General features: G+C 38.5%; 1 protein-coding gene across 2 annotated transcripts; it reads left to right on the plus strand.

The window, feature by feature from the left end:
* The first annotated feature begins 40474 nt into the window (after window positions 1-40474).
* PRDM5 (PR/SET domain 5) lies at window positions 40475-209785 on the plus strand. Of its 2 annotated transcripts, XM_036762361.1 has the most exons (15): window positions 40475-40567; window positions 50584-50667; window positions 93352-93474; window positions 108647-108836; window positions 110539-110713; window positions 112950-113071; window positions 117503-117582; window positions 123977-124061; window positions 126840-126997; window positions 137719-137812; window positions 144084-144244; window positions 151008-151101; window positions 165676-165761; window positions 201346-201450; window positions 209621-209785. In XM_036762361.1, exons 1-15 carry the CDS (start codon window positions 40475-40477, stop codon window positions 209783-209785), a joined length of 1815 nt encoding a protein of 604 aa, XP_036618256.1. The 2 variants fall into 2 exon arrangements, with proteins under 2 accessions (XP_036618256.1, XP_036618257.1); XM_036762362.1 differs by lacking the exon at window positions 201346-201450.
* The last annotated feature ends 78573 nt before the right edge of the window (window positions 209786-288358 follow it).

The following is a 288358-nucleotide window of genomic DNA, read 5'->3' on the forward strand; positions in this document are numbered from 1 at the left end:
TTCTTCTCTGTGTCTCTTTACCTAATTGTAGGTAACTGAGTATCAATGTCGAGATAGAAAGGTCTATCTCAGAGGCAATCTTATAAATTCAAGAGGTCAGGAGATACTGGGTCCTCAGTCAGTTCCAGCTGCATCATGAGAGGTTTCTTCTGTAATCTGGTATAGAACTCCATCAAGGAGAAGAAATCATTGGCAAGAGGATAAGTCCAACCCCTTTCTTGGTTTGCTAGAGGACGTGGACCTGCAGGGAATTATGTGAACAGTACAGAGTTAAGCTGAAATGTGAGATGTTGATTCAGAAGCCCTGTAAACCACCTTGCATTTTGATGGTTTTAAGTCACAAATTACTGAGAGTACAATGAAAAGTTATTTTATTATTGCTCCTTATCTAAGTTTTTCCTGTCAGTTGCTTGTGATTCTTTTGTTTATAGAAGATAAATAGCTCTCTCATACCTGTCTGCTACTGTATATTAATTACCTTTCTACTGCTGGCTATGGGGAAGAAACATAGACACTATTCAAAATGATTTTCAATAATTTCATGGGGCTCTAGAGTAGAGATATAATATCCAAATAATATGAAGGGAGAAAAAAATCTGTTCATCAGACTTACTCATAACTGAACCTAGTATGAATTTATACAACCAGAACTATTATGGTCCCCTTAATATAGAGGGAGAGGATGCAATCACTCAGTCCCCATGTAGAAAGATTTCAAGAGATAGTTCAGTCTCATTTACAGCTATATACATGCATTGCTAAAGTGAACTAGAAAAGAAAGTTACTAAAGTTAAGGAGATTGGAAGAGTTGTGTTGTTAGTGAGGCTATTAACCCAAGTATTAAAAACCTTGGGAATAATGGAAGGCAATATTGTGTGGTGGAAGACTATGAGATACCATGAAGAAAATTGGAAATGAGAAAGGGGAAAAGTGGGAAATCCTGTGTTGAAATTCCCTAACAAGCAGTTTGTTGGGGGCAGTTCTCAAGGGAACTAGAATAGGGAGCATTTTGTCACAGCCTACATCAGGTTCATTATGTTTAGATATCTGCCATGGCCAAGTGGTTTTTATCTATGATGAAAGTATGTCTCTTTCCTAGAATAGAAGGTAAAAGAGCTTGAGAAGCTGATCTTTACCCTCTAAGCTGTCTTTCATGGACAATATAGTTTTCCTTTAAAACAACACAATAAAGATTTCCATGTGAAAACATATTAAGTGAGAAGAATGAGCAGAATCCCTTATCCATTGGATCAATTCCTCCACCCACCTGATGAGATTACAGGTTCTGGACTTTTGTTTGGATGTGTCTGAGGGGTTCTTACCCTGCAATGTTACCTGTCCACTCAGGCCTTGCTGAGAGGACTTAAGTGATGATTGCTTAAAATTCAAGATGATAGAGTCTTCTCTTTCAATTGATTTTGTTTTCAACTGATTCCACTGATTTTTAAAATGTAACATTCATTTAAAAATTGTGGCTATGCTCTTACCTACTGAGTAAGCATTGGAGGGTGCCCTGCCTCCTACCCCAACCATTCTCATGGAGATGAAAATTATGTGCCACATGGTTTGGAGACAAGAAGGAAGAGAGAGTCCAGAAGATGGAGTCACTCCCTTTAAGGTGATGCAGCCTTGCCTCCACAACCATTATAGAGTGAGATATTAATGAACCACCCAGGGTTTGTCCTTCAATAATAGTAATACAGAATATGTAACCCATAGGATCCAAGGTACCTCAGAGTAAATGTAAAGGGGGAGGCTGTTGAATAGAAGAAATGAAATAGTTGAGAAAATTCACTCCCGTTATTTTCTTGGAGAGAACACCAAATATACTATGAGACTTGATTGGTTTGTTGGTAAGTTTTGCTGAATTGCTTTTCTCCTCTTTTTTAGTCTTTGTTTGGGATATATTGGGGGAAATGAAGATGATATAAGAGCAAGAGATAATAAAAGTTTTAAATAAAATTTTAAAAGATTATATAGCTGGCAAGTCTTGAAATAATGGGTTACATCTTATTCTCTCCATCTCCAGGCTGCTTTGTGAGAGTGTTGTGTCTTGTTCTTTAAATAGACAGGAGAGATCCTGAGAAAGCTTGTTTTCTCTTCTGTCAAACTTACTCTGCAAGTGTTAACCCCAAAGTTTCTCTACAGCATGATCTGACTCATTGAAGATATTTTTGTCTTATCTGCATCTGAGTTCTTTATGAATGCCCAGCTTAGACTCTTTGTTTCAAATACATGTAAATAAATGATTTTTTAAAAAAAATAGTTTGGATGGAACTAATCTTAAACACAATGTGAGACAAAACATGTTTATTTCACAATTTTGGTGCCAAGACTCATACTAACATCATCATTCTCTCCATCCAGAAGTTGTTGTTGTTGTCACTGCTGCTGTTGCTGTTGGGGGTGGGGTGGGCCAGAAGGCAGGTTTTCTCCACTGACCCCATGGAACTGTTAAAGAGGTAAGAGACATTTTGAAATCAAAATTGGGGCTTTTAGGAAATAGGTTGTCCATATGTGTCTGGTTTTTGCGGGGGATACATCATCTGATCGTTTATTGCTGCCAAAGATGTCAAACAACCTCTTTAGGTAAGAAGATAAAGGGATTCGTTCTAAGGTTAATCTGGTGTCTAATGGATGTGAATCCCCAAGCAAATTGAGGTCTGACCTCACTGTAAAAAGCTTGAGATGGATTGAGGAAACGATTTCTCCATTCCTTGTCCCTAACCAAAATCAATCCTGCACGAATTCCATTTTGGAATGAAGAGTTCCAAGGTCTTTTTTTTTTTTTTTTGGCCCTGTGTGAATAGAATTATTTGACGTAAAAAGTGAAGTTATTTGGAACTAAGTTCCAAGGTATCTTTCACCCCTATACAAATTGAATTACACTTATCAGTAATTCCTGCTCAAATTGATATCTGTCAGGCCCTTCTTCCTATACTGCCGTCCTGTGTGTATTGCTAGACCTGGGAAATGAGAAAGGATGAGAAGGATGCATGTTAATGGGCATATACAGTTATACTTTAAATGATCTGTGTAACATAATGCCTCTGACCCATAACAACTCATATATATTTAAAGTTGGCAACTTTTCTCCCTCTCCCATCTCCCTCATTGTCTTCACTTCTCCCTTCTTTCAGGGATCTCTCAGCCACTCAGGAGTCATGTCTTTTTGCCTATGCACAGTGTCACAGGGCTGTCCTACAGGGCACTACCAAACCCATGTGGACAAGGTGCCATACTATGACTATGGTCCTCAAAAGTTTTAGTATAACAGGAATGATCCATGTTATACAGGATTTCTTTTTCAGCATCAATGATCAGCAACAATGTATTAGGACCTACTGTGTGGCAGGCATCGTGTTAGGCTAAAAGACAAAAAAAAAAAAAAAGGTTTTTGCCTTCAACTAGTTTACATTCTAAAGGGGGGGATAAGTGTATCCAAAGCATATGCAAAAATACAAGGTGATTTTAATTTGGGGGGGTCTGGGCACTAGCACTAGAGGGGAATCAGTAATGTCTTCATGTATAATGTGGCACTTAATCAATATTTTTAAAAGACATAAGGTTCTTAGAAATGGGAGTAAGGTGGGAATATACTCCCCATGTATGTAGGAGAACCAGCAGAAAGGTAGGGATCACAAGCAATGGAAGGGTATAGCTTAGAGATCCAGTAGTGTGTGTGGGCCCTGAGCAAAAGGTCAATTTGGCTGGACCATAGAGTGCAGAAAGGAAGATCACACTGAAGCAAAGGCAGATGGGGCCAGCTTATGAGAACTTCAAAAGACATTCAGTAAGACCAGTTTTTAAGTGGTTGATATTACACAGGCACTCAGGATGCATAGAAAGGCAAACAACTCAATCTCTGCCATTAAGGAGCTCACATTCTAATAGAGGAGACAACATACAAATCCCTCTACATCCATGACAGTGTAAAGGGAATGTAATCTAAGAGGAAAGAGCCTGGGGTGGGGTAGGAGGACCTGTAAAGGCAAAACTTGAGCTGAGTCTTGAAGGAAGACAGGGAAGCTAAGAGGAAGAGGGGAGGAGGGAGAGCAGACCAAGTATGGGAGAAAGTCCATGCAAATGATTGAGTTGGAAGATGAGGTGGGCTGGAGCAGCAGCAAGAAGACCAGTGTAGATGGGCTGCACAGAACTTGAAGGGACGAAAATGAAGAAAGGCTGGGAAGGTCAGGAGGGACCAGACTGTGAAAAGCTAAATGTGAATTACTAAACAGCCTTTTAGAGTTGAGCATGGAGGTAGTGGGGAGGTGCTGGAGTTTGATTTTCCTACTATTTATTTTAAAAATAAGTTCTATGTTGGACCAAAAAGAAGTCTGCCAGTATCTTTAATTGGAATACTTGATTTTGTGATATGTGTGTGTATGTATATGTATGTCTGTATGAGTAGATGTAGATCCTTACCTCAAGGTCTCTACCCAAACTAAACTGCCAAGCATTCAAACTCTGCTTCAGAGAGCACAACTCCAGTAGGCTGGCCACATTGTTCGAATACAAAATGAAGTGTTTGCCAAAAAGACTGTTTTACGGAGAACTCACACAGGGGAAGTGTTCACAAGGTGGTCAGAAGAAGTGAAACAAGGACACTCTCAAGGTCTCTCTTAAGAACTTTGGAATTGATTGTGTGACATGGGAGACACTAGCACAGGACCGCTCAGCATGGCATGCCTACGTCAGAGAAAGTGCTGTGCTCTGTGAGAAAAGAAGAATTGAAACAGCTCAAAGGAAATGCAGGATGTGCAAATTTAGAGTATCCACCCCAAATGTTCACATGGACTATTTGTGCCAACCTGTGGTAGAGCATTGTGAGCTCATATTGGTCTGATCAGCCACAGTGGAACACATTGAAACTTGACTCTAGCATAGCGATGACATTTTGGTTCTCTTTGAAAATGAAGAACAACCACCAATCAATAGATATAGATATAGATAGATGTATATGTATGTATATATATACACATATAATTACGTGCATATGTGTATATGTATGCATGTACAGACATACTATGTATGTCTACATATTTCTACATTATATGTGATATTGTGTGTGTGTGTGTGTGTGTGTGTGTGTGTGTGTGTGTGTGTGTGTATTCCCTCTAAGAAGTTGAAATCTTGCTAGGTAGTAGAATAGAAGCCAGAGAAGAGGTAACTAGTTATTGTGTTGTCTGTATGTATTTGAAAATGAAGGATGGCAATATACGTGGTGCATTTGTTGTTTTTCTTGTCCCTTTATATGTGCTTCTGTTCTGTGTGGTGAAAGTTATTGAGGGAGAATGGGAGAATCTGACCCCTGATAAAACTGAACTCAATTTTGTTTTCGTTTTTCTAATAATGAAACTATGCCAATGTGCCTGCTTGGAAGAGAGCTCATTTTGAGCAGAGATTGCTTCTTTCCTAGCATCTGGTCCCACCTGTATGCTGAGTAAAGCTCCTTCTTAATTTTTCCCTCTATTTTGGTCAGATAAGCAAAACGAGGGGAAGGAAAGGAAGGAAGAGAAGGCAAGGTAAGGCAAGCACAATAGTATTTCATCACAATCATGTACTACAACTTGTTCCTTTGCACTTCTATGTGTAATCGTTTTTTCCAATTCTGCTATTATGGAAATGCTTGTTTTATAAAATAATTTTTTGAAAAAAAGGCAAGGCGAGGGACTGTCACTCTTGAGATTTGCTATAAAGATTTGTGCATCTATAGAAGAAGAAGAAAAGAATCAAAATGAGGCATAGTCTTTTAGGATATGAATTTATAGAACAATGAAAACAATATTCTGTTTACATTAAGATTCGTAGTGACTTTTCTCTGGATCTTCTCGAAGTGATTGATTGCCTTTGATTTCACTTTGATCCTAGTAACAGTGTTTATACTGAAGAATTAAGGCTCCACTATGGAAGGAAAATATATCAATGGTCATTGAACAGGGGCCTTTCAGGTATATGTGTCCCACCTGTGACACATATGGGCTGTGTGTCCCTGAGCAAAGCCCTCCACCTTCCAGCACTCTAGCCTAAGACTGTACATACAGAAAAGGTTCCCACTTGCATTGCTAGAGGCACGGGGCTGGGGAACCTGTGACCTCAAGGCCACATGTGGTCCTTGGGTGTGGCCTTTTGACTGAGTCTAAGTTTTACAGATTTGTTACAGATGGCCACATGTGGTTGCAAGGCCTCAGGTTCCCCACCCCTGGTAAAAGGACTTTACTTATACAGTAGTTCCTCCAGATCATAGGTCCAGTCTCCATCCATCATCAGGTCAAAGTTGGTGGCTGGGAAGGCCTTGAAGACAACCTTGCAAAGGCAAGTAGCATTTTCCCTGTTGATCTGCTTTGACTCTGAATAGAGAGGCTTCCCATCTCTTAAACCACAAGTCTTAACATACAGTTATGCAAAGAGCTGGTGATGTTCTGATTAGCGAGCTGGACTTTGAGTCAGGAAGACTTGAATTCAAATCCAGCCACAGACACTTACTAGCTGTGTGACCCTGGGCAAGTCACTTAACTCTGTTTGCCTCAGTTTCTTCAATTATAAAATGGCAATAATAATAATAGCACCTCCCTTCCAAAGTTGTTAGAAGAACAAATGAGATAATGTTTGTAAAAAGCACTTCACAAAGGACCTAGTATACAGTAGTCAGCATATAAATGCTTTTTTCTTCCTTCCTTTCCTGATGGTTGAACTGGATACTCCAGAAAGATCTCTAACTTCTATCTTTGGTCAAAAATGCCAGAACAACAAACCTAAGAAATTGATCTTTAGATGGAAAATTACAAAACAATCCCAGGTTGTTATTATAATATCCCTTTCTCACTTCATATGGAAATAATCTTCTTACCACTACAGAAGGGCACCAAAATTATGCTGAGTTCAGGGTCATATCTATCTGCAGGATCAAGGATGCAGGAACACAATCACTTTTTTATGAATGTCAGCTCTTTCTTGACTGTTTTAGACATTATAGACTTAATGATTCTCTGTACTCAAGGATATTGATGTACGGTATGGAATTTCATTAAAGCAAAACAGTAGGTGATTTTCAGTCCATAAACTGACTCAGTGGACCCCAATGTCCTATACTGATGCCAAGGTCACTTTGCTCCATTCTTCTCTCAGAGCCACTGGTTCTGTCCAACCTTATGTAATGAAGGCCTCAGTTAAGGTGGACAATATGCCCTTTTCATACAGAATAAGCCATACCTATATTTGTTTCCCTTCCTAAGAACAGTTTTCTCCAAGCAGCGCTCCTCTCCAAGATCAGACCTCAGAAACTTAGCAAGATGTTTGGGGAAGGGTAGGGTTTCTTTTAAACCTTGGTCATCTATATTAAAGGATGGTGCCTAGGGTCTTATTTCAGTGCCATGAAATGAAATGTGTAAACAAAGAAGGAATAATTGAAAGAGTAGGAAGAGATGATTTCCTCCAAATTTTTTATAGCCCAAGAGTACTATCCGAGCCTTATAAAAGTGGAAAGGCCATAGTACCACAACCATTACACCCCATCCCAACCAGATCAGGATTTTTGTAAAGATATTATAGGTTGATTTTGTTTAAATGCTGAAACGTTGCTCTTTGTAATATCTACTAGCTGTAGGAATATATTCAGGATGGATGGACTGGTGAAAAGGTTAGTAAAAGCCTGTTAAATGAACTTATTTCTGTCAATAGTGACAGAGGCAGCTGCTTTACAGGACAAATTATCTTTATGAAATAGCTAACAGTTATACAGCATATTAAGGTGTAGAAAGTGCTTTACAGATTTTCTCTAATTTGTTCCTCACAACAAACCTGTCAGGCAAACACTATTATTATGCCCATTTTACAGATGAAGAAACTAAAGCTGAACAAGATTCAGTGACTTTCCCAGAGTGCGACAACTAGAATGAGGTTTAGGTAGGATTCGAAAGCGAGTGTTCCTTACTCAGATTGGGTACTCTATCCATTACGTTATCAAGATGCCTCAATTTATGAGGAAAATCTACAAAGTATAACAAAGCTAACATTTTCACTAGTCATATCTCACTAAGCCTACAGGAACAGTAGAATGTCTAAATGGATCTTAAAAATAAAATAACTGAAAGGTATGTGGAACTAGACTTACATGGGTAAAAGTTTTCCCCAAGGCACTCATGAGTCTGACCCTGCCACCAACAGGAGAAAACAAACAGAAAACCAACTTTTTCCATGGGAAATTTTCCTCTATGGCTGATGGATGACATTACATTGAATTATCCTAAGGGTAAGCATAGCCCAAGGAAATGAAGAAGAGTAAAGTTTTACCACTTTGGAGACATGGAAAGGTAAAGAGGAAAGCCTTCAGATGCAAAACAGACATTCCCTAGTCTAGAAAGTGTGGGAGGCTTGAATATCTTAATTGCATATGAAGAGGACAGCAAGACCATAACCAGGCTTCTGGGTCCCAAATGCATTCATGATTGGTTTTCCCTAACTACTCATCTACATAAGAATCTCAAAGAAGTATGGAAGGTGAAAAGAACTGAAGTGAAACTAACTACCTTAAAGCAACCTGGAATGACTCCCCAGCAGGGGAGGGCAGAAGACTTTGTGAGTACGGAAGAATTATTCAGTAGGAAGGCAAACCCTCTCCCATTTCCTGCCAGCACATTTAAAAAAAACCGAGTTGAGGCTCTGAGAAATTCAAATGAAAGAAAGTCCTGTGGATACTAACCTTGGGGTTATTGCTTTAGTGCATCAGAAAGAACTTGATATCTCTTTGGCTGAAAAGAGCAAGGTAACAACACTCCAGCCGAAGAGATCATGGTACCATCCAGTGAAACCAACGGCTGAAGATAGAAAAAGACAATAGGAATCCACTGAACAATGAACCCAGAGATCAGTGATTGACTGGTCTAGTAGAAACTGCTTAATGAGAAGAGCCCAAGGGCTGAGCAATCAAACCTGCCCTATTTGGCAGACCATGAACAGTGGCTGATCTGCCCCCTCAGATGCAACCAGCAGGAGTATAGACAGCCTGGCCCATTATAACAACAGTGAATTCTGGTGAGAAGCCAGTACAACTGCCAAGTAATCTGCTTGGTGTAGTCCAGAAGCAGCACAGCCTGGTAAGGAGCCAGAATCGAGTGGCCTGCTCACCCTAGCCCAGCCCACCAGTTGATTGGCCTGTCCACCCAAGATGCCACAACCTGAGATGAGTAAGCCTAGCTGGCCACTGCTCAGAGACTCTGTTGAGAAAAGCTAGCACAGCTCAACAGGAACAATTCAAAAAGAACTTTACGAGAACTCTCTCCCTGGAGAGATATATGGAGATCCTCCACTTCCAGAGCTGACTTACCTTTGCCTTGTGTGCCCTCTATATCTGTGACTCACTACCATTGTATTTTAAGTTCATGGCTGGACTGTGAGTGTATTTGTAGGAGAGCATCGAGTGTAGTCACCCACAGGATTACTTCTAGGATCCTGTGAACAGTCATTACCACCCACTGGGGACCTAACCTGCCAGTGGTGGTGTGAGCTGAGTGAATGAGCCCCAGGGGTAGAGGAAAAGGGAGGGTGGAAGTATTACATAACAAACTAATACAATGTATCAATGTATCTTTGTGTCCAAAGAAATGGACACTTTATCCAACTCAGTAATTGGGTCCAGATAAAGTTATATCAATGAAAACTCTCATTGGAACCCCACTGGAAGGGCCCGTGTAAAGTTCTCAACACCAACACTGCAGGCAAGTGCCGAAGTCTACTTTGGATTCACATTTCATACTTCAAGAAGACATCAACTCTCCTAGACATCAAGCAATTACCACTTGATCCACCCGAAACAACCACATTTCTTAGTCTTATGTTGGTCAACAGGAAAAAAAAATAAATTCAATGCTTTCCTGAGCACCTAGTGGTAAAGAGGACTTGGCACTTCTGAATGAAGAAGATGCAGGACAACAACCTCCTCATGACATTTTGAAAAAGAATTGGTTTCTCATCTAAAAATGTTTTGTTATCTTTTGGTGAGGCCTTTCAGGACTAATCTGAACCTTCTTACTTTGGTCACATGAATTATAGAATAGCCAAGATTGACCTCTGTATGTCATCATTATTTCATAGCATTCAAGCTTTGGACACTTTCGCGGTTTTGCTTCCATTTGCATTTTTATGGTGCTTGGCACATAGTAGATGCTTAGTAAATGTTTATTGAATGACTATTTATTACATTTATTATTTCCTTGGTTCATCTTTTGTATCAGTCCCCCCACGTCTTACCCTGCTGCTCTGTGTTCGTCAAAGTCATTGTTTCTATTATTACACTGCACAGGAATATGCAGTTGCATTTATCACAGCCTGTTTCCTCATTTTCCCCACTGATGGGCAGCTACTTAGTATCCAGTTCTTTGCTAATAAAAAGGAAAGGAAAAGGCCTCTATAAATATTTTGGTGGGTATTAGACTTTTCTTTTTATCACTGACCTCCTTGAGTCATATTCCTTTTCCTGCTGAAACATGGCCTCTACCAAAAGGAAATGATCCCATCTCTGATGTGCCCCAGAGATGTTTCCTGGCTTTTTTTTCCTCCTCTAGATTCCAGGAATTCCAGGGCAGGGATTGACTAATTGGGATCTAGGGTCTGGCCCTCTTATCTCTCTTTAGGATGTGGAATCTGTTATCTACAAAAACTAAGCTGCTAAAAAATGATTTAATTTGAGCTGAGTTGAGCATTGGCACTACTTTGGAAATGGGGAGAGCTCTCAATAGTTTAAGTATTTAAGGCAAAAAAAAAGATAGGTTTTATAGGTGAGCAGAAAACAATCAAAGTATCCTAAGGAATTTTCCTTGACTCTCACTATCTTGATCGGTGTCCTGGAGAATGGTCTTGGGGTTTGCTTTCTCAAGGGAGAATAATAGTGACTTTGATTTAAGGAGTTACAGCTTTCCCCTTCAGATTCTACATATGAATGGTGAAGAAAGTCAGACTTTCCCTGGGTGTCTAAGGCTAAGAAGAAAAAGTTTTAAAATTGCAAATACGGCTATCTATGCATGCATCTAGTCTCTAGCTGGGAATAATTGATACTTTCACTTTCACAGAGAAAGATTGGCACTTATAATAATAGAAATCCTAAACGGCAAACACCTTTACAAACCTTAAGGTTTAGCAGTACTACAGAGATCAGACCTTATAGAAAGCACTTCCAAAGTTAAAGGTTTGTTGCTCTGCCAGTCATCAAGTCCGGGCTATATCCCTTGATATCACCTTGATCACTCATCTAATATTTCATATTCTTTGTTCCCTACCCAAACGCCTCTTCCCCCATTACTCCCACTCTAAGTGCTAGCTTCCATTCTTTCCAATTTTCAGTCTTTACTCATAATTTTAGGCCTAAACCTTCCAGGGACAATTTCATTAACTTAAATTATCTAATCTGAATGGGGAAAGTTACCTAAAACTTTGAATATCTCTTTCTTGAATGGCAGTTTATGGTATAGTCAAACAATTGAATTTTACAACATGATAAAACAGTTACAGAACTCAGCTTAAAGTTTAATTAACATTTTGCTTCATCTAGCAAACAGAACAATAATCACTTAACTTTTGGGGCCCCAACGGAGAATCATTTTTCACCATCAGATCCCTCTTTTATCACTACCTTCTTAGGTTTTTGCTTGCCAGCTGCTCAAAGGTGAATTCAAGAGATACTTCTATTAACTAGAGTGCTTAGACTTCTTCCTACTTTTAGTCTGATGAACAGTACCCTAATCAATTCAGAGAAGAATACTGCCTGGATTGATCAGGAAAAAGGAGTATTGGGGTGGTTTCAAAATTAGTTAAATCTTTGATAAGAATGGTATAGACAGATTTCTATGCAGTATATAATTTCTGAATTTGTAGTTTAAAAAGGTCGATGTTTCTCTTTTAGATTAATCCAAAGATTTCAGACTAAGATAATTGAAAAGTGCTTTCTTAATATTTCTAAATGAAAGAATGAAGGATTAATCTGCTTCCCCATACACATTGGAAAAAAAAGATAAAAGACATTTAGCAAATATCATGAATTCATGAGAAACACCCAATATTATGTGTAGTTTTCCATAGACGTTCTCCTCCACCTCCTTCCCAAAAAAGCAAGGGGTGGGGCTAAGAAGGAGGGGTTGGAGGTACCTATTTATATCTTCTCATTGAGACCAATATTGTTAACTATAATTCACACATGTAGTTTCAAATGCTTTATTACCATTCTTTCCATTTACATTGTTAGATTGTGATTTTTTCCTCAGTTCTTAATTTGCTTTGCTTCAATCAGAGAAGTCTTTCTAGGCTTCTCATATTTATCATTTGTCATAATTTCCTGCAGTACAGTAGTATAATATTTCAGTCATGTATTTTAAGCTATTTAACCATTCCCCAATTGATGGGGATACTTTGTTTCCAGTTATTTGAAACTCCAAAAAGGTGGTCCTATCTCTCCATCCATCCAACCATCCATCCATCCATCCATCCATCCACCTATTGATCCATCCATCTTTACATAAATATTATACATATGCATGTGTGTGTATGTGTGTGTATGTACATATACATATGGCATATCACTTTTTTATCATTAATCTTCTTGAGGTATAAGCTTTTCAGTGTGATCTTTGGGTCAAAGACATTGAAGTTTAATGACTTTCTTTGTGTAACTCCAAACTGTTTTTCAAAACATTTGGACCATTTCACAGCATTATAAACAATGTATTTTTGTGCCTATGAAATGGGGGGTGGGGGCCGATGAGGACCTAATCTTGGAGCAGGCACAGCGTACTAAGTCTGGTACCGACCCCCATGGAGGCTTGGTGAATCTGCTTTAGGGCATATATCACGGAGAGATCTTGACCCCAAGCTCCTACCATTACATTTCACTTTTTATGTGCAAGTATCCTATATGGAAGAAAAAAATATTAATACTCTACTCTGTAATTAAGCTGGAGTCCACCTGAAACTATTTAATATAACACAGACACACACACACACACACACACACACACACACACACACACATGCCATATCTAGTTTGGTAAGAGATCCACATTGGCATAGTCCACCCTCCCCCCACAAGTCCCCTCCTCCTTCCAACATTATTCTCCCTGTCCCAAAACAATTTTAGGTAACTTTATAGGAATCTTGAACAAAGAAAAGATTATCTTAAAATAGTTTTGCTTAATTTTCCAGAATTGAGTAACCATATAGCTATCCTGTTCCTCTTAGACTACTCTTCTTGAGAAATCAAAGGGATTCCTCCCACACATCTATATGGAGAATCCAAACTGAATAGAGATGTTTTATGTGCATTCTTTTAATGGCCAGGGTCTCCCATTGCATCCTGGGTCCTCTCCAGTCATCCTGATGAATATCTGGTCTCTGGAGGAGAAAGTGAGGCTAGCGACCTTGCACAGCCCTCCCTCACTCAAATCAAAGTCAACTGCAAGACAGGTCATCATTTCCCTGATGCCACGGTCCTCTTTGAAAATCAAGGACAAACATAACATGATATTTTCAGTCTGGTGGATCTGTTGATCACTGTATAGTGATATAGTGATGAAGGAAAAATAAGAGTGGGGGAAGTCAATGTTCTCATTTATAAGAATACTTCATTAAGTTGCTGGCTATCACCAATAAACTATCAGCAATAAACTAGACTGTGGCACTACTAGGATTATGGTATATATACTTTCAAATCTTTAAAAACTTTCAACTAGAATAGAGCACTGGGCTTGGAATCAGGAAGACTCATCTTCCTGAGTTCAAAGCCATCCTCAGGTGTTAGGCTGTGTGATCCTGGGCAAGTCATTTAACCCTGTCTGCCTCAGTTTCCTCATCTGTAAAATGAGCTCGAGAAGGGAATAAGGTCACAGAGAGTCAGGCATGACTGAAACAACCCAAGAACAACAAATATCACCATTGATCCATTCAGCTACCAACCCCCACTTCCCCCCACCCTTTTTCCTGACATCATAACTTTCCAAAGAACTTTCCCTAGGAGTCTGGAGAGGGCTTCAGAGAAAATATTATATCCTAATATTTCTAGAAAAAAAAAACTAAACAGGAGACTTTTAATATGCTTCCACACCTATGATTGTTTCCTGTTGGCTTACTGCCTAGCAATGAAAAGCCTTTCAACTTACTTCTGAGCCAGAGCTGAACATGCATAGAAAAGCTGGAACAGATGAAATTGATCTCTTTTCTTGATAGCTTTCAAGTGAGGAGGAAGGAATGCTGGGTGTAGAGTAAATTAGTGTCAGTGTTGGTGGCAGGCATTGCTGCAGCTATTTTATTTCTCCACTTGAGCCTCCATGTGACCATGAATCCATGATATTTTTTACAAATTTGCTGCCTGTTGTGTCAATTCTTTCTTGATCTTAGGCGAAAGAGTATGGAACAAATATACCCTGTTAAGATTTGAAAAGGTGAGACAGCTCCCAGGGGTACAGTGACTTGAGTCCATATCAAGGTCAGTCAAAGCAGCAACAGCTGAGCTCAGTGAGGAACTAGTACTCAGAAGCTACCTGCATGACTGAGCTCAGTAAGGCATTTACTTGGTGGCTGAACTACCTTGTCCTTAAAGCAAAGGAATCACTCATTCATACATTATGTAATCTTCAAAAAGGAATTTGCTGTGTGCAAAGTGGAGAACAATGCCAGTAACCACTTTAGTTTGAATCCATTCAGCCCAGAGACCAAGAGAGAAGAGGAGAATGGGCTCCCAGTTTCAGAAGTTTTTGTATTATGCTTTTTGCTATATCTTCCCAGGAACTATCCTTATATAGAAGCTAATGTTTACTGGTTAATTGATATTGAAGAGACATCAACTGGTCCAACTGACATCAGAATAGTAATCATAGGCTACATATTATTGGGGATATATCAACTGAAGATGATATAGGCAGGGGATATATATCAGCAAAGAGCTTGTGAGCTATGGTGTTAGAGAAAATTCCAACTCTTCAGATTCACCCTGAAAAGTCTAAGGGCTGGAAAAATTTTTCTCTGGAGTCTGAATGTAGTTTGGGACAGTTCAGAGACTATATGTACTCATCTCTCAGAACTCCTTCAGCACTGACTATTCCTATAGTTTGTCATCTTTCCTAATTTGTTGGGTGTGAGGTGAAGACTCCAAATTATTTTGATTTGTATTTTATTCTTATATCAATATATACAGAAAAATCCTTTGAGAAAATTCAACACCCACTTTGGCTAAGAACTCTACAAAGACCAGAATATATAAGATCTTTAAAAAATACAATAAAAAGTATCTGTCTAAAGCCCAAAGCTGTTATGTGCAATTGAATAACACTAGAAGCTTTCAAGAGAAATTCAGGAGTAAAACAAGGTTTTTCTCCTTTTACTAACTGTAATTTGACATAGTTCTAAAAAACTGGGAGTTTCAATGACAAATAGTAGAAAATAAAGGCATAAACACTGACAAAAGGAGTACAAAATTATCCTGATTTGTTAATGACATGATGGCTTTCTTAAAAAAGCCTAAAGAATCAGCAAGAAAAGAGAAAATTAGTAGCTTCAATAAATTAATAAGATATAAAATAAAACCAGAATAATCAACAGCATATTTGTGCAGGGGGAAAAATCCAAGGAGAAATAATAGAAAAAGAAGCTCCATTCACAGCAACTATAAAATGCATAAGATACCTGGGAATTAGTTGACCAAGGCACACTAAAATCCTGAATAGTTACATTTACAAAGTGCTACCTGAAGAAATAAAGAATTATCTAAATAAATGGAGGAATATTCAGTTCTCTTGGCTGAGTTATACCAATTTAATAAAAATAACAGTACTGCCTAAATTAACAAACTTAATGCTATGATAATCAAGCCACCAATTTTTTGGAGAGTGAGACAAAATAATAACACAATTAATTTTGAGGAATCAAAGATTTATAATGTCAAGAGAAACATTTTTAAAATATAGGAATAAAGTGGGGCTAGGATTTCCAGACCTCAAATTATATGTAAAGTAGTAATGATCAAAATTCTTTTGTATTGTTTAAAAATAGAAAAGAAGCTTAGAGGGACTAACTAGACAAGAAAAGATGGCTGAACTTAACTTCCAGTTAACATGGCAATAAGAAAGACCAAGAGGAGCTAAGTTTCCTATAAACACTCCAATAAAAATGTATCCAAAGCAACTACAATTTACAACAAAGCAAACAAAAATAAAAGAAATAGCTAGAATTCCCTTTATTTAGTCCAGGACTATGGTAGAAGACTGTAGAGTTCGAAACATAAACAAAGCAGGATAGGAGGAAGCTAATACTGGAAGTTTGGGCCCAAATCCCTTGTTCTACACCTTGGACTATTGGACAAGGGTCAGAGTCAGACAGCATAGCTTATTGGACAAGGAAGCAGCATGGTACCTTGGAAAGAGCCTAGGTTCAGAGAATCTAGGTTCAAATCCCTCTTCTTATTCTCTGACTCCTTACTGTTTGCTCCTACTCTCCTCCTCCCCCAACCCTTTTGTGGCTCTTTTATTTGCATAAATCCTTCCAAGATAGCAGAAGCAGCAGAGAGACACAGAATCCTGTGATACTGACTTGGTTTGGGTGTAGGGACAGGTGTGAAAATTGGAAATGAGTTGCTTCTGCTGGTAGGTCAAGGATGAGGAGGGTGATGTCAACGAAAACTGAGATGATTGTATGAAGAAATGAAAGAGGAGATAGAAAAAAAAAACCAGAAACAAATGTCTCAGGAAAACAGAGCACATCAAAGAGAAAATAGCAACAGAAACAAGAGAAGAAAAATTAAGAAAATGTTAGAAGGGTCTGAAGAACCTAAAGAGTCTGCGCCAGAAAAAAAATGTCTATAGAAACTGCAGGGTTAAACAACCATGGTGTTACTTGCATCTACTGTGGAGGTATAAAGCCAATAACACCAGCACACAGGAGGGCTGCTGGCATAGTTTTTTTGATTTGCTTTTCTAAAGGAAAGCAACTTTAAGGGGTTAACAATCTTACTTTAATTAGTCATACATATATCATTCACGTAGTTCAGGGTGCTCCAAAAGAAAAAAACAGCAAAAAGTCCCACTTTGCTTGCCATTACACAAGGAGAGACAGACTTTGAATTAGAAAAAGAATCCATTGCTGTTAATGCAACCTGTGATATAGATGCCATGAACTCAACTTCACGAGATGGCCCCACAGAGTTTCCCAGGTTATTAAAGGATAATATTGTGCCATTAGAAAAAAATCCATATATTATGCTAGATTTTGAGAGGGAGCATTAGATCAAGATGTTAATATTTCACTGGAAACTGATGACTTGAAAGAGGTCACCAATTCATTGGCAGTGCTATGTATGCAGTGAAAAACAAACCAAAAAACAAATCCAAAAAGAAGACAAGTATAATTCCTGGAAGGGATTAAAGGTTACAATAAGAAATGATCTGGCAGCTGGTGGAAGATATGGGCAATCCTTCATGTGACATTTCATCTTTTCCCCAGTGTCATCTGTTGCCCATGGTTCCTTCAACAAATAGCATTGGCCTTCCTTCAGCTTTGCCAAATGATTCAAACCAAAGGGCATTATCTTTTCTTGCTCCTTACTTTACCTCTGAACACTTAGGTGCTAATCCAATGAAGAAACAGAAAAAATTGAGAAACTCAGTTGTTATCAAATCAGAATAAAAGAAATCATAATAATGTCATCTTTTATGGTCCAGGGCAACAGAGTCAATAAATTGCAAACAACATTTGCCATAAGACCAAAATTAGTATAGTATTACCAGCATCATCAATAATTCAGCCTTTGCCATTTCATAGGAGCAGTTTATAACAGAAGCTCATGAATGTGCCCATAGTATCATTAAAACTGTCTTGTCTAAAGGTAGGCCATGAGGATTTTAAAAATATATGACAAAGAAAGCTTCCTGTTTCAAAATAAGGATTCTGTGCTTGAATGGGCTAGCAGTTAGACACTTTAAGAGATTTCAATGACCAAAATCCACCAACCTTGAAACTACAGAGGTATTGTCCCCACTAAGTTTGTGATCTCTCACCGGTATAGTTGGTTTGGCTTATGTTTACCACAATATTTCTACTGTTGCAACTCTTAGGGGGTGGAGCAAGGATCTTTACCTGTTTTATTTGTGTGATTTAAATATCTGGGGGGAAAAACTCTCTTTTTAATCTTTTTTTTTTGTTGAGTCATTTCAATCCTGTCCAACTCTTTGAGAGGCCATTTGGAGTTTTCTTGGCAAAGATACCAGACGGGTTTACCATTTCTTTCTCCAGCTTATTTTACAGATGAGGAACTGAGGCAAATAAGGTTAAATGGCTTGTCCAGGGTCACACAGCTAGTACATTTCTGAGGCTAGATTTGAACTGATGAAGAGGAGTCTTCCTGACTTTAGGCCCAGCACTCTATCAGGTACTCTACGTAGCTGACCCTCATTGTTTAGAGTGGGATTATAGCATGCAAACCATATTGTTCTCCTAGGTTTTACTAAAACAACTTTTGTAGGATATTTGATACTTCCTTTCCTTTAAAGAACAAGCTTAGCAAACTATAGCAATTACTATAGTTTAGAAAATTATTATGTTAACAAGATATCTACATTTTTAAAAGTAACCAATTTAGTAAAAACCCTGTCCCTAGGTCTCAGTTTCCTCATTTATAAAAAGAAGGAGTTGAACTAGATTGTCTCTAACGTCTCTTCCAGCACCAAATCCATGGTCAATGACAGAGTTGGGCCAGGCTTTTCTGGAACTTTCCAAAAGGGCCTGGGTTTATAGGTAATATGTAAAAAAGCTGGTGATTTTCATGAGTTTCTTTTAAACCTTGTTACTTTACTATGTTATTAGTTATTTCAATTGATTTTAATTGGAACTCTAGGGTTCTCTATGGCCTCATTTCATATTATTCCATTTCAAGACCAGTGTCTTGAGACTAACTGGACTAACATTTGTGTAATACTCCATCTCTCATCTTCTTACCTTTGCTTAAGTAACTCTTCTGTCTGGGATGTGCTACCTCCTCACCTTTTCCTCAGAGAATCTAGAGCTTCCATCAAAGCACCAATCAGTAGGCACCTTTTCCAAAAGGCTGGATCCTTTCAGCTGTTCGAGATAGTTCTCTCAATACATTTGTGTACACTTTGTATTTACTTGTCTGTAAAAATGTTGTATTTTTAAACTTACCACCTTGTTTTTCCTCTCCACCACAGATAATCAACTTCTTAGGGGGAGAGATTATGTTATTTTTGTCTTTCTATCACTAGCACAGAGCATATTGCCACAAAAAGAAATGATTTTAAAACATGGTCGAGTGGTATAAAAAGATTTAGATCCTTTTAAAATAAAAAAAACCTCCAATGCTTTTCATTATTTGATTTTTTTTGACAATGTAGAAAGCATTCACACCTAGATAACACCAAATGAATAAGGTTACTTTGCATTGACTTTTGTTATTTTTTGGTGGTTTTTGAAATAATTTTCCTTTTCATAACTGCTATATAATCATGTGTGAAGAAATATTTTACTTACCATACAATCAACTGGAATTTAATAAGTTAACTGCTCTCTCTAGGGGTAATTTTTATAGTACCCACCAAAGTTAAAAGGAATTTCATAGGAGTAGCTGAGCATGGAATTTGGAATTACATTTGAAAATATATTGATATTTCCTGTTTAACATGTTTCAGGGAAATCGGCCATTTGAATTGGCTGGAATTATCTACAATAAAGCATTTGAGCTTGATAACACTTAGACCTGTGGGAAAAGAAGGATAATGTTTTATTGTATGTGCTGCTATTCAGATTTCAACTTTCATTTCCCATGAAAAATATAAAACTGGAAAATCAAACATTACCACATTTTTTTTTCCTGCTAAGCATGAAAGTTTAAAACCATTAGAATCTATGAGTAAAACATTTACAAATTATACAGCACAAAATTACATTAAATTTCTGGGACATTGATGGAAGAAAGGGAAAGGAATAACAAGTATTTGAAGAGGAAATATTGCACATGTGCTTCAGGAAATATTGACCATAGGGATGCAAGACCAATGAACACAAGTTTTTTTTTTCTTTTAATTCATAGCATTCCATCTTCCAACATTCAAATGTGTTTTGCTTATGACTATTCCCCTACCTATCCTGCCCTCCCTCTTACACTTTTTTTTATCTTTCTCTTGTCCATGTCCACTCCAATTTTTCTTTCGAGCTTAATGTATTTTTATATGAAAATCTCTCTCTCTCTCTCTCTCTCTCTCTCTCTCTCTCTCTCTGTTTGTCTTTCTCTCTCTCTCTCTTATTTTCTGTCTCTGTCTCTCTGTCTCTTTCTTTCTCTCTGAGAGGGGGTATACACAATTATGTCCTTTATTTGGGTCTCTTGAAAGTGAAGTACATGGGATGATCATTTCCCTCAATCCCCTTTCCGTGGCTATATTCTCTTAACCTTATGTACCTATATTAATTACACAATAGTGAAGGCCTCCACACTTCTTCCTTTTTTCCTCCCCAGTATAGCCCCTCATTCCTCCTATTTTTGTCTTCTCTTAAAACCATTAAAAGAGAGAGAAAAAAGAAGACAATTCCAGACTCTCATCATTTTAACCTTTCTCTAAGGCCTTTAAAATGTTAGGGTTCTGAGAAGACATTTGTTTCTTAATCTCCTATTAATGTGCCTGCATATTTCTTTCAATTATACACATATTTGTACTTTTCTATGTTTCTCTTGGTGCCTGCATGTCCATTTCCAAATATCTACTGTGTTCTGATCTTTTCATCAGGAATACTTGCAAATCATTTAATCCATTAAAGATCCACTTTTTCGCCTATAGTTTTACTAGATACATGGTAAAACTATAAAGTTTTTGGTGGAAGCTGCTAAGTCATGTGTAATCTTGATTGTTGTTCATTCATTTTTGATCATGTCCTACTCTTCATGACCCCATTTGGGTATTGGCAAAGATACTGGAATGGTTTGTGATTTCCTTCTCCAACTCATCTTGCAGATGACAAAACTGAGGTGAATAGGGTTCAGTGACTTGCCCAGGGTCACACAGCTAGTAAATGTCTGAGGCCAGATTTAAATTCAGGAAGATGAGTCTTTCTGACTCCAGGCCTGGCACTCTACCCACTGCACCACCTGTTTGTCTCAATTTCCTCATCTGTAAAATGGGCTGGAGAAGGAAATGGCAAACAATTCCAGCATCTTTGCCAAGAGAATGTCAAATGGGGTCAAAAAGAGTCAACCAAGACTGAAAAACTACTGAACAACAAGAATCTTTATTGTGGCTGCTTGTTGTTTGAACTTCTTTTTGATAACTTCTAGTTTTTTTTTTCTTTGATCTAGAAACTGGATTTATGACTATGGCATTCCAGGAGTTTTGGATTCTTTACATATTCACTTTGCCCTCTAGATTTAAGAATAGTGGGACAATTTTCTTTTATAATTTTCTGAAATGCTGTGTCTAGATTTTGCTTCTGATCATAGTTTTCAGTTAATCAGATATTTCTTAGATTATTTCTATTGCCTTGTTTTCTGGAGCATCACTTTTGGATATTTAATTTCTTGTATTTTACTCTTTTCACTGTTTCTGTTTTGTTTCTTGTTGTATTATTGACTTTATATTTTCTCTCATACATTCTAATTTCTAGGGTATTTTGTTCTTTTTTTTCTCTTAATATATTTTTTATTTATTTCATTAAATATTTCCCAATTACATATAAAAGTTTTTAACATTCAATTTTTTTTCTAAATTGAGGTCCAATTTCTCTCCCTCTGTCCTGCCCTTCCACCCTCCTTGGGAAGATAATTGATTATACATGTGAAGTCATGCTAACCATATTTCCATGTTAGCCACATTGCAGAAGAAAACACAGTGAAAAAATAAAATAAGAAAAAAATAAAGAAAGTTTAAAAAAATGCATGCTTGAATCTGCATTCAGAGTTCATCTGTTCTCTCTCTGGAGGTGAATGGCATTTTTTTTATCATGAGTCCTTTGGAATTGTCTTGGATCATTGTCTTGATCAGAATAGCTAAGTCTTTCATAGTTGATCATCCTTACAATATTGCTATTACTGGGTACAATATTCTCCTGGTTCTGCCCACTCCTTTTTGCATGAGTTCATTTAAATCTTCCCAGATTTTTCTGTAGCCATCCTGTTCATCATTTCTTATAGCACAATAGTATTCCATGACAATTATATACCACAACTTGTTCAGCTATTCTCCAATTGATGGTCATTGCCTTTATTTTTAATGCTTTGCCACCACAAAAAGAGCTGTTTTTTGTATAGATAGGTCCTTTCTCCCTTTCTCCATTTTTTTGATATCTTTGGGGTACAGATCTAGTAGCAGCATTGCTGTGTCAAAGGGTATGAAAAGTTTTATAGCCTTTTGGACATTATTCCAAATCGTTCTCCAGAATGGTTGGATTAGAAGGTGTTCCTCTCTGCCATTGAACTATGACTCAGAAGTGGGTAGAGACAATAGATTTGCTAGACAGTGTCTGATCCTGCATCCAGTACTACCACTTGAAGTTTGAAAGCACTTAAAGTTGTTACTGTTTCTGTTGTCACCATCTATTCCAATCCCTGCTGTTTCATGCACGTGTCCTCCAGGCCAGTCTCTACTCTCCTGTCACAGAACTCTCTTTCCAATCTCCCAAATAGTCTCAGACTGGAAAAATGTCCTACTCTAACCTGTTGTTGGTTCTGCCATTCCAGAATTCAATTTGGGGTGTTATTTTAAAGTTGTTTGTAGGGGAGTGTTGGGAGATCCTGGCAGAGTGCTTTCTCTACACCACCTTGGTTCTGTCCCCTGAAGGTTTGTCATTTTGTTCTTCACTGAAGTTTTCCATTAATGTTCAGAGGTGTCAGTTTTCTTTACCATTCTTTCCGTTTAAATTTTCCATTCTAGATTTTGTTTCATTTCCTCTCAGTGTTCCACAGTCCCTTTGGTTAGGGCTTTTTGTTCTCTGGGGATTTTATCAAGTCACGTTTCAAGTCTTACCCTTTGATCACTTCTCAGACCAAGAAGGTATTTCATCACGGTGTTGAAAATTTTCCTTGAATTACTCTTGGGAGTGGAGAAGCTGGACTTGGGTTAAGCTCCATAACAGAATGGTGTGTTCAGGGCCTGAGTAGTCTTGAGTAGAATGGATCAAACTAGTCCCCAACATTAAGGGACTTTGGGAGCACTCTAGGGCTAAGTTCCCTCTTGTCATAGGGCTCTGAAACCTCTCCTCATATTTAGGCTCTGCTTGGGGACCTTACCCTCCTTGCCAACCTCGAAGACCATTATGATGCTGAGCTCCATACAAAATCTTCAAAGACTGCTCAGGCTGGGTTTTATCCAGGGCCTTTCTCTCACTGCTTGGATGAGCCACGAGTGCCATGTAGACCCTCCTGGAATAGCTTCAGGCTGCTTTTACTGCTAGAAGGCTGTTTATAGGCCCTGTCCTGGGTCCTGAAAGTCCTCAAACCCTTGAGACTTGGCTTCAGGCTCTGTTTTTTTTTTTTTCAAATGCTACACTGGTCCTACCAGGAACACCTTCAAGTAGCATGAGTTGAGAAGGCTCAGGCAGAGAGTGTCATGCTGGACTGCCCAGAATGTCCTAAAGTTATTCTCTTCAAGTCATGGATCACAGAAAATATTCAGACTTGGCTGGACTTGGGTGCTTCAGAGTTCAAGCTAGGACTAAATAAACTGTTCAAAAAATCCAGGGGTGGGGCAGCTAGGTGGCGCAGTGAGTAGAACACTGGCCCTGGAGTCAGGAGGACCTGAGTTCAAATTCAGCCTCAGACACTTGACACATTTACTAGCTGTGTGACCTTACTAGTTGTGTGACCTGTGGGCAAGTCACTTAACCCCAATTACCCTGCTTTCTCCACTCCAAAAAAAATCCAGGGGTTACTTCCTGTGTTTTATACCCAGTGCTTCACTATTGACCCTGTCCCAGCTTGTTTGTCCTAGGATCTCTGTACCCAAAGGGACCCTCTTTGGATTTCTGGGTTGGATGACTAAGTCTACTAATGATTATGTTTCTATTGTTTAGTAGACTGGAGCATTTCTAAGACCCCATAGAATGTCTGCAGAAGATATGGCATCTTTTATGTCCTAGAACTTTGACATCATACCATAAGTCCTAGAAGGGATCAGGTCCACTACATTCTACTATGGTGAGTGGAAAGATAATGTGTTTACTGAGAATCTTGGGCCCTATGAACCTTAACATATGTTAATCTTCCCATAGCACTAAAATTTCCAAATTAACAGAAAACCAAATAGAAACCCTACATAATCCAATCTCAATGTAGTATACTAGTATAAAGTAAATGACACAATTTTACATCCTGATATTTTTTCAGGTATCAATCAGTTAGAGGTTTGAACTTGGGGGATTAACAAGACCTAGCAACCCATCAACAATAGTCCTTAGACTAAGTAGAAAAAAGTCCTTGATAAGTTTAGAAGTCCATGAAAACCACAGGATGAAGTGAAATTACCACATAAGAAGTGTGCTCAGAGTGGTGGAGGAAACTGGTCAAGCTAATCTGGTGTCCAGGTATACAATGTATGTGTGTAAATAATGAACACAATCATGGAAATGGACAACTTAATAAAAAATTGGATATTGTGAAATTATAAAGATCAAGCTCAAATCACCTAAAATGATATGAGAAGACCTATTCCTGTACTCCTTTGCTGAAATAAGGTGGGGAAATTGCATATAAGGTCAGAACTTTTTATTGTGTTGATTGATTTTTGCTGAACTTCCCCATGGGACAAAGGGACATTCTTTTCCTTTTCTTAATTCGCTATTATAAGGGAAGGGTCAGTTGGATAAATATAGGTGAAAGACAAAAGGGAAAGTATATGTGATATTAAAACATGTAAACAAAATCTATTTTAAAAGCAATATCCAATAGGCAATAAGTGATATGGGACTAGAGCTCAGATAAGAGACGAAGATTTGCGATTCATTGAAGGGTCATGTATAGACAAATGATAATGGAAACCCTGAAAGCTGATGAGGTTCACAAAAGAGAAAGCATAGAGAGAAAGAAGGGGGCCTAATAGTTAATTACTTGGCATATACATAGGTAGAGGCCATGGAAGGAACGATGAAACAACAAAGGGGACTGAAGAGTGGTGCTCACACAGATTGGAGGAAGACCAAGAGAGTAAAGTCCAAAACCAAATCAAAACAAAAATGACCCAAAACAACAGTAGCAAAAGCAGGAGGGAAAGTAATCAGGATTTAAAAGTAGTCAACTACATTAACTGTTGAAAAGAAGTTGAGCAAGATGAAGAATAAAAATACTATCAGATCTCACAATTAAGAAATCATTGGGAACATTAGAGAGGGCAATTTCAGTTGAGTGATAAGTTTGGAAACCATATTATCGAAGGTTGAAGCATGAATGATAGGAGAGGAATTAGAGATCATGAATGTAAGCATTTAATAATCAATGCATTACTTATATAGTAATAAATGCATAGGAGACATCTATTTAGTACTTACTATGTTATGAGCACTATGCTAAGTGTTGGGGATACAAAAAGAGAGTCCCTTCCCTCAAGGATCTCACAATCAAACAGGTAGACAATATCCACCATGGTCTGTGTAGTAGGAGAAGTTTCTTAATGGTGGCATTAATGGAAGAGTCTGGAATCACCTGCATGAAACAGTGAAGACCTCAATTTCCTGTCCAGGATGCATGTATGTGCATGTGTGTGTGTGCATGGTATACATGCATGTGTGCATGTGTGTGTGTTGTGTGACAGAATATGAGAGAAGGTACAATCATTGCTAGAAGGATTTCCAGGGATAAAGTTGCAGTTTTGTCTAAAGAAGGCTGGGATTTTGGTTTTCTATAAATGTGTTCCAGGAGACCAATGACTGTCAAGGACCTTTGAAAATGGAATCTCTGTATTTTCCTCTGCCTGTCTTTATTTTAACAGGACAAGTGGAAAAATTTAATAAAAATCAAGACAGAAATAAAAAAGATTCCATTAACATAGAGATATTCATACAATTAATTAACACATAATTACAATAATGTTTTCCCTATGATGGAAAAAATAAGGCTCACACATGTTGAACTTCAGAAGCTATTAAAAGATCAAATGAGGTTCTACATGTAGAGTGCTTTGCAAAATTGGAAAGAACTATAAAGATGCCATGTTCTTCCATCAGTTAAATGTATGCTGTCTCAGCAAAGAGTAATGGGGCTCCTTTTGTCACACTGGTTCATGCTTCCAATTCTGGATAGCTCTCTTGGCCACTGGGAAGGCTCCAGTACTTATTTCTATAAGCTTATTAAATGAACCAAAGTGGAGAAAATGTCTGGAAAATCAACTTGAAATTAAAGAGAAATTTGTTTTGTCTTTTTTCCACTCTTATCCTTTTGGTATGTCAAAATAGCATAGTTTTATCTAGAATAAATAAATTGGGTGAAGGATTGGGTTTATCAACAGTATTGGAAGTCTAACACGTCATTTGCCTGGAGCTAAACTATGGATATAAAGTAGGTTTCTAATTTCCTGTTTCTTCAGTGATGATACAGAAAGGCCATTGTATGGTTTTAATGTTTTGATAGATGACTCACTTTATAATTAATTTCTTGTAGATTGTAAAAACAGTTTTCTAGTTCATAGAATGTATTTTAGCTTAATGCACACATGTATGTGTTTGCGCATATGTGGGTGCATATATTTGTGTGTGCATATGTTTATATCTGAATAAATTGTATTTCTAAGGACTTGTCATTAATGATTCCATGCTTGATAAGATACTTAGGATATTGGAGTTGGGGGGCGGAGCCAAGATGGCAGCTGGAAAGCAGGGACTAGCGTGACCTCCCCGCCAAGTCCCTCCAAAAACTTATAAAAATGGCTCTGAACCAATTCTAGAACTGCAGAACCCACAAAATAGCAGAAGGAAGCAGGGCTCCAGCCCAGGACAGCATGGATGGTCTCTGGGTAAGGTCTATCCCGCATGGAGCTGGGAGCAGAGCTGAGCAGAGCCCAGCGTGGGTGGTGCAGACCAACCAGACCAGGAGCCAGGCCTGAATCAGTGAGCTGTGGCAGCTACCAGACTTCTCAACCCACAAACACCAAAGACAACAGAGAAGGTTAGTGGGAAAAGCTGAGGGGAGTGGAAGGAGTTTGAGGTTCAGCCACTGCCCCGGGGGCAGCGGAGGTGGGGCAGCTACAGAACTACAGCTGCAGTTGCTTCCGGCCCCAGGCTGACCTGGTGGGAGGAATTAAGTGGCAGATCAGAGCTGGAGTGCAGAGCCTGCTGAAGATCTAAGTCCAGTCCTGGTTGGGGGTTCTTGGAGAAGGAAGAGTGCTGGTGTGGCAGAGCTGGCTGTAATAGCTCTGAAATCAACAGCGCATCCACCCAAGTTTGGAACATAGAACTCTTTACTCTACAAGCAGTCATACCCCGCTGAAAAACTCAAGGGTCAAGTAAGTTGGCTGGGAACATGGCCAGGCAGCAAAAACGCACCCAGATTCAGTCTCAGACTTTGAAATCCTACTTTGGTGACAAAGAAGACCAAAACATACAGCCAGAAGAAGTCAACAAAGTCAAAGAGCCTACAACAAAAGCCTCCAAGAAAAACATGAACTAGTCTCAGGCTATGGAAGAGCTCAAAAAGGATTTGGAAAAGCAAGTTAGAGAAGTAGAGGAAAAATTGGGAAGAGAAATGAGAAGGATGCAAGAAAACCATGAAAAGCAAGTCCATGACTTGCTAAAGGAGACCCAAAAAAATACTGAAAAAATATACTGAAGAAAACAACACCTTAAAAAATAGACTAACTCAAATGGCAGAAGAGCTCCAAAAAGCCAATGAGGAGAAGAATGCCTTGAAAGGCAGAATTAGCCAAATGGAAAAGGAGGTCCAAAAGACCACTGAAGAAAATACTACCTTAAAAATTATATTGGAGCAAGTGGAAGCTAGTGACTTTAAGAAAAATCAGATATTATAAAACAGAACCAAAGGAATGAAAAAGTGGAAGACAATGTGAAATATCTCATTGGAAAAATCACTGACCTGGAAAATAGAACCAGGCGAGATAATTTAAAAATTATTGGACTACCTGAAAGCCATGTTCAAAAAAGGACCCTAAATATCATCTTTCAAGAAATTATCAAGGAGAACTGCCCTGATATTCTAGAGCCACAGTACAAAATAGAAATTGAAAGAATCCACTGATCGCCTCCTCAAAAAGATCCCAAAAAGAAATCTCCTAGGAGTATTGTTGCCAAATTCCAGAGCTCCCAGATCAAGGAGAAAATACTGCAACCAGTCAGAAAGAAACAATTCCAGTATTGTGGAAACACAATAAGAATAATCCAAGATCTAGCAGCTTCTACATTAAGAGATCGAAGGGCTCGGAATACAATATTCCAGAGGTCAATGAAGCTAAGATCAAAACCAAGAATCATCTACCCAGCAAAACTGAGTATCATGCTCCAAGGCCAAATGTGGATTTTCAATAAAATGGAGGACTTTCAAGCTTTCTTAGTGAAAAGACCAGAGCTGAATAGAAAATTTGACTTTCAAACACAAGAATCAAGAGAATCACGAAAAGGTAATCAAGAAAAAGAACAAGAAAAAGAAATTGCAAGGGACTTACTAAAGTTGAACTGTTTTGTTTACATTCCTACATGGAGAGATGATGTGTTTGATTCATGACACCTCAGTATTAGGGAAGCTGAAGGGAATATGCATATATATATGTATATGTGTGTGTATGTATGTATATATGTATGTGTATGTGTATGTATGTATGTATGTGTATATATATACATATATATATATATATATATATATATATATATATATATATATATATATATATATATATATATATATAGAGAGAGAGAGAGAGAGAGAGAGAGAGAGAGAGAGAGAGAGACAGAGAAAGGGGGGGGCGCACAGGGTAAGTTGAAGATGAAGGGATGATATCTAAAAGAAATAAAATCAAATTGAGGGATGAGACAAGAATATATTGAGACAGGGAGAAAGGGAGAGATAGAATGGGGTAAATTATCTCGCATAAAAGTGGCAAGAAAAAGCAGTTCTGTAGGAAGAGAAGAGAAGGCAGGGGAGGGGGAATGAGTGAATCTTGCTCTCATCTGATTTGACCTGTGGAGGGAATACCATACATACTCAATTGGGTATCTTACCCCGCAGGAAAGAAGGAGGAAGAAGATAAAAAAGGGGGGATGATAGAAGGGAGGGCAGATGGGGGAGGAGGCAATCAAAAACAAACACTTTCAAAAAGGGACAGGGTCAAGGGAGAAAATTGTATAAAGGGGGATAGGTTAGGAAGGAGCAAAATATAGTTAGTGTTTCACAACATGAGTATTGTGGAAGGGTTATACATAATGATATGCATGTGGCCTGTGCTGAATTGCTTGGCTTCTTAGGGAGGGTGGGTGGGAAGAGAAGAGGGGAGAGAATTTGGAACTCAAAGTTTTAAAAACAGATGTTCAAAAACAAAAAAAAAGTTTTTGCATGCAACTAGAAAATAAGATACACAGGCAATGGGGCATAGAAATTTATCTTGCTCTACAAGAAAGGAAGGGAAAAGGGGATGGGAGGGGACTGGGGTGACAGAAGGGAGGGCTGACTGCGGAACAGGACAACCAGAATATACGCCATCTTGGAGTGGGGGGGGAGGGTAGAAATGGGGAGAAAATTTGTAATTCAAACTCTTGTGAAAATCAATGCTGAAAACTAAATATACTAAATAAATTAAATTAAAAAAAAGAAAAAAAGATACTTAGGATACTTGGTAGGGAGAAAAAAGGATGACTTCCAGTTAAGATGGCAATGAGAAATGTCACAGAGGCATAATTAATTGAAAAGGGCACCCTGATAGAACAATGATTAAAAAAGTAAAGAAAAACCTTCTGTTTTCATTCTAAAACTGCACACATCTTCCCCCTCCCCCCGCCCCAATCAAATCAGCCAAAAACCAGGGGAGGATGGTAGATAGGACACACCAGGGAAATCAGTGTTCTTCATTGGCAAACAAGCTGTTGGAGAAGGGCAATGCCATAGCAACTATTATTATAAGCTCCAAGGCACAGGCCTGAAGACAATGGGAGATAGGGGAGGGGTTTCATCAAGGAAGCCAGCATAAACTCCACTAAATAGGCCCAAGGCTGGGGGGAGGAGAATGTCTCTGAATGAGGATGCTTCATGCAAAAAAGAATCCTTAATAAAGTATACTAGCATGAGCTTTAGTAATTTGGGCCTGAAGCCAGTTCCTGGCAATGGTCTGTCAGACCAGAGGCAAGAGACAAAGGCAATTCCTGTAAGTCATTATTCCAAGAGACAGGACTATACATGCCTCAGATCCCTGGGAGTCACAACAGGAGACCAGGGCAACTTGGTATTTAGAGGGCAGTAGCGAAGGACCTTATAGGGAGCTTGAGACTGGTTATGATCTCCAGCATCCAACTGGGTCCTGTTGGAACCCTGAGATGGGACAGAATAAACTTCTCAATGGGGACTATGAAGAAGTGACAGAGATGGGTCAAGGCTAGTAATTGCAGTATATGTGGTAAGTGGAAATATTTACCATCAGGATATAAATGAAGAAGCCAAGGATCAGGTAGAGACTAGTTCTAGCCACATCATACACAAAAGCAGTGGTCGTGGCATCCAAAAGGAACAGAAACAAACAGGGCTTGCCCAACCCATATAAAGGTTGTGAGGAATGGAGAGGGACCTGCCAGAATGTCCCAAGACTTGAGTATGAAAACATGAGTAAACAAAAGAAAACACCAAATACGTTGATGAAATACAATGCATGAAGAGAAACTCAAGAAACAAATCCAGAAGAAGAAGATAATTCCACAAAAATCTGAGTAGAATCTTAGAAAATAAAATGTCTTTGTCACAAAGACTACAAGAATGGCTGGGGAAAAATGAAGCAAGAGATTAAAAACTTTTAAATTAGAAATAAAACAAGAGCTTCAGAGGGGAAAATGGAGGGAAAATAAATAACAGTGTGGAAGACAGAAAATCCTATCAAAGTAGTGGACTCCCTGAAAAATAGAATGAGCAATAAGAACTCAGTGATTTCATGAAATAAGAAACATTAGAACAAAATCAAAATACTGAAGAAAAAAAGAAAATGTAGTATATCTGCTATTAAAAATAGATGATTCAGAAAACAGGCCAGGAAAAGGAAATTTAAGAATCATCAGATCCCATGAAAAGATGACTAAAAATAAGAGCAAAAACATGTCATAAATAATAAATGAAAACTATCTCACTATCAGAATGAGGACAAAGCAAAAAAAAAAAAAAAACCATAAAAGTAAAAAATAAAAAGAATACCAAGATCACTCACTGAAAGAAACTTCAAACTGCACTCATAAATGTTATGACCCCAATCAAGAACTTCCAAGGTAAAGGAAAATACAGATGCAGAGAGAAAGAAAGAGTTCAAGTACTAAAGGAAACATATTTAAAATCACATACAACTTAGATAAGGAGAGAAAATCTCGGAACACCATATTTCAGAAGGCAAAAGCTTATAACCTAATAACATGTAATTTGCAAAACTGAGAATAATCCTATAGGTAGAAAGGTGAATTTTTAATAGAGGACTTTCAAGCATCCCTGATGACAGCACACCAATGCTTCTTATCATCTTCATGTCCTGTTCTTGCATTCCAGACTGCACATCTACATTCTGAATTTTCCACCTCAGACCTCAGGCTTCTGAGTCATGACCATTCACCTGGCTAAACTGATCCAATTCCACCATGCTGCTGTTGGGCACCTCTACCCTCTCTGTCTGCCAAATCTAGCTCTGGACATAGTAATCAAATCCATAATACCATTCCTGGACAGTTCATACCAATCAATTGACTACACATTTTCAGTCACTATTCCTGTAGCATCCCTGATCATAACAGCCTTTCCTGGCCACTACTCCCTCACATGTTACTTTCAGCTATTGGAATATAAGTTCCTTAAGGGCCAAATACTACCTCAATTTTGCATTTTTATCCCCATGACTTAGCACAATACTTGGCACAATATAAGCCCTTAATAAGTGCCTTTTCAATTATTAATTTCATTCAAAAATCCAGAACCACATAGAAACTGTGTAATTCAAACTGAGGAGTCAAGAGAAACCTAGATAGCAAATACATCTGAATAAATGGAAGGAATAAAAGCAATGATGAAGTGCTTAAAATGAAGAGACAAGTGTTCTCTCAGAATTTCACTATGTTCAAGGGTCAATGGGGAAATTAAATAAGACTCAGCACAGGCTCTAGATGTGGTTTTGTTCTGTTTTTGTTGGTTTTAAGAGCAGAAAGAAAAGGGAGAGAAAAATGAATGCACTAGGGAATAAAGGGGGAAGAAAGAGGAGAATTTACCATTATCATAATTGGGGTGTGTGACAAGAATATAGAAACACAGAGGAAGGGGTGAGAGGAGTGGGAATCTTATGAACCTCACTCTTATTTGAACTAGACAAAGAAGAGTTGAATAAACATACACACACACACACACACACACACACACACAGAAATGCAAAGTATTTGGGGTAGAAATATACTAAACTCAACAGGGAAACAGACAGGGAGAGGAGAAAAAAACAGTTTGTGAGGGAGGGTAGAGTCAGGGAGGATAAGGTCAGAAACCAAACAAACTCTAGCTTGGGAGAGTAGTTCATGAATGGGGGATTAAAAAAAGAAAAAAAAGAAAGTGTAAGAACTAGAGATCAGTGTCTGAGTTTGGTGAAAGGAGGAAGGACAGAGGAATGATAATGAACTGATCAGATTTCTTCTCTTTCTTCAACTCCTTTTTAGTAAAGAGGGAAATGAGGAGGAGAGTGGAGAGAAAAGAAAAGTATGAGAATAGTATGGAGGGAAATACATAATTAAAGATCATTACCAGGAATAAGAAAGGGGTGAACTGATCTTCAAAACTCAAGAAGGTGGCAGAATGGATTGCACAGAAGGATCCAAAAATATGATGTTTACAAGAAATATGGGATGATGAGAATGAGGGAATGGACCAGAATGGATTTTTGCCACAGGTGAGTATAAAAAAAAATGGTGGGAGGGAGGGAGGTGCCAAACATGATATCAAGCAATGCGACAATAAAATTAGACAAGATTATATGAGATAGACCTGGAAATTACTTATCCACAAAGGTACTATAGACAAAGAAATAATATCATTACTTAACTTTATATGCACTGAATAGCATAATGGTGAAATACTTAGAAAAGCCAATCAAACAATAAGGAGAAATACAAGGCAAACTGATAAGAACTGGGGGTTTCAGTGTGCCCCTTTCAGACCTAGATAAATCTAACAAAAAGTTAAACAACAAAGAATTTAAGTACCTGAATGCATTTTTTTTTTGCGGGAAAGTAAGTATCTAGAACTTCAGTGAATAAAATCAGATGACAAAGGAAAATAAATATTTACCAGTTGTTCTTGGCCCCATTAAAAAAATGACCATGTGCTAGGGACTAAAATCCTGATAAACAAGTCGAGAAGCAAAGTAACAATAAACATATCCTTTATTGACTACAGTGCAATTACTTTTAAAAAAAAATCTCTGAGAGTTCCTTAAAGAGAAGATTTAAATTTCAATGGAGACTAAGTTAATAATTCAATCCTAAAGAATGTGTGTCAAAGACAAAATCATAGAATCAACAGATAATTTAATCAAAGACAGTAACAAAAGGACAACACACTCATTCTTTTTTTGTACAGCCAAAATCAGTATTTGGAGGTAAATTTCTCTCTCAAAACACTCTTAAAAACAGAACAATGTATTGAACATGTAACTAAAAAGGGGGTGGGAATAGGAAAAAAAAATCAACAACACCCCACTAGACACAAAAATAAAAATTAAAATACAAAATAGAAAATGAAAATAAAATCAATTGAATTAATAAACAAATCTGGGGGAAACTGGTTAAAGTAACTAGTAACATGGATTAGCTGTTAGCCAATATGATAAAGAAGAGAGGAAACTATATTAAAATGAAAAAAGAATAATGAGCAAATGAAGAGGAATAAAATTATTAAAAATATTTTGCCTAATTTTATGGCAAAAGTGATACATAACCCAATCAGATAAATAAATTGAAAATGATGTGATAGAACTCCCAAAATGGGAAGGCAAGGAAACCAAGCTCAGATAGATTAATAGGTAAATTGTATTAAACATTTGATGAATAATTAATTCCAGTATTACATAAATTATTTGCGGAAATAGAGAAAGATAGCATCCTACTAAATTCTTCCTATGGTACAAACATAGCACTGATACATAAACCAAAGGGAAACAAAGCAGAGAAAAAAAATATATCCCTAATGCATATTGATGCAAAAAAATGTTGCAGATAACATTAGCAAAGGGTATACAATATATTTAAATATATATACCATGGTAATGTTGGACCAGAAATTTGCGGTTTGTTCAATGTGAGGTGAATTCTAAACATAGTAGACCAACTTAATAAAAAATTAAATCACAAAAATATATTAGTAGATGCAGAAAATAAAGCTTTTGACAACATTTAATACCCCTTCATGTTAAAATGTTATAGAGATTAAGGACAAATGGACCATCTGTCTAAATCTAAGACATAATATCTGTAATGGATAAGTTCTAGAAGCATTTCCAGTCATAATGTTAATAATAGTGAGTGTAGCCAGGCTATTCTTTCCATGTAACGTGAGGCTGTCTTGCATGGCTTGAAGGGAGGTAGAATAGGAATCCCCATCTGTAGGGACTAAAGCCTAGATAATACCAATCCCCCTTTAGGGTACTAGGGAGCCCTGGGGCAGGGGGAAAGTAGTGAAATTTAACCTGCCTGACTTTCAAGCGATGGGGGCCAGGGTGGCTTGTATGGATCTACAAAATGCATTCCATATAACATCCCACTTGATTCTTACAAAAGCTCAGTGATGTTATTCCATTTCACAGTCAAAGAACATGCAGCTGAGGGGCTAATAACTTGCTCAGATTACATAGCTCATATAGGTCTGACACAAGGGACAGACTCAGGTCTCCCTGATTCCAAGTCCCGAGCACTCTCCACTATGCTACCTAGCTGCCCCAAAGATATGAGGAGTAAAGGAAGGCTGTCCATTGTCCTTACTCTCATGTGATATAAACATATCAATAAGACATGAAAACTATATCGAGGGGTTAAGCTTGGCTAGGATCACACAGTCAGTATATGACAGAAGCAGACTAACAATTTAAATAATTAGCCTGATATTCATTGATAATTAAATAATTAGATAAATATTAATGCCAAAATAATAATAATGACAATACTAATCAGATCTACAGATTCAGCAGCCCAAAAGTACCATGAGGTTACTTTCTAGATCAAGACAAAATAATAGCAAAACCTAACTCAAGGAAAAAAAGGTCAAGAATCTAAAAGCCAATAATGGAAAAAAAGTTGGAAAGAAGAGAGCCATTCAGTATCAGATGGCACACTATCACAGAACAGTAACCGTTGAAATAATTTGGTACTGATTTTAGGAAACAAAATATGATCCAGAGTGGAGGAGACTAGGCACAGAATACCCAGAAGCAATCAAACATAGTATTACATTGTTTAATAACCCCTGGTATTTAATTATGTGGGCAAGCACTCACTATTCAACAAAAGTTATTGGGAAAATTAGAAAGCAGTTTGGCAGAAATTAGCTTGACTCAATATTTAAACTTTATGCCTCAATAAAATCCAAAGGGATACATGATTTAGATTTTCTTAAATCAAATCATGAACTAATTAGAAATGCCAGGAAGGAGATACCTTTCACAGCTATGGACTTGGGAGAATTCTGGACCAACCAAGGATAAAGTGGAGGGACTGAATGAATGAATGAATGAATGAAACATTCACAGCTCTTAAGGAGCTCACACACTAATAGGAGACACAGTGTATTTATACATGCAATGGAAACTACCCTGGACCTCACTGCTTAAAGGCTAAGTATATTATATCTCATTTCAAGGCTCTCCAGTATGCTTAAGGGGGTTTGGGGAGTATATGGACTCTCTGCCACTGACTCCAAAAATTGGGGTGTTCCCCTCACTTCTGGGGGTCTCCTATACCCTGGTTCAATTTAAACCCCAGGCACATTTCTTGTAGCTTCAGTGTCTAAAGGAGAGAGTGGAAAGAAGGAAGCCCTTCTCTCCTTCCTGGTTCAGTTCATGACTTCTGTGCTAAAGATTAAACTTTACCCTTTGTGGGGAGAGAGTGAGAATGTCCCAGGCTGGAAGTCTGAAAGAAGGAGCTTGTTCTAGCCACACGGCCAATCTAAGGAGGCTACTTTCATGCACTTACTAGATGAATGCAGGGTTTTTTCCCCCAGAAGCAGGGTGCTTCCAAGTTAGGCAATCTGAGAATGCTCCAAAATCACCATTACTTACAGAATAGATATTGACAGGGCAAATATAAAGCAACTAAATACAAGGAAGTTAGGGAAGAAGAGTACTAACAATTGGGGAGCAGGAATAAGTAAAGATTTTTATTCAGAATGAAGTATTTGAATGGTCTTATGAAGGAAGAAAGGAATTCTGTGAGACAGAGGTGAGGAAGGAATGCATTCCAGGCATCCAGGGATGGGTGTGTGTGTGTGTGTGTGTGTGTGTGTGTGTGTGTGGGGAAGGGTGACCAATGCAAATAACTCTTGAAACACAAATAGTGAGGACCTCATGTTCTGAGGCATTAACTTTAACTTCTGAAAAGATCTAAATAGCACTTCTTTGTGATTTCATCCTCCCAATTAAATGCTCAGAACATACTTATGAGGTGGAATTTTATTGAGTTTGTTAAGGACCCATGCATGATCTGCCAAGACATCTTATCCAAGAAGGGTAAAGGGGCCTCTGCCCTTGCATGGTCCTGATATAATATCCCTGAGTGTTTTGCCAGGCAGAGAAACCCTAAGCACACTGCAGATGTGAAGAAGTGATACAGTGAAATCCACAATGGAGAATGGGAAGAATCTAGAAAATAAGCTTCTTGGGAGAAAAGTGATTTGTACATTTTAATGAGTTACCCAAATGGGAATTACCATGATTATTGTTAATAGAGCTTTAAAAAACCAGTTCTCTGATGTCTATTGTGACATGCAGGTGACCCTGCATAATTCTAGCAATGTGCAAGCTCTGGCAAGTTCGATCATACTGGGTATGGTAAGTGGAAAGCTGAGCCTGCTGTCTGTTGATGAGCCTTGGGAAATTCCAAGTGTCTTGGATCAAACCTCATTTCTCTCTACACCATCACCACCCTAGTTCAGGCCCTTCTGACCTCCTGCCTAGGTTATTCCAACAGCATCCTGATTGGTCTTCTTTCATCATGTCTCTCCCCACTCAGCTCTAGCCTACACATCACTGCCAAAATCATTTGCCTTAAGAGCAACCCTTAAACCGATTCCTTCATGCCTCTAGGATAGGGATTTTTAACCTTTTTTGTTTAATAAAACCTATTGACTCCTTTAGTTAAATCTATTGACTCCTTCTCAGAATGATTATTTAACAAAATTAATAATTGGAAGAAATGAAAATTTTCATCCAGTGAAAATAAGGAAGTATTTTTCTCCCATCTAAGTTCACAGAACCCCCTAAAACTTATCCATGGATATGTTTCATCTTTTTGGGGTGGTGGTATATGGACATAGGTTAAGAAGCTTTGTTCTTGGATAAGCTCCTTGAGGTCAAGAATTGCTTATTGTGGAGTATATCTTTCCCTTATGGCATATTCTCACTGGCCACCATCACACCATCCAAGCACAGCCAAAGACATGGAGGAGAAGGAAAGCTGACTCAGGTCTTTTGGAAGACATGAACAGTTTTGGTGATCTGGCCAAAAGAAAAAGGCTTTTCTTAACCATGGAGCCAACCACCTGGAACCCATTACAGAATGTATCTGCAGGACACTTCATTTACACATCATCATGATTCTCCAGGAAGAAACTTCCCCATGTTTTCCACATGGAGAGGGGTCATCTGCTTCCTGACATCCTTCATGTGGAGGCTTCATCTGAATCACTTTGTGCCTGGCCCATACCTCCATTACATAGACACTATATTGTAGGTTTTGAGAGGTAGTGCCATATAGTGGATAGAAAGCCAGTCTCAGGGCCATGAAGACATGACTTCAATTCTCACCTCTTATATTTACTGGTTTTGTGACCTCAGGCAAAGCACTTAACCTATCCACTCCTCTAGGTAAGTCCCTGGAACTCTCTACATGGAGATGGTGACAACTTGCCTAGTTAGAAGGATTCACATTATTCAGGATTTCCTGTACAAATGAAACTAGGGTTGAATCCCCATCCCTAGAAGGGGCTTTAGAACTCATCCAACTCAACCTCTGCAGTTAACACAGGACACAACTGAGGCTCAGAAGAAAGGAAAGATTTGCTCAAGGTCACATAAGTAGTAAGTAATAATAGCTTATAATAACACCTAAGTCCATGACTCCAGATACAGGGCTCATTCTCATATGCCACTGACATTCAGCAAATGGTTGATGGCTTTGAATTTTCCTTGGTAGTTGTCTTCCTGGAATTTACAGTTTAGTAGGTACTCAAAGACATGATGAAGATTCTTAAAATGGATTTAGATGATAACCACTTTTTTGAGGCAGATATTAGAGCAATGGACATGGAATCAGGGAGATTTGAGGTCAACTCCAGCCTCAGACACTCACTAGCTGTGTGACCCCAGGAAACACACTTAACCTCTCTATATAGTCTTTTCAGCTGTAAAATGGACATAAGAATAGCACAACCTTGCAAGATTATTGTGAGGATCAGATGATATAATATTTGTAAAAAGAGCTTAGCATAGCACCTGGCATAAAGTTGGTGCTATATAATTGCTTCTTCTCTCCCTCACTCCTTTTAAAAGTAAGTTCTACTTTAAATGGTTTGAATTGATCTCCCTCTTGAGCTTGTTGTCTCTTTCAGATCTCCTTGGAGAATCTATGTTTTCTGAAGTGTTCATGTCTACAGATGCATTTCTTTGAGAATATGAGGGAATAAAATGGACTGGATGCTAGGGAACAGAGTGAAAGGGCCCCCAATATGCGTCCAGATTTGGGTCAGGAAACTGAGAAGCTTATTTCTTTGTTCCTGTTTTTCTTTCCATAATCAATAAATTAACCAACTAAAATTTATTTAGCACTCAACCATGTGCCAGACTTGTATTTAGGTCATGTGAGATATTAGAAGTTTAAGACAGAGGATATCAGTAGAGTTCAACAGTGAGGAGATTTCTGAATGGTGTCTGATCTCGGAATGGGACAAGAGGGGTGAGGTGACTAAATAGAAATGCTGCAGAGGAGATTTGGAGGAGGGCCGTCTGGTTGGTGAAGAGCCTTGAAAATAAATCAAAGGAAGATCCTGGGGAAGAAATTGGGGTACTTAGCTTGAAGTAGAGACAGACAAAAAATAAAACTATTAGCCTCTTCAAAGTTTTGAAGGGTTGCCCTTCAAATGAGGGGTGGAATAGCTCTGCTTGATCCCGGAGGGCAGAAGTAGTTGCTGTGTGTAAATTTGGATTCAGGAAGATTTCTGCTGGATGTGCGGCAAAATTCCTAACAATAAGAGCTGACCGAAAGTGAGATTGGTTTCCTGGGGGACGCAGCGGCTTTCCAGGCTCCCAGAAGAGTATGCCAAAGAAGGGTTATGTTCAGATTCTGGGTCAACTAGGAGATCCCAACCCTTTTCTGTCCCATAGCTCTGGGCTTTCAGAAAACATTCTCGGAGTCCTTATTCGATATATAGAGGTATTAGTTTTAGAGCTTTCCATGGACATACATAGGAGAGACAAAGAGATTGATATCAATAGAATAATAGAATATTTGCCAAATTTTCTTTCGTTTTAGTACAACCTGGGAATCTGCATACCCCAAGATGAGAGCCCAGATAGCCTCTGAGGTTCTTTTCTAGTCTGAAGTTCTTACAGACTAGTCATTCAGACAGGCAGACAGACACAGACAGACAGATATGCGGGCAAGCAGTCCGTCAGACACACAGATTAGCAGTTTGGGATGAGCGCATCACATTCGCGGGATGCAGGATTTGCTTTGCCCGCCCCCGCCCTGCCCCCATCCTCCCGGACTCCACAGCCCAGTGGGTCTAGGCTGCAAACTTTCGGCCAATCAGAGCCCAGCATCCTCAGGGCCGCCGGCGCCAGGGCCTCCTCCTGGCTGAGTCGCGGCTACGGCTGGGACCCAGGACCCTTGTTCGGAGCCAGAACCCGAGGTAGAGCAGGCCCGGGGCTCGGAGCGGCACGGGGCGTTTGGGCAGCTGTGATACAGCCCCGTCGCTCTCTGGGCCCCAGCCCCCTTGGCCTTGGCTGTGACCGTGACCGTGGTAGCTGCGGGGCCCAGGCCGGTCCAGGCTCAGCCAAATCGCTGAGTCCTCGGGCTCTCTCCCCCGGGGACCATGTTGGGCATGTATGTGCCCGACAGGTTTGCGCTCAAGTCTTCCCAAGTTCAGGACGGGATGGGGCTTTACACAGCCCGAAGAGTGAGAAAGGTGGGTGACCGACCCCTGCCTGCCTGCTTCCTTTTCCTCCCCCTTCCTTTCCTCTCCCCCTCTCTTCCCTTCCTTCTGCTTCCGCTGCCCACTCCCAGGAATGGGAGCCTGCCCCCGGAGGAGGAGACTGAGTGCGTGAGCCCGCGCAGGCCAGCTGGGCTGGGGGGCTCCTGCGAGATGCCGCCCCAGCCTTAGGCCCGACCTCTGTGCCAGCCCTGTGGTGCCACGTAGGAGGGGGCTGCCGCGCCCTCCCGTCTCTCGGGTCCAGCTTCTGCACATTTCCAGGGAACAAACTTCGTCCTGGCTTCGATCACAAGAGCCTTTAACTTTCTCTAGTCTCCAAGTATCTGGAGGAAAGGCTTCTGGTTAAAGAAGGAATCTGACGGTATAGGAGGAAATCAATGAGCAAGTACTTACCGAGTGCTTGCTTATCAGTCGGTGTGGTGTAGTAAGTAACCAGAGCCGGTCTGGAAGCCAAGTAGACCTGGATTCAAGTCACACCCCCTACCACCTTGGTGCTCTTGCCACTCTGAGATTCCAAGTTGAAAGATGCTAACTTGCTGTGGTAGGAGTTTCCTCACTTCGGGGTTCTCCACCACGGAGTTAAATAACAGGCATAGCCCCCATCCTTAATTAACTGGCTAAGACAGAAAATGATGCCTTCGCCCTCCTCACGTGGGAACACTACACACATATCAGCGCATATGAAATACAAACAGATACAAGGCTAGGCGGAGGGAGGGAGAGAGCAACGAGGAACTTCAGGGAAGGTGAAGGCTTGAGTTCAAACGAACTTTGAAAGAGACTAGGGCTATCGAGCAGCCATATAGCAAAGGGAAAGTGAGAGGAAAGGGGAAAGAGGCCTAGATTTATTATCAGAGGACCTGGGTTGAAATCTGCACATACTACCTTCCTGACTCTGCTGTTTAACCCGGATGTACCATAAGGGTATTGCTTCAGCCTGGCTGGTTTGTGGGTCCTCTTGTAAGGAAGAAGTGGATTTCAATTCCATCTCAGGTGCTAACTAGCTTGGGCATCCTGGGTAAGTCAGTCACTTGACCTGTCTCAGCCTCAGTTTCTTCATCTACAAAATGGGAATAATTACATCCCCAATCTCTCAGTGTTGTTGTGAGAATCAACTAAGACAATGTATAAACTCCACTAGTTAGCATTTAACTGCACAATCTGGCTTTTGCTCATCTTTTGGGCTAATTTTATATGACTTCATCTTGCTATGTGCTCTTTGTGCCAGCCAAATCAGTCTACTTGTTTCTCATACAAAGTACTCTGTCTCCCACTTCCACACCTTTGCACTAGCTGTGCTTTTTGTCTGGAATACTCTCCTGTCCCATCTCCATCTCTTGCAATACCTAGATGATTTCAAGATTCACCTCAGGTCCCAAATCCTTGGAGACACCTTTCCAGACTCCTTTAGTGGTTAGTGCCCTGCCCTCTAATCAATGTATATTTATTTTGTATATAACTGGTCTTTACTTATTTGTGACCTTGTTCTCCTAGGAGAATACACACTCGTTGGAGGCAGGGCTGTCTCATTTCCTGAAATACTTCTTGTCCCATAGATGCAAAATAAACATTTGTTTATTGAATGACATGGAATGTGTTTGAAAATCCTGAAGTGCTAGGTAAATGACAGTTATGATGGCGCTGATGGAGAAGCCCTGGGAGAAATACACCCCGGGAGGGTGAAGGGATGTTCCAGGGTGAGAAAATCCCAGGCTCTGAGGGAAATTCCAGGGCAATCAGGCACCTGAGGCATTTACTAGCTGTCACTCTGCAAAGTCATTTAATCTCAGCTTCAGTTCCCTCATCTACATAATGAGAGAGATGGGCATGGTAACCTCTCTTTCAGGTCAAAATCCATGATATCATCATCATCATCATCACCACCATCCTCATTGTCAACATTCAGAAGATAAGTTGATGAGAATACTTCATGAATTATAACACTCTGTTCTAGTAATTCACAAATAGTAGCCCCAGTCTCAGTTCTTGACACAAAGAATGAGTCTATCAAGAAGTAGGATCTATCCAGAAGACCTTTAAACCTCTTTTTGGGTGAGAGAAGGCTAACATCCAAGCAGGTGAAGCCAGGTGACTCCATAGACCAGGGCTTCCTGGGGCTTTTCATTACTATCCCTTCCCCTTATCATTTCTAAACACAGCCACACTTTCTCACCTAAAATCCATCCATTATCCATCCATCCATCCATCCACCTACCCATCCAACCCATCCATTTGCTGTTTTTACACACTTACTGTATCTAGAGCTCCAAGTCAGCTCCTGAGGGAAATACAGAGTTCAGATAAGAAATAGCCTCTACACTAAATCAATTAATCTTTTACCAAGCTGCTACTATGCACTCTGTCCTCTAGATAGAAAGACAAAAACCAAACAGCTCTTGCCCTCACAGAGCTTACATTGCACATGCACATACCAAACTCATACCAATAAGATGCAAGGTAGCTTAGAAAGTGGAGGCACTAACCACATGCAGAGGATGGAGCTTGAGCTATGGCTTGAAGGGAATCAGAGATTCCAAGAGGTGGAGGGGAGGAAGGGAAGAACATTCCACATATGTGGGACAGCCGGTGCAAAGGCACAAGGAAGGTGGAAGAACATGTGTGAGGATCAGCAAAAAACCAGGGATGGGGAATCTGCAGCCTCAAGGCCACATGTGGCCCTCTAGGTCCTCAAGTGTGACCCTTTGACTGAATCTATGAAATTTGGATTCAGTCAAAGGGCTTCATTTGAGGACCTAGAGGGCTGCATGTGGCCTCGAGGCCACAGGTTCCCCGCCCCTGGGCTAGACCATAGACTTTATGGATGAGAGAAATGGAAAAGAAGACTGGAAATGTCAGATGGGGCTAGGTTATGAAGAGCTTTAGATGCCCAAGAGAGATTATATTTCATATTAGAGGCAACAGGGAACCGTTGGATGTTTACTAAGTAGGGGAATGCTATGGTCAGGCTTGTGCTTTAGGAAAATCATATGAGTGGCTAGATGGAGGATGCATTGCAGTAGTGAGAGATGAGGCAAGGAGACAATTAGAAGGCTATCACTAATCCAGAGAGAGGTAATGAGGGCATGGACCAGAGTGGGGGCTGTATGAGCTGACAGAAGGGAATGTATACTGGAAATGCAGGAATATCACTTATGGAACTGCAGGCTAGTAGCAACCACAACTGTGGGAGAAAGGAGAGACTTCTATTGGCCCTGCTCATGTCTAGCCCAATTTCCTCCTCTATCTCCCCCTAGTCCCTTCCTTCCAGGATCTAGGAATAGAACCCATCCAGGCTACTGATTGCTTAGACCAGATGGGAGTTATCAACACTGTCCCTTTTGATGAGATGGAGGAAACCACTGGATCTTACCATCTGCTCTGCAACTGCTTCCTAAGTCTCTCAGTGCCTCACTGACTGGCCTTTCTAATGGCCCCCAGATACATTGAACTGTTATCTGACTTAGCAATGAAACCTAAACAACTTTGGGCCTTCCTCTGCACCCTTAGGACTTAATTGTCAGGCAGATTAACTTTCCTTAGATGTTATCTTCCCAAACTAGGGTGTGAGCCCCTAAAGAGCAAGGGCTATCTTAAGTTTTCAGATCTCTGCACCCAATCCATAATGCAGCATTTGGCACATAGTAAGCTCATAACAAGTATTTGTTCATTCATTTATTCACTCCATTCATTCATTCATTCATTCATTCATTCATTCACAGTGGAAAATAATTTTGTTTTGGACACATTGAACTTGTTATTCTGATAGTAATTCCAGGAGAAGATACCCTCCTAGCAGGATGCTGACCATGTGGGCCTAACCCTAACCTTATTTAATAATTTTTAATATTCCTTGAACTGAGTGGCCTGGGCAGCAGAAGACTATTGCTGGATGAAATGGTAATTGCTGGATGAAAGAGGTAGGTTGGTAGAGGGAGAAGGAATTGAATCTGTAGATATGGCAGTCAAATGCAGAAAGATGCTGCTAAATGTCACCAAGGGAGAGGGTATAGAGATGGAAGAGAAAGGGGCTCAGGATGGAGTCTAAAAGATTGAGCCATAGAGGATGTACCAGCAAAGGAGACTGGGAAGGAGGAGATAAGAAGGAGGAGAGCCAGGAGAGAGCAGTGTTGCAGGCTCTGAGAGAAGACAGAGAGTATCCAGAGTGCAGTCAGTAGTGGTGAAAGCTACAGATATGTCAAGAAAAATGAGGACTGAGCATTGGGCATTAGATTTTATATTTAAGAAATCTTGGGATGGGCATTGTGGTGCAGACATATACCCTCTTACTAGGATGCTAAAGGAGTTCTGAACAGCATTAGGGCTAAAGTTGAGAGTGTGTTCTCACTAAATCTGGTACCAATATAGTGAGTCCCCAGAAGCAGGGGTGAAATGCTGCTTAAGGAGGGGAGAAGCATCCCAAGATGGAAATGGAGAGAGAGAGAGAGAGAGAGAGAGAGAGAGAGAGAGAGAGAGAGAGAGAGAGAGAGAGAGAGCGGTGTGACCTCCTGTAATAGTATTGAAGAGGCCCAGAGTAAAAGTGGGGAAGGAAAATGTTGGGATTAGCTCAGGATTGAACATTAGCAGGATGTGACCAACTTATTTATTCAGTTCTTAGTAGACTGAATTTAAGGACACAAGGAATTCAAGGGTAGAAGACTACATCCATCAGAAGTGCCCAACTGTATAGTCTAGTTTAGAAGAGAAGATGGTAAGGCCACGGATGGGGTCATTGACTGGGAGAATAGAGAGGGATGAATTGTCTGGAGGTCACAGTAATATGAGGAATAGTATAATGAGTAATTAGTCCAAGAGAGGAATGGAAGGACAAGAAAGTAAACCCCATATGTAGATTTCAACCTGACAGTGCTGCCTGAGCAAAATAAAATAAAATGTGATTTTTAAAAAGTCAGTTTCTACTTGTACCAATGCATTGGGGAAAAACATAAAAACATAACCCATCAATGAGGCAGTGTTTAAAGGATTGGGGAAGGAGAGATGGAAAGACTGGGATCCCAAAAAAAGCTGCCTAGAAAGCTTATTTATAGCAGGTGAAAACAAGCTGAGGTTCTCTGATCCCTCTTCCCCAAACCAATATTTTATAGCCTTAAAAATTCAGAAGAAAAATGAAGCCTTTGATGACGAAGTTTCCTGTGAATACTAACTGTATCTCTCCTGCCCATGAGTACATAGTCTATAAAACAACCACCATTACCCAAATTATCCATAGTCATAAAAAGACCAAAAATACCCCAACCCCCAAAAACCAAACCCCAAGCCAGGTACAATATTACATCATCTTACAAACAAATATTTATTAAGCGTCTGTCATGAACAAGATTGTATGCTTGCTGGGGATACAAAGATGATATAGTCCATGACTTTACTGAGATTACATTCTACTGAGAGGGGAGACAGGTACATGTTCAAAAAATAAATGATAGTAGTAGTAGTAGCAGCAGCAGCAGCAGCAGTATTAGTAACAGTAGTAGTAGTAGTAGTAGTAATAGAAAGAATAAAAAACTCCATCAATTGTAAGGCACTTTAGTAGAGCAACATTAGGGTGAGAGGAGAAAGACAGTTGAGGACGGAGAAAACACTTAGCTTGGGAGGAATCAGGAAATGCGTCCCAGAGAATATCACTTCATCAAGGTTTTGGAGGAGGAGGATTTTTTTGTAGGAAGAGATGAAGAGGTAATACATTTCAGACAGATAGATAATATATTCTATAGATAGAGTGTTGGACTTGGAATTGGAAAGACCTGAATTCAAATTCTGCCCCAGACACTTAGCTTTATACATTTGGACAACTGTATAGCTTTTCTCATCTATATAATGATGATAATCATAGCACCTGTGAGAGTGGTCATCAGGGTCAAAGAATACAATATATGTGAAAGACTTTGAAAATCTTAATTTTGGGGGAGGAAGGGGGAAGGCAGAGCAATTGGGGTTAAGTGACTTGCCCAAGGTCACAAAGCTAGTATGTCAAGGTGTTTGAGGCTGGATTTGAACTCAAGTCCTCCTGACTCCAGGGCCAGTGCTCTATCCACTGTGCCACTAGCTGTCCCAACTTTGTAAATCTTAATGCACTCTATTATAAATGTTATCATCATTATTAGATTAGATATGCTTTTGCAACTTTAGCAGTTAATGCTTATAGATTTAAAATGAATTCCATTTGTCTATTTCATGAGTTTGTGTCATGAGGCAGCTCAGGGTGCTGGAAGGTAGTGTTACTGGACTTGGAATTAGAAAGACCCCAGTTTGAATCCTGCCCTAGACACTTATTACCAACATGACTCTGGGCAAGTTACTCAATGTCTCTGGTCTTCAGTTCTATTGTCTAAAAAATGAGGAGGTTGGACTCAATGCTTCTATGGCAAGTTAAACTCTCAGTCTCAGTTTCCTAATCTGTAAAATGGGGATAATAGCCCTTGCCTCACAGGGTTGTTGTGAGGATCAAATAATACATGGAAAGTGCTTCACAAACCAAACAGTGCTATGTAAATGCTAGCTTTGATGATGTTTGTGGTGCTTTCACTGTTGGTGTGATGATGGTGATGATGATGCTGATTCTAAGGTCCCAGTTCTTTGGGGATGGGGGAGCATGGGATACAAGTAACAAAAGAAAGCAAAGACTAAGGCCCCTAATCTTGGCTTCTCTGCAAGCTTTGCTGCTATGAATCATCCCCTCTTCCTGGATACTTTCTCCTCCCTTGGCTTCCTCAACCTTACTCTTGAATCATTCTCCCTCCCCTGGACACTTGCCTAACTACTCTTTCTCTTAGTTACTTTTGTTGAATCTCACTCCTTGTCCTCCTCCCTTCCATCAATAGTAGATGTCCCCCAAAGATCTGTCATAGATAGTCTCTTCTCATTCTCTTCTATCCCTTGGCTTCATCAGTTCACCTAAGTACAGTTTTCATCTCCATGTACACGACTTTCAAATGTGGCTGTCTAGCCCTAATCTCCCTCTTCAGCTCCAGTTTCACATCACTGCTTGATTGCTGGATATCTATACTTGGATATCTTGGCATCTCAAGTGCTCCATTTCAAAAACAGAACTCATATTTCTCTTCAAATTTACAGTTGAGGAAACTGAGGCTAACAGAGAGTAACACAGGGTCACACAGCTGGTGTGACAGAGGGTCACAAGTGGTGCTACTTGGTCCACGGTACCTCTCCTGATCTTCCCAGCCAAAAGTCTGCATTCCATCCTCATATTTTCCTCGAATACTTTCACTAGGTTCTCTCTTTTGCCCTCATCACACTCTTCACTTTCTTGGCTTATACTTATCTTTGTATCTTCTATGTCATTTACAGTGGAGTGTAACCTCCTGAAAGGCAAGGGGATTTCCCCCCACCCCAATCTTTGTATTTCCTAAGCATGAGGCCTTTCAAATGATACTTACTAAAGACATTTGTTTCGATGGAATTTAATTTCAGGAAGAGTAGGTCTTCCCAGCTCTGTAACCAGTTAGAAGTGTGACTCTGGTGAGGTCCTTTGTCCTGTCTAGGACTCAGGTTCCTCCTCCACAAAATCGAGGGTTGAGACTAGATGGTCTTCCTGAGGTAGCTTCCAGCTTTAGAATTCAGCAAGTTCCAGAAGTGGAGTTACTTTCATGTGCATAGTGATTGAGATTTACTTATGATTTCTCTTATAGAATGCATAGTTCTTTTTTTAAATTAATTAATTAAATATATTTAGTTTTCAGCATTGATTTTCACAAGAGTTTGAATTACAAATTTTCTCCCCATTTCTACCCTCCCCCCACTCCAAGATGGTGTATATTCTGGTTGCCCTGTTCCCCAGTCAGCCCTTCCTTCTGTCACCCCACTCCCCTCCCATTCCCTTTTCCCTTCCTTTCTTGTAGGGCAAGATAAATTTCTGCGGCCCATTGACTGTGTATCTTATTTTCTAGTTGCACGCAAAAACTTTTTTTTTTGTTTTTGAACATCTGTTCTTAAAACTTTGAGTTCCAAATTCTCTCCCCTCTTCCCTTCCCACCCACCCTCCCTAAGAAGTCAAGCAATTCAACATAGGCCACATGTGTATCATTATGTATAACCCTTCCACAATCCTCATGTTGTAAAAGACTAACTATATTTTGCTCCTTCCCAACCCATCCCCCTTTACTGAATTTTCTCCTTTGACCCTGTCCCCTTTCGAAAGTGTTTGTTTTTGATTACCTCCACCCCCATCTGCCCTCCCCTCCATCATCCCCCCTTTTTTATCTTCTTCCCTCTTCTTTCCTGTGGGATAAGATACCCAATTGAGTATGTATGGTATTCCCTCCTCAGGCCAAATCTGATGAGAGGAAGATTCACTCATTCCCCCCTCACTTGCCCTCTACCCTCCTCCCGCAGAACTGCTTCTTCTTGCCACCTTTATGCGAGATAATCCACCCCATTCTATCTCTCCCTATCTCCCTCTCTCAATATATTCCTCTCTCATCCCTTAATTTGATTTTATTTCTTTTAGATATCTTCCCTTCATCTTCGACTGTTCCCTCTCTCTCTCTCTCTCTCTCTCTGTCTGTGTATATATATATATATATATGTATATATATATATATACACACACACACACACACATATATATACATATATATAGACACACACACATACATATATACATACATACACATTCACTTATATGTACATAAACATATACAAATATATGCATATTTCCTTCAGCTACCCTAATACTGAGGTCTCATGAATCATACACATCATCTTTCCATGTAGGAATGTAAACAAAACAGTTCAACTTTAGTATGTCCCTTGCAATTTCTTTTTCTTGTTCTTTTTCTTGATTACCTTTTCATGCTTCTCTTGATTCTTGTGTTTGAAAGTCAAATTTTCTATTCAGCTCTGGTCTTTTCACTGAGAAAGCTTGAAAGTCCTCTATTTTATTGAAAATCCATATTTTGCCTTGGAAGAATGCATAGTTCTTGATGGCAAGGATTGCTTCCTTTCACATCTTTGTAGTGTTGTTCCCTAGCATAGTGCTTTATACCCAGTATGTGCTTGATAATTTATTGCTGAATTGAATTTGGATTATACATAACCCCCACTGTGTTTGTTGCTGCTTCCCTATATCACAGTCATCCCCTTACCAAGCCCTTTGGAGATGCTGCTATCGGTGGCATTTTTTCTTAAGGTCAGGCTGTAGTAAAGGCTTTCCTTTCATGAGTAAAGGAGCACCTTCTTGTAGTCTCCCTGTACATCTGACTGAAGAATGCTTGGTTTGTGTCTCTGAATGCTGGCTGCTGCAGACAGGGCAGCTCCTGGTCCACCCTGTGCCTTTCTAGTGTTGTTTCTGGAGCTGGCTGACTGTTCAGCTACAAGGCACCTCACCCTTAACACAAATCAAGTACAAAGTCTTCCCGCCTGGCTGTTTGAGGTGCCAGCCAGGGATTTTGTACTTTTTTTTTTTCCTTTTTGGTTTTTAACCAAAGCATATATACTGATCTGAGGACAGCATGTCCCTTCTTTTCCACCAGTGGTATGGATGGATTTATTTTAATGGAAAACTAGTGAAGTCCAGCATAGGGACCTTGTCTTTCAAACCAGTAAAGACTGGTCCTTGATGGCTCTCTGGGTTGTGGAATAGTGATGATACAGGGAGAAATTTAGGCAATGTAGAGATAAAATACATCAATACAATTATTTTTAAAAATCTCAGTGCTTTTTTTCAATGCCTTCCTCATCCCAGAATTCTAAATGATTTAATATTTTCTATGGGCTCCTGTTCAATGATTAGTTTTCAAACAACAGATCAATTTGATTTTAGATGACTTAGGAAGGCAAGACCTTGAGCCTTCAATTGAAATTATATTTACCTAACATTTTCCTACTGATTCCATTCTCCATGAAATTGTGGAAAGCAAATGCTGCCGCACTTTTTTTTTCTAAAGCAGAGTTGTTCATCGTCAACACCATTGACTCAATGATTGTGCTAATGTCTTTTCAATGTCATTCCTGTTTAGGGTGAAAAGTTTGGTCCATTTGCTGGAGAGAAGAAAATGCTTCAGGATTTGGATGAAAGTATGGACTTCAGATTGATGTGGGAGGTGAGGATAAGATGGTTGTTTTATTTAGCTATTTGTAAATAAAAATCAGGGCATAGGAGGTACCATTTTGGAGAATTTAAATACAGAATAATTATAAGGTCAAATAATAAGATATTATTCCTGGTTTTCCTAGTTTGATAAATGTGTACGATCCCTCCCCCAAACACACGCGCGTGCGCATGCGCGCGCACGCACACACACACACACACACACACACACGATTGCTGAGCTGTCAATGTGGTTATTATTGTAATAACATATTGTTGAATTCCAGTTGCTAATCCATTCTGTTCATCTCTTTCATTGTATGGGAGCGTTCCTCCCATTTACAGTCACAGTTATGTTTACCAACTATATATTTCTTCCCATTCTATTCTCTTAAATTATTCTTAAAAAAAAAACCCGTTTCCCTCAGCAAGAGCTCATTTTGTTTCTGACCACTGCCTTTTTCTTATTCTTTCTTTTTTCTCTTAATTCATTTTCCTCCTACTTCCCTGTTGCTTAACATTAATATCTGCACCCAGCCGTGTATATGTGTATCCTTCCCTTCCTGAATCAATTTAGATGAGAGTGAGGCTTGAATCTTGACCAATCCCCCTCCATTCTTTCCTGCATTATATAAACTCTTCCTTGTCCCCTTTATGTGAGATAAGCTTTTCCATTCTTCCTTCTTCCTTCCCCAGTGTCTCAGTAAATTCCTCTTTATCACCATTCTATTCTTCTTTTTGAGATCATCACAACATAATAAAATCATACCCAGCTCTCTGTCTTAGTAGATTCCCTCAATAACTCCTATTGATGATTAAGTTCTGAGGGGTTGCATGAATCATCATCTTATATAAGAATATAAACAGTTAAATTTTGTTTAGTCCCTTATGATTTCTCATTCATGCTTAATTTTTTATGCTTTTCTTGAGTCTTGTATTTGAATGTCAGATTTTCTATTCAGCTATGAATTTTTTCATCAGGAATGCTTGGAAATCTGCTATTTCATTAAATACCCATTCCCTCCTCCACAGCATTACACTCAGATTGTAAGCTCCTTGAGGGCAAAGACTATTTGTCTTTTGCCTCTTTTCATGTCCCTAGTGCTTGGCATAGTGTAGGCATTGTAATAAATGTTGGTAGTGGTATAGGCTCTTCTTGGTTATAATCTTAGCTCCTTTGCCTTCGGGGATATCTTATTCCAAGTCCTTCATTTCTTTTTGGTGGTAGTCACTAAATCTTGCATGATCCTGAGTGTGGCTCCATGGGACTTGACTTTTGTCTTTCTGATTGCTTATAGTATTTTCTCCTTGACATAAGATTTATGGATTTTGGCTATAATATTCCTGGAAGTTTTATTTTGGGGATTCCTTTCAGAAGGTGACCCGCAGTGTCTTTCAATTTCTACTTTCAATATTGTTTCTGTATTTTTAATCAAGCTGTTAATTATCTTTTCATAATTTTCTTGTGTAACTCTCATTTCTTATCCTGATTTTTCTTTATTTTTAATTTTTTTTGGTCTGTTTTTTAACCCTCTTTACTTCTTGTAGAGATTCTTTTTGGGCTTGTGTCCAATATGCATTTTTCTTTCAAGCTTTGCTTGTAGATGTTTTTAAGTCATTTTTTTGGTTTGTTTATGTCTTGAGCTTTCCTGTCAACAAAGTAACTTTTTAAAAACAAGTAATTCTTTATTTGGTTACTTATTCTCTCCGTGTACTTTTTGACATTAGACTTTATGTTAATGTTGGGCTCTGCTCACTTCTGAGTGGTGATGGTGGTGAGATGAATTATGCTGCTTTCACAGCTCGGTCTAGAGATCTATAAATTTTTTGTACTTCTAAAGTGGTATGATGCTGAGAGAGGTCTATTCACTACCTTTCTGGTCTGTACTCTGTAGGCTCTTGACCCTGGTTTGCATCTATTGGTCTGTGTGTAGTTGATATATCATTGACTGCTGTTGGACTTTGTCACTATTGGCCTGATGGACAGTTCTGCAAATTCAGAGTTACTGACTTGCTGGTTCCTCACTGGATTTGGTTACCTGCCTCTGTTTATTCCACTAAAGCCTAACACAGACGGCTAAAGGTCAAAATGGAGTCAGTCTGCACTCTGCTCTTGGGCTCTGGAACTTGTCTCTTGCTCTTTACAAAGGTAGGGCCTCTGTTTTCTTGTGACTACTCCTCTCTACCCTGCAACTATGATCCAGAACTGGGTAATAGGAGACAAAACTGTCAGATGCCACTTGTTCCTACTCCCATTGGTAGTACAGGGGGTCTTCTGGGATCTTTTGCTGCCCTGGTTTTTCTTGCCTTGAAGTTAAATTTCCTTGATGGCTCTGGGTGCTGGAATGCTCCCCAACACTGTTGCCCCTGCCACTGAACTGGACTCCTGCCTGGTCCTTTCCCCAGTCTTCATAGATCTCACTATTTTTCCAAGCTGCCATGAGCTAGAAAAATGACTCACTGTGATTTTTTCTTGGCTTTGCTGATCAGAATTTGGCCTGGCAAGCTTTCTATGTTGTTGTGGAGGAAATTGTAGAGGAGCCAAGACAAAAATACTGCTTCTCATGCTGCCATCTTGAGTTCATCCTCATATTGTTATTCTTAATATGGAGTTATTGGATTAAATACTGAGAATTCACTAATATGTCATTCAAAGTTATTTTCCCCTTATAAGTGTGACTTGCTTTTATGGCTTTTACTGAATTCAAATCATTAGGATTTTATATACTCTGAGCTTTGTATAGCATTTTCATAAAAAATGATAAACTTGTACTATAAAAACTCACAAGCTAATGTAGAAAAACAAAATATTCCACCTATCTTTTATAGACCATAATGCAGCAAAATGATAACCAATAACTGGGATTTGAAAACAATAGACTTCTATGGTAACTAAATAATAAAGTCCTAAGGCATGAATGACATAAAAATTATCACAGAAACAATGAACATTTTTATAAAAGGAAATGATAGCAATGAGACAGCATTGCAAAACTTCTGGCCTCAAACCAAAGCCATCCTTCTGGAAGAATATCTATTTCTAAAATAGTTTCACTAAATAACAAACAAGCAAACAGGCAAACAAACAAACAGACAACAAGGTCATCTAGCATCTATTATTCACCATGTGCCAGGCACGTACTAAGTACTGGGCATGCAAAGACAAGAGCGAGACACTCACTGCCCACAAGGAGTTTATGTTGTAACAATGGAGGCAATATGTACATATGAACTATGTATAAAATATGAATGTAGTAATATATGAAACATAGGTAACTATATATGAAGCTACACACATATATAAAATGAATATATATATGCATATATATTGAATAAATGTATAAAATGAATATAATGAATATAAAATGAATACACACACAGAAGTTTGCTGAGTCAGGGCACTAGTGACTGGGTAAATCAGCAAAGGCTTCAGGTAGAAGGTAAGGTGAGGTTTAAAGGAAAGCAGGTATTCCAAAAAGCAGAGGTGGGGAGAGAGTGCATTACAGTCATGGGAGACAGTCCATCATTACAAAGAGAGGGAGGTAGGATAAAGAATACTGTAAATTTGGAATAAGGGCAATCCTTTGGTTATATTGCAAAGTGTGTGAAGGAAAATAATGTAGAAAACAAAACAAAACTGAAAGCTTGGGAATCCAGGTATATTAACCTATTTGCAATTTCTCAAATTTCAAATTCCATTTCCCACCTCTTTGCCTTTGCACTCATGTCCCCCATTCCAGGAAAACATTTCCTTTGGACCCTTGCCTCTTGGAATCTCTTGTTTTCTCCAGGAAATAAAATACTTCCTTTTTTAAAGAGGATTCCCCCCCCCATACTTTCCAGCTGCTAGTGACTTCCATGATTATCTTTCATCTGCTTTTTATTTACATACCTTGTATCATTCTATATATTTGCATGCTCTCACTCCTGTTAGAACGTAAGCTTGCTGAAGGGCACTGTTTCACTTTTTCCTTGTGTCCCTAGCACTTAGCACAATGAGTGCCTGGCACATAATATACTTCATGAATTATTATTTAATTAATTGAGGATTGCATTGTTTCAATTATATGCCATTTCATTTTCTCATTCTCATATTTTCTATTGTTATTTGCTAAATCTAAACTCAGCCCTAACTCCTCACAGATAACTGATTCATAGATAATTCCAACATAGGTAACAAGTCTTTTTCTGTCAGTTAAGATATAATCAATTTCATTTTGTGTTTTTGGGTATATGTGTGCGTATGGGGTTTGGGGTGTGGGCGCTTGCCATCTCCAATACCTACTAATTCTTTTCCTTAAAGAATGTTCATGAAATAAAGTCATGAGGCTTCTACAAGTCATTGGCTTCTTTTCCTTCCTTCTGAACCATGATTTCCCAGACATTTCTCTCTTTCCTCATCTTTTCACACCTTTTCATTGAAGTCACAAAAAATCAGAGTGCAAGTTGATTTAATGTGGAGGGTCTTTTTTGTATAATTTCTCTACCTCTTCATCCTCAGAAATGGATGTCAGGGCTTAAGTGGCAATTATTTCCCTGACCATCTTTTTTAAAAAAAATAAATTCAATTTTATTTTAATTCTAAATTCTCCCCTTCTCATGTTTCTTTACCTTTCCCATTGAGAATGTAAAAGAAATAAAACCTATTACAAATAGTCAAGCAAAACAAATTCTTGCTTTAGTCAACCCCTCAAAAATGCTTCAATTTGCACTGAGTCCATCCCTTCTTTATCTGGCAGTGGGTAAAATATTTCATCAGAAGTCCTCAGGAAATGTGGTTGGCCATTGTGTTGGTGATCTGTAATATTTTTTAAAATAAATTTATTTTTTATTTTTAGTTTGCAAAACTCAGTTACACAAGTTTTTGGGTTCCAAAATTTCTCTCCTTTCCTCTCTCCCCACTTCCCCCCAAGACAGCATGTAATAGAATGTAGGTTCTACATAGACCTTCACATTGAACTTATTTACATAGTAGTCCAGTAGTAAATCCAAGATCATCTTTTTGCCAATATATATCATTAGTACTGAAATGCTTGGTGAACAATTATTTCATTCCTTGTTGCCTTTGGATATATATGGTAAAACTCCACTCCACCAGCTCCTTGTTTTTTCTTTTCCAAGGAGTAGCTGTGAGCTATCCATTTAGCTGAAAATTATTTCTTCTGGCTTCATTTATAATAACAATGTCAAAATTGGTATGTTTCAATCCTTCTAGCAAAATGCCCACTTGTTTGTCATTAGATAGGAATCTCTTATTTAAAGGCACTAATCAACGAATTAAATTTGGTCTAAAAGTTTATTCCAAGTGGTATGAAAACTATGATTCTTAACACCCTTTGCCCTGTTTCTCACCACTTTGTCATCAGTGATGTAGAAATGGAAGGGAGCAGGTTTGAGTGCCATTTTGTATTTTTCTTTCATTTTATCATTGCTATGGCCAAAAAACATTACCACCAATTTGCTACCCTACTGATCATGAACCTCACTGAATCATGTGTCTCTATTAATAAATGTAGCATCCTATATAAAATACACTTTTGCTTTTTATGAATTTTGGTTACCTTTCCACCTCCAGCACTGCTAACACATTCCTTGTGTTCCTCCCTCATCTCATCACCATACTCTGATTTTCTCCATCAAAATAGGTTCATGTACTGATCTCTTTTCAAGGGCTCTGTCAGCTCTGAACATATTATCTTATGGATGTATATCCTTATGGTTTCTACAATCATTTGCTTCCTGATTTCCATGCTCTTATTTTAGGATAAGTAAATTGGCATCTAAATAATACTCACATATGAAGAAATATTAAAAATAAAAATAAAGTAGAATGTGCTTTGTCAAGATATTATAACTGTGAGATTAAGAATCCTTTGTAGGTCTCATATTCATGAACACATCTTATAAAGGGAAGGGAGTGGGGAGCAAAGAGAAAACTGTGACTCCTGACATTTTTTAGCAGCATGGGTCAAGGTTCCATAGAAGTGGGGGAGATATTGAAATGATGGACTAAGAAAAAATTTTTTAATATCTTTTTTCCAATCCATTTTAAGTGCTTAAGTTTAAATTAGATGTAATGCCTACCCTTCTACCTCTTATAATCTATTAAGGGAATCAAACACAAACAGAGATAACCATAATACCTATAATAACAAGAGTAATTGCATAGTGAGCCTATGGAGACTACATCCTAAGGTTTTGCTAAAACTAGAAAAAAAAGAGTTATTTTATTCACTTGTGTAATAGTCTTTAAAGCATTATGTATAAAAGAATAGCACAGCATAGCAGTTTTTTTTAAATTGACATTTGAACTCCATTGAGGGGAAAATGAGAACAAGGTGATGACTATGATGAAAGCAGCTTACCTTTATTTAGCATTTTAAGGGATATGAAGTGCTTTTCACACAATATTTCATTTGGTTGATCCCTACAACATGCCAGTAATACACAATATTCCAAGATAAGCGCATTAGAAAGATACAATACTAGGTGCTCTTTGAGTTCTGTGGTGGAAGGACTTTACAGATCGGTAAAGCTGAAGGGGGCATCTTGGAAGAGCTCCATTAGTCAGTCAACAAACATTTATTAAACACTGACTATCTTGAGACACTATGCCAAAGGCAAAAAAAATAGCTTATGTCTTCACACAGAGCAAAAAGTTTTAAAGAGGAGAAGATGATATGTCAATAGCTACGTGGTATTTGAGTGTTCCTTGAAAGGATGGGTAGGAATTCAAAGGAAAGAGAAGAGAGAGGAAGGAGGGCATTTCAGGTAGAAGAAGCAGTGTAAACAAAGACATGGAGATGGGGCACTGAGGAGACCACTTTGCCTGGAGCAGAGTTCATGGAAACAACAATATGAGATAAGGCTCAAAAAGTGAGCTGGTTCTATATTTTGGAAGGCCTAGAAAGCCATCCAGTGGATTTCAAATTTTACTCAAGGCTATAACAAGCCATTGAAGGGTTTTGAGTATGAAGAGTAAGGTGACTACAAGGAAGATTATTCCATCACTGATATGAAGGATGAATTGGAGCAGAGAGAGAACTCAGCAGGAATGTCAGGTATTCTAAACATATTCGAAAACATTAGAAGGGAAGATAGAGTTAATTGTCAACATGTATTTTTCCTGTCTTCACTCTTACTAGTATTAGTGATTCAGGGTTAGTATGGACATGGTTTGAAACTTGCCATATGTTTTATGACATGTCCAGTGTGTTATGATTTTAAAATAATGATTTTTAACATAGATGTGGCTTCTCAATGATGGTACATTCTTGTTTGCATCTCTACGATAGTGGCTATTCTTGGGTGATAAGTGGTTACTGTGTTTGATTGAATGGGACTGTAGGATCCCAGTGTTGAGAGTTGGTGACCAGCTGAAGCTCTCCTAGCTCTTAGGTTTTATGATTCCATGACTGAGGACATAGAAAATTCTGTGGGAACAAGTCATTTTTGTTCTCTATCACCTTTTTTTCTTTGACAGTTTAAAACACATGCACAACATTTAAGTCTTTGAAAATTGATGCAGGTTGTGTTTAATTAGGAAAGCCTTCTATCTGGTTTGTTTTGTAGATAAAGTGGGGATTGGATGATGCCTTTGGTTCAGTGAGTTGCAAAGGAAGAGTTAATTGATTTTTTGCTTGTTGAAATATTTCAGAAAGATTATGACGTTACTACTATTGAACAAAATCTATTTTTTCCTAAGGCTATTTAAGCAGAGTTTAACTGTGGAAGGTTTTATAATGAATGAATGAATGAAAACCCGTTTATTAAACGCTTATTATATTCTAGGCACTGTACTCAGCATTAGAAACACAAAGATACATAAACAAGACAACTCTTACCTTCGTGGAACTTCAATTCTAATAAGGCAGGACAACATATTATGGGGAAGTAATGGTTGAAGAGTTGTGTCTTGGATAGGGAAGCCACAACATATGGCGATTGGATATTAATCATTTGTCATGGAAGAATGGAAAATATTCAACTATCATTGAGCATTATTTCAGGTTCAGACTATGTATGTTATCTAGGAAACAGCCTTTTTTGGTACAGGGAAACTCATGAACAGATTTTTGACCTAGTTGGTAAACTTTTCCCTTTTTGGGGACCGCACCAAACCTATTGGAGAAATGAAACAGTCATCACACCTGCTTGCCACATTTTAGACAGCCATATGTGTTAGCTTGTCAACAGTCATGTCCAAAGCAAGGTTTGGTTTTCTTTTTAGTACTAAAACAATTTTTCCCTGATTTGTTTCTGTCTGGCTTTTGGCCACCAAAAAAGCAAGATATTAGCATAGAACACATTTGGAGATTTTCTGAAGATTTAACCCAGGATGTTCCTATTTCTTGAGATGGTCTGACTCTGAGTTTGATTTAATTGAAGGCAATCTGTGTGTAGCCTGGGGTTAAAAACTGATGCCAGGCCAGGAATAAAACATCAGCTGCTTTACAGATGTTGGAATCCAGGTCAGGAGGCAGAGAGTGAAATGAATATAAAATCCCTTCATGAAGGAAGAGCGTCAAGGTTGCTGAGGAATTAGATGAGTTAGGAGAGCTAAGGACAACAAATGTGAGGTCTTACTTTGTTTTTTTTTTGTTTTTTGAAGCTCCAATGGGGAGAAGAGGAGGATCAGAGAATAGACAGGACCACTGCCCAGGGTGAAGGGGAACAATGGAAATGAATAGAGAGAGAAGGTGGATATTTTCCTTATTTTTTTTCTCTAAAACGTGCTTAAGGAGACTGGTTCATATCCTGAGATGGGGAGAGAATAAAACAGGCTAAAAGGAAGTTGAAACCCATGGAAAGTAGAGAATTAATAAGAGAGTACATAGGTGCTCTTGACAAATTTAAGTCATCTGGGCAAATGAAGTTTCCCAGGGTACTGGGCTGGGGCGTGGGGCTGGGGCAGGGGGCAGGGGAGGAGGTGGAGGGAGCAAAAAGCTGAAACCAAACCAAGCCAAACTCTTGGATGTGGTTGTTGAATCATTTTTAGTTGACTTTGAAAACATGGATGATAGAAATGTCATGGAACTTGAAAAGGGAAAATCTCACAGTTTCCACAAAGGAAGATAGGTTCATGAGTTGGACTCATGTTCCTGGGAAAATTCTGGAATGTATTGTTAAAAAGTAAGAATAATACCATTTATATGTCATTTTAACGTTTGCAAAGTGATTTATAAATATTATCTCATGTTGTCTTGCAACAATGTTTTTTGCGCTTGTACTTTGCACTTTATTTACTTGCATTTTTGCACTATTATTATTTCCATTTTTTGATGAGGAAACTGAGTCAGGGAACAGTTAAGTGATTTGCCCAAGATCAAGAGGTAGTAAGTATCTGAGGCTGGAGTATTAGGGCTCCTTCATTCAGCATCCAGCACACTAACCACTACACTACTGAGCAGCATCTAGTTCTCATGAGAATTTAGTAAGAAGAATGGTCAATGAAATGGGTGGATGGAGGAATAAATGAAAATACCATTTATTAAGTACTTATTATGTACAAAGTACCATGCTAAAGTACTGATGGTCACAGAGTAGACACATAACTTTTGGGGAACAAGTCATGCCAGATTAAAGTCCTTTTTTTTAATGGGATAATCAGACTGGTTGACCAGAGGATCACAGAGTCATGGATTTATAGCTAGAATGAACCTTGAAGATCATCTGCTATAATCACCTCATTTTACAGATAAGGAGGTTGAACCCAAGGCTGGTTAAATAACTTGTTCAAGGTTGCCCATCCCCAGTTTCTCATTTTCCCAGACTCCACACAACCAACTTGTTGTCAAATCTTGTCAATATTGCCTTATACCAACTCTCATATATGTTGCCTTTGACATAGGGCTCTCATTCAGGCCCCAATCACCTCCACTCTGGGTTTTTGCAAAGGCCTCCTATTTTGTCTCCCTGCCTCAAGCTTCTCTCCTCTCCAATCTATCCTCCCGTTATCTGCAAAATAAATTTTCCTTTTTGTGGCTTATTATTTGTTATGAGCATTTTGAAAAATTTTGGGTTCCAAATTCTCTCCCTCACTCCCACTCCTCCTCTGCCCCCTGAAAAAGACAAGCAATACACCGATTACACGAGTGCAGTCATGCAAAAAATATTTCCATGTTAGCCACATTGCAAAAAAAAAGCAATTACAGTAACTAACAGTAACCCAAGAAGTATTTAAGAAAAGCTAGATAACTTCTTGCTGGATACACTGTAGAGGTCCTCCTTACTTACTTATCATTGGCCTCTGACATCTTTTCCAAAGCTGAACGGAGGTCAGCTGAGGAGTAGAGCAGGCTATGCTAGCTTACTGCCTAGTGTCATCATCTGTCATGACTCTGATGCTCATTATGATGTGGGTTAATGACATAGGGCCTGGGGCATCCAGCCCCTATGCATAGAGCAAAGTCTCTAGTAATTTACACTAATCCGGAAAGACTTTGAGTTGGCAAATCTTTCAAAGGATTGTATATTTGTTGTCAAAGGACTAGAGTGACTAAATTTAGAGATGGTCATCAATTGAAGGTTGGCCACTAGGCACATGATATTTTTGGTTACAAAAAGCCATGGAAATACTTACTAAGCCTTGGAGGAATCAGTGGAAAGAGGAGAGAAATGAATGAAATTTGGGATGTTTGAAGTTTTGGAGTATGACTGCAGTGGTGTAGGACATGAAAAGAAAGTGGTAAGAAATATATTTTGGAGCAGGATATAGTTTCCTTCTTCTGAAGGTCACTTAGGGTTCAGAAATGAAATCTTCCATTTATTTTAAAAGTTTCAATGCAGCTATACATGTGGTCTGTTTTCTTACTGCCAAATTTGTGCTTTTGACCTCTGGATTGGTGGGGCTGCTTTTCATGAGAGTTAATTTTGGAAATATTTTTCTACTAGCAAAGTGTTATATCTTTTTTCTCCTAGAATTTTAATTTTAATGTTTTATTACTCTGAATTTCACAATCACATGAACATTTACATACAAAAAGAACTGGAATAGTGGATTACATATAAAGTTGTGAATCTGTTATTTAAAGTATTTTTGAAGCATATAAAATATTTACAACATTCATTCCAAAATTGTCCAGCTTATCTTTGTCTGATTTTGAACTTCTGTTCTTGTATTGAATTAAAAGATCTACATGCTCACACACGTATATATATGTATATACATACATGTGTGAGCATATAGCTTTTTACTTCAATACACATGCGTGTACACATAAAGACACCTATGCATCTATATGTATATATACAAATGCATATATAAATACACATATATGTATATGCGTTTTTACATACATATATGTCTTCTCTCCTGTGCTCTTTTCTTGGGCCTCATCCTCTCTAATCTGTTTGTTCCACTCAAATTCCTTATTCCAAGAGGAAAAGCAGACAAACGAAAAAATGCCTCCCTTGCAACAACTATGTATAGCCAAAACAAAAACAAACCCTAAAATAAAGTCACCATGTTGGAAAATGTGTGTGCCTTTCTGCCCTCTGTGTCCTCACCTCTCTGTCAGTGGATGAGAGCTATGTTTGGCATTGGCTCTTTGGAACTGTGACTGGTCATTGCATTGATCTGTTTTTAAGTCTTCTCAAATTGTTTGTCTTTAAGAAGTTGTAGTTACATTTAGGATGTGATCAGTGGATCCTCCCCACTCCCCCCACACATACACGCACACTTTTCCTTCAGGTTCTAATGGATCTGGAAAGTTTTAATTTTTGATTTCTTGAAATATGATCTCCAGGTTTTTGGTTTGCTCATGGTTTACAGGGAGACTGACTCTTAAATTATCTCTCCTTCCCCTATATTCCAGATCACTTGTTTTTGATATTAGGTGCCTTATATTCAATTTTTGTTTATCTTCTGATAAAAGGAAGCGAGGTAGCCTGATTATAGGCAAGTCTTGGCCTCTCTCAGTCTCATTGGTGTCATCTGTGAAAAAGGCTTAATAACAGGAACTATTCAGGGCTTTTGTGAGGAGCAAGTGAGATAATATATGTAAAGTGCTTCGCAAACTTGAAAGTGCTATGTAAATTATTATGATTATTGTTCTAACATTTCTTGTTTTATCAGATTCTTTCTGCTTCATCTGAATTTTCTGGGTGTCTGTTACTTGGATAAAGGTTTTCACCTTCTGTTGTAAATTATGCATTCTTTTCTGTTTTTTACTCCAGAACTCTTATTTCAATTATACAGCTGTCCCAAAAGTCTTAGACCAGTTTGAAGCTTTAATATGGCTTAATCACAAGCTGACTGTATTTAGTGCAGATTGCACTAAAACTTTTGGGGCGTTGTTTTGCCATTTTTAACAACAATTAAAAAAATTGGTTTACAATACTCAGTTCCACAAGTTTTTGAATTCTAAATTTTCTCCCCCTCCCTCTCCTGCCCTCCCCACCCCACCCAAGACAGCATGGAATTTGATATAGGTTCTACATATAGATTCGCATTGAACTTATTTGCATAATAGTCCAGTTGTAATGAAGAATCATAACCTATGGAATGAATCATGAGAAAGAAGAAACGAAACCAAAAAAGAATGAAAAAAGAGAGAGAGTAAATAGCTTGCCTCAATCTGCATTCAGACTGTAATTCTTTGACTGGCTGTGCATAGCTTTTTCCATCATGAGTCTTTTGGAGCTGTCTTTGAACCTTGCATTGATGAGAAGAGCCAAGTCTATCAGTTAGTACTTACAGGTACCGTGTGTCTGTAATCATCTATGATGTTCTCCTGGTTCTGCTCCCCTCACTCAGCATCAGTCCATATAAGTCTTTAGAGGTTTTTTGAAGTCTGTCTGTTCCTCATTTCTTATAGCACAATAGTATTCCATTGCATTCATATACCATAATTTGTTTAGCCATTTTCCAATTGATGGGCATCTCCTCGATTTCCAAGTCTTTGCCACCACAAAAAGAGTTGCTATAAATATTTTTGTATGTCATTTGGTTTTTTAAAGTCTCTTCCTTCATTTCTTTGAGTCACTGTTGGCATTATTGTGACCAAACACTTCAAAAATTAATCTGAGTCTCTGCTTGTACTTGTAGAGTTATTTTTTTCTTTTGGCCTTTCCCCTTGGGAGTCTCTTGCAACCTAGTATTTCTTCATTGTGCCTGGTGTCTTCTAAATCTCCAGCCTCCACCCTTGTTTGGGACTTTGTTCCAGAACCCAATCCTGCCATGTCTCATACTCTAAGACTTGGTGATTGGATCTTGTTCAATCATAACCTCAATTTCCCAAGCTGCTACAGATGATGTCTACTTCTTGTAATGTGTCTGTACTCACAGCACTGGTAGATTTTAGGCCCCATAGGCTCGTCTCAGGTCAGATTGCTTTAGTCTCCAGGTCTACTGGATCATCTGATCCTCAGGCCTCAATGGAGTGTGCCCTATTGCCTGACAATTTCTTTCTCCTTCTTCCCACTCCATTCCTCTTCAGGAGGCACTGCAGAGTTGCAGCTCCCTGGAGCAGCACTGTTCAGAGCACTGAGCCCTGCAGGCTTCAGATACCCCTGGAACATTCCTGGCTTGAATGCTAAGAGAGGCTTACTAGCAATTTACATGTTCTCCTGCTGGTTTCCCTGACAAGTGCACTCTCTCTCTCTCTCTCTCTCTCTCTTTCTCTCTTTCTTTGTCTCTGTCTCTGTCTCTCTCTTTCTCCTTCTCCCTCTTCTTCTCTCTCTCATCCTGGGCTGGATAAAGGAGGTCAGTATTGCTGCCATTCATTCTTTTCTAAAGTATGTATGGGAGGCTTGGGCTCCTCACACTATTTCACTTAGACATGTAAAACAGAAATCCTCTCAGCATTACATTTTTCTGAAAAAAGACAGTTCAATTAGTTTGCATTTCATGGTTCCTAGGATCATGTATTTAGAGCCAGAAAACACCCTGGATGTGCTCTTAATAGCAGGTCTTGTTCATAATGAGACCACCCTTCCATGTTGGTCGGGGGGTATGTTAAGTGAGTGAGGATACTGCCCTATGATTTGTAGAAGGCCAAAAAAAGGAGTAGTGGTTCTCTCTTTATTCCTGATCTGAAATTCTGAAGGTGGATTGCTCAGAATGGTCAATATTTGCATAGTTCCTCTGACCAGAGTGCCATGACATCCTGTACTTTCCTGGCTAGGCTATGTACCTTCAAAGGATTCCAGGAAGAAATAAATTATACACCATTTTAAGGACTTTGAAAGGTACTGACTGAATAATTAGATTTTTCTATCAATATATCTTCTGTGAGAATTGACATAAGGAGTTCTAAAATGACTATGTCATAGATCAAGTGTAATCATGTATGTAGCTCTGTTATTTGTTGATTTTTCCTTCATTTATGCTCCCTGGCCACGTTTTTAGACTTGAATCTGTTTAACTACTTTATGTCCAAGGAAGACACAGAATGAATTATGATTGAAAACCATGTTTGACTAACATCTTGTCCAAATTTATAATGTGGATAGAGTTGTTTCCATTAGATAGATATTTATTAATCCCCTGCAATGTGTGAGAAACCATACTGGATACTGTGTTCTTCTGAAGAACTTTGGAATCAATTTTCAGACATGGGAGATGTTGGCACAGGACTGCCCAGCATGGCGTGCCCACATCAAAGAAGGCACTGTGCTCTCTGAGCTAATCAGAATTGCAGTAGCTCGAATGAAACATGAGATGCACAAATTTAGAGACTTTGCCACTTGAAATGTTTATATGGAATATTTATGCCTGACCTGTGGTAGAGCTGAGCTTGTATTGGTCTGATCAGCCACAGTCAGAAGAACTACACCTTGACCTAAAGTTAGTGATGTAATTTTGGTCCTCTTCAAGAATAAAGGACAACAACTAACTATCTGGATACCATGTAGCATACAGAAATGAAGAAGATGTAGAACTCCACTATGAGGTAGATTGTAATATAGGAGATCCACAAATGGCAATGATCTGGGAGTACAGAGGGAGAAGAATTCACATTCAGCTAGAAGGATCAATAGAGGGGGTGGCACGAAAGGTTTAACTTGAATCATGAGAAGAATCGAAAATCCATAGTGAAAGAAACATTTTCAGCAAAAGGTTGATGAGAAAGTGTGGAGTATGTCTAAGGAATGTGAAATAGTTTATGGAGCTTAGTAGTGCTTGAAGAGAAATAGTGGGAGATTAAGCTCGAGAGAGAAGTTGAACCACATTGTGAATGACCTTGAATGGCATCATGAGGGCTTTAGACTTTGTTAGGCACTTTGTGGGGGATTGCTGAAAGATTTTGGATCATTCACTAACATGATCACAGATGTAATTTAGAAAGTTTATACTGGATTAGAAAGGAAAGAGACTATTGAAACAGAAATAGTGACATCTGGTTTATAGTAGGGCAGCAGGAAGGAAAAGGAAGGAACAGTCATATGTCCCAGAGATGATATCTTGCTGCCTTGGTGTCTCTTTGGACGAGGGATGAGAAGGAGTTAAGGAGTTGGAAAGAACATTCAAGGTCCTCCAGAACCCTTCATTATACATATAAGGAAACTGAAATCATCAAGAAGTTAAAAGGGTTTCTTCTATATCCCCAAAGACTCGACTCATTCATTCATTCATTCATTCATTCATTCATTCATTCATTCTTTCATTCATGCGTGCATTTAGTCATTTACTTATTCTTATTTGTCACTGTTGTAGTTTGGTCTACCTTGGAATGAAGGCAGTAAGAATACAGCTTCTTCTTCCCATTTGGATTCTCCTTGACCTTTCTTCCTACTGGCTACCCAGCTAGGACTATCACTGCCTACAGGGGCCTTCATTGTGGCTCTTTGTGACTTCAGGTCTCAATACCCCACAGCTTATGAGGTCAAGGACTTTCATTCTGGCTTTTGATTCCCAGCGTCTCCCACAAATAATTCACTTAACAAATATTTTTTATTGGGATTGATTTTATAATGTGAAATCATTGTCTTCTAACATTTTCTCCCAAATCATTTGCCTGCATTCTCTTATCTCTCATTTATTTCTGTGGGGGAAAATACTTGTACTCTAAAAGTATTACTGGTGCTGGATTCAGAGGAGCTGAGTTCAAAGCCTGCCTCTGGCACTGTCTCTGTGATTCTATGTCTCAAAGGGATTCCTATGCCTCAGTTTCCTCATATGTACAGTGAAGGGGTAGGACTAGATGAGATCTGACTTTCCTTTTAGTTCCAGATATGGGATCATATGAGCCGCTGACTTGAACTTGTCAATGGATCTGGGAGGGCACTCCCTCCAAAGATGGAAATCAAAACCCAGACACACTTGTCCATTCTCTGTCATGCTTGCCTGTGTCCTTACACAAATCTCCCAGAGATTAGAGACTTCCTTAGTTAAAAAAATCTATATGTACATTCAAACCAAAGTAGTCACATAAACCTCTCAAAGAAACATGCAATGCCTTCTATTTACTTTTTTACCTCATAAAGACATAATAAGTGATTAACTATCAAATTCAGGAAATAGTCTATAGAAAATTCATGTGATGGAAAGCTACTAAATTATAATAAATGACAAATAAACAAATAAGAAACAATAAATAACTAATAAATAAACTAAACAAGCAAACAAATAATGAACTGGGAAGAAAGAAATAAAAGAAGACCAAAAATCTCAGAGAAAAAATGGAAAGACCTGACCAAGAATTCATCTGTTGATAATAAACTGAGACTATATAAATGTTTTAGATTTTGAATTAGTGTAGTTCACATGCACAGTGGGATATCTGTACTGGGATGTACTGGGATCCCTTTTTCTGGAGGTCTTTGAGCAAATATTGAAAGGCCACCTGTCAGATATGGTCTGTATGTATTATAGAGACTCTGTAGTATGTATAACATCCCATGCTTGCCTTCGAGTCACCAGAGGGAGACATTGGAGACTGAAAGGGACTGACTCACTAGTACTAGACTAGGTCAGTGTAAGAGTGCTTGGATCTAGCACACAGTATCCCCTCAACATACGACCCTGGAGTAAGGCATTCCTGGCCATGGATCATGTCCCTCTTAACTTTGATTTTGAAATGACATCTTTGAAAGTGATCTGCTTGTTGCAAATTTTGAAAACAGATCCTTAGTGAAATCTGTGAGTTCATAAATATGCCCCAGTCTAATATCCTTTGACACTTTTTTGGGCATCCATTTTCACAGTTTTCCAACTTTTCCTCTTTTTTGAGGGTCAACATCTGTACTTTTAATAGTTTATTATGTCTTTATGAGGTGAAAAAGTCAATAGAAAGCATAGCACGTGTCTTTGAGAGGTTTATGGGATTACTTTGCTCAATAGTTTCCTTATGTGTTAAGTTCTTGATGCCAGTTTGATGTGTCTCCATGTGTTGGCAGAGAGGACCACTCAAACAGCTTTGTAATGAATGTAATTTTTTTTTCCCCAGTATAATTTAAGGCTTATGCAAAAGGAGGAAATAGATGAAATAGTAGGTAGAAGAACAGATGTTTTTAATCAGAAGGCCTTGATTGTCTCTGTAACCAAATATGAAGTCTAAAACCATTAAAGGGATATGTGGTGGGTCCTTCCTATATTTATCCCCTCCCCCTTCCCTCCTTTCAAGGAGGACTAACAGCATTCCAAGTTTATTATCATTTCTTTGCCTTGATATTGGGCACAAAGGTGTCTGTGCCTTGTGTTTCAATACAACATTTTGCATGTGTTAAATCATTTATTGAAGTTTTTGCAGCTACGATTTATGTACAACATAGGAAAAAAGTGGCTGATAACTACATGGATTGTCATTGTTTTCCATGTACATTTAGAAATGAACTATTATAATCCAATAAAGAACAAAACATTATTTAGCAGGTAAGATGCTCACTTAGAATGAAAGCTATATTTTCTTAATTGATGCTGGGGGCTTTCCTCTGTCCTCTTAAAAAGTTCCATTTCCTTAGTCCTTTAAGGTGACAAATATAGTCCCACAACAATCTGTGAGGTATGGAGGAAAATGTATCAGTATCTCCATTTTACAGATGACAAAACTGAGGCTCAGTGATTTTACCACTCTCACAAAATTTAAAGGTATCAGACCTGCAACTTGGATTCAAGTTTTCCTACTACAAGTCTAGCACCTTTCCTTTTCTACCACATTGTCTCTCCTAATAGCTGGCTCCTGCTTGTAGATGCAAGGCATTTTACAAAAGAGTTTAAAGCACTTCATTGAAGCATTTTATGTTGACACAACAGAACCTGATACCCCTCCCCCTAAAAAAGTCCATTATTTGAAAACAATGAAGGAAAATCATCTAATAATATGATGGTGATGCCACTTTCTCAAGTCTCTCTCGATTTTAGTCTCCAGATATACACCAAAATGGTTTTCCTACAACATATGTCTGACTTTGTCATTCTCCTACTCATCAGACTCCAATGCCACCCTATTACCTTCAGAACCAGACATAAATGCTGTCACTTAGAGCTCTTTACAGTCTTGTCCCCACCCCCTTTTTTAACCTCTCTAGTCTTCTAGTAAATTCCACATACTCTGTGGTCCATCCATCACTACCATCATCATGACTGTTATTTACATAGTACTTTAAGGTTTGCAAAGAATTTTAGATACATTGTGTCATTTGATCTTTACAGCAACTGTTTGAGGTCATGCTGTTATTTTTATTCCCATTTTACTGATGAAGAAAATGAGTCTTGGAGAAATTAAATGACTTACCCAGAGTTATACAGCTAGTGAGTATAAGGTACCCAGGTGTTCAAGACTTCAAGCCCAATACTATATCCATAAAACCAAGCTGCCTTTCAAGACCCAATTCATTTTCTTGTGCCTTAAACACAATTCTCTTCTGCCATCTCTATGCCTTCCTATTGGCTGTCCCTTTTAGCTGGAATATTCTCTTTCCTCACCCCTGCCTTTTAAAATTCCTGGTCTCTGAAATTCAGCTTAAGAGATGCCTTATACAGGAAATCTTTCCTCATCTCTTGTATCAGTAAAACAAGACTCACAATATCGATGGTGACCATGAATATGCCCATATAGTTCTGAATTACAGAATGGAAGAGAGTCTACATACAGAAGGCAGAAGAAGAAAATATTTATTCAGATGCCGGAGGATCAAATCCCAAAACCAATAACTCCAATTTGACATAGCAACAACTGTATCTCAAAACCAGTAAGTCCACTTCACTATAACAGCAAGGAAACTAAAACACAATATCATGGCAAGGAGCCAAGCCATCCTGTAACCTTCCCCTCTGCTGGGGCCTTCCTGTAAAACACTCACTCAGAAATCCTAGCTGTCTGCTTGCCTGTGTCCTCTTCTCCTGTAGCTCTGAGAACTTACAGTTCTCAGAGCCCTTGCAGTCCTCTCTCTCTCTCCATCTCTGAGCTCAATGACTATCCTCAGGGTGTACACACACACACACACACACACACACACACACACACACACACACACACACGTATATGTATATGTGTATATATATATGCATATATATATATATATATATATATATATATATATATATATATATATATATGTATATTCACACCTAATCAGCAAAAGGGTGTGGGCCTGGGGCTTTACACCTAGTTAGCAAAAGGAAGTGGGCCTTTCTACAAACAAGCCTCCCCAATCAAGCTTCCCTTAACTACCTCCACCTGAGGCCTATTAAATTGGGTGAGGAAGATCTTTGATCACATTAACACCACATCCTTCTCATTTCTAACGCTGCCCCTCAAAAAAACTTCCCTGTTTTAATTTTGTATATATTCTGAATACATTTGTATATGTACACATTGTATTATTCATTAGAGTATAAGCTCTTCATAGACAGGTATTGTCTTATTTTAAAATCTGAGTCTGCAGGGCTTAGCACAGTGCCTGACAAATCAGAGGCAGTTAATTCCTGCTCAGAGATCGTTTTAGTTGCTAATACTTCTCTGAACATTTTTGTCCATATGGTCATTACTTGCTATTGGTAACCAACTTGAATGTGGTATCTCTTGATTAATGTATGAGAAATTCCACTTTCTAGCATCAGTGCTTTCTTGGGACCATGCCTGATATGAAATCCTGCAGAACTAAAAGGTTTATTAGACTGGTGGAAAGCATTGATTCAATGGGGGGGGGGGGAGGGCAGTTCTGGAATGAAGAGTGAAATGCCAAGCATTGGAAAGTGAGGGCAGGGTCCTGGGTTTTATGGCCTTGTCTGAACAAATTCATCCCTAATGCCACCTGAGGGCTCCTAGTTAGGGAAGAATGTCCTCCTCCTGCCTCCCAGAGCACTTGACTTTGTACCTCTTGAGCATAATTTTTGATAACATTTTATTATTATCTTGGGTTCACCTTCATTTCTAAATCTCTCCTTCCTATTTCCAGAATTATCCCTTTTGAAAAAGAGTAAGGGGCGAGGAGGGATAGTTCAGCCAAAGTCATCAACCAAGGCTGAATTACTTTGTGTTCCATACCCTCTGATGAGTGTAATGAAGGGGGAAAGGTTATGTATAGGTCCTCCTTGGGGCCAAGCTTGGTCAATCTGTTTGTGTATCTGTCATCTGTCTTTCTATTTTATTGACACATACATTTATATACATGTATGATTTAGATCAATATGTGAACATATGTGTGTAGATACACACATAAACATATTCATACATGTATGTAGTTTGTAAACACACATATATACATACATGTACCCACAAGATATCCATCCATCCATATCCACACACATATGTGTATATATATGTAAATATGCATATATGAAAGCAAAATACATACATGTACATATAGACACACACATAAGGAGTAGCAGAAAATGCCATACCATCCACCCCTAGGTTACAGCAAGAACAACCTCCTTAATCATTACCAAGCATCCAAATAAAATCCTCTTTCATCTTGACTCAAGGTTGACTTCCAAGTCCCATGGCTCTTCCATTGTAAGCTGACTGCTTCCAACTCTTGTCTGGATTCACATGTAGGCAGCTCTCTGCTCCTGCACCAGGTCTCAGCTCACAGAGACTACTCCACTCCTAGCTCCTGCCTGACAGCAGGCTCCAGGGGTTCCTGCCCAAAGCTTCTGTTTCTGGGAAAATGAAGCTTAACAGGGCAGCAACCACTAACACCACCACTTCAATTCACCTCCAAAGTTAACAGTTCAGTTCACTTTAACTGTTTCTCTTCTCTCTTGGAGGCCTTCTCTCAGCTCTTTTAGGTCTCTTGCCAGTTCTTTTAGGTTTCCTTTCAGCTCATTCTTCTTCTTTTTCTCTTGTCTTCATTCTTCTTTTCTCAACACTGGCAACTCTCTCGATGCCTTCTCTTTATCACCCTCTCTATGTCTGCTTTTCTCACACTCTGGGTTCTCCTTATGTACAGTTCTAGCTGACATTTGATTGGCTAGAACCAAATGTAAGTCTCTGATTGGCTGAAACTCATACACATCTGATTGGCTAGAACTCAATGCACATTCAATCCAACAAAAAATCCCACTTTGCTTACTGTTGCAGTGAGGTGGTACCTCAAAACTGCTTTAATTTGCATTTCTTTAATCAATAGTGATTTAGAGCATTTTTCCATATGATTGTAGATAGCTTTAATTTCTTTGTCTGAAAACTGCCTGTTCATATCCTTTAACCTTTTATTAATTGGGGAATGACTTGCATTTTTATAAATTTGACTCAATACTCTATATGTTTGAGAAATGAGGCCTTGATCAGAGATACTTCTTGCAAAAGTTTTTCCCCAGTTTTCTGCTTTCCTTATAATTTTGGTTACACTGGTTTTGTTTGTGTAAAAACCTTTTAATTTTATGTGATAAAAATCATCTATTTTACATTTTGTAATGCTCCCTATAGCTTCTTTGGTCCTAAATTCTTCCCTTATCCATAAATCTGACAGATAAACTATTCCATGCTCTCTTAATTTGTTTATGGTATCACCCTTTAGGTGTAAATCATGTACACACTTTGACCTTGTAGTCTATACCAGGTTTCTGCCATACTGTTTTCCAGTTTTACCAGCAGTTTTTGTCAAATAATAATTTTTTGTTCCAAAAGCTTGGGTCTTTGGGTTTATCACATACTAGATCACTATGGTCAGTTACTATAATGTAATTTGTACATAATATTCTCCACCAATCCCCCACTCTATTTCTTAATCAGTAACAGATTGTTTTGATAATTACCACTTTATAAAGAGTTTGAGTTCTGGTATGGCTAGAGCACCTTCTTTCACATTTTTTTTCATTGATTCCCTTGATATCCTTGAGCTTTTGCTCTTCTATATAAATTTTATTATTTTTTCCTAGCTTTATAATTTTTTGACAGTTTTATTGGTGTGGCACTGAATAAATAAATGAATTTAGGTAGAATTATCATCTTTATTATATTGGCTTGGACTACCAATTAAGCAATTAATATTTTTCATTTGTTTAGATCTGACTTCATTTCTGTGGAAAGCATTTTATGATTGTGTTTATATAGTTTCTGGGTTTGTCTTGGCAGGTAGATCCTCAAGTATTTTATATTGTCTGCAGTTATTTTAAATGGAATTTCTCTTTCTATCTCTTGCTGCTGGGCTCTCTTGGTAATATATAGAAATGCTGGTAATTTATGTTGGTTTATTTTATATCCTGCAATTTTGCTAAATATGTTAATGGTTTCAACTAGTGTTTTAGTTGACTCTCTAGGATTCTCTAAGTATACCATCTTATCACCTGCAAGGAGTGATAGCTTCTCTTTCCCTGTTATAACTCCATCAATTTCTTTTTCTTCTCTTATCTCTATAACCGGCATTTTTAGTACAATATTGAATAAAAGTGGTGATAATGGACATCCTTGCTTCAGCTCTGATTTTATTCGGAGGCCTTCTAGCTTATCCTCATTCTAGATAATGCTTGGTGATGATTTTAGATAAATCTTACTTATCATTTAAAGAAAGCTCCATTTATTCCTATTCTTTCTAGTGTTTTTCATAGGAATGGATGTTGTGTTTTGTCAAAAGCTTTTTTCCATATCTATTGAAATAGTAAGAATTCTGGTTTTTATTGATGTGATCAATTATTATTATAGTTTTCCTAATATTGAACTACTCTGCAGTCCTAGTATAACTCTTACCTGGTTATAGGGTTATAGTGTATGATCTTTGTGATATATTGCCATAATCTCCTTGCAAGTATTTTATTTAAAAAATTTGCATCAATATTCATTAGTTAAATTGGTCTATAATTTTCTTTCTCTGTTTTTGCTCTTCCTGGTTTAGGTATTTGTACCATATTCGTGTCATAAAAGGAATTTTGTAGGATACCTCACTTATTTTTCCAAATAATTTATATAGTATTGGAATTAATTGTTCTTTAAATGTTTGGTAGAATTCACTTGTGGATCCATTTAATCCTGGAGATTTTTGCCAAGGGAGTCAATTGATGGTTTGTCCACTTTCTGTGTCTAAGATAGGGATATTTCAGTGTTCTACTTCCTCTTCTTTTAATCTGGACAGTTTATATTTTTGTGAATAGTCATTCATTTCACTTAGATCATCATGTTTATTGCCATGTAGTTGAGCAAAAGAGCTCCTAATAATTGCTTTAAATTCCTCTTTATTGGTTGTGTAGTCACCTTTTTGATTTTTGATACCGGTAACTTGGTTTTCTTCTTTTTTTTTTTTAAATCAAACTAGCCAATGGTTTATTTATTTATTTTATTGGCTTTTCAAATAAGACCAGGTACTAATTTGTTTGTTTTTTATTAGTTCAATGGTTTTCTAACTTTCACTTTTACTAATCTCTCTTTTCATTTTCAGGATTTCCAATTTGGTGTTTAATTGGGGATTTTTAATATTTTTCTTTTCCTAGTTCTTTTTTAGTTGCCTTCCCAATTAATTGACTTGCTCTTTCTCTATTTTATTGATGTAAGCATTTAGAGATATAAATTTTCCCCTAACTACTGCTTTTGGTTGTATTCCCCAAATTTTGGAATGTCTCACTGTTGTTATTGTCTTTCATGAATTATTGATTGTTTCTATAATTTGTTCTTTGACCTATTCATTCTTTAGGATTAGATTATTTAGTTTCCAATTATTTTTTAATCTTTTTACCACAGCCTTTTAATGAATATAATTTTATTGCATTATGATCCCAAAAGAATGCAATTAATATTTCTCCTCTTCTGCATTTGATTATTATATTTTATACCCTAATACATGATCATTTTTTGTGTATGTGTGTGTGTAAGTCCCATAAGCTGCTGAGATAAAGGTATATTCCTTTCTGTTCCCATTCAATTTTCTCCAAAGTCGTATCTAACTTTTCTAAAATACTATTCACCTTCTTTACTTCTTGTTCTTCTTTTTGGTTAGATTTATCTAGTTCTGAGAAAGGAAAGTTGAAGTCTTCTACCAGCATAGTTTTACTCTCTATTTCCTCCTGTAACTAACTCATTTAACTTATTTAAAAAAAATTGGATACCAAACCATTTGGTGCATATTTGTTTAGTATTGATATTACTTCATTGCCTATGGTATTTTTTAGCAAGATGCAGTTTCCTTACCTCTTTAAAATTTTTAAAAAACACAATTTAAATAGCTTAAGGCTCATCTCTTTTCTTATTATTTTAAAAACCAGTTCCTACTCTTTACTTCTTGCCCAGGTTATTTCAGCAGCCTCTTAATTAATCTTCCTGTTCCAGGTCTCTTCCCCCTTCTAGTCCCTGTTTTATGTTGCTGCCAAAGTGATTTTCCTCAGGTGTAGGTATGAACATGTCCCTTCCCTACTCAATAAATACTCCCTATTGCTGCTGGTAAAACCTATCAATTCTTCTGTTTTAAAACCTTTCACTCCCCGATCCTGGCTTATCTTTCTAGCCTCATTGTTTATTTCTCCCCAACTACCATAATGATTGAGCCAAACTATTCTTCACATATGGAAATCAATCTCTAGCTTTTTTGTCTTTTCGATGGATTTTCCCCAAGCCTGAAATGCATTCTCTCCTTACCTCCATTTCATAGAATCCTTCCTTTCTTCTAAGATTAGTGTCTCAAGCACTACCTTCGTGCAACCTTTCCTGATGCCCTAATTGCTTGTGTCCCCTCTTGCCAAGTACTTTGTATTTATTTATATTCATTTTCTTTATATTTATTCCATGTATGCTTATATATATGCTTGTGGCCTACCCTATTAGAATGAAAGCTCATTTCATTCTTTGTATTTCAATCTCTAATTCCTAGGCATGTACCTGGTTTATTTAGTAGGCACTTAATAAATGTTTGTTGATGGATTACTACCTCCCTACATTTCTCTCCTCAACTACACTCCCAACCTCCTAAATAAATGCTCTTTTTGGTAACAACTAAACATCATCAAACAAAACAAATTCAGTCATTGGCTAATCTTATTATTTCAAAGCTTAAAGGATTTAGAGCTGTGACTTAGTTCTACCTGAACATTTTATAGTAAAAGGAACTTAGGACAAGTTGTTTGGAAATGGTCATAGTGAGAGTAAGTACTAGAATTAGGATTTGAACCCCATGTCATCTAACTCTTATTCCTTGTCTCTGCCCTCTCTTTTGTTCTGCTCCCCCACCCCTACAACTTTAACTACTTCTAAATCAGGGAGGAAAAAATATTCAACTTGTGAAAATAATATTGTCACATAGATTTTTGAAAAGCATACATTTTTAAGTAAATTTTGATTGGCTGGACATCAAAGCCTTGGCTGTAACTGAATGAAACCATATTTCCTGAAGGCAAATGGTAGAAAGGACCCCCTCTTTTTGCCTGAGGAGGGAATATTCATTTCTACTGACCAGTGTTGCTGGGGTTACTAATGCCTGGTTGTAAGGAGATTTGGGATGGAGAGGACAAAGCCTGAGTTTCTTTACCATGAGACCCCCCTTTGCTGCTCCATTTGTGTCCTAGGTTGCTGGAGCCTTCTCTGCCAAATCTGTCTAAACCAGTTTAGGGCTTTGCTGCCAGTCATTTTGTTTGCAGACAGGAGATGGATACAGTTGTCTGTGGCAGTAAGCCTCTTGGCAGGAACCTAGAGAAAGAATCATAGTGAAGGAGAAACCCTGTGCCATGCTTAGAGGACAGTGTTTGTGATGGGGCTGGCACTCAGAAATTTCACTGTGCTCAAAAAATAGCAGCATTACTTGGAAATTGTCAGTCATGAACTAAACTGTCCCAATCAGTAAGGAAATATAAATCTTTTGCTTAAGAAGACTGATGACATCAGCAAGATTTTCATCCTGTCCAAAGGGAGGCCGTGTGAATATAATAGAAAGAACAGTAGATTTGCAGTCAGGATTGATCATTGAATCCTATTTTTTCCAATCCTCTGTGACCCAGGCCAAGTGACTTGAACTTTCTTGGTCTTAGTTTCTTCATCTATAAAATGAAGGGGTTAGATAAGATGGATCTTTCAAATCTAAATCCCTGCCAAGTCAAGTCAAGTCAACAGATATTCATTAAGTACTTACTATGTGCCAAGTACCGTGCTAAGTGTGGCAAATACAAATAGAAGAAGAAATACAGTCCCTGATCTCAAAGAGCTTATGTGGGGGGTTGGTAGAGACAACGCATAAAAGAAAGCAGAAAACCAGGGAGGAGTGGTAGAGAAAGTCCATTGACTCAAAACAAGATGGAGGACTAGACATTTTCTCTGATTCCCTTAATTTCTCAAATGTCCTTAAAATAGAATTTATGCACCAAAGATAAAGCCACTTTGGATGTCTCCTTTGTCTAGGACACTCAGAATCTAAAAGGTGCTTTAAAAAACCCCCAAATCAAACTGCAGCTTGGTCTCAGCTCACTTATCATTCATTACAAGCACCATGATACTGGTAGAGTAGCTGCACTAGTAAACCCAAGTACTCAGTACTCTGGCTTGCAACAAAATTCAAGGACCCAAAACATGGGATTTCAACAAAACCCAACCCTACACTTCAGTCACCCTTCCCTCATTCTAGTGTTTCGGAGAGCCTTGCTCTAAGCAATAGAAGTTTGCTTGGGCAGTGATAGCCAGCCAGTACCACAACAGCATTCCAGGGACAGAAGCTTGTTATGGCTGCAACAGATACCCAGTACAGCAGCAGCAGTAGCAGCAGCAGCAGCAGTCTATACTGCAAAACATATCTTCAGGAGAGTCAAAGTAGAGCACTAAAGGGGCAGGACATATGTCTGGGCTTAAAATACAGCTCAACACCATACCCTATGCTCTTCCTCCTCCCAGAGCCTCAGGTACCTAAATTATAGAAATCAACTCTGTAGTCCCCACATGGTAATGCTATGAATTGTCAACGCAAGGCCAGAAAACTGAAGAGAAGTTTTGGGAAAGGACAACACAACAGGGCAGCATATATGGAGAAGCTGTGGGCCACTCCACTAAAGATGATAGGAAAAAAGCTTAGTATTCAGTTGGGGAAAATTCTGTTCCACCCCTCTCAACATAATTTGGAGAAGAGACTTAACATAGTGAACCATGTATTGACCAGTGTGGGAGGAGGCTGAGATGCTTTGAGATCTGGCCTCCATGGAAACCAACATTAGAAGGGAGGGAGTCAGAAAGTGAGCAACAGGGAAAAATAAGTGGGGATAGGTGACAAGGCGAGGAAGAAATTACAAATATCACAGGAAGAAAAAAATCTCAAAGGTCTTGAATTGAAGTAGATAAATCACTAGGGAAAGAATAAAGACCAGAATGAAATGTGAATACTGAATCTAATAAGTGAGTTCAGCCCTCTATGAATAAATAATGTAAACCAAAGGGAGAAAAAAAAAACAATTCAACACCTGATAAGGCAGAGAAGCCTTTGGAATTTGAAGAAAGAAACAGAACCACATCACATTGTTCCCAAATAGTTTAAAAAAGAAATAAGAACTATGAGAGCAAACTTTATGTCCAGCCCAGAAAAAAAAAAGACAGCTATGTGGTTCAGTGAATAGGGCAGCCAGGTCTGGAGTCAGGAAGCCTGAGTTCAAATATGGTTTCAGACACTTGCTAGCTGTGTAACCCCAAACAATGCACTTAATCCTGTTTGCCTCAGTTTCCTCATATGTAGAATGAGCTGGAGAAGGAAATTGCAAACCACTTTACTATCTTTGCCAAGAAAAACCTGAACAGATATGACTGAAACATTTGAACAAGAACAGCAAAAAATAATGGGCAAAATAGAAAAACTGGAATCTGTGATGACAAGTCTAAGTAAAGAATGCAAATACACAGAAATTAAGGAGAATATAGAAGAGGAAAATCAAAACAAAAATAATAACATTAAAGAAGACTCACTATCCAAGCAAACCATACTTACCTTGAAGACAGGATATGTAGAGAGAACTTAAAGATCATAAATCTCTCAGAAGAACACACAAAAAACCCAATTAAAAAAAAACAACAACCAACTTTCTGCATTGTAATGCAGAAAATAATACAGGAGAACTGACCAGAACTTCTGGATATGGGAAATGGAACATAAATCAAAAGAATTCATACATCACCTCCAGAAAACAAAACAAAAACCAACAACAAAGAAGGCTACAAACTCCAAGATGCTGTGGTTAAATTTAACAATTTAATTTAGAAACAAGTTCTACAAGCAATCAAGAGCAAGATGTTAGAACACAAAGGAAAGAAAATTCAAATAACATAAGACTATTCTGCATCTGGAGGCAGCTGGTGTCTCAGTGGATAGAGCACTAGGTGAGGTATCAGGAAGACCTGAGTTCAAATCTAACCTCAGACACTTACTAGCTGTGTGACCCTGGGCAAGTCACTTAACCTTCATTGCCTCAAAAAAAGATAGAGGTCAGCTAATATTCCAGAATGATCTCTCCTCATGAATATCTCCTAGTTTTCAGATCAACAAGGGGAAATCCAAGTAGATGCTATAGCTCAGATCATCCTGGCATGTTAGCTGACCTCTTTTTTTTGAGGCAATGGAGGTTAAGTGACTTGCCCAGGGTCACACAGTTAGTAAATGTCTGAGGCTGGATTTGAACTCAGGTCCTCCTGAGACTGAGTCAATGCTCTCTCCATTCTGCCACATATCTGACCCTACCTCTGTCTTAAAAGAAGAATACATTCAAGAGGTCAAAACAGTTTCCTGAAGACAAAGATGAAACACAAGTCTAATTCTATTATTAATTTTTAAAATGGCCATTATAATTAGGTGATGTACTGGGTAGAATGATGGCCTGGAATCAAGAAGATTTTAGTTCAAATCCTGTCTTACTAGCTTTCTGATCTTGGGAAAGTTGATAAAACTCTCATGCTTGGTTTTCTCATCTGTAAAATGGTTGTAATATTAGCACCTACACCACGAGGTTATTGCAAGGCTTAAATGAAACAATGTGTATAATCCTTTTTGAACCTTAAAATGTAATATAAATACAATGATTAACTGTTTATAAGACCATACATGTAAGGTAATTTTCCTTACCTACAAAGTAAAGGATCTAGATTATATCACTAAAGTCACAGGAACAGACTTTTGAATAGGAAGGATTTTGGAAATGATGTAATCTAATCCTCTCATTGTAAAGGGGAGTGAACAAGAGGTCTAGAGAAGGGAAGGACCAAAAAGATGGGGCAGTTGTTGAAATGTGGGGTGTTAACCTGGAAAATATCTATTTAAGAGAATGAAGTCTACTAAAATACATAGTGATTAATTTCTTTGGCAAGACTTTCATGGTTTCTCAGGGAAAGTAAGGCTAGTTGGTGGGTCAGGGTTACCAAGTATTATCCAGAGAGGGAAGAAATGAGCAGATAAGATGCATAATTAATCCCTTCCTAGGTCTAAATGAAACCTTTGGGGGTAGAATTGTTTCTATGAAACAAAACAAACACAAAACTTCCTTGCTTGAGGGACTATAAATCACAAAAACCTGTCAGGTGATGACATTTGTTGTTGACCTTGGGAATTTGTTCTTTCTTTTATTTAAATGTGAGAACTAGGTGCTGTCAGAATTGATTGAAGGGGGAAGGCTGAGGGGTGGAGTAATCTTTTTATTTTCACTCAAAGATATTCTCAAGTTGAAGTAATTAAGCACTCAAGGCAAAGAGGGTTAGACATCCACCAGTGAGCCAATTACAAGAGGAAGGCCAGTAATATAAACACTAGTACTTGATGACATCCTTAGGGGTCTGTTTTGTTTTGTTTTGTTTTGGTCTAAGTAAATACTCACTTTGTCAGTCCCGATGAAAGACTGAAAAGAAAGTGTGTTTCATTGAATAAATTAGTCACATTCTACACAACATTGTGATCTCCCCTTAGGAAAGATTGGACTCTTTCTCTCATGGGACTGGCTATCTTTCAGGAAAAGTGAAATTTTGCTTCTATTACTATGATACATTTGAGAATTCCACCCAAATGGTACAGAAACCAGCCCACCCACATCTTCTCATCCTGTGGGAGTGTACCTCTGCAATATCTCTAGCTTGCATCCCCCATTCCCTGTTGTTTTCTCAGTATGGATTCCCCACCCCCTCCCCAGCCCTCCATGAGTTACAGGTTTTCCTCTGCTTTTTTGACTATTTTGTGGATACCAGAACCATTCTTTGGCTGTACATTTGTTATCTCTCCTTTCTCCTCCTCCTCCTTTTCTCCTCCTCTTTTCTCCTTTCTATTCTTCCTCTTCTTTGTCTTCTTTTTTTTATCTTTGTCTTCTTTTCTTCTTCTTCCTCTTCTCCTCTTCCTCCTTCTCTGATCATGTCCTGTTTCTCTTTGCTGTTGGCTACATCCTTTCTTATGGTCAAATCACTGCTGATACCTTGCCACAATTGCTTTGCACCAGCAATAGTATAGTGCAAGGGAAAGACTATTGGAATTCACTTCAAAGGACTTCCTCTTTGTTGAACTGCTCTTTCTCTGTCTCCTTTGCTGGATCTTCATCCACATCATGCCCAATACCTGCAGGTGTCCCGTGAGGCTCTGTTCTGGTCCTTCTCTTTTCCCTCTACACTATTCCACTTGGTGATCTCAGTAGTTCTCAGGGTTTCAGTTTTCATTGCCATGCTGATTATTCTCATATCTACTTCTCCAAGTCTATCTTCTCTGCTGATCTCCAGTCTCACATCTCAGACTGGTTGTACCATAGACATTTTAAACTTAACATGTCTAAAACAGAACTTAATATCTTTCTCCTCAAACTGTCTCCTCTTCCTAATTTCTCTATTACTATCTAGTATACCATCATTTTCACAGCTCTTTAGGTTCACAACCTAGGCATCATCCTCAACTTCTCTCTCCTGCCATACCTCCCCAAATCCATTATGATTCCAAGTCCTGTCATTTCTGCCATCGTAACATTTGTCATAGAAGCCCCTTTCTCTACTCTGAAACTGTCATTACCCTGGTTCCGGACATTATCACTTCACTCCTGTACTATTGCAATAGCCTTCTGGTTGGTCTGACTGTCACAGATCTCTCAGCCAATTCAAGTCCATCCTGTACTCACCTGCCAAATGATCTGCCTAAAGCTCTGGCCTGATCACCCCTCTCCTCCTATTAGGTACACTCCAGTAGCTCCCTGCTGCCTCCAGAAGCAACTGTAAAATCCTCTTGCCCCTGATAACTCTTGAAATTTTAATTCTATTAGTCCATGTGAAATAAAATGTCATCTATTGAACCCCTGATGTGTTAATTTTTTTCCTGACTCCCTCCCACCCCACTGTGCAATGTTCTCTCTCTCCTCAAATTCTATTCTGTTTAGCTATTTAAATGTTGTATTTCACCTACTAGGATTTCTTAAGGGTCATCAGGGACAGAATTTTAAAAACTTAGTTCATTTTTTTATCCCCAGTACCTAGGTTTATGCACATTATAAATGCTTAATGAATGGTTGTTGAATGCATGAACATAAGGGAAAGAACATTACCCTGGGATTTAGGAGACAGGAAATCCTAAATTTGCCATTGCATTAACCATGTGACTTTGCACAAGTGACTACACACCTCTGGGCCTTAGAATGATGGGCTTGGAGTCATAAAGACCTGACTTCTCTTTCTGACTCAGAACTTTACTAGTCATTACAGCTTAGCCTCTCTGTGCCTCAAGACCCTCATCTGTAAAATGGGATAGTAATAACTCCTGCCTCCCACAGATATTGGGAGATGAGATAACATGTCTAAAGCACTTTGCAAACTTTAAAGTAATATAAAAATGCTAGCTGTTTATCATCATCATCATCATCATCACCATCATTTGTAAAAATGAAGCTTTTGGACAAGATGGTCTCTTTCAGCTCTAGCATGCTATGATTCTATCATTCAAGTTTAATTGCTTTTGGATTTCATCAGTGAGGCAGTGTGGTTTCTACTGTTGATTTTCTGTGACCTTGGAGAGGTCACTTCCCTTCTTCAAACTTATTCTTTTTTCTTTAATGAAATTATGGGATTTGGCCAGCTAGCCTCTCTTTCTAAGATTTCCTGCATCCCGGTGAATCTGATTCTTTTTCTAGGAAGTCACCAGGGGCAGTTGGTGCAAGATCAGTGAAGAATTCCTCAGTCAGTTGAGTTAATTTAGAATGTAGTAGAAAAGGAAGAAAGGTGTTCATATTTCAGATGTCGATTTGTGAAAAATAGTCATGAATAAGTTTCTTTTCCCACTTTCTCTTTCTTCTGTCCTCTTTTGTAAGAAAATTGGGGAAAAAATTTCAGGAGAACACATGGTGATAGACCTTAAAGTAATCCCAATTTTCTATCACCACATTAAATCTCATGGTTTCCCACTGGGGAAGCCAAACCAATACACAACCACCTGTAGATGATAGTGGCTTAGAAGACAAAACTGTTTGTGACTGTGATGTATAGCAAAGTGTTTAGTCAGCTGAACCCATATGGTTCAGAAGTGGTAATGACCAACATATTCCTTCTGTACTGTAATAGCATCTTATTAAGCTGAGAATTTGCCAGGATCCTAGCCAAGGCATGGTATCATTTCACATAAAGTAATATAGTAATAAAGACATGCATCTATGGAAATATTGGAGGGTTTAATAACTGAGGAGAGAATAGGTTGCATTCTTTGGAATCAGAGGGCCTGGATGTGAGTCCCACCATGGCCACTTATGACCTATGTAATCTTGGTCAGGTTTCCTTGCCTTTCTAGGTCTCAGTTTTCTCATCTGTAAAATGAAGGGATTGGACTATCTCCTTACTAAGGTCCCTTTCAGAATGGTACAATAGAAGGAATGCTGGCTCTGGAGTCCTGTTTCTGAGACAAGTCACTCCAACTCTCCCAACCTCAGCTTCCTCCCCTGTAAAATGAGGGTCTAGATGGTCTCTCAGGTCTCTTCCAGCTCTAGAACTCAGATCTGATAACAAAATGTATTATCTTATAAGCTCATCCTTTTGTCCCCCCCTTCCATATCGTAGACAAATCTGAAAAGTCAAATTATTACTAGGTGGCTTGGTAATTTAAATTTATTTTGGAAGAGAGATATTTGTGATTGGGAGAAAAGAAAGTCAACTTTTTCTAAAACTGATCTTTATCTGCAAAGATATGCTGTAAGGGGGATAATAAATAACTATATTCAATTTTGCCCCTGAATAGAACAAAAGTAAATGTCAAGAATAACTTATATTTGACATAAGGGAAAACATTAAACACAAAATATGAGGGATGCTGAAAGGGCAGCTGAGAAATTCCTCAATGAATTAGATTTCCAAAATCACTTACTTTTCATTAAAAAAATACCTTGGACTTCCTTGATACATGAAAACAGGTAAAAATGTTCATATGAGCCCCCACTTTGAGCCGTTTAATGTAGTTTTGCTCAGAGGAGGAGGCTAGGTCCCTTGGAGGTTATAAAATTTCCAGCTCAGAATGACAGGAAGGGAATCTCTATGGCTATGGTAAGAGAGTGAAAGTGATGGGAGGCCACCAATGGAACACTGAGGAGCACATCAAAGTGGAGTGATTTGTAAATATAAAGGTTCTCCTTGAAGGAGAGGATGGATGACTAGATTTAACACGGGAAAGTATACTGAAGCTGAGTAGATGAAAAGTTGTATGGACAATTAAATAAGTGAATAATTAAATAAGTGAAAAGTGAACAGCATCTAAAGTCAGAGAATCTGGATTTAAATCCTGCTGCCCCATTATGACCTGTATGACCTTTGTCAAGATGCTCTGGTCCCCAATTTCCTCATCTGTAAAAAGAGGCAGTTGGAATAGATGACCTTTAAGGTTCCTTCCAGATCTAAATAGTGGATCCCAAGTGGATGTTAAAATTATTAAAATAGAAAAAGTTACTTCAATTTGTTTTTTGTGAATGTGACATAAATATTGTTAGTAGGTAGTACTACTGCCCTAAGAGTCAGCATCAGATGATCAATAGGAATTCTAGCTGTATTTGGTCATGAAACACATTTCAGAGACATTTTATGTCATACTTTTATTTCAGCTTTTCCCTGGGGCCTATACACACGGTGTTCTCTACACACAGTAGGTGATTAAAATTTAACGAATGTTTGCTGAATGAATAATCATGTTGCATTTGATGTTAACCTGGGGGTATACTGTGAGGTAGTTGAAGAGACTACTTTTGTAGATGTGTCCAGCTGCAGCAAATGTGTGACTAAGAAAGGATTCATGAGGCACTTGACTAAGGGGTGCCATGTAGTCTCTGAAAGGGAAACATAATCCGAGAGCTTTTGTCTGTTTCACATTAGGCATTTCCTCCAGTGAGGCTAGTGGGAGGCTGATGGTCATTGGCCACTGCTTTGATGGAGATTAAGCTTTTCTGAGTCAATCTTGTTTCAACTACCTTTGACATTGGGACATAAACAGGAACATGGTTTACTCTGGATAAGCAGTGTCTAGAAACAGTAGCAGTGGCTGATAGCACAAGTATTCAGTGACTCATTTCTCCTTCTCCAAGGAAAGATTGAAGCTGGCAACCTTAGGATTTCATTTCAGATGGGGAAGGGGATCTCATCTAATCCTTTCATCATGTAGAAGAGCAAACTGGCTGAGAAAGGGGAAGGGACTTGCCCAACCCTGTCTTCACTTGACTTTCTTTTTCAGTTTTATGTTCTCTTCCAAACAGAAGCAACCACCATGACTGTCATCTGGTCTGTGTTCTTTTCCCTTCTCCTAGTCTTGCAGAGGCACAGAATCATGGGATGGGAAGGGAGGGGCCCCAGAAGCCACCTAGTACATTTTATATCTGAGGAGGAATCCTGTCTCCCAAGTAACTTGCAAATGGCCATCCAGCCACTGCTTAAAGACTTTGATGAAGGGGAATCCCCTACCTTACACAATGAGATCCCCTTTTAGACAACTATAATTATTAAGAATTTTTTTCTTGACATCGAGCCTGAATTTATTCCTTTGCAGCCTCCACCCTGTCTGGCTCTGTCCACTGAAGCCAGATTACTTATCTTCTCTGTGTATCAACCTTGCAGATACTTGAAGATAGCTACCAGTCTCCCTGGTCTTCAAGTTTTCTCTAGGGTAAATAACTCAAGTTCCTTCAGCCAATAGAATCCGTAACAGTTGTTCTCATCTGGATGCTCCCCCATTTATTAATACCTTTCCCCAACTGTGGTGTCCATAAGTGAATGCATTACATTGGATGTGATGGTTCCAGGGCAGAGCATAGTGGGAGTATCACCTCCTTAGATCCTGGAAGCTAGACATCTTCTAATGGAGTCTGAGAGTGCTCTAGCCATTTTGATTGCTACATTACACTGCTGATTCTGCATAAGTTTGCAGTTCACCAACTCCTTCCCCCCAGCACCATGTTTTTCAAACAAGCTTCTATCTTACCCTGCCTCACCAATCTTGCACTTGTTAAGGCATGAGGGTCAGCTTATTCAAAAGTGTGGAGATAGGAGATGGAGTATTACCTGTGAGGGACAGCAAGGAGGTCAATTTCATCTGCACCAAAGAGAGTGGCAACTGGATGCCACAGTGGATAAAGCCTTAGGTCCGGAGTCAGGAAGACTTGAGTTCAAATCCATCCTTAGATATTTCCTGAGTATATGATCTTGGGAAAGTCACTTAAACTCTGTTTGCCTCAGTTTCCTCAGTGCTAACATAGGGATAACTACATCTATCTTCCAGAGTTGTGAGAACCAAGAGGTAATATTTGTAAAATACACTTGGCACATGGTAGGTTCTTAGTGAAAACTTTTTTCCTCCTCTTAGAAAAGATACTCAGAGCCATGTTATGCAGGGCTTTAGATGTTAAATGGAGGAGTTTGTGTTTGATAAGAGTAGATGAAACTTGTTGAACAAGGAAGGGACATAGTCGTACTTGTTCTTTGGAAATGCAATGTACTTTGGTAGTTGTGTGAATGATAGATTGGAAAAGAGAGACTTGAAATGACAAAACCGATTAGGAAGCTATTACAATCCTCTAGGCAAACAGTGGGTGAGGTCCTGAACTAAAATAGCAGTTGTGTGAGTGGAGAGGAGCAGAAGGATGCCAGAGATGTTGTGGTGGTAGAATTGACAATAGGCAACAACTGAATACATATGGAAGGGGAGGCAGAGTGAAAAGTGGAGAATGGTTTGAAAGTTGTTAACCTGGGTCATTGGACATATGGTGATGTCCTTGAAAGAAATAGAGACATTTAAAAGAGGGGCTATTTTTATGAGGACAGATGAGTTCTGTTTTGGACATGTTAAATTTGAAATTCCGATTGGGCCTCTACTTGGAACTATGCAATAGGCATCTGGGACTATAGTTCAGGAGAGAGATGAGGGCAAAATTATGTATATGTATATGTACAGGTACAGGTATAGGTATAGATATAGGTATATCTATATACACACATATGTATATATACACACATAGATATAGATATATAGCTGTATTTGTTATTGTTCTTTGGTTGTTTTTAGTCATTTCCAATTCTTCGTGACCCCATTTGGAGTTTTCTTGGTGAAGATACCAAAGTGGTTTGCCATTTCCTTCTCCAGCTAATTTGATAGATGAGGAAAGTGAGGCAAACAGGGTTCAGTGACTTGGCCAGGGTCGCACAAGTAATTGTCAGTGAGTGACTGAGGCCAGATTTGAACTCAGGAAGATAAGTCTTCCTGATTTCCGGTCCTGCTATCTACTGTGCCACCTAGCTGTCTGTCTATCTTGAGTTACTTTCATAGAAATGATGATTAAAGCCATGGGAGATGATGAGGTACCAAAAGAGAGAATGCAGAGAAAAAAAGAACAGGACTCAGTACGGAGCTCTTGGGTATACCCACAGATAAGGGTGTAGATGAGAGTATAACAAATGATCTTGAGAAGGAACAGCCAGACTAGTAGGAGGAAAACCAGGATCAAGCTGTGCCATGAAACTAGAGTATCCAAGAAGAGGGGGTGGTTAACAGTGTCATATTCTGGAGAGAGGTCAAGGAGGAGGAGAATTTAGAAAAGACCATGGAAAACTACCCTTTGAAGGCCATTATTCTATCAGTTCAGAATCTGTCTAATGGTGGGATAGCCAATCCATATCTCTCCATCAGAACAGGATGAGAGAGTTTATCAGATGCTTTCCAAAATATCTAGATTGACCACATGTACAACATACTTCTGATTTACCCATTTAGTATTAGTCAGAAAAAAACAAGAAAATATTTTGAATTTTTAACATTCGACAGCCTATTCTTGACAAAGCAATGGTGGATCTTCGTAATCATGACTCTTTGGTCTAACCACCTCTTTGATGACACATTTTGGACAGTGTTGAGCTTGCTGGCCTGTAGTGTGCAGACTGTTTATTTCCATTGTTTTGGAAATTGGGACAATATTGACCATTCTTCAGTCCCACTGTTTCTCTCTTCTGTCACTCAAATATCACTGACAGAGGCTCATCAATGACATCTGCCAGTACTGTCAGAACCTGAAGATATAGATCATCTGAGCCAGGCAACATGACTTCATGAAAGGTCCTTTAGCTCCTTACTTATCTTACTTATTAATAGGGTATCAACTCTGTAAGCCATTTTTGTTTGGCCATTTTTGTTGCAAAAGTCATTCTTCTTGGCAGAGGAAGAATGACTCCACCACAATCAGAATTAGAACTCAGTACTCTGTTTCCTCTGAATTATCATCATGCCATTCCTCATGACAGTGTGGTTCCATCTGTTCTTTCATCCTCCTCTTCCCCATAGTATAGCTTTTAAAAACCACTTTTTGTCCTTGGACTTCCTTGTCCTCCTCAGGTTATTCTCTGTGCTACTGCTTCTGACACTCTTTTTATATGATTGAGCTGCATTCTTAGATTTATGCTGTATGACCTGCCCATTCTTCCATTTTCTGTAGCTATTTTTTTAACTGGATCTCCCTATTTGTCAGGCTGGAAGTTCCGTGGTCATTTACAATCCTGATTCCATTGGGGTTCTGCTTTGACCAGATCTGTTCCTGATAGGGAACAGTTTTTCTTGCCTTAGGTGGCCTGGATGGCCCCTGCTCTTGGAGGGGGGACTGACTCAGTGTAGACCCATGATTGGCTTAGGGCCTGCAGCTCAGAACTTCCAAGCTAAAGTGATCTACTAGCTTCAGCCTCCCCCAAGGCAGGGATTAGTGTGCACCATGACTGATTGTACCTATTCATCTTTTTCAAGTCTTAGTTGCTGGCAAACTGTCTTGCAGCTACATCAGTCTCTTTGGACATATCTTATTCCCCCTATCCGCTGCCCCAATTATTTCCCTTTATGTCTTTTGAATTTCACTCTTAGTGATACAAGCACACACACATACATAAACATACACACATGTGTATATATGCACATATACGTGTATATACACATTCGCATAAGTGTAATATATATGTAACATTTTTGTGTAATACACATACACAAAGAAGCTAACTACAAGGTAGTTTAGGAGGGAGGGCATTGGCAGTTGGGATCAGGAAAGGCTTTGTATAGAGGACCGTGCTTGATCCGGCTCTTAAAGGAAGAGAGGGACTCTCAGAGGTGAGCATTAGGAGGAAGTATATTCCAGGCCTGGAAGATAGGCAGTGAAAAGACATGTGTATGAGACAGGGTGTGAAGAACAACCCATGTGAAGATCAAAAAAAAAAGGCCAAATTGGCTCAGTCACAGAGTGCTGGTGGGGGAATAAAATCCAATGAGGCTGCAAAGACAGGTTGGGTACAGTTCGTGTAGGAGCTTTAAAAGCTATGAAGAGAGAGGTACATATTTTATCCTAGAGGCAACTGGAAATCATTGGAATTGGTTGAATAGTGGCATGTGGTTAGATTTATGCTTAATAAAATTGACTTTGGTAACAAAGAGTCAAACAGACTGGAGTGGTGAGAGGCTTGTCGCAGGGAGACCAATTATATGGCTGTTGCAGTAATTTAGGCTCGAGGTGATGAGCACCTGAACTGTGGTGGTTGGTGTGAGTAGGGAGAAGGGATCAGATTCAAGAGATTCTGTGGAGTTAAGAAATAGCAAGATTTGGCAGTTGATAGTGTGTGGTGAGTGAAGAGTAAGGAGTGAAGGATCATGCCAAGATCATTAATCCGAGACATTGGAATGGTGGCATCTTTGGCACAACAGACACAAATATTTTAATAAAGAATAGAAAACAACATTATATGTGAAACTATGAACTTCTATTAAGTATGGTTCCTCTAAAATATATGTATTAAGTTTCACAAGATCGTAACAAAACTTCCCTGTTTGTCTATTTCCTTCCAAATATTTTTAATGTTCTTTTCTGTGTATTTTTTCAATTATATTTTCTTTCTTTTCCTCTTTTTAAAAAATTACTCCCATTACTTACCAATTTCCTCCCTCCCCTATAGATGTCCTCCTTTGTAACATAAATATTAAGTAAACAAATCCATCCATTGTCCATGTCTGCAAATGCATGTTCTCTTTTATACTTTTTCTCGGTCATCTCTGCTAGGAGAGAGGACATGCCTCATCAAGAGTCTTCTGGAATTATAACTGGTCACTACATTGATCAAAGTAAATAAATATTTCAGAGGCATTTTTCTTTATCCTTTTATAATCATCGTGAAGTGTTCTGGTTCTGTTTATTTCACTTTGTATCAGTTCATAGAAGTCTTTCCTTCTGAATCCATCCCTTAGCCATTTCCAATGGAGCAATAATATCCCATTACATTTATGTCATTTTTGATCAGCAATTCTCCAGTCAATGGGCCCCCACTTTATTTCCAGTTTTTTTCCCTAGAATTAAAAAAGCCTCTGCTATAAGTACTTTTATACATTCAAGTTCTTTCCCTCTGATTTTGGCCTCTTTGGAATATATACCTAGGAGATGCGGTTCTTGTCAAAGGATATGGATAGTTTAATGACTTTGGGGGCATAGTTCCAAATTACTTTCCAGGAATGGATCAGTCTACCACTCCATGAAGAGTGTCCCCCAACAGCACCTCTAATAGTTACCATTATCTTTTGTCATCTTTGCCAATCCGATAGGATGAGATCGTTTTTTTGTTTGTATATCTCTTAATAATTTCATGTAGTTGTTGAAAGCTTGATTTTTTTTTCTTTTGAAAAGGGGCTGTTCATATCCTTTGGCCATTCATATCTTGGATCTGGCTTTCTTATCCTCTATCTCAAAAGGGAGTGATGAAACCCTAGCAACCAGCTCCCCCCTATGAGTGAGGATCAGCTCCAGAATAGAATTTCCCCTTTCTATTTCAACTAGATTTTGAAGGAGGAAATGATCATTAAGGCAAGTCAAGAAGTTATCAGCTGCTCTGTTTTTTGGCAGAGAGAGAGAGCACTCCAGCAGATATCAGCATAATTGAAGTCCCTAGATCACTACACATTCATGCCTCTTTGCCAGGCTTGTGATATGTTTCCCAAACTCCTCATTTATTTCATTTCTGTCCATCTATTTCTCTTTTTTCCTGAAAACATTTGCTTCTATCTTTCTGAAAAATGGGGGTGGTGGTGGCTCTAGGTAATGCTTTTCCTTCCAACTCCCAAACCTGTGATTCTCAATAGGTGGTGTAAGTATCGTTCCCTTCTTAAGGGAAAACATCTGTGGTGGCTTAGTCCTTCCCTCACCTTATGGGGCAACATCTGCAGTCTTTTCATTTGCAACTAGGTATTGGTCTGGAGCCAAATAAATAATCAGATGCACTCAGAGTAAGCATGGAAGACCTGGCCTCAATGTGCAGAAGTGTGAGGGCCAAGTCTTGCTTCTGACATTTAGTGGCACTGTGACACTGGGCATGAATGAATGAAAAGATTTTAGCGAGCTTATTTTGTGCCAAGCACTATTATAATCTTTGGAGATACTAATACCAATGCAAGACTATTCCTGTCCTAAAAGAACATACAGTCTAGTAAGGGGAGACAATGCTCATAAGAGAGTTTCCATGGGAAGCTTGCTTTTATTTGGGAAGTGACAGTCACGACCAATGGAACCATATGATAGGCGATTGGCTCATTCTTTCCTGAAGCATTTTTACGGTCTTGGGTACCACTCTTGCTCTCATCCTCCAGGATTTCAATCTTGACATTATCTTTGGCCCCTCATTCTCACCCCAAATAAATAAATAGTTGCCAAAATTTGTTACTTTTCCTCTGCAATATCACTCATATCCATTCCTGCCTCGTTATTCATGTGGCTAACCACTTTAGAACCTTTCTCCCGGCCAATTGCAATAGCCTTCTAATTTATCTCCCTGACTCATCTCCGGGCTACCCTGTGCACAGATGCTGAAGCAATTTTTTTAATAAAGTCACATCTGATCATATCACTCCCCTACACAATAAACTCCAGGGAATCTGTACGTAAGGTGGATTTTAGTGTGTGGAAGGTGGATTTTTGCTATTCTTTCTTAGAGTTTAGTTTCCCGGGATCCGTGGCCATAACAATCTCTATTTCCCAGGCTCATGGCTTGTAAACATCTCCTCCATGCTTGTGAAGCACTACATAATGATAAATAAACATTTCTTCTTAAAATTGTAAATACCTACTGTGATTATGCAATGAGATATAACGGTGAGATAATGTAAACTTGTGAGGCTATTACTGGCAATACACTTTCTTTGTCTGTTGCTCTATAAAGCAAGCGGGCACTGGTGAGTGGGGAATGCGACAGCATAATGCTGTGTGTGTCTTGATTGGCCCCCAGCAAGGCTTGGGGGGAACCCATAGGGATTTGGGATTTGGGTAATACATAGAGGAATGCATGTGCCTGCCTCAAACCGCCTCCATTGAGGCTTGCGGGGATTTAGGAGAGTGCACAAGCTGGAATGCTATGCCTGTCTTGACTGACCTCAAGACATCTGGGTAGTCGCTGTCCCTCCCCCCCATTACATCCCCCACCTTGCACTTCTTACTGGCCCCTGCAAGAAGGATGATTAGGGAATGTTGTAGGAGTTGATGCTTCCATTATTAGCACTCCCATTGAGAAGACTAGACTAGAACAAAGCTAGCTTTTTTAACCCCTTATTGTGACTCCATTACTGTCTTCCTGTCTGCTTGGATCAAGAGCGAACCTTTGTCAGAGACAAAGGCTGTAGAACACCTGCTAGCAGCCCTCCCATGTGTTCACCTGTCTTACAGGATCCCTATTTTCTCTTAGAGGAAATATAAACTACTCTTTTGCCTGTTATAATCCTTTACAACCTGCCCCCTTTCTATCTTTCTAGTCCTATCCACTCAAAATCTACTGATGGAAACAAAATTAAAGTGGTCTCTAATTCTGTGTGATTTTCTGCATACTAAATCAGCTTTAGCTTGCTTATGCTGATTAAGATTGAAAGCAATAATATACTTGCCTCTTTCATGTTCCAGGTGCGTGGAAGTAAGGGCCAAGTCCTCTATGTTTTGGATGCCAGCAACCCACGCTTCTCTAACTGGTTGCGCTTTGTTCATGAGGCACCCACCCCAGAGCAGAAGAACCTGGCTGCCATTCAGGTAAGCTGGCCTGCTGTGTATCTCTTGGTACAACATAGTTTGTTGGTAGTAAATTCACTCTTCTACCTTTTTTATTTGCAGTTCAGAGTAAGGCACAGAGTTCTAAATGCATGACTACATTCAACCTGAGTCAGCAGTGTGTCATGGCAAGCAAAAGGACTAATGTGGATGTGGGCTATATGAATAGAAGCAGCAGTGTTTAGAGCATGGGGAATACTAGCCACTCTTTACCCTGCCATGGTCCCTCAGCTTTTCTCATTCATTGATTCATTAATCTATTCATCCATCCATCCATCCATTTATTCATTTAGCTGGTCAATTCCTGGGGTAGATTTTGAATCCAGACATCTTGATTCTAAGTTCAGTGCATGTGTGGTGAGAAAAATAAGTGGTCCAGCATGAAGAGAGAGCAAAGGCTAACAGATCGATTGCTTGGATATTGTCCTAGTATATGGAAATATTACTCTTAGAAAACAGCCTCTAACATACAGGGTGAGTTTTCTTTGTAGAATTTATTTGAGGATAAGAATTGTCCAAGATTAAAAGTTCCTGATAAGTTGAGATCTGTGCAGGTAGAGGAATTCCCAAAATCACTGAGATCACTGTTACAATAAATTATTCAAGTATGGCATAATGTAAAGTCTGTTGAATCTAGAGTCTGGAAAGAGCTGGCCTTAGATTCCACCTTGGAAAGTTACTAGAAAAATATCACTTAGTATCTCTTAACTTCAGTCTCCCAACCTGTAAAATGAGGATGATCAGATCACAGGGCCACAGAATTAGAACAGTTAGGGAACAAGATTTGGCAACTGATTGGCTATGTGGGCTGAGGGAGAGTGAGAAGTCCAGGACCGTGCTAAGATTATGAACCTGAGACATTGGAAGGAAGTGGTACCATTGAAAAAATAAACACAAGTATTTCAGTATTTAAAAAGCAATACAAAAGAGGATTGCATTTGAAATTAATTTTAAGATTAGTCTATTATATGTAGTCTAACCCCCTCATTTTACATATTGGGAACTGAGAGAGGGAGGGAGGGAAAAATGAAGGGAGGGAGGGAGAGAGAGGGAGAGGGGGAGAGAGAGAGAGAGAGAGAGAGAGAGAGAGAGAGAGAGAGAGAGAGGGAGAGAGAGAGAGAGAGAGAGGGGGGGGAGGGGAGCGGAGAGGAGAAGAGGAGAAGAGAAGAGAAAGCAATTTGCTCTCAAAGGTCATGCAAAGTATCAGAAATACAATTTCGTCCTCGGTCTGCTGCCCTTTCCTGTATAACGGGATAATAATACCTGTGCCAAATAGCTCACAGTTTTATTTCAAGACTCTGAAAGATAATATATGCAAAGTGCTTTGAGCTTTGACAAGCTGAAAGAATCAAAGTGTCAGCTATCATTATTAATAAAGGAAAGTTGACTGTAATTTGGGGAGGACAGTGGTAGTCCCTTTCCAGTATCCTTTGGGGCTTTTGGTGGGGGAGGTGGAGAGTTTTCCTTCACCAGCTATGTTTTCCAGAACATACATTAACCCTCCTCTCTATTTTCACTGATCCAAATAATTTTTTTGCCTTATATGGCCATTGTTTTAACTTGTATAGTTTTCTTTCATTTAAGGCTCCCTGAAGCAAAACTTTTCTCAGGAGGATAGCAGTTCATGCGATAATTTTCACTTAGAGCAGCAATTAGAATATTTCCTTACAAAATGGCGCTAATAGCAGTGAGAAATTGCCATGGAAGGGTTGCATGTTTCTGGATCTTCTCATTGCCAGGTCTCCCTCATTGGATTTTGGGCATTCAGTTTTAGAATGGATTCTATTGTTCCTCATTGAAATAATGCTTTCTGAAGTTTTAGATCTTATGGTCTTAGCCCCAAATTCCTCTTACAAAAGGTGCTCTTCCTTCCTTCCTCTGATGGAAGGTAGATACTCCACAACCCCAAGAATGCTGCTCAATCGGGCTTAGTCCTCAAAGTGCTAAAGGAAATGATTCTCACTCCTGTAGTACTTTAAGGATGGCTAGGATCCTGGATCTGGAACTGGATGGAACCTCAGGAACTTCAAGAACAACTGAGGCTAAGGAAGTCGAAGGGTCAGAGACAATACTTGAACCCAGGTTCACTGACTCCAGAGTCATCAACCTTGTGAGTTAGATAGGGCAAAGATTATTATTCTTATTTTAGATAAAGAAACCAATGAAGTGATTGGACTGTGGTCCAAAGATAGCTGGGATGCAGATAGACCTGGGAAGGTATCAGGATGGCCCAAGTTGGCTGGCCTGGTGTCTGATAGCCTTTTTGCTACAACGCGCTATCTAGAGTGGATAAAGCATCATGTTAGGAGACAGAAAGGCCTGAGTACAAATTAGACTTCAGATAGCTGTGTGACCCCTGGGCAAATCACTTAACCTGTTTCCATTTCCTTATCTGTAAAATGGGCAACACAGGTAGACATCACCTACCTCCTAGGGTCATTGTGAGAATCAAATTAGATAACTTTTGTAAACCACTTAGATCAATGCTCAGCACATAGTAGGTGCTTAACAGGTGTTTGTTAACTTCCTTCTTTATCTAGGACACTAGCCTTTACTTTTGCTTAATGAATGATTCAGGCAGTTAGGTAGTGCAGTGGATAGAACACTAGGCTTGGAATCAGGAAGACACATCCTCATGAGTTCTACTCTGGCCTCCAATACTTACTAGCTGTGTGACCCTGGGCAAGTCACTTAACTCTGTTTGCCTCAGTTCTTCATCTGTAAAATGAGCTGGAGAAGAAAATGGCAAACTGTTCCAGGATCTCTTCTAAGAAAACCCCAAATAGGATCACAAAGAGTTGTACGCAAGTAAAATGACTCAACAACACATCTTCCTTATAATTTCCTCTTAGAGAATAGATTATCTGGTCAGTCTGAAAAAAAATGAATAAGTAAATGCAGCTGGGCATGGTGGTACTACCTGGGAGGCTAAAGTGCCTGACCTCTGAGTTCTGAGCTGGAGTGGGCTAAGCTGATAGCATGTCTGCAATAAGTCGAGCAAAAATATGAGACTGTGGGAGGAGACTGAGGCTTCAAATCATGTCACTTAAGGAGCATCGAGATCAGTCTGGTCTGGAGTTAGAGCAGCTCAGAGTGGGACCAGGTCTGTGAGTAGGCTCTGCACTTCCATTCTGGGGGAGACAGGGAAAGCCAGTCTCTTAAAAAATCTAAAAAAGAGACATAAATATCCAATCTTTTTTGAGACATCAGAGTATGCCTGGGAATACCTGGCCCAGTCTCTGTTTGCCTGTGACAAGTCATGGGAAGTGAAGTTGTCAGGGGTTGATTTTTTTTTCTTTACCACACTAAGGATTTGCCACATCATTCCAAGGACTGAATTGGGCTAGGTCTCAAATAAATTGATTTGAAGGCTTTGTGAAAACCTGATTTTGCAATTTTAAGACCATAGGATCCTAGAGCTAGAGCTGGAAGGGATCTCTGAACTTCTTTCCTTCCTTCCTTCTTTCCTTCTATCCCTCTTTCCTTCCTTCCTTTTTTCCTTCATTCTTTCCTTCCTTCCTTCCTCCCTTCCTTCCTTCCTTCTTTCCTTCCTTCCTTCTTTCTTTCCTTCCTTCCTTCCTACCTCTCTTCCTTCCTTCCTTCCTTCCTTCCTTCCTTCCTTCCTTCCTTCCTTCCTTCTTTCCTTCCTTCCTTCTTTCTTTCCTTCCTTCCTTCCTACCTCTCTTCCTTCCTTCTTTCCTTCCTTCCTTCTTTCTTTCCTTCCTTCCTTCCTACCTCTCTTCCTTCCTTCTTTCCTTTCTCCCTCCCTCCCTTTCTTCATTGCTTCCCTCCTTCCTCTCTTTTTTCCTTCCTTTCCCTGTGCATTGTAGACAACATTCTTCCAGTATCTCTTCTCTCTCTTCTCTATCTTTTCCCCAGAAAAGCAGAGGAAGGAGATAAACATTTATATAGTGCCTACTATATACTGGTAAAAATAGTACAATGGTTAACCCATGGCCCCATTCTTGGTGCACTACCATATAGGGAACTGTCATATACTCCCCTTGAAGGGAGGTTCTTGACTTCACAGTACTAGGCTGTGGGTAGTCTAGGCCTGGACCTTAGCTAGGGCAGAGAGGGAAATGACCTGGTCCTGGGTCAGAGAGCAGCCTCAATCTTGCATTTGTTTGGAATGATCTCATGAGGTTTGCATTCCACTCTTTGGGCCAGAAATGCCTGGTGCTATGAGTGTATCATAATGTTTCCTGCCTAACATTATGAATCTTTTGGATTCCAAATTGCATCTGGTATTTGGGATATTCAGGAAATTTTTTATTTGGGTTGTGTATCCCTGGAGTAAAGTAAATGAAAAACATTTGTGTCTATGTGGCTTGCTTGGTGGAAAATGTCAATACTTGGTCCAATTTTTTTGGACAAGGGATTAAGAATTTGAAGTCTGTTTTGGCAAAGGATTGGAACTCCTTGTTGAAGGCTTGGTTATATTCTGAGCTCTGCTGTTTATTTGACTTAGGAAAATTTGCTTTGGAAATGATGATTTAAGTATCAAAATCATTGTGGGAGGATTTCGTAAGCAAACCTTCTTCCCACGTGCCTAGATTATGAAATTGAAGGCGAATGGCCCATTCATATTTACTGAAATGTATCTGTCTGGCAACCATGAATTTTAGAATTAGAGAGACATGTCAAATTGATCACAAAGAAATTTCAAAGCCCATAAATCATGCATTTAAAAGAATAACTCTTGATGGAGTTTGGGAGACTTAGGGAGATTAAATAGAAAAAGCAGATACATAACATGCAGCGTTACAACAAGGAAAGTTCAATTGAAGTCTATTTAGTAGTTTAATGATGGAATATTTATAGTGATTTAGAGGAGTGGTTGCCAAATATTTTAAATTACACACTCTGAGCAGTTTAAAAAAAACATGACTTCACAATATTTGTATATTTCTCAAAATTTAAATTTCTTTTTTCTCTCTCTTACTTACTCACCCCACTCTCAATGGGAAAAAAAAGAAAAAAATCGTTGTAACACATATGAATAGTCAAGTGAAACAAATTTCGACATTGGTCCGGTCCAAAAACTGTATGCCTCGTTCTGCAGCTTTCTATCAGCTCTCTGTCTAGAGGCACATAGCGTGCATCCTTGTTGTCCTCTGGAACTGTGGTTGGTTATTGTGTTGATACAAGTACTTAAATCTTTCAAAGTTACTTGTTTTTACAAGGCTGTTCTTGTATGAATTCTTTTTCTTGTCCTGCTCAATTTACTCTTCCTTAATTTACACAGATCTTCCAAAATTTCTTTTAAACTGTCCCTTTCATCATTTCTTATAGAGTAATAGCATCCCATCACACTCATATACCATCATTTTTTAAAGTCATTCCCCAAACCTTGAGCGCTCTCTGAGTTTCCAGGTCTTCGCCATCACAAAAGAGCTGCTGGTAGAAACTTTATACATCTGGGTCCTTTTCCTCTTTCTTTGATCTCTTCTGAGCATAGGTCTAATAATGGTTGTATATTTAATTATCTAAAATTTCTATGCATGTACTACTTAACTAATATATTGTGCATGTTACAAAGCATACAGAAAAATAGAAATTTCAAAATGAAGTAAACCATTATTTCAAATTACTTAAAATTTTCTGTGAGCATTCTAATGGAAACATTATGCTCTCAAATATCATTAGCAACAATAACCTTTTAAAATGAGAGGGATGTGATTGAATATGCTGTGTTATTTTGGCAAATATTTTAGTACTTTGTTGTACAGCAGTAAGTGGCAATATGCCATAGTCAAAGGAACAAATGAAGATGCTGTTGTTTACCTGCCTGGTCGGAGGATGCTCACAATTCCCCTCTTTGAATTTTGTGTCTCATATGTGACATGACCATCTACCCTATGGAGAGATCAAGGGATCGATGTCAAGTCTGAGGTTATGTATCAGCAGACCTTAGTTTCTTTCTTAATTCTTTGCTTGCTCCCAAATGTATGTAGGAATCACTGATAACCTTCTACTGTCATATTCCATTGACAAAAGTACATGGTTTCTGTAAATAAAAGCTGGAGGCTGGTTTTTACTATTAGCAGTTGGGAGCACAATGTCCTTAGCACAGTATTCTCTTGTTTTGTGAGGTCAGTTTAAAATATTCTAGGCTAGTGTGTGTTTGGGGAAGTTGTTGTTGTTTTTTTTTTTTAAGGTTTAGACCACTTTCCTGGTTTCTATCCCTTAAAAGGAAGGAGTGCCCTAAGCTTGTATCTGAAGCCTTGACTCCCCATCAAATACTAGTTACAAGAAGGAGCATCACGACTAGTGAGGCAGTTAGGAGACTCAGGCAATAGAATTCTGGTCCTAGAGTCAGGGAGATCTGAGTTCAAATTCAGCCTCAGATACTTAGTAGCTATTTGACCCTGGGCAAGTCACTTTATCTCACTCTGCCCCAGTTTTCTCATCTATAAAATGAAGATAATAACAACACCTATCTCCCAGGCTTGTTGTAAGGATTGAAGGAGGTAATATTTTCAAAGAGCTTTGCAAACATCAAAGTGCTATGCAAACACTAGCCATTATTATGATTATGATTATTACTGCTACTACCACTACTACTACCACTACTACTACCACTACTACTACTACTACCACCATTACTGCTACCACCACTACTATTATTACCACTAACACTACTAGTACTACCACTACCATTAACACTACTACTACTACCACTACTACTGTTCGTACTCCTACTCCTATTACCACTACTACTACCACTACTACTACTACCACTATTACTACTACTACTACTACCACCATTACTACTACCACACTACTACTACTATCACTACTACTACTACCACTACCATTAACACTACTACTACTACCACTACTACTGTTCATACTCCTACTCCTATTACCACTACTACTACTACCACTACTACTACTACCACTATTACTACTACTACTACCACTATTATCACTACTACCACTACCACTACTACTATTATCACTACTACCACCACTACTACCACTACCAATACCACTACTACTACCACTACTACCACTATTACTACTACTACCACTACTACTACCACTACTATTACTACTACCACACTACTACTACTATCACTACTACTACTACCACTACTATCACTGCTACCACTACTACTACCACTACTACCACTACTATTACCACTACTACTACCACTACTATTACCACTACTACTACTACTATTACCACTACTACCACCACTACTACTACTACCACCACCACTACTACTACTACTGTTACCACTACTACTACCACTACTATTACTACTACTACCACTACCACTACTACTACTACTACCACTACTACCACCACTACTACCACTACCACTACTACTACTATTATCACTACTACTACCACTACTACCACTACTACTACTACCACTACTACCACTACTACACTACTACTACTACCACTACTACCACCACTACTACCACCACTACTACCACTACCACTACTACTACTATTATCACTACTACTACCACTACTACCACTACTACACTACTACTACTACCACTACTACTACCACTATTACCACTACTACTACTACTATTACCAGTACTACTACCACTACTATTACTACTACTACCACTACCACTACTACTACTACTACCATTACTACTACTACTACCACTACTACCACCACTACTACTACTATCACTACTACTACCACTACTACCACTACTACTACTACCACTACTACACTACTACTACTACCACTACTACTACCACTACTACTACCACTACTACTACTATTACCAGTACTACTACCACTACCATTAACACTACTACCACTACCACTACTACTACCATTACTACTACTACTACCACTACTACCACCACTACTACCACTACCACTACTACTACTATTATCACTACTACTACCACTACTACCACTACTACTACTACCACTACTACCACTACTACTACTACCACCACTACTACCACCACTACTACCACTACCACTACTACTACTATTATCACTACTACTACCACTACTACCACTACTACTACTACCACTACTACCACTACTACTACTACCACTACTACTACCACTACTACTACTATTACCAGTACTACTACCACTACTATTACTACTACTACCACCACTACTACTACTACCACCACTACTACTACTACTACTACTACTACTACTGTTACCACTACTACTACCACTACTATTACTACTACTACTACCACTACTACTACCACCACTACTACCACCACTACTACCACTACCACTACCACTACTACTATTATCAATACTACTACTACTACCACTACTACTACTACCATTACTACTACCACTACTACCACTACTACTACCGCTACTACCGCTACTACCACTACTACCACTACCACTACTACACTACTACTACTACTACCACTACTACTACTCCTATTACCACTACTACTACTACTACTACTACTACTACTACTACCACCACTACTACTACTACTACCAGTACTACTACCACCACTACCACCACTACCACCACTACCACTACCACTACTACTACCACTACTATTACTACTACTACTACTACCACTATTACTACTACTACTACTACTACTACTACTACTACTACTACTACTACTACCACTACTACCACCACTACTACTACTACTCCTATTACCACTACTACTATGACTACTACCACTACTACTACCACTACTACCACCACTACTACCACTACTGCTACTGCTACTACTACTGCTACAAGTACAAATAAATCCATTTATCCAAGCAGATACAAATAAGAATCAGAAGAGTTGTATGGATTAGAAAATGCCAGGCTATGTACAGAGTGAATGAGCTCTCCCACTGGGAATCAGATATGTCAGTTCGACAGGAAATCTGCAGTGTTCCCTATGAAGCAATTCCTCCTAGTCTCTAGGCAGACAAGCTGCAAACCAGGGACATGTTGAAGGACTGATTCATTTACATATAAGTCACTTCAGAAAGCTTTTTTGTTTAGACCTCTATCCCTGAAGAGATCTGACCTAGAACCATGTGTGGGCTCTTTAAAAGAGAGAAACAAGTAGACTTTTTCCCCTTCTCAAGCACTTACCAACTCCCCCCCCACCCGATGTAGATGTGCAAAGCTAAATAATTAATCATTCTCTCCTCCAATGAGGTGAGTCTTATGCAAGTATACCAGGCTTGAACACTGTGTTACACTGGGCAGAATGATTGATTGGAACAAGCCTTTTCAATTATCATGTCAGCAAGTGTCAGAAATATAGAGGCAGGCATCTTATGACATTAACCATGCTGGAACACTGACATAGGATGTGGTTATGAACAGTGAATAGCCCTTTCTGGATCAGGGTAGTGATGTATTTCCCCCTGTAACTCTCCCCCCACCCTTAGTAACAAGACAAATATGATTTTACAGCCACTTTTTTTTTCTCTCTAAGAAGTCATATTTTCTAGAAAATCTTCACATTCTTCCTCTTAAGACATTTTTGGATCTCCTTGGTGTTTGTTCTTTAAATCTTGAGATTTTCACAAGAATGCTTTTCTCTTGGCCCACCACTTTCCTGGCTTCTTTCTCTTGGGGTCTTGAGGTGTCTGACCATTGTCTTCCTCTTTGAAAGGAACATCTGATTTTAAGAGCAACTCTAGTTCCTTGTCCAAATGGCCCACGATTGGCTATAATGAAGAAGGATGATTTTTTAAGAAGCACCTGCACAACATGGCTCAAATCTACTTCCCCCTATGGGCAATGTATAGCTGCCACTACTAGAAATTACATTCAAGACAGAACCCAACAGCATCTTTGGTTGCCATCTTTGGTTCAACCTACTGGAACTCTAGAAAGGCTGTATGTGGACTGACTCTGCAGCCACACTCAGCTAGAATGATAGAGTCCATTCTTGAAAAGGTCAGACCAATGACTCAAGGACCATGTAGAAGACGGAGATTACTTTAGAAATGAAGCTTAAGTGTCCACTTAATATTCCTCTGGAAGATCAACCCTGTGAGGAATGAGCTGCTGAGCTAATTAAGGAACTGAAAGCTGTTTCCTTTTGCATTTTTTTACCTTTGTGTTTTGTTTCTCTCCTCAATAACTTGGTATATATCCCCAGTCTTACTTTTGGAATAGTTTTCACATTCATTGTTCCCTTCTTTGTAAATATCTTCAAGATGGACTTCTGTTAGAAATTTAGACATTTTCATAATTTGACTCCAAACTTTCTTTCCACATTATACATAATTTCCCTTCACATTGTACTCTTTAGTCCAGCCAAACTGGGTTTCTTACTGCTCCTCTCATATGCTGCTTTATTTCCCATCTGCCTGCCTTTACATTTGCATCATCTCTCATCCTTGGAATGTGCTCCCCTCATCTCTACCACTTAGAATCCCTCATTTCCTTGAAGGTTTAACTCAAGTGCCATGTTTTACATGAAGCCTTTGTTGGTACTGCTAGTTGTTAGTTGGTGAGGGCAGCTAGGTGGTGCATTAGATAGAGCATCAGGCTGGTGTCAGGAGGACCTGAGTTCATATCTGGCCTCAGATACTTAGTACCTGTGTGACCCTGGACAAGTCACTTACCCCATTTGCATCAGTTTCTTCATCTGTAAAATGAGCTGGAGAAAGAAATGGCAAGGCACGCCGGTATCTTTGCCAAGAAAACTCCAAATAGGGTCACAAAGAGTTGGACACAACTGAAATGACTAAACAGTGATAACAAAAATGTGACTTAACTCCTTAGTTATATTCATTAATCTTGGGATGTTTGTGCATAGTGACCCAGACCAATAAAAACAGCCCAAAAGTGTATATGTCAAGTCCACAGGAATAGTACAGAGAGAGTGCTCAGTAAGGTCTGAGGGAGGAATTCACTGTCCATGAAGGATGATTCAAGGAAGCAGGGTCTTTTGCACTTAGCCTTGAAACAAGGAATGTATGAATGAAAAAAAAAACATTATTAACAACTTTGTAGTTGTTAGACACTGTGCTAACTGATTGGGATACAAATTCAAAAGTAAAACAGTGAACCTTCTTTTATTCTAATAGGAGAGCCACAGATATAGAGGACTAGCCGCCATGGAGGGTTTTGCTTGGAAAATGACAGGGCTGATGAACTTGGCCATCTGGAGAATAGAGTGATGCACTTTTTTAGTATCTATGGCAGATTAATCTCATTATGATTCTCAAACTTTAAAGTGGGGGAGGGGTGAGGAGAGGGTACTGAAAATAGGTCCATTCAGGGTGGGAGGGTGACTGGCAAGAAAATGACCAGGGAGAAAAGCAAAGCATGGCTGGGGTTGGTCTGATGAAGGAAACCAGGTGAGTAACTCATAGAACCTAGGTCGATAGAATTAGAGCTCAAAGGGTTAAATCATCCAAGGCTTGCTTTCTAGTCTGGGTGGCTCGGTGGTTGGGAATATGATCTATTTAAGGTCTAATTCGTACAGCACTTTAGTGTTTTCCAAACACTTCATGAACCTATCTCATTTGATTCTCCAAAACAATCTTGTGAGTTATCAATTGACAAATGCTATTGGTCACTCACAATATGCTGAACTCTGTGTTAGGTGCTGGGAATACCAGGAAAGAAGGAATGAAGGAAGCAAGGAATGGAGGAAGGAAAGAAGAAAGGAATGAAGGAAATAAAGTAGAAAAGAAGGAAATGATTTATTAGCTCCTTTCTATGTGTCAGGCACTATGCTAAGCACTTCACAAATGTTATCTCACTTAACTGTCATGAGGTCTTCAGACAATGTAAGTGACTTTCCCAGGGTCACACAGCCCTGTAAGTATCTAAATTAGGATTTTGAACGTGTGTCTTCTTGACTTGCAGTCTGGCCTCCCATCCACCATACAGCACTGCTTGTCCAAATAGGCAGGGTTTCAGTGAGGCCACATGGTCTTAGGATTGGCTGGAAAGCCAGTTGCAAGACTAGTTATGTTTGCTTTGGGGTCATGTTGACTCTGTGACCTTAGGCAAACCATTGAACTTCTCAAGGCTCCCAGAACCTCTCTAAGAGTATAAGTTATAGAAGAGTTGCTGATCAGTAGCTATTTATGGAATTTCCACACTGGAAGTCCTCTCTGTGAAATCTATAGTGAAATCATAGATCTGAACCAAAAGCTTCAAACAAAGAAAGAAGATCTAAAAAGATTTAAAGCAGAATCAGGAACTGGGGAAGGAGAAACATTCAAGAGTCAGGGGGAGGAAATAAGAGGGGGTGGAAGGTATGTTGGGGGCATGGTGAGGAGTTCCTTTTGGACTGCTTTTCATCCACTTAAGAGTCCGACTGTGTCTAAGTCGTGGTTTCCCATATCTGCTGTACAAAGTGGTGTCTCCGTACAAAGACAGACAAAAAGCCCTCTCACATTCTATGTTACATACTAGGCTGATGATAATAATCATTGATATTAATATAGGACTAATGTTTATAAAATTGATGCACATAACCACCCTGGTTTAATTTTCACATCTCTGGATATATTATCAACATTAATTAGCATGTAATTAATGAATATTATTGAATTGATGAATATTCTCATTTTGCAGAAGAGGAAATGATCTCAGGGAGGTCCAAGTGACTTGCCTGGTCTTGTAATAGGCCCAGATATCACAGGCCAATGTGGCGTAGTAGAAAGAGCAGACGATTTAGAGTCAGGAAACCTGCACGCAAAGGTCTGTTGGACTACTTCCTAGCTCTGTAACCTTAGGCAAGTTACAATGTCTCTGGGTCTCAGTTTCCTCATCTGAAAAAAATGAGGCAGTTAGACAAGAAGGCCTCGAAGGTCCCTTCCAGCATTACTCTATGATCCTAGGATGTTAAGGGTTATTGTGAAATGAGCCACCATCCTCTTGATTCCAAGGCCAGCTTTCTGCTCAACACGACAGGCTGCCTCTCACCCGAGAGGGACTTAGAAGGAGGCTTCATGTAAGTTTCTGCCAGCCAACTCCCTCATATCTCTGCTGGAGATAAGAAGTGCGGCTCCTTTTCTCGTTTCCTCTGCTAGCCTCATTGATTTATTTTTAATTTAGATGTCAGTAAATGAAGTCTCCCTGAAGCACATACGGCTGGAAAATGAGGAATGAGTGGGAGCCTGCTGATGTAGGAGGTGACAGGAAGGTTGTGTTGATGCCAACTGAGTCCTCACCACAAAACCTCTTCCTTGCAGCGATAGATATAATCACATTTGTTTTCCTATCCCACGATTAGCATAGAGATGCAAATGTGCCTGCTCCTTGGAGGTTGCAGCGCTGCCAACAAGTTTATTGAGTTAAATAGTTTTAACAGAGATATTAACATTTTCTCATTTTATTACAAAGCGACCCAACTGTTCAGCACCCTGCATTTTCTAATGACAGTTTCAATTAATCTTAGGTTACAAAATTAAAAATCAGTATCTCGTCCTTGTGTCCTGAAGGGTGGATATATGGCCTGCTAGGCCATGAAGATGCTTCTATTAACTTTCCTGGTTATTGATCTGATAAACATAGGGACTGATGAAAATGCTAGTGAAGTCTTCCTTACTTCAACACAGTTCTCCTCTTGTGTTAGGGCCTCAGCCCCACATACTTGACTTCTAGACAGAAGAGGAGGGTCTCTGGTGCTTTACAAGGGGATACCTGTTTTTGCTAAATGTCTAATTTGGGTCCACAGGAGGGAATTCATGTATCCTAAGTTTAATACTAGGAAATACCAAAGAGAGCTTCCCAGAGCCATGTGCCCAAACACAGCCGCATGAATGGCTCTAGAAGCAGCCAGCTTGGTCTGCCAACAGTTGCACCTGGGCCATCCCAGGCTCTTCTTGGGTACTAGAATGGAGTCTGAAATGGGGAGAGCAGGGAGGCCGGTGAGTTGAGTCCCCCTCACCATCAAAGGGTACTCCCTAGGCATTCATACATGGGCCCCTGTGTGGAGAGTCTCCTAGATTCACAAAGTGGTGGATGAAAGACAAGAAAAGAAGATCCTTTGTGAGTAAATGTCCAGACCATTGTCCTGGGAGGCTGTGGAAATCACCCCAGGGCTCTGATTGTTGGGGCCATGTGGCATTGGAGACAGAAAGGGAATGAATGAATGAATCACAGAGATTCAAGAAGAATGAATCTTGGCGAGACTGTGTCCCAGTAGTACTTACACAAAATGGATGAGTGTGGTAAAGACATCTGCAAATGATAGAATATAGAAGGGAAGTATCCCTAGTGGAGATGGCCAGAGACTTCTAATTCCCTTCCCTGCCAATCTCCTCGAGGGGCCATACTGATAGAGAAATTCCCGTGGGTGGAGGAGTTTGTGATGTGTTTAAGAAGGAAGAATGAAAGGAAGGAAAGAAGGAAGCAAACAATCATATATTAAGTGCCTACTACATGCCAAATATTGTGCTAAGGATATGAAAAATACTATCTCATTTAATCTTCACAACTACCCTGGGAGGTAGGTGCTATTATTATCCCCATTTATGTTTAAGGAAACTGAGGCAGACAGGTCAAGTGACTTGCCAAGAGTCTCCTAGCTAGTAAGGGTCTGAGGCTGGATTGGATTTCAGAGAGAGTCTTTTTGACTTCAGGCTGGGGCACTCCAACCACTTTGTCATCCAGCTGTCCCTTTTGACTTTAGTCATCACCTCCCCTTTTCTGGACCATTTCCTTCTTTCACTGCAATCCTATTAATACTAATATTCTAGACACCCTGCTCATGAAGGGGGTACTTTCTACTGACTTCACTCCTCTGGGTCTCTGTTATTCTCTCATCTCTTGTGAAAAAGGAGAAAATAAACACTTGAAAGTCACAAGATGGTTATGATGTCCAAATGAAGTGATGTCTAATATATGATGCTTTGCTTTGATAAAGCTACAGGGAGAGGTAATGAGCTCGTCAATTTATTGGTGTAGAGAACTCCCAGGTGAGGAAATCCCCTCTACCAGTACAAGTCAGCACCCCTCTGCAAGTTGGTTTTAGTGGCCTGGAAGGTTGAGTAACTTGCTTAGGGTCTCATAGCCAGTATGGGTCAGAGGTGAGGCTTGAACCCTGGTCTCCCAGACTTCAAGGCCTGTTCTCTTTCTCCACTAACCCTTTGACTCTCTACTATAACTACAAAGCACCATAGGAAGGTTGACTGTTGTATTTTAGTTCATCCAACTAACATCACTGTGTATTTCTTTCTGCTGGCCTCAGGAAGGAGAAAACATCTTCTACTTGGCGGTGGAAGATATTGAGACAGACACGGAGCTTTTGATTGGCTATCTGGACAGTGACATGGAAGAGGATGAGGATGAAGAGGAAGAGGTGGAGGTGGAGGAGACAGCTATGAATAAAGAGACTCATGGGAAACTTAACAGAAAAACACCAGCAGCTCATGGGAAAGGTACTCAGCCACTCACTCATGCCATGGTGTGTGAGCTAGAAAGTCTGGTGACATCCAGTGGCCCTACAATCGTCAGCTCAAAAATGGATTAGTTACGTTTTATGAATCTATGATGTTTTTTCAATGTGTAAAGAATTGAGCATCTCTTAGATAGTGTCAATCAAACTAGTTTTTTTTCTTTTTTACTTATAGTCCATGTGAAACAAAACAAAACAATATAGTCAGGTGGCACGGGGCTGCCTCATACACTTACTGGCTGCATGACCCTGGGCAAATCACTTAACCTCTGTGTGCCTTAGTTTCCCCCCAGAGTTTTGTTGTTAGGATCAAATAATCCTGTGTAGTGACAGGCTCCTGGAAATGACCTAGCCTGGATGTCTGAGGGACTGTCTAGTCCTGGAGATTGTCTGCCAGCTCTGAAGTAGTAGGTAAATTCCAGCATTTATTATTAATATTGCAGTTTTCTAGATGAGAATGCTTAGAAGTATTCAATGGCTTACCCACAAAGCTAGTAAATTTCTGAGACAGGATTAGAACCCCCAGGTCTTCCAGCCTCTATGTTCACTGATCTGCCATCTTTGCAGAGCTCTCTAGAGTGCCGCACAATTTCCATGGCTTACTTCCTAGTGACTGCAGATCACATCTGCTTCAGTTTAAGCCTATAGCCTAGGTGTGCAGTAGAAAGGCATTGGATTCAGTCAGAAGACTTGAGTTTAAATCCCTACCCTGGAAGTGACTATGCATGGGACCTTTGGTAAGTGCGCCATCCCTGAATAAACAGATTTTCTTTACTTCTCTGTAAACTTTGGAGGTAGAACCTGATGATCTGTGAAGTCCTTCCCAGCTTTCAATTCAATGAAATCAACATCTCCTCTAAGATGACCCAAAGGGGTGTTCTCCTGACTCATATCCACCACCTCTCATCTGCTAGGATGCTGGGGCACAGCCAGATTTCATAACCCATTTTGGGTGGTGTTTGTTTGTTTGTTTGCTTTTTCATTTTGTTCAGATCAGTGCTCCAAGACCTAACAATAAACTTGTGCATTCTGAAGTCCAGGAGATGTTGGAATATTTCCAGAAGCCACTTAATAAATAAGGGTTAATTGATTTAAAATGTGTCCTTACTCTTCAGAATGGACTTGCTGTGCTTGATTTAGTGTTTAAGAGAGATGCCTTTAGAAGTGTACAATTCTTTTCTGTTTATCAACACTACTTTCCCTAGAGAATGATGTACAGGGTCCATGGGGTAGTTCCCAGCACTGGGCACACAATAGGTGCTTGATAGATGTTTGTTAACTGACTGATAGGAATGGGGCCAGAACCTATGATTTTGTGGTTATGAGGACCTCCTGAGTGAGGAGACTCCCTGTCATAATGCAGTTTGGTAGTTTCCGTGCAATCTTTAGTCTTGGAGAGTTGCCTAGAGAACCTCAGAAGTTAAGTGTTCTATCTGTCCAGGGTCAAACAGCCAGTGTGACTTGCACCCAGGTCTGCCTCTCTGCAACCTCTGCTAATGTTTCCTCTTCATAAATGCTTTAAAAATAAATTAAATTAAATGATTGACCATAAAGTGACAAAGGAATACGTAGTGATCATTGGTGCTCATGAAGAAAATGGTTGTTCATTTCTAAGATAGAGGAGGGTGTCTGCCATCCTAAGTCAATCACAGATAATCATGTTTCTCCCTGCGCTTCATTCCCAGATTCTCCAAGCTGTAAAAAGGACCACACCTGTCCACACTGTGAATCAAGCTTTGCCAGCCAGGAGATCTTGGCTGAACACCTGCAGATGCTTCATCAAAAGCCAAGTGAGGAGAAGGAATTCAAATGCAAGAACTGTGGGAAGAAATTCCCGGTGAAGCAGGCTTTACAGAGACAGTGCGTACTGCCCTATCCCCCTTCCCAGAGTGCCTTTCATTAAACAGAGGGAGAATGTCTTTAACTTGGGTGGCTGGTTTGACATAGCTCTTTGTCCCCCAGCCCCTGGTCTAGGTATTCACTGTCATGTTTGTGAATTAGAGTTCTGGGTTCTCATTCTGAAGGCCAGAAATACAGCTTTTCTTGGCCCAATCTGTCAATTCTTGACTTGACACCATTTCTCAGGTCCCTACTCTGTGGCAGGCATCACTGGGGTCCCAAAGACAAAAATCTAAGAGCTCCAGACCTCAAGGAATTTTCATGCTCTTAAGGGGTGGGAGGGGGGTGAGGATGAACCCCGGCCCCAGTAGCTAGAAGACATGGACAACTGAAGTAAGGTGATGGTGAGAGGAAGCTAGAGGAAGTGCTGTGAGGATCAAAGTGAGCTGAGCCTTGAGGAGAGCCAGTATTTCCAGTAGCAGGAGGAGGCAAGAAAGAGGGGAATCTGGAGTAGAAAGCTCTGTCAGACTGGTAGGTCTTTGTCAGCTTCTTTTATAGTAGGAAAGCAAAGTGGCATCATACACAGAACTCAGTTTGTGGAGTTGGGAAGATGTGAGTTTGAATCCTGCAGCTGACACTAACTGGCTTTGTGACTCTGGGCAAGCCATTTAACCTCTCTTGGCTTCAACTTCTCATCTGTAAAATGATAAAAAAAATAATAATAGCTAGCATTTACATGCTGCCTACTATGTGCAAGGCTCTGTCCTAAGCACCTTATACATCTTCTCACTGGATCCTCACAACAAGCCCTGGGAAGTAGGGGCTATTGTTATCTCCAGTTTTCAGTTGAAGAAACTGAGGCAAGCAGAAGTTAAGTGACTTCCCAGAGTCTGTATGACTTAAGTCATCTGCTACTTAAGTGCTACTTAAGTATCTGAGGCAGGCCCTACTGAGCCACCTACAGATTAAACTATACCAGTGATCACACAAGATAACTTTGAGGAAAGCCCCCACCTGCTAGGGTGCTGTGAGGAGAAAATGAGATAACATTTGTGAGGCACTTTATAAACTTTGTTGTTATGTTGACTCTTGGTGAGCCCATTTGGGTTTCTTGGCATAGATTCTGCAGTGGTTTGCCATTTTCTTCTCCAGTTCATTTTACAGATGAGGAAACTGAGACAAACAGGGTTAAGTGACAGCCAGGAAATGTCTGAGGCTAGATTTGAACTTAGGAAGATGAGCTGTTGTTGTTTTATTGCAGATTATAAAGGAAAGCTTAGTTTGGACAGGTGACTTGTCAATATTCACCTACTGGTCAGTGTCCAAATCTATATTGTAACCCCAGGCTTTTGATCCTCTTCTTGATCTTTTTCCTCTTTACCCAAATGTCTTCCTGTAGTCTAATTGCATTGCAGGTGACCAGGATGAAAACCATTAACTATTTAAAAATGAATATAAGACATGAAGACCCTTGCACTATGAGTGATTGGAGCTTTCCTATTCCTAGGTGGTTCATTGTGATTTTTGTCCTAGGGGGCACTGTATAATTTGGCTTAAAAGAGTTCAGAATCCATGGGCTATTAACTTGGTTGGAGGACAAGATGGGCCTGCAATCCAGGGTTGTTGGGTTTCAAAGGAGGGATGCTTCCTTCCTCACTGGACAGCAGATATGGCAGTTAGAATGCTAGACTTGGAGTCAGGACAGCCTGAGTTTGAATCTTGCCTTAGACAGGGTTGTTAGGAGGGTCAAATGAGGTAGCAAATTCCTTGTTAACTCTAAAGCTATTGGCCTAATCATTATCGTTCCCTTGCGTTCAGAATGTATTTCCCCAGGAATGTTTATTTTCTCCTTCTGTGGTTCATTTTTCTTTTCTATTCTTCTCCTTAGTGTCCTTCACTGCATGGAGAAGACCTCTCCTGGGGATTCCCTGAAGACTTTCCGCTGTTCTGTTTGCAATACATCCCTGAGCTCAGAATCGAGGTTTTGTGTCTGAGTTGTTGGTCTCCTGGCTCTCCTGTCCTTGCTGGCCAGTCTTTGCATGCTTCTTTTGTGCTTCATAGGCTGTGATGGCACATGGTCAGACAGCCTAAGCCCTTTTCTGCTCATCTGCTTTAGGTAATGCATGCAGTCGGAGGCCTTGGGAGGCTCCCAGGTGGTGCCTACTCCTTAGGGCTGCTGGGAGGCTGAGTTTGGTGGGTCGTTCTTAACTGTTTCCCTTGGCCTTTCCCTTTGTTTTTCACTGGCTCCCTATTATAGTTTGGAGCAACATAGAGAGGCATGCCGAGGGGACCCCCAATTTATCTGCAAGGCTGAGGGCTGTGGAAAGAGATTCAGAAGTAAAGATGCGCTGAAAAAACACAAGGAAAACATTCATGTTGGTAAGCGGAAACGGATTCTGTCCTTTTCTCGGAGGCCGTCGATTCTGGAGGTCTCAGCAATCTGGTTTCCATTGTCTTTCTCAATGGGAGAGTTGGTCTCCTCATTATCCTTCCCATAGCTATGGGGTCCTGGCAGTCATTGTTTTCATTTTGTTTGGATCCATTATTTCTGACTGATGTTGATTGAGCCCTCTCTGGGGAGATGGCCTGTCTTGGGAGGTAGTGGGTTCCCCTTCGTTGAAGATCTTTAAGAAAAGCTTGGATGGTCACTAATTGGTTGTATTGTGGGAGGGACTCTTGTTTAAGTGTGGGGCATCCTAGGTCCCTTCTGAGGTGTTTCTCAAATTTGTCCTCCTGTATGGTTTGGAACTGAAAATGTGAGCTACTGATCTATGGCTGAATTTATGGACATTTAACTAATTACTTTGACAATGAGGTGGCTTAAGAATTAAAAATTGGAATGGCAATTTTAATGGTTCAGTGATGACAAGGAAGCTGGCTGTGAGTAGGCTAAAAACCATTTTTTTTTTAAGTTTTAGTTGTTTTTCAGTCATGTCCAACTCTTCATAACCCCATTTGGGTGTTCCTTTGCAAAGACACTAGAGCAGTTTGCCATTTCCTTCTCCAGCTTATTTTAAAGATGAGGAAACTGAGGGAAATGGGGTTAAGTGACTTGCCCAGGGTCACACAGCCAGTAAATATCTGAAGCCAGACTTGAACTCAGGGAGATGAGTCTTCCTGACTCCAGGCCCAGCACTCTATCCACTGTACCACCTAGGTGACTATTACTACACAAGAATTGCACTGGAGAAATGTGACCCTTCAAGAGATGTCTGATTAGAAAGAGAGTTTGGGTCACCAAGCAGCAAGAGAAAAGAAGTAACCAGCAGCTAACCCACTTGCTCCATTGGTAGTAACTCAATGTTAGAGGCAGCTAGATGGTCCAGTGGGTAGAGCACTGGGTTTGAAGTCATGAAGATGAGTTCAAATCCAGCCTTAGACACTTCCTAGCTGTGTGACCCTAGGCAAACCATTTAAACCTCTATATACCTCAGTTTCATTACTTGTAAAATGAGGATAATAACATGTTTTGAAGATCAAATGAGATATCTATAAAGCACTTAGCATAGTGCCTACTGACACATAGTAGGTTCTGAAAAAGTACTTGTTTCCTTCCCTCCATCAAGAGTTTGAGGAAGATTCCCAGGACAGAGTTTCTGCCTCAAATACTAAAACACTGATTTGGTCCTTTTATTAACCTATGATTTTTCCAGGGTGTCAATGAGCAAGCCTCTCTCCAGTGACATCCATCAAACTAGCGCTCTTGAGTGTCTATATACATAAAGCAGCTAGGTGGCATTAAAGTCAGGAACATTATGAATCCTGCCTCAAACACATCCAAGCTCCATGACCCTGAGCGAGTCACTTCATTTTCTATACTTTCTTTTCCTTACCTCTATAATTTGGATAATGACAGTAGTAAGTAGTAGTAGTAGTAGCAAGTAGCAGCAGCAGTAGCAGTAGCAGTAGTAGTAGTAGTGACAATAATATTTATATAGCTCTTTAAGGTTTCCAAAACACTTAACTAATATCATTTCATTTTATCCTCAAAACAACCTTGGGAAGTAGGTGCTATTGTCATCCCCAATTTAGAGTTGAACGACCGAGACCGAGAAACATTAAGTGAAGTGCCCAGAGTCATGTTGCTAGTGGCTGAGGCTACATTTGAACTCAGCTCTTCTTTTCTAAAAGTCTGGTGCTCTATCCACCATGCTGCCTAGCTGTCTTACACAAAGTAGTACATAGATGCCTTCTTTTCATGTGACCGTTTTATCAAATGAGATGATATACGTCAAGGTGTCCCTAAATGGAATGGCTGCCTTGGGTCATGGCTGGTTCCCACTCAGTTGGAATTATCAAGCACCGGCCACTTGATCTGTTCCTTTGCTACATACATTGTACTGGGGGTTCCTTTTTCAGCAAGAGTTGGACTAGGTCTGGGGTTCCTAAACCTTTCTGTGTGTTATGGAACCACTTTTGCTGCCTGGTAAAGTTGATGGACCCCTTCAGAGGACAAACAAATACAAAAATGTTAATATTCACACACTTATACACATGTGTAATTGAAGGAAATACTAAATTTCGGTTAAAGGTTAGTGAAAATCAAGTTGTATTTTCTGCCATCCAAATTCATGGACCCCCAAATCCATCTACTTTCCCCTGTACCACAGACTAAGGACTTCTGGACTAGGTTCTTTACTTTGATCCATTAGTGTATCTGCAATAGAAGTGATGTGGCTATTTCTTCCATAATGCAGATCATAGCCCAGCCACACCTTCTGCTGTCATGTAATTCTTGTCCATGTTCTCCCGAAGGTACTCCATGGAGGAGCCACCCTGTCTACTGGAGCCTTCCTCTATGTCTTTTTCTTATTTTTCAATTAACACTTCAATGTAGAAACTAGTCCAGCAATACTGACATCTGGAACCAGGATTTTTAAACAGACATATTTAAATGACATGACTTGTAATAAAGGAGCTTCATGGATGTTGTGGTCTAAAATAAACTTGAAACATTGGTAAAAGGACAAATCTAAGTAAATATCTTTCTTTTCTCCATTGGAGAAAAAGAAAAGGTTGTTCATCTGGATTAGGACCTCTTACTAGCTTTACGAATTATCATGAGAATTTATATTTGTCTGGAAGATTTAAATATGTTGTGATTATTCTGCACAAATTGTCCCTCCCTCCTGCCTTTTTTGTCTGGTTCCAAATTTTCAGTGCAATTTGGTCATGTGATGCTGATATTGATGGCTAAAAGAACTTGTGTTTTCAGCGGCTCTTTAATAATACTTTTAGATTTTACGAATATTAAATTTTGCACACAAAGGCAAACAAATAGGTCTAGCCTCTAATGTCACTTTTTCACGTATTTCAAACTCATTCTGTAAATCATGTCTATGATTACATTTTATAAGTTTGTACCTACTAGGTACAATGTTAATCTGAAATCAATGCACACCTAGACTGTAATGATTGTCATAATAGCTGCCATTTTTCAAGGCTTTGAAGTTGGCAAAGCACTTCCCATGTAACATCTAAGTTGGTCTTCACATTAACTCTGTGAAAGAGGCCCTCTAGTTATCATTCGCATCCTGTAGATGAGAAGTTACCTGACTTATCTGTGTTTGACTGCTTTGGAAGTGTCAGAAGGAGAATTTTGATCCAGGCCTCTCCTGAATCTAGAACTAGCACTCTTTCAAATATATCACAGAACTTGTATCTAGTGGCAGGAATAATACGAACTATACGAATTAATATTGTAACATATTTTTAAAATCCTTATCCTGTATATTTTAAGATCCTTATCCAGTGTGCATGTATATATGTGTGTATATGTATGTACATATGTATATGTATAATTGCTTTCAGATGAAATCTGAGCAGTTTAAGATAGAAAAAGAACTATGGTATAAATATAAAGATAAGACACTTTGTAGGATAATGAATAGTTTGTTTAAGAGGCAGATGAATAGCTTTTTTCCATTAAAAACTTATGCAACTATAAAGGTATGTAATTTATATAGTGGAGGACCATTTTGAGAACTCAGAGCATTTTGATGCCTTAGCTTATTTGCATATAACTGTTTAAAGATCTAAGCAAGTAAGACTCAAATGAGAAATTGTATAACAATTTGAAGACTAAAGGGTGATTAAACGGGACTGTTGATTTTATAAGGCAATGGTTTTGAGTTGACACTTCCTAAATGAAAAATGAGTCAGTGTCAGGAAACTCTAATTTAAGGCATTAAAAGATAAAGGAGAAATTTACTGAAGTGATTGAAGAACCCAGCAAAAGTAAAATGTGTGTGTGTGTGTGTGTGTGTGTGTGTGTGTGTGTGTGTGTGTGTGTGCGTGTGAAAATCAGCTGTCATGGAGGCATATAAAGAGACAAGTAGCAGGAATAGTTAGCTGACAAGAAGGCTTTAGTTGCTGGTTTCTGATTGGCTGAAGAAAGACTTCACTTGCACTGTTTCTGAATTTTGTGGCTTCTAATTCACAAGGTACTTAGAAATGTCTTAATTATGTATTTTAGACATGGAAGGTTTAGCAATCCTAGAGAAACCCAGTTGGCATAGGCATATTATGTGGGGGTGGGAAATGGGCCTTGCATTTCATTGATGTTGGGAACTCCAGGATGAGGTTATTCTCTTTATCCATGCAGATTGGCACATTCCTCATGGGTTGAAGAGTTGCCGACTTTGTCCTAGTCAGTGCCAATAAGTGTCAGATACTGGCCTTAATCTCAGGGTTTATTGGCTCAGAGGCTGGCTCTGTAACCCCTGGGCCACATTGATTTACTGGAAACATAGGGTATGTTCCATTAAGTTTCCTTAATAAGACCATGGTTGTATTTTGTTTCTGATTCAGGAAACTCCAGGAAGAGGCTCATGTGTACAGTGTGCAGTAAGAAGTGCTCTTCGTCATCAACTCTTCAGGAACACCGGAAGGTTTGTAAGATGGGATGAGGCTCCTTAGGTTTTGATTTCACTGTGTTACACTGTGAAACCTTAGGGGTATTCAGAGCTCCCACTTCATGTGAGCTAAAAGAAAAACAAAACCCTCTTTAATCATAATCATTGTATATGTCCTAGTATAGGAATGATAAATTTGAAAAGAAAATCACCATGTCAGAATTTTTCATATTGTGCATTGCTGTTTAAGTCAGTTAAAAAAATAAATCAGCAACAAATAAAATTTCATATTGATAGAAAATTTCCTGCAGCTGACTCCTCCTTTATGATCAAATTACCTTTGTCAAACCACTGAGGGTGAACTAATGTATCTCAGAAGGCATTTGGTCCCACCTTCCCCTCTCATCTCTACCTACCCCTCAACCCTCATAATAAATGATCACTTAACTTTTCCAAAGTCACAGAGATCATAAGTGACAGAAATAGCATTTGAACTCAAGTTCTCTGACTCTATCCAAATTCCGTTCTTTTTTTAAAAAAAGATCAAATGTATATTTTTTCCTCCCCCTCCCACTAACTGGGGAAAAAGAAAAAGAAAAGGCTTGTAATAAAATGCATAGTCAAGCAAAATAAATTCCCTCGTTGGCTGTGCCCCTAAATGTGTGTCTCTTTCACTCATTTAGTCCATTACCTCTCTGTCAGGAGGTGGCTGGCCTTCTTTATCACTTGTCCTCTAGAATTTTGATTGGCTGTTGTATTCATCAGCGTTCTTGAGTCTTTCAGAATCACTCACATCTCTAAGTTGCAGACCAGTGAATGAATGCCATTCATTCTCTCATCAGAGAGCTCCCAATGCCAATAAAATCACAGTTCTGGATCCTCTCTATGACTTAGTAGGAAAGATATATGCCCTTCAGGTAGGTAGGATTCATGACTTATCCAGGGACATGTAGTGTCAGGGGCAGGATTTGAGCCCAGATTTCCCTGATTTTAAGCCTAGGTAGCATTCTATCCAAGACCTACAACCACCTCTTTTTTGGCAGAAAATATGACAGGAAAAATAAAACTTATTCCTTAGTAATACATACAAAACTTATCTTACTGATTTTTCATATTAAAATATGCTTTGAAAATGAGTTCATATGCTTATTTAGTATAAAAATATTAGAAGATGATGTCACTAGGGCTTAGTTTTATCAATCCCACAGGAAGGGCTCATAAAATTAACTTTCTCTCCACCCCCACAACCAAAAGTGCAGGAGATCTAGTTTCCTAAACTGATACCCTCTTTATCAGATTGAGCAAAACCCTTTTACTTCCTTTAAAAACCTAATACCAGGGAGGATATGGATGGCATCAGTGAAAGTAAGCAAAATCCAAAGAAGTTTATTGGTTTTACTTTTGTTGTGATTTCTTAAGGACTAAGCTTCGCTAGTATTTGGTGATGGTTCCAAATTCCTTGACAGGTTTTTATACTTCTCCCATTTCCCACCCCATGTCAAGCTCTGAAAGATCCTAATAAGTTGAAGAAGACTGTGGGGTCAATGACTTGGAGGTGGAATTAGGAAACTGAGGCTTGTGGGAATTAAGATCAAATTAAATGCCCAAGGTCACAGAAAGTAAATAAATGGTAGAGCCAGGATTCAAATACCTGTCCCATGTTGCCAAGTCAACATTCTCCATTCAATTGCACTTTCCCCTGGGTCACTCTGCTAAGTTGGCAAAGCTTGGACTCTTCACTGCTAATGACCATATCAATTCATGAAGATGGTTGGATAGCGTGTCAAGGCACTGTGCCCTCCCTCAGTGGAGGTGGTGCTTACTGATGAACTGGGACATCTTTTCAAGTATCAGAAAAGCAGTAACCCAGAATGACATGGGTGGGTACCTCATACATCTTTGGAAGATCTACTCCTCTCTTCTGTCCATCTTTCCAATCATTCCTCAGGGTTTCAAGGGTATAGTTTCAGCAGGTGGGTGTCCCTCTACCAAAAAATAGTGTATTGGAGGAGAGATGCTGCTAGCTGTACAAAAGTTAAACACCACCCATAGAGATACCCTGGTGAGAGGCTAGGTGGGAATCTAGAGGGACAGAGGTAGAGTCAAGATGACTTGAGTTCAAATCCTCCTCAGACACTTAGCAAGCTGTGTACTCCTGGACAAATCTCTTAACCACTCTCATCCATACTTTCCCTATCTTTAAAATGAAAATAACAATAGCACCTATCTTATAAGGGTTCTTATAAAGATCAAAGCGAATGAAATTAAAGTTGTAAAATATTTTGAAAGCCTTAAAGCACTCTAGAGAGTTTAGTAATGATTTCTTATTTCTTATTATTCTTACTATCATTTTATCTATTTGTTATGACATTTTTATTGGCCTATAGGTAAATGACCTATAATCACTGAAAGTATTTCTGCCAGTTACATGTTATTCATCGTACACATCCCACATATTGATTGGCGTTCAATTTTTGGAACTACGTTCCAAAATACATGTTTAACAGAATGTTTGGTGATTTTAATTGAATTCAATCAGTCAATAGTTAACAAGCATTTATTAAATACAATGTTCCAAGTACCTTGTCAGTTACTGGGGATACAAACACCAAAATGAAATAGCCCTGGCCCTCAAGGATCTCCTATCCCATGGGAATAGACAACATATTTTTACATTGTTCATGGATTGGTAGTGTTCTTATGCCTACCTCACAGGACAGTTATGAAGAAAGTTCTTTACAAATCTTAAAACATTATATAAACATAGGTAGTTATTATTTTAATTGTTCTTCCCTCTTGCAAAAAAGAGAATTATTATAAACCAAATTTATAAAATATGTGATTATTATAAACTAAAGTTATAAATTAAAATTATAAACTAAGGTTTATGATAATTATCGTAAAAATAAACTAAAATCTAATTGTAATTAATTAAAATATACAAGTAGAGTAAATCATAACTTTGGCATAAAGCAAAACAAATAAAATAGAAAATAAAATATAATAAATCCCATAAATATAATTAAGTATAACTAATTATTATGAACTACAGTTGTGTTATAAACTTCTTCCTTGCTTCCAGTTGAAACTCAATAAAAAGGAAAGCATAGACAACCACATCTGTGAGCGGAATAATAATGCTTGATCTCCAAGAGGGATAGGAGATTAAAAAAATCAACTTTTGATGCTGCATTTGTGGATTACTCTGATGAAGTAGAAGGGGGTCTAAAAAGATCATTGGAGCTACCTTCAAGAGAAACACCCTGACGATCTCAGACTCAAAAAGGTGGAAGCTAGGGTTTATTACAAAGGTTAAGTATAGAAGAAAAATGTGCACCTTTAAGAATAGTATATTAGGAATAGCAAGGGTCAGAACCTTCTGAATAATGCTAAGAATAAGAAAAAGACTGCTTATAGATATGATAATAATATTAATAAGAGCAGAGTAGGTAGGTGTGCTGTTTTGGGTGGATGATGTAATGGTCATAGATAGTAGAAAGTAAAATCAAGCTATTGCTTTTCTTTTATCTTATTCATTATCTTGTGATTCCAAAGAGTGATGTGTTTGAAAGAATCTAATCTCCTTGTAGATAAAAAGATGATAAGAGGCACCAAGATGATTTAACTGGGTTCAAGTTTCCTGGCTTGGATACATTTCATCCTAGAGCAGAGAAAAAATTTGCAGATGTGATCACTGTCAGGAATTGTGAGGAATAGTGAAGAATGGGACAGATGCCTGAAGAATCAGTTCCATAGAAGGTTGTCTTGTTTTTCTTTTTTCAAACTGGAAGAAAGTTTTGGCAAATGGTAGATTTGGTGAACTTTATGAGCACTTTATCAATACTTTTAATGGGAGATAGTGTCAGTTGGAACCAGCCATGAAGTCACCCAAATAAATCGTTACCTACTAACCACATTTCCTTTTTTGATAGTGTAGTAGAATGGACATAGGGATCAGTGTATACAATGTTGGTCAGATGCCTTGTGAATAACCAGAAAAAAAGTCTCTTACAGAAATGTGTAACAACCTCATAAATAAATGTAGAAATGCAGAAATAGTGAACACATCACTTATCCTTCATAAAGCAGTAAAAAGTTACAGTCGATGAAGGGCTTTCGAAGGTTGGTTTCAAACTTAAGTGGAAATTAATGTAATGCTAAAAAAAACTGGCATCAAGGAACAAATCGTAAAACAATATATAATTTCATTAAAAATGACAACAATAAATCATATGCCAAAACTTTCGAAATGCAAAACATGGAGGCCCTAGGGGAAAACATACATCTCTAAACAAAAAGATAGAAAAGATTGTTGGATTTGGGCACGAACCAAAACAAATATTTAAAAAGCAACATGTAATAAAAAAATTTAAAAATGAAAGAGATAGAAAATAGAAGCGAGAAAAAAGCAATAATAACACAAATATTGAATTGAAACTGAAAGAAAGATCTAGGTTTAGAGGGGAAAAACAGAACTGATAACCATTAGCTAATAACAACCGTTAGCTAATCAGAGATGAAAAACACAATCGACAACATTGAAAAGAAAAGAGAAAAAGCCACAACAGATAAAGAAAAAAATTGAAAAAATTCAAAGCTATTTTGCCTAATTATTTGTCCACAAAATGGATGAATTACACAAAGTGGATGGACATTTCAAAAATAGAAAATAATACACAAATTAACAAAAAAAAGACATCAAACGTTTAAACACCAAAATCAGAAAAAAGAAAATGAATAGGCGATAAAAGACCTGTCAAAGAGGGGAGTGGGGACCCAAGCGTGTTTTTGAATAAATTCTGTCAAACATTCAAAGAACAATTAATTCCAACATCATACAAATTGTTAGTAGAAATTTGAGAAAGAGTGGAATCCACAAAACTTCTGGTACTTAAATTCCAGGGAAATAGTAGAGAAAGAAAACCATAAGAAAACAACTCTAATGAATATAAATATAAAAATATGAATAAAAGTTTAGCTGAAAGACTACAATAATCTATTGAAAATATTATAGACTATGGGAAAGTTATATTTATACCATAAACACACATTTGGTTTGATATTAGGAAAACTTTAAAAATAATAGTCCACATTAATATAAAAAATAATACCACATGATTTTACTTTATCAACCAACTCCAATATTACCTAAATTATGGGGTCGTGAAGAATCAGGCATGACTGCAAAACAACAGAACAAAAATAGGATGACAGAGGGGTCAGTCTGCTAGAGCAGATAAGGCAGAATTGGATCACTTGAGCATGTAGGAAGCCTTAAACCTTTGCCTTGACAAGAGAAAGGAGACTGCCAACGCTTTTTTATGCCTGCTATTGATCCAGATAAATGGTTAAGTCTACCTACAGTCTCAAGTTCATATAAAAATGATTAATAACTCCTGGGGTTTGTTTGTAAATATCTGAATAATAACTCTATAACTAGAGTGGATTGTTTGATATTTATCCTTATTCTTAGACTTCATTAAACTTCTGTTATTTGCAAAAAACGCACTCTACTCACTGAACCTTCAATTTTTTCTTGTTATGGCATTCTAGGACAAGTTTATGCATTCTCTTGATTCAATAGATTAAGAATTGGAAAATTTGAATGAGTAAAAAAATATAAACTCCCCCCTCCACCCTGATTGTATCATTGGATGCAATAATTGAAGCATTAGACAAAATACAAAACCACTTCATGTTAAAAACTTTGAAAAGCTTAGGAAGAAATGGACCATTCCTTAATTAAGTAATCAGCATCCATCTAAATCAAGAGATTAATATTATCTGTAATAGAGAAGTGCTAGATGCCTTTCGAAGGGCAGCTGGGTGGCACCACAGTTGATAAAATGCAAGGATAAGATTCAGGAAGACCTGAGTTTGAATCTGACCTCAGATACTTCTTAGCTATGTGACCTTGGGTAACTCACTTACCCCTGTTTGGCTCAGTTTGTTCACCTGAAAAGTGAGCTGGAGAAGGAAATTGCAAACCACTCCACTATCTTTGCCAAGAAAACCCCAAATGGGGTCACGAAGAATCATATATGACTGAAAAAACAAATAAAGGCCTTTCATCCAATCAGATAAGGGGTAAGGCAATGATGTCCATTGTTATGACTATTATTTGATGGAGTTTTAGAAATGCCAGCTATGGTACCACACAAGAAGAAATAGAGACAAATTCCATTCAAAATAACTGCACAGTGGATAAACTATCTGAGTGTCTAGATAAGAGGACATCACAGAAATTATATGAATGCAACTATAAAACAACCATCACAAATAAAGGCAAAGGAAAGTAATTGGAAATGTATTAGCTTTGCATGTTACATAATGAAGGCAAAACTTTTTCTTGCTGTTGGCTCAGATATCTTACATAGGCGCTGTTCTTTCAGTCACATAGTTAAGTGCCCATGAACACTTCATTTTGCAGGTCCATGAGATCTTTGAATGTCAGGAATGCAACAAAAAATTTATTACCCCCAATCAGCTAAAGCGTCACATGATTACCCATTCAGGTAAGTTACATCCTTTTTCTGTTTATATCACTACTCTTATAGAAGTTTTTATTATTTTCAGAAGTTTTGATGAATACTTCAATGCCTTAAATAGGTTTTTTTTTTTAACTTGGGTCTCTCCCTATCTTGCTGGGCTTGGAAATGTAACCACCTACTTATGGATGCAATCCCATATTGATCCATATGGGAATTTTGACCTGCTCTGTTTCTTATCAGGACTGATTTGCCCTTCCTGAGACAATCTCCTCCCTCTGGAAAGCTCTCTGTAGTCGTGTTGACACCAAGCCTGCTTAGCTCTACCCCAGCAGCTCCCAACTCCCAAGATCAAGTGATCTCCCAACCTCAGCCTCCACAGAAACAGTGATTATATTGGAGCATGACCACACACACACACACACAATGTTTTTAATTTTTGCTTTTTGAAATGAAAAATTCTAATTAGGCCTGGCTTGGGAATGATTTTGAATTCAATTATTTCAATTATCTTGCCTTTTTATATGTATTTCCTTTGAAAGTTTAGACATTGAAACTTTGATGTTAGTTTTCTTGGAGAATTTATTTTGGTGATAAAGACTATCAACTGAAGTCACTGCTGTGAGGCAGTGGCTATTTGGAAAACTAATAAAAATAATTGTTTTAATTAAATGTGAAAGTGTTTAAACTTGTATCTGCTTTTACATTTGTTCTCTTAAAGCCATCCCTTTGAAGTGAAGCTCTTTTGGTTTAAGCTAATTAATCAGAATGTGGTTAAAGAGATGGTTTTGCACAAGACTGTGCCCATTTATGGTCATGTGCCATCATACAGCTTTCAGATAATCATGGGAGCCCAATTTCAGTTGCATTTTTTGGTTTGTACATGACTTATCTGATTCTCACAACACACCTGTGAGGTAAGTGCTACTAATGTGCCCATTTTACACATGATTCAACTGAGACTAAGGACAATTTATTGGCCAGCCCAGTATCACACACCCAATAAGTATATGAAGACAGATTGAAGCCCTGGTCTTTCTGACTCTGGTTCTAGCATTCTACCTACTACACTATACTGCCTCTCATAATGTTAATGTGATCTTGGGCTTCACTAGGAGAGATCTAGTGACTCCACATGGGAGAAGATAGTTCTGCTATATGTCAACCTGGCTCTGATATAATAATAATTATAATAAAATAATAATAATAATAGTTTACATTTACATAGTGCCTACTATGTGCTAGGCAATGTGCTAAGTACTTTACAATTATTGTCTCACTTGATCCTTATGGCAACCCTATCCCCATTTTACAGATGAGAAAATTGAGTAAAACAGAGGTTAAGTGACTTGCCCAGGGTCACGCAGCCAGCAAATATCTGACCTCAATTCTCCCTGACTCCAGGTGTGCATTCTATCCTCTGCATCATATGGCTTCCCTTGAGTGTTGCTTCCCTTCTTGGCACTGCATTTATCAAAAGCATCGCCACACTAGGAACTGTGTAGAGAAGGCGCCAGGATGAGACCAGCCATGAGACCTGGCTGTATGAATAGAAGAACTGATGAGATTTATCATGGAGAGAAAACTTATGAGGAATATGAAAAATGGAATCAGGAATTTGAAGGGCTGCCATGAAGAGGAGGCAATAGACTGGTCTCAGAGGGCAGAGCTGGGAGCAGCGGGTGGCAGACTTAAGCTGTGCAGAGGGGAAAACCCAAAACCCTAGGCTTGGACTCAGAGGATCTCTGGGCTTCTATTTTTTTCTCCATTGATCAGCTCTGTGATCCAGCACAACTGACTTAACCTTTCTGGGCCTTGGCTTGATCTTCTCTAAAATGTGGCTAATACCACCTGCAGCATCTCTATGGTTGCTGGGCAGATCAAATGAGACAACGTGTTCAATATGTTTGTAAGCCTTGAAGGTCTTTAGAAATGCAGCTCTTATTATCAAGGAATATATTCCTGAAAGTGAGAACTCTCCCAGTGTGGAATGGGACACCTTGGACGCAGGTGGCTCTTACTCATGGCAGGCCTTGAAATGAAGGTGGACGACTTCTTGTTGGTGAAATTCCATTAAAATATGAAGCTTCTTGAAGAAAGGGACAGTTTCTATGGCTCTCTGTCTCTCTGACACGTAGAGCTGTTGTTGTTATTTGGTCATTTCAGTTTTGTTCAACTCTTTGTGACCCCATTTGAGGTTTTCTTGGCAAAGATACTGGAGGGGTTTGCCATTTCCCCTCCAGCTTATTTTACAGATGAGGAAACTGAGGCAAAGTTAAGTGACTTGCTCAGAGTCACACAGGCAGTAAGTGTCTAAGGCCAGATTTGAACTCAAGAAGATGAGTGTTCCTTACTGCAAGCCTGGCACTCTATCCACTATGGTGCCACCTAGCTGCCCTGACACATAGTAGGAACTTGAATGAATGGCCACTAGGTGGCATTGTGTTGTAGTGGACAGACTGCCACTGGGCTTGGAGTCAGGAAGACATGAGTTCAAATCTTCACTCAGATACTAGCTATGAGAAATTGGGCAAATTTCTCTGGGCCTCAGTTTCTTTATCTGTAAAATGAGGAAATTTGACTCTGATGTCAAAGTCCCTTCCAGTTGTAATTTATAGTCCTGAGAATGTTGAATGAATGTTGGGCTAGTTGCCTCTGAGGTCCCTGCCAATCCAGAGATTCTCTGATGGCTTAATTAAGTAAACTTATTTGCAATAAATGTAGCTGAGGGAAGGCCTACTTTTTTGTTTCATCCTGTACTCCTGGATAAATAAGAGATTAAATTTCTCCCCTGCTTTTCTGCAGAAAAACGTCCCTACAACTGTGAGGTTTGTAATAAGTCCTTCAAACGAATTGATCAGGTGGCTGCACACAAAATCATACACAGCGAAGATAAACCTTACAAATGCAAGCTTTGTGGCAAGGGATTTGCCCACAGAAATGTTTACAAGAACCACAAAAAGGTAAAACCTTCACCATTGTTATTTACCATTCTCTCTGCCTGAGATCAGCTGCATTTCCTTTTAAACACTTGTTAGTGTGTTTGTATGAATGTGTACACAAATGTGTGTGTGTGTTTGTGTCAGCATGCTATTGTGTAAAACACAGGATGGCAACATTGGAGAAAATCTTCCTGACATTCTTTGTTCCAAAGGCATTCCATATCATTGTAATAATGTACAAAAAGCCCAGTGGCTGCTCTAGGGTTACAGGAAATTGCGGACATCCTCTATCCTGCCATCTCTTTTCTTCTCTTTCTGTGTCATTTGGCTATGTGGGTCTCACCTGTTCTAAATAGTCAGGGATCCCTTCCTCCCATCTTTACTGTGGTGAGGGACGACCTTCCCTCTACTATGCAAGCTGTGGCTACTTCTCCAAGGTTGGAAAGACTTTGAGCACAAGCCCAATGACAGAATATTTCCCGTCATTCAATGATCAGTCTCATCGACTTTGGACAATTGATGAAAATGAAGGTTTTGGCCATGGGAACCCATAGAAAAGCCACTTCTATTCTCTGAGCCATCATTTCTGAATCTGTAAAACTGGGATATTGGAGAAGTTGACCTCTAAGGTCTCACGGAGATCTGGAAGCCTATAAAAGAATATTTAAAAATCATTACATTTTGGGCATGGTTCTTCTTGTGGTAAGAAGATGTTGAAAAGCCAATTTGGGGGAGGGGTGTGTGGGGGTGGTGGAAATTGAACTATTGAAATCTTTCTTAATCATGACATCTAACTGACTATTTACCAGTAAACCCCATTTACTCATGGCAGGCATAGATGGACTAACAAGAGTCATCAATTACCTTCGTCTAATTGCTGGCCATTAATTTAAACTGAGGGATTATACTTTCCAAATTAAAATGGTATCCATGCTGCTTTGGCAGTTCCATGAATATGAAACTTGTCTGGTTGCTTTCTTGCCCACCCTCTTGAACTTCCTATTTTTTTTTTTATGAAACTGATACAGTGACATTATAAGCTTTTCACAGTTTGGTTTATATTATATGTGAGCTGGGAGTTTGATACAGGTTTCTTGCACCATTTCTCATGCTTTCAGTCGTAAATCATGGAAAAGTAATAAGGATGACTCAGAGTTGGTAGAAACGAGGATAGCTGGTATTTCTGGAGCAGAAAGCCAATAGCTTTTCTGTGGTCCACAAATCTATGACCCATTGTACAATGATCTTAGCGACTGTATGGTTACCTACAAAGCAGCCATGATTACAGGGAAGTTCCAGAAATATCCTCCAGGCAGGCCCCTTTTTCTGTAAGCAAAGCAGTCGTTGCTTCTCTCTTAGTCTCTTAGTCTAGTAATAGCAAGCAGTGAAATGGAATAATGTCCCTGAGTGGACCACAGATATATATATATATATATGTACATATGGCACAGCTGGATAGTGTGATGGAGGTTGCATAGATTTTGGGCAGCACAGGGGATAAAATGCTGGACCTCAAGCCAGGAAGAACAGAATTCAGGTCATGCCTCAGATCCTCACTCGCTTATGACTTTGGGCAAGTCACTTAATCTGTCTGCTTCAGTTTCCTAACTGTTAGGTGGAGACAACAGGGGCATCTACCAACTAGGGTTTGGATGTGGATAAAATGAGGTAACATAGGCAAAGTGCTTTGCAAACCCCAGATCATTATATAAATACTGGCTATTATTGTTGCTGCTATTTTATTATTTACCTATTTATGGTCATGTCAGGGCCATGCTATGTGTTGGCTGAGATGATAACATGGAGGAGCTGAGAGAGGCCTGGGTTCAGATACTGTGTCTGAAATTTGCCAGCTGGGTGACCCTGGACAAATCATGAAATGACTCTGTCTCAGTTTTCCACCTTGTAAAAGGGAGATAATCTTCCCTCCAGTACTTCATGAGGTTGTATTGAGGCTCCCATCAAGTAATGTTTGTTAAGCTGTCCTAAGCTTTAAAACACTGTATCAATGTAAATCATTATTACTAATTCCCTTGTTTATCACCATTGTCTTTTCATCACTACTATTTACGGTATTAGCTCTGAAACTAAAGTTTCCTGGTGGAAACTGTTTTTGGTTCTCATGCAATTTTGATCTTTCAGGTGGGAGCAATTTGGAAAGAATACTTCTTCTAAAACTAAAATTTATCTCTACTGAAGGAGAGTCAGTCTGTCATTGCACCCAATAAAGGATTTTACTTAATTTTATCCCAAATTAGTAGCATTTGATACCATTGATGAAATGGCAGTATAAATCAAAATCACTTCTTGCATTGGGTTTCTTCTTCACACCCTTCTTTTTATTACATATATATATATATATGTATATATATATACACACACACACAAAGACATATATGCGTGTGTGCATATGCATATATACACATATACATATATACATACATGTATGTGTGTATATATATGTGTGTGTGTATTATATATGGTTCTTTTGTTTGTTCATTTGTTTATTTGTTTTGAGAGATGATGGCATCCAAGAGTGTGCTGGAGCCAGCTCTTGCAGGTTTATCAGATCCAATTGTTCAAATTTCATCGTGGACACTTATAATTCAGAAATCCACAAATGCTACAAATCAGGGATTGATTTATTGCTTTGCTGATTGTTTAATCTTAAATGATGGAGAAGATGTTGATGATCTAGAGGAAACTTAAACATGGGTCATGTGTACTTTTTAATTTTTTTCAGAGCACTGCTTGTCAAACCAGGTAAGCCATACATCACTGTTAACATCTCACTTGGCTGGCATAGCTTATTCCCCAGCTGGGTTTGAAATCAGAGAATCTGGGTTCAAATCCTGCCTCTGCCACCTCCTATTTCTCTGACCTTGTACAAGTCATTTTGTCTCTTTGGGGTGCATGGGGTGTTCAGGAAAGGCTAGCACCACTGGTATGGGGGCAGCAGAGCCCTTTTCAGGGTTACCCATCCACCTTTGGAGACCACCAGTCACTCAATTCTCACCTGTGGCTCCAAGGAGCTGGAGCCTGCACAGTGGCCATAACCCAGTAACACTGTCTTGGCAAATGGGCCAAGGTAACCAACAGGCCTCAAACCCATCAGTGAGTTAGGGGGTGTCTATTCCAAGCATATGAAGACTTCCCCAGGTGGAATGGGCAGGTAAGAATAATTTGTTCCAATGGCCATGAGGGTAGCTGAAGCAGGTGTTGTGGCACTTAGAGTTTGGTCAGATGTTGAAGATTCTGAAGTCATCCACTGTATCCCAGGCCACGGCCAGTTATCTTGACTTTTGTTTTGCCACTAGACTTTGATGACTCTGGAAAAGAAACCGAGGCTGATAACTTCACGTAGCTATGCCTCACTTAAATCCAATTTAAGTGCAAGTCAAGACATCACCTCAAAAACAACTAGCCAGAACTAGTGTAGCCAAACCCATGACAATTTTCCATGTATTTTATGAGTAACTCACCAAGAGACTGCATGGCTAACAAAGCTTCTGAGATTGTTCAGGCAACTGATCTGACTTAGGAGGCCCTAAGACATGAAAAGCCATAAAGTCAGAGGTGCTAAAAACAGATATGATGTGATGGTAGCAAAAAGTCGCAATGGAAAGTCTGGGGCAGTAGAGAAGACAGGAAAAAATAGTTAAAATATGAAAGAATGTTTTTTAAATACAATGGTTAGGGGCCATTTGATGAATCTATAGATAGCTGTACCTAGAGCAGCAGACCTGGGACATGTCACTGCCTTCCATTCCAGTAATATTCAGTCTTCATAACAATGAGTCCAAAGGCATGTCCATTTCAGTGCACAATACCTGTTACATGCTAGGCATTTAAGAAGTGCTGATTGAATTGAATAAAAATGGATTAAATTAAACACACTTTAGCACCTGTAGGAGCTTCATTTCCTGGGAACAATTCTTATAGCACACAATGGTTTGTTCATTCCAGGATGATATTAAAGGGACCACTGAGGGCCTGTCTCACTGGTACTTGGACCTTGCTGGGAGTGACTATGGGTGGTATGGAGGTTAACTCTGCAGAGACATGGGCTGTCTTCCACATAAGAAGATCATTGGCTCATAAATCTTAAGCTAGAAGAAAATTCAGGGGCTTCTATAGCAAATATTTCACTTTACTGATGAGTAATTTAGACCCATGGAGATAAAGTGAATTGCCCAGAGTCACATATCAAGAGGGTCATGGTTTGAACCCAGACTGGCTCCAGAGCTGGTGCTCCTTTTCTGTTTCACATACTCACTACCTGTGTTCTATGTTATACCATGAGTCCCTTCTATCCTTAGACATCATTTTGAGTTAAGGATACTTTGAATTATGGTTAGAGCCTTAGTGAGGAGAAATATGGCCCCTTAAAGGCAGCTGTGGTAGGAGATATGACGTTATGAAATTAATATCATTAACTTGTTGATAATAATAATAATCTACCTGTGAATAATTATACTTTTGTTTTTTGAAGTAGATGCTCCTATTTCCTATAATAATTTGAAATACAAAATATACAAGTATTAGAGCATAATGAGTCAATGACAACTAATCAATTTACCTTTTCAGTATTTCACTCATTGGATTTTGACAAGGTGGGCAATAAACCCAGATGGCAAATGTGAAAAACATTTTATTGAAAATAGTCTTAAATTAGCTGTTTTCAAATGTGAAAATCAGTACAATATGGTACCGTTCATGCCATATAGTATGAATGTGTGTTTTATGTCTAAAATCAGAAATGAATTCTCTAAACATTGGATTATTTGACTTTTGCAAACATCTATATTGTTGGCTACATTTCTATGAGGATTTCTTTGAGAATATTTCATCTATAATGGTGGTGACATTTCAGATGTATGGGTGGAGTTTAAGAAAAAGCCTTTTTTGACTGAGCCAACATTAGTTAAATGTCTGGAGCCTGATCATCTGTAAAAATGAGATCATTCAGCTTTCCAACTGCCTAGAGAGCCATTTCCCCTTCTGGGGTCAGGCCCTGGTATCTAGAGAATGACCTGAGTTCACAGGCTTCGTGTTTTCTCATTAGTTTTGCCCTAGTATTTGTTTGCTTCTGAATCTGGGAATATGGACAAACAGAAACCACCTACTCCCTCTGAACTCATTGTGTTAGCTGGAGAGCCTAAGTCTCCTTCACATGGTGTGGTATGTCTGTTTGTAGAAAGTCAGAGACTTGAAGCCAGGAACTATCCCATCTATGTCTTTCTACAGGCCCAGCACAGTGCCTGGAACATTATGGTAGTTGCTTAATAATTTTTTGTTGACTTTAATTTAATTGAATTGATCCTTTGTTAGAACCAACTGAATGATTGTGAGTCCTCCAATGAACCATTTCTTACCAGCTGGATGAACTTTTGTCTAGGCAAGGAGGATGTCTTTAGCATATTCCTTCCTTTTTAAGGGTTATCTTCTTCCTCTACTGACCCTTTGACTCTGGAAATTATGGTTTCTGAAACTTCCCCTAGAGGGATTTCTAGAAGTGAAGACCTCCACTGGCTGGGAAAAAATGGGGACCAAGTGGGTAGTGCTGATAAAGATGGCACCAGCCTCTTGGAATGAAAGATTCAAGACTTAAAAAACATTTAGGGAATTTTTGACTTCAAGCGGGAAAGTAAAGATTGGCTTTCTTAGCAGGCACTGAGACCTGGGGGAAAAACAAAAACAAAAACTCGGAGTATTTTTTTACCCTCAAGGATTTCTAGGCCAAATAACATTGACTGTCATGGATTTATTTCAATTTGAAAGCACGTCATAAGCACCTACCATGTGTCATACACTGTTCTAGATATTCATTGGGCATACAAAGACAAAAATAAAACACTCTTTGCCCTCAAGAAGCTTACCTTCCATTGAGTGACACTACATAAAATAGAAACCATAGAAGAAAAGGATAAGTATGACATAAAGAGTAAACAAAGTAAATATTAACTATGTCTCTACTTGGCAAGGTGTACTAACAATGGGAAGGATCAGAGAAAGGTCTCCGTCATGTCAGAGACGTCAGGGGCACAGCTGCAGTTAAAGCTATTGAGAACGCTGAGAGCCTGCCTAAGAGCACGCAGCTAGGATGGATCAGAGTCAGAACTGGAAGTCTTTCCTGACTCTGAAACCATCTCTCTATCTACTACTCCACATTAGATATCATAACGTCAGTGAGGATAATGAGGATGATGATGATGATGACGATGATGCTAAAATGACTTATCTCACCAGGTGGTTCTAAGATTCAAATGAGAGAATAGCCATAAGTAGTTTGTAATTATAGTACTATGTAAACATGCATGATAGTTTTCTTCTCCTAGTGCATGTGACAGCAAGTCTAGGGGTATGCTGGCAAAGGTTTAGCAACCAATTCTAATATATGTGTGTGTATATTATATGTGTTTATATATAATATGTAACATTTCGTATATGTGTATGCATATACATAAGATGTGACATATGCTATATGTATATATATGTGTACAATTAAAAAAAAAAGTTAACCTACATTATTGACATTTTTCCATTACCCTAAGTCCAGACAACAATAAAAAAATAAATCAAGCCCTGATTTGCAACACATTCCAATTTCTGAAGTCTAAATCCACAGACTGAAAATTTAATAATTGGCTCTGGTGAGGAGGGTTGAGTTGGCTCCAATTCTCCCCTGACTTAGGTCTGAGCATCACGTATAAGCATTTTCCTGTAGGATAGATAGGAAGGAAGTGACTCCAGGCTAGGGATTCAGGTCTTGGTTTGGTTGGCTCATCCTATCAGAAGGATGACAAGTTGTGTGCACACTACCGTTTTTAAATTATGCATTGGGAGTCATAAGTTGGCAGCTGATTTCAACCTAAGTTTTGTAAGAATAAGCCTCAGTGCCCAGGATCAGAGTGCAGCCCCATGCTGTTCCAACTAAAAATGGTGGTAGAACTATGGTTAAGACTTTTGTTAAAGTTAATGGAATCCACTGATCCCTGCTGAGAACATGGGCGCCCACTCCTACTGTGCTAAGAGTCTCAGAGTGGGTTTGATAACTTACCCTCTAGAGAAACTGATTTCTCCATTCTGTTCCCAGATTCTGTTTTCTGGTGGAGAAGTGGTTGTTTTTAAGGAACTCATTTTAAAGCTGGCAGTAAAAATTTAATCCATTGACCTTGAAAGAAAGAAGACAGGCCTTTTATGTAACTTCAATTTTATGTCCTGCCCCTAGGGGAGAGTCATATGCTTAGGACATTTTGTCTTATGGTTGGGGAGAACCAAACTTTTTTTGGAAAAAAATAAAGTAATGTTTCTAGCAAAAATCCTCCCTACTGGTTGTTTCCCTTAAATTTGCCTGGTTTCTGGATTTTTCCAGGAATGTTCATACTGATCTTCATGTCCTGAACATGACCTACTGAATAAGTGGAATTTCCAGTAAAATACAGGGTTATGTGGCAAAGCTCATATTCCTGATGGACACATTTACTACTCAGCTTGAAATGGCCCTGATGAAAGTTTCGCTCCTGCCATAAGGTTAATATTTGATGACTGTGGTGAGGAATTTACCAATTCAGCAATTCCCACAGAGAAATAACATCAGAAGTCTTGCTGAAGCAAGTTTGAAACTCTTTCTCTAGGTGGCTACAAAGAGGATTTCGTGTTTTCATGTAGATTGTTTTGGTGTCTGCTGTAGCCGTAATTAATTGGGACTCAGATTCTGTCATGGCATGAAAAGGGATTCATTTATTCAGCCCACAACAAGCACTTTTTTCTTTTTAGGAAATTTCTTTTTAGATTTTATTTTGACATCAAATTAATTTCCAAAGATGTCCTCCCTTCCCCCTTCCCTTTTAACAAAGAATAAGTGAGAAAGACTGAGACACACAGTGACAGAGACCAAAGCATTTCAACTAAACTCATGAACACATCCATTAAGTCTGACAGAATATTCTTATCTCAAACCCATGGTATCCCACTTCTTTGAAGAAGGTGCATTTTCTGAACGAGTTTTCATAGCTAAGTGTAGTTATTATACTTAAGTGGTACGCAGGGTTTTTATTTTGTTTGGGTTTTGTGATTGTTGGTGTCCTTTCATTTCAATGAGCCCTTTAAAAGATCTATTATGTGTCACTTACACTTAGATGCTCGACAAACCAAAATTACCATTGCCTTCAAGGGGCTTACAAATTATTAGAAAGAAAGACAAAATAAAACTTGTGCACATATAAATCACTACAAAATCTATACAAGGGAGGCAGTGTGGTAGACTGGAAAGAGCATGAACTTGGAGTCAGGGGACCTGGGTTTGAACCCTGACTTTTCTATTTACTAGCTGTGTGACAAAGCCATAAGTCACTTACCTTCTCTGGGATGTTGTTTTCTCTTCTTTTAAAAGTTTTGCACTGGATGACATCTGAAGTTTCTTACAGCTCCAGATATGAAAAAAATAAATAGTTTTTTGGGGTAGGTTAGAAGGTTAGGAACAGTGTTATAGAAGGTGGCATAATCTGTTTTGGATGGATGCTAGGGATTTTTCATGGACCTCCATAATGTGTTCTCCTTCAACAGGCTGATGTCATCAATAATGTTGATAGAAATCCAAATAAGCTAAAGCTTGTAAGGAAAAGATCATATAATTGGAATTCTGTTCCTAGAAAACAGGTTCAGCACTCTATAGGAAGAAGCATGCAAGCTCTGAGGATTGCGATAACTCTTGCTAGCTGTCATACAGCACTTGGGAGTTTGTACAACACTTTCTGTGTATGTCATCTCGTTAATCTTCGTAACAACCTTGTGAAGTAGGTGCTAGCATTATTCCCATTTTACAGATGAGGAAAATGAAGCAGACAGAGGTTAAATGGCTTGCCCAGGATCACAAAATGAGTAAGTGTCTTAGGGAGAATTTGAATTTAGATCTTCCTGACTCAAAGCCCAGTACTGTAGTGTTTCACCTCTCCCTATAGCTCTCATACCTTTCAGTTCAGTCCCGTAGGGTCCTCTTCCAAAGGTAAGAAGGGCCATTCCATTTCTTTGTGTCTAGTCTTTGTACCTTTGTCCTGAGATTATCTTCAGTTTATCCTGTGTTGTTTCCCCCATTACACTGTGAGTTCCTACAGAGGAGGGACTGGTTTGGGGCAGTGACTAGCACACAGTAGGCACTTAAATGCCTAGTCGTTCCATTGTTGGCTTCTCCACAATGACTACTAGTGGGTAGGTAGTATTGATCCAACTAGTCCAGAATGTGGTGTTAATCTTTGCAAAGAGAACGCTCAGTCATTTGGCTGTGGACTTATCACTTGATTTTGGACATTTACTAGATTAGAAAGATTTATGGTCAAAATATGAGCCAGCTCTTTTCATACTACTTTAAAGTCTGAGCTCTATCTTTTCCCACTTCATTCATTGCCAACCTATGAAGTCTCTGTCTCAAAGGAATATATCTTTCTTTTACAATGACACCATAGAAATGAAATACCTTTCTATATAGAACTTTCAAAAAGCAAAGAAACCTAGAATTTTTGTACTATATGATAAGGATCGGTATTAACCAAGATGGTTTTCTTAAACTGCTGATCTGACCATGTTGCTTGTTAAAATCCAGTCACTCCTTATTGCTTCTGGGATCAGATATAAATTTCCTGTTTTTGTATTTAAAACTTTTCACAACTGGCCCCTTCCTACTATACTGCATGGGCCAGTCTTGGCCTGCTTTCTGTTCTCAAACAAGATACTCTATCTCTTACCTCCCTGTCTTTGCATTAATGAAGATCTTTCCAGGTCCCCTCACTCTAATATTACCTTGTATCTACCTTGCATATTATTTAAATGTACAATATTATGCCCCACCTCCATCATCCCCAGTAGATTGTAACCTTTTTGACGAAAGTCACTATGTTTTTGCCTCTGTATCCCCAGTACTTAGCATAGAGTAAGCAATGGAAAAATATATGATTGATTGATAGGCTCTAAATTATGAAATTGATCTTTTTTGCCCCAAATAGTTTACTTAATTGGTTCCTCTTACTTTTTAAACAGACACATCAAGATAATGTGAAAGTTATGTAGGTATAATCTTTATCTGACTACATTTCAAGATAAGATCATTCCTTAATTATACTAAGAATGTTTAAAGTTTCAGTAATAAAGTGGTTTACTTTCCAAGCAATTACTCTTATTTTTCTATCACTAATTTAAGGAAAAATCATAATTTTTCACAAGTTAATTAATTTGAATAAACACCATGAGCAGATTTTGAACTTTTTAAAAAATTGATGCATGTAGAACTTACATTTGAATCAAAGGAATAAATAAATATATAATACATGCAATGTATTTAAAGTTGATTACTGAGAGGAGTGTATTAACAATGGGAAGGAGAGGAAGGAGGATTGCAGAAACTGAGCCTTGAAGGAGATTCAGGATGCCAAGAGGTAGAGGTGAGCAGGGAGCACATTCCAAGTATGGGGGAAAAGCCTCCTCCAAAGGCTGAAGGTTGGGATATGGCATATTTATAACAGCTTTTCTGAGAAGGTTTTCTTATCCCCTTACCAGAAGGACTGGTAAACACTTCATGTACAGGGAATGACCAATCATTATCACTATAGAGACGTCGCAACTGCTGTGCCCCTCACAACATTCCCTCCCTTCTACTCTTCCACCACAACACCCAAGCAGCTCCCCGTTTCTGAAATGACTAATTGATGTTCCTGGTCCTCCTGCCTGACACACTCTTTCATCTGCAGACCCACTCTGAGGAGAGGCCCTTCCAGTGTGAGGAATGCAAAGCTTTGTTCCGGACCCCCTTCTCTTTGCAGAGACACCTGCTAATACATAACAGTAAGTGCCAATTCAGGCATTTGGTTAGAGGGCAAAAGGGCAAAGAAAGGGAGGCCAAGCTCCTTGAGTTCATCCTGGATCACTCAAGCAACACCTGTTTCAAGCAAGGCCTCACGAAAACCCTTCTATGCATAGGGAATTGTTGACTGTGTTAAATCCTATGACATCTTCATAAAAGAAAGAATGCTGAATTTGAAGCTTGAGACCTCCATTCAAATCCTGACTTTCTGTTCATATTATCACTACCTTGCTCTCTGTTTCTGCCTTTGTACAATGAGATGCTTGGAGTACATAGTGTCTAGGGTAATCTGTGCTCCTAAACTTCTAAAACAGGGTCAGTGCAAAATTTGAGAACTTAGTGTCTACCTTTTGATTCCCAAAGTGACTTGGTTTGTTCCCAAGTTTTATTCTAAAGTCCCCTTTAACTTTTCCACCAGAATGAGTTCTTGGATTTAGGAAATGTTCTTGGAATTTACTAAAATGGGTCTCAAACATAGTTATTTCCCATGACAGGAAAGACTGAAAGGAATAGCCCTAATGATCAGAAAAGGTTTGTCATGCCATGAACCTTAGATATCATGTAGTCTAACACCCCTTCCCCACATTTTTACCTGGGATGAAACAAATGCCCAGGTGAATTGTGGCATCCAACTTCACATCATGAGTTGATGACAGAACTGAGATGAGACCCTAAGGCTCCTGCCTCCCAGACCACTGGTCTTTCCACTAGACTATACTCTCTCAGGTCTCTTGGTTATTTTGAAGGGACATTGATTCAATCCTTACAAAATACACTGCAGAAATCCTAAAGTCTTAGAAGCATGGAATCTTTAGAACATAAAAGGTGATTGATTATCTAGCCATTACTTGAAAACTTCCAGTAATAAGGAACTCATTATCTCTTACACATCATTCTTCCATTTCAGATGACTTTAACTGAGTGCAAGTATTTCTCTGAATTGAACAGGACTCTTCCTCTCATTGTTCCTAATTTTATCCTCTGAAGACAAATATTATATTTTCCTCCTTCCACCTGACAACCTTTCAAAGACAGTTCCTTCTTTTCCCCTCTAGGACAAATGTTGTCAATTTCTTCAGCTGATTTTGTATAGTGACTCCTCTCACCATACATGTTTTTTACCTGGAATTATTTCTGTCTTTCAGTGTCCTTCCTAACCTACAGTACAGTACCCTGACCCAAATATCATGTTCAGGTGTGAGTAGAGCAGAATAGATCATCTGATGATCTGATCATGTCTCTCATTCTAAATATTATGCTTTTATTAATGTAGCCTAAGGTCACTTATCATTATGATTGTTAGTAGTTGCCATGTTGGGGTTTATAATCCACTCAAATCTTCACATCTTTTTTTTCTTCAGAAACGTTTTCTAATGTAATGTCTTTTACTTGTGCAATTCGTTGTTTAAACCTAAGTATAAGACTTTACATTGATCCTTGTTAAATTTCATCTTCTTATATTTGGCTTTTAAGTTCATTTTAGATAACCAAAAGCTGGGGCTTTGTATAGGGACTCTGAGACTCCAGTTTTGGATACTATTCCTTTCTTTAGTCAAGACAACCCCTCCTACTCCATGAAATATTTGAGTCTTTTTTCAGGAATTCAGGTCTTTCCAGAGTAGGAGAGCAGTTGAGTTTTTGCTGAATAAAAAAAGTGGTAGTCTATAAAAATCTATCCAAGAACTGTTCCAACAAATTTAATCTCATGGTTTTCTTCTCTTTTTTTCCCCTTCTTCTTTATAAGGTCTTACAGTAGCTATATTTTTTCGGACATCAATGTTGTAAGCTGAAGTCCTTAGGGAAAATATATTATTATGCTGGGTTTTATAAAAGTGACCTCTATTTATGAGAGATCAGAATTTTATATGATATGAAAAAAAGAAAAATCTAAGCTCTTCTTAACTCTATCTTTGGGAAATTATGGTATAGATGCTTATGTATTTTTCTTTTATCATGACATGTTACATATCATATGAAGTTAATTGTGTATTTCTAGACTCATTCATATCTTACTCTACAGAAGTCGCAATCTTGAAAGTTTTTTTTTGAAGGAAAAATAGTCATGGATTTGGATAATATGTTTAAAAGAAAAATGCATCTTGGAGAAGTTTCTTTGTGTATGAATATTAAAGTTTGATGACAAAAGAATCAAGTTGTTATGACTTCTATAAGTGTTGCACAATGATGCTAATGATGTGATTGACTGTGCTAAGCTTCTTTCCATTGAGCAAAAGGGTACTGCATTTCTTAGATGCCTTTGGTGCCTACCTTACTATCAGGCTTCTTAGTTCTGAAGATATCATGCATCATGTGACTGACTCCCAATTTTCTATAAAAGAGGAGTCAAAAAATTAGATTGCTGTTTTGTATCACAGCATTGATTTCACTTTACTATAAATCCATAAAAATAATAAAAAATAAATATAAAACAGAATTTTGCTATTTTTTTAAAACAAATTTTTGTGAGATTAATTGTTTTTAGAAAAGAGATTTTCAAAAAGTCAGTTCCACTAATAACAGTAGGATTTGTGTACCTAAATCTTGGTCCAACATTCTGGAAAATTTCTTCTCATAAAATGTAATTTCATTTCTCCTACTAATAGTGAATAATTAATAGGGAGAATCCAATATTTTTCATTTTTATTTATTAGCTTTCAGACAACTAGAGAAATATGAGATTAAAGGAGACAAGAAGCATTAGATGTATGAGTCTACGTTCATATCTATATGTTATATGATATGATTTGAATGAAATTATATGTACTAAAAGCATATTAATCAAATGTTTTTTCAAAGAATTTACCCATAAGCTTAGCTAGTTAAAACGATATATTTGTCTTTATGAATCTTCATTTAAAAATCACTAACATGTAAAAAACACTCTTGTATAGTATACAGAAGACCAACCATGGAGTTGAGTACTGTCTCTGACTTGTACTTCCCGTGTAACTGAAATCTAGTCATTAAACATCTTTGTGACCAAAAACATGTTATTGAATATCTTAGTGCTCCCAGAGAAGATCTAGGACTAAGTATTATTGATAAGTTACCAATCTGTACAGTAAAGGGAATTTCTATATTAGAAAGTCCCTACACCAGTGAAATTGCAGGCATGCCACTACCCCTCCATCCCAAATAGTTATCAGGTAAGATTAATAATTAAAAAAGTATAATAGAAGATTGTAGATGAATAGAAACTAAAGTAATGTTAATTCACTAGGAAAACTAATAAAATTAGAAAACAACATTTGTTGCTGTAGAATATGAAGAATAAATCAGAATGATGTATGGAATTATCACAATTTTTATTTCCTTCCAATCCCAAGACAAATAGCTAATTAGCTTCCTCATTTAAAAAAAAAGAGGCAGTGATAGAACATCAGAGTTAGAAAGATCCTTAGGGGTATCTAGTTCAACCTGCACCTGAGGAAATGACCCATCTACAAGATCTACAATCTCTAGTCTTCACCTGAAACATACTCCTTCCCTCCCTTATCACCAACGAGAAGAAGCGGTTATATCCAGTCAGCTCATTCTCCTTTTGGACTCCTCTAATACGGGGGTGGGGAGATCCACATATTTTTTTCTTTTCTACTTCTTGTTCTTACTTCATTGCAGATCAAATCTACTACTTTTCCCACATGAGAGCTCTTCAGATAACTGGAAGCAGTTAATATCATCCCTCCCTTAAGTCTTTTCTTCTTTAAGCTAATGTCCACTCGGTTTGGCTGATCTGCTGATACAACACAATCTTGAGACCCTTCAACATTGTGGATGCCTTCTTCCAGACGTTCTCCAGCTGATTAATGTAGTGCCTTCATGTTTGGACTGATCAAGCCAGAGAACATTGATGCTCTTATGTTGCTGGTGCTAGATGCGATTTTAATACAGTTTGTACTTTTATTGGCCTTTTGGCTGCCAATCATAATGTCATTGACTTAGAGATGGAAGGGATGGTGGAGGCCATTTAATCTATGGTGCTCTTTTGCCAGATTAGGAAAGTAAATGAATTGCCAAAGATCACATGACAGAAGTGTGAGAGTTGGGATTTGAACTCAGGTTCTATTTCTCTTTCAGCTGTATCATACTGCACTCAATTCATATTGAACTTATTATCTATTAACATTCTCATGCATTTTCCCCATGAATTATGTTCTAACAATATCCCTCCATTTCATCCTTATGGAATTGATTGAACCTCAGGATAGTGCACATTTACCCCGATTATATATTTCATCTTTCTACACCTCTTGAGATCTTTTTTGGAATCCCAAATCTGCTTTCCTCCTTAATATACATTAGGTTTATTTCAAATGGTTTTAAAGATGGCTTTGACATAGGGACTATGAGAATAGATATAATGATTAAAAAAACTTTTCCAGAATTCTCTTTCTCTTACTATCTAAGGATGCTAAATATTTCACTAAGACTCGAAAATTCAACAGAGGTTTCTCAAATGACTCTTGTTGCAGAAGCATTGTGTCTGAGGAATTAGGGAATAAAAGCTGAATAAAATAGGATCCTTGACCTTAAGGATCTAGGACTGCTCCTATGGTCTAAACACTGTGCATTCATCCCAGACTTACTTTACCTATACCTTAGTTCTTTACTTCCAGCATGCCTTAGAATTGGTTCATATTCTTGGTTCAGGGTTCTTGCTGATATTACCACTTCGTCTTTTTAAGCTAGTTACTTTGGCATCCAACTGGACTTGTCAAAGAGAGAACAAAGGCCTTTCCCTTCATCTGCTCCCTGAAAACAGCATACAGAACCTCCTTTAACTTTTTCTGGGGTTTTCCTATGAACTAACATCAGAGAGCTAGGTGGTGTAGCGGATAGAGTGTGAAGCCTAGAGTCAGGAAGACCTAAGTCCAATCTGGCCTTAGACACTTACTAGCTATGTGACCCTGAGAAAGTCACTTAACCCTGTTTACCTCAGTTTCCTCATCTGTAAAATGAACTGGAGAAGGAAATGGTAAACCACTTATATTTTCTAAGAAAATCCTAAATGGGGTCTCATAGATGTGGATATGACTAAAGTGACTGAACAATAACAAATGCTATTGGAAAACATGGTGGAAGAAAGGAGGATTGTAATAGAGAAAAAAAAAAACTAAGTCTTATAGAAGCCTTATCCTCTTCCTGTTTAAAAATATACAGGAAACTAGGCCATATCACTTTAAAAATTGTTCTTTTGTCTGGTTTTACAGAAAATGATTTACACTACAATACACCACACTGTACACACACACACACACACACACACACACACACACACACACACACATACACCCTTGAAGTAAAAAAAAAAGAGAGAGAGATTTTGGTACGGAGGAAAGAAAATCTGCTGAAAGATGACTGAATACCTTTATAATATAGCACATTTATATTCCATTCAGTTATTCAGTGACTAGAGTAACTTCAAGGATTGTTTAGTTGGAGAGGGGAAGAAGTTGACTCTTATCAGTTTCCTTACGGGACACTGCAAGTCCTGCTTCCATTCATATCCATTGTCCTGCTCCTTGGTTATTGAAAGAGAAAAGATATTAAGATATTCAACATTTATTAAAACCTCATTAGTATGGGGAAAATAACAGTTTATAAAAATGCTTGTTAATCATGGGAAAAGGTGCAGCTGATAAAGGCCCTCAGAGAAGTTTGGATAATATAGACAGTTTATTTATTTTTTAATTATCATAGCACATACGTACTCCAAATCAGTACTGATATGGTTTTGACATTTGAGTCGTTGGACTGAACTGAATTTCCTAGTTTGACCCAGACAACTCATGATTGAGTGAGAGCTATACCACAGTTAGAAAAAGATCAAAGCGATCATAGCCTATAGCTTAGCTTATGAACTGGAACAGAAAATCATTTTATTTGGGTCCTTTGAAATAAAGAATGGGGCAATCTAGAATGATTGAAATCAAAGGGTCTTTTTTGGCTCAAGAAGGTTATCTTGCTCCATTTCCCCCTACATCTATGGAACACTATTGACCTTTATCTCCAGCTCTGCTGTGAAGATAAGATTTTTATCTTTGCCCATGTGGAGCTGGTTTAGATGAAGATAAATAAGTTCAGTGGGAATGTAAGGGAGTCCTTTCCCACTCAGACTGGAGCTGAGGGCAGGAAGGTCTGAAGTAATTCACATAGGCTGAGGTTAGTGGGGGAAGGGCAGCCCTTAGCTGACAGGAGGAAAGGGTCCCAGCCTCGCTTGGTCTCTTCACATTTGACTTTTTTGTTTCCAAGGTGAACGAACTTTCAAGTGTGATCAGTGTGATGCTACCTTTAAAAGGAAAGATACCTTAAATGTTCACATCCAGGTGGTCCATGATGGACACAAAAAATACAAATGTGATCTGTGTGACAAGGCGTTTGTAACACCTTCTGTGCTTAAAAGTCACAAAAAAGTAAGTACAAGTCCACCCCAAGTTGGAATTCCTTCTGTATTTTCTTTCCCTTGTTACTTGAACAATTAAAACATGCCCAGTTTGTCTTGCAGGGGCCTAAGCCTGAGGCTCCCCCTTCACTATTCTAGATACCATCCATAGGTTTATTCTCTTATTAGAGGGGATTTAGGTGTAGTGGATAGAATGCTGAATCAAGAGTGAGGAAGATCTGGGTTCAAATCCAGCCTCAGACAGTAGCTATGTGACCCTGGGTGAATCATTTTTGTCTGCCTCAGTTCCCTTTTCTGTAAAATGAGGTTAATAGTGGCACATACCTCTCAGGGTGGTTGTGAGGATTAATGGAGATCATAATTGTAAAGCATTTCAAAAATCTTATGGTGCTGTATAAATGTTAGTTTTTATGATTCAGGGGACCTGAACAGTGATAGATTCATAAGTGCTCAACAAATACTTCTGGAATGGAAACCGATTAACTGAGATATATTATCCAGTGAATTCTGCAGCTACATTGTATGAAGAAATGCTTATTTGGTTACTGTAGTTGCCCAAATTTCTAATTCAGGTGGATACTTGTGAAGTCACTGATACAATTGTGCATGTTCTGGGATGCATTTGTTCTTTTATACCATCCTTAATAGCAATAACTAACATGTAAAGGGTGTTCCAAGAATCTCCGTGCAGTTTTGAACCATTAGGGCTCATAGTGCTTTTAAGTTTGGCAAAGTCCTTTGCAATTAAAATATATTAAATATCATTAAGAATTTCTTTAAGTCATTCGACCCTCACTGTAATCCTATGAGGTAAGTGCGATGACCATCTTCATCTTATAGATAAGGAAACTGAGGTAGAAAATGTTCAGCAATCGTCTCACTGTCAAACGGCTAGCAATTTTCTGGGGTGAATTCAAATTCCACTGTTAGAACCAGATTCCTGACGCCAAGATGAGCATTCTATCCACTGGGCCACCTGAGTGGTCAGCAAATATCCAAAGCAGGAGATGCATAAGCATTATTTACTGAGGGAAAAAGAAATGCTTATTTATTCTGAAATCTTAAGTATGTGTCTACTCACACACACACACATATGCACACGCACATACACATATACATATAATAATTTAAACATTTTAGCAAAACAATTTATTTTGATCTATAGTTAGGCTATAAATATGAAATATGTTTAAAATCAAATATGTTATTGAGCCAGGTTGACTTTGCAATTTAGAATATTGTTATGCAAATAAATTAGTTTTCTCTTCCCTCTTTTTTTTTGTTGGGGGGAACAGGTATAGAATTTGCATCTGTGGTATCGGGAACTTGTGGTATGGAAACTATATCCATGATTGTAGGCTGTCACCTTCTTTATAGTTTATTATAGGCTTATTCTGGGCTCAATGAGGGTTAAATGACTTAGGTTACTCAGGCAGTGAATGTCAGAGTCAAACATGACCCATGGCTACTTGGTTCTACCACAGTGCTTTTCCTCATTATTAATGAATTTCTTTGAAAATGAGATTCTTTCTCAATTTAAAATGAAATGTCCATAGGTTGATGGATCTAAATCTGGAAGGGCCCTTCACATCAAGTCTGGCCCTCTCCTTTTACAAATGAGGAAACCAAGGCCCTGAAAATGAAATGACTTGCATAGGGTCACAAATAAGCCACAGAAACAGGATTTGAATTCAGGTTCTCTGATGTTTAAATAAGTCTGGTTTCCCTTGCAATTTAAAAGTAAAAGAAATGACTCCTAAGAAAGAAAGAAAAAAATTCTACTGATTGTGTGTTCAGTGACTTCTGATTCCCCAGAAGCAAACACTGATGAAGGCAGTATTTCCACTTCCACTGTGATTCCACAGTGCAAACACTGCTAAGGCAGAAACTTCCTCCTAAGTGTTAGAAATATGAAGAAGCAATGTCCACATGCACTTCAATCCTTGCAGCCAGCCTCTTCAGCTGGGTTACTGCCTTTTCTCTAAAAGTTCAGCAGGAAACATATATTTCTGAATTTTCCTTTGGAACTTTTCCTGATGAATATTATTGTTGGGTGGACAATGGAGACTCATTGCATATTTAACTTGTCTCCAGAAGCAAAGGATTCACCTCATTGGAAATACTGGCAAGAAATCATGACTAGAGAAAATGAATGACCTATTTAGACTCACTTTCAAAAGCTTTCTGAAAAGGTTACAGAAACCATTCAGAAAATCTTATTGTCTCAAATAACTTGGTTAGGCATTCTTTATTCATGGTGAGTTGTAACATACTTCCAAAGGAGATTAGAGGAAAATTTTTAAACATAATTTTAACCGATAATACTTTAAATCCATATATATGTTCATATATATGTAATAAGGATTTCAAATGTTTGGTTACAATTATCTCAGTAAACTTATGTAAACTTAAGGAAACTTTTCATGTAAATTTACTTTTATAAACTTTTTAAACTGAGATAATTTTAACCGAACATATTTTAAGTCCATCTCTCTCTCTCTCTCTCTCTCTCTCTCTCTCTCTCTCTCTCTCTCTCCCTCTCTCTCTCTCTCTCTCTCTCTAATATGGACTTAAAATATTTTTGGTTACAATTATCTTCATTTAAAAAGATCACACACATATACACATATACAAACACACACAGACAGAGACAGAGAGAGAAACAGAAAGGGACACACACATAGAGACAGACAGAGACAGAGAGAGAGGGATGGAGGGAAGGAGAGAAAGAGAGAGAGAGAGAGAGAGAGTGAGAGAGAGAGAGAGAGAGAGAGATTATCCACAATACTTTTTCTGGTATCTTCTGGGAACTAGTAGTAGTGGTGCTGTTTAAGTTGATAAAGTGGTCATATGTTCATAGTCATTGTCTTTTTAAAAATGGCTTCAATGTGGGTTTTTAGATTCCAAAATGAGGGAATTATACAATGCAATCTGTGTGGGGACCCCCCTAGGCTGGAATTTCTAGAAGTCTGAGTTTTAATCCAACACATGTATGACTCCTTTTGAGCACTGTATGGAATAAATGTGCATGCAATTGCAATTGAATTGTTTCTTCTCTGGTAAAAAGTATTATGCATCACAATTGTCCAACATCATTGATCAGAAGTCTTCGAATTCTGAGTGCTATAATTTATATTGTATTCCTGAGCATGTGCCCCCTGTTTTCGTGAAAACCCCTTGCCTGCCAATTCCACTGTTAATTACAGAATTCACTACTATTATACTGTTGAGAAAATACTCCTTTCAAATTTAGTTTCTTTATTTTCAATATTCTAGACTACAGTGATTCATACACTTAAGATTGCCTTTTTGTAATATTAGAGTACTTCTGTGTTTTCTGTATGTTTTATCTCCATGAACTGCAATTTTATTTGTAAAAAAGGTCTTGAAGTGAGGAAAGGATGTTTGCTTTTGAATGAGAAAAAAATTAACACAAATGGCTGCTGTTGATGCCATGGTTTCAGTTTCTCTGATTGTAGGGTTTCCATGAACTAAATTGAAATGACTTTTCTTTCTGCTTAAGGATATATTTATTCATGGTTCTTAAGGGTGGCAATCAATTCTGATTGGTTAACATGAGAGGTGGACTTTAAGAGAAGTGGGCTCGCTCTAATTGGACCAAGAGACTAGCTCTATAACCAGACCACTCCCAACCTTGGCCAATCTAGATAAAGATCTATCTCCACCAAACTTGCTTGAGTGGAAAGCAATGGACAGAAATGGGAAGATAAGATTTTCTAGGAGGGGCAAATTTTTGGCAGAGGTCAGTAATGCTCTTTAAAGGCTGGGCTTTGAATAAGGAAATAGCACAGGGAAAAAGTCTGGATCTTCCTCATGATTTGTTATTAATAATCATTTCTCTCAAGTTGAAAGGGGTCTCAGAAGCCATCTAGTCTATACCTTTCATTTTTTATGGGAGAAAATTGAGGCTCATATGACTTGCTCAGGGTCACAACGCTAGTAATAGTACAAGGCAGCATTGGAACTGAGGTCCTCCTAGTTACAAGTCAAGTATTCTGTTACAACATTGATGTTTTCTAATGACTTTCCATTCAGCCACCCTATGACTCTTGGAATTAAGGCTTCTTAATGAGAAATGAAGAACACATAACATGTTCACCTTAAAAATTTGGGACTTAGAAAATGGCGCAACACTACCATGCACAGAACCAAATGGAACTTTGGAAAGCTTGTAGTCTAAGAGATTTCAATGTATTAATGATCATAGATAAACCTCTTGCCTTTAGCCTCAGTCTATATACTTCAAATTGAAGTTACTTAAACTCTTTTTCCTAAGCACTCAGCAAAATTCATAAAATGTCACAGCCAACCATGATTGTTTTTCCTTCACTGGCCACCAGGTGGATTTCACTTTCATCTACATTTACCTTTACCTTAGAGTATGAAGGAATTTGAGAAAGGATACAAAATTTCCTTTTGGGAAGGAGTGTCATGCGAAAAGCTGAATGGTTCCATAGAACCTCAGATCTCAACCTTTCTGGCCTCTTTATACTCTTAAAAATTATGAGGACCCCAAAGAGTTTTTGTCTATGTGGTTTACATCTATCAATATTTTTTTGTATTAGAAATTGAAACTAATGATTTAAAAATATTCATTAATTCATTTAAAATAACAATAAATCTGTTATATATTAACATAAATATCATTTTAAAAATAGCTTTTCTAAAATAAAAAGTGAGAAAAGTGGCATTGTTTTGTGTATTTCTTTTTTGCAAATCTCTTTATCTTCTGACTTAAAAGACAGCTAGATTCTAATATACACTTCTGCATTCAATCTTTGTGATTTTTTTGGTTGAAGTATGTGAAGAAAGTCCAGTATCCCATAGATTTGTAGTTGGAAAAGGGTGAAGTATTTTAATAGAAAAATAAAATATTATTATGAAAATAGTTCTAACTTTGTTAACCTCCTGTGAAGTCTCAAAGATCCATAGGAGTCCAAGAATTATTCTTTGAGAACCACTGCTGGCCCAGCAAACCAGGACCTACTAGCTCTGACTTGTGATTTAAATGAATTCATGTCATGACCCAGTACAAACTGAGTTACTTTATTGAGACATTAAGAAGAATAGTTATAGAGCATCCAAAGGACCAGGGATGAATGAGGCTGAATTCAGTTCCCATTGGTGTTGGGGTCAGATAAAGAGAAATTAGGTTGCCCTCCCCAAGAATCTCAGTCCCAGAGAGTTCAAACAATTAGTCTTGCCCCAACTAATAACTAGAATCCTTTCATCTTAAATCCCAGACCAATGTAACTTTCAACAAGTGACTGTTGCCAATGGAATTTTCAGCAAGTAACTACTAATTCTTAATTTATGATCCTGTAATCCTGCAGAATCCTTTTTGTTTTTTAGCATAGGGATTTGCTATAAAAATAAGTTATGTGCTAAGATAAAACCCACAATTTTGAATGAATAAAAGTTATTTATTAAAGTGTTAATGCAGTGCAGTGTAGTGAACAGAAAGCAAGTCTTGAATCCAGAAGACACAGATTCAAGTTCTGCCTATCACAATCTTTGATTGTGGGCAAGTCACTCAACCTGTCAGTGTTTTAGAGGCAGCTTTCTAAGACTATAAGTTGAGGAGAAGGTACTCATAAATAATAAGAAGAGGAAGTTTCTACATCACAGAGTTCCCTACAGGTCTAGTCCCACTCCCTATCTCTTACTATGTGCCAGGAGCTATGCTACATGCTGGGGACTCAAATTAAGAAAGCAAAACAGGTTCCACCCTCAAGGAGATTACATTCTAATATGGGAAGACAACACATACAGGAGAATGATGACCAGGGAGAGATTTTTTGCTTAGGAAAATCCCAAAAATAGTTAGTGGAGTCTTAGAGCAATTAACATCAACTTTACTGGAATAGTAGAATTGATGTATGAGGCATATCATACATATGGAACCTTCAAATAAGACTCCTGAAGTAAACTTTAGTATTTTCAAATAAATTTTAGTCATGTTCCAAATACACTGTAAATATTGAAAATCTTTCTATGGCAAAAGATAGGTATAATTTAGTCATTTCAGGAGCATAGTTCCAAATTCCTCTCTAGAATGACTGGATCAATTCAAACTACACCAAATGCATTATTATGCTCATCCCTCTCCCACCCCCACCCCCACCCCACCACACACAGCCCATCCAATATTTGTTATTTTTCTTTCTTGTCAACTTTGCCATTATGATGAGTAGAAACTCAGGGGTGCTTTAATTTGCATTTCATTAATTATTTGTGATTTGGAGTGTTTTCTTAAACATGGCTATAGTTTGGATTTCTGTTCCTATCCCATAACCATTTATCAAATAAGGAATGGCTCTTATTCTTCTATGTTTGAATTAATTACTTACATGTTTTTGAAATGAGAACTTTATCAGAAAAACTTGGTGAAAACATCTCTTTCTCCAGTTAGTTGGTTCCTTTTTAATTTTAGCCACCTTGTTTTTATTTCTGCAAAAAAAAGTTTTCTAAAAAAATTATGCAAGTATAATTGTCCATTTTATCTCCAGAGACTCTCATTATCCTCTGTTTAAGTCATGGATGGCTCCCCTATCTATAAATTTGAATGGTAGTTTCTTCCTTGCTCATCTAATTGGTTTATGATGGTACCATTTATGTCTCAGAAGTCATGTCATTTGAAGGGAATGTAATCATAGAAAGTAAAAAGGTGGCCACGATGAGATCTAAATAAACATCTTTAATCCTATGGGGTTATCCTAAAACTCTTTGTCTGTTTTCCTCCTTCTACATAGACACACACAGGAGAAAAGGAGAAGATATGTCCGTATTGTGGACAGAAATTTGCAAGCAACGGGACACTGCGAGTACACATTCGAAGCCATACAGGTCTGTGTCCTCTACTTGTTAATGCAAAATAAATACAGAACTGATGTTCACATTCCCTTTACGTTCTACAGGTTACATGCAAGTTTAAATTTTAACTCCCTGAAAAATTGAAGAAAGCTTCTGTTCTTTTCTCTGCCAAGAATCGGAACATAACTGTCTCTAAACCCATTAAAACATGCAGTCCAAGAGTGCTTTGATATTTCTTTTTGATAGCAGAATTTAATATTTCCCCTATGGTTTCATGCATTTGTTATTTCTATGGATAAAATTGGGATAAGAGTAGGTGGGTGGGTTTTCCCTGTATTATAGTTATTTGTATACAACAGCTGCCATGGTTGATTCAATCCAACAAACATCTATTAAGTGCCCACAGACTGTGGTAACCACTGGGAGAAAAGGATAGCAGCCACATAAACTGTGCTCTCAAAGAGCACTCCAGGGGAGAAGACATGTAGTTGTGATAGAAACAAAAGAAGAGATTGAAGAAGTGTTATCAGAAATGTCATCAAGGAAAGATTCTTTTCCCCCTTGGGGAAAATGGGGAGAGGGAGTTGGACTTTTAATTTATAATCACTGCTGGATCATAAACTCAGTGACCATGGGCATCTCCTACATTTCTCAGAACAATATATTATACATTGTACATATTCAAATATTTATTCAATAAATGAATGAACGAATGAAGAAGTTTTCACCTAGGTTGATACATCCTCTTTACGACTCTTGTAAACCACATGCAATAAAGACTCATTTTATTTAGGCCAGGGATTTCTTAACTTAGAATATTACACACACACACACACACACACACACACACACACACACAAACACACAGACACACACAGACACACAGACACACACACATTTTTAGGAAGATGACTGTTTTGATATCATCTGTTTCCTTTGTAATCCTAGGTATTTTATCTTATTCTCTTAAAACATTATCCTGAGGAGTCTATATGCTTTGCCAACTTTACAAAGGGTGCCATGACACAGAAAATGTTGAGAATCTGAGCTAGGCCTGACTGAGATTCAAGAAAAGTGGTTGTTTTTCCCTCATTTTTGAAGAGGACCAATGACATCATGGAGTTTCCATTGCTGGAAATGTCCATAGCATTGATGGGTCTACTGGTTGTGTGTTAGAGACCGTATTTTAAAAAAAATATTGAGCAAGAAAAAAGGGAAAGAATTCTGATAGTCATAATCATGAAGGTTTGGGATGAATGTTTCAGTGTTTTAGATGCCTCAAATATAGAAACACAAAGCTGATTGATCAGATCTACAAAGAGGCACAGGATTTCCTGAGAGATGGTTTAGTCAAGAGAGGCCAAACAATCCATATGACAACCAGTGAAATAATGGAAGAATGTCCAGAGGAAGGAAATCAGGTCTGTGATGCAATGAAACATCACAGAATCATGCTTTTGCAGCTTTAAAGGACTTTAGAGACATCTAGTATAAACACTTAATTTTATACAGGGGGAAACTGAGACCCAGTTAGGTGAAAGGACTTACCCAATGTCATACAGATAGCTAGTGGCAGAGACAGGATTTGACTCCAGGTCTTACTATTTTAAGTAGAATGATTTTGTAAAGACTCCTTTTCATTTTTATTTTCTTTTGGGTATCCAGCCAAAATTAAATAACATGAGTTCCAGGAAATAAGGGCAGTTAATAAAGAGGGAACTGTGGAGCTGTAACTCTGGCCATTTAGGACACTGTCCAATTCTCCAAAAGCAGCCACAAGCACTCATGAATGCAGGCAAACTTGTTTAGTAGCAAAGAAACAGTACGTTTCTGAACATTTAAGTGTTTTATTATGAAAAACAATTGGGAAAGATTTGGAGACTAAATCTGATGTGCTGGGATTGGCTGGTACCTGGAAGGAAAAGCATACTCTGACTGGTGGCCAGGGTTTACAAAATGTCTGCCTTTTTCTGAACAAGCTAAAAATTGTGGGAGAAGAGCTAGCTGAGAGAAAGGGAAATTGAAGCTATTTAAAAGTAGAATAGCCTGTGTGATCCTCATTACTGCCACCCCTGTTTGTGTTCAAGATGAGTCAAGACCATCCCCTGTAGGGGATGTTACAGAAGGAGTGTATACATTGAGAAGGTTTGGGGATGAAAAAGGTGACGTACACAGATACCTCGACACTAACATTTTGTAATTCTATCATAGTGAGGAGCTGTTTTTTATATCCCCTTCATTTCCCAACATATTCTTCCATCTTCCCCTACATAATGAGTCATTCTCATGATGTGAGAGAGAGAGAGAGAGAGAGAGAGAAGCAGTTCAGGAAAATTAAGCAGCATATCAACTGAGTCTGACAGTAAATGTCATCTTCCACATCTGTAGTAATCCCAGTGATCCTCAGTCCCTGACTGTCAAAATCTTTCCCCAACTCCTATTGCCCTCTCACTAATCCCTCAGCTCCATCCCTTCTCCCATCTTTCATTTCTTTTGTTTCCCACTTCCACTGTGCCCTCTGGAAATCCCATTTTGCAATGAACAAATTTCCCTTAATTAAGACCCTTTCCCTCTCACGTTACTTCCACCTTCCGGCTCTATTTGAAACTTACCCATCCTAGCCAAATAACACCATGTCCCTGGCCTTCTTTATCAGAGCTGGCTATACTTTCTTTGGTCTCAGTGATGGGAATTAGAATACTCCTTAATTCCCATTGCCATTTCCAGACTCAGCTACTTCTCTTCCTTGAAGGTTCACCATGTCAATTCATATCCCAGTTCTCATCATGTTGGCCCTTATCTACAAACCCCTAGAACATTCTTCTTCCTTTCTCAATGACTTGAGTACCTGACTTATAGTCTCTTCCTCTAATTCCTGCCTTCACACTTACTTTACCAGGACTTTACCAGGAATGTTTACATTTGCTGGAATATCCTAACCTCCTAATTGGCTAATGTATTCCACTCCTATGACCTATTCCTCTAATCCACATCATTTGCTTACAGAGACGATTACACTTTTGATCTTGCCATCATCCACAAGTGTCCTACTTTTACGATCAAGAACTATGAAGTTCCTGTATAATCACAATCAGAATATTTTATCATTCTCTCTCTCCCTGTGCCTTAACCCCTCTAAACCTATTGCTCATCCTTACTATAGCCTCTAAACCCTCTACTCTTGAGGTCTTTCCCAGGCTATCACCTGTCTGGGGCCAAACTTTCCTCATTTTCCAATCATAATCTATTAGTGAATCAATTTAACTCTAGACTGGCTTCCCCTTCTGAATCTCTTGTTCCCTTATTCTGTTTGCTCGTCCCCTGAAAAGAAGCAACCCTGCCACCCACCACTTCTGCTCTTTCTTGCATGATACAAATGGAAGAGCTTCTCTCCATATCACATCAAAACTTTACATCATCTCTTCCTATTTTTCACCTTATTCCAATCTTTATGAAAGGGCATTCCTTCTAATTATGAAGACCAAACCCTCTACATTTATATCTGACCCTATCTTCACCATCTTCCCCAGCAGATGGGTACCACTGTTGTCGTTTCTACCAATAATATTCAAACATACCTGATCAGCATTTTGGTTTCTTTCATGCCATCTATAAACACAACACTGTCCAACATCCTTAAAGTGAATCTGTATACCACATTCCACACTTCTATTTCCCGGCATATCTTCTCAGAAGAAGGTTTGTTTTATTTGTGTTCCTTCTATTCACCACAAGTGAATTGGTATTGCCCCAGCTTTGTGCCTGATCTTTTTAACCAGGGTACATCATGACCAACAGTTTTCTTTGGAGAGATTGCTATGTATGCTTAGGATTACATTATTGGATTTTTAGAGCAGCTTGGAGAGTTATTTTGCGTGTATTATGCATATAGGTATTAAATCTACAGAGTCGGCCCTGATAGTATTGACTTCTAACCACATGGATTTCTGTCTAAGTATTAATTTTTATATATATATATATATATACATATATATATATATACACACACACACACATATATATATATACATACATACATATATATATATAATGTATAGCTATATATCTTAACATCCTCATAAACGTGAATTTTCTTCATAGGAATTCCTCTGTTAGAAGCCATCAATAATCATCACCAAAGAAGGTGGGTAAATGAGGTGAGCTGGGGCCCTAATTGCCTCTGCTGCCACATCCACCTCAGCCCTTCTTCAGGGTATATGACCCTGGTGGGGTGTGTCATGTGGCTCACTCTAGCTTATATTGAGTTTTCCATCTCACTATTTCCAGCTTGGCCCTACACAATTTCTCTGTTGCTTCCAAACTGGATTTTGATTGTCCAGGGCTGGGGACTGGGAACTTTTTTTCAAGATTTCACTTACTCTGTTGTTTTGCTCATACCCAGATCTTGTTCACAAACCTGGGTAGCAGTCCCAGGGTGAGGAGGAGCACTAGCACAACAGAGTTTGTGACCACAGTGGAGCAGGGACCCTCATCATATTCCAGGGCAGAAAAGAGTGCTTGTGGTCACTAACAGACCAGAGCACAGGCCAGGAGAGTAGTAAATACACCTTTCCTTAGATCATACCACCTTGGAAGAACTAAAAACTTATAGTTACCCAGAAATTTCTCTGAAAACAGCTGCACAAAATCCTTAATGCTTGGGATAGTACACCCTTAACCATGGAAGCAGAGTCCCACTTTAATAAAGAATTAAAAGTCAAGAAATAGGCTGGGAAAAATGAGCAAGTAACAGAAAAAACTCTGACCATAGAATGTTACTATGGTGACAAGGAAGATCAAAACACACACTCAGAAGAAGATGAAAAGTCAAAGTTCCTATATCCAAAGAACCCAAGAAAAATATGAATTGGTCTCAGGGCATGGTAGAGCTCAAAAAGGGTTTTAAAAATCAAATAAGAGAGGTAGAAGAAAAATTGGAAAGAGAAATGAGAGTGATGCAAGAAAATCATGGTAAAGGAGACACAGAAAAAATACTGAAGAAAATAACACCTTAAAAATACACTAGGCCAAATGTTAAAAGAGGCACAAAAAGTCAGTCAGGAGAAGAATGTCTTGAAAAGCAGAATTGGTGAAATGGAAAAAGAGTCACAAAAATTTATTGAAGGAAAAAAAACTCCTTAAAAAGTGGAATTGGCTAAGTGTAAAAGGAGGTTAATTAGAGCTGATCAAATGGAAGCTAAGGACTTTATGAGAAATCTAGAAACAATAAAGCAAAACCAAAAGAATGGAAAAATAGGAGACAATAGGAAATATCTCATTGGAAAAACAATTGACCTAGAAAATACATCCAGGAGAGACAACTTAAAATTATTAGACTATCTGAAAGCCCTTGTCAGAAAAAGAGCATACACTATATTTTTCAAGAAAATATCAAGGAAAACTGCTCTTATATTCTAGAACCAGAAGGTAAAATAGAAATTGAAAGAGTCCACTGATCTCCTCCTGAAAGAAAACCCAAAAAGAAAACTCCCAGGAATAATATGGCCAACCTCCATAACTCTCAAGTTAAGGAGAAAATATTGCCAGCAGTCAGAAAGAAACAATGCATATGTAACGAAGCCACAGTCAGGATAACACAAAATTTAGCATTTTCTACATTAAAAGACTGGAAAGCTTGGAATATGGTACTCTGGAGGGCAAAGGAGCTAGGCTTACAACCAAGAATCACCTACCCAGCAAAACTGAGTATAATCCTTTAGGGGGAAAAATTGACATTCAGTGAAGTAGAGGACTTTCAGGCATTCTTGATGAAAATACCAGAGCTGAATAGAAAGTTTGACTTTCAAATACAAGACTCAAGAGAAGTATAAGAAGGTAAACAAGAAAGGGAAATCGTAAGGGACTTAATAAGGTTACAATGTTTATATGCCTACATGAGAGTATAGTACTTGTAACTCATGAAAACATTCTCATTATTAGGGTAGTTACGAGTATGTATAGAGTGCACAGGTGTGAATTGAATATGAAGTGATGATATCTTAAAAAAATAAAAGTAAAAGGTGAGAAAGAGGAATGCAATGGGAGAAAGTGGAAGGGAGAAGTTCAATGGGGTAAATTATATTACATAAAAGAGGCAACAGAAAACTTTTACAGTGGAGGAGAAGATAAGGGAGGTGGAAAGAGTGAGTGAACCTGAGGCTTATCAGAATTGTCTTAAAGAGGAAATAACATACACTCTCGATTGCGTATAGAAATCTATCTTGCCCTACAGGAAAATAGGAGGGGAAGGGGATAAGAGAAGGGGGGGCATGATAGAAAGGAGGGCAGATTGAGGGAGGTGCTAGTCAGAAGTGAAACACTTTTGAGGAGGGACAATTTACAAGGAGAGAGAATAAAATAAACAGGAGGAGAAATAGGATGGAGGGAATTACAATTAGCAAAAATAATTGTGAAAAAAATGAAGCAAATTTCTCTGATAAAGGCCTCATTTCTCAAATATATAGAGGAATTTGACTAATTTATAACTTTATGGCTAAGATATATTATTTATGACTAACATTTATGTCATGTATTATATTAAATAAATTATATAACATAGATATTACATAATGATATATAATAATATACATATATATTTATATTTTGTATATGTGTAACTTTATGACTAATATACCATAGATGACTAATATATAATGTATAGTATGTACAATTTATGACTAATTATAAAAATAAGAGCCTTTCCCCAATTGGTAAATGATTAAAAATATGAACAGTTTTCAGATGAAGTAATAAAAGCTATCTATAACCATGTGAAAAAATGCTCTAAATCACTATTGATTGTAGAAATGTGAATTGAGACAATTCTGAGGTACTGCCTCATATTTATTAAATTGACTAATAGTTTAGCAAAGGAAAATGACAAGTGTCGTAGGGCATGTGGGGAAAATAGACATTAATGCATTTTGGTGGAGTTGTGAACTCATTCAATCATTCTATAGAGCAATTTGGAACTATCCCCAAAGGGCTATAAAGCCCTGTGTACCATTTGACCTAGTAACACCACTACTAGGTCTGTATCCATAAAGAGATTTTTTAATAAAGGAAAAGGACCTATATATACAAAAATATTTATAGCAGTTCTTTTCTAGTGGCAAAGACTTCAAAATTGAGAGGATGGCCATTAATTGGGGAATAACTGAACAAATTGTGCTATGTGGTTGTGACATGCGGTTGTGATGTGGATGTGTTATAGCTATTGTGCTACAAGAAATGATGAGCACTATGATCTCAGAAAAATCTGGAAAGACTTATACGGGTTGATGCAAAGCGAAATGTACTGCACACAAAATAAGAACAATATTGTAAGATAATCAGCTATGAATGACAGGTATTCTCAACAATATGACAAAGGACAACTTTGAAGGACTTATGATGAAAAATGCTATCTCTCCTCAGAGAAAGAACAATGGTGTCTGAATACAAATTGAAGCAGATTTTTTTAAACTTTATTTTTCTTGAGGGCTTTTTTGTGGTCCATGATTTCTTTCACAATATGGCTAAAATGGAAATATATTTTGCATGCCTATATGTGTATAACCTATATCAAATAGCTTGCCTTCTCAATGAGGTGGGTGGGGAGGGAGGAAGGGAGAGAATTTGGAACTCTTAAAGTTTCAAAAATAAACATTAAAATTGTTTTTACATGTAATTGGGGAAAAATAAAATACTAAATAAAAAGAAGGGGAGTCTTTAGATCTTTATCTGGCATGCAGTTCTGTAATTCATCATTGGTGTTTTCAGTGTGGAAATGGGAGAGATAATAGTCCATAGGTCAGCTTGAACAGTATATCACCTTCACCTGTGTTTTATCCCATTGGTTTATGGCTTCTTAGGGTCAGTGGGAACTGAGGTTAATTCAGCAAAAAGAAACTACTGACTGTGACATGAATTCCGTTGATGGTTCATAAATTGTGAAAGAAATTATAGGAACTACTTTTTTTTTTTTAACTGTGGGCCAGAAGGTTAATTGCTTGCCTACAATTCCAACCAACTTTCAGTGTTAACAGATGCCAGCTGTCACTGGACACTTTTTTTTCACCAACTGTAGCTTTATGTACTTGGTTATTCAAGAGCAAATTACTGTCTTAGAGAAAAAAAAATACTGGCTTAATTGGTCAGGTTATATATGAAAAATGGCTGCTATCTTTGGGCTCCAAAAGAAGCAGCTGAAACTCATAATTTCTTGTGCTGCAGGATTTTCATTTACTATATTTCTTTTGTACAAAAACATTTGGGGGGGAGGTTAAGCCCTTGTGTAGGTCACTTGGGATCAACAGGAGGCAACTTATATTAATGGAAAGAATACTGGGTTTGGAATTAGTAGACATGTTTATAATACCAATTCAATTTATTCCATAAACATTTAAAACACAGTGTTTTATTATGTATGAAGTATTAGGGATACAGTGACAAAAACTAAAGCATCCTTACCCTCAAGATGTTTACATTATACTGGTAAGATATATTACACATAATGTACACAAATAAATGTAAGGTAATTTGATGAGGAAAAATATGAAGACCCATGAATAAGTTATGAAAGAAAATATAGAATGTTTTTCTTTTTTCTTCTCCTCTTCTCCTTCACTTCCCTTCCTCCTCCCTTTCTCTTTTCCTTCCCCTTTCATCTTTTTTTTCTCTTCTCTTCTTTTTTCCAATTTTTTTTTCTCTTTTCACTGTGGAGATTTGAAAAGGCTTTTTTAGGAGGTAGCATGAGCTGAGCCTTTATAAAAGCTCATGATTCTATGAGGCAAGGTAGATAATTCTAGACTTAGGGATCTGACTATGAAAAAGCATGTAGATAGGAGATGAAACACTAAATTTTGGGAACAATTAGTGATATAGTTTGGCTGAGCTTTAACAATAGTTATGCATATGAAGCGGAGTAATTCAACAGATATGGAGTAATAGGATTTTTTAAAGGTATCCTGAAAAAAGTAGTTTGGAAACTCCCTTTGAAGCAAGGGTGAAGAAGTGACTGGGACAATCAAGATTGTGTGCTAATAAGACCAGGGAGATCATCCTGTTCTCCCGTATTGGTAATTAAGGTTGGACTTCTTTTTTTTTTTTTTTACTGTTTTCTCTTTTAGAAATGCTGAAGTAATCCAAATGCTTTTGGTTAAGCCTTACTAGGTGTAAAGTCACAGGCCCACAGCCTTTTGCTAACTAGGTACTAAACCCCAGGCTCACTCCCTTTTGCTGATTAGGTGTGAATCCTTTGAGCCCTGAGCAGAGTATAAAAACTCAAAGGTTAGCGTCAGGAACTCTCAGCTACTGGAAGAATGGTGCCTGACTCTGTGCCAGCAGCTGTTAAGATCTCCCCAGTCTGTCAACCCAGACATTGATGCTTTCTTGGTAACTATGAATTCTATTTGGTATGTTCGTAATTTGTTTGTATTTGCTCTGAAGTTCAGGTTGCTGGCTTTTCCTCCTGATCTAAGTGAGTTTCAGGCCCACATCAACTCTCATCTGAAATATAATTGCCCCCTATTTAAGTTCCTTTTTTCAATTGGTAGTTAACTAACATTTAATAAGCACCAACTCTGTAGCAGGCACTGTGTTAAGTGCTGATGATAGGGGGAGTTTCTCTCATAAAGTTCTTATTTCTCAAATATATAGGAAACTGAGCTAAATTTATAAAAGAGCCACTCTCCAGCTTTTTCTTTCTTTCTTTTTATTAAATTAACTAATTGGAAATTGAGGGGATGGCCATCAATTGGGGAATAGTTGAAGAAGTTGTCCTATATGGTTGTGATGGAATTCTATTTTACTATAAGAAATGATGAGCAGGATGGTTTCAAACATACCTAGGAAATTCTGTATGAGCTGATGCAAAACAAAGTGAGCACAACCAGGAGAACATTGTACACAGTAACAGCAAGATTGCGAGAATGATCAACAGGGAAAGACTTGGCTAGTCTGGTCAAGACAATGATCCAAGATAATTCCAAAGGACTCATGATGAAAAATTCTGTCCACCTCCAGAGAGAGAACTAATGAACTCTGAATGCAGATTCAAGCACACATTCTCACTTTCTTTATTTTTTATTATTTTGTGTGTTTTCTTTTGCAACATGGCTAATATGGAAATGTTTTGCAGAAATAATAAATTATTTGCCTTCTCAAGAGGTGGGGAATTCTTAAGATAGAGGGAGAGAATTTTGAAATCAAAATTTTTAAAAAAATGTTAAAATGTTTTTAAGTGTAATTGGGAAATATTTAATGAAAAATAAAATATAATTAGACATGTTGTAGAATACAACCATTCATGCCACAGGATAGAGAAGTTGAAAATCCTTTCTTGATCATTCAGTAGGATCATATATTTATAGTTCATATCATCCAACTTCCTCATTTTTACAGATGAGGAAGGAGAATTCAAGTGACTTGTCTAAGATCGCATAACCACTAAGTGTGAGAGGCAGGATTTGAACCTATGCCCTCTAGAATCTATATCTCATCCTATACAGCATACAACCCAATTGTAATATATGAAATTTTATAATGATTAGTTCTTTATTCTACTTTTATCTACTTAAGTAATTTATGTATCTATTTTATCTAATATTAATTCATATGACACAATTTATCCTTATTTTTTAAGGAGGAGTTATAATTCTTCTGGTGTCACTGGAGTCTTCACAAATGAAATCTACATGCTCTTCATTACATATTCTTGGGTTATACACGTGTTGCTAATTTTAAAATCACATGAGTTTCCTTTTGTCATCTAGCATGGGCATCAAAACAAGCTTTTTTAATGTTAGCTATAGCAGAGAAAAATGAAAGGGAGGAAGGAAAGAAGGAAGAAGGAAGGAAGGAAGGAAGGAAGGAAAAAAGATGGTGATCATCCCAGTTTGAGGTAAATAAGGAAGCTGTCAACTTCCTTCATAGCTGACACAAAAACTAGCCCTGGTGCTGAGCTGATTGCAGATATTTAGTAAACACTTATTGAATTAATGTTTAGGTTTCCAAGGGTGGGGAACTTGTGGCCTCTAAGCCACATATGGTCTTCTAGGTCCTTGGGTGTGGCCTTTTGACTGAGTCCAAGTTTTACAGAACAAACCCTTCTATTAAGAGGATTTATTCTGTGACATTTGGATTCAGTCTAAACTTCAGACTTACAGAACTACTAATGGTTGATTTAATTCATCACATTTATTTGGTACCACTCAATATTTACAAGGCTCCACAGTGTAGGAAAATAAGATCTTCCTTTTCAAAGAGAATAGAAAGAAGGGAATAAGACAAGGTCACAAATATAACAAGTCAGAATGTATGATAAGAGAGGAACAAAATATGTCAGGTAAACAGAAAGGACAGATCCTATCAAGATATGGGGAGGGGTATGAATTGAGAAAGGCTTTATGAAAGAAGTTGTTTTAGTTTGCCATTAAAAAAAGAGTAGGATGTCAACACATATACTTGGGGGAGGGTAAAGGAAACAACAGGGGCAAAGGAATAGAGAAATAAAAAAAAAACCTGAAAAACCGTTCAAGACCCTATGAATATTGAAAGTGGATTGTTGTCGAAATAGTTTCAGAATACACTAGGTTTGGTTCTTTCATTAGTAATGAGGTTCTCAAACTTTTGGGTCTCAAAAGTATAGGGGATGCATCCACCAAAGAGCTTTTAGTTTATGTGGATTGCATCTATCAGTATTTGCCTTGTTAGAAATTAAATTATGATTATGAAAGGAGTTTTTGGTCTTCTGGAATCCCTGAAAAGGTCTTGAGGAATCTTTGGGCTACCCAGATCATGTTTTAAGAACCAGTGCCCTATATATAGGTATGTAAGAGAGTAGTAGGAGATGGGGCTAGAAAGAAAGGTAGATAAGGGCTATTTTCTAGGGAGCTCTGAAGGCCATGCTGAAACTTGATACAATGCCGTAGGCACTAGAGAACCACTGAAGATCTTTGAGCAGGGACGTAAGATGTCTAAAATACAACAGTAATGACATGATTAATGACATAATATTTCCAAATGACATTTTCAAAATATCTTTATGTCCTTAAACATTAGTATTACTTCCAGGTTGTTTCCCCCATTAGGCTGAGCTCCTTGAAATCAGAGTCTGCTTTGACCTTTCTTTGTTACTCTAATGCCTGGTACAGTGCCTGGGACAACATAGGTGTTTAGTAAATGCTTGTTGTTTGAGTGACAATATTAAAGTGGAGTTTTACTTCCATGCTGCATAGAGTAGATGATGGTTTAATATACTCTTGCACAAAGTAGCTCTTCAGCAGGTCCAGTCTTGTCCCTAGGCTACGATAGGGATAGAGAAACAAAGTTCTATGAAAGGGCTATGGAACAGAAATAGGGAGAAAATAAATTCCAAGGGTGTGTGTGCGTGCGTGTGTGTGTGTGTGTGTGTGTGTGTGTGTGTGTGTGTGTGTAGGGGAAGAACCTTTTCTTTTTGCCTTACCCATCCTAGACATCTAATGGAGTCTCGCTAGATGACAGAATATATAGGGAAAAAATATTTAGACCAAATGTGGATATGAGATCCATTTTTCATTTCCTGAGTGGTATAGCAGTTAGTTCTTTGCATAGCTTCTAGCAAGTTTAGTTAAAAGAAAGTGATTTAAACTTAAGATTCTTATCCCAAATCCTACTTGCATCCCCTGTGGACACACTGAGCCTTCATTGCATTAAAAAGATATATGGTCTCAGTGAAACCATAGGAGGGCTTGGATTGGCCAAATTCAGTCTGGTTTCCTATCAAGACTGTGAATGGGAGGAATCAACTGAATTATATCACTGGGAGCCAGAAAGAGACCAAGGGAACTAAAACCACATGGAAGGAGGATCCTGGGCTAATAAAGCCACATTGAGCCATTTGGGGGAATGGCTAGGAAATGGGGGGTTACATATGCTCTCAGAAATGAATAAGAAGAAAAATAAATTTACTATCATGCAGGGATCAATATATACTCAAATATATAATGTTTCTAGGACCATGATCCTGGGCATGAGCAATTCTACATTCCTTGGGATCTAGGATCCTCAGGCCCCCGTAACTTTCTACAGGTTGTAAAGTGAATTTATAGTTTTCAAGATCCAGTTCAATACTAGCTTGCATGAGGATCATCCTTTGACAACGTATTCATGGTGAGGTGTGCAAGAAGGACTGGTCTTAAAATTAGAAATCACTGGGAACCTGGATGTGTCATTTAACTTTCGTAAACTCTAGATTGCTCTCCTGTATATGAGCTTGATAATACTTGTACTACCTAGCACATAAAATTATTGTGAAGAAAGCACTTTGTAAGTCTTAGAGCTATGGTTCAGCTGGATTCAGATATGTTACTAAATAATCTTTTCATTTTACAATCTTTGAAAATGCTATTTGGATATGTATATGTATGTGTATGTATATATTTCATATATTTATACACATGCATATATGTATATATTTATACATTTCCTTATTTTTATTCTAAATTTAAATCCAAATAAAATTAATAATTTCTTATAAACAGAAAGGCAAAAAAAAGGTTTGTATATGAAAGTGAAAGTCTATTATAGCTTGTTTTTCTTTCTAAGTTTGTAATAAATTCAACATGTTATTTACAAAACTGTCCTTTATGATTCCTTCTGGTCTTCTTTCCTGTACTTTTAACTACACTAAAAATGCTTCATTGGTCTATTTTTCCTCCTTCCTTCTTTTTTCCTTCTTTCCTCCTTCCTTCCTTCCTTCCTTCCTTCCTTCCTTCCTTCCTTCCTTCCTTCCTTCCTTCCTTCCTTCCTTTCTGTCTTTCTTTCTTCCTTCCTTCCTTCCTTCTTACTGCCCTCCCTCCCTTCCTTCCTTCCTTCCATAAGTCTTTCCTTTTTTGGGGGGGTGTAATCCTATCCTTCTCCTCTCTCCCCTTTCTACCACCCCAAAATAAAGAAAAATGGAAAAGAAAGGGAATACTCATTTAGCACCTACTATATGCCAGGGACTGTGCTAAGTGCTTTTTAGAAATATCTCATTTAACCCTCACCACAGTCCTGTGAGGTGTAGGTTCTGTCATATTATCCTCATTGAACTCAGGTCTTACTGACTTCAAGCCCTGCACTGTATGTAAATTCATAGCATCTCTTTGCCTCAAAAATGCCAAAAAAAGGAAAAAAGGAAAGAAAACTCATTTGACAAGGCTCTATGATCTTGGACAATTCACTTAACCTTAAACTCAGTTTCCTGAGTATGACAGTTTGAGTAGTGAGCTGAACATCAAAGAAAGACATGTATGTAAAGAATTTGACAATTCTTAAAGGCACAATTAATATGTGTGTTCATACATATATGTAAATATACATATTTGTATGTTTAGTTTATATATAAATTATGTATCTCTGTGAAAATACATATATAGGCATGCACACACACAAACACATGGAGTGGGAGGGAGGGAAGAAGGGAAGGAAAGAGAGAGATAGAGAGAAAATAATATCAATAATTGTTATTATTATTAGAACATTGAGAGTGGCATGTGGTTAGGGACCTAGCAGCTTCCTGTGTTCCAAGTTGTGGACCACTGGATAATGATGAGGCTGCTCAGCATCCCCTTTCTACTTGCTAAAGCTGGTTTCTTTCCCTTGCAGGTGAGCGGCCATACCAGTGCCATTACTGTGATAAAGCTTTTAGCAAAAATGATGGACTGAAGATGCATATCCGGACCCACACTAGGGTAAGAATAGAGCTCATCATTATTTACACTAATTCCTGAAAATGTTTTCAGCCTATTCATTTGGAATACACACACAGACATACACACAGAGTTCCTTTATATGCACAAAGAAATTTGCTTTGAATGTACATGATCTCTAAGACAGGAAATCTAAACTTTAACAAAGCAGCAAAAAAGTATAAACACAAATTCACAAATATAAGTTAACTAGAGTCCGCAGCTTGTGAAAATGGTTTATTAATTGATTAATGAATTGGAGGTGCATGTCCTATAAATATTTTAAATAGACCCATATATACTGAGATGACCAGAGTATTTGATATCCACATGTAAAACATATTACCAATAGAATAATGTCTACAACAATTCATAAAAACATGGAATCTTTTCAGGAAACAATTTAGTCCCAGAATGCTTATGCTTAGTATTAAAATATGGCCATTTTGCCTGAAGAGAACTGAGTATGACTTTCAAGTTAGAGAGATAGTCTAGGTTATGTAGCAATCACTAGGTATTATCAAGTTAAATGGCTTCATTTAAAAGCACATTAAACAGTTTCTTCATTTAGTGAAATCCTCCAATTATACTAAAATGTCATTTGTTTGATAAATATATAATTCATAATTTATGCCAAAGGACAATAGAGAGTGAAGTCTTTGAACTTGAGTCCAGAAGTCAAATAGAAGTAGTGTACTAAGGTGATACAAAGCCATTTGGCTGCTCCAGGAAAGACATATTAAGCATAAAGTTGTTTTATAGAAAGTGATAGCTTCCTGCATTTAGAGACTTACTGGCATCCTGAAGTCAACTCCAATGGGAACAGCATATTAAAAGCCATCAACCTTTGTGATCTAGAGTCCTAAAATTCACCTTTGAAATAGCAAAATAAATAGTAATGGATTCAAGAAATATCGAGACCACAGCTAATATAATAAGGGAAAAAGCCTTTCTGTAGTGCCTACTATGTGCCCAGCACTGGTCTAAGCACTTCTTATAAATGTTATTTCACAGAATGACAATAATGAGACAACATACCAAAACTTAGGGGATGCAGCAAAAGCAGTTCTTAGGGGAAGTTTTATATCTCTAAATACTTAACATGAATAAAATAGGGAAAAAGGAGATCAATGAATTGGGCATGCAACTGAAAAAGCTAGAAAAAGAACAACTTAAAAATCCAATTAAATACCAAATTAGAACTTCTGAAAACCAAAGGAGAGATTAATAAAATTGAAATTAAGAAAACTATTGAACTAATAAATAAAGCTAAGAGATGGTTTTATGAAAAAAACAATAAAATGGATAAACCTTTTGTTAATTTGATTTAAAAAAAAGAAAGAAAACCAAATTATCAGTATCCAAAATGAAAAGGGTATATTCACCACTAATAAAGAGGAAATTAAAAGAGTAATTAGGAATTATTTTGTCCAATTGTATGCCCATAAATCTGACAATCTTAGTGAAATGGATGAATATTTACAAAAACATAAGTTGCCCAAATTAACAAAAGAGGAAATAAAATACTTAAATAATCCCAACTCAGAAAAAGAAATTGAACAAGCCATCAGTGAACTCCCTAGGAAAAAATCTTCAGGACCAGAAGGATTTACAAGTGAATTCTATCAAACATTTAAAGAACAGTTAAGCTCGTATTGGTCCAATCAGCCAATCTGACACATTGAAACTTGAGTCTAGCATAGTGATGCCATTTTGATCCTCTTCCAGAACGAAGGACAGCAACACACAATTTCCCCCAACTGTAGGTTTCTTTGTTGGACAAAGAAACTTACAGCAAGTGGCATGTGGATGCATTCATGGAAACAGAAGGGTCCAAGACAGAAACACAAGTTGAGTTCATTGCTACCAGAAACAACATAAAAGTCCTTTTGAAGAGATCAGACTTACAGATAGATACACATACCCACAATATCACTACAAGTCACAAACATTTTGGACCCTCTTATCAATTTGTTAAGTACGGTCCTCAGAGCTATATGCAATGGGCAATAGTAGAAAGAACACTGGACTTGGATCAGAAGAGACTCTTCTGAATTTTGCTTTTGTTGCAGTTGTACAGTGAGAGTAAATCAGCTATTCTCTGAGCCTCAGTTTCTTCATCTTTAAAATATGGGTTTTAAAGCTTGTGCTACCTACCACATGGAGTACTCTAAAGACTCAGCTACTTTGTAAAGCTTAAAGTGCTATGTTAGTAAGGGTTATTACTGTGCCAGAAGGAATGAGCCTGTAGGCAGTACCTCCACAGAAAAGGAAAAAAAAAGAGGCCATTAAATAAGACCTGTGGTTTTGTGAAAATCAAAGTCATTAAGGTAATGAATTGTTTTCTATTGGTAATATGGGAGACAAAAGTCTCTCATTGCAACAATCCAATTCTGGTGTTTCATGTTGGACCCTGGGGTTTAATAGCATCTACTTTGTATGGGTTTGGGTGAAAGTGGATTGACCTAAAAGCTAAATTTCTCCCCCCCTTTTTTTGTTTCGATATTCCTGCTGACTTTCTGAAAGACATTTAAAATCCAATATGAATCATATCTACATTGTTTGTTCAGCTTTTAAAAATTGTAAATGGGATTCAGTATAATAACAATATCTAATATTTTTATAGCAAATGAAGTTTTCCAAAACATTTTATATTCTCAGTGAAGAAGCATTTATTAAGGGCTTACTATGTGCCAGGCACTGTACTATATGCTGGGGATACCAAAAAAATAATAAAAGGGAACAAATACAGCCCCTGCCTTTCAGGAGATTCCATTCCAATGAGGAAGAAATTATGAATATTAATAGCTACATAAATCCAAGATCCATCCAGAAGAGATGGAAGTCACCTTTATATGTTTCCGTTACGTTGCCTGATCTTCACAACAACCCCATGACATGATACCCCCTGTTTTCTGAAGGAGTATACTGAGGGTAAGTGAGGTACAGCTATGGAACCATACTCATAGAGCTCATAACTATTGGAGGGAGGGATGGAAGGAAAGTCTCCAAGAGCAGAGCTTCATTCCATCACATAGCTCTGCCTCTCCTTAATGAATCAAAAGAAAATATTTTTATCATGACATACTTTATTGGTGCTAGTAGTGAAAAAAATGAATAGAATGTCAATTTAGAAAAGGTCTAATGTGTTCATTTATATCATCTTCTACAAATGTAGTAAAACCATATGTATTCTTCCTCCTCCTCCATTCTATTCTCTTAACCTGAGTATTTGGGAAATGTGGCTAAACATAAGTTTGGAGCTGTGTGCCACTCAGCAGTTACAACATATGTGGCATGATATTTCAAATATGGGAAAAATATGTTTCTTGGAATGATAGTTTTCTTTCCATTTAAAACAAAAAACAAATGGATAGGGAACCATTCAAGACATTCTTAGAAACTGTCGGATGATTCGTATTGTCATGGCATTCTTAGATTTCTTAATCCATAGTTTTAAAGGTAAAGTCATCTAATTTCACCTCTCTGATGTTTTATGCAAATGAACCAAAATGGAAGCAATTTATTTCAGTAAAGGGGGTTTATTATCTGGGTTTATAGGATTTTATAATTAAAATGGACCTTGTAGATCACATCATTGCATGTGCTTCTTTTTGAATATCAGAATATAAACCTCTTGAGGGGCAGGACTGTTTTTGCTTTTTCCTTTTATCTCAGGAGTGACTAACACATAGTAGGTGCTTAATAAATACATGTCAATTGATGTGCTTCCCCCACAGCGTTTGTGTTTCATATGAGATCTTGTCCCCTTCATCTTCATTGACTTGTACTATCTTATTGCTTTTTGAAGAGCCTGTTTTTTGGGAAAAATCTATTCCATAATGTTGTTATCTTCTTTATCCCTTATTATAGTCATTGTTTTCTTTCCTGGTTTTCTTACTTCACTTTGTATCAGTTCACTTATGTCTTTTGATTTATCTGTATTCATCATGTTCATCAGTTCTTACAACATCTGTTGCTCAATTGTTTCAGTTATGTCTGATTCTTTGTGACCCCATTTGGGGTTTTCTTGGAAAAGATACTGAAGTAGTTTGCCATTTCTTTCTCCAGCTATTTTGGCATATAAGAAACTGAAGCAAAAAGGTTTAAGTGACTCATCTGGGGTGGATTTGAACTTAGAAGGATGAATCTTCCTGACATCAGGCTCAGCACTCTATGGTGCCACTTAACTGCCCCTTTTTACAGCACAGGGATACTCCATTTCTTTCATATGCCATGATTTTTAAAGCCGTTTTGCAAGTCTACTTTATTTCATTATCTTTGTTAAGCACGAAAATGCTTCTATGAATATTTTGTTTTTGTTATTGACCTCCTTGGAGTATATGTGTAGCAGTGGAATATTTAGATCAAAGGGATATTTCATTTAATTAATTGATTTATTATCTATCTATATGGATGTTATAGTAACTTTTTTTTTGCAAAATTCAAAATTACTTTCCAGAATTGTTGCATCAATGTACACTTTCACCAACAATATGTTAGTATGCCCTTTTCTTTAAAGCCTCAAAAATCAACCAGTTCCATCTTTTATCATCTTTGCCAGTTGGTTGAAGGTGAAGAGAAACTTCAGGGTTGTTTTGACTTGTACTTCTATTAATATTAGTGGTTTAGAGCATTTTCCTTATACTTGTTAATAGTTTGTAATTCTTTATTTGAGAATTATTTGTTCATATCATTAATTTAATTTTACCCTTATATATTTCAGATACTATTTCCTATATCAATCTTTGAATGAATTCTATACATACATGTATATATGTGTATATACACATATACATATCGTATACATATGTATACACACATGTGTATACATTCTATACATACATGTATATATGTGTATATACACATATACATATCGTATACATATGTATACATACACACATGTGTATACATAGATATAGATACATGTGTATATACTTATACATACATTATATATGTGTATATTTTATGTATATGTATATACACAGATTTTTAAACATTCCCGATGAACAAGACCAGAGCTTGATCAAAACTTTTAAATGGAAACACAGGAGAAAAGCTTGTAAGTGCTTATATTCTAATGGAATAGAAGAGACATATGTCTTTTCTCATGTCTTCTTACTATCTTCAAGAGTCACAAATGGAATTAAGAAAGACAAGGAAGAAATTAGAAATACAGAGTAAATTACTATTTCTCATAACTGAGGTAGGTGTGAAGAATATCAAAGCATGGTAGAGGGGGTGGGGTGAGTAAATATCACATAAATTTCACTATTGCACAGGAAGGTTGAAAGTACTCACATACACACAAGTAAAAGGTGTAGAAATATCTTAAATTCCACCATGAAAGAAAATGAAATGGAGAGGGAAGAGGCAAAAGAGAGTTTAATAAGGTAGGGAGAGAATAGTATCAAGCAAAAGAAACTTCAGCTACAAAAGGTTTTTCATGGAGGGGAGATTAAAAAGAGAGAAAGTGAAGTTAAGGACCAATGATGTTGGACTGAGATATTTGAAGAGACAAGAAACAGAAGAGTGTGAAGAGACAAATTCATAGATTATTCCTGTTCATCATATTTCTTGTTTTTCTCCATTTTTTTCTTGATGAAGGAAAGGGGTTGGAGAACACAGAGAAGAATGGAAAGGGTGATATTATGAAATACATCATTAAAAATCACAAAACTGATGTAAATGTAAAAATTTCACCCATCAAACAGAGGAGGGTAACAGAATGGTTTAGAAAGCACAATGAAACTTTATAAAAGCCAACAACAGGAAAATCCCTGAAGCATAAAGGTTCACAAGGAGTTAAAATGAAGGGTTGAAATGGAATGAACTGAAGCTAAGGTATTTATTTGTCTTATGTTATTTTTTTAAGTAGGGCTAGCAATCATTTGATTTGAAATGATCAAAAGAAAGAAACACAGAAACAACATTCTACTTAAAGGCACTGTTAATAAAGATATTGTATCAATACTTATTATATAAATATTGAATGACACAAATCTAAGTAACCTTAAAAAAGGAAATCATATTGTAGAGATAAAAAGAGATGGAAACTATAATAGTTGGTGATCTAATATCTCCCTGTCAGACTCAGACAAATGAAACAGAAGACAAACAGAAAATAAAGAAATTCTGATCCTGAATATGATTTTCGAAAAGTTAAATGTGATAGTGCTCTGTCCATTATGGAATCAGAATCGAAAGCTTTATATATACTTCTTAGCTGTGCATAGGATTTTTACAAAACTTGACTGTTCCAAGGGTATTAGAAACCTCAATAATAAATGTAGAGGAGCAGAAATATTAAACCAATTTGTTACTACCATAAAGCAATGTAAGTAGGGAACTCGTGTGTGTGTGTGTGTGTGTGTGTGTGTGTGTGTGTGAATAGCACCAAAGAAAGAATCAATATCACTAAACATCATTGATTGAAAAATTAAATAAAATATTAACAAAGGCTACAGCAGCTTTTTAAAAATATTGTACATGAGGATGAAACTGAAATTATAGCAGGAAGGAATAGTTGGTTTGCTACTAGGAAAGACCATATTAATAACATAGATCATATTAACAAAAATACAGAAATATATGATTTAATCTTTATATAAAAAGAATCATTCTGACAAAATATGCCACTCATTTTTTAAATGAATAACTGGACAATTCCTTATTGTATTAAAGAAGGTCCATGTAAAAACAAAAGTGAACATTATCTGTAATGTACAAGTACTAGAAGCCTTTTCACTAAGATCGGGGGAAAAATGATCCTTGCTTTCACCACTACTATTTGAATACTGTCCTTGAAATGCTAGCTATAGCAATAAGACATCAAAACCCCCTGAAATTAAAGGCAGAAATATAAAGAAAGAGGAAATAAAATAATCATTTTGGGGGGATATACGATACTTGGAGAAACCTTAGAGATTTACCTAAAACACTAATTGAAACTAAAAAGCAATAGCCAAGGTACAGGATATGAAATAAACTCACAGAATTAACCAGCTTTCTACACATGACAAACAGTACCCAGTAGGAAGAGACAGAAAAATGGCATTCTAAATATCTCTAGGATATACAAAATACCTGGTAGTCCATCTGATAAGACATATATAGGAATTTTATGAATATAACTGCAAAGCATTCCTTACAGAAATAAACACAGGCAATTAATTTAAAATATATTAATTGCTAATGATTCAGCAGTGTCATAATAGAGGCCCTCCCCTCAAGTAACATAGATTCTCAAGAGGGAACCCAGTACATATAGAGGAACACTGATCAGAAAGCAGGGGTTTGCTTTAGGACATGACAGGGAAGATGACTGAAAATCAATGAAAAAGATGAGGAAAATCAACTGACAACCCTTCTGGAAATGATAGTGTTTATTTGGCTATTCTCCCTAGAGATGGAGTTCAGAAATAGGGTGAGGAGAGAAGGAAGAGTAGAGGCACAGTACAAAGATGGACAGCGAGCAGCTTTGTAGCTCAGCACCTGGACTAGACATGGAGAACTCTTACCAACTATGAACTGAAGGGAGCCAGGGCAGAAGCCAAAGGTCCAGGACAGATGATGAGGCTGGAGATGCCTAGAATGGTATCAAGATGACTGGAAAGCAGTTACACTCTTAGGCATGCTCATTCCTTCTTTTATTTTTTTCATTATTTTCCTTTTGAATTTGAACATTTTGCTACCTGACATTGCATGGAGGCCACTGTCCTGGCAGAACTGCTCCGGAACTTGTCCAGTTCATAGAATAATGTACTTAGAGGCAAACCAAAACTTCATGGCCATCTAATCCAAACTCATTTGACAGAGAAGGAAACTGAGGCATGCAGAAGTTAAAAGATATTCCCAAGGTATCACATAACATAGTAAGGATAGGAGCCAGAATTATGCAGACTCCCCAGATGAGTTGACGGTGGGAGCAGTGGTTAGTTCCCAAATCTCCTAGGCTCACCAGAATCTTTCCTAACTCCAGATCAGTTCAAACCCCAGGTATAAACTAAGTGATCTGTATGATATATTTTGTACTCTTCTCGGATTTCCTTGAAAGTCACTGAACACACTGGCTTTTTGGCAAATAGCTAGAAGACCCATGTGCCATTGATTTGGGATGCCTGTGCTCATCTTAGGGGTAAAAAGGGCAAAATTGCAGTTTTGTTTGGGTCAGACTTTACTAGTTTGCACTGTCTGTTGCGTTGACTTGGCTTCTTTCATGCAGGTGGCCAGGGCAGAGAAGGATGGAATTAGCATGTGTTTTTAGGAGTAGAAGCAGCCAACCATGTCTTGCCAAAAAAATATCATTCCATCCAGAATATAGTCTTCAGCAGGCAGGACAATTTATTGCCAAGTAATATATGACTTGATGACTGAATTTTGAATTTTTTAAATATAGAATGCTGTTTATATTTCCCTATTGGCAAGACATGAATGAGTTCCCACACATCTGTCCCCTTAACTGCTTTTGCCAGTGCAGTGGTGGTTGCATGCAAAAGTATTTTTTTCCGTTTTTTTTTTCTGTTCGTGCTACAGTGGGTTTTGAAACTCTGGGGCCCAGGCTTACCCAACCACTCCTTTGTGTCTTGAAATGACCAATGTATGTTCTTTTATTCCAGGCTAGAGGATGGAAAGAAGTCATTTGGGAATTTAGATCTGTCCTTCATTCAAGGACACAGAAACAGCTGCACTAAATGAGCTAAGGTGGGGGAAGAAGGGAAATTGGGAAAACCCCATTACCACATGCTTATCTGTCTGCTTATTGGCAGAATAGTCTTTGTGCTACTTATATCCTATTTACCTTGTAGTGACAAAGATTAAGAGATTAGTGGCTTTTGAGAAACTGGTCCATATACTAGGCACTTGTGATTTTATGGGGTAGGATAACACACATATGTCAATAAAAAATATATCAATACATTACAATGTGCCAAGCAGTGTGCTAAGTGGTGGAAATATAAAGAAATGCAAAAGATGTTCCCCACATTCCAGGAACTCAGCCTAGTAAGAGAAATAAATGGAAACAGCTACATACAAACAAGTTATACAAAGGATAAATTGGAAATAACCACCAAAAACAAGGTACTAGTATAAGGCAGATATCATAAGTACTGGTAAAAAGTGGGATTTTTATCTGAGGCTCGGAGAAGCCAGAGACAATAGTAACACAGATTGTCTTTAAGTGATATTTTTAGTGATCCTCCAGAGACTCAGAAGGCTTAGAAAACTTATTTGTCATCACAAACTTGGCACAACTTGAACCAAGGACTTCCTGACTCCAAGTTCATCTCACTTCCTACTGATTCTCATCCTGACTCTCCTTTCAAGATTTTAAGTTTTTATTCCTTTAGAGAAAAAAAAGAATTTTACAGTAGCCGTGTATTATCTAGTTCTGACTTGGAATAGGGTGAGCAATAATTGATGTCAGGCACTTGGAAAAGACCTGCTCTATTTCCTCCCCATTGGTTTGGAGGTGAACTCTATGGGCCAGTCTAGTGAAAACTCTGATAGATCCTATCTAGCTGAAAAGGCTTCTAGAATGTTATTCTGGATGATGAATAGACTGTTAGCCAGGGCTTAGCCTCATTCAGCTCTGAGAGGGGGCATAGAATTTCTTGAAGAATATTGACCAAGTCATATAGGGATTGAGATCTGCATCAATATAGGGAGTTCTAATACCAAGAAAATCAGAGATTTTTGAAGTATTGAAGCAAGTAATTAGGAAATAACCATATTTTCATGGAAAAGTAGTGTGTTTTGGTAGATAGAAGGCTGGCATTGAAGTTTGAAAGACCCAGGTTCAAATTCCATGGTCAGACCATTTATAATCTCTTGGAACCTCCATTTCTGCATTTATAGAATGAAGGAGTTCAATTAATTGGCCTCCAATGTCACTTCTTGGAATCTAGGTGGTACAGTGCTGGGCCTAGAGTAAGAAAGACTTCAGTTCAAATGTGTCCTCAGACACTTACTAGCTGTGTCATCTGGGCACGTCACAACCCTGTTTGCCTCAGTTTCCTCATCAGTAAAATGATCTGGAGAAGGAAATGGCAAACTGCTCCCATATCTTTGCCTAGAAAACCCCTAATGGGGTCATGAGTATTTGGATATGATTGAACAAAAAACAAGAAGGTCCCTTCCAGATCCAAATCTGTGATTCTATGAGCCTAAGACTTGTCTTCCATAAGGTAATGTTCCATGGAAGAGAGTGGGCATTTATTGATGAATAGAAAGAATGCATCTTTTGAATGAGGGGAAAATGTGTATTCATAAGCAAGAACAGCACATTCCTGAGCTGTTGATATTTTCCAAGGATAGGAAATATGTGAAAACATCTCAGTTCAAAGTTTTCTCTTCTGCCAAACACATTATGAGATACATGGAGCCAAGCAATTTGTAAGGCTCTTTGACACTTAGCAAAATATCTTCTTTGAAGGCTGCATCCTTTGATTTTTAAACTACTTCTTGAATCCTAAAGACATTTTGTTTGGGCCAAGGAAAATGTTTGTATTTCCATCTGAAACAGGGGACTCTTCACTGGACACTTCCTTCTCCTTCCTTCTGCCGCTCAGGGCTTGGAACCTGTACCAACTGTGGTCTAAAGATATTCTTCTCTTTAGGGAACTCTTTTAGAAGTCCAGTGGGAAGCCTTCCCTGAGATCACACTAGGGGAATTAATTTACTGAAGCTACTTCCTTCACTATAAATATGATTACTTAGACATCTAAAGGAGAGTTGAAGAAGAGCAGGACAAAATGCCAAAGTGTACAGAATTCTGGGTATGAAATGAGGAGGACTTCAATTCCAATCCTCCTTCTGATACTTAATAGCCCATAAAACAAGCAGTTAATCTAGCCTCTTGGAGACTCAGTTTTTTTATCTCTAAAATGGGGTTAATAAAAACACTTATCTTACAGCATTGTTGTGAAGATAGGAATGAAACAATGTGAAGTATTCCAAAAACTTTAATGAACTAGATAAACATCACTATCATCATCATTGTCATCACTGTCATTAACATCATCATTTTTAATATGTAGACACCTTACTCTATATTCTATTGCTTTTGTAATCAATGGGAAATTAAAAGAATAGGAGCTTGTATTCCCCAGACTTTTCAGGCAGCTAGGTGACTATGTATGTAATCTGCTTCCTAAGAAAAATGTATTTGCTTTTTATTTACTTGTATTTCCATAAAATTCACTGTTGATACACATGTGACTCATTCACTGAAAGATTTTGTAATGCTAAGAAAGCAGGAATATGATGTTCTGTGGACTACTTATTTTTTAAATTTTAAATTGTCATTTAAGTTTTTTTTTTTTGCTCCATTTCTTTGGTACCTTCACCTTCCTGACATAGCTTTCAGAACATTCCTAATTGCTTTTGCATTGTATCACCTCCAGCACAAAGTTCCTTGGTACATACTTAGTACATCGCAATCACACTCAGTGTTCATGGCTAGGTCATACTACTATAATAAATATGAAAAATAAAACCTTTCCAAGGGCATCTTCTCTGCTTTCTTTTTAAATGTAAAATTATTGATGCTGTTTCTGTTTATAAAACATCGATTTTCACATACATCCTTCCCCTACTTTCCTACCTAGTGAGTCCTCTTTTGTAGCAATGATATTTTAAAAGGGGAAAAAAACAGTTTAGCTCAGTCATCAGCACATCAAAAATATTTGAGAGAATCTGCACTTTCTACACAAAATTCTTTGGAATGAAGGGAGGCAGGTATATTTTCCCAAGTGTCCTCTAGGTTAAAGCTTTACTCATTATGGTAGCCAGCTCTCCTTTTCACTTAGTTATTCTTCTCTTTCACTTAATTGTTCTTAATTGTTACCAATCCGATAGGTGTGAAGTGGTACCTCAGAGTTGTTTACATTGTAGTTGTAGTCATTGATTTTACTACTTTCCTAACTTACTTCATATAACTTACTTCATCAGTTCATACAGATGAATATATATTTATCTCAGTATTTCCCAATTACTTGTAATTTTTAAAACAATCATGTAATCACTGTGAATTTTAAATTCCCTTTCCCTCCCATGTGGTGGCAAAGAATTAGAAATTGAAAGGATACCAATGTACTGGAGAACAGCTGAACAAGTTGCGGTAGATAATTGTGATGTAATACTTTTGTGCTATAAGAAATGACGAGCAGCATGGTTTCAGAAAATCTGGGGAGACTTATATGAACTCATGCAAAGTGAAGTGAGTAGAATCAGGAGAACACTATAGTGAAAGGGAAAAAATGCATGAATAATTGAGTGAATGAATGAATGAAAAAGGTGTTTATTGAGGGCCTACTTTGTGCCAAACACTACACTAGGCACTTAAGGGTAAACAGAAAAAATAAGAGAGTCCCTAGACTCAAAGAGCTTGTATTCTAATGTGCCTTCCCTCTGAGATTCCCTCCAATTAACTTGTGTATGTCTTGTTTGTACAGAGCTGTTGACACATTGTTTCATCCTTTGGATTGTGAGCTTCTTGAGGGCAGGGGCTATCTGGCTTGCTGACTTAACTAGACTTGGGGTACTTCTGAGGTTTGAAACAAAATTGGTCAGTGCTGCCATCTTCACACCTCTTGGAGCATGTTCAAATAATCCATAGGGTGGAAACTTTTGGCTTCCTTTTTTCCCCTCCCAGCATTTTTTTGATGACTGCTAACATGAACTTGGCTGTCACCATGAATGAACTAAGCAAGCAACTACACTCACTCTGCTAAGCTTTTATGATTTTCCAAGTCACATAATCCAACAGCTATGCTCTTCCTTTGGAACCAGATTCTGTTTTGCTGATGTTTGTGTTCGGAGAATGTCTTTCTCCTGAGGAACTGAGTATAAACCTTCTCTCTAATTTTACTGACAGAAAAAAGTATTACTTTGCTCTGTCACCAAGTATACGATTTCAGAAGGAAAAACTGTTAATTCAGTTCCTTGTCAATTGTTAAAATTCAAAACTTAGATCTCATGAATTAGATTGGATCTGGTTTTATATGACCATATTCATGTCTTCCTATTAGCGTGTGGGCTCCTTGAGAAAAGGAACTATCTTTGTTTTTGCTTGTACTTGTCTTCCTAGAACATAACACAGTGCCTGGCACATAATTGGTGTTTAATAAATACTTGGTGCCTGTCTACTTGTCTTTTTCTTATAACAGTTCAATTCAAAGTGTTTAATAAAAACCTACTATGTGCCAGATGCTGAGGCTACGAAGATAAAAATAAAATAGTCTCTACCTTCAAGTAACTAACATTCTGCTGTCGCCCATGTCTGTAACTGGGAAGCTAGGTGGTACAGTGGGTAGAGCACTGGAGTTAGGAAGACCTTATCTTGGACACCTGCTAGCTGGGTCACCCTGGATAAGTCAATTAATCCTGTTTGCCTTGGTTTCCTCATCTATAAAATGAGGGAAGGAAATGGGAGACTACTCTAGTATCTTTGCCATGAAAACCCTAAGAAAAAGAGTTGGATATGACTTAAAATGACTAAGCAACTCTCTTACAACATTTGCAATTTTAAATTTTGGGAGGCAGCTAGGTGGTTCAGTGGATAGTTCCCTGTGCCTGGAGGCAGGGAGACTCATTTTCTTGAGTTCAAATCTGGCCTCTGACACTTTCTAGCTCTGTAACTTTGGGCAAACCATTTAACCCTTTTTGCTTCATCTATAAAATGAGCTGGAGAAGAAATTGGCAAACCAGTCCATTATCTTTGCCAAGAAAACCCCAAACAGGGTCATGAAGAGTCAGACATGACTGAAAAACAACTCAACAAGAACAATAACATATATGGAATCCTCTCCCTCCTCATCTCTGCCTCTTGGCTTCCCAGGCTGCATTCAGACCCAGCTGAAGTTATGCCTTCCATAGGAAGCCTTTCCCATGCCCTCTTAATTCTAGAGCCTTCTTTCTTGTGATTTTTTTTCCAATTGATTCTGTCTATAACTTGTTTATGCATAGTCTTTGCATGCTTTCTCCCCATTAGACTGTGAGCTCCCCAAGAGCAGAGGGACTGTCTTTTACCTTTCTTCATATCCCTATATCCTAATGTAGTTCCTCATGCTAGGTGGTAATTTTTTTGACTGACCACAAACAATAAGAATAAGAATAAATAACATTTATTTAACACTTACTATGTGCCAGGCACTATGTTAAGTGCTTTGCAATCATTATCTCATTTAATCCTCACAGCAACCCTGGGAATAGGTGCTTTTATCCCCATTATACAGATGAACAGAAGGATTGGAGTAAGGATCCTATTAATACTTGGAGCAATCAGCAAAGGTTTCCTTTAGGAGGTAGCATTGGAATTGTGTCTCAAATGGAGCTTGGGATGCAAGTGGTGTAGGTGTTTTGAAAGCCTTGTTTCATTGTGTACACACAGAAGCAGCTTAGGGTAAAATCACAGAATTATAGAGTGGAAGAGGTAGAAAAGGTCTATCCAGTACCTGAATAAAAATTTCTTCCACACTTTGCAAGTGGTCCTTCAACCTTTCCTTAAAATCTTTCAAAAGGAGCATCCATTCTCTCCTGAAGCAGCCTTTTCCACTTTTGGAAAGCTCTGTTTTGAGGATTGTTTCCCCCAGCCTCAAACTTAAATTTCCTTTTTTATAACTTCCATCCTTTATTTCCTTGTTTTACCCTCTGGAGCCAAACACACTCCCTTTTCCACAGGAAAGCCAGTCAGTACTGAAGAGCAGCTACCATGCCCCTTTTGCCACCTCCCCTATTCTTGACTTCTCCGGGTTAAATATATCAAATTATTTCAACCTCATATGGCCCTGCACCATTCTGATTGCCTTCCTATGAGAGCTTTCTACTTTCCTTCCCAAAATATGGCACTCTGAATTAAATCCTGCCCTTAGGATGTGATTATATCATGGCAAAGTAGAGTGAGATGCTGACTAAACTAATTCTAAACACTCTATCTCTCTTGATGCATCATAAAGGTTTCATGAGTTTTCTAGGTTGTTATAGCATATTTTTGAATATTGGGGTTGATTGGACCCAAGTATAAGAATTTTCCCTTTTCCCTATTAAGTTCCATCTAATTTAATTAATCTCCATGTTGTAACTTTGAGTCTTTTGTGTATTGACTCATTCCTTCAATATGCTAGATAGCCTGGTTAGCTCTATGCTGTTGGTCGATTTGATAAATGTTCTCTCTATGCCTTTGTCCTCATCATTGCTCAAAATGTAGGAAAGACACCCATCAAAGAAAGATCAAGGGAGCCCTCCAGCAGAAATTGCCTTCCAAGCTGCAATTAATCCATTGATGGCTTATATTGGATCTGGACATTCAGCTAGTTTGAAATCTGCACAATTATCTAGTCTAATTAATATATATCTTTTTATCTTGTCTGCAATGGACATGTTAGGAATTTTTGTTGAATATTTTTATTAAAACAAAGGTAACTATCTGCAACATGCTATTGATCCTTTACCCTTGGTCCTTCTAATTAAAAAAAAATCAACTTAACTCTTTCTTGAGCTGATCCTTCCTACTTATCCATGTCAGCCCTCTTGATTAAGTGTCCCAACTCCACTTTTCCCTATTCTTCCATTATGTCTTCTGAGGGCCAATCTTTTATTAACAAACTACCCTTTGTATTAGAACTTTGCTCTCCTTAGAAATCATTATGTATATGTATACACACATATTATATATAACATATATTATACATATATATTCTCTTCTAGCTTCAAAATCCATGATCTTCTAATCTTACATCATCCTCTTCCTACACACACACACACACACACACACACACAAGTCCTTTTCTTTTGGATAAGGTAGAAATGGAAGGTGGAGGCAGGGGTTGGGGGTGGAGATAGGAATGGGCATAGAGTAGCTCATAATTATATCAGTGGTGGAGACCTCATCATACAATCTGAAGAGAAAGTGGTATAAGTGGTTGTCACTCAGATACTAAGTAGATGAGCTCAGATTTGTAACCAGTCCCTCTGTCTGATTAGTCACTGTATTGGTACTTAAGGTGGGACTTTCTTACTACTTTAGGATGCTAAATTAATTAAGTGTCTTTGATTGAGTCTTACTAGATGCAAAGCCCCAGGCTGGTTAAGAAACTAGTTCAGTAGTTTGAGAGAGGCGGAAAGTCCTCAGGGCCCTAAAAGCAGTTGCTAAAACCAGAGCCAATGATAGGTGCCTAAGTTCTGGTCTCTCAGATGACATTCGATGATGTCTCAAGACTGTATAAAAAGCGAGAACAGAGTTGTTTGCTCGGGGTTCTGAGCCACTGGAGGAGTGGCCGGTGACTCTGGGCCAGCCCTTGTTAAGAGCTCCCCAGCTTGTGAACTCAGATGTTGATGGTTTCTTGGTAGCTATGAACTGTGATCTGGTCTTTTTGTATAGTGTATGTTTGTAACCTGTTTGTATTTGCTCTGAAATTCAGGGTGCTGGCTTTTCCTCCTGAACTAAGTGAGTTTATATTTGTATATTGGATTAAAGTAAGACTGTTAACCCCTTAATGTTATTTTACTTAGTAAAGCAGATCAAAAGATCCTGTGCTGACAGCGTTCTTGTTGTTGGGCTTGTGTTGGTCTTTCACTCCCCCAACAGCTGCTAGCCAAATTATTGATACAGTCAGTAATCCTTTAATCCACAACATTTGTGTAGGGAGTTTTTTTAACTGTTATTTTCCAATTATACTGTCATACCTTTGAAATTTTCACGACCTTGCAAGTTTCATGACACTGTCATTGTGTCTTCCTGTCATTTTTCCATTATACTGTCATTCCAACATCTTTATGGCATGTTCACCTAGATCCTTAGGTGGGAATAACTGAGGCACTTTTACCAAGCAGTGACATAAATGATATAAACTTTCCCTACTCATTGATCTGTTTTTTTTTTGCTAGGTCATGTCATTTTCTTCATGGCTGGCTTTCACTGGACAGATGGCTCCCTGTACAGGCAGTCTCAATAATAACTCTTCTAGCTCTAACAGTATCTTTCATCCAAGCATCTTGAGGTGTTTCAGAAGCTGATTTTGTTGTCAGCATCACCTGGTCATCAGCACCCACTTCCTGAAAACTCTTTGGATTCTGGCATTTTAACCTCATACGCAAAGGCCAAATCAGCAGAACTCTTCACAGAATGGTGAATTCAAATTCACAAGTCTGAGAGATAGAAGCAACCTCAGCACCCACCTAGTCCAACCTATACATGAAAGGAATCTCCACTAGAATGTACCCAACTAAGAGTCATCCAAATCTCTCTATGAAGACCTCCAAAGAGAGGGAACCCACCATCTCTCAAGACAGCCCATTCCCCTTTTAAAGAGCTCTAAAGTTAGGAAGATTTTCCTGACTTCAGTTCTAAAGTTGTCTCTTTGCAACTTTCACTGAATCGATCAATCAACCAATCAGGATTTAGAAATATCATTTAAAAGCCAAGCACTGGGCCAAAGGATAGGAAGATAAGCACAAGAAATGGAACTTCTTTTTAGCAAGGTGCTTACATTCTAATGGGGCCATGACAACAGCACCTATAATACATATACACACACACAGAAACACAAACTGTGTTTATATATATTCATATACACACTTATTTATTATATATTATATATATTATACATTACATAGCATATATAGGTTATATGTATTATATGTTATACACATATGTATATTCATATATAAATATAAAGAGAATGAGTATAAATAAGTAGAAAATAGTTAAGTTCAAGGTCATTTGAAAGGAAAGGCTGTTGAGGGGTTCCATAAAAGGCTTTGTATATGAAAGGTGGTACATTTTGAAGAAAGTGGCATCTTCAGAGAAGAATCCTTTGAGAGGGAAGTAAGGAGGGAGCACATTCCCATGTACGTGGCAATGCCAGACAGAATCATAAAGATACAGTGTTACAGTGAGGAACAAGGAGAAGGCTATTTTGTTTAGGTTGCAGAGTGCGCAGAGAGGAATAATATTGAACGAGTAGGGAATAATATTGGCGCAAGATTGTGAAAGGTTGTAAATGCTAAACAAATTCTGGAAGCAATGGACAGTCATTGAAGTTCATTGTAGGGTACAAACATAGCCAGATCTGTTCTTTAAAAAATAGCTTAATAGTTTTATTTCAACTAACCAGTATTTTAAAGTAATATTTCCCTTCCGGTACCTTCCTGACTTGATTGACTAAATTGAAAAGAAACAAACAAAAAGCTTGAGTTAAGTTGGTAGCTCTAAAGGGTGAGAGGAGTCAAATGTTGTTTATCCACCATTTTCAGGGAAGACTAATGACGTCACAATGAGATGGTTGGTGTCTTGACTGGCATGTAAATTGAATTTAAGTGAGGCAAGGTTGCACAAAGTCATAAGCCTCACTGTCTCTTCCTGAGACATTGAAATCCAGTAGCAGGAATAAAGTGAAGATTACTGGCAATGTTCCAGGATGCAATGGATGACTTAGACATCTCTTCCGCCTGACCAAGCTCTAAGATTGTTATCTAGAATGGACCTACAATATTGTCTAGTCCAAATGTGTCGTTTTACAGAAGAGGAATTTTGGCCCAGGGTTGTAGTGTCTTCCTCCCTGTCACATAGGTAGTAAGTTGCAAAACTGAGATTTGAACTCAAATCTTATAAATCCAAGTTCAATGGTCTTTCCCCCTGGAGAAAGTAGCTCCTGGCCAAGAGCTGGTTTGGCTTCCCCAGATCAATACCTATCACCAGACCATGGGAAATTGCTTGATACTTTACCCCAGGGTGGAGAAAACACTCTCAATGTCAAACACTACCTGGGCCAGACTGAGCTTGGGTTGGTTCCCTTTCAATGTGAGCCTTTGCCTAGACTCTATTTCAGTCATACACACGCGCGCGCGCGCGCGCGCACACACACACACACACACACACAGAAAGAGAGAGAGAGATCCCTTTGCTCAGTCTAAGTCTGGGTCAAGCAGATTCCCAGCACTGGTGAATCTGACATTCATAATAGACTGGATAGGGACTTGGACAAAGCAGCAGCAATCACTTAGGACCATCTAGAAATGACTAACATCACTCTATCTCTGTGTTTTCTTCAACAAAGTCTATGCCAACAAGCCAACTGTGAGTATTCTCCATTGTGTCAGACCACGGAAATCCTTTGAACCCAGAGCCAACACAGATGTTGTAGAGAAGATTCTGTCATTGGGTAGGACTATAAGGATACTAAAATCCCTAAGATTCTATCATATTAGTCCATGAATAAGAAAATTGTGAAGAAAGATTTTATTTCAGCCTCACATCATTCTTTATCTTTCCATTAAGTTCACTGGACCTACTCCCATCACCTAAAAAGGACTTTCAGTTCGTTAGGGTAGCCTTTGCTAGGAGGGAGCCTCAGATTCTCATCCCTTTTATGACAAACCAACCCTTCTAACATATATATGATTATGACAAACCTTACCAGTTGCCCAGTCCTTTGGGCAAACCACATTACCCCATGGTCCTAGACCAAGAAGTTCATTTAAGAGCAGCTCAAAGTTTCTTCTGTTTCTATTTACAGGATCTGTATGCCACTTGCATATTTTTTAAAAAGGCATTCTATTTATGGTGTTTATTTTTATCATTCTATATGTGGTTGTGTGACTCATGTTCATAGTTTATAGAGAATATGGTTTTCATTAGTGACAATGCAAAGCTAATTAGTGGCAGGCTGGACCGAGGCTGGCTTTTCATATTTATACAGTGATATGTAGTCTTCCTGAAAGTTATAATTTTTAGGTGCATTGTTTACTAGGCCATGGGTGTGTTTTGTCATATGTTGAAAGATCACACCAACTATAAAAATAAGCTGGTGAATAAGAAGCCAGGGATATGGTAGACATTTGCAGGAGTGTTCTAGGCCAGGATGCTCATTAGTGGGAAGTTCTTTGTACATTTTAATTGTTTACAGCTGGTTCTACACATACTGGGAGAAAATGGACTATAAGAGGAATTATAAGACCTCTGATGTAATAATATATTGTTTCACATCTAACCCTCATTTCCCCATCATTATGTATATATCATTTTTTAAAAAAATGCTACTGATCATTAAAACATTGATTTAGAGCTAGAAAGTATTTTAAAGGCCCTCTAGTATGAACCCCTCATTGTACAGATGAAGAAACTGAGGCTCATACATGTTGAATAGCTTGCCTAGATGACAGAACTGTAAGTTTCAGAGGCAATATTTCAACCCAATTCTCCTTTTTACAAATCCATCACTCTAACCATAAAGTCACACTGCTAGACTTTGAATCTGAAAGATATTTAGTCCTCTAGTTAATGTGAAGTTTTTTTTTTATTTTCTTATTTTATTTCATTTAATGCTAGATCTCCCTATATCACCTAGACTAGAAGTTCAGTGGCCAATCCGGAGTCTGAACCCAGTGGTGATCAACATAGAACTTTTGACCTGTTTCACGTCTGACCAGGGCCAATGTTCCCTTCCTTAGGTATCCTGGTACCCTCTTCTCTCAATTTGCAAAGCATATTCACACTGATGAGATATGAGAGCCATTGGACTATGAGAATCTCCATTTGCCTCTCCTTCTGAGAGTATTGGCTGTTGGGCTTCTAAACAAGTCAGAATGGGGTGCATATAAAAATTATTCTTTAGTCCAGTCCAGTGCCACCCAATTTAGACCAAATCAACAAACATTTACTATGAATCTACTCTGAGCTAAATGCTGTAGCAGGTGCTGGAGACACAGAGATAACACAGTAAATAGTTCCTACTCCAAGGAGTTTATAACCTACTAGGAGGCTACAACATATAAGCACTGCCAACATTTTTTGTGACCCTGTATTTCTATTTTGTAGAAGCCATTTGAGACTAAGTCCAGTATGACATTAAATAAATATTATATAATGCAGAGGCAATCTTACTAGCATCACAATAATAAAATAAGGGATCATAATCCAAAGGAGATCCTTCTTTAATTTGAACTCTACACTATGTCTCTCCTGTCATGGAAGGATTGATTCACATGACTACCAAGGTAGAGGACTAGAAACTTTCTCCAATATTTTTGAACTCTCAAACCTTTCCAAAGTAGGAATTATATACTAGAGATAAAACATTTTCAGCTCTTTCCATGGTCTACAACAATAAAACTTAAACAAAGAAAATATTCTATGAACGAACAGCAAAGGCCAATAATTTTTAACCCCTATATTGAATTTATGCAGCCCCTCCTTCCTTACCACCCATCATATTCCCTGTAGCAATGTTATACAAGCTGACCCATGGGCCTGCAACAAAACCTAACCCAACACTCTGATTCCTCCTCCTCTCTTGAAGTGTGATGGTGATCCAAACTCCAAACTCAGAAATTTGTTCAGGCTGCAATCTAAGTGTGGCATCATTCTGTGTCACTAAGTCAGAGAACTAGAAAACAGAGAAAATTAGGGTCAAAGTATATGGGGAGGAGGGGCTATGTGGCAATCAAACCCAAGTGAAAAAAACAGAATGTAACTGAGGCTAATATTGTTCCCCCAGTAAATCACTTGAAGTAAACACAGGGGCTGGTAAACTGAATTACTCTGCATTGGAGGAGGATGAAATGCTTTGAGATCAAGCCCCCAGGGAAACTTTTATCAAAAGGGATAGAGTCAGAAGATGATCAATAGATGAGAATAAGGAAAAACATTGCTATTACCAAAAGTCTCAAGGGTATGGCAGAAGTCAAAGATCTTGAAAATAAGTAGATAAATCAATAGGAAAGATATTAATAATAGAAGGAAGTGTGCCCGATAGGTTCAGTAAAATTGCAGGCATCACGAATAAGTATTTCAAGAAAAGTCAAAATGATTCAAAACCTGATGAAACAGAAGATCTGTGGATTTCTAAGAGACCTTGAAATCACAGCACAATATTCCTGAATGTTTTAAATAAGAAATATGAGAACAGAACAGCCTGAATAGTAGAAATAATTGGTAGTATGGGGAAAAAAACCAAACAAAAACAAAACGTTGAATCCACAGTAGGAAATCTCATTAAAAAAAGAAAATAACTGGGAAAGTAAATTCATAGGCATAAAAAACAATCTAGAAGAAGAGAAGAAAAAAGAATGACATTAAAAAAAAGAAGGACCATGGTTTTACCCTTCAAATTGTATCTGTGACTTTTGAAAGAGAAAAAAAGTACCTGGCATCTTTTCTTCTCTAGTCTTTTCGCCTCACTCTCCACCCACTAACTTGTATATATTTGATATAAAAAGTTATTGGGGTTTAACATGTTTACTTTTCTGAATTTGTATCAAAGGCTACAGCCTTTTAAAAATATCCTGGAGAAGCATAAAGAGCTTGCCTATACTCTGTAACACTCATAAGGTTATTCTCCTACCTAGCCAAGGGCTAACTAATCATGTGCTTGCTTACTATCTCTCCCTGTGGATCATTCTTTCTCTGTGGATTTCTTAATGGGATAGCATTCTTTTATTTTTTTCCCAGAATATAATCCTTTTTAGATGGCCCTAAAGTGCTAACAATGAGTGCAGAGTACTACTTATACACATTCCTTAATTGAATGTTTATTCTATTTAATATAATTATATATTTGGAAAAAAAGTTATAATGTATAGAACTGCTGCTTTACAGGTATTATAGGGAAGGACAATGGGAGATTATGAACATTAATGCCTTATAAAGAAATGAGAAGAGGGGGCAGAGCCAAGATGGTGGCTGGAAAGCAGGGACTAGCGTGAGCTCCCCGCCGAGTCCCTCCAAAAACCTATGAAAATGGCTCTGAACCAATTCTAGAACTGCAGAACCCACAAAACAGCAGAGGGAAGCAGGGCTCCAGCCCCGGACAGCCTGGATGGTCTCTGGGTGAGGTCTATCCCTCACAGAGCTGGGAGAAGAGCAGAGCAGAGCCCAGCATGAGTGGCGCTGACCAACCAGACCAGGAGCATGCCCTAGCACCCTGAATCAGTAAGCTGCAGCAGTTACCAGACTTCTCAACCCACAACCACCAAATACAGTGGAGAAGGTTAGTGGGAAAAGCTGCAGGAATGGAAGGAGTTCGAGGTTTGGCCACTGCCCCCGGGGCAGTGGAGGTGGGGCAGCTACAGAAGTACAGCTGCGGTTACTTTCAACCCCAGGCCCACCTAATGGGAGGAATTAAGTGGTGGATCAGAGCAGGAGTGAAGAGCCTGCTGAAGATCTAAGTCCAGTCCAGGTTGGGGGTTCTTGGGGAAGGAGGAGTGCTGGTGTGACAGAGCTGGTGCATCCCCCCAGGTGTGGAACATAGTTCCCTAAACTCTACAAGCAGTCATACCCCACTGAAAAACTCAAGGGTCAAGTTAGTTGGCTGGGAATATGGCCAGGCAGCAAAAACGCACCCAGATTCAGTCTCAGACTTTGGATTCTTTCTTTGGTGACAAAGAAGACCAAAACATACAGCCAGAAGAAGTCAACAAAGTCAACGAGCCTACAACAAAAGCCTCCAAGAAAAACACGAACTGGTCCCAGGCCATGGAACAGCTCAAAAAGGATTTGGAAAAGCAAGTTAGAGAAGTAGAGGAAAAATTGGGAAGAGAAATGAGAAAGATGCAAGAAAACCATGAAAAACAAGTCAATGACTGGCTAAAGGAGACCCAAAAAATACTGAAAAATATAGTAAAGAAAACAACACCTTAAAAAATAGATTAACTCAAATGGCAAAAGAGTTCCAAAAAGCCAGTGAGGAGAAGAATGCCTTGAAAGGCAGAATTAGTCAAAAGGAAAAGGAGGTCCAAAAGACCACTGAAGAAAATACTACCTTAAAATTAGATTGGAGCAAGTGGTAGCTAGCGACTTGATGAGAAATCAAGATATTATAAAACAGAACCAAAGGAATGAAAAAAATGGAAGACAATGTGAAATATCTCATTGGAAAAACCACTGACCTGGAAAATAGATCCAGGAGAGATAATTTAAAAATTATTGGTCTACCTGAAAGCCATGATCAAAAAAAGAGCCTAGATATCATCTTTCAAGAACATATCAAGGAAAACTGCCCTGATATTCTAGAGCTACAGGACAAAATAGAAATTGAAAGAACCCATCAATCACCTCCTCAAATAAATCCCAAAAAGAAATCTCCTAGGAATATTGTCGCCAAATTTCAGAGCTCCCAGATCAAGGACAAAATACTGCAAGCAGTCAGAAAGAAACAATTTGAGTATTGTGGAAACACAATCAGAATAACCCAAGATCTATCAGCTTCTAAATTAAGAGATCGAAGAGCTTGGAATACAATATTCCAGAGGTCAATGGAGCTAGGATTAAAACCAAGAATCACCTACCCAGAAAAACTGAGTATCATGCTCCAAGGCAAAATATGGATTTTCAATAAAATAGAGGACTTTCAAGCTTTCTCAGTGAAAAGACCAGAACTGAATAGAAAATTTGACTTTCAAACACAAGAATCAAGAGAAGCATGAAAAGGTAATCAAGAAAAAGAAATTGCAAGGGACTTACTAAAGCTGAACTGTTTTGTTTACATTCCTACATGGAAAGATGATGTGTATGATTCATGAGACCTCAGTATTAGGGTAGCTGAAGGGAATATATATATATATATATATATATATATATGAATGTGTATGTATGTATATATGTATGTGGATATATATATATATATATATATATATATATATATAGAGAGAGAGAGAGAGAGAGAGAGAGAGAGAGAGGGCACAGGGTGAGTTGAAGATGAAGGGAAGATATGTAAAAGAAATAAAATCAAATTAAGGGATGAGAGAGGAATATATTGAGAGGGGGAGATAGGGAGAGATAGAATGGGGTGGATTATGTCGCATAAAGGTGGCAAGAGGAAGCAGTTCTGTGGAGGCGGGGAGAGGGCAGGTGAAGGGGGAATGAATGAATCTTCCTCTCATCAGATTTGGCCTGAGGAGGGAATACCATACGTACTCAATAGGGTATCTTATCCCACAGGAAAGAAGAGGGAAGAAGATAAAAAAGGGGGGGATGATGGAGGGGAGGGCAGATGGGGGTGGAGGTAATAAAAAACAAACACTTTTGAAAGGGGACAGGGTCAAGGGAGAAAATTCAATAAAGGGGGATGGGTTGGGAAGGAGCAAAATATAGTTAGTCTTTGACAACATGAGTGTTGTGGAAGGGTTATACATAATGATACACATGTGGCCTATGTTGAACTGCTTGACTTCTTAGGGAGGGTGGGTGGGAAGGGAAGAGGGGAGAGAATTTGGAACTCAAACTTTTAAAAACGGATGTTCAAAAACAAAAAAATAATTGCATGCAACTAGAAAATAAGATACACAGGCAATGGGGTGTAGAAATTTATCTTGGTCTACAAGAAAGGAAGGGAAAAGGGGATGGGAGAGGAGTGTGGTGACAGAAGGGAGGGCTGTCTGGGAAACAGGGCAACCAGAATATATGCCATCTTGGAGTGGGGGGAGGGTAGAAATGGGGAGAAAATTTAGAAAATATAATATCTTGATTTCTCATAAAGTCCCTAGCTTCCACTTGCTCTGATCTAATTTTTAAGGTAGTATTTTCTTCAGTGGTCTTTTGGACCTCCTTTTCCATTTGACTAATTCTGCCTTTCAAGACATTCTTCTCCTCATTGGATTTTTGGAGCTCTTTTCACATTTGGGTTAGTCTATTCTTTAAGGTGTTATTTTCTTCAGTATTTTGGGGGTCTCCTTTAGCAAGTCATTGACTTGTTTTTTATGGTTTTCTCACATCACTCTCATTTCTCTTGCCATTTTTTCCTCTACTTCTTTTATTTGCTTTTCCAAATCCTTTTTGAGCTCTTCCCATGGCCTTAGCCCAATTCATATTTTTCTTGGAGGCTTTTGATGTAGGCTCTTTGACTTTGTTGACTTCTTCTGGCTGTATGTTTTGATCTTGTTTGTTACCAAAAAAAGAATCTAGAGTTTGAGTTTGAGGCTGAATTTGAGTCTGAGTTCATTTTTGCTGCCTGTTCATGTTCCCAGCCAAGTACTTAACCTTTGAGCTTTTTTGTCCGGGTATGACTGCTTTTAGAGTACAGAGTACTTTGTCCCAAGCTTTAGGGTCCTAGTGCTGCTGTTTTCAGAACTAGTACTCCTCCATCGTCACCACAAGCTCTGTTACAGAAGTGTTCCTCCTCCCCCAAGAACCACCAATCAGGACATCAATCCAGATCCAAACAGGGCACAGCAAGAGAAAAAGTGTCTCTGTGCCCACAAAGCACTCCTTGCACTCCAACTCTGATCTGCTGCTAGATTCCTTCCACTGTGCGAGCCAGGGACTCAGGAAGCAGCTGATGCTGGAGCTCTGGAAGCAGCCTCAGGAGCTTCCTCCTGCTCCCACCAACACCCCCGCACCACCTCTGCCAACCCCAGGGCTGGTGGCTGGATGGCCATAAACTCCATCCTGCAGTTTCCCACTAACCTGCTCTTTGGTGTTTGTGGGTTGAGAAGTCTGGTAATTGCCACGGCCCAATGATTCATGGCCCTAAGATCTGTTCCAGCTGGCTGACTCTAGGTCTGGTCTGTCCTGGTGCAGCACATGCCAGGCTGTGCTCCACTCCCAGCACCATGTGATAGACCTTTCCCAGCAACCATCCAGGCTCTTCTGGGCTGGAGACCTGTTTCCCTCTGGTATTTTGTGGGTTCTGCAGCTCTAGAATTTGTTCAGAGCCATTTTTACAGGTGTTTGGAGGGATTTGGGGGAGAGCTTAAGCAAGTCCCTGCTTTCCAGCTGCCATCTTGGCTCTGCCCCCATTCCGGGTGAATTTAAGGACAAAAATTGAAGGAGGATAACAAAAAGAAGAAAAATGGAAAAGATCTGCAAAGATTTTTTTTAAACTTCTAACAACCTCACACACAGCAGAATGACTACACTTGTATTGTAACATCACAGTCTCAGATATGCTTTTGGAGGAGATAGAAACGACAGTAAAGAAAACAAGGCCTGGATAAGCAATTGAATTGAACCAAGTGTATATATGGAAACAAATCTGTGCTTGAGGTCACAGATAATAAGTGTTTAGGGGTATATTCACAATGAATATGAGAAAAAAAGAATATATCTAAGACATGGAATCAATTTCAAGTCTTATGAATGCCACAGAAAGTCAACTAAAGAAACATCCACAATTTTTAACCTGGATATTTTGTCATTTGTGTAAAAATTTAAAAGAAGCCAACTGCATATGGATCAGAGGCAGTGCCTATAAGAATATTAGTAGAGAAGCTACAAGCTTTAAAAAGCAATATTTGACAGGAGATCACATGTTTAATATTCCACAATTAACTGTAAGGTATAGAGAACACAAGATCATGTTTATTTTTTAAAAAGCATTTGATTTTATAGGGAAAGACATGACCTTAAAGAATCTCTTTAAACAAGGTGCCTCCCATCCATATATCAAAATCACTTCAAGATCCTTGAAAGTTTTCTCACAGAGATTGCAATGGACAACCCTTTGATTACAAACATCAGAGAAGCCATAAAACTCTTGTCAAATTAGTTTTCAATGGTGATGTTAACTGTTTTCCTAATGTTGAACTATCTATGCATTCTTGGTATAAATACAATTTGGTCAAAGTTTTTAGGTGTATTGTTGCAGCATGTTAAGTAAGATTTTATTTTAGTTTATATACCAATATTCAATATCAATATTTGATATTTTGTATCTTCAATGAAAAAGTGAGTGTCAGGATGATAGTGATAATTTGAAAAGAAGAAGGAGACAGAAGAAATGAGAGGGGCAAAAGACTGGTATACACCGCAGAAGCTTCATACCTATGTATCTTGAACATATACTTTAAGAAAAAAAGTTTGAGCATTGGAAATGGTGAGAACTGCATAACATCACAAAACACAAGACTGAAGATATTTTAATAGAAAAGAAATGACTTACTACTAACTACATTGATCCCGTTAATCAACTGCTTTAGAATAGCCAGATCATTGATTTGTTAGGGATAAAATCAAAATTAGTACAAATCTAGAAGAAATACAAATGAGAAAAAGTATGGTATGTAATTGCCTGTTACAGTGAATTGTTGATAATGTAAAATGGATGATGGGTAGAAGAAATGATGTTTCTTACTCCCTTTGCCCACCCCCACCCCCACACAGGTTTTTTCAAGGAGAACCTATATGTTATTCTTTAATTTAACTGCAACTTTTTTTGATTCTGTTTATACTGTGAGGGACAAGATTCATATCTTTCTTTTCTCCCGTAATATGCCCATTTGCTGGTTATTAGACAAGGATCTCCTAAAGTACCAACAGTCAAGTTAAAATTTAAAAGTGTACTAAAAACTGGGTATCTTGGCACCAATTTCCCCATTACTACGTCACATTACAGCATAAATAGAAGGGGCAGCATAAGATAAAGTGGTGCTTTTACATTTTTGTCTTTGTTTTGTTGTTGTCATGGTTTTATGTCAACAATCTATCACAAATTGCTTAACCTCATTAATTGTTAGAGCATGGTAATATTCCATTACACTTGTATACCACAATTTATTTTCTAGTTGTTAATCATTGGGTATGTACTGTATGTTGGTTGTTTTCTAATTTGAGTTTGTTTTATTTGTTTTCTCTTGTTTTATTTTACTGTCACAGATAGTGCTGCTATAAATATTTTTGTGCAGAAGTGCTTTTTTTTCCTTTCTGTCACTTACCCTCTTAGACAGTGAAAGTCAAATTGGCATATCTGGATTGAAGAGTATTAACATTTGAAATATTTTATTATATAATTCTGTATAACTTTCCAAAATGGTTAAAATAATTCACAGATTCTCCAGCTGTGAATTTAATGCCTGTTTTCCTACAGGTCTGTCAGAATTGAATTTTGTCATCTGTTACCGTCTTTGCCAATTTGATGTGCCAAGTTTTAAGCAGATGTATTTCAGAGTTAGTTTAAGTACTGTTACTTTGATGATTAATGGCTCTGAACTCTTCTACAAATAATTATTGATAATGTATATTTTTTTTTAAAAATCACATAAAGTATGTTTTATTATTTTTGATGGCATCTATCAGTGCATGGCTCTGATTATATATTAGTTTCAATATGAAATAGAATTTGAATGTCAGCGTTTTGTTAGAGATATTAGGGTAAAGATTTTTTCTGATCTATTTATTTTGTTTTTACTCTTGCTGTATTGCTTTCATTTGTGCAAAGTAATATATTACATAATTATAATCATCTATTTTGTCTTTTATGATTTCTTCCATATTTCAGCTGGTTAAAAGGTCCACATCCCCATAGCCATTTTTATAAGCACACAACAAACATTTTCACCATCAAAAAGTGAAATGACCTCATCCAAACTCTAAGATCACAGTTATAGGTTTGCTCACTGAGGCAGAAGAATTCTTACATTGGAAAACATTGATGAGAAAAAGTAGTTGGATTAGATCAAGTGACTATAGAAGACATCTTTGCAAGAGATGGCACAGTTGTATGTTTTGAAGGATAATATATGAAGGTATCTAAAGGAAAGGAATTGGAAAGAGCAGAAGATAGCAAAGAGTTTATTACTTCCTACCCTACCCCCATCCCTACCACCAATAAAAAGCAATCAAGAAAACCATAGCAACACCTGGCCTACTTTTCCAACCATGAGAAATGTCAATTAACCTCTCAAGTGTTCTAGGAAACTCTAAGCTTATATATTGCAGAGAATTCATATAAGTCCATTCCCTTTCCTGTATTTTTTGAGAATAATCTATATACACATTCAGGGCATCTTCAAGGAAGAAACAGTAGGGAACATGCAGTCTTTTTTATTCCAAAGTAGCCACCATCTTTACCATCATACAGTAAATGGAAAGATATCAAGAATGCAGTATTCTACTGTATGTAAAGCAAGCTGATTGTTTTTTCAAGGCCAATGATCACAGCATCGTCCCATGGAGCCACCAAAGGGATTATCCTGAAATGTAGGTCTTATTATGTCACTCCCCTATTCCATAAACTCTAGTCATTCCCTATTACCTATAGAATCAAATATATGAATTTTTCCTGTTGGCTTTTAATGCCCTTTAACAACCTGCCCTATCTTACCTTACCAGCCTTTTACACATTGCTATCTTGTATATAACTATATGTCTTCTCCATCAGAATGTAAGATCTTTGAGGGAAGGGGATGTTTTATTTTTCTTTGTATCCCCAGTGATTCCACAGTGTCAAGCACATGGCCTGGCATGTGGGAGGCACTCAGTAAATGCTTGCTGATTGATTCATTCATACACCCACACCCACACACACCTATCCCCTCCCCCCCAACACACACAGAATTGGCCTTCTTACTGTTCCAAATATGGCACTCTCTGATCTACCAGACTCTATGTCCTTGCCGTAGCTATTTCCCTATGCCTGGAATGCACACCCTGCTTACCTCTGTATCTTAGAATAGGTAGCTTCCTTCAAGGCTAAATTTAAATATTTTCTTCTATGGGAACCCTTTATTCATTCTTCTGATGAATAAATACCTTCCAATGCTGTAAAGGCAATCAGTGAACCAGAAGATCTTCCCCGCCCATTTGAATGGGCTTCGGAGGTAGGGCTCTCAGGGTTCTGGGGGGAGTGGCTAGGACTGGAGCCAATGGGAGGTGCCTGAGTTCTGGTCCACATGATGACATGAAGCCTGTGGTGTGAGGAGCTTGCTGAGCTGTTGGAGCAGAGCTAAGAGGCAGTTGGTGAGAGCAGTTAAGAGCTGAGGAAGAGAGGAAGCAGTCAGCTAGCTGGAACACAGCTTGGAGATTGTGGCAGAAGTGGCGACAGGTGCTACAAAAAGGCAGGACTGACCCCCATGGAGACCAGAGAGTGCTGAGCAGGGGCTTGAGGCCAGTGGGTGGTCTTCTTGCTGGAGGGCCCTGGCATGGGGTGGGGGGAAGCACCAGTATGGCTTGGCTTGCTGCCATAATGTTTTTCTGTGGCCTCCTGGTCACTATTGTGAGATGGGCCTTCTGGTTTTGGGAGGTTCTTGCCAGGATGTCGAATTGGGGACACTGGTCCATGGGTCTGCTACTTTTGAGTTTCAATAAATGCTTTAACTCCTTTGCCTTCTACTTAGAGAATTCCTTATATCCTGCGATTCTCGACCATTCAGGCATATTCCTGGTTATCTTTGAAGTCATGAATTCTGCCTTAATAATATAAATGCCCAATGTCTTCCCTACAACATTATCTTGTAAAACACATATTTTTCATATAACTAGGTATGTATCTCTTCATGCTAGACTGTAAGGTCCTCAAGGGCAGGCAGGCACTATGTCACTTTTATTCATTTTCCCAGTTCCTAGCCTAGTGCCTGACACAAAGAGATACTTAAGAAATGCTTGTTAATAATTAGCTTTAACTGTATAAGGAAGGCTATACCTATATGCCAATTTTAAAGCATTTTACATCCTCCTAAAATTGTGTATATAATAAAAAAACATTATGTAGCTCTTTAAAAAAATTTTAATGGAGATTTATCAATGATGTTTATCTTGAAGGAAAGCATTTGAACTTAGTGGTACTCTATTTTAAAATGACAACAATAGAATAAAGGGCAAAACTTGACACACTAGAGTACATGGTGCTAAATACACCTTTCGAACTCTATGTTCTTGCCAAAGTTTGGTTGATAAAGACGGAGTGACTTGGTTCCTGATTAATTCTACCTCTGAATGATAATATGGTTTAGTTGACGCATAGATTGCCCTCCATTCTTCTAATAATGGATCCTGGGCTATAATAATGAAGGACAATCTATTTGTCAGTTATATTATGTCAGCATGCAAAGGCACAGTTAATCAGGGACCAAATAATTCTGTTCAGCCAAGCTAACGAAGTCAATTCTTCTCTCCTAGACTGCATTTTTCATCTTAAAAAAGCCTTCTTTGTAAACAATGCTCAAAACATCTTTGATAAATTGGAGTCTGCCTCCATTTTAACAACTGGGAAACAGGAATAAAGGAAGTTAACTAGTGGCTTACTGGGAGTGAATTGATAGAGCTGGTTTAAAAATTTAAGTGAAAAATAATTACTTTGTAGGATCTGTCTGTGGGGAGACTCATGGAGGTCTCAGTTGCGGGGGAATATGACCACATGCACACAGCCTATAGGAAGTGTGAAGATGCCATGACAGAGGTTATAGTGGAACTAAGTGATGTCTCTGTCTCACCCTTAGCTGCTATGTTGGTCAGTAAGAGTCAAAGCCAGCCTCACTAGGCTTGCTTAATGAATCTCCCTGGGGCTATCACACTCCGTTACTGTGAAAACTATACTATGCCTCCTATCCCTACTGTCTTCCTCCTCTGGTCAGCTTTGAAGCAGGCCTAGGACCCCTTTAAGAATGCAGGAGAATGAATATATAGTTATCCCATCCACATTGTAACTTTCCCCTTCATGGTTTCAATATATCATGGATCAGCATAAGAAATTAAATGAGAATTTGGAGGGAGTTTTGTGGAAGCCACAGATGACATACAAAAGCCAACAGATGACGCAGAAAAAGTTTAGAAACTCAGAAATGAATAAAATATATGCATGGTATTATATAATATCAACCCAAATTTTACAACAAGGTGCTATAAATACCCCATAAAAGAAAAAGAAAAAATCCAACTTCTCTGGTATAAAGGGAGGGCCAAAAAAATTTACACAGATTTTGCAGATGCAGGGTGTGCCACACCCCTAATTCCCACAGTATGGAAGGGATAACTGTACAAGAGACCTAAGAACCTGACATTAGAATATTCAATGAATTTTAGGATTTCAAGTGAAAAGGATTCCCGAGTTTATGCAGTCCAACCTGAACTTGTACCAGAACCTACTCTAAAGCATTCCCAACACCACTATTCAATTTTGTTTGAGGATCTATATTGAAAGAAAAACCACTACCCCCAAAGGCAGCCAATTCATCTTTGGGATAGTTCCAATATCTGAGAAGTTTTCCTTAGACCCAGCTGAAACCTTTTAGCAACTTTCACCTTTTGGTTTGATGCAAAATGGAACAAGTCTATCTATTATTATCTATTAATATACCAGAATTTGTTTATTCATTCTTCAATCATTGGGTATCACTTTGTTTCTGTTTCTTTGTTATCAGATACGTGCATATGTAGTACACATAGGGCCTTTCTTTCTTGGATCTCCTTGGTATTTATGTCCTATCAGTGTTATCTCTGGGTCAAAGGGTGTGGACATTTTAGGCTCTACCATAGTATGATTCCCAAATTGCTTTCCAAAATAGTTGGAACACTTCACAACATTCACATAAATATCAAAATTAGCATGCCTGTCTTTTCAAAACCCTTACAACATTAACTATTTACATCTTTTGTCACTTTGCCAATTTACCAGGTGTGAGGTGAAACATGGGATCTTTGTTTCTTTATTTTCACATTTGTTTTTGATGGGGGATTTGGAGCTGTCTTTCATGGTTATTAATAATGTATAATTCTTGTTTTGAGAACATTTTGTTAATACCTTTTGTCCACTTATCCATTGGGCTTTCAATCTTATATATTTGTATTATTTCCCTACATATCAAGATTTTAGAGATTTACCAAAGGTATTTGATGCAAATTATTTTTTGCCAATGGTATTTGTTGTAATTATGTTTCTTTGGTTTTTTCCCCATCCCTGCCCCACCATTCCCCACAGTTTCCCACATCATCCAAGTCATTGACTTTGGAGAAAAGTGTTTCAATGTCATGGAGTCAAAAGATTTTCTATCTCATCTTTTGTGATTGCCTTTGTTTGAGTAAGAATTTTCCCCATAGCTATAGCCTTAAAGGTAGTTAATTTGGTTCTCAGTTCAATTTGTTTATGCTTTTAATGTGTTTTTAATAGTCACACTGCATATCCATTTTGAGCTCATTGTGGTATACAAGGCAGGTTGTGGATCAAAATAAAATATCTGTCTAACCACAGTCTTTCTCCCAGTAGTACTTATCAAATATAGAGTCCTTTCCCCAGTAACTTGGGTTCTTAAGTTTATTAGAACTACTTGCTGACCTAGTTTCTATTATGATACATTACCAAATAGTTCTAATTATTATTACATTAACATTAAAATTTAAGGTATGGAAGTGCTAATATCATGAATACACAGATTTTTTTTTCATAAAAATGCATGTTTATGAGGTTCTACACTATTATTCCTCAAAATGGGTTTTGTTATCCTATCTAGTTCTATGAATAGTTTTTGGTAGTTTGGTTGGTGTTGTATACAATTTGTAAATTAATCTATGAAATACTGAATTTTGGTACAATAACTATGGAAGCAGAATATCCCTCTAGTTATTTTAGGTGATCAGTGATCTTTATTACCTTACAATAGACTATTTTGCAATTGTACAAGATGGGCAATATGTATGTTTTGAGTATGTCCTGGTAGATTCACTCTACTTTTACTTGTGAGAAGCTCTACTTGTCATCCCTATGACTTCATCTTTCCATAGCTACCAAATCCCTCCATGTGTCGTTTCCTCTTATTAGAATATAAGTTATTTGAGGGTAATAATAGGGAGGAAGGAAGGAAGGAAGGAAGGAAGGAAGGAAAGAAGGAGGGAAGGAAGTTGGATGGCAAAAATAAAATAAAAGAAAACAACAACAACTACATTTTCATTTTTGCTAACCATGGTTATCTTTGTAATTCTATGTATTTTATTTTATTCATTAAAGAACTTTTAGAAAGCGGGAAGGGCATGGTCATCACCAGATGGCCAAAGAAGTTCATGACACCAAAAGGTTAAGAGCCCCTTGTGTATCTTGTAAAAGTAAGCTGTGTGTAAATTATATATGTTATTGTATAACTTGGATACTTATGTTTTCAGGAAATGATTGGGCTAGAAGGCTCGTGGCTTCTCTTCTGATTCTGTGGTTCTAAATTTGTGAAAATTAGCCTTTTAGATTAAAAAAATTGAATACTTTACCCCCTCTGATTACCGTGTAGACTTATTCAAGGTTGCTTTTTTGTGATATTAAAAAATATATACAGGATAAATGATGATGATGATGTAAATTAATAATAATAGTAATGGCAAGCAACATTTACATAACACTCAAAGGTATGAAAAACACTTAACTAATATCTCATTTTATCCTCCAAAAAATGATAAAGTCTGAGAAGTAGATGCTATTATTTCCCTATTTATGTAGAAACTGAAAATGGAGGCAGTTAAGTGATTTGTTCAGTCTCACAACTATTAAGTGCCAGAGACTGAACTAGAACTCAGCTCTTCCCCATTTCAAGTCCAGCATTCTGTCCCTCTATCCTCTATCTCACAAGATGGGAGGAAATATAGAGCAGTGGAAAGAATTCAGGATTTAGAGTGAAGAGACCTCAGTTTGAATCCTGCCTCCAACACTGACTAATAGTGTGACTCTAATCTTTAGTTTGCTCATCTATTAAATTGGTGGGGCTGGGGAGAAATGTTGGAGGTCTGTCCCTTTACTCTCTTCGCTCTTTAAATCCTGTGACTTGCCAAGTTAAAAGAGACCATAGTTTTCCAGACTCACTGAAAACCCTTAGAAACTTGTGCCCGTAATGTTCCCCTGGAGATATCAGAACATTTGCACTGCCTGACCCACTTTCCCTTGTTGCCTCTCATTTCATGCAGGAGAAGCCCTACCAATGCTCTCAATGTAACAAAGCCTTCAGTCAGAAACGAGGCCTGGATGAGCACATGAGGACACACACCGGTGAAAAGCCATTCCAGTGCGATGTAAGTGCCTTCCCTGTGTCTTTCCTGAGTGCAGAGAGGGCCTCTGATCATCTTGTGCTCCAGGCCTTCCCCTCAAGGTCAATGGCCATCATTGCACTGACCCTGCTTGCTGGTGAGGAAATGACTGGGTAAATTTGTTTCATGGCTTAGTGTCCATGGAGCCTGTTTTCTTTTTGAAGCACTATTTAGTTGTTCTTCTGAGTCACAAAAGCACAATGTGTCTGTAGGCTCTCTTGCACCTACCCCAGGTTTTGAGCAGGTTCAGAGATGTTAAGATCTTGGCTTGTCAAGAGTTACTGTACTGTTTGGGAAGAAAGGCAAGCAAACAATGAATTAGTTACCCCAATGTGAATTATCGTTTGATGGGCTCTTCTCCACTTCGTAGGACTCTGGAACTGTGTATGGAAGGGATTTCCCTGGCTAGGTTGAATGACCAGGCTATTTAATCTTTCAGACCAGAAGCCCACATGGGGCTTTTTTGAACCTGGACTGATCTCAGGGCGTCCAAAACATCACTTCATTAACAGAAAAAACATCAGGCCAACCTTATATACACTATGAATGAATATCCACTTAAACTTAACTGAGAAAATGCATGTGACCATTTTTTAATGAGTAAAAAAAATAGGGTATTTTAGTTCATTTTTGAGTCATGTTGAAAGTTTGAGAAGAAAAGTCAGGAGGAAAGGAACAGGGGAAGCACCAAAGGAGTGTGAGTGTGTGTGTGTGTGTGTGTGTGTCTGTGTGTGTCTGTGTCTGTGTCATGCATATTCAAGATCCCACTTAGCTATGTGACCCTCAAAGATCATTTGTTGTTCAGTCATGTCTAACTCTTCATGACCCCATTTAGGGTTTTCTTGGCAGAGATACTGGAATGGTTTGCCATTTCTTTCCTCCAACTCATTTCACAGATGAGGAAACTGAGGCATACAGGGTTAAGTGATTTAAGTCACACAGCTAGAAAGTGTCTGAGCCTGGATTTGAACTCAAGAAGATGAGTCTTCTTGACTATAGGCACAGTACTTTATCCACTGTGACATCTAACTGCCCTATGTGCCCACCAGGCATATAATTAACCTCTCTGGGCCTCAGTTTCCTCACTTTTTCTTGACATGATAAAGGCATTAGTGGAGTACTTTTGCCATCTACCTGTCACCCCTTGTTGTCTCTCATGTGACCATCCCATCTTCTCTCTCCATTATATAGTTCCTCATGGCATCCTTTACTTATGTTCTTTAAAGTTCTTCACTGGTTAAATGTTGAGGCTTGCCATGTGGACAGCTACCAGACACCTCTCCAACATCTTCTGTATGATACTCGTTTTTAATTCTTTGTAAATTGGTTTACTCCATGTGTCATTGCCTTACAACCATGTATTTCTATTTCTGTATCTATACTATATAGACAGATAAAATACATCACATTTATATAGAATTTTAAGGGTCACCAAAGGCTTCTCCCATTTTTGCATTCAGTCCCACCACCCTGGCAGAGGACTGCTATTATTGTTCACACCATTTTCCAAATGAAGAAATGGAGACCCAGAAAGATGAAATTACTGGCTCACAGTTACATAGCTATATATAGTTCTATAGAGGTAAAATTTTAATTCAGTTCCTCCTCACTCCAAGTCTAGTGTTCTAAAAGAACAATCTGTCAATGATGCATTCGGATTTGGTTGCCTCAAGATTTCTTTTGAAAGCCACAGCAGAAGACTTTCTGGCCATGCAGCTGACAGATTCCCAAGGACTGCCTCAGGCAGCTTACTCAATGCCATTTCATCCTTCCATTGGCTTGGCCATCGAAGGGGATGCCACCATTTCATTTCTGTCTCTTTTCCTCTCCTGGGCTTCAAGGACTGTCTTAACTCCGATGTGTTTTCATTGATTTCAGCAGCTCCTGCCACCTCCCCTACATGTGCAGCCAGCTTGTCATTCCTCTATTCTCTTCCCAGTGACTGTGGTGAATGCCAGCAGCTGGCCTTCTGGCCTAGGATTTTGTACATCTTAAACATATTGAAACACAGAACTTTTCAGGGAATGTCCTTTTTATTTTAAAAGAGGTTTTATTTAAGAAAGTGGTGTCAAAAAGTCAAATGGAAAAATGCAGTTATTTCATCCCTGGGAATTAGGATAAGAATGATGCTAAAACTAATAATGATAATCATCATAATTATTATTATAGCTAATTTAGATGGGACTTTAAGGTCTGCAGACCACTTTTCTCATATTATGACCCCCTAGGAATGGTCTGCTTTTCCATGAAACCAGCAAATAACCATTTATCTTCATTCATTCTTTCTTTTGTATTGCTTCTTGTCCATGTGGGGATGGGAGGGAAGAGACTAGGAAAAGCCATTGGGGATGTGGGAATTGAGGAAACAATTTCTGTTCTGGCCCCTTGATACTATCAATGCATAATGTGTGCTTCTGCAGTCTGTAGGGACCGCCTTCCCTGGGAAAGTCATCTCTGCAGGTGCTTTCATTATGTCCTCTGAGGAACATTCTTCTGGAGAAGCATATCAGACTCTACCACCCACTCTGAGAGCCCTCCCTGTTTTGTCCTCTCTCTCTGGTCCAGTCCTTTCCATGACATTTCCCCTCAGACTTTAGACAGGACACTGTGCTTTGAATCTCTCCAATATTAATAATAATAATTAATAAGAACAATAGTAATAACTAGTATTTACATAGCACTTGGAGTGTTTCAAAATGTTTTACAAATATTTTCTCATTTTGTCTTCACAACTATCCTGGGAGGCATCCCCATTTTATTGAGGAGAAAACTGAGGCAATCCAAATTGAAATGACTTGCCTATGGTCACACACCTATTAAGTCTTGTCCATGAGGGAGGGTTTAAACTCAAGTCTTACTGCTGCCTATTCCAGCACCCACCCACTCAGGACCAGGTGCTTATGAAGGACTTAGAGTGTGTCCTTGGGCATTATACTTATCTCAAAGGGTGGTTCATCCTTCCTGCTAGACCAGGTTCTAGGAGGGCATGGATTGTGCCTTCTCTAAATTTACCATCTGCAGAGCCAAGCCCTGTGCTGACTAAACAATCGGCATTGAATGTGTCTGTGTAATTTGATTTTTGCTGCTGTTATCATGCACATAACCACTGTTGTGAGCATTTATGGTCCCATATCTACAGAGGCTAGGGGCACATTCTGCAGACCACTAGAGGGAGAAACACTCTCCAACAGCCCAGGATCAACAGAAAGCAGAGCTCCCCGCCCCCAGCCTTTTTTTTCTTTAGGTGAAAAATTCTATAAACCAGGTATACAGGCTCCTCCACATCTATGAAAGACAAGTGGTGGATGTATAATTATTAGGAAGAGCATCACTGATGTGACTGGCAAAGTGGGGAGAGTGTTTGGAATCACAAAGAACTGAGTTCAAATTCAGCCTCAGAAATTTATTAGCCATTTGACCCTTGGTAAGCCACTTGACCAGGCTTCAAGAGATTGCCTCAGTTTCTTCATCTGTACAATGGGAATAAAAATAGCATTTACCTTCCAGTGTTGTGAGGGTCAAATGCAATAATATTGATAAAATACTTAACATAGTGTCTGGAACCTGGTAGGTGTGTGTGTGTGTGTGTGTGTGTGTGTGTGTGTGTGTGTGTATTACCTATCATCATCATCATCATCATCATCAACTAAGTAGCAGAGTATTTGACACCTGAATTTCAGCAGACTTGGTCATGGGCAGTACACATATTTTAATGCCCTTTCTAAAGATGAACAAGATTTGGTACAGTGATATCACCACCACCATCAGTCATCAGCATGTTAGCTCACGATTATTTAATACTTTCACATTTGAAAAGCCCTTTCCATACCTTATCTTACTTGATTTTTGTGACAATCCCCAGAGGTAGACCTTGTCGTTATCCTCGCTGTGTGGACATCAATGGTGTACCCTGCTTTAGCAGTGGGACCCGAGGCTGACATGGCAGGTAACTTGCCCAGGGTCACACAGCCAATCTGTTATCAGAGGCAAGATTGAACAGGGGACTTTTGACTCTGAGTCTGGAACTCTAGCCACTACATTCAGAGAGATCCAGAATATTCTTACCAAGGCACTGAAACCTAATTCATAATGATAGTTTTGTAACTGAACACATCTGTCTGTCATCATTCAGGCTCTCCTTCCCATTTCTATCCCCTGTCCCAAACTTCAGGGCAGGGGCGCTGCTTAGAGCTTCAATTTCCTTCCCTTATGTGAGTAATTGCACTGTTGCTCATTCATTTCCTTCTAATGACCTATTGATACAAATGGTTACAATTTACCAATCTGGCTATTAATAACAAATTGAGTGGGAGAGCCTATCACCAAGTGCCAAAAAGATTATTTGGGAGCAAAATGATGTTGTCAGAGTAAAGTATTTTTACAGGCTTCATGAGAGGAAGAAAAAATCACCTTTGCTGCATTTGTGCTTTTTTTGGCAGGTGGTAATCCTTTCTTTTTTTCCCTGTAATCCCAAATGGATGTGCTTTGGTGGTGGTGGTGGTGGGGGGGGGGGCTTGGTTGATTTTGCCACTATGTAGTTTAATAAAGTTGAAAGGATGTGAGAAATAAGATCCCTCCACTGCATTCAGCCCAGTTCCCTCTTGTAAAATGAGATTGTACTTTAGGGTCTTCGAGGTCTCTTCTAGTTCCAAACAATTCCATGATTAACTGAAAGGAAGGATTTATGTCATTTGAGGTAACAGTGAAGATGGGTTCCCTACCATGCCCCACAACTCATACAACTTCTGATGTCATGTGCCCTGTGGAACGTTTGTCCCATTATGGAAAAACTCCCTTTCATCTGTTGTCTCTTCCTCATCTCTTCCCTCCATCACTGGCTTTTTATAGAGAATCTCACTTCCCCTCAGGTCATACTATAATCACCTTCTTTTTTTTCTGCCTTGAGGGTCCTACCTTGTCACACACACTTCTTGCTAAGAGGTTTAACTCCCAAGTCAGTGATTTCCACCAGGGTCCTTCTCTATTTCAAATCTGCACTCATTTGTTAGTCATGTTAACCCATGCAGGACACTGAAAGTCTGCTTCAGTTTCCATACCTATCAATGGCATTGTTGTGAGGCTCAAACAAGTTCAAGTGATGTAATGCATGTAAACAGCTGTGTAAAGTTCAAAGCAGTACAAAACCTTAATCAGTATTATAGTATGCTATTCAATACATGATTCCGCTGTTCCTTTGTGTCTGACTCTCCATGACCCCATCTGGGCTCTACTTGGCAAAGATACTGGAGTGGGTTGCCATTTACTTTTCTAACTCATTTTATAGAAGAGGAAACTGAGGCAAACAGGGTTAAGTAATTTGCCCAGGGTCACACAGCTAGTAAGCATTTGAGGCTGAATTTAAACCCAAGTCTTTTTGACTCTAGGCTGGGCACTCTATCCACTGTGCCACCTAGCTGCCCTACCTCTAAGATTTCAGAATCAACTATCTGATTCTCCAGCCACAACTTGTTTATCTGATCTAGCTCCTACTCCTGTTTCTCATCTGCAGCATTCTCCTACCTCTCACCTAGTGAATGGATAATTCCTCATACTTAATTTTATTAGTTTGCGATACAGTGGATGGTCTACTGAACTGGGGGTCAGGAAGATGCATTCAAATTCTACTTCAGACACTTACCATAGGACCGTTCACAAGTCATTGAATTTTTCTCTTAGTCTCAGTTTTTTTATCTATAAAATGGGGAAAATATAATAAGCACCACACAAATGTTTTTAGGACTAAATAAGACAACATAAATAAAGGACTTTGAAAATATAAAAGTACTATACAAACGCTAACTGCAATTACTGTTTCTAGTAGTAGTAGTAGTAGTAGTAGTAGTAATAGTAGTAGATGTAGTAGTAGTAGTAATAGTTGTAGTAGTAGTAGGAAGAGGAGCAGGAGGAGGAGGAAGAGGAAGAGAAGAAGGAGTTCCTAACTACTATGGAGCAGAAGCCTCTCCATAGACCCCAAATTTAAATTCAATTCTTTTTTTTGTAATTTCCCTTTGACCTGTCCACACATTTCTATCCCTCCTGCTGTGAGCCTGTCAATGAGCAAGCACTTTTTAAGGCGTTACAGTGTACCCAGGCTTGTGCTAAGTGCTGGGAATGCAAAGAAAAAGTGCAAAATAGTTCCTGATCTCAAGTTACTTTCCAATTGGGGAGATAACATGTGTGTACACAGACAAATATAAGATACATAGAAAGCAGATGAGAGGTAGCCTTATAGGAGAAGGCATGAGCAACCTAGTCCAGATCCTTATCACTCTTTCTCAGACTAGTATTGTAACTGCCTAACTGGTGTCCTTGTCCCTGGTCCTGACTCCTTTAATTCATTCTGTAAACTGCTCCTAGATACACCCCTTAAATACAAATTTCCTCTTGAAAATTCTCCCTAATTACACAACTTCCATTAAAAAGTGAATTTAGAGAAATTAAATGAAATATAGTAGTGAATTGTTCTCAACATTATAATAGAAAGAAAAGTGGTGCAATCAAAAAAGGATTGAGTCTGAAGAGCTTATTGTCCATAGCTCTCATTTGATAATTAATCATTTCCTTCCTGGTGACAATTCTCAGAGTCTTGTGAGAGCAAGGTGGTATACTGGAGGGGGAAAAACAAAAGCAGAAAACTGAAGGCAGAGTATTTGGGTTTAATTCCAGCACTGCCATTCACTAGCTTTTAGAACTTTAGAAATCATTTTTCTCTGGATCCTGGGCTGTCCCTCCATGAAATGAAACCTGGATGACCTCTGAAGTAGCATGGTATGGGGAATGGAGTGTCAGATGTGGATACATGGAAGCCTTGGTCCAAATTCCACTTCCAACCCTTCCTAATTGGGTGACTGTAAGGAAATCATTCACCTCCCGATCCTTTTTTTTTTCTCATCACTTGGAGTTCAGCTTAGCCCCTGACTCCCCAGATGACTTTTCCACCTTCACCTCAGTGACCTTCTCACTGTGGAGATGTCTCCACCCTTCTTCCCTCTTTTGCCAATTGATGAATACCTTCCAGCAGTTCCCCTTGATGGAGTTTCCACACAGGCCATGCTCACTTCTTGCACTGCTCAGTTCCAAACAACTCCAGTTGAGTTGTGTTCCTTGCCGCCATTTGGGGACTCTGGTCCAGACTCCCCCCACCTTTTATCTCCCTTTGATTTGTTGTTTTTCCCCATTAGAATATTAACTCTTCTAGGGCAGGGAGAATCTTTTTATTGTATTTTTAGAATTAATACTAGGTAGAGCGCCTGGCACATCATCTATCTATATATCTATCTATCTATCTATCTATCTATCTATCTATCTATCTATCTATCTGTCTGTCTATCTATCCATTAGATACAAATATTTAATGAATAATTATATCTATATTACAAAAATTTTTCTCAAAATTGAGGAAGAAAGTACTACCAAACTCCTTTGATGAGCTAGATACAGTTCCTACATAAAGTAGAAAAGGGTAAACAAAAAAAGTGCCATAGCTGAGTATCACTAATGAATATCAATTAAAAAAATAATCTAAGCAAAAAGACTAAGGGAGGATTTTTAAAGCATCTGTGTGATTGAGTCAGATTAAGTTGAGGGATTCAAAAATGATTCACCATTAGGAAGACAACGAACATAGCACTATATACATCTTAGTTATCAATATTACTGCAAGGATAACATGTCAACTCAATAATATACCCCATCCCCATGCCCAAATTTGGAGGCCATGGACGTCTACTGTCTATTGGAAGCTTTGAGTGGTAGTGAAATCACTGAACATAGGTTTGAGCTCTAGCTCTCACTTCCTTCCTGGGTAATGTTGGCCAACTCTAAGGAGCCTTCTCTGGGCTTCTATTTCTTGGAATTGGAATAGATGAACTCATCTCTCTATCCATGTTAAATTCAATAATCCAATGATTCTGGGAATGGTATTAGGTGGTAGGGGAGAAAGGAATATCGCGGAAACCATAACCTCTGTGGGCCTCAAATTATTTGTGAAATGAAGGGATGGGGCTTTGTGATGTTTAAGGTCCCCCGCTCTAAAACTGTTGGCCCTTATAAGTTTGTGCAGCATAACATTTATGTTGTATGGGGTTGAGCTTTACACATATTTGAGGATTTTTTTGGAGATTTTAAAGATATTTTCAATCTTAATATCATTCAGGTTTGCGACTTGTCCTTCAGCCTGAAGAAAATGTTGATCCGCCATAAGCTGACCCACAACCCCAATCGTCCTATGGCTGAATGCCCCTTCTGCCATAAGAAGTTCACACGGAATGACTACCTCAAAGTACATATGGAGAATGTCCATGGAGAGGCTGATAGCTGACCAGGCCATGAGAGGTCGAGGAAGACATAGCCCTCCTTTCTGATTATGGTCAATTAAATGTTTGTAGGAACTATACTTTGTCAAAAAAAAAGTCATGTTTGAAACCATCTGTTGTGTGAAAAAAATATGTATCCACTGTTTGCCCAATGGAGATGAAGAGGCTTGCACAGTTACACAGTCAAGAGAGAAAAATATCATTGGAAGTGACACAACGAAAAGAGCATTGACTCTGTAATTAGATATCCTGGGTTCAAAGCCCACTTCTGATGCTCACTGACTTTGTGACCTTGAACAAGACATTTAACCTCCTTGAAGGTCAGATTCCTCATCTATTAAATGGGGGAAAGGGAGGGCCAGATGACCTCTGTTGGCCTTTCTAGCTGCGGAGATATGACCTAATCTTACAGAGAGTGCAAAGGATAACCAACGAGCATCCCATATGTTCTGTTTAGAGGCAGAACTTATCTAGAGAAAATGAGGAATGCCCTTCCTGAATTTATGGAAGGCCAAGCATGGAGGACAGCTAAGTGGTGCAACGGATACAGTGCTGGGTCTGGAATCAGGAAGACTCATCTTCATGAGGTCAAGTCTGGCCTCACGATACTTACTAGCAGTATGACCCCAGGCAGGTCACTTAACCTTGTTTGCCTCAGTTTCCTCATCTGTAAAATAAGCTGGAGAAGGAAATGGCAAACCAGTCCAGTATCTTTACAAAGAAAACCCCAGATGGGGTCACAGAGAGTCAGACACAAATGAAACAATTGAACAACAACAGTGACAATGGTCAGTATGGGGTAGATATGTAGGAGTTGCAGTCTGATTCATTGGAAGGGACAGCCCCATCAATGAAGTCACAGATTTATTGGAGATTTGTTTTAAAGAAGGGCTCTTGGTAGGAAAACCAGGTTCTCCCCACCTTAGGGGGGAGTAGGGACATATTGTTATATGTATTTCACACACACACAGAGAGAGAGAGAGAGAGAGAGAGAGGAGAGAGAGAGAGAGAGAGAGAGAGAGAGAGAGAGAAATGAGAAATCTAGGTACAAGTGTATTACATATGTCCATATGTTTTATTCATATCGGAGTCTGAAAAATATTTTAAGGTGCAAATTAAAAAGACTTTGCAGTTCTGCAGGATGTTAGTAACTTTCAAAGGTGGGTGGGTGTGGGTGGGAAGAGGGGCACAGTACTCTTTCGTTTGTTTTGCGCTCTCTTTATCCTCAGTTCTCCACATGCCATGGGAACTCAAGTATCCCATGATGCTCCCTTTCCTTTTGCCACTTCTTCTCCTTCCCGTTATGACCATTCCCATTACTCTCCTCTTTGCTTTCCTTTTACCTTCCCTTTCCCTTCTTTTCTATACTAAACCATTTACATATAAAGATGAGCAGCTAGCTAATGTAGTACATAGACCCTGGAATCATAAAAGACTTGAGTTCAAATCCAGCCTCAGAACTTTACTAGCTCTATGATCCTAAGCAAGTCACTTAATCTTTTTCTGCCCCCATTTCCTCATCTGTAAAATGAGGATAATAATAGCACCTACCTCCTAAGAGTGTTATGAGGATCGAATAAGAAAATATTTGTAAAATGCTCAGCACAGTGCCTGGCATATAGTAGCCACTTTATAAATGATCGTTTCCTTCCTTCAGTGCTAGACTTGAGAATTGCTTCCACATTTCCTCCTTTGTCTCCTCTTTTATCTTTTTTTAAGGATAGAATGTTTGTAAAGTGCCTTTGCCTTTCAAACCTTAGAGTATTATGTAAATGCTAGTGTTGCAACAATTCAGCAAGCAGCTGCCATGGGCATGAAAGACCAACACAAGCTCAACAACAAGAACGCTGCCAGCACAGGTTCTTTGATCTGCTTTACTAAGGAAAGTAACATTGAGGGGTTAACAATCTCAGTTTAGTCGAACATACAAATAGCATTCACTTAGTTCAGGGGAAAAAGCCAGCCCACTGAGCTTCAGAGAAAACACAAACAAATTACAGACATCAACAGACAGACCTTGTTGGATTCAAATCTCAATGCAGAGTTACCAGAGTTTAACAAAGTCCCAACGTCCTGGTTCACAAGCTGGAGGGCTCTTAACTATAGCTGCCCAGAGTCTCCACATCAACACACCTCTAAGAATTAGAGCCCCAAAGGAGAACGCCAACCTCTGGGCTTATATATCTTGTTCAGGGTCAAAGGTGAGTCCCACATGCCACTCACCCACATGACCTAGAAGCATCACAAAAATGCGACTCAAACCCACGTGGTCTAAAAGCCTCTGACATCACAAACATGTCACTCAAACCCATGTAAATGAGGCTTTCCCTTGAGACAAAGAGGTCATCAAAGACTCCTAATTTAATCAAGGAAACAAAGGCCAAACACTTCAAGGGCACTTGAATGAATAAGTGTTAAAAGCCCATCTTAATTACCAACGCAGCTAGTTACTACTACTACTACTACTACTGCTACTGTTACTGCTACTGCTACTACTATATGTAAGAGGCCTTGGAGGCAGTGTTGTCCAAAGTTCTTCTTTTACCAAGGAGGGGGATGAAGCCCAGAGAGTTTCAATACTTTGCCCAACATTATACATTTAGTGGTGGAAGATTTAAACCCAGCTCTCTGACTTCAAATCCAATTTTCTTTCACCACCTCATGCCATTATTCCTTTTTAATTTGGATCAGTTGTCCCTGGAAATGGAACGTATAAAAATAGATACAAAAGGGGGACAGAACAGATGTTTTATTGTTGTTTCTGCCAAAGAAATCCAACATGATAACAGCTGCCATTTGTACATGGCTTGAACGTTGGCAAAGTGCTTCCTATGCTTTATCTCATTTGATTCTCACAACAACTCTCAGATGTCGGTGTTATACATATTCTTAGTCACCATTATACAGATGAATAAACTGAAGCTGGGAGAGGTGAGTGACTGGCCCAGCACCGCAAAGCCAAGAAGTTCTGCAGATTACATTTGACCTTCAGTCTAACATGTTATCCACTCTTCCGTGTGGCTAGTCTTAGTATGACATGGAAATTACTATGTCCATAAAAGAATTTCTAAGGTATTCATACACAATTCTGCAAGGAACACGAAAAAGATGAATTCCTTCAAGCGTATAGCCACGGGCTTGTGAGGTAAATGGATTTTTGTTTTTAAGCATATCCGTAATTGAGGACTTGAGATTAAAAAAAAAATAAAATCCTTGGAATGGTTATGATTTCAGTTGACCCCAATCCTTAATGGGCATGGGGATAGGAAACTTGTCTGTTCTGTTGCTTTCAGTGGAAAGAAATTTATAGCAAGCAGACATTAGATTGAGGGGAAGCTGAGGATATGCTAAAGCACAGAGACAGATGTCAAAATGGTAGCAGGTCATCCAAAATGAGAGGAAATTGAAAATGAAATCTCTATTCATATAGCTCCCCTTCCAGGGCTGTATCTCTTCCTGAAAAGGAGTCAAGTCTAAGGAAACTGTATTGTGTTCTAATTTGTCCCAAGCCAAAAAATTCAGCCTCCTGCCACTCTTGGGCTCGTAGCTGCACCACACTCAGCTCTAATTTCTTCCAAGGAGGAACATAAAGGAGATGCGGGCACAGTCATTTGTCCTAAAAAATAGCACAAAAGCCTGCATTTGAAATTTAGCAAAGATGTCTTTTCAAAATATGAATTCAAGGACTGGAACTTAGAGAAATGAAATGAATGTCAATGTGGCATTACATTTCTGAAATTCCTGATTGTACACTGAGCATTTTATAAAAATAGCTTTTCCTTCAATGTCACTTAGTGCAATTGCATATTTTAAGTGCAAAGTGTTTTCAATTAATTTTGACATGATATGTAATATCATCTGAAGGCAAAAAAAAATTAACAGCTGTAAAATCGTCTCATGTGTCTATCGGAGTGGCCATCCTCTGCTAACTTCTTAGAACACTCCTCCCCACCCCCCCACCCCAGCCCTGGGCTGCTTCATTTCCTGTATATGTGACTATGAAGCCTGAGAGGAGTTGTGGGTAATCTTACTGCTCTGCATATTATGCTGTGCTACTGGTGAAATTAACCTGGAAACTGCAGCAAAGCCACATGCAGTGGGTGTGGCTAACCTTCTGATGTGATGGACCTGTACCAAGTGATGGGCATCAGTGAAGAGAAATAAGGTTTTCCTCACCGAATCATATTTTATTGATGTCTTTTTTTTCCATCACATATGCTTCTGAATAATCCTTCCCCAACTCCTATTGAGAAAGCCATCATTATTAGAGACAGAGACAGAGAATGGGGGGAAGAGTGAAGCAAATAAGCAGAGGAAACTAAGGCAAACATAAGTTAAGTGGCTTGCCGGGGATCACATAATTAATAAGTCTCTGAGGCTAGCTTTAAACTCAGGCATAGTGCTATATCAATGCATCACTAGCTGCTGAATAGAGAGGAAGAGACAGACAGACACAGAGACAAAGGAACTCATATAGACAGAGAAGTAGTTCAGCAAAACAAACCAAAACACTGAGAATGTCTGAGACTCTCTAGTCAATAACCATAGTCCCCCTGCCCCCCCCCCCCCAGGGAAGTGAGGGAGGTATGCATTTTTAATTGTCCCTCAGAATCATACTTGTTTCTTACAATTATAGCCTTTGGCTCTTTTTGGTTCTTTCTGTTTGCATTTCTGTAAACAAAGTAGTTTGTTATTTTCCTAGTTCTGCTCATATCAGTTTGGCTCTGTTTCTCTGAGTTCTTCATCCCTGTCATATCAGGAAACTAAGCGGTATAGTGGGTAGAACACTGGATTCCACATTGGGAAGACAGTTCAAATCTGGCCTGAGGCACTCAGGCCAGCTGTATGCCTCTGGGCTGTCATTTAATCTCTGCCTGTTTCCATATCTGGAAAATGGGAATAATCACAGAAGCTACCTCACACGGGTGTTATGAAGATTGAATGAGATAACATAAGGAAAGTGCCTGGCAAACTATCAAAAGCTTTATGTGCTAATATTATTGGTATCATAATTCTGTCCTTTCTTGCAACACAATGATGTTCCATTACATCGTTGTACCATAATGTATTTAGTCATTCTGTAGTTGATGGGCATTAACTTCATACTTCATTCTTTGCCCCCCTCTTAAAAAGGGTTCTTATAAATATTTTGGTTTATATGGGCCCTTTATTTCTATCTCAGACTTCCTATGGGTACGTGCCTCACAGTGTAATTTCTGGCTCAAAGGGTCTGGACATTAAGTCATCTTTGCCAATTAGAAAAAAAAAACACGGAGTGAATCCTCATAGTTATTATTATTTGCATGGTAATTTGGAGGAGTCTTTCATGTGGTTGTTAATAGTTTTCATTTCTCTTTTTGTGCCCAGTTTGTTCGTATCATTTAATTATTTCTCCACTGGGGAATCAGCCTTAATATAAGACTTCCCGATGTATCTTGGGAAGGACAATTTTTAGAAAAGGCTACTGAATTGTCTGCTGGTCTATCATCTTCCCATTTCCCTTAAACTGCAACCAAAGTCAACGTTAAAAACCAAAGATTTTCAAATAAGTAAAAATTACCAGCTCCATTGGCATATGCATCCTCCAAAACGATGTCTCTCAGTTTTAGGGCTTTTATCTATGTTAAAAGGAGAAAAGATTTTGTAAACTTGGCTTAAGAAATGGTAGACCCAGAAAAGAAAGTGGCTGGAAAGTCTCAGTGTGTACATGTGTTTATTTGTATCTCATCCCATTGTTCCTGTATTTAAATTCCCACACAGTTTAGAACCTGAACAACAGGCTCCCTTCTGCAATGTATTTATCCTTGGATGTTAACTGTAATCCTACAAGGGCTCCAAGATGTTCCCAGAAGACACCCAAGTTCATTGTAGGGGAATCTTCTGCACACATCTTATTCTCAATTAAGTTATACTTTTCTGTGCTTATTCCTTACCATCTCTATTAGATGGTAAGCTACTCAATGGCAGTGCCTACCTTCCTCCTTATATTGTCTCTAGCAATTAGCATAATATTTGCATATAATAGGATGGAGATAGTGACCTAACCTGAGATTTCAGTGGTACTGGGACCTCCAAGGTGAGAAAATTCCCTCTATCAATGTAGGTCGGCATTCTTAAGAGAGTTGTCTGGGTCACTGAGTGGTTAAGTGTCTTGCCCAGGGTCCAATAGTTAGGAGATATCAGAGGCAGTACTAGGACACTGGTCCTCCTGGCTTGCAAGCCAGTTTTTGATTCACTATGCCATACTACTTCTCCTTCAATTAATAGGAAACTAAAAAATATTTACAGAATATTAAATAAATATTAAATAATGCATACAAGTGTTATTTTATAATAACAATGAAGTCATTGTTTGATCTTATCTACCTTGTTTTGTCTTGTTCACGTTTTCTTTTGTATCAAAATCTGCACATGATTCCTATTCACATTCACACAGGCTGAGTATCTGAGACCAGATTGTAAGATCCATCCCTATAACTGTTTCTCGTATGAGTATATTCATGCATAGAATGTAAGCTTCTTAAGGGGAGGAAATGTTTTGCTTTTATCTGATTCATGGCAAATGCCCAATAAATGCTCACTGAACCGAACTGAGTGGGATTGATTAATAATTAATAATTAATTGATTATTCCAATTGATCTATCTGTGGGGTTCTGCTGAGGTGTATATATATAAATATATATATATATATATATATATATAAACACACACATATATATAGAATGCATGTATATACGTACATTTACATGCATGTACTGTATGCATGTGTTGTTGTTTATTCTTTTTTATTGAAGAAGACCAATGGCATAATGGGGTGATATCTTCACTAGTTCATTATTTAGATTTAAGGGAGGCAATTTCCCAAAGCCATCAGCCTCATTCTTTCTTCCAGTCATTGAAGTCCAGTGGCAAGACAAAAGTTGAGACAACCAAAATCTGGCTCTCCCTGAATGACACAGCAACCCTGGCCATCCTTCCAGGACTGGTTTTACGTACCCCATCTCCCTGATCCACTAATTTTAGTATACTCCTTGATCCCCACTCTGACTTGCAGACTCCATCTACTACCATCCCTCAAAAACTTCGCATCAGAGAATCACTTGGTTCAAATGATCCAGAATCAAGGTTCTGATGGCCTTTATCAGCCCCAAGTCATTCTCTCTCCTTTACCAGAAAGTTCAGCATTCAACCTGTAGTGTCTGATTCTGTCTCAACTCCTGATCTCATACCAGGGGACTTCAAAATACACATTTATTTTCTCAAATATCCTAGTTTCCTATGACCTATTCTTCTATTTCCACCTTAGCCATACACAAGGATGGTCCCTTGACCATGCCCTCACCCACAAGGGTTCTATTTCTATGTTAAAGAATTCTGAAATTCCTTTATCTGATCATAATGTACCTCGAAATGCACCCAAAGCAAATTAAGGGTAAAGACCGATGCGGTATAAATAACTATCCAGTCATAGACATAATCATGCCAGCATATGGAGTAGTCTACCAACAATGGAGACCATAGTGTATAATGCCAGGCCCCATAAAGGGGTGCCATGGAGTTGCTAATGCAGCACTTGTAGGACCCTCTGCTGGTTTTGGCAAGTTGAAGAACACAAGGTGAGGGGCAGGGAGAGTAATCACTAGAAAGAGAAACCATACCATTGGATGTTGGTGTCTTTGGACAAAACCCCAATTAAGGTGGGAACATTTATAACCCTGCATTTGTAGGTTCAGTACTTAGTCTCTTATAGTTTCCTGTGAAATTGTAGATACTTTCTCATGGCCATCACTAATCAATAGAATGAATTCATAATAAACTGAATTTTTTGTTCACTGTGCAGTCAGTCAACCAAGATTTATTAAGCACTTACTATGTGCCTGGCACTGTGCTACGCACTGAGGAGACTAAATAAAGACTAAAAACACAATTTCTAGCCTCAAGAATTTCACATTCTAATGGTAGGAACAACACAGAGAAAAAGCTGTACACACACAAATTCAAGTTATAATGACCTGGCAGGTAATCAAAAAGATAAGATAGGGAAGTAAGGAGGGGTGGGAAAGGAGATACTATCTGAGCTGTCTTGAAGAAGGCCAGTCAAGGGACTAGAGGAGAAAAAGCATTCCATTCTTGGAGAATAGCCAGTACAAAGTCATGGAGTCAGGAGGTGATGAAACCCTTGGGAGGAACAGCAAGGGCGTCACTCTACCTACATCAGAAATAAAAAGGATTTGTTCTGTAAAACTTGGACTTAGTCAAAAGGCCACACTCGAGGACCTAGAGGGACACATGTGACCTTGGGGCCACAGGTTCCTCACCCCTGAATGTCCATAAATGAGACAGTGATGGTCTGTACCCGGGTAGTGCCTTTGGAAATAGAAGGAAGGAAGGGGATTTTCCAGGGATATGATGAAAGGGAGAGAAGAAAGGACAAGATAGTAGTTAGAGTGTTGGACTTGGAGTCAACAGCAAATCCTGTCTCAGATGCTCATTTGTTGTTATGTGACTCTGGAAAAGTCACTTTACTTTTGTCAGACTTGCTTTCCTCATTTGTAGAATGGAGATAACACCTCCGGAGGTGGTTGTTGGGTGTCGAATAAGATGGTGTATTTAAAGTGCTTTGCAAACTTCAAAACACTACCTAAATAATATCGTCCCTCATTAGATCATAAACTCCTTGAGGGCAGAAACTGTCTTTTGACTCTTATTATCCCTAGAGAAGCTAGGTGGCACAGCAGATAGTGTGCTGGGCCTGGAGTCAGGAAGACTCATCTTCCTGAGTTCAAATCTGGCCTCAGATGCTTACTAGCTATGTGTCCCTGGGTAAGTCACTTAACTCTTTACCTCCATTTCATCATCTGTAAAATGAGCTAGAGAAAGAAATGGCAAATCACTACAGTATCTCTGCCAAGAAAATGCCAAATAGGGTCATGAAGGGTTGGACACAATTGAACAACGATAACCAGTTATCTCTTGTGCTTAGCATAGTGCCTGGCACATAGTAGGTACTTAATAAATTTATTGACAGAGTATTGACTGAGATTGAAATATCCTTTTTGTAATATCATTTTTCTCCTTGTTTTTGATGGGGTTCATAGTAATGGTCCAAAGAAAAGTCACCAGTGTACTATTATTCTTATATACTTAAAGTTCTGAGGAATAATGAACAGGTAGACTTTTTTAAAAATCCCTGCTTTGTAATTAAATAAAAACATTAAAAACTCTTCCCCCATGGGCTCACTACAAGTGTCTTTGGGACAACTCCAGTGGCCAACATAATTTTACTTTGCTCCCTTAGGTTTCTATTTTTTGGATGGCTTTCCATTCCCTGTGGTTTGAACATTATGGGTTTTCAGTATGGCTGAGTCTGTTGAAATGTTGTTCATAGATTGTTATGGATCAAAGCTATGTCTGGATGGTTGTGGGGAGTATTTTGTTCTAAAGATAATGGTATGGTTCCGGGACAGCCTACTCATGGAATTCTCAGGGATATTTGAGGGATTGGATTTATAGCATGGGGGATATGTCATCCCTTAGTTTGGAAAGGATAATGAACTCATGAGATGTAATTCTAGCCACTTGATCAGGTCTTTGAGGGTATAATAAATAGCAATAATCATAAAAATAATCAGAATTAATGTATCACTTTGGGGTTTGCAAAATGCCTTGCATAAGTTATTTCCTTTAGTCCTCACAAAAGTGATAAGTGCTATAATTAAACCAACTTTACAGATAGCAGCAGCAGTGGCAGTGGCAGTGGCAGCAGCATTAATATAGCTAGCATTTTTATAGCACTTTAAGGTTGGCAATTCACTTTACAAATAGTATTTCATTTTGTCCTCAGAGGAACCTGAGAGGTAGGTGCTATTACTTTCTTGATTTTATAGATGAAGAAACTGAAGCAAGAACAGCTTAAGAAACTATTAGAATCAAACAACTAGTGGGTGTCCGAAGCAAGACTTGAATTCAGGTGTTGTGGACTTCAGTCCAACTGTTAATTCATTGCACCAAACAGCTGTGAGTATCTAACAGATATGGGTATTAGCATTATACATCTATTAGATATTATTAGATCAGTATCTAATAGATATTAGGTTTTAACACACTCAATAATATATTGCCTATTTTCATTGCATAATCTACACTGATCACTAAACCCAGGACCCTGAAGAATAATTTTTCCTACATTTCTGGTGGTGTTAGGATCTAATCCTAAAGTACTATCACAGTGGGTGTATCCATCATCGTTCTGATGCCTCTTCGCTGATATGTAATGATAGCTAATATTTCTATATGGCATGGGTGGTTTTCATGGTACTTTACATGTGATGACTTGTTAGATCCCTCAAATAGCACTGAGGGGCAGGTCCTATTATTATGCCAATTTTACAGATAAGGAAACTGAGACTCAAAGAATTTGCCCAGATTTAGGTAGCTAGTAAGAGCCAGGAGTGGCATTTCAATCCAGGTGCTCCTGACTACAAGTTCAATGATAAAATATATGCTTTATCATGCTGTTCCAAGTTTGCGAAATTCTTCATTGTGGGCACAGGCTTGATTTATATCCTGTGGCCCTTGGGGGTAATATCTCTCAAGCAAGCAAATACTTGGCTTGTAACCTCACTAGAAAAATGGGCAAGAAGAGACCACAGTGAGTGATTGACAGATGACTGGTGAGCTCTAGCTCTGGAGTTGGAACACCCCAGTTCCAATCCCACCTCAGCTGCCTGCTTCCTGGGTGACCTTGAGCAAAGTGCTTTGACCTCAGTTTCCTCATCTGCAAAATGAGTGACTTTGGCTGGATGACCTCTACAGTCTTGTCTTCCATCTCTGGACCTTTGATTTTTTGCTTTAGAAATTCTCTAGAGATAGAGCTGTCAAGTCTTTCTCCAATGATTATTTCCTTCATCCCCTTGTTTTCAATTTGAAGGTCACTCTCATGTAGTTCTTGCTGCTCTGCCCAGAGTCCTGTTTTAAATTAGCAAATCTCCATGATGGAAGCCATCTTCAGAAAAGCTAAAAAATTATAGGGAAAGACAGCCTAATTATCCAGAGAAAAAGGTAGAGAGCCTGACATCAATAGGAATAGCATTTTCACATCCATTGCTTTTGACATGACTTGTAGAAGAAATCTCTGTGTTCTGCTAGGCTTCTAATTTGACTTTGGACTGCCCTTCTTGCTCTCCCTGGTATCCTCTGTGAACATCACAGGGGCACAAGAAATGTCCCTCCTAATCACTTGCTTTTATCCCATGGCTTCTTCAGTTAGAGGCTCACGTAGATCTGGTCAAGATATATGGTTTTCAGTCTTTGAGCTTTAAGATCTCAGAGAATAGAAAACAAAGACATCTTCTGTTGCCCAGGGCATGGTTATCTGGTAAGAAATGCCTCTACCACTAAAATCTCCTAGGTCCTCCAATGAACAAATATAAGGATGCTGGTTGATTAAAATTTTCTTGCCCATTTGTGGACACCAGAAACTAACTTTAGGGCTTAAACTTTCTATGATGTCTGAAAAGTTCAAGAGACATAATTTCTGAGTAATCACTTTATTAATTATGACTAACAAGTAATTAATAAATGGATTGGACACTTGACCATCTATCCTGAACCAAAGATGAATCACGGTGGCTTCTTGAGGCTTATATGCTCTTGGAAGAGTGGGTGTTCCTAACAGATGGCAATCAACTCTGATTGGTTAACAATCAGAATGAATATTCTGAGAGGTGGACCTATTGTAATGAAAGGCTTGTGGAGTATGGCTGATTATATCACTCTTACTCCCAGACTACTCCCAGCCTTGGGCAACCTGGATGAAGAATCTACCTCCCATCCAAGTCTGAGTAGAACACAGTTTGCTTCCCACAATCTCATTATAATCCATATTCTTCAGATGCTGGTTGAATAACCTACAAGGGGCTGATTTCTGAATGAGGAAACAGAAAGGGAAAAAAAAATCCTGGATCTCCCCTACAGTAAACATTTCCATGGAGTATGGTTTTGCTCAGCTAGAATAAAAGAGTAGTCATGGGCATGGTGGCACAGTGCACAGAGCACTAGATTTGCAGTCAGAAAGACTTGAGCTCAAATCCTGCCTCAGATACTTACTACCTATAAATGCTCTGTGACTCATTTTCCTCATAGATAAAGTGAGAGGGATGGATGTGATGGCCTCTGAATTATAGTCCTATGAAATTGAAATTTGAAGCCTGCTGTACTTTGGCCTAGGTTTACATCCATGGTTCTGTGATTTTGTGCCTGATGTCTCTCCACCCCACATTGTCCCCCTTGACATGCTATTGAGAAAAACCAGATATATGTTTTTAAAAAAGAGAATACCCTGAAAAGCTGAATCACAGATGAACACTTAAGCCTTTATTTTATTTCAGAATTGCCATAACTGAATCTGCCTTAACAGCTCCTTATTCTGACCATATGTCAACTAGGTATTTATGGCCCTTGGGGTCTCAAAGGGAGGCCTTCTAACACGTCACCTGAGCTCAATTAGCAATAATAACAATAAAAGACACATCTATCATCTATCTATATCTATCTATCTTCTATCTATCTGTATCTATCTATCTATCTATATTTGGATATGTATATATATATATATTTTTTTTTCTCCCTAAGTTCCTAGATTCTCTTTATACCTTGTTACATGTCTGCAGAAAAAATGATAGCAAAACCACAATGGAATGTGCCTACTGGATAGCAAACAGATGGAACTGTGAGGTTGAGTGAAAACTGCATTTGAATACAACGCAAATGGTCCCACTTGCTTTGGCCTGAGATAGGAGGATGGACCCAAGTAGCCAAGGCCTGACTCTGAAGCTGAATGCTTTATAGCCTGGGTGTGCACAGGGGAAGGTGATGCAACTCCCAGACATTCCAAGTGCAGATGAGTTAGACCACTGGCAATTGGGGTCAGCGGGTCAAGTTTTCTTGACTACCTCTGTGCTCTTCACCACCATGTTATGTCTCACTAATGAGAAAGACAGAGCTTCTAGGCTCTTTTGTCTTCTCCTAAGGAGAAGGCAAAGGAATTCAATAAAGGTAACTGACAATCCTGGAACTGCTTTCTCTAGGAAATTTTGCCCTGGTAGGTAAAGGCTTTAAGACTTGGGCATCAGAGAGATTTGTGTTTTGCAATTCTCAAATACATTTATATCATATTGCCTTTAAATCAGTCATTTGGATTGGGTCTTATTCCCTTTCTTAATAATCTGAGGGCAGAGGCAAGTATCATAGAATTTATAGCTAGAAGGGACCTCAAAACCCAACTATTCCAACTCTCCTCCTTTTCATAGTGAAGAGAAAACCGAAGGCTAAGGAAGTTAAATGACTTGCCCAAGGTCACGAGCATCAGAGATAGGATTTAGAGCCAGATTCGCTGATTTTAAAGGAATGGCTCTGCCATGTTACACTGCCTCCTAATTCAAGTAAGGAATGGTTACATACCCCCCAGCATTTGATATTCTGTATACAGTAGAAGCTTAATGAATACTGAATGAATAAATTAATAAATTTTGCTATAGATCAGGGCTGTAAATCTGGCAAGGTTCTTGAAGTCCTAACTCAAAAATAGGCAACAAATATTTATTAAGCCCCTACTATATGTCAAGATCTCTGCTAAGTGCTGGGGATACAAATAAGGGCAAAAAACAGTCCCTACCCTCAAGGACCTGACAGTCTAAAGGGAGAACATAACATAAAAACAGAAATGGAAAAGGGGGAGCACCAGGCATGTGTGCGTGTGTGTGTGTGTATGTGTGTTTGTCCTTTATTCTCGAAGACCATGCCATCAGGAAGGTAATGCCATGACTTGTAAGTGAATTGGATTTAAGTGAGGGAGCCTGTACAAAGTCACCAGCCTCACTTTCTCCTCAGGAACCACCTGGGTCCAATGGCCAGATATAAATCAGCACAACTGAAGATTGCACATGCCCTCATGCAAAGCATGATGGTTGTGGAATCAAAAGCAAGTAGAACTGCTGATACAAAATGAGATGAGGAATGTAAGACCTCCAGAGTTTCAATGACTTGTTTCATGTCACAAGGATTTGAATTCAGCTCTTCCTTATTCATCCACAGGATTATAGATTTCAAGTTAGTAGAGATGTGAGAGACCATCTGTTCCAAGCCTTTCATTTTACAAAGTTATGCCCCAGGGAGGTTAAATGACTTGTCTAGTGTCACAGTGACTAGGTGTCTGAGGTGAGATTCAAACTCAGATCTTCCTAACTCTAAGCTCAGTGCCCTCTCAATGCAGCCATACTGCATCTTACAACCTATAAATTCTTTCTTTTGAAAGTATGATTTGTTTTTTTAGTAGACTTCCCAATAAAATTATGATCTGATTAATCCAAAGTTAAATGCTAAAACAAAAATAAACCAATTTTTAAGTAGCGTCCTTCTTAATAAATTGTAAGCCCCTAGAGAGATTTTTGCTTACTTTTACTTTTTGCTTAGTAGCCCTAGTACCTAGTACTGTGCCTTGTTTAACATTCTGAAGTTGAAACCTCAGCTAAAAAAATTGACTCCCGTCAACTGCATTAATTCCAGGATAATGTGTTCAGCAAGACTCTCTAGTAACAAACAAACAACGACAAAAGATTATCTGTAGAATTATACAGATTTGGGATTGGATAAGTTTTTCTTGAAATGGACTGAGGAGAAGTAAAATTTTTAAGTCCTGATTTTGTAATTTTTGAGAACTGAGAACTACTTTCCTAGAAACATCTTCCTCTACTCTTCCCCTGCCCAAATAATGTCTGGAAAACAATAATAGGCAACAAACATTTATTAAGCCCCTACGATGTATCAGGATCTCTGCTAAGTGCTGGGGATACAAATAAGGGGAAAAACCAGTCCCTGCTCTCAAGGAGCTTACAATCTAAAGGGAAAACAAAGCATAAAAAAGGAAATGGAAAAGGGGGAGAACTACACGGTTGCATGTGTGTGTCTGTGTGTGGGGGGTGTTTGTCTCATTTAAACTCATAGAACTTATTTAAAACTTCCTGGTAAAACATTGTAAGTATGAGGATGTGGTGTTAGGTGGTGGACAGAGTGAATGTGGAGTCGGGAAGATATGGGTTTGAGTCTGACCTCAGTCATTTTCTACCTCAGTGATTCTAGTGCAATCACTTCACCACTTCAGGACTCAGTTTCCTCATGTGTAAAAGGAGAAGTTTGGACATGTTGATCTACAGTCTCTTCCAACTCTAAATCTATGATTCTTTGATCAAATCTCACACTGACCAAGGTGAGAATGCTTCAAACGCGCAAACTCACAAGAATAATTTTTCTAAGGGAAATCGGATAAGTGGCTGTAGTTAAGAATTTTCATGTTTCAAATAAAGCCTTCTTCATTTATACCTGGGTGTTTTTATTTTTTTTTCTTGCGCAAAATCAGAGGGATATAAAACCCCAGGGAAGATGAGATTGATTAAAAAGGGATCTTGAACAATCAACTATTGTTTGCCTAAGCATCTTCTCTAAGTCATTTTGAGATGTGAAAACATAACCAAACCATAATCATCCCATGATCTCTGGAAGGGGCCAAGGAAAAGAGCATGGTGGTCACCTGTCTGCCTGCCAGTGATGATGTAGACAGCAGCCTTTCTCAGCCTTCTTGATTATATGTCTTTCATTTTCCCAGACACACAGCCCAGTTATCACTGAAACTCTCTCGGCAGATCTCGTTTTGATCCCTGTGCCCTCACAGCTCCAACTACTGGACAATAAACGAAGCAGGGCAGTGGAGATCAACATGTGAAGCTTCAATTTCTATGGAGCCTTTCATAATAAACCCTAAATAAGGCCATCAGTGCTATGCACAGGGTTGGTTCGGAACTAATGGGCAGAAAGCGAGAGCCTGGAAGAATGGAGGTGGCTGATGGATTTCTTTGCCAAAAGTTCTGAAGTGGACCCCACCCTTCCCCAGTTCCAAATCACGAAATGTCCTGTTACCTCATCAAAAGAGAGAATGCTATCACTGTTGTTGGACATAAAAAGAAAAATTATGAAACAGAATTTGTGTGGAGGTCTGATTCACCCTCTTTTCAATGGTTCACAATGTTCACATTGAAGACATGACTCTGGGATATAATCCTCAGTTACTAAAATGAGAGTTTGGTTATTATCCAGGACTTACTTATGTGGGCAGGCTAAGCTATTTTGTTTCTTGCATGAGAAACATTTTCAAGATTTTCAAGATCTCTTTAGAAATAGGGACTGGAACTCTGATGGCACTAGTATACGGTATCCCCAAGAGAGGGAAGTCTACCATTGTGGATCAATACTGAGAGGTTAAGTGACTTCTCTAGGGTCACTCAGCCAACACATTTCAGAGGCAGGACTCAAACCCAGGTCTTCCTGTCTTTAAGGCTAGCTCTCTAGTCAATATGCCATGCTGTGTCTTTTCATTTATTTAATTTTTTTAGAATATAGCTCCCTTGGTTTCAAACAAGTTCCCTTTTCAGCTCAGTTAGATAAGGCTATTACCAAAATGGAATGATGCCTATTGATTGTTAGGAATCTTTAGCCTTATTCTCCTCCTGCTGGGAATCAACTCACCCCCAGGCTTTTCTCCTTTGTCCATTATTAGAATCAAATCTGACAAATATCTTGCTTACCAACAAGTCCTTAGCAAGATGAAGAGAGGCAACATGGGAAAAGCTACGGAGGAGACCTTGGAACCGGGAAGTCTGGAGATCCCACCTCCAACATGCATAGGCTTTGGGAAGTTAAGTCGCATACCCTCTGTGCTCTAGGCAATTCTCTAAAAAGATATTAGCTGTAAAGAAAGTGACTTATCGACCTGACCTTTAGAAAGAGTTTTGTCACCAAGGACTTCTCTGTCACTGAAATCACAGGTGCAATCTCTGTCTCTAGACTCTATCCTTATCATTCTCAATTTTCCAAACACAGAAAGCATAAAAGTGCTTGATGTACACCAATGGTGATACCCAAGTAAGTCAGTAAAGCCCCAAGCTGCTACGATGGTTTCATAGGCTCATAGATTTAGAGATAGAATTCGTGAATTTAGAACTTCATGGTAATATGATGAATTCTTCCTCCTTTAAAGTGGAAGAAACTGTGGCTCAGAGCGGTTGAGTAATTTGTCAAAGGGGGCACAGGTAATAAGTGAAAGAGCAGATAGCTAGAGACAGTCTCAGAGGTCATCTATTCCAACCCCTTCACTTTTAAACTCCAGAAGTTACCACATAGGCATTAAGTGCCGGAGTGGAGATTTGAACTGGGGTCCTACAACTACAAGTTTGGTTCTCTTTCTCTTTTTTCTTTCTTTCATTCTTTCTTGCACATATTTGTATTTATTCTGTTAAATATTTCCAAATTACATGTAAATATTTTTAGCAATCATTAAAAAAAAAAAATGAGGGGCAGCTAGGTAGCATAGTGGCTGCAGCACCAGCTCTGGAGTCAGGAGGACCTGAGTTCAAATTTGGCCTCAAACACTTGACACTTACTAGTTGTGTGACCCTGGGCAAATCACTTAACCCCAATTGCCACACACGCACACACGCGTGCTCACGCGCGCGCGCACACACACACACACACACACACACACAAAACTGAGTTCCAAATTCTTTATCTTCCTCCTGCCCCTCCCACCTCCTGGAGAAGGCAAGCAATTTGATATAGGTAATACATGTGAAACCACGCAAAATATATTCCATATTAACAATGTTGTAAAAGAAAACAGAAAAATAAAACAAAATAAATACAGAAAAATTGCTTAAATCTGCACTCGGAGTTTATCAGTTCTCTCTCTGGAGGTGGATAGCATTGTTCATCATGGGTCCTTTGGAATTTTCTCGGGTCATTGTCCTGATCAGAGTAGCTAAATCATTCACAGTTGATAATCTATACAATATTGTTGTTACTGGGTACAATGTTCTGCTGCTGCTGCTGCTTACTTCGCTTTGCATCAGTTCATATAAGTTTTCTCAGGTATTTCTGTAACTATCCTGCTCATCACCAGAAGCTCTGGACTTTCAGTTCTGTTAAAGGCATATTTTTTTCTCTCATTTTATATCTCAACCTCTGTATCTCAGTGAACAATGCACTGCAATTGAGGCACATGCATTGGGACACATCCCATGCCATTACAAGGTAGGAATGCAATGAGAAAATCACTTTGCAAAATGATAAAGCACTATAGAAATGGGTTTAGGTTGTTCACAGGGTCTAGAGCTGGGAAGACTTTGGGGGCTATCAAATACTGTGTCCTCATTTTATAGATGAGAAAACTGAGGTCCATGGTGGTTCAATGACTTTTCCATATCACACAGTTTTTTGGTATTAGAAAAAGAGTGACTTCCTTATGGAGGATTTATGGAACAAGAGACAGTAGTGACTCAGGATGAAAGGTCATGCAAAGCCTATAACCTGCACCAATGTACTCAAATGGATGAACTCACTGTAGCCATAATGGCTTTTGTTTTCTTTGAATGGCTCAGCTTGCCTCATTGAGCCTCTGGACACTGTGGCTTGCTCTTCCGGGGCAGGAGGCCCGGGGAGCATGCCGGGAGGCAGACGGCTTCCTGTGTGGGGAGTCATGGGGCTGGCTGAGGGGAGGTGTTAGCTCCAGAACCTGGTCTACCCTAGGGGGAGGAGCCAACTCAAGAACCAATCAGCCCTGGTCATTCGGGCGGAGCTTGATGATGTCAGAGACCCTATAAGAGGGGAGAGGACAGCTCGGAGAGTTCTTCCTCTCTTTCCTTTTCCGGTTGGAGCCAGAGGCAGTTACAACGACCGTTACAGAGGCAGTTACGACCGTTACATCGTCAGTTTCAGTTGCAGCTTCAGTTTCAGAAACAGACACAGCTGAGGCAGGAGCTGCCAGCAGCAGAGCTGATCTACGGGAGGAAGCTGAACAAAGACTTCAGTCCAGTGGGTAATCTTATTACCATCAAGGGGGAAACATGATTTTGCTTTACGCAATCATGTTTCTCTGTAGCCTCCTGGTTACTCTTTCAAGGCGTACTTATTGGGCCTGGAAGATTATGACCAACATATCAAAATGGGGCTTCTGGTTCATGGGTTGGTTACTGTGGAGCCTAAATAAATGTTTTGATTCTTCTGCCTTCTACTTTGAGAGTTTCTTCTATCCGGCGATTCCGAACCTTTCAGACATGTTTATGATCTTCTTTGAGATTATAAACTCTGCCCTCCTGATACATTTGGCGTCACGAACAGGATCGCTAGGTATAAGATCTCTATTTAGAAGCAGAACAATTCCAGAGGAAGAGATAAATATCCCAGGATGGGAGGATCCATTTTATTCCTCCCTAGCAAAAGAATTGGCTAAAAAAGCTGGACCCTGTGAAAACTGGGAACCAAGGCTACGGAGAGGAGATCCTAGGGATTTAGAAAAGTGTTTACGAGAAGTTGGGATTCAGTCAGGGGCATCACTATCTAGGCAAAGCTGGATAGTGTTATCAGCCTACCGTCTAGTATACGAAAGATTGAGATTAAGTGAAAGACATGGGGGCACTCCTACCCCACAGGAAAAAGGGAAATCTCAGATAGCAGAAGACCAAACTGACTCAAATGAGAACTTTTCTATTAATGTGGCTAAGAGCAACAGGAGACCAAAAAAGCCCAGAGTGCATTTCAACCCAGCCCAGAAAGAGCCGGCTGAGGCACAAAACACTACTGGGGTTCAGGATGTGCCTCACATAGAGAATAGGAGATGGTTAAATGATCAGACAAGGGCTCGACCCATACAAAGGAGGAAGACAGAAACCCGAGGTGAAGATTCAGTTACAAGGGAAATTCAGGAAGATTTCTCACCGCAAGAGGTCACAGATATTTTGAGTAGATTCAGCCAAAGAATAGGAGAACCATTGATATCTTGGATGGTAAGACTCAGTGATCAAGGGGCCGGTGGAATATCAGTAGATGGGACAGACTGCATGAGATTCATAGGTATCAGCCATGATCCTCTAGTTCAACAAGCTTTTAGGGAACATCATCAGCAAGGAGATGGTGATAGCAGGACTACTCTGTTGGCATTAGCCGCTGTGGGATGCAATAAGAGATATGATACTGATTCTATGTGGCCCACTGAGCACAGACCCTGGTATTCACTTAGAGATTGTATCATGAGACTAAAGGAGGAGGTAATGAAGACTGCCATTATGACAGGAACTGCAGACAAATATTACAATGATTCAATGGAACTGTCTCATAGGAATTTAATAATTAGGACAGCTCCCCCTGCTTATAAACAACTAATTTTGAATTTATTGCTTGGAGAAGTAGGGAGCCGTCTTACAACAGTGATAAATAAGATTTTACAGTTATATGACTTAGGTGACTGGGGAAGGGATAGATCTCCTCGAGAGAGAAGAGTGAATAACCAGCAAACTTGGCGCCAAAGGAGAGTAACAAGGAAAGAAATGTTTACTACTTTATTGAGAGCAGGGGTAGGTTTTGAAATGATAGATGGAATTCCAACCAATGAATTATACAGAATGTATAGAGGACTTGATAACACGAGAGATAGGGAAATCAGAACTGCTCCTGCAAGCCTACAAGCCACTCAGACTGAAGGTGACCTTGTGTGATTAACGGATGAAAACTTGTACATTTGGGGAAAGGCTGGGAGGACAATCTTAGTCTATATCTAGGGTGGGATCCTCTTGGCTTCCTCATTATGTTCCTTTTGAAAAGAAACATTTCCCACCTGAGTTTGGCTCTGATGTTGGATCTTTGCATAACTAAAATCTCAACCAAACTTGAGATGATTTTATTTGAAGAATTATAGTCCATACTTGTCTATTCTTTTTGTCCTTTGTTTTGGCTAACCTTGTTGCTAGTTTTGTTTCCTTCAGGCTTAAACACCCTGCACTTTCCGGTGACTGCCTAAGCATGTAGCATTCTTGGAATTCCTGCCAGCTCCTTAAAGAAATGACCTCTGGAATGGGACTTTTTGGGGGCAGGGCCATCTCTACATCCAATTTCAGCATGAAGAAGCTATGGAAAATGAGACCTTCACCCCTCACCCCAAGATTTTGAGCCCCAATCGTTCAAGGGGGGTGGAAATGATGATAGTGTTCTGTTTACTTATTTTGTGTTATCCTTGCTGTGTTGTTTTATTGTTATGATATTATTGATCCTATGTAATGGATACAAGGATTTAGGGGTGGACATTTGAATTATTAATAATTATTTTGGAGATGATTGATTGAAGAGATTATCTTGCTGGGACCTAGGGGTGGATCGCATTTGAATCGTTAAACCAATGTTTAGGAATGTCACCAAATGATATGTTTTGCTTTATAATGAATGATATGTTTTAGTTTCCTTTGTAATTGAATCACAATGTATGTTCTAGGATACATGGCTGATTAGATTATGTATCCTATAACAAGGGGTGGAATGTAGCCATAATGGCTTTTGTTTTCTTTGAATGGCTCAGCTTGCCTCATTGAGCCTCTGGACACTGTGGCTTGCTCTTCCGGGGCAGGAGGCCCGGGGAGCATGCCGGGAGGCAGACGGCTTCCTGTGTGGGGAGTCATGGGGCTGGCTGAGGGGAGGTGTTAGCTCCAGAACCTGGTCTACCCTAGGGGGAGGAGCCAACTCAAGAACCAATCAGCCCTGGTCATTCGGGCGGAGCTTGATGATGTCAGAGACCCTATAAGAGGGGAGAGGACAGCTCGGAGAGTTCTTCCTCTCTTTCCTTTTCCGGTTGGAGCCAGAGGCAGTTACAACGACCGTTACAGAGGCAGTTACGACCGTTACATCGTCAGTTTCAGTTGCAGCTTCAGTTTCAGAAACAGACACAGCTGAGGCAGGAGCTGCCAGCAGCAGAGCTGATCTACGGGAGGAAGCTGAACAAAGACTTCAGTCCAGTGGGTAATCTTATTACCATCAAGGGGGAAACATGATTTTGCTTTACGCAATCATGTTTCTCTGTAGCCTCCTGGTTACTCTTTCAAGGCGTACTTATTGGGCCTGGAAGATTATGACCAACATATCAAAATGGGGCTTCTGGTTCATGGGTTGGTTACTGTGGAGCCTAAATAAATGTTTTGATTCTTCTGCCTTCTACTTTGAGAGTTTCTTCTATCCGGCGATTCCGAACCTTTCAGACATGTTTATGATCTTCTTTGAGATTATAAACTCTGCCCTCCTGATACACTCACATATTAAGCTTACAGTGATGATAGGCTTTAATATGCATCTCCATTTGAGGGAGGGGCCCAGATTGACCGAACTTCTCCTCCAGGCTCTGCATGGCTCAACTGCTTTCTTATCTTGGAAGTTCCTTTTACACCTAGGGCTTCCTCACCATGGGACATTGATAGTCCCCCGAAGCCTTTTCCCTGTGGAATATTCCTCCATCATGGTTGCCACGTTCTCCCATTGGTGAGATCCTCCCAAGGTCTCCATTTTGGGGAGGGGCCCAGGCTGACCAATCTTCATTTCTCACCTGCTTTTAAGTTCGTAGATTTCAACTCCATCCCTGCAGTCTGGTGTCGTTCCATTCCAACCCTCCTTGCATTTCAGCTCCATTTTATATGTGGTCTTCTCTACTAGATTAGAAGCTCCTTGCAGGCAGACTATTTCCTTCTTGCATTTCTATCCCCAGCATTCAGCACAATGTCTGGAATATAAGAAGTGCTTCACAAATATGTATTGCTTTGTCTTGCTTTCTTCACAGTATTCCTGTGAAGTTGGTAGAAATAGCGTTACTGATTACACATGGGAAAACTGAGATCAAATTAAGGTCCTTGCCAATTGGTAACACACATTAAAACTTATTTATCTTAGATCTTCATAACTCTGAGTCTGGCATCCTTTCTTCTGGCCATACTGTATCTATTGAAGTAGGTGGTTCCCCCACTTCAGCTTTAGGGGAAAAACTCACAACAATTCTATTTTCCTAAGATAGTCCCATTAGAGACTAAGACTTCATTTCCCCCAAATATCTGTAATCTATGAGTCCATTACATTATTTCTTCAGTCTGCTATCCAGGCCGTTGGAGATAGGATTGTCTATAGGTTTCTGACTGAGGTGGCTGCTGAACTTTTTATTGCTGTTCAGTCGTTTTTCAGCTGTGCCCAATTCTTGGTAACCCCATTCAGGGTTATCTTGGCAAAGAGACTGCAGTGGTTCTCCATTTCCTCCTCCAGGTCATTTTACAGATGAGGAAACTGAGGCAAACAGGGTTAAGTGACTTGCACAGGGTCACACAGCTAGTAAGTGTTTGAGGCCAGATTTGAGTTGAGCAAGATGAGTCTTTCTGACTCTGAATTCTAAGTATATCTCTTGCATACATTTTAGTGTACAGTATTCCCAAATAGATTCTTTGATGCTGCCCCCATGTGACTCTATGCTTTCATCACCTTCATCACCTTTCTTGGGCCTTCGGGTTGTCTTCTCTCTTCTATAAGCTGCCCCTTCCCCATCTTTCCAGACAGACTTGACAAGTTACACGCAGAAGAACACTTGGGTGTAGAGTTCCAACAAAAACAGATGGTCAAGTGGAATGATGGGTAACATAAGACGTACAAAAACGTGGCTCTCTCCAATTTATCCTCATGGAGGTTGCTGACAAAGAGTAATTGATGTAGGGAAGAGTAATCGATGTGACCCTTTGGGAGACAATCTGGAGCTGCTGAACCTCTGCTGGGTAAGCTCATTCATCATTCCTCAGATAGGACAGAATTGGCCCCTCATAGCTGTGCTGTCAAATTCAAATGGGAAAGGTTACTGAGGGCAGCACACTGATTTAAATTAAATTACCATTGTCTACATTGTGCTGTATTTTCATTTATTTATTTGTTTGTTTGTTTATTATTTGCAGGCCATGAGTCTTATAATTCTGCTTACTGGAACATTTGCCAGTGGAGCTTTATCAAGATTCAGTTTCTGAAATGAGTCCATCCCCAAAGAGAGGCTCTGGATTATTGTCCTTTTCCAGAGGGTCTGTGTCACCCCTTCCACCATGCTCTGTTTAAGCAACCACTACACAGAAGAGACAAAGGATGAACCACCCTGATGATTCCTTCAGTGCACACACCCTGCTCTCTCCTCTTACTAGTATACGTATATCATAAGTTATATTACAAGGTAATAACACTTGTAGCTGACAGTGATAAGTTAGACAGCTTTCTGAGTTCTTTAGCCACATTATATCATTGGACATCAGTTCTACTATCTCCATTTTACATTTTAGGATAGCAAGTCTCAGAGACATTAAATGGCTTGCTGGTGGTCATATAGCCTGTAAATGCCAGAATTCAGATTTGAATGCAGGTTGTCCTGACTCCTTGTCCAGCATTCTATGATGTCATGCAGAATGTATGTCACCAAAATGGTAGGCCCTGGAGAGTTCACTCCACCTAGGAATCTATTTTCACCATCTAACTTGAGAAAAGAGCCATGGAATATAGCTTTGTAATCATCAAGTGACTGACTCCAACGTGAGCCTCCATGATGCCTTTCAGTTCTCACGCTGTATGTCTAGATGAAGAGTATTCAGGGAGGTCCAATATCTCTGGTCATGTGAGGGTGTGCTGAGTCCTTTTCATCTAACTCTCACCTGTGACTCCAAGAAGCTATAGCATGTGCAGTAGTGGCCACACCCTGGTAAAACTGTCTCAGCAGATGGGCTAAAACTAGATTGAGCATAACCTGCAGGCTTCAAAACCCATCTGTGAGTTAGGGGAATGTCTACTCCCAAGCATGTAGAATTGGCAGATGATAACAATCTGTTTCAATGGCCATAAAGGTGGCTGAAGTAGGTACTGTGGGACGCTTAGGGCTTGGTCAGACATTGAAGGTGCCAAGGTTATCTGCTGCATCCCAGGCTGTTGCCAGCCATGTTGACTTTTGTCTTGTCATTGGATTTCTACGACGCTGGAAGACAGCGTGAGGCTGACAACTTTGTGCAACTCTGTCTCAGTTCATGCAAAAGTCAAAACATCAGCCATAATGTCGTTGGTCATTTTCAAAAACAAAGGACAAGCAACAGCAACAAGAGACGAAGACATGAAAATATCTATTAGGATCATAAATTTAGACATAGAAGTGTCTTTAAAAGTCATCAAATGTACCCTCATCCCATTTTACAGATGTGGAAACTAAAACTTAAGGAATTTCTCCAGGTCACACAGCCAGTAAGTTTCTGATGCAGAATTTGAACCCAGGTCTTCCTTGTTCCTTTCTATTACAAAAATACACTGTCTCTCTTTAAGGCATAACTTGGTCCCAAAGAAAGATCATGTATAAATGTACTTTTTTCCAGAGATTATTCTGATGAGTTGATACCCATGAATGTCAGTAAGTCAATAAATATTTATTAGTAAGTGTTTTATTGTTTTATTGACTATTGAGCACCTTCTATATGCCAGGCACTGTGCTAAGCACTGGAATTTCAAAGAAAGGAAAACGTCTTTCTCTGTTTTCAAGGAGCTCACAGTCTAATGAGGGAGACAATATCCAAATAATTTACCAACAAGATACGTGGAACATAAAATGGAAATAGTCAAGAGAGGGAAGGCATTGGAATTAATTGGGATTGGGAAGGGCTGTCTGCACAAGGTAGAATTTTATCGTGAAGAAAGCCAGGAGATAGAGGAGTAGAGTAGAGGGAGAGTTGGACATGGGGGACAGCCAGAGAAAGGTGCCTGGAGTCAGGATATGGAGTGTTCTGTTTAATGGAGAGCAAAGAGGCTAGTGTCATTGGATCACAGCTTATGTGTCTGGGGCTCGGGAAGAGCAAAGGTGTGAGTGTAAGAATGCTGGAAATTCCAGAGTGGGAGAGGGAGGGTTATGAAGGGCTCTGAACATCAAAAGAAGATATTTTTTTCACCCTAGAAGTAATAGTAAGCCACTGGAGCTTATTGAGCATGGGGCAACTTGGTCAGTTCTACATATTAGGAAGATTATTTTGACATCTGAGTAGAGGACAGACTGAAGTGGGAAAGACTAGTGTCAGTCAGACCCACTAGCTGGCCATTGCAATGGTGCAGATATGAGGTGGTGAAGGCCTGTACTAGGCAGTGGCCATGTCAAAGGGAGAAGTGGGGCATATATACAGAATGTGAAGAACAAATCGACAACCCTTGGCAACAGATTGGGTGGGGATGGTGTGAAAGAGAGTGAGGAGTCAAGAATGAGACATGTTGTCTCAGTCACTGTATCTGGCTGCTTCCCATTTGAGGTGGCAATAATGCTGAAAGTCCTCACCAAGTCATGGAGCATCCAAACCATGCCAACATTTTGGGTGTCAGAAAGCAGCAAAATCTGTAGGAGCTCAACTTGGACTTTAATGAGCATTTATGGAGTGTCTACTATAGGCCTGGTGGTATAAAGACTGAACTGAAACAATGCCTTCTCTTACAGAGCTTGTATTCCCAACTGAAATAATGCCTTCTATGAGAAGCCCTTCCTCATTCTCCTTAATTCTTCCCTCAGCTTCTGATCTACAATTTATCCTGTATATGTCTTGTTTATACTGCTTCATTTGCATGCTATTTCCCCTATTAGGCTGTCAGCTTCTTGAGAGCATGACTGTCTTTTGCTTTTCTTTGTATCCCAAGTTCTTAGTCTAGTTCTTGGCACACAGTAGGCATTTAACAGATATTTCTTGATTAACTCACATTCTCCTAAAATTCTCCTTTATCCAGTTGAGGATTCTCTTTGGTTATGTCACAAACCATAAGGGAACTTAATCTAAGAAAGCATCTTCTTGGATAGCCTATCCTTGAGAGCAGGAACCGGCAAGCTGCAGCCCGGGGGCCAAATCTGATCTTTTTGCACAGCCCAAGCTATTTGTTTACAAATCTCAAAACATTCTGAGTTCCAAGGCCAGACAAAAATGTCAACCCCTCCTCTAGGGCATCCTACTTGTCTGGCTGGGAATTTATCAATTCTCAGGAACTGTAAAATGTTGATTTCATGAGACATCCAAAATATATCCTGTTTCTCCACTTCGATTCCGAATCATTATTGTTTCGTTGTTGACAACCCTAACTGTAAACTTCTGTTTGGATGTGTCATGGTCATGTTGTACCATTCTATAGAATATGGAAGGAGGAGTCATTAGATAAAGATTGGGTTAGAGAAATTTGAAGAATTCTGGATCCAGAGATTTGGAAATGGAAGGAATTGCAAAAACCATCTTGTCCAATGGCCTTGTTTCATAGATGAGGAAATTGAGCACTAATGAGGCAGGTGAAGGACTGGCCTGTGATCACACAGGTAGTAGGATTTGAAGCCCTCTTCTGACTCCAGAGCAAATCATCTTTCTAGTGGATTATGCTACAGCAATAGCCATAACCAGATGAGACACATAAAGAGAAATCTGTTAATGGCACTTGATCTGTTCTGTGTACCTCTTGTACAGCGATACACCATCAGCATCAGCTCTGGGTGTGAATGGTATGTGAAATTAGCAATGCGCTTTGATGTGAAGAAAATGTCCATATGTCCCATAAATGAAATCATGTTCCTAGATCCTGTTATCTGCCCATAGTTCGACCATAAAATAAAAGAATGTTAAGTGACACGGTTTATTTCTTCTACACCAGTCTCTTCCCCCACCCCCTCAGTGACAATATCAGCAGTAGCTCCCAGCTGATGAAAGATCTTTGAATTCTGCTCATTTTCTTCCCACCTTCTTTGACTTTAAGGATTTGGCTTGATTTTCCCAATCACTAATATCTTCTTTTTCTTTTCTATTTCCCAAATGGAAAAAGTATCTTTTGATGGAGTTTCTCACACATGTTTTTTTTTTCTTAATACTTTAATTGGATAAATGTATTTCAAGTGTTTGGACTCTGAGCCAGTCATCACATAGTTCCACTTAATACAAGTATAATATTTTACATCTGTTAGGAGATGTGCAAATGTAGACTAGCATGCCGTTTTAAATGCCTTGACTCTGGATTAACTTTCTCAGGTTATGACTGAATTATACTCTTTCTGCATAGTTACTCATTTCTATTGGGTCTAAATCCTCAATTTAACAAGTCCTTCTTAAGGGCACCTACTATGTGCTCTAGAAAAAGGCATGAATAGTGGATAAAGGGCTGACCTTGAAATCATGAAACCCTGAATTCATGTTCTGCCCCTGCCACTTACTATGAGACCCTAAATATCTCCAGTTCCTTTGAGCTATCCTCAAATGAACTCAAAGCCTCAAATGAATTTGGAAACTCCTCACCCTCTTAGTATCCCTGTCATTTTTAAAATTCCCAGGACACTAGTTTAGAAATATTGTGAGGACCCAATTGTCATATTTTACCACCAAAGGACAGAAAAGTTATGAGTTGATGAACTTCTGCATTGTAGGCCCATGGTTGGGAGGGGGCCCATCTCTATACTTTCAATTCAATTCCATCCCACAAACAAGTATTATGTCCAGACCCTGTGCCAAGTGCTGGGGACAAAAATATAAAACCAAAATATTCCATGATTTTATGGTGCTTTAGTGCTTACCAGGGAATTCAGAAATGAGGGTTAGGGAGAAAATGAAAAGATTTCAGAAACCCAAAATGCAGTTTAAAGAAACAGAAAATTGCAGAGTTTTGTAGGGATTTCAGAGGTTATAGAGTCCAATCAGTTATGAAATAGTAGTTATCTCAGCAATATATCCCATGAATGATCAGCCAGGTCTGGTTTGAAGATCCCCAATGAGAAGACCTCATACTTTTCAAGGCAGCCCATTGCATTTTTGAACAGCTCAATCATCAGGTGTTTCTTTATGTAGAATCACAGTGCTGAATCATATTCATACTGGTGTCCACTATAGATTTTTAGACTTTTTCCACATGAATTGTTGTCTAGACAAGGCTTTCTTCTATTCAAGGTCATTCTCAGTTGCCTTTGCTTGATTTATATTCTAAATAAATCTAAAACAAATCTAACTTGGTCTTTTAAACACTTGATTTAAAAGCAGATAAAAAAGAATGGCAATACAAAAGTAGGAAGCAAAAATAGATGTTAAAGGAAATAAATCTTACTTGGACAGATAAATTGAAGGCCAAGGAGAGGGAACTAAGAATCCATAGAAGACAGAAGCAGATACTAACAGAGCAGATTCAGTATATATGAAGCAAGGGTAAAGGAAGAAATGCTGGATTAAGTCAGGAAATCAGTGTTCTAGGACTCCTGGATTCAGGATTCACTAGATATGGGATCTTGAAGAAATCATTTTCAGTTCTAGGAGTCTTTCTGAAAGGCAGTAGCAAATGGATGTAATTGTAGAGGTACCACCACATAGCCTAGAATCTTTATTCTTTAGTAAAATACAGAAAAAAATATAAAACAATCCCCAAACCCGTGCAACTCTAAAACTATCTCAACTTTTCAATTTTTCTTAAACTTCATTTTATTACAACACAGTGATTTCTGAATAACCATCTCTCACCCCCACCCTCTTCACATAATTAAACCTTATATCAAAGAAAAACAGCTAAATGAAAACACATGATATGGTTGCTATTGCATCATTCTTTCCCCGAAGTCCCCTTCCAACCCCAAAAACACACACCTCTCCTTAGAGGAGGGAAATGTTTCTTTCATGGGACGAATATTTTTATTATAATTACTCAGTTTGACTAATATGGCATTGTTTTAATTGATATCATTGCAGTCATTGTGTATTTTGTTCTTTTTGCCCTGATTATTTCATTCTGGATCAGTTCATACAAATCTTCCAATGTTTCTCTAAATCTCTTGTATTTAATGAATATTATTCATGTACAACAATTTGTTTACCCATTCCTTAATCAATGGATACACATTTTGTTTCTAGTTCTTTGCCATTACACATACACACATATTCCTATTAATATATTGTTGTGTGCATGTGTGTGTGTGTGTGTGTGTGTGTGTGTTAGAATTTTTTGTTTTTCTTTGAAATTCTTGGCATGTGCCAAATAGTGGGATCACTGGGTGGAAAAGAAGGAAAAGTTTAGTCTTTTTTTTACATAAGTTTAAACTATTTTATAGAATGGTTAGACCAATCCAAACTTTTTAAAACATATCAGTGTACTTGTCTTCCTACATTTTCACTAGAATTTATTATTTCTGTTTTAGGAGACATCTGTGACAGTTTGTTGGGGTGTATTTCCCTTTACTTTGTTAAGTGATACTGATAGTGTTCATTACCAAATAATACAAAAGTATGCAAAGAAATAAAAAATCCTGGTTACCACTGGCTTTAGGTTCTATTCATGTCCAGTAGCTCATGGTCATATCTCTTCTTAGAAAAAGAACTAAAAGTAATTATATCCTATATAAAAACCATTCCCCTTATGCTGGATATCTCTCAGTTTGCACACTTCAGATCTCTTTTTTTGTCTTGTCTTCACCCATTAGAATAGATGCTCCTTGAGGGTAGGGAATGTCTTTGTACTTAGTACTTAGCATAGTATTGGAAGAGAGAAAGCTCTTAATTAATCCTTCCTTCTTACCTTTCTTCTCTCAGCAGCCACTTTCAATATCTAATTGGTTTTCCATCATTGTAGGAAATTAAGTCAATTGAATGAGAATTCACATTCCACTGTGTGTGTGTGCGTGTGTGTGTGTGTGTGTGTGTGTGTGTGTGTTTGTGTATATACATACATATACTAATGAGTATAGGAACAGGGAATAGGGCAAATAAGCTAAAAAAATGCTTCCTTGGTTAAAAACAACACCATTTATTTTCATGTCCATTAAAATCTTGATAAGTTGCAACCCCCTTACACCCACTATGCATCTTTCTATAGTTGGTTGATGCATTTGCATTTGTTTTTCTTCTGAGATAGTGGGATTGTAAGATTCAAAGCCATACAGGATTTGGAAGAAAAAGATGGGCTTGGGCAGCTGGGAATTGCTGAAAGTTCTGTGTGATTTAAAGATAAGTTGTAGTTAAACTTTTATATTTTCAGTCTCTGGGCAGTTTTTGAATTGCCTAAGTTGCATTTTTCTCGAAGTGATAGCTCACACAGTACATAGCTGGTTGTTGGAGACTTCAAAGGCAAATTTAATTCCCCGATTACTCATGTAACCCCTCTAGATGATGCTAGAATTGTCAGAGGTGGAACAACATGAGGGTATGAGATTGGGCTTCTGGGATGCCTGGCACCATTTCCAGATGTCCATATAAGCACGCATCACCTATTTGTGAACTTCATGTTAGTGGATGACTCACCCACTGGTAAGAATCACCTTCCTGTTCTAGCAAATGGCACTGTGACGAGAACATCTGTCAGCTTTTCCATGACTTCATTAAAAAAAAATATTGGCCAACTTCCTCCACTAAGGTGAATGGTCCTTGAAGACAGCTGGAATGAACAGCTTTCAGTACTCTTAAACACTTTCCTTTTCTTCCTAATCCAATGAGATCTCCTGCTTTCCATGTTCTGCTTCTCACAGCCTCCTTACCCAAGTCTTTCCCAACAGTGATATTCACAGGAACTGAGTTAGAACCAAATATAAATGAGCAATTGAATCCAATGGAACAACTGGACCCTATTTCTTCATTTGGGGCTCAGGATGAGACTGCAGTCAAAGAAGATATCTTGCAATAGCTTTTTAATTTCTCAATTAAAGCCCCCACTAAGAGGACCCAACTGTGCAAGATTCCAAGTTAGTTTTACACATATCTTATGCGGTGATTTCAATGCTGTTTTTTTATTTAACAAGTAGCAGGAAAATACGTAGATGACATTCAAACAGGGCTTCAACTAAGCTGTAAATAGGGTTCAACTTTTCCATGCTTTGAAATTTAAATGGTGGTAATCAATAGACCTTTGTTATATATTGGAAATTTAACTGAGTTTCAAGTCAAGACCAGAGGTTTTCATTAGAAAAACTATGATATAGTGGATAGGGTGCTGGATTTTTTTCTTTTCTTTTTTTTTTTTTTAAAGAAGAGGGCCTGAGTTCAAATCCTGCTTCTGAAACTAACTAGCTGGGTGACCATGGATGAATCACTAAATCTTTGTGATCCTGTTTTCTTTATCTGAAAAATGTGAACAAGGTAACCTCATTGTGGAGTTCAAATGCAATGAGAATGACTCTTAAAATTACAATATCCATGTAAATATGTGTGTATGTGTGTGTGTGTGTGTGTGTGTGTGTGTGTTCACACACACGAATATCAGCAGTTGCTATGAAAATTTACCATTGGATGGAGTTTCAAAGATCAACTAGTTTAATTTTATAGATGAAAAGACTAACACCTAGAGAGTAAAGAGAAATGCCGGAATCCCCACAAGTCCTTGGCACAATGAGATTTTAACCTAGCTTCCCTGACTCCAAATCCAGCACTCTTTCCAATATTCCGTATTAACTCAATCCAATATGTCAAGCATTTATTAAGTGCCCATTACACTATAGAAGCAATGGTAGCTTCTGTGGATACAAAGGTGAAAATGAAATAGTACCTGCCCTCGAGGATCTTATAGTCTATCGGGAAATAACCAACGTGTTTACTATTAACAACTATGAATAAAATATATACAGAGCCATTAACTGGAGATGAATCCACAGATTTGTCATAAATAGATTAAACATTCCACAGTGGAAGGGTAGGGGAGATTGGGAGAGGAGCGGAGAGGGGATAGAGCTGACATGAATGGTGATGAAGGAGTGGGGAGGAGTAGACAGGGAAAGGAGCTTCAGAATAGGCAGCCCTCCGCTCACCCATCTCACAGCAAGAGGTGGCCCTTCTCTTTAGCAAAACAAACTCCTTTGCCTCTTTTTGCATCCCTGGAACTTACATATACAGCTTTTTAAATATCTGGAGACAACTATTATATCCCCTATCTCTTTCTCCTGCAAATATTCTTTATTCTAGGCTAAAAATTGCCACTTTCAATCATTCTTCATATGGCACTATCCTAAGATGTTTCACTATCCTAATTCTTCCTCGAAGACTGTACAACACAATTATATCACACCTAATATGACAGCACCCAAACTAAAGACAACAACCACTAAAGTAGATGTTCTCTGAATGTTCCCAAATCTTACTGTCCTTCCTAAGATATGGTGCTCCTATTCAAGAGTTACCACCAAATGGAATATGACTGGGATAGAATACAGTAGGAGTACCCTCTCTCACTTTCTGGATAGCATGACCTTATTAATATATGCTAAGATTCCCAATACTATAAAAATAATAATGAATTATTACATTGTCATATTTATCACCCACACTTCAGGATATTTCCTTCTCCCTTATCTATCCAGCAAGTAATCATTTATAATAAAATAGGTAAGTAGAAAATAAGATTAAGTCTAGCAGAATCACTCTTTTTGTTAGCTTTGCCAATTTGATATTAGGTTGTACCTCAGAGTTGTTTTAATTTGAATTCCTCTAATTATTAGAAAATTTTTAAAATTTTGTTATTGATATATTTTATCTTCTGAAAACTAACTGTTCATGCATGTTAAGCACTTGTGAAATAGAACGTATGGCTCTTATATATATACATATATATACATATATATGTGTGTGTGTATTATATATCTATGCACATATGTGTGTATATTATATATATGTGTGTGTATGTATCATATATAATATATATAAAAATGACTAAATACTACTCTATACTCTCTCTTTCTCTCTCTCCCTATATATATAATATATCTAGTTTATGTTTGTATATGAAATCAGACCTTTATCAGAGAAACATGCTACAAAAGTCTTCCTCGCCCCATTTATGTGCTTCTCCTTCAATTTTAGATGCGTTGGTTTTGATTGTGTAAAATATTTTAATTTATGCAATCCAAATTGTCAATTGTGTCTTTTGTGATCATCTCTGTCGTTTCTTTGGTCATGAACTCTTCCCCTATTCATAAACCTGAGCAGTAATTTCTTCCTTGGTCCTTGAATTTGTGCATAATGTCACTCTTTGTGTCTCAGTCATGTGCTGATTTGGAGCTTAGCTTGGAATGTGGTGTGGGATGTTAATCTATACCTAAGTCTGCCATGACTCCTTTACTGTTTTCCCAACAGCCTTTGTTAAATACTTAGTTCCTACATGAGTATTTGCAATCTTTAGGTTTAACAAACATGAGGCTACGGCATTTGTTTGCTCCTGTATATTGTGTAGCTGTTCTTTCCCACTCATCAGTCGTTTGATATATATTAATTAGAGCCAAATTATTTTTGATGATCATGGTTTTGTAGCATGGTTAGACTTCTGGTACTGCTATGTCTACCCCCCATCCCAGTATTTTCATTAATTTCCTTAATATTCTTGAAATTTTGTTCCTCCAGACAAATTGTTCTTATTTTTTCTGGCTCTATAAAATTATTCTCTAGTAGTTTCATTTTTATGTCAATGAATAAATAAATTTCTTTTAGAAATATTGTCATTTTTATTTTATTAATTTGGTCTATCCACTAATAATTCTTACCTCTCCAATTATTTACATCTGTCTTTATTTGTGCCAAAAGTATTTTGTAATTTTGCTTATACAGTTCATTTGTGTGGGTCTTGGCAGGTGGACAGCAAAATATTTTATATATTCTGTATTTATATTCTTTCTGTCCTTCCTGCTGGGTTTTGTTAGTAGTATAAGGGATACCAATGATTAATCTGGATTTATTTTATAATCTGCAACTGTGTTGAAATTATTAATTTTTTCAATTAGGTTTTTTTTAGTTGACTGCCTAGGGTTCTCTAAGTAAGCCATTGTATCCTCTGGGGGAAAAAATGACAGTTTTATTTCCTTCCTGCATCTGCTGATTCCTTCAATATCTTTTTTATTTAAAAAAATGTTCTTATTGTTATAGCTAGAATTTCTAACACTATGTTGAATACTAATAGTGATAATGGACTTTCGTGTTTTACTCTTGATTCAAAGATGTCCTTTAGCAAGGGTCCAGACCAAATTCCTCTCTCTGTGGATGGTGACCCAGATTAACAGCTTGGGGAGAGGATTGTCCTTAGAACATGCCTGTCACTATTCTATTTATTTCTTTTCTTATTTTGAATAGTTCCTCACTTGTACTTATTTGTGCCTTTGATGATTTTAAAGTTATTTTTAAAACCTACAACTTCAGTGCATTAATCTTCCTTTTCAAATATTTTTATTAACAATATTTTCAGAGAAAATTTCCCATAATGATTGTTTTATTCACATTCCAGAAATTTTGGTATTTTGTTTGTTATAATTTTCTTTCATATACTTGTTAATTATTTACATAACCTTTATTTGATCCACTCTTTTTTAGGATATCATTATTAAGACCCTATTTAATTTTATGATGCTTGTCTTCCTTTATTAATGAGTATTTTTACTGTAGTATCATCTGTAAAGGATGTGTTCAGTATTTCAGCATTTTATATTGACAAAGAATTTCTTTTGTCCTAGTACATCATCTCTTTTTGTAATGGCACTGTTTACTTCTGAAAAAATACATATTCTTTAGTGTTTCCATTCAGAAAATGCCATCAATCTTTCAGATCTACCTTCTTCAACAGTGTGATGAGTTCTGCATTATGTTTTTTGTTAAATTTATCCAGCTCTGGCAAAGAAACGTTGAAGTCTTCTGATATCATTGGATTGCTTTTTAAATATTTTTGCAACTCAAGTAATTTTTCCTTTATAACTTTATCTGGTGCATATATGTTTAGCATTTATATTGTTACATTGTTTTGGATACCTTTAAGAATAATGTAGTTTCCCTATTTATCTTTCCTGACATCATGAATTTCAATTTTTGCTTTAATTGTTGCGTTATTGTCTTTTTAAAATCACCTGATGCATAGTAAATCATTCTCCACTATCATTTTCATTCTGTATATTTTTTATTTATTTTAGATTTGTATGAGTGTTCATACTGGCATTACCCTCCTCTCCAACTCTTTCTACAACTCATTTTCCTTTTAAAAAAGTGTTTGAGCCATTCACCTAAGATTCTGAGAGTTACACTTCTATTTACCTGTTTCTTTCTTCTGTATTGATTTTGTCTTCTTCCACCGTAAGTCAGAAATTTCTCCTTGTGTTGGTTTGTCTTATTTTGATGCTTGACCCCTCTTATTTACCAGGCCTGTTACCAGTTCTTTGTATTTTTGTATTTGATAATTTCTCTTCTTCTTTATGTTTATTGAGCTGTTTATCTTCTTCTTTTGACATTTATCTTTCCATTACCAATGAAGTACTTGTTTTGGAATTTTCCCCAGGGGGAAAACATGAGCTAACACTGCTTCTGAGCAGGATGAAGTACATTATAAACAAACAATTATGAAGAAAAAGTGGCATAAAAGATATCATCAATCTGCTACAGTTTAAGGAATGCTCATATCAAGAGGTTATGGATCCAGGAATATTTCAGGGTAAAATTGAAGGGCTAGTTTGCAGGAAATATTCACAGCAGAGAGGGGCCCAAGTAGGACTTATGATTTGCTATAGAGAAGATCATTTGGTTGGATCCATCACTGAGAATTACTGTTTAGTGTCTGTCCTTTAGTATGTGCTGTTCATTTTTGAAGTGTTAGGTATTGGCCCACCTATACACACGCATTCAGAACTCGGGTCTTTCTACAAGAGCCTTCTCCTCATTCTTCCATTGGGTTACTAGTACCTCCCCTCCCCTCACAAGAAAATCCTGTTTTTATTTACTTTATATGTACTTCAAATTTACTTATCTGTGTAAACATTGTCTCCAGTTGTTTACAACTTGTCAATATTCAGAATGTGGGCTCCTTAAGAAAATAGATTGTTCTTTTCTTTGTATTCCCTGGGTCCAGCACAGTGCATAGAACATAGCAGGTGCTTAATAAATATTTATTCAATAAATTTACATGTGCTATATTGTGTTCAGTCCTGAGCACCAGAGTTTAAGAAGGATATTGATAAGTTGGAGGCATCTGGAGGAGAGCAATCAGATTGGTAAAGAGTTTTGAGTCCCTGTTAAGAAACTGACTGAAGGAATTGAAAATGTATGGTATACAGAAGAGAAGATTGGGCAGCTGTTGGGGGAAGGATGGAAATGATAGTTATCTTCGAGTATCTGAAGGAATGGTATATGGAAGAGGAATTAGACAAGCTTTTTGGACCCAGGATAAAGATCCAAGAGAAATGGGCAGCACTCAAAAAGAGATAAAGTCAGGCAGGATATCAGAAAGAAATTCCAACAATTACATCAACTGAAAAGTTGAGTGTCTTCAAGCAGAGACTGAATGACTACTTGTTGGGAATGCAGTAGAGGGATTACTTTCAGGTATGAGTTTACTAGATGACTATTGAAGACTTGTCCCACAATGGAAATTCTGTAATTATTTGAATCTGTGAATTATAATATGACAAGGAAATCAGGTGGTGAGTATCATGGAACCCTATAATCTGCAGGATCTGAACAGTCTGTGAGCCACAAGGCCTGAAATCATCCTGTGGGAAGCAGCAAAGATGAAGGAGACAGCAGCTTCCAGCATACTTAAGTATCAAGGAAAAGGTCAACATTAATTAATAAGAGTATTAACAGCAAAGGTCAGAAAGGCAATACAGACTGAAATGCCAAGGAAATGATTCATAGGAAAGTAGAATTCTATGAATCTTATTTCCTAGAGTAGAAGTAACCTCAGGTGCCATCTAGTCCAATCCCTACATGCCATAGATGAGAAAACTAAGGGCCAGGTTGACCTCAGTGTTCAAGATTTTACACCTGGTAATGTCATTATGTGGATAGAGGGATAAAATTGATCAAGGATCTCCTGATAAGTCCTCAATGCATATAAAACTCTATTATTTTTTTTTAAAGTAAGAGGATAATAAATAGTTGTACCTCCACAACAGTAGCTAAGGGTGGAGGTGGAATTATAAAATAAACAAGTCATAGAGGACAGCACAAACAATACATTTTCAATACTCTAATGAATCTTTGATATTAATTATTCTGAATGTCCCATTGACACACTGAATCAACCATTCCTCACCATACTGTGCAACTAATGTCCTCATCTTTGCATATGGTCACCACAGGGTGCTCATGCAATGCATCAATGGTCGACTTTGATTTTTCCTGATATCATACAGATTTCCATAGAACATTTGGGCTGCCCATCTGTCATCTTTTGCCCTTGCATGTGAATAGTCTTTTTCTTCCCATCATATGTTTCCATGAACAAATCTTTAACTCTTGGCCATCTCTGAAGTTGCTCATAGTTTATATGTTGCAGACTGCTCACATATAGTAATTCCCTCCTGATTGCCTTCTCTGTGGTGGTTGTTTTCAGTTTTTTTTTTTTTTGAGAATGTTGCAGAGCCTCCAAAATGAGATCTATAAAAACTCAAATGATTTAACCCATCATCCACTCAAGACAGATCAAGAGGGTAATGAATTGGGCAGGTTATGGCATACAGTTGCATGGATGACCTATCGGACTGCATATATGGGGCAGACTGTATAAAGGAAGGATGACTTGGACCAAGGATAAAACAAAAAAGATGTGGGTGAGCTGGATTGTCCTCAGGAAATTGTCCAATTTCTTTAGTGACTTTAAACTTCTCCCAGAAACAAAGGTCAGTCTCTGAAATATCAAAATTCTACTGGTGTAGTTATAAAACAAACTATAAGATATGGAACATACTATGTCAATAAAGAACTGAAAATTATGATCATAAAAAAATAAAAATTCATTATTTCAAGTACTCGCATAACTAAACTTAGCCCCTCCCCTCTCTAAAAGAGAGTGGAAGAGCAGGGGAGGTCTCAAGGAAGCCAATGATATGTGTTTGTGTATGTTTGCATGTGTGCATATTTGAGAGAGAGAGAGAGAGAGAGAGAGAGAGAGAGAGAGAGAGAGAGAGAGAGAGAGAGGTGCTCAGAGAGACACAGAGATGGAGAGACATAGAAAGAGACAGAAAGCAAGAGAGGGAGAGAGAGAGAAAGAAAGGAAAGTCCACTGGAGGGGTAGAGAAACCCTAGCAGTACTTGTCCACTGTAAGAGACATCTCAAGTGCCATGTAGGGCAGAGGCAAGAGAAGATGATACTTCTTTGCTACCCACACCACAAGATACGTGGCCGAGTGGTTTCAATTATGGGGCAACTGTAGGTTAAAGAATGGAAGGGAGATATGGGAACTCAGCCATGCCACTGACTCCATCAGCAGCAGTACAAGACAGGAGACTGTAGCTGAGATGGCCAGGTTTCGATGGCATGATATGCATAATGGTAGATTAGCTGGACTAGCTTGCCAAGAACTCTAATAGTCAAATGCCTCCCATTTCCCCCAACTCTTGCTCACTGATTCTTCCACTTTATTTGCTTTCTGCATTTTATTGCCATGTGATCACAAAAGAAACTGATTTATCTAAGATACCATTCGTTGAGAATATGTGTGTCTTTAGAGAAAGTCAATGTAGCTAAGAGAAAAGCTATGGTTCTATATAAAGAAGAAGAAAGAAGGAAATTATTTTGTTCCATTGCTGGGGTGCTATCTGGGGACTTCAATGAACCAAAGAGATTCCAAACCAGAGATCAAGATGGATCCAGATTCCCCTGGGTACAATTGAGATAAACAATGGCATTATGGGAAAAGAATCTTGGTAAGTAAGATGCAAGAGTTACTTCCTGCAGCTGTATTTGCTTTAAGGGCTTAGGAAGATGTTTTCCTCCCACACAAATGTGGAAAAATGTGTTCATGTGTATGTGTGGTGGAGAGCCGAGGTTGGTGACTGGGGAGAAACTCCTGCTTAAATGGAACTGTAAAGGACAGAGTAACTACACTTACATAACATAGATAATTTTCCAAGGGTGGTTAGATATTCTCCAATAACTTCAAATACATCTCAACTCCAGCCACCGTAATATATCCAATGGAAATTTTTTTTTGCATGGACAAATTCAATGTCCATAGAATAATAAGGGCAGTTTTTGAATGAATGAAAATATAAACGTTTGATAAGGATATAATTTCCAAGATACAAAGGCAATTAACCTAAATATATAAGCCTGTGGGCCATTTCCCAAAGGATAAGTGGTCAAATGAGATAAATGAACAGTTCTGGAAAGAATTGCAAATTAGTAACAACCATATGAAAGATTATTCCAAATCACCAATAATAAAAATCCAGTTTAAAAAATCTGAGTCTTTTTTGTCACACACAGAAAATCATCAAAATGACAAAATATGGAATTATTTAATATTGAAAAGAAAGGCATTAATACATTGTTGGTGTATCTGTGAATTGGTCAAACTATTCCAGAAAACAATTTGTAATTCTGCTACAATAAAAAAGGGGCCTGAATTGCCCATGTCATTTGACCCTGAGATCCCTCTGCTATCCAAATACCCCTGAATTGTCATGGACAGAAAGAAAGATCTCGTATATAAAAAAAATTAATTTTATCACTTTTTATGGCAGCAAAGAACTAGCGTGAGGTCTGGGCAAATAAATTGTCATAGAGACGTGTATTGAAATATCATTACTGTGCTGAAAGAAACCGTAAATATGATCAATTTAGGGAAACATGGGAAAAGATGAATTGATGAAGAGTGAATTTAAGCAGAACCAGGAAAAAGACATATTTTGTGTATGTCTACATATATATATATATATATATATATATATATATATATATATATATATATATATATATACTCTTATGACTACAATGAAATAAATGGGAATGGTGATTAAGACAACAACAAGAAGAATGCTGTGTAATTTGGATGACCAAATGTGGCCCTGCAGAAGAGTGAAAACATGAGCCTACCTTCCTTTACTGTACAAACGAGAGATTCTGGATCACCATGGAAAGCATAGAAAAGCAAGTACTGGAAATAGTTAAACTTAAAATCTCTGTTTTTGATAAAAACCGGAGCTCCTAAATTATTTGGGGCAGAATGTCTGATTGGACAAGAATTGTTGAGGAAAACGGCAAAGCAATTTGCCAGCAATTCAATTTTGATTGGCGTTTAGTAATTGGAATATTGTATATGTTGTGTGATGTAGTCATTGGTTAATTTTGCTAGCCATTTTTTTCTTTCTATAAGGGAAAACTCACTAGGTTAGGGAGAAAGGAGGGACAGATTAAAAAATGATGATGATGTAAAAACAAAAGGTACCAATAAAAATATACTGGAGTTTGCCATGGTGTTATAATGTAGCAGTGGGGTGGGAGGCCCAGAGGAAGGAGTCCTTGGAGCTTTCCTACAGAGGCCCTTAAATGTAGGGCATGTGGGAGAAGCAGAAGACTTATTTGCAGCTCTATGTCCACAGATACGACTACCTCTCAGTCTTCGGCTGACTGGCATAAACTTCTCTGTATACAATTTGTATATATCAGTTTTCGTATACGTTACATATTCCTGCTCACATCACATTTTCCTCTTTACTCCCCTTAAAAGGCAAGCTGTTTGAAGGCAAGCACTGTCTAGTTTTCCTTTTTCCTTCCTTCACTAAGCATGGTGGCTGGCACATGGTAAGTACTTAACAAATAAGTGTTGATTGATTATTAAAGGTTTGTGGGTGGTGGAGCTGGTCACAAACCAACCTTCCTCAGCCCAGGGATCTGTAGCACTATAATTGCTATATTTTCACTAGGAATCTCTCTTAAATTAATAAAACTCCAATTTAGTTTTTTTAAATGCATTCTTGAGCCATGATGTTCTTCACATTTTGACTGCTGTTATAGCTCATAACTGGGAGCAGCTGGCTCCTTCTGGAGAAAACCCATAAAAGAAGGCACTCTTTCAAACCTTCGACATCAGAGGAGTATCCAAGCTGTGCTTCCAATCACTAGGATGAGCTGAGAAATCAATCCTGGCCAGTCACTGTTTGGACTCCTCATCTGACAAAAAGACAGGGCATCTTCTGGGGAAGGCAACTGGGGGGCACTCGTGTGTTAGGCCGCAAAGGCCTCCTCTGACTTTTCAGCTGTCACAATGTGCACCCAGCCTCCCAGAAACCAAGGAGCAAGTGGTTATCTAGTCAACAGGGCTAAAAGTCAAGAGGAGCTAGAAAAATTGATGTAGAGTGATTTCTGCCACTGGAACTTGTGGAGATCGCGTATTCTCTCTCACTAATCAGAAGCAGGCCTCCCTCTTCCAGCTGCAGTGGATAGACTCTGTTTATTCGCTTTGTACATTAAGAACAAGGCTCTTCAGTGAAAACTGTATTTCCCGGCATATCTTCAGGGAAATCCATTAGACTGGCAACAGCTTATCACCACCTGTTAGTGATTTTTTCCACTGCTTAGTGGCCTGAATCAGGAGTCATGTCCTCTTTCCCTGGCTGAGTAAAACCAGGAGAGACTGAGGCTGGCAGCATGCAGTGTTGAGGTGATTTCAATGGGCAAGTTGGTGATCAATGACTGACCTCCATACTGAATGCAGAAATCACATTGTCATAGATTAAAAGCTGGAAAGGACCTCAGGGCCATTTAGTCGAATTCCCTTGTTTTATAGGTAAAGAAACTAAGGCTCATTGTGGTGAAGTAACTTGCCCTTGGTTCCAGAGGTAGGAAGTCGTGGCCGTGGTGCATGAATCTGGGTCTTCTGACTATAAATCTATTGCTGTCTCCACTGCAGCATAGTGATGCCTTGGCAAGATAAGGGATGATAATACTGCCTCATCTCTTGATTTAGAAGGCATTGCAGGGAGAAAAGCAGGAAGAGATCTAATACCCAGATTTATTTGCAAAAACCAAACTAAAACAACACTAACCTTTATCTCCCATAGTGAGTTTAGCTCAAATCTCACACTTATGTTAAAGGCCAGCATAGCTGATATTCTCAAGGAACTTACTTTTTACTGTAGAAAAATAAACCGAACACTGCTCCATTGAGGTGCAGGCAGCACATTTTCACTCCCAACAGATGACAGCTGTAGAAGGAAATAAAAATAAGCTCAAATTATATGGGGCTTTAAGGTTTGCAAAGTACTTTACATGGATTATCTCATTTGATCTCTTCTACAGACTAACACAGAGAGGAAGAAGTGGTGATAGAGGAAGAATTTCAAATGATATCTAGTTAACCACATTGGCAGGAGACAGATTTTTTTTTAACATTGACCTTGTTCATTTGTAACTCTTCCATTGAAAATCAGATAAATGTTTGTAATCTAATGGATCTGCGTTTCCAGACTGGCACAAATTAAAGGAGCATCAGAGACAATCACAGAGTAGTATGATGTCATGTGGAACACACTGGATTTAGGATGACGTAATCTCAGAGTTGGAAGGGAACTCAGAGGATCTCAAAGCACGCCGGAGTAAGAAGACTCATCTGACAGCCTAAAGAAGAGATTATACAGCCATCACTTCAAAAACAGTAACAACCAAAGAAATGAAGAGCCCCAATACTTTGGGAAGTGGCCCATTCTACACTAGATCAATGCTAATTATTAGAATATTTCTTTGATGTTAATTAAGCTTATCCCTTAAAGATCTCTTTTGGAATCTACCACCCATTGCTCTTATTTCTGCTCTCTTGCATCACATAGAATTAAATTTAACCCCTCCTTCACATTATAGTCCTTCGAATGCTTTTTTAAAATTAGTTGTGCCCTACTCTTTGTGACCCCATTTGGGCTTTTCTTGGAAAAAATACTGGTTTGCCATTTCCTTCTCCAGTTCATTTTACATACAAGGAAACTGAGGTAAATAGGGTTCATAGACCTACTAAGTGTTTGAAGTCAGAGTTGACCTCAGGTCCTCCTGACTCCAGGGCTGATGTTCTATCCATTGCTCCACCCTAGCTGTCCTCAAATGCTTAGAACACCTAACATATCCCTCTGGTCATCCCTTCTTCAGGCTAAACTCCACACTGACTTTAGCCATTTCTTATATTGGATAATCTTAAGGTTATCCACCACCCAAATTGCCTTTTCTGCATGGTTACTAGTTTGTCTTATGCCCTTTTCTGAAATATTGCACCTAAACCTGAGCCCCGTCCTCCACACATTGTCTGACTAGGGCAGAAGACAGGGAGACCATCGGCATTTGGCTTCCTATAGATCTCAATGTATTCTGAAGTCACATTACCTTTGTTTGATCACCTTCTATACTTCTTGTTCCATGTCAAACTTATAGTCCACTACAATCCTTTGATCTTTCTCAGAGAAACTACTTTCTTGCCGTACGTAACCAATCTTGTCCTTGTGAAATCAGTATTTTAATGCTGAAATCTAACATTTATATATTCCTCATTTCATGTATTGTATTTTTGTCTATTCCTTTACATATTGTTTGATTCAGTCAAATGTTTGAGACCTTTTGTGTATCCTGACTCTGTCATTCAAATTATTCCCTATCCTCCTCATCTCACAAATGTCATCTGTGCCTTTATCTGACTCCCTAATGAAATGTCTAAACAGGGTAGAGACAAGAATAGATCCCTGGGTACTTCAGTGTAGATCTCTGTTCTGAACCAGGCCTCCCCCAGACCAGTTCAGTGACTCAGGCTGGGGATTAGAATGTAAAGAAAAAACATGTAGACATTAACATTCAATAAAAAAATGCATTTACAATAAAAAATAAAGTACAAATACTAATTCAAATAGGCACTGTTTCCCTACTTGAAATTCACCATGGTAGAAAGGCTGACAATATCCTGAAAGATTATGGGAATTACAGTAGACCTTTGGTATGCCATCACCTTATAGTCTAAGATTTTTATGCCTCAAATAAGAAGGAAACCACTCTAATGATTCAAAATCTAGTTCCTCCAACCAACTGAATACCAAGGATATCCTCCTTACCCTATTCAAGGGGAATCAGTCCCTTTCCCACCATTCCTGCTACATGTGTCTTCCAGTCTGATACAGAACCATAGAAAACAACTTTGATCTGGTGACTTAACTCATTCTTTTCCTGCATAACAGTACTACTCTTTACCTCACCCCCTATTTTGTCTACAAGAGAATGATGAAAGACTTTATTAAGTTTATTCATCATAGCTTGATATTGACCTTAAAATGTAATACTTAGAGCTAGATCTCCCAGTGCATAGAAATCTGGATATGACATCCAAATACAACCTTGGACACTTATTAGCTATGTGACCCTGGGTCAATCACTTAACATTTCTTAGGCTCATTTTTCCTAATTTATAAACAGGGATAATGATAGCACCTACTCTACGGTATTGTTGTGAGGACAAAGTAAAATAGCATATACAAAGCATTTTGTAAACATTAAAATGCTATATAAATGCCTCTACTATCCTCATCTTTTATTCTGGAACAATTGCATCCCTTGCACTGACATAGTACAACTTTTGAGCCTTTCCCCAATCAATGAACATCAACTTTGTTTCGGTTCTTTCCTGAGAACAAAAATTGTTGCTATGAATATTTTGGTGAATATTAGAAGTTTTATTTTTTCTCTCTGTCTTTGATATTTTGATGTACAAGGAATCTTTAAGTGTACATGTATTTTTAACAAATCAAAATTAGCCTCTGAGTTCCTTATGCATTCACATCAGTCTCTAGACAATTCTCCCTTCTCCCTCCGCACTAGGATGTTTGAGTTTTGCCTTGTGCCTTCAGAAGTTCTCTCTTGAGAAATTAAAAAAAAAATCCTGAATTTTGAAACCTGACTCTGATACTTACTACCTTTCTGACTGTAGGAAGTTCATTTTCCCTCTCTGAACCTCAGTCTCCTCATGTGTAAAATGAGGGGGATTGGACTAGATCTCGAAGGTCCTTGTGATCTAGTGACACTGTCCTTCGTAAGTATTCCTTGAACAGACTACTCCATCTCCAGAACACAGATATTTCTCCTGCCTGTTCCCATGCCTTTAGTCATTCACAAGTCATGCACAAGGCAAAACTCAAACATCCTAGTGCGGAGGGAAAAGGGAGAATTGTCTAGAGACTGATGTGAATGCATAAGGAACTCAGAGGCTAATTTTGATTTGTTAAAAATACATGTACACTTAAAGATTCCTTTCCTCATCTTTTTTTTTTCTCTCTCTTTCCTCATCTGTTTCATCTCTGGCTTCTGCCTAGCTTCCCTAGTTTCTCAGCTCAGACTTCACGTTCTATGAAGAGGCTTTCATGATCTTCCTTAACTCCATTACCTTCCTTCTATATAGATATTTTCATGTTGTATTTCCCATAGAGAGGAGGGCCTGCCTTTGCCCCTTTTTGTATCTCTACTAATTAGCACAGTGCCTGGAACTTAGTAGATCTTACTAAATGTTTACTGAATGACTGATTCTAGTTCTAAATCTTATGAACCCAAACTCAGCCACTTGGGTACATGAATGTCTTAGGAACACAGACATGTTCTGTTGTTAAGTATGAATGGTTGTATTTCCTTGGACAATGAATTTGGGAAAGAGTTTTTGCCACCCTCAGAATGATACCTTTCACTGGAATTGGACAATCTCCATGGAAGCAGGTCAAGCGTGACTGACTACAGCTCAGAGACTCTGGAAAAATGCAATGAGGACAAGCTATAATACAGATTGCTGCTCCTATTTCCAGCACTAAATTCGGCATCACTTTTTTTTTCTTGTTTTTGCCACCTTTGCAGTAGAAGTGAGATTACATATTCCAATAACAAGTGACCTCAGGGTCTGAAAATAAACTCAGACATTCGATCTGTTCTTTGTCCCATATTTTATACAGACCTAGTTTGATTAGAATTCGGAAAGTGTGAATTATGCCACCTAATGAATTTGTTTTAAAAGTTAGCTGTGGTATAAGAAGGACCTGAGAAATGGAATTTTCAACTTGCTTTAGAGATTTCAATGGATAGGTGATTTTATTAATCTCCTCCCCCAAAGATGCCAATAACAATTCATTCATGTCTTTTCTCCTAAGAAACTCTAGCTTAGGCTCCTCCTTAAAACCTCCAAAGGAGATAATGATGACAATGGTGATGATGATGGACAAATACATAATATTCTAAAGCTCTAAAAAGTGACTTGCATACTTAACCTTCTTGCTTCTTACATTAACTCTAAGTGCTATCACTTTCTGTGCTTTAGATGAGTGAATTAAGAATTTATCAAGGACTTAGTTCATGCCAAGGCAACTAGATGGTGCGATGCCTAGAACACTCTGCCTGAGTACAAATCTGGTGTCAGACACCTAACAGCTGTGTGACCCTGGGCAAGTCACTGAATGTCTATCTCAGTTTCTTTGCCTGTAAAATGAGAATAATGACAGTATCTAATTCCCAGGAGTTTTGAGGGTCAAATGAGAAAATATTTGCAAAATGTTTTTAAAATGTTAAAGTATTATAGAAATACTAGATATTGTTGTTAAAATTATTACCAGTTATTGTGCTAAAGGCCACATTCAAATAGTGGAGATAATACATATAAAGGGGTAATAGCTGCAAATGAGACGGAAAGGTCATATGGTTCTTAGGGTGTAGGGGCAAGTCAGATGGTAATGTCTCTTATTTCCAATGACAAAATACATATTCTTTCTGATATTAAACCATTTGACAATGGCAAGGACTTTCTATTCAAGATTTCCCATTAAAGTATTTGCAGCACCTAAAACAAAAGTGGTCAGGTTACATGTACATAGTGGTTGCTTCCCAGGAGGGCAGCCATGGACAGAGGGCTGGATGATTACTATTTCAAAGTCTCCTGGCCATAAGATGGAACCAAGGTTGAGATAACATGTGCCAGAAGCTTTAAGTTGATGAATATTTCATTGGTCCCAAGAGGTAGCAGTCAATGAATATGAAGAGAAAATTCTCAAAAGAAGAATTGAAAACTATTAACAACCATATGAAAGACTGCTTCAAATTATTAATAATAAGAAAACATGAAAATCAAACAATCCTGAGATTTTATTTCATACCATGTGGAAAACAGCAATTGGTTTGATATACAACTTCTACAGATGACTAACAATATATATAAGACCAAAAGGCAGACCCCGATAGAACAGTGGTCAAGCGACATGAATGAACTTCTCAAAAGGCAATTGCTAACTATTAATAATCATATAAGTGGATACTCCAAATCAGGTCTCACTAAATAAATGCAAATCAAAACAATCCTGAGGGTTTTACCTTATACCCAGAAATCTGGCAAAGGTGGCAAAAAAAATGGGAAAAGTCAATGTTGAAGGGCTTGTGGAAAGAGGCATATCCTTACGTTTTGTTGATGGAGCTGGGAAATGATCTGACCATTCCAGGGAAACAATTTGGAATTGTTTTAGAAAGCAGCGTATGGTCTATTGGATGGAGTGTTGGGTCTGGAATCAGAAAGACCTGAGTTAAATTCTGGCCTCAGATGATTACTAGCTGTGTGACCTTGGGTATGTCATATAACCTCTGTTTGCCTCAGTTCCTCAACTGTAAAATAGGGATAATAGTAGGACATACCTCCCAGGGTTGTTGTGAGGATCAAGTGAGATATTTACAAATCCTTTAGCACAGTTCTTGGCACACAGGAGGATGTATAGAAATGATAGTTACTGTTGTTGTTATTCAAAGGAAGTAACTAAACTATTTGTAACCTTTGACCCAGAGATCCTATTCTTTGTCACATACCCAAAGAGGTCCATGACCTAAAAGACAAGTCTCGTATATTATACTAGAATATTTATAGGAGCACTTTTTGTATCAGGAATTTGAAACAAAGTAGATGCCTATTGGGGGCAGCTAGGTGGCACAGTGGATGGAGTGCTGTCCCTGAAGTCAGAAAGACCTGAGTTCAAATCTGACCTCAGACACTAGCTGTATGAACCTGGTCAAGTCACTTAACCCTGTTTGCCTCAGCTTATTTACCTGTGAAATAAGCTGGAAAAGGAAATGGCAAACCACTCCAGTATCATTGATAAGAAAACCCCAGAAGGGGTCTCAAAGAGTCAGAGAAAACTGAAAAACAACTTTAAAAAGAGATGCCCATTGATTAGGGAATGACTAAGTAGTTGTGATACATAAACGTTTTAGAGTATTACTGTGCTATAAGAAATGCTGAACATGATAAATAAGAAATACATAAATATAGAGAAGATTTACATGAACTGATACACAGTGAAATAAGCCAAAAACAGAAACAATATCCATGTAATATGAGGACTGGCCAATGAGGTCCTCGCTCTTTGAGCCTGTGCAATATCTACTTGGAGGGTCGATGAGCCTGCTTCTAGAAACGAACGATGGCGGGGCAGTCCTTTCCCACCTAGCCCAGAGTAGGCCCATGTTTCCTATTGGCTATTGCACAGTGATATAAAGCCTTTGAATTGGCTGTTGAGCCAAAACTGAGTGTACATACAAATTTCAGGATACCAATTCATTCTCTTAGCATATTTATCTATCAATTTCTGTTTTGTAGCTTTAGGCTTGATGTGCTTTACCTGGAGGGGACCACTATATTAATTTGAAGGTATTATCTTCATTTATTGGTTCTGTGTGACCTGGGGATTCAAGCTCGATGCTTTCAGTCTCTATGGAGTCCCAATGGTATTTTGATGTCATTAGACAATGATTCCATGAGATAAAGGAGCAATTTGATGGGTTTTTTTTGGCAGAGCCACATAGGATCATAGATTGAGAGCTGGAGGATACAAGGGGTCAAGTCCAATGCTCTCATTTTCCTGATAAGGAAAATGAGGTCCAGAGCTTTTAAACGATTTGCCCATGGTCCTACAACTATATGGTAAATGATGGAGGATCCTTACTCTGATCTCCCTGACCCCACATTCAGCAAGCTATCCATTATACCACATTGCTTTAATAGTCAAATGCCATCTACAGGCATCAAGAGATGAATAAGATATTTTAATTGGATATACTATTTTATGTAGAAGGAAAAACTCTGATGGTTTTAAGTTTAGGTAGAGCCATAACAGGTTTAAAATGTCACCTTCATGGGATCATAGATTGATAACCAAAAGGGACTTAGATGCCAATTGACTTCAACCCCTCACTTGAAAGGAGAAAAAACAGAGAAGGTAAATGATTTGCCCGGGATCACATAGATACCCATAAAACATCTGAGCCAGGATTTGAATTAGGTCTTCCTCATTGCACTATACCCATTTTATCACATTCGAGACAAACAAAAAGGCACACCTTGTGTCTATTGTTCTTGGCTATATTTTGTTGGAGGCATATTTTAAACAGAGAACAGACTACCATAGAGTCAAATGGTATAGAATTCTTACTCTACTTGGATCTTTTTTCCCCCCAATATATTTTCCATACATGAAATAAGCTATGAGTGTGACTCCAACTCAAACTGGATGTGGAAGTCTCTAAAACATTCCATGATGACTCTAAGCAACATTTTTGGAACATTAGCTACACCATTACATGGTGAACTCCTTGAGGGAGGAACTATATTTTACCTCTCTTTGTGTCCCCAGTACTCAGCATAATGTTTGGCACATATTAAGTAATGTCTGACTTATCATGACCCCTTTTGGGGTTTTCTTGGCAAAGATACTGGAGTGGTTTGCTATTTCCCTCTCCAGTTCATTTTACAGATGAGGAAACTGAGGCCAACTAAGTGACTTGTCCAGGGTCACAGAACTAGTAAGTGTCTAAGACCAGGTTTGTACTTATGAAGATGAATCTTCCTGATTCCAAGCCCAGTGCTCTATCCACTGGGCACCTACATGCTTAATAAATGTATATTGACTATTGACCTCAAGTGACTCATCCTTCTGAGATGAGGGTCACGCAGTTAATAAATGTCTACAGCAGGATGTGAATACATCTTCCTGACTCCAGTCCCAGTTCTCTATCCATGGTGCTACTTAGCTGCCATTATTCTGAGGGAGGGGTTCATAGGCTTCACAAGACTGTTAAAGGAGTCAGTGAAACACATAAAGTTTAAAAAACCTTCCCCTACCTATTGGATGTCCTCCCAATTGGAATGAGCTACTGTATTAGGAGGGCAGAGTTTATAATTTCAAAGAGGATCATATATATGTCTGAAAGGTTCAGAACCGCCGGATGTAAGAAACTCTCAAAGTAGGAGGCAGAAGAATCAAAGCATATATTTAGGTTCCACAGTAACCAATCCACAAACCAGCATCCCCATTTTGATATATTGATCAAAAGCTTCCAGGCCTAATAAGTACACCTCACAACAGTAACCAGGAGGCCACAGAGAAGCATGATGGTGTACAGCAAAATCATATACATGCTTCCCCTCTATGGTAAAAAGATTACCCACTGGCCTCAGGTCCTTGTTCAGCTTCCTCCTGTAGGTCAGCTCTGCTACCGGCAGCTCCTGCTTCAGCTTTGGCTTCGGCTCCTGCTTCAGCTTCGGCTGTGGCTGTAGCTATAGCAGCCTCTGACTCCAACAGAAGCTGTTTTTAACCATCCGGCTTCTGCGGGGGTGTAAGGTACGCCGGGGAAAGCACAGGTTCTTTCAATCTGCTTAAGCAAGGTGAAGGGGTTGACCAGGAAAGCACAGGTTCTTTCGATCAGCTTAAGCAAGGTGAAGGGGTTGACCAGGAAAGCACAGGTTCTTTTGATCAGCTTAAGCAAGGGAAGCAAGGTGAAGGGGCCGACAAGCTTACTCCAATCCAACATACAAACAGCATTCAGTTCAGGGGAAAAAGCCAAACTATTCAAGGGCACTTGTTGACTAAGTGCTAAGTAGCCCATTTTTGGTTACCAACACAGCTACCTTGGATGGCTGGGAGTTCCTCAGTTTACTAGGGGGTTTCAAGCAAGAGCTGGCCACAAATGTCATAGAATATGGTAGAGAATTTCCTCATCAGGGATGAGTTAGACAACATGACCTCTGGGATTCCTTAAAACTCTGAAATTCAGTGTTTTAGCAAATCTCTGGAGACCTGGGGGCAAATTCTTTGTCTTTAGAAAAGTCTTTTTTCTTTGACATTTGTTCCATACCCCTAGGAAAATAACCCAACCTAACATTAACAGGAAAGGGGATAAGGAATAAGACAATGCCTCTTATTTCCTGGCAAGGGTCTTCTTGAAGCTAGAGAAGGACTCTGTCTGTCTCAGTGCCTTGGTCTTGGATGATTGCTTTATTTTGAAGAGACAGATTGATTCAGGGTTTCTGAGAAATCACATTTACCTTTTTTGGGGCAATCATCATGGCATGAAGGAGTCTCAGGACTGAAGGGGCATCAGAAAAATATCATTTGTCATCCTATGATCCATGGTTTCCATTTGTAATCTGGGGCTAGTTCATGAAAAAGGAGATAAGGATATTCTTTTTTCTGTCTTGGGGATTTTGTATATTTTGTCTTGGCTTTTACTATTTTCTTTCTTGAAGGGTGATTGTGAAAAGCAGATGTTAAGAAAAGTTTAAAGTCTTGGAAATATTCTGCATCTTTCAGTAATCCAATGCCTCTGGGTAAGCCTGTCTATTGTAACAAAAGAAAATCATTTTTTCTGTGCTGTCCATGGAATGGAAGCCTTAGGCTGATGTATGAGGATGGACTCTCAACTCATCTGGGACAGGAATCCCTGGGCAAGCTCAAGGGATCACATGTGAACTTTAAAGAGCTTCTTCCCCTCATGGAGTTGAGAGGAGTACGAGTAAATTAGATTTATTGTTGTCTATTCATAAATCACTTGAAAATTAATATATGAGACAGGCGGGAGTTTAAACTTTGAGGGTCAGTTAAGACCACTAAGAATTTCGTTTCTGCCCTAAAGATGACAGATGGATTCCAACCCTGCTTCGAAAAGCTAGGCCATTCCTCAATTGATCTTGGTCTCTTCAAGATAAATAAAGCTTTTAGTCCATGTTCAGGCCCCAAACACATTGCAAGATTGCACATATTGCCAGAAGCTGGTAATTGAAAAAAACACTACTAGGAGTGTTTCCAGGGCAGGATGCCCTGACTATATTCCATTATTGGTGTGTGTGTGTGTGTGTGGTGTGTGTGTGTGTGTGTGTGTGTGTGAACACACACACACATAAATTGTATACTAAGTCTGGACTTTAGGAGCAAACTCACATGAAGCTTTTCTTCAATTTCCCCCCCAGTTTTCAGGGCTTGGACTTAGGATGACATCTGTTCAAATCCTGAGTCAATGACTCACTGCTGGGTAACCCTGAGCAGTTCTCATAACTTTGCTGGGCCTCCAGTGTTTCCATCTGTAAAATGAGGTGCTTGGAATCAATGGCCTCTAAAATCTTTTTCAACTGTAGGAAGACAGGCAACAAGCAACAGTAAGCACTTACTATGTGCCTGGCAGGGCAGCTCCCAAAGCACTGGGCCTGGAGTCAGGAAGACCTGAGTTCAAATCCAGCCTCAGATACTTACTAGCTATGTGACCCTATACAAGTCACAGTCCTCTTTGCCTCAGTTTCCTCATCTGTAAAAGGATCCAGAGAAGGAAATAACAAACCACTCTAATGTCTTTGTCAAGAAAATCCCAAACAGGGTCATGAAGGATTGGAAACTAATGAATTACGACAACAACAGAAATGTGCCAGGCACTGTGCTAAGGTCTAGGCATACAAATACAAATGAAAGAAAAGACAGTTCCTGTCCCAAGAAGCTTATATTCTAAGGTGGGAAATAACACATAAAAGGAAGCTGATAAAGGATGTATATATGTGTGTGTGTGTGTGTGTGTGTGTGTGTGTATGTGTGTGTGTGTGTGTGGAGAGGGGTTTTCCTGCATGCAAAGATGGAGATGGAGTCCAGACAAAACCATGGTCTGGGATGGGGTAGGAATAAAGCATGGCTGGCCCGGGCCCATTCCCAAAACGGAGACCACCAGAAGGAATTCCCTACAAATGAGAGAAGAGGGCTGGCATGGTGAAGGGATGTTCCAGGGTGAGAAGGCAGCTGAGTCACGGTGGCAATATTTAGAGACCGAAGCACAGTCAGCAGTGGTAATCAAAATCTATGATGCCATGAGTAATTCCAACTGTTTGCTAAGGTTCTCTGACATTTGGAGGTGTGAGGGAGCTATATGATGACACCGATTTTTAATATTTGCGGAAATAAAATTGAAAACAAGAAGAGGCTGTTAATCCCAGTTAGTTATTTGAACCAAATTCAGTCTCAGCTAAAGGGAAAGTTAGCTATGTTTTCAGAATCACTAAAAGGAAACCAAACAGTGAGTAATTAAAAATAAACAATGTTCCTGAAGCATACATAAGGAAAACACCCCCATTTCACTTGGCAGAAAGGTGTGGGACAACAGAGATGGGATACTGCATAGATTGCTAGTTGAACTTAGTGGATCAGTTTTCTGTTTTGTTTTAAAACATGCTTTTGAGCCTCACAAAAATTCTGTGAAGTATGTGTTCCAAGTAGCCCCATTTAACAGATGAGAAAACAGAATTTGAGGGGGGATAAATGGCATCAGTTGCTTTTGCACAACTTGTTTTTTCCCCTTTCTTAACAGGGAGGGTTCTATCACAAGAGAGTGAGGAGGCAGGAACATATATCATAGGAGTGATGTAAAAACATAAGCCAGTAATAAAGCATACTAACAAATATAATGAAATGAAATGAAAGGTTATTTATATTTTCATTATGGAATAGGTTTTTAAAATGCCTTTATTCTGTTATCATAGAATATTAAGCTATGAGGTCACTGATGATAGTGACTATGACCAGGGCTATGTGGCATGCATGTGTTGTCCAGCCAAGGGCTTTCCACAAAGTAATAGACAATCTTTTCTCCATATGCTGGATTCCATGATTTGTTTTCAAAGGCATGTTGAAGAAATGAAATAGGTTAATCACATATGTTTTGTTAAACATTTTTCAGCATTAATAAGGTCCAACATTACTCCCTTCTACCCCTGGCCCATGCTCTGGTATCTTCTCCCTCCTTCATATAACTTGTATACTGATTTCTCCATAACCTCTTTTGTTCTCCTCCTCCCAGGATCTCCTCTATATTCTCCTGGTGCAAAGTGGCTCTTTTCCAATTGTTGCAATCTTTAGTAATATGTCTGTATCTTCTATCTGTAATTGTGATGTTAGGGCCAAAATGTAGTCCAATTTCTTAGCCACATTCTAAGTAGGTTTATTAAGAATGTTGATAAAATTACACATTGTTTTCTTATATAGGAAGAATACCAATTCAATCGGGGAAATCTTGACACTATTTTGAGTTCCTGCTCAATTGTATTATTTTAAAGCAGATAAATCAATTAATAATTATTTGTTAAGCACATATTCTTTGTCAGATATTGTAACATACGCAGGGCATGTGAAGACAAAAATGAAACTGTCCCTACCCTCATGGAGCCACCAATCTGTCAGGGGCTAAACTAAGTACATGAATACATATATAGATACAAGTAAGTGTAAGGTAATTTTGTTGTTTTTGTCTGAGATGACACCAGGGGTTAGGAGCATCAGGTTATTTTAACTTAAGGAAGTAGAACTTTCATGGAATTTTGAAGAAAGCAAAGGATTTAAAGAGGCAGAGATAAGGTATAGAATTCAGCTAGTCTGACACAGAGATAATGTCTTGTGTGGGGAACATCAAGAGGGCTATTTTGGTTGGCTTTAAAGGAAAATCAGAAGAGGTTATATTTTACTGCAGAGTCAATAGGGAACCAGAGAAGTGTATTGATCATGGAGGAGTCCCATGGTCTTATGACACTTTCAAAAAGTCACTTTGACATTTGTGGGGAGGATAATTTGGTGAAGGGAGAGATATGAGGCAGGAGACTAATTAAGAAGCAATCAGAATATGCTCATGAAAGGTGATGAGGACCTGAATTAGACCATATGTCCATATAAATACAGAGAAGAGGAAAAAAGAAAGAGATTTGAAGATAGAAATGACAAGATGTGACAACTAATGAGATACATGAGGTGTAGGAGAGTCAAGAGTCAAGGATAATGCCAAGGTTCTAATTGTGAATGACTGCAAGGATAGTTCTGCCTTTGACAGAAATAAGGAAATTTGGCAGTGATGTATATTCTAGAGGAAAGATAACAAGTTCAGTTTTAGATATGATGAGTTTGATATGACTTTGGGACATATAGGGTGAAATATTCTGTAAGTAGTTGGAAAGGTGTGAGTAGAACTCAAGGGAAAGATTAGGACTATATATCTGGAATTCATTAGCATAAAGATGATAATTAAATCCATAGGAACAACTAAGGTCACTTAGAGAGAGTAAAGAGAAAAGGCCTAAAACAAAGCCCTACTTGAGATACCCATGGCAAGGGGCAAGATATGGATCACTCACCTTCCTGGATCTCTGCCTTGTTATGGCTAAAGGACTCAAGTAGCTCAATGAAACTATGAACTATGCCATGCAGGGTTACCCAAGGGGACAAGTCATAGTGGAGACTTCTGAAAAATGTTGATCCCCTAGAGAAGGAAATGGCAAACCACTTCAGTGTCTTCGCCAAGAAAATCCCATCGATAGAATTAAAATAATAAATGATATGACACCGGAACATTAATCCTTCATGTCAGAAGGTATCCACCACACTATATGGAAAGAGAAGAGCACAACTACAACTAGCTCCATAAAGAATAAAGTAGCTGGACTGAAGTCAAAAGAAAATTCAGCTGCTGATGTATCTGGTGACAAAAGGAAAGTCTGATGCTGTAAAGACGAATATTGCATAAGAACCTGGAATACAAGATCTACGAAGCAAGGTAAGCAGGATGTGGTCATACAGGAGATGGAAAGATTAAACACCCACATCTTGTAGTTAGTGAATCTAAATAAATGGGAATGGGTGAATTTAATTCAAGTGATCATCACATATACTACTGTGGGCAAGAATCCCTTTGAAGAAATGGAGTTGCCCTCATAGTCCATAAAAGGGTAAGAAAAGCAGTAGTGCCGTATAATCACAAAAGTGACAGAAAGGATGAGGACTAAGATGCTGAAATTTAGCAACTGAGAGGCCTCTGATCACTTCAGAAAGAGCAGTTTCATTTGAGTGATCAGATTGTAATCAACAAGCATTTATTAAGCACCTACTGTGTGTTTTAGGCACAGCGCTAGCCACTGTTGATACAAATGTAAAGAAAAAAATAATCCTTGGAGACAGAGTATATGATTGAACACATAATCTGCTGGAGGAGATGGGCATCAGGAATCCTGCTTAATTCATAAAAAATAGCAAATATGGCATCCATTAATCTTTTATTTACCATGGAAAGACCCTGGTTACCAGTGTTTGGCTGCCTAATTTTCTGTGAGAATTACAGTTGGTTTCCTGATGATGACCAGGGTCTAATCGATTCCCAGCCTCTTGCAGAACACATCTGAAGGCCATCAGCATGATTCTTGTCAAGGCACGGTGGAGTTGTTAGAGAATTGCTGTATCTGACTGTCTTTCTCTCACTCCAGCTATTATCTCCTTATCCATGCAGACTAGATCAATGAAGAACACATGTGGGATGAAAGGGATGGCTCTCAGGGTTTCAGCAATGTCTCAGTTTTGCCTTAGGGTGGATTCCTTTATAATGAGATTTGAAAGATCTCTTCTAGGATCCACCCCAAATCTCTTTAGTAGGTGGAAACTTCCAACATGTCATAAGCTCTAGCACAACCTTTTCTTGCAATGCATTCACTTCATCAAAATGAGGAATCCTATATGGAAAGTGTCATACCATAGTGGATACCATGCTGGATGAGCAGTCAGAAAGTGCTGGGTTCAAATCCCACTAACTGACACTAACTGTATGATGCTGAGATTGTCTCATTTGTAAAATGAGGTGATAATAATAAGACAGACAGTAAAGCGCAATAGATAAAATGTTTATCTCAGACACCAGATGACTGATTTTCAAGGCTCTCTTCTGATATTATGTAGCCCTGGGCAAGTCCCTTACCTTCTTAGTGCCCTAAGTAACTTCAAGTTGAAGAGAAGATATTGATTGACATTGCGAGAGGGTGCTTGCTCAACTGGGAATTCTGTATACCAATGGAATCACAGGTCAAAAAATACTTGCATTATTGACTTTTCTGTGGTTATTGTAGCCATATAAATTCCTTTGTTAACCATAAAGGTACAAAAAACCGAATTACCACTCCTATTACATTTTTTGTTGTTTCATATTTGTGTCTGCTTGTTGCGGTCATGGCCCCTTCTACACATTTAGCTCTTCATAATCTTGGGTGATGAGTTTTCTGATATTTAGGCTAGTCTTTGGTCAATAGCTAAAGTCTCTCCTTATGCCTGTATTTCCATCTTGGTAGCACCTTCTAGAATTTGTGCTCCATTAACAGAGCCTTCAAGAGCTCAAGAGCAACTTCATTTAAGACATCATGAGAATAGATGTGGATAAAAATATAAAATGAACTTCAGCAACATGGCAGAAGGGTAGAGTATTATATCCCTTTCTGTTTCTGGCCCATTACTCCCTCTTCCCCCCACCCAAAAAAACTCTTCACCTCTACCTTCACCTTCTCTATTTCTTTTTTTTTTTCTGCATTCTTTACTACCTACAAAAAAGCTCAGGTCTCTCATATTCTTAAAAAAAAAACACGACTTACTCAATCAACCTCCCAGGCTTTAATTTTACATCTTTCCTTCTTTTCAAAGTCAAATTCCTGGAAAAATACTGTCTGTACTCAGGGCCTTGTGACAACAATGTTGCTAGCAATTGCTATGGAGGTAAAAGACCAAGAACAAGAGTACACAGGAGAGCTCTAACAAAGTTTTTTTGAGCTGCTTTTCTAAGGAAAGCAACTTTAAGGGATTAACAATCTCACTTTAACTAAACATACACATGTCATTCACTTAGTTCAGAGGAAAAAGCCAACACCCTGAACTTCAGAGAGTATACAAACAGAAATTACAAGCATACATTGTATAAACAGAACAAACACACACAGAAACAGACAGGCCTCTAGTTGTCTCACCAGGGAATTCCATAGTTACCAGAGACAGAGGCACCAACATCTGAGTTTTCAAAGTGTGGAGGGGGTGGGAGAGAGGCTCCAATGGCTACCCAGAGTCTTGTCTGGCCAAATCACAAACATTCTTCCAATGAGTGTAACACCAAAGGCAAATCCTAATCGTCTGAGTATACATAGACTTCTTCAGGGTCAGAGGGCATCACAACCATGTGACTCAAACCCATGTTAACTAGGCCTTTCCTTAAAGTAAGCAGGTCATCAAAGACTCCTGATTCAATCGAAGACACCTTAGTGCTGAGAAGCACTCCAAAACAAAGACAACAGAAAGTCCCAGTCTAATTACCATTATAGGCCTCCATTTCTTGTCCACTCACATTTGCAACATGGATCCAAAACTTGCCACTCAATTGAAATTCATCTCTTCAAAGTTATTAATTTTCTATCTACTGTCAAATATAATCGCCTTTTCTCAATCCTCACCTTTCTTAGACTCTCTATAGTCTTTGATATGATGGATCACCCTCTTCTCTCAGACCTCATTCCTCTTTGAATTTTCATACCATTCTTTTCCATTGATTCTCCTCCAACCGATCCGGCTATGCCTCAGTTTCTTTTGCTGGATAACGAAAATCATATAATAAAGGTCAATATCCATATAATGCTTTAAGATTTGCAAAGTGCTTCACATGTATGATCTAATTTGATCACAATCTGAATTTTGTGAATGAGGAAACCAAGGTTATATAACCTTTCCATAGTCACATAGATAGTAAATATCTGAGGCAATATTTCACTTGGTTGGCAGGGTTCATTCTACCTCTATGATTGTTCTTACTTCTGTTTCTTCTTGGATTAAATATAAATACCCTCTATATAACATTTAAAGCCCTTCACCATCTGGTCCCAGCTTACTTTTCCAGCCATATTATATATTACTTCCCTTCACAAACTCGTTCTCCTGATATTCCTCACACATGCTCTGCTATCCTCCACCTCTGTTCCTTTTCCCAGGCTGTTCCTGAGACTTGGAATCTAATCTATTCTCACTTTAGCCTCTTAGAATCCTGAGTTTCCATCAGAGCTTAGTTCAGGGGCCACCTTCTACACTCAAATCTTTCTTGATAGTCCAGCTGCTAATGATCCCCCTAATCATTTCCCCCTTGTTTGAACATATGTTGAATTTGTTTATACATGAGTGGGGTATCACCGATCCCCCTATAGAACTCATATAGGCTCCTGATGGAAGGAATTGTTTCAATGTTGGCATTGTACTGACAACACTTAGAACAGTGCTTTGCATACAGTAAGTGCTTAATAAGTGGTTGATGATGGATTGATTGCTTGCTATTTCTTAAGCTGTTTGCAGACATCAGTTCAACTGTTAGGACTCTCTATACATTGATGTTTATACAATAGCCAATTAATGGATATACTACTGAGGAAAGGGAAAACATACATTGCAAGACTATCAATATCATTGGGACCAGAAAACTTTAACGAGTTGCAGATAAAATGAACATTCTCCCATTCATGAATGTTCTTCTTTAAAAGAAGCAAAGATTTTCTTATGGTAATTTCATTATATATCTCAAAACCCTATTTCATGGGACGTTTGGTCATCTTACTTCGTTTTGCTCACAATGAGTATAGTTAAGTAAACAGGTAAATTCTTGTAAATATAGCTTATATACCACAACCTGCTACTGAGGAGTTGCCAGGAAAAGTAGAAAGCATATATTAAGAATCTGGCAACATTTTCCAAGCTATATGAACACATATATTCATTCTCATTAATGTCAATGATAAGATGGGAATAGGGAAGAATGATTTTGGAAAATCCAGTTTAAGATGTAAAGGAGATCAAAAGCTTGATTATTACTCAGACTTTTGTGCCACAAATAATTTCTTCAAGAGGAAAGTCAAACACTGAACAACATCACATAAAAAAGAATAGGACTATATGTGAACAGACAGGAAGCAATGGGTAAATTTGTGTTTAGTCTTATCATCAACTTTATAGATCACAGTTTAAAATAAATATCAAATTCAGAGGAACAAATAAAGATGAAATCTCATGCAGTTACAGAAGGTATGACTCAAATTGTTTAAACTCTTGACTCTGAAAATTGGAAATGGATAGAAGTAAAGATATTGATTCTATTACCATTCCTTAGAGATATTTAACCAGTGGAAAACATTAAAGTCAAAAGAAGCTGGAAATCATCTTAGCAAGTAAAACTTTTTTACTCTTTTTCAAGTGGAAAGATATGGCAGAAAGGGACAATACTGGTTTAGAATATAAGAAAAAAAAACCTCAATTATAAAATGTTACTGGAAACAATGACAAAATTTTACCAGCACTAGCACCTTACAAAAGAGGGAAAGTAGTTGGGGGAAAACCAGTCACAGAATATGTGGTGTGAGACCTGGGTAAGCCATATTATCCAGAAGTATATAAATGAAACTAGAAGGCCAACAAATAGATGTGAAGTAGAACAGATTCATCACCATTTTTCTAGAGACGTATTATTATTGACAAGGATGGAAGAGCCACCAAATTTTAACTGTACCTCCTCATTATGTAATATGCTATATTGATCTGAGAAGCCACAGTCAGATACACTCACTGTATGTTGATTCTAACATACTGATGTGATTTTGGTTTTCTTCAGGAATGAAGGACAACAACCAACTAACCAATCAATCAATATACTATGCAAAGAAATAATAGAATTTAAGATAAAATTGGGAGCTGTGGATAATCCTGACTAAATATATGCAGAAGGAATATATGTAAAAAAAAACCACAAACTTCTTGCTCTGGTAGGGATTGAACCAGAGGGCCTTTGAGTGTCTTCCTACTTGGATATCATATAATGAGAGAGAGAGAGAGAGAGAGAGAGAGAGAGAGAGAGAGAGAGAGAGAGAGAGAGAGAGAGAGAGAGAAATTCATTTCAACACAACAAGCATTTATTAGGTCCTTACTATATGCAAGAGACTGTGCTAAATGTTAAAAACCATTCTTGTTTTTTCAATGGATATATGATCTCATTGGCAGAAGGAAGTCCAAAAGAGGAAAGACATTCTCCCAATGCTAATAGCCAGCTGCTCTGTAATGTAGAATGTAGACTTTTTTAGAGGTATGAAGAGGTTACATGAATTGCTCCCAATCACCCAGGATTATGGAGCAGAGGCTGTCCATCCATTACAAACTTCTGTACTAAAGTTGCTGCAGATACAAAGAGGAAAAACAAATCACTGATGAGCATACATCCCACTGGAGGCAAGCTGTGTATTTGTGGTAAGGGGCAGATACATTATTTGATCAGTGTGGATAATTTCTGGTATGAAAACACCTCTTCATGGATACAGATGGACAATTCAGCTTCAGCTTAGTTTTGGGCTCTGAAAAGTTGAGTAAGTACTAGGGGCGTCAGTCTCACATAGCTAGTATGTATCAGAGGCGCCTGAATCCATATTGTCCTAATACCAAGACAAACCCTCTATCCACTATGCTATATGCCCTTCACGGCACAATTACAGGTGATTAAATAGAAAACAAGTTAGTAGTTAGAGTGAGCATTAAGAATTGAAGAGAAGTCTTCATGTAAAAGATGGCAACTGAATGGTATCTTGGAGAAAGTCAAATTGACAACATTTGTTAAGTACCTAATACATGCTAGATATTGTGATACTTTCTGGGGATTCAATGAAAGGGGAAAAAAAACCAGACCATGCCTTGGCCTCAAGTAAGGTGCAATCTAATAAGAGACAACAAATTAATAGATATGTTCAAGCAATAAATATACAGGACAAATAGGGAATAACCACAAAAGGAAAGCAACAATATTAAGGGAAAATATAAAAGACTTCTTATAGAAGGTAGAATTTTATCTGAGTCTTTAAGAAATCCAGGGAACTAGGAGGTAGAAATGTAGGGGGAGAGAATTCCAGGCATGGGGTACCACAAATGAAAATGCCCATTTCAGAGATAGAGTGTCTAGATGAGGAACAGCAGGAGACTAAGATCAATGGGTGGCAAGGTAAGTTGGGAGGAATGAGTTGTAGGTAGGAAGGTGCCAGGTTATAGAGGACTTTAAAAGCCAAATAGAAGATTTTATATTTGATCCTTGAGGCAGTAGGGAGCTGCCGGAGATTATTGTTTGGTATGGGGGGAGGGTGACATGGTCAGACTTGAGGTTTAGGAAGGTCAGTTTGGAAGCTGAGTGGAGGATGGACTGGAGAGGAGTAGGGAAAGAATTGGGCCATAGAAACCAACCAGCAGGCTATTGCTGCAATGTGAAGTCCAGGTGTGAGGTGATTAGGATTTACTCTAGAGCAATAGCAGTATTAGAGGAGAGGAGAGTTATAGGGGAGAGGAAAGATGTTATGCAGGAAGAAACAATAGAACTTGCAACTGATCAAATATGAGGAATGAGAGTAAGGAGACAAGGATGACTTCTAGGATGTAAGCCTGAATGGGAAAATGATGGTGTCTTTGCCAGTAATAGGAAAGTAAGGAAGAGGAGAGGGCTTGGGATGTAGGGATGACAATCAGCTCAGTTTTGGTTGAGTTGAGCTTCAAAGTGTTTATGAGACATCTATTTCTTTTTTTTAGAAGCACAAATAACAATTTTATTTGACTTTTTCCAGAACAATGCTCATAGAAAGAAACTAATCTGTCTGTTTTACACATAACAAAGAAACAGCCAAGAGACATCTCAGAGTTTATTACACAGTAATCAACCTATTACCACTCAAAAGAATTAAACAGTGACAAACCAAATCATGGATGAGGAGTAACTTGCAGAAAACATGGAACTTAATTAAGGAAATACAAGAGGCAATATACAAAATATACAAAATACCTACAAACATTTTGTGCAGTGTGGTTTTCATCCTACAGGGTTGGGTTAGATTTAACAAATAGAGTTTGACTTGAGTATAGAAGATGCAGTTATTGTTGCTATTGTCAAGTTAATCAAAATGGAAAATTTGCTATTTTATTTTAAAAATAATTTCCATTTGTATACAAGGGCACTTAAATAACTGTATGTGTGTGCAAACGTGGAACTCAGAATTCCTTTGTCGGCATTCTGACAGCCCAGACAGGATTGACTCTTCTGCTCCATGGTGGTATGGATGTCCAGTGGTGTGGCTTCCATGGTTTCCAGGAAGCTTAAGAATCTCTCTGCAACCATAGTCACTTAAGGCAAATTCTTTAGCACTCTTTCTCTCTAGCATGCTTTCCTCTCTATCCTATAGTCCTTCTTAGCCCAGCAGGCAGAATGCTGCACATACCTTGACTTTCACAGGTAACAATTTGAAAGGAATCAAGCAGGATACGGTGCTTAGGATCTGAGATGAAGCTGCAGATCATCTCTCAAGTGCAAAGGTTTAATTTATTTAGGACTCACAGCTCCAGGAAAAACATGTATTAGTCTAGCAAACATAGCCAGGCTGGGATATTTACGGGCCACCCCAAGATCAAATGAACAAACCAACCTAGTTGTTTCCTCGCTGGCCCCCATTCAGGTCTGGATGCTTATTCTGAGTGAGCTGTTTGTTGTTGACTTTTCTGAGCCAGCAACACTATTTTATGGCTGTTTGGGAAAACTGAGAACCCTCAACACACCATCATGGATGGAGACTGGTGATCAAAAGTGGGTAGTAAACACCCATTGTCAAACCTACAAAGTGTGGCTTACTTCCTCCACAGTTCTCATCATCTAACTTGGCCCCTGTGATCCTCGAGTCAGGCCCTGTGCCCTCCCTGGCAGAGTATTGGCTTCTTCCTTGACCTTTTCATCTCATGTCTAAACGGTGGCTCAGCTGACCAACATCTATTTAAAAGAGTTGATAGCTTGAAAGTAACAGATCAAAGCTGGGCTTTGGTCCCCAAATTAAAACATAAAAAAAAAAAATTCTAGAAGACAGAGCAGGGGTTGCTGTTTTATTTTTTTCCAGATGAAATTTAGGTACCTGGGCAAAGCACCGAAATCCCATCTCTAAGACAATAGCTCATCATTCTGAACTATAAGCAGGGAAGAAACCAGTGCTCCTAAAGGGACCAGTGGGTGGTGAACCTGTAAAACAAAGCTGGTGCTATGACACATGGCACCACGATGCTTTGAACCTCTCCATTCACTGACCCTAGGCTGGAAAAAAACAAAAGAAAAAAGATAAAGAAAACCAAAACACCTTGCAGAGGCAAGAGTTTAAACGCTTAGCTAACTCTATCCACCAAGAGAAGGAAGGTTCCCAACCCGGGAAGTGGGTAGCTCAGCTCCAAAAACATGAACCTTTGGTTCTGAGTTGGATTAAAGCAAGAAAGAAATGACCTTTGGTCTGTAATCATACCTTTGTTTCATCTTTCAACCCGAGGAAGCAAAGGAAATACCTTCTGGCCTCAAATCACAGCATCACTTGCCAAGTGCAAAAGCCACACGGAACTTCCTTTAATGCTACAACTGACCCAAACATTTTTCTGTGGGACGACTCATACCAAAGTGTGAGATATTTATTTCAAGATATCTAATAGCCATTGGAAATGCAAGACTACGTATCAGGAGAGAAATCACGGCTAGATGAATGGATGTCAGAATCATCTGCATAGAGATAATTGGATTCCTGGGAGCTGATGAGATCACTCAGCAAAACAGCACAGAGGGAAAAGAAAAAGTGGCCTAGGACAAGTCCTTGTGGGACTGTTAGCCCAATGTTAGTGGATAGGACCCAGATGATGTATACTGGGAAAGGCTTCTTGCAACAGGTGAGGTTTTAGTAGGAGATTCCATTGAGTTGAATTGTACCTACTGTGCTTCTAATAATTATCTTTTCTTCTGAAAGTCTCTTTCATTCCAATATCCCTCAATCAAGTTATTTCTCTGATGCCGTTAATAAACATTACACTATGATAAACTTGAAATTGATGGTCTAATTTCCAAAAGAAACAATTACTTTACAGTATTATCCATTATTATTCCCCTTAATTGTTTCATTAGATTCCTTCTGAAAGTAACATAATTAGAAATCGCAATTCCATGGATGCTCTGAAGTCGTCCTTGAAGCCATAGATGCTGCAATGCAATTCTAATGTCTGTGTCCTCAACCAGATAAGGATATGCTCTGAGGACTTCGTGATGAGGACCTAATTATACTAATTTAATAAGTGTTAGCTTTAACAAAGCATGAGAGAGTGGAAGTAGTTTCAATAGAATTAAATCACATGTTGGAAGTTAGACCACAATGTTTCATTTTACTCTACATAAAAAGAAAGGAAAAACTTCTTTGTTTTAGTTCAGGGAAGTTGGGGTATTCTTTCTGCAGTAATTCTTCTGGTTGCTTTTCCTACAGAGCAGATCAGCAGACCAGAATAAGAGGAATCCTGGGAATTGTGACTGATTCATACATTTCTCCCAACCTCACATTTATTTCTTTTCATAGGTCTCCTACTAAAATTTCACGTTTTGTAAGATACCTTTCCCACTCCCCCTTAATGCTAGTGGCTTCTTTCTGAAATTACTCCCAATTGATCCTTTATCAAACTTGTTTGTATATAGTTGTTTTCATGTTGTGTCTCCCATTAGACTGTGAACTCCTTGAGAGCAAGGATTATCTTTTTTTTTTCTTGCCTTTCTTTGGATTCCTAAATGTAGCAACAATGTGGCAAAGCAACTTTAAGGGGTTAACAATCTCCATTTAATCAAACATAAATATATCATTCACTTAGTTCAGGCGGAAAAGATCAGCCACCTGAACTTCAGGGCAAATACAAACAGAAATTACAATCATCAACAGACAGACCTTGTCTGATCAAATCACAATACATAGTTACGAGAGAATCACCAATATCTGTTTGGGTTATCCAAGCCAGGGGGAGTTAACAACGGCTTGCCCAGAGTCTCAACACTCCTTCCATGAGTGTGCCCCAAAAGTCAAACACCAAGTTCACCTCAGTTATATCCTGTACGGAGCCCTGAGGGCTCTGACCTCGCTCAGGCTGGGTGTGTGAAAGTTCCCCATCCCCAGTATCACATCATATACAAGTCAATGATTCCTGATTGCCTCAGTGCTGAGAAATAGCTGAGAAATACTCCAAAACAAAGACAACAAAAGGTTTCCCACCCATTCAAACAAGGGGGAGACTTGATAGTCTTAGCATCCCAAAAGAAAGGGGAAAGGTCTGATTACCTTACCACTAAGCCCTTAGCATAGTGACTGGCACAGAATAGGCACTTAATAAATACTAATTGAATGGTCTTCAATTCCAACCCTTCCTTTGATAGATAAAGAAATAGGCTCGATATGTTTTATTTTTTCTTTTCTACTAATATTCATTTTTCCCCCACAGGACAATGAAATTTATACACAAGACTTCCTTCATATCAATCCCTTGAGTCAGCGAGAGTATCAACATTATTATTTTTGTTTTATGTACAAGGACACCAAATCAAAGAGTTTGGCTAAGGTCTGTTGGTAAGCAAAATGGGCTCCTTAGCACTTAGTTCAACAAGTGCCCTTGAAGAGTTTGGCCTTTGTTTCCTTTGATTAATTCAGTATATTTCATTGAGCCTTACTAGGTGCTAAGCCCCAGGCCCAAGCCCCTATTAGGTGGAAAACCTTAGTAGGTGTGGATTGGCAACTAAGGTGGGGCCCAAAGTGGGGCTAACTCCAGGGAGGGCCTAGTTTACATGTCTGGGAGAGCAGAGGCTTTTAGACCACGTGCGTTTAAGTCCACCTGTCTGTGAGATTCTAGGTCACGTGGGTGAGTCGCATGTGTGACTCACTCCTGATGCTGAAAAAGATATAAAAACCAGGGGCTGGCTGTTTGTTCTTTGCAGCCCCTCCTTACAGCAGTAGTGGTGCGTGACTCTGGGGCAGCCCTTGTTCTGAGCTCCCAGGCTGAACCTAGATGTTGGTAACTGTGAATCTGTATTGGGTCTGTCTGTTGATATTTGTAATTGGTTTGTATTTTGTTCTGAAGTTCAGGATGCTGGATTTTACCCCTGAACTAAGTGAATGCTGTCTATATGCTGGATTAAAGTAAACTTGTCAACCCCTTCACCTTGCTTTCCTTAGTTAAGCAATCAAAAGAACCTGTGCTGTTGGCAGCTTTCTGGGTGCTGGCTGTAGGTGGATCTTACACCCCCACAGAAGCTGCTAGCTGGATTGTTGAAACAAGGTCACACAGAATTTTCTAAGGTCATATGGTTCCTAAGTGTCAAAACTGGGATTTGAATACAAGTCTCCTGTCCCCACATCCAGTCTCCTTTTCACTGCATGAAATTCATCCGGAGACAGTGCTGGATCATAGTGCTAGACTTGGAGTCAGAAGCAACCTGAATTCAAATCCTGACTCAGACTCTTTCTATTTCTAGGACCATGGTGACATCACTTAATCTCTCTCAGCCTCAGTTTCTTGTTACTTTCTCAACGAATGCAGTCCCTAGCTAACAGTCTTCTTCCCCTCCCAATATCCTCACTTAAGAAACTCCCATATTCATATTGATGCTCCCTCAAATAACCTGGCTTCCCAGTGCCTTAATATACTTACTTCCAAGTGTATGCTAGAGCCAGCTCAAAATGCCTCTCAAGTACCAATGGTTAAGTTATCATTGTGAGAATTTACACTTTAGAAATTGGCACACGCTGTTAATCAGGGCTTGGTTTGTTATTTTGTTGATTGCCTGGAGTTAAGAAAGTGATAGAGAAATGTTAATAATGCAGATAAGACCTAGAAGTGTGTCCTGTGTACATTTCCCCCCTTTGGAGAGCTGGTTGTTAACTGTTTACTGGCACATCCTTGGTTACCCCACATGATCTACTTCTCCACTTCACGCTCATATACACATGAGAACAAGCTCCCTCTTGATCTTACCATCACCCACAAGTGTTCTTTTCTACTTCCATTACCCCAAACCATAAAATGCCTTCATCTATTCTCTTTCTGCCATCATTTTCCATGTCACCTTCCAATGATATCAAGATCCATAAATCCAGCCCTGATCCCTTTCTTAGTGTCCATTCCAATATCACCTTAATTTCAAATTGGATATTCCATAGGCACCCCAAATTCAGTATGTCAAAATAACTGTTTATCTTCCCCACTAAAAACTCCCATCTTCCTCACTTTCATGTCTGTTGAGAGTAATACCATAGTTCCAATCATGCCAGTTTGTAAGCTCAGTCTTCCTTGATCACTCTCCTCCATTCCACACATCCAATCAGCTCCAAGATTTTGTCTTTTCTCCTTCCACAACATCTCTTCCATCTTTTTTTCTTTCTACTACTATAGCCACCACCCTAACTCACCTCTCAACAAGACTATCACGGTGTCCTCCTAATTTGTGTCCTTAACTCTATTCACTAAACTCTAATGGCTCCGTATTGCCTCTAGGATCCAAAATAACTCTCCTGTTTGATTTTCAAAGTCTTTATTATCTGGCTCCGTCTACTTTTCCATAGTTATTACACATTCCTCTTTCATACACTCTATGGTCCAGTCAAATTGTCCTCTTTGCTGTTCCTCAAACAACCTACTCTATCTCTTATGTCTTTAGAGGCTCTTTTCCATGCCAAGAATACTCTTCTTCTACCATCTTCTCCATCAGGCTTTTTCTGATCTTCCAGTTGTTAATTTTCTCTCCCAAATTCATAGTGTAATTGTGTATGTATGTGTTGTCTCGCTCAATATAAAGTCAGTTTCTTAAGGGCAAAAGACTTTCATTCATTTTTGTCTTTCTGTCTCCGACACTTACCACAGTGTTGGCATATAATAAGTCTTAAATAAATCCTGGTTTTATTTGAAGAGAATTTGTTATTGTTATCATTATAACAATAAGAACTACCGCTACTACTACTCCTACTACTACTATGACTGCTGCTGTTACTACTACTACCACCCAAAGGGAAATAAAATAGGAATACATGTCATCAAAAATAATTTAACAAAAAATGATAAAACAGATGAAAAATAATAATGTGGAGAGATCCTGGGAAAGTTTAAACTACTAAATCAATGAGAAATAGAATTGTTTTATCTGCAGTCAAAATAGCAGAAGCAGGAGTACAATCAATAAGACCATATCAAAGATTGACTTAGCTAAAAGAAGGCTGTAGCTTTACAATCAAAGATGATCACATTAAAAGAAAGGGTTTGAGGAGACAATTTGAGTTTTGGGAGTTCTTCCTTAAAATGCAAAGATCTATTAATGAGAAACACATAATGAGTATGGTATGGGGAGGAAATAAGGAAGCAGGGTATCTTCAAGAAAGAGGAGAACTAGGACTGGGTAGGTAAGCATCTTCCATAGAGATGGGATGATGAATAGAAGGAAAAAGGATTTGGAGGCATGGATTTTTTATTTTTTTTAAATAAAATTGCTTATTCATGGGGAACATGAAGCAAAACAAAACAACAATCTCCATCTTAGAGATATCAGAGGTGGGACTAGGGATAGGGGAAGAGAATGAACCAAATATTTACCTCTAATTTCTCCTGTTAATATTAATTGTCCAAAGCGTGTTTCACAAGAATGTTTTTTCATCAAAAATCTTGGCATAGAGTATCCTGAAATTGATGTTTTAACCTCATAATATTTGTGTCTTTGTATAGAGACAAAGTAAAACTTGGGAGGTCTCATCCTTCAGGGAGGAATGATGAGGATAGAGTATGGTGCACATTATTCCCCCAAATCTGGCTAGGGGGAAAACATAGACATTTTGCAATGCAAATGCCAGGCCACCCTGTTGTGGTCCCATTAAATGTCAATTGAAATTCAATTAAATTCAGTTCAATTGCAGGTTGGCATTTTAATAGCCTAACAACAGGGAAAGTCATAAGGATGGTAATTATCTATGCATATGTTGTGTCCTTTAGGAGACCTGAAAAGATTCAAGAGAGACTATTGGATTTCAAGTTTCCTTTATTTCTCTGCTGTGTGACCATGGGCACGCCATACTAGCTTCTCTCATCTTTGGTTTTAGAAATGTATTACCTGCCTCACAGGGTTGATATAATGGAAATTCTTGGAAAACTTAAGGTCTCTAACTCATGGATTTTGGCACTCTGGCAAGTCTTACAGACACCTCAAAATAAAGTTTGTAAATGTATAAAATGAAATATATAAGATTATAAAGTATACCAACTCTGTTGAAATAATTGTCAAAATATTAAAAAGAAAAAAAAAAGGTCCTAGACCGCAGGTTAAGAACACTTCCTTTAGATAAATGTGCATTGTCAGTGTTAATTTTCTCCTCACCATTCCTCTAAATGGACAACTGCTGGAAAATGACCCTTGGAATTTCCTGTATCCAAGAAAAGTTCAGGTAGCCTGGTAAGTGCTCTTAGAATGCCAAGAGACCAACTAAATTCCTCCCTAACTCCAGTCAAAACAAGGTCAAGGTAGAATCACACATTCTTTGTCTTATAGCTATTTTGAGCTGGCTCTCCCTCCATCTCCCTCTCTCTCTCTTTCTTTCTAAGGAAGCTATTGTTCCCTAGAACAGCTATTACAAGATGCACCTCCCTTCTTCTGTCCAATGACCACACTTCTTTGCTATCATGCTGGTTTACTCATTTCCCCTTTCCCTTCCTCTACAGTATAGTGAAACTGGCTTATCAGTCAAATTCTGGCCCCAATCCATCTTTGAGTCAGGGCAACTCACCAGGGAACTGAGTATGGTGATACTGTGGGTTGGGGGAGTTGGTTCTGCCTGCCATCAGATATTATCTTTAGCATCTTGTTACATCAGTATCAGTTCCATATTCAGTTTTTGTTTCTTCTGGGTAGGTCAAAAAGAGAAGCAATGAATACTTATTCTCAGGCTGAATTACCTAAGAGAGTACACACATTTTTCCTTGTTCCAGGGATTAACATACAATTTCAGACACTGTAGGCTCTATAGGCAATGTTTGGCCTGCTTTGAGGAGATAGTGCAGTTGTGATTGCGTTAAAACAACAGGTCCAAAATGACCCAAAACCTAGTTCTGCTTCCTTTCTTAAAAAGTATCAGTTGTGTCGTGGCCAGCCTGAAATGGAGTATGGATCACATGGAGGATTTACAATCAATTTTCTCCAAACTACCAAATGTGTTGATTGTTTGTCAAGAAGGATTTATAATAATTATTGCAACAAAGATTACTTTCAGTGTGGCATGGCAAAATGATTTTTATTTCTGATTAAATCTATTTCTCAGTCTCAAAACCCAATCTTGTCATTCAAAAGATAATTCACATAGACGTGAAATAGAACGGATTTGTCTGTTTTTCTATAATCATCTGTTCCCTTCAGTATGACAGTGGAATTGCCATACTGGTACTCTACCATCTTAGAGGAAGTAGCAATGACATACTGATATAATGAATAGAACACTGGTAAGAGCAGTGGGTTTACATTCATTAAATATGGCTGCATGTTGATGTATCTCATATGTATCTATGTAAGTAGCTGTGTATACATCTCTATGTGTGTATATATATATATATATATGCACATATAGATGCATGTGTATATATCTCTCTATTTATACATGTATACGTAAGTATATATATCTATATATGTACACACATGTATATGTACACATATACACATATACACATACATATACCACAAACATATACATAGATATACATATACACATATACATACACATAAATATACACACACATATATATACATGTACACATACACATATATATATACACATACACACATATATGCATATATATACATACACACACACATATATATGTATGTGTATACACACACACACACACACATATACATACACATATACATACCCCATTCCTGGATGCAGTCCCTCCTCACCTCTGTCAGAACCAATATTGTTTTCAGGGTTCAGCTGAGGTAACATTTTTAAGACAAGGATTATTAAGGCACTACAAATACTAGCCCCCCATAACTTTGTATTTATTTATATTAATATTTTTCCCTCTTGCTGGACTATTAGCTCCCTGAGGGCAGGTAATATTTTCACTTTCGTCTTTGTATCACCAGCTTCTGGCATTGTTCTTGGCACTTAGTCACACTGAATAAATGCTTGTCCCAATGATCAGCTGCTAGGAGTATAGGCTTGAACTTTAATAAGTTAAGACAATAGATACTGTCCTTTGTGTTCCTGTTTACTGTTTTTTTCATTGATCTCTGAAATCAGAGCATATATTGTTCTTTTGGCTGTACTTTATTATTCTACTCTGTAAGTTTTCTCATATTACATTTATTTTTTTCTTCCAATATGCTACAATATGTTTAGCCATTTTCCAGTCTGTGGGAACCTCTTTAGCTTCTCACTTGCTTGTTAAAAATAGTATTGCTATGAACAGTTTTGTACAAATGGGATTTTTCATTCAATAACCTCCTTAGGACTGGGATTTCTAGGTCCTAGAAGGTCCTAGTATATGAATAATTTTTAACTTTTCTTAGACAATTCCAAATTGTTTTCCTAAAATCAGTGGGTCAGTTCACTACTCCATCACTACTGAATTAGCATGCCTATTTCCCCCTAGCTCTATCAATTTTCTCATTTTGAATATATCCATGTTTTAACAGAAAGAAAACTTCTAGAAATTTAATAATAAGAATTCTCTGCACCAACGACAGCATAGTTATCTCATTTGAACTTTAACATTATACTCTATAATGTGTGAGAAAGTAGAAAAGATGCTAAAGAAAACAGTGATGAGAAAAGCAGCTGACTGGACCAAGTATACTCAGAGGAGGTCCACGTTAGAGGTGACATAATTTTGAATTTGTTGAAGGATTTATTCACCTTAGAGGGGAATGATTCCAAGTGATTGGGGAGAAAATAAGGGATTCTATTATTACACACACGCACACACACACACACACACACACACACACATACACACACACACACAGAGTCAAGGAAATAATAGCACTAAGAGAAGAAGCTGGAGCCTAAGCCTTGGCCTAACTGGTTAATGCATATGGATTTTGAGACAATAGTGAAGAAATGTGGTGAAATATAGTTGCCCATTCACCATTCCTACAGACTACTTTATATTTTGATGTGTTTTAGTAATGACCTTTAAGTAGAGGATAACACAATAAGTTGCTTTCTGTCAATGCATACTTCTAGGTGTTTTGTGTTTGGTGTTTCATTTTTTTTTTTGTAGGAAATAAATATCTGTCCCATACCTGATTCAGACTGAACAGTAAGTTGCAGTTAGACAGTAAAGTTGGAAGGGCAGACTTGGAGTCAGGATGACCTGAGTTCAAAACTGATCTCAGATACTTGCTACCTATGTGACCCTGGGCAAATCACTTGATTTTGATCAGCCTCAATTTCCACATCTGCAAAATGGGGATAATACTAGCACCTACCCCAAAGGGCTATTGTGAAGATTAAATGACATAATTCATGTAAAGTTCTTTGCAAAACTCAGAGCACCATACAAATATTAGCCATTATTGTTATTTGCTCTTGTTATTACAGTGAGAACCTTTCATTTTGGGGACACCCTATATATGAGATGACATTGAATTTTTAAGCATCTGCCCATCTTAGGGCATCAGGACTGGAGTTAATGAGATTTAAGAGTAGGAAAAAGGGAGCCTAAGCACTCTCATTAGAGGTCAGGTTCCCCAGGAGTGAACATTGTCCATATGGTATGTGTGGGTCCAGAGCACAGGGGCCTCTTAGTGGAGGAGGGGATGCAAGACTCGGTCCCTCAGACCCAGCATTGGCTGTTAATTGGTAGTCTACAGTAATTTAAATTCCACCTCTTTTTCATTACAACACACATTTTCTATGACACAGAGAGTTTCCTCCCAAAGAAACTGAATATTTCTTTGCAAAGATAACTCTAAAGTTTCTGATGGTTCCACTTCTCCATAGGAATCTGATTAATGAAACAATGAGTATCAGGTTGCACATCGACCCGGTGATATAAATCAGTTCTATTTACAAATGCAAAGCAAAGCATAAAAAATCTCTGGAGCTGTCGGGTTGATGACCTTTTAAACTGTAAAATGTGTTAACAGCAATAAATTCCATTTCCTTAGTTCAAAGGGCATTTGATGATGTTCTCCTCTGGGAAGGTCACTTCAGCTCATCATGGAATGATAAACAAGGCAACCCTGTAACATACACCCCACAGTGACAAGAGGCACCTGCCACGAGGATTGCAAGACAAAACAAGGGAATCCTCCAGACATTGGAGTTTCCTGTTCTCTAATAGGACGATGGGGACTATAGTCTGACTTCGAAGCAAACAAACTCGCCAGCTACAAAGCTTCCATTGCAGCAGGTCTTGAGATTTATGGTATGATGTATTACTGAAAAGAGCAGTTAAAGTCACTACTGAGTAAATCATTTCATAGACTAAAGTGACCACTAACAACTGGAATGGTTTTCAGTGGACAGATTCCATCATTTTCAATTTATTTTTTGAAAATGGACCAATAATCCACTGATGAATCAGGAGCTGCAAAGTAATACGGGTAGTTTGGCGTATACGAAGATCTATCAAAAAAGCCCATTTATTTTGATGGTCCATTTCTTAACAAAAAGGTAGAGAGAGGAGAGACAGAGTTAAACAAGGAGAAAGAGATAGAGAGTAAAAACAAAAGAAAGGAGATGAGAGGGGGGAGAGAGAGAGACAGAGACAGAGAGAAACAGAGACAGAAAGACAGAGACAGAGAGAGACACACAGAGAGACAGAGAGACAGACAAGCATTTACTTTAAATAAATTCTTCCTAGAACTTTTTATTTTAAAACTTTTTCTACACACTCACTAACCAACCACTCTTCTCTTATTTTCAAATTATCTGTTAAAAACAGAAGCAACAATTAGCATTCATAACCAGTTTTAAAGTTTGCGAAGTGATTTACATACGTTAACTCATTTGATCCTCACAACACGATAGGAAGGTTAAGTACTATTACCATTCCCATTTTACAGATGAAGAAACTCTGGAAGGCAGAGGGAAAGAGAATTCCCCAGAGTCCATTGGAAACTGGATTCAAACTCAGTCTGCCTGACTCCAAGTAACATACTCTAATTCACTGCAACAGGTTTTTCTCGCTTGAAATTTCAACATTTGTCGTTCTTTTTCTGATGTTAAATATCTGCACATTTTCTATGAAGTCCATCTAGCTCATAATTGACATTTATTTAGAATTTCAAAGTTGTTTAATATTTTTGATTCCTAATAATGCATAAAGTGCTTTTAAGAACATCATTATAGGGGAGCGGTTCCAAGAGAGCAGAGTAAAGGCAGGGAGTCACTTAAGGTCTCCCAAATTTTCTTCAGGATATTCCACAGATTGCAAATTATGTCAAACCTGACTATGTGGGCTACATATATTCGTTTTGTGATTATAACATTTGCTGCTTTACTTGAATATGTTATTTAATTTTATAGATTTTTCCAGTTATTATTTAAATATTAATAGTATTTAACAAGATCTATTTCAGTCAGTTTTGCAATTCACTTTAACAAGTTAGAAATATACAACCTACTCTCCATGGCCCCCACTCCCCATTCACACTTACTCTTTGGGTCACGGGTAAAGTATGTAATTAACCCCAAGTTCATGGTACTTTTGGGGTACAGATTCTTAATGCTATTGATTACAAGGACAGATTGACAGGCTTACCTTTCAGAGTAAGCTGGAGGAGACAATTAGCTCAAAACAAAGACATTTACTTAGCATTATAATAAGCATAGTAACATCCATGATTTGAACTGAGGTCTTGTGACTCCAAGTCCAGCATTCTCTCATCATTGCATGATAGAGTCTCAGAACTTGAAGCAATCTCAGCCCAAGTCATATCTGAATAGAAATGATCTAGCCAAAGGTAGTACAGTGAATGGATTGCTGGACCTGGAGCCAAGAAGTCTTGAATTCAAATCCATCCTAAGACACTTACTTACTGAAAGATCTATGGCAAATCACTTAATATCCAACTAACTTTCTCCATCTGTATAACGGGATAAAAATGACATATACTGTATAATACTGTGTCAACTAGGTGGCATAGTGGATAGAGTGGTGGGCCTGGACTTAGGAAGACTTCTCCTCCTGTGTTCAAATCTGTCCTCATCCAGTGTGTGACCCTGAGCAAGTCACATAACCTTATTGACCTCAGTTTCCTCATCTGCAAAAATGAACTGGAGAAGGAAATGGGGTCATGCAGAGTCAGACATGATTGAAAAATGACTGAACAAAGCTGAATAAAAATTATAATCAGTCCCAGTGAGTCCTTATCCACCTCCACTTGATAATTCCAGTAGGCATTAGTAGATATAGCCTAGCTATAATGTATATAAGGTCTGGAAGTGAAAAGTAAATACCAGCTAAAAAAATTAATAAAAAAACATCAAACCAGGCCAGGCCATGCCTAGCTGTGACTTTCTCCACAAACCTGAATCATAAAGGCTGTTTGTTCTACTTACTTTGCAATAAACATTGATTAAAAGAGATTGGGCAAATATTTACTGAACAGTGAACAATAATACTCTTTATTGATGCAGAAGTGACTTTTACAGAAAAACTCTTCACATCACTGCAAGAAATAACTTTTTTTCCCTCAACTACTCTTTATGAAAGGTGACTCTGCGTAATTTTATTATGATTCTGTTACTATCTCAATGATGGCTAAGTGGCACAGTAGATAGAGGGCTAAGCCTAAGTCAGGAAGTCCCGAGTTAAAATCAGGGTCCCAGACACTTATTAGATGTGTGACCATAGGCAAGTAATTTAGCCTTTGTTTCCCTCAGTTTCCTCAACTGTTAAATGGGATTAATAAGAATCTTATCTCACAGAGTTATTGTGAGGATCAAATGAAATACGTGTAGAGAGTTTTGCATTGTGTCTGGTATATAATAATAAGTTCTGACTTTTAATTCTTATTCTCTTTTTCTTAATAAATGCCTATTCCATTCTGTTTCTTTTTTCCCCTCTCAAGGGAACCCATGGGATGAATGCCAGTGTCATAGGATCATGGATTGTCAGAGTAAGAAAAGACCTCAGTGGTCATATAGACTATACTGAGTAATACTTGAAAAATACTTTTTAAAAAAAGCATACTTGATCAATTTCCATGCCATCTTTGTCAGAAGATCCCTAAAGAAGGAGAACCCATGGCTTTCTGATGAGGTCTGTTTCACATCCAAAAAGTTCTAGGGATTATGAAGCTTTTCCTTACATCACACCTTAATTTGTCCCTTTGTAATAGTGGTATAAACTCAAATGTCACAAATTGACTTAGAGAAACACAAATTATGATTAGCTATGTTGTATTGTATTTTTATTTATTTGCTTAAATGTTTATCAATTACATTTTAATCTGGTTCCAAACTGGAAGGGTTGCTAACCTTGGAGACTGTTTTATATCCCTGCTGTACAAGGTCCACCCATTGCTCCTAATTCTATCATCTGGTGCCAAAACAGAATGGGTGAAGTTGATCAATATCCTTCCTATAAAGTGATGCCCAGATTTAAATGCAATATGTAGGTGGATCAGTGGAATATATAAGGTACACAATGCATTGTAGTAAATAATCATAGTTATCTAGTGTATGATAAAGCCAAAGAGCAAAACTTTTGGGGCACGAATTTACCATTTGACAAAAATTGCTGCAAAAACTGCAATACATTTTGGCAGAGAGTAGGCATAGACCAACATCTCATACTGCATACCAAAATAACATCAAAATGAGCAGGTTATGCAAACATAAAGAGTGACATAAGCAAATTAGGGAAGCATAGAAAAAATTATCTGTTAGATCTGTGGATAAGGGAAGACTTTATGACTAAAGAGGTAGAAAAGATGATGAGAAGTAAAATGGATAATTTTGATTATA

Source organism: Trichosurus vulpecula, chromosome 6 (genome assembly GCF_011100635.1).
Source record: "Trichosurus vulpecula isolate mTriVul1 chromosome 6, mTriVul1.pri, whole genome shotgun sequence".
Taxonomy (NCBI): Eukaryota; Metazoa; Chordata; class Mammalia; order Diprotodontia; family Phalangeridae; genus Trichosurus; species Trichosurus vulpecula.

What these genes read in the sequence shown, in the direction of transcription:
- PRDM5 (XM_036762361.1), top strand. Translation starts at nt 40,475, where the DNA reads ATGTTGGGCATGTATGTGCCCGACAGGTTTGCGCTCAAGTCTTCCCAA. An exon ending in TGCTTAAAAGTCACAAAAAA is followed by an intron (nt 144,245 to 151,007) that starts GTAAGTACAAGT and finishes CCTTCTACATAG; the next exon opens with ACACACACAGGAGAAAAGGA. An exon ending in AAAAGCCATTCCAGTGCGAT is followed by an intron (nt 201,451 to 209,620) that starts GTAAGTGCCTTC and finishes AATATCATTCAG; the next exon opens with GTTTGCGACTTGTCCTTCAG.